Genomic DNA, 234499 nt, shown 5'->3' on the forward strand with positions numbered 1-234499 from the left:
CTCCGTGGGAGGGGCTGCAATTTACAAAACTCTGACCAGTCAAACAGTTCGTGGTAACGAACTGTAGTAAGGAGCGACCCGGCTCTATAGTAACCAAAACTCTAAAAAATTGAATTTTGATATCAAAAGCTACATCAAAAGAATCGCATTGTAATGCTGATTTTAAATATATAAGTTTCATCAAGTTTAGTCTTACCCATCAAAAGTTACGAGCCTGAGAAAATTTAACTTATTTAGGAAAATAGGGGGAAACACCCCCTAAAAGTCGTAGGATCTTAACGTAAATGACACCATCAGATTCAGCGTATCAGAGAACCCTACTGTAGAAGTTTCAAGCTCCTATCTACAAAAATGTGGAATTTTGCATTTTTTGCCAGAAGACAAATCACGGGTGCGAGTTTATTTTTTTGTATTTTTTTTTTTATTTATTTTTTTTTCCCAGGGGTCATCGTATCGACCAAATGGTCCTAGAATCTCGCAAGAGGGCTCATTTTAACGGAAATGAAAAGTTCTAGTGCCCTTTTTAAGTGACCAAAAAAATTGGAGGGCATCTAGGCCCCCTCCCTCGCTCATTTGTTTCCCAAAGTCAACGGATAAAAATTTTGAGATAGCCATTTTGTTCAGCATAGTCGAAAACCATAATAACTATGTCTTTGGGGATGACTTACTCCCCCACAATCGCTGGGGGAGGGGCTACAAGTTACAAACTTTGACCAGTGTTTACATATGGTAATGGTTATTGGGAAGTGTACAGACGTTTTCAGGGGGATTTTATTTTGTTTAGGGGTGGGGCTGAGGAGAGGGGGCTATTTTGGAGGATCTTTCCTTGGAGGAATCTGTCATGGGGGAAGAAAAATTAAATGACAAAGGCGCAGGATTCTCTAGCATTACTATAAGAAAACAATGAAAAATAAACATGAAAACCTTTTTTTCAAATGAAAGGAAGAAGTAGCATTTAAACTTAAAACGAACAGAGATTATTACGCATATGAGGGATTCTAAAAATACTTTAGCATAAAGAGCGAGGTATTTAGGAGGAGATAAATACCTTGCTCTTTATGCTAAAGTATTTTTAGTAATTTCAACTATTTATTCTACGGCCTTTCTGATTCAGGGGTCATTCTTAAAGAATTGGGACAAAACTTACGATTTAGTGTAAAGAGCGAGGTATTAACGAGGGTACAAACCCACTCGTATACATAATAAAAAATAAGGTTATGAAAGTTTGTTACGTAAGTTAATTCTCAAGTTACCTATATTTCTTACTAATAAAAACGTTCGTTAAAAATTAAAAATTCTAGCTACCTTTTTAAGTAACCGAAAAATAACATGGTTATTTAAAATGAAAAAGATTGAAAATTGACGTTCATTTAATTAGAATCAAAATTTAAATTAACCATTGATTTTCATACCGTAAGAATTTTTTTTATAAAGTAATAAAAAATGTCAAGAGAAAAGTCGTCGTCCATACTGTGATTTCAACCACGAGAAATGCTTCGAAGCTAGTCTTTTTATTGGTTTATTCCACTCCTACGTTTCTATGGGTATCCTTCCTGTATTGCCGAAGTACCAGTAAGTACCAGTGGGTAAAGGTCAAATATCTGAACCACCGCAAGCACTCATATCTTTGGGAAATAGTACATAGTTTCAATTATACCTAAAGTTTTTTTATTGTAATATCAAATTCATGTTTCAGAAGCGGAAATTTAATTCGGAGATAAATTTCTTTGGAAATCTTGTAGCACCATAAATTCTTGCTCACCAATTTTATATTACTAATACTTTGTCTTTGGTCTCTTGTCAGATCCGTGTAAGAGATGGAAAAACTACTTTTCCAAGCCTTCATCTCTTATAGATTCAAATAGTTATTCCTTAACTTTGACTCTTATTAGTGAAAGAACATTTTTATGCTTGAAATATGAACAATATTGTAGTTCAGAAACTATTCAGAAGCTATGAGTATTTGTTCAAGCTTTGAACTGGAAGGATACAAAAAAGTATTAACTTTGAGTTTAATCAGATTAAATAAAAAAACAAGTTTTTTTAAATGAAATTAAGTAGCAACATTTAAACTTAAAATGAACAGAAATTACTCCGTATATGAAAGGGGATTTTCCTCCTCAACGCTTCGCTCTTTACGCTACAGTTTGACTCTTTATCTTAACTCTACTTTTTAAAACATTAAAAAACTTTAGTGTAAAGAGCGGGGCGTTGAGGAGAAAAAGCCCCTTTCATATACGGAGTAATTTCTGTTCGTCTTAAGTTTTAATGTTACTCCTTACTTTTATTTTTTTTTAAACTTGTTTGTTTAATTTAATCTGATTAAACTCAAAGTTAAAACTGTTTTGTATCCTTCCGCTTCAAAGCACACTTTCCAGAAACCATTACTATATGTAAGCATTAAATAAAAAAAACTAATTTTTTTAGCTGAAAGTAAGGAGCGTCATTAAAACTTAAAACGAACAGAAATTACTCCGTATATGAAATGATTTGTCCCCTCCGCAATCCCTCGCTCTTTACGCTAAAACTTTTAATTGTTTTAAAAAGTAGAATTGTGGCAAAGAGTCAAACTTTAGCGTAAAGAGCGAGGGATTGCGGAGGGGACAAATCATTTCATATACGGATAACGAAGTAATTTCTGTTCGTTTTAAGTTTTAATGTCGCTACTTACTTTCAGTTGAAAAAACTTGTTTTTTTTTAATTTAATTTCTGAACGGTTTTGAATCAATTCATGTTTTGATTTTGGCTCTCCGCAGAAGAATAATTAAAACGAAATTTGCATATTTGTTTTTTTTTTGGCTAAATGGCTTTCTCATAATTTTGATCGAATGATTTTGAGAAAAAAAGAGCGAGGGAGGAAGCCTAGTTGCCCTCCAATTTTTTGGTTAATTAAAAAGGCAACTAGAACTTTTAATTTTTTACGAATCTTTTTATTAGTTAAAGATATACGTAACTTATAAATTAGCCTACATAAAGAACTTTTTATTCTCATGTTTTTATTACATATGTGAGAGGGTTCGCCCCCTCGTCAGTACCTCTCTCTTTACACTAAATCTTAAATTTTGTCCCAATTTATTAAGAATGACCCCTGAATCACAAAAGCCGTAGAATAAATAGTTGACATTACTAAAAATAATTTAGCGTAAAGAGCGAGGCATTAGGAGGAGGTGAGCCCCTCATATGGTTAATAATTTCTGTTCGTTTTAAGTTTTAATGCTGCTCCTTACTTCCAGCTGAAAAAAACTTTTTCATATTTATTTTTTCAATGTTTTTTTAAATAATGCTAGTAAATCCTGCGCTCTCTTCACGGAAATTTTCTTCCCCCATGACAAATTCCTCGATGGAAAGTTCCCCCAGCATATCCCCCTCTTCTCAACCCCTCCCCCAACCAAAAAATCCTCCTGAAAACACCTGTTCACTTTCCAATAACCATTACTATATGTAAGCACTGGTTAAAGTTTGGAACTTGTAGCCCCTCCCACGGGGACTGTGGGGGAGTAAGTCGTCCCCAAAGACACAGTTATAAGGTTTTTCGACTGCTCTAAATAAAATGGCTATCTCAAAATTTTGATCCGTTGACTTCGGGAAAATAATTAGCGTAGGAGGGGACCTAGGTGCCCTCCAATTTTTTGGTCACTTAAAAAGGGCACTAGAACTTTTCATTTGCGTTAGAATGAGCCCTCTCGAAACATTCCAGGACAACTGGGTCGATACGATCACCCCTGGGAAAAAACAAAACAAAAAACAAACAAACAGATAAACACGCATCCGTGATCTGCCTTCTGGCAAAAAATACAAAATTCCACATTTTTGTAGATAGGAGCTTGAAACTTCTACAGTAGGGTTCTCTGATACGCTGAATCTGATGGTCGTGAAGATTCTATGACTTTTAGGGGGTGTTTCCCCCTATTTTCTAAAATAAAGCAAATTTTCTCAGGCTCTTAAATTTTGATGGGTAAGACTAAACTTGATGAAACTTATATATTTAAAATCAGCATTAACATGCAATTCTTTTGATGTAGCTATTGGTATCAAAATTCCATTTTTTAGAGTTTTGGTTACTATTGAGCCGGGTCGTTCCTTACTACAGTTCCACGAACTGTTTGACTACTTCTACTACTCTGCTTCAAATATTTTGACAATCAATACTACTACTCAAACTAAGGGTAATACTGTGAAGCTTTCAGGAAAAGTTGAAAGGCAATTTGAGGTACTTGATGGGTAAAATTTGAAAATTTAATTTTTTTTTGTCTTTTTTCTCTTCTTGTGTTGTTTTTTGTCTTTTTCTTTGATGATTTAACAAAATATTCTTATTTTCTCCATTTGACGAAGGCTCCTGGGTATGGAGTTTAAATTTCCTGATTTTTTCTTAATTACTGTTTTATTTTTTTTTTAAGTTTTGTTTCACCACTTTGTTCAAATTGAACCCATCTTGTCTCTTAATTTTTCGTAACTGGAGAAACAGTGTGGTCTAAGAAATTATATACGCTTCAAATTTTATTTCTTAGGAAAACTTCTGGAGGAGTCAAACTAGATTAAGCAACACTATGTGTTTTCAGATTCTCGAAAGGACTTGTGTTGTTTGAGAGAATTGAGATTTTTGTTCTAATGTATAAATAGTAAGCCAAGCTATAAATTCTTATAGACAAAAAAACAGAAAACATTTCAAAAACCCTTTTCTTTTCCCATGAAAGAGACAATGTTAATAAAAATGAATATAAATTAGCTTTAAAACTTTCTCAAAAAAATTTTGAAAAAAGAGGTATCAATACATCAGGTTTCACAATTGCAGCAACTATATCTGCTGTGGCCAATACCACTGATGCGAGTGACATGTTCTTTTGTCTTTCATCAACAACTTGTCTTTTGCTTTCGTTGATCTCATTCAAAAGCTTCTATTTCCTGAAAGTGTAATAATTTTTTTTTAAACAAATGACAAAACGCATGCTTAAAGCCCTGTCTAAATTGGTGGGATGGCTAGTTTTGAAAAGTACGAACAAAATTATTCCTCTCTTTCGGACAAAAACGTGAGTATTTTAACAGCACTTATACCAAAAAAGCACAATAAAGTTTCCTTTTTTCGGGTCACTAATTTACAATGAGAAAGACAACGAAAGACGAAGCCCCGTCTAAATTAGAGTGATGACATATCTTGATTTGTTAATATTTAAAAAATATTTTTCACTTTTAGACAATTGTGTAAATTAACATTATTGAAGCAATAATATTAGTTTAGTGCCTCATCATTTAAAACTTAAATGAAAGTATTTCAAAGACGGTGAAACTTGCATAAGGTCAATGGAAAAAAATAACACAAAATAATAATAATAAAAGTCCACATTTAGAAGATGAAATCTATTTCATATCTGGATTTGAATTAGTCCATTTCACATTTTACTGCCCAACGCTTCCAGCTTCGGATTTGAAACCGAAGTATTCAGAATTATTCTTATTTCAACAGTTTTTTTAACGGTTTTGTTAAAGGAAACGTTTCTTATTTCGTTTTTGTTTCAATTGTAATTACTCACGTGTGTTTCTTCATCATTTATGTTCCATTATCAATATTTTACAGAACACTGAAAAGATTCAATCTTCTTTAATACTGTTTTTGAAGCGCCTTTAGCTCGTAATAAGAATAAAACTCCCAATAAAGTTCATATACCCCCCTACAAATACTTCCTCTCTGGTATCTAGAGTCTAGGTACATTATGAATATGATTTTGGAACCATTGCGGATGGACTAGAGGACGGGGTGTAATTGAAACTTTCTTCCGAAAAGCAGATAAAGATATCTTTTGGATGTGGGAAAAATTTTTGAGGCTTGGCGATCATTGTAAAATTTCTCAAGCTCGAATAAAAGAAGATGTTTTATCCCTAAATACCAAAATGGTTTCTGAGAGCTGTGTTGTTTAACATTTTATTCTTAATAATGATAAACTAGTAATTATAGCAATTAATTGACCTCCGTCTTCGAGAAGGGTAGACTTCCTAAATAAAATAAACTTGTTTAGTGTATTGCCGCATCTTCGAATGGCAATTACGGTTCACGATGACTTCAACCTCAATTTAATGGAAAGTTTTACATCCACCCAGCAAAGATTGAATAGTTGTGTGATATATTTCATAGAGTACACTGTATTATACGGTATAAACTCTGTCTTCCTTATTTTGACGCGAATAACTAATTTGTTTTCTCTCTTACTGACAACAGGAGCTGAAACTGTTTTGAGGTTGTTAAAGAGATAAGTAGGTAAGGTGAAAAAAAGGTAGAGGATACGATATTAGACTTTACAGTCCCTACCGGCGATGCTGATCTCCATTTCTTAGCCCTTCAGCCAGGAAGTGCAATGAGGGGTTGGGAGCCAACCGTCCTGTGCTTTCGCACACATTTCCTGTTTACCTTCCCCAGATTTCTCCAGGTACCCATTTAAAGCTGGGTCGACTCTGGCTAAGCTTACAGAGTCACGCCACTGATCCCCTTTCGAAATTGAACAATTTGGTACACTGGAATTCGAACCCGTGTCTTCTCTGTCAAGGATCCTGAATCCAGCCCACCAATCCACTCGGCCAGGACGTCTCTAGAAGAGATAAGTAGACTGAAGTTTATTTCTATAAATCGATTGATATGAACTTCACAAGGACACAGTTTTTACAAATGTACTTCTTTTTTCTGAATCCTGTCATCGATTGTTTTGCAACCCAAATTATATAGCATGCCTCATTAAATCTCGAATTACATTCTATTAAGAATGTCGAGACTTGAGAAGAATTTTCTATGCGACTAATCTTTAAAGGAAATGATGAAACGTCTCTAGGAGATGCCGGAAAATAAAGGGCCCTCCATGGTTCGTGGCAGTTCGTGGACCGTTGCATATCCTGGCCTGTAGCAATCCGTGGACAATGACGCTTCATACCCCATGGATTGTTATGGCCCAGGGAGCTCTCAGCCCCCTGTGACACTCGATTCCATGTGGTTTGTAATGGTCCTGGGCAGCCCACCACCAAAATTTCCTGGCCCGTTGCATGGCCCTCCCAGTCCCTATGATACTCGGTCCCTCGTCGTTTTTCACGGACCATGGCACCCTCTGGCGAATACCCTGTCGAAACAACTTATTATCAATACTTTAATTCAAAACTTAATTAATCTGGCCCTAATTGGTTCTCCCTGGACACGTGGCACTCTGTGGGCCAAGACGATTCGTGGACCATGTCACTTTCTAGCCGTAGCAACTTCCTACACCGTCTATCACCATGGTTCAGGGCACTTCTGGCCCTTATTTATCTCCATCCTCGTGACCGGGCATGGCCAATAGTAATCCATGGCCCTCTCCCACATAAAACAGCCTATTATTAATATATTTCTTTTAAACTAATGGGAACTGACCTTGGTGGGCTGTCCAAAGGTTTTTTGCAGTTTTATCTCGTGGCACTTTCTGACCAATGGTACTCCGTATCCTGTGGATCATCATGGTTCATGATACTTTTAATTTTTGTGACACTTTATCCTCCGTTATTCGACATGACACGTAGCATCTTATGGCCTTTAGCTCTTATCCTCTCCTCCAAAATATATTATCAATGTTTAACTTCAAACTAATAGTAGCTGAGTATAGATCATTAATGCCCCTGCCTGCTCCCACCCCCATCCAAAACGCAAGGACCTCTGTGTCCCGTCTTTCTAAGCCCCAGAGCATCGGGAGCTTCATGCTCCTGTACCTCCGAGTCCCTGGGTCTTCATAGCTTGCCCAGTAGCCCCTTGACCCTCTATGCTCAGTATTTATTCTACGGTATTTATTCTACGGCCTTTCTGATTCAGGGGTCATTCTTAAAGAATTGGGACAAAACTTACGATTTAGTGTAAAGAGCGAAGTATTAACGAGGGTACAAACCCACTCGTATACATAATAAAAAAATAAGGTTATGAAAGTTTGTTACGTAAGTTAATTCTCAAGTTACCTATATTTCTTACTAATAAAAACGTTCGTTAAAAATTAAAAGTTCTAGTTACCTTTTTAAGTAACCGAAAAATTGGAGGGCAACTAGGCCTCCTTCTCCACCCCTTATTTCTCAAAATAATCTGATCAAATCTAAGAGAAAGCTATTTAGCCAAAAAAAGAATTAATATACAAATTTCATTTTAATTAATTTATGTGCGGAGAGCCAAAACCAAACATGCATTAATTCAAAAACGTTCAGAAATTAAATAAAAAAACTAATTTTTTTAGCTGAAAGTAAGGAGCGACATTAAAACTTAAAACGAACAGAAATTACTCCGTATATGAAATGATTTGTCCCCTCCGCAATCCCTCGCTCTTTACGCTAAAGTTTGACTCTTTGCCACAATTCTACTTTTTAAAACAATTAAAAGTTTTAGCGTAAAGAGCGAGGGATTGCGGAGGGGACAAACTATTTCATATACGGAGTAATTTCTGTTCGTTTTAATTTTTAATGTCGCTCCTTACTTTCAGCTAAAAAAATTTGTTTTTTTATTTAATGCTTACATATAGTAATGGTTTCTGGAAAGTGTGCTTTGAAGCGGAAGGATACAAAACAGTTTTAACTTTGAGTTTAATCAGATTAAATTAAACAAACAAGTTTAAAAAAAATAAAAGTAAGGAGTAACATTAAAACTTAAAACGAACAGAAATTACTCCGTATATGAAAGGGGCTTTTTCTCCTCAACGCCCCGCTCTTTACACTAAAGTTTTTTAATGTTTTAAAAAAGTAGAGTTAAGATAAAGAGTCAAACTGTAGCGTAAAGAGCGAAGCGTTGAGGAGGAAAATCCCCTTTCATATACGGAGTAATTTCTGTTCATTTTAAGTTTAAATGTTGCTACTTAATTTCATTTAAAAAAAACTTGTTTTTTTATTTAATCTGATTAAACTCAAAGTTAATACTTTTTTGTATCCTTCCAGTTCAAAGCTTGAACAAATACTCATAGCTTCTGAATAGTTTCTGAACTACAATATTGTTCATATTTCAAGCATAAAAATGTTCTTTCACTAATCAGAGTCAAAGTTAAGGAATAACTATTTGAATCTATAAGAGATGAAGGCTTGGAAAAGTAGTTTTTCCATCTCTTACACGGATCTGACAAGAGACCAAAGACAAAGTATTAGTAATATAAAATTGGTGAGCAAGAATTTATGGTGCTACAAGATTTCCAAAGAAATTTATCTCCGAATTAAATTTCCGCTTCTGAAACATGAATTTGATGTTACAATAAAAAAAAACTTTAGGTATAATTGAAACTATGTACTATTTCCCAAAGATATGAGTGCTTGCGGTGGTTCAGATATTTGACCTTTACCCACTGGTACTTACTGGTTACTCTCAATATATAACTTCGGCAATACAGGAAGGATACCCATAGAAACGTAGGAGTGGAATAAACCAATAAAAAGACTAGCTTCGAAGCATTTCTGGTGGTTGAAATCACAGTATGGACGACGACTTTTCTCTTGACATTTTTTATTACTTTATAAAAAAAATTCTTACGGTATGAAAATCAATGGTTAATTTAAATTTTGATTCTAATTAAATGAACGTCAATTTTCAATCTTTTTCATTCTAAATAACCATGTTATCTAGTATTTTATATTGAAATTAGAAGGGCTTCAAAACCCTTATAATCTATTAGTTCTTATTGACGACTTGGATTATCCAACAAGTGTTGTTGAAAAAGCTGAAAGCTTCATTTTTAATTTGTGTTTTTGAGTTGCCAAAAAGATGCACGAGTAATTTCTCAAGAATAGCTTGGAACATTAAGGGAACAATTATAGATCGTGATGTCATTATTACTATTATTGCTACGACCACTAATACTGAGGCTAATGGTAGGAAGATTAAACTTTTAGGGGATATTGAACCAAATAAACGAACTCTATACAAACAGGTTATCAAAAGGGCTTATCAGAACTATCCCAGGAATGATCTACTAGGATATTAAGTAACTATCAGCACATGTCAAGAGGGATGTTGTTTTAAGTAAAATACACAATATACCTACTACTATAACTATCATTACTACTGCTACCACTGCTACTGTAATTGCTGCTGCTATTATGATTAAATAAAAAACAAACAAGTTTTTTCAACTGAAAGTAAGGAGCGACATTAAAACTTAAAACGAACAGAAATTACTTCGTATATGAAAGGGGCTGCTTCCTCATCAACGCCCCGCTCTTTACACAAAAGTTTGACTCTTTCTCTCAACTCTTCTTTTTAAAACAGTAAAAACTTTAGCGTAAAGAGCGGGGCGTTGATGAGGAAGCAGCCCCTTTCATATACGAAGTAATTTCTGTTCGTTTTAAGTTTTAATGTCGCTACTTACTTTCAGTTGAAAAAACTTGTTTTTTTTTAATTTAATTTCTGAACGGTTTTGAATCAATTCATGTTTTGATTTTGGCTCTCCGCAGAAGAATAATTAAAACGAAATTTGCATATTTGTTTTTTTTTGGCTAAATGGCTTTCTCATAATTTTGATCGAATGATTTTGAGAAAAAAAGAGCGGGGGAGGAAGCCTAGTTGCCCTCCAATTTTTTGGTTAATTAAAAAGGCAATTAGAACTTTTAATTTTTTACGAATCTTTTTATTAGTTAGAGATATACGTAACTTATAAATTAGCCTACATAAAGAACTTTTTATTCTCATGTTTTTATTACATATATGAGAGGGTTCGCCCCCTCGTCAGTACCTCTCTCTTTACACTAAATCTTAAATTTTGTCCCAATTTATTAAGAATGACCCCTGAATCACAAAAGCCGTAGAATAAATAGTTGACATTACTAAAAATACTTTAGCGTAAAGAGCGAGGCATTAGGAGGAGGTGAGCCCCTCATATGGTTAATAATTTCTGTTCGTTTTAAGTTTTAATGCTGCTCCTTACTTCCAGCTGAAAAAAAACTTTTTGATATTTATTTTTTCAATGTTTTTTTTTTTAAATAATGCTAGTAAATCCTGCGCTCTCTTCACGGAAATTTTCTTCCCCCATGACAAATTCCTCGATGGAAAGTTCCCCCAGCATATCCCCCTCTTCTCAACCCCTCCCCAACCAAAAAATCCTCCTGAAAACACCTGTACACTTCCCAATAACCATTACTATATGTAAGCACTGGCTAAAGTTTGGAACTTGTAGCCCCTCCCACGGGGACTTTGGGGGAGTAAGTCGTCCCCAAAGACACAGTTATAAGGTTTTTCGACTGCTCTAAATAAAATGGCTATCTCAAAATTTTGATCCGTTGACTTCGGGAAAATAATTAGCGTAGGAGGGGACCTAGGTGCCCTCCAATTTTTTGGTCACTTAAAAAGGGCACTAGAACTTTTCATTTGCGTTAGAATGAGCCCTCTCGAAACATTCCAGGACAACTGGGTCGATACGATCACCCCTGGGAAAAAACAAAACAAAAAACAAACAAACAGATAAACACGCATCCGTGATCTGCCTTCTGGCAAAAAATACAAAATTCCACATTTTTGTAGATAGGAGCTTGAAACTTCTACAGTAGGGTTCTCTGATACGCTATATCTGATGGTCGTGAAGATTCTATGACTTTTAGGGGGTGTTTCCCCCTACTTTCTAAAATAAAGCAAAATTTCTCAGGCTCTTAACTTTTGATGGGTAAGACTAAACTTGATGAAACTTATATATTTATAATCAGCATTAAAATGCAATTCTTTTGATGTAGCTATTGGTATCAAAATTCCATTTTTTAGAGTTTTGGTTACTATTGAGCCGGGTCGTTCCTTACTACAGTTCCACGAACTGTTTGACTACTTCTACTACTCTGCTTCAAATATTTTGACACTCAAACTAAGGGTAATACTGTGAAGCTTTCAGGAAAAGTTGAAAGGCAATTTGAGGTACTTGATGGGTAAAATTTGAAAATTTAATTTTTTTTTGTCTTTTTTCTCTTCTTGTGTTGTTTTTTGTCTTTTTCTTTGATGATTTAACAAAAATATTCTTATTTTCTCCATTTGACGAAGGCTCCTGGGTATGGAGTTTAAATTTCCTGATTTTTTCTTAATTACTATTTTATTTTTTTTTTAAGTTTTGTTTCACCACTTTGTTCAAATTGAACCCATCTTGTCTCTTAATTTTTCGTAACTGGAGAAACAGTGTGGTCTAAGAAATTATATACGCTCCAAATTTTATTTCTTAGGAAAACTTCTGGAGGAGTCAAACTAGATTAAGCAACACTAGGTGTTTTCAGATTCTCGAAAGGACTTGTATTGTTTCAGAGAATTGAGATTTTTGTTCTAATGTATAAATAGTAAGCCAAGCTATAAATTCTTATAGACAAAAAAACAGAAAACATTTCAAAAATCCTTTTCTTTTCCCATGAAAGAGACAATGTCAATAAAAAACGAATATAAATTAGCTTTAAAACTTTCTCAAAAAATTTTTGAAAAAATAGGTATCAATACATCAGGTTTCACAATTGCAACAATTATAACTGCTGTGGCCAATACCACTGATGGTAGCATGTTCTTTTTTCTTTCATCAACAACTTGCCTTTTGATTTCGTTGTTCTCATTGAAAAGCTTAAATGAGGCTTCTATTTCCTGAAAGTGTAATAATTTTTTTTTAAACAAATGACATAAAACACATGCTTAAACCCCTGTCTAAATTGGTGGGATGGCTAGTTTTGAAAAGTACGTACAAAATTATTCCTCTCTTTCGGACAAAAACGTGAATATTTTAACAGCACTTATACCAAAAAAGCACAATAAAGTTTCCTTTTTTCGGGTCACTAATTTAGAATGAGAAAGACGACGAAAGACGAAGCCCCGTCTAAATTAGAGTGATGACATATCTTGATTTGTTAATATTTTAAAAATATTTTTCACTTTTAGACAATTGTGTAAATTAACATTATTGAAGCAATAATATTAGTTTAGTGCCTCTTCATTTAAAACTTAAATGAAAGTATTTCAAAGACGGTGAAACTTGCATAAGGTCAACGGAAAAAAATAACACAAAATAATAATAATGAAAGTCCACATTTAGAAGATGAAATCTATTTCATATCTGGATTTGAATTAGTCCATTTCACATTTTACTGCCCAACGCTTCCAGCTTCGGATTTGAAACCGAAGTATTCAGAATTATTCTTATTTCAACAGTTTTTTTAACGGTCTTGTAAAAGGAAACGTTTCTTATTTCGTTTTTGTTTCAATTGTAATTACTCACGTGTGTTTCTTCATCATTTATGTTCCATTATCAATATTTTACAGAACACTGAAAAGATTCAATCTTCTTTAATACTGTTTTTGAAGCGCCATTAGCTCGTAATAAGAATAAAACTCCCAATAAAGTTCATATGCCCCCCTACAAATACTTCCTCTCTGGTATCTAGAGTCTAGGTACATTATGAATATGATTTTGGAACCATTGCGGATGGACTAGAGGACGGGGTGTAATTGAAACTTTCTTCCGAAAAGCAGATAAAGATATCTTTTGGATGTGGGAAAAATTTTTGAGGCTTGGCGATCACTGTAAAATTGTTCTCAACCTCGAATAAAAGAAGATGTTTTATCCCTAAATACCAGAATGGTTTCTGAGAGCTGTGTTGTTTAACATTTTATTCTTAATAATGATAAACTAGTAATTATAGCAATTTATTGACCTCCGTCTTCGAGAGGGGTAGACTTCCTAAATAAAATAAACTTGTTTAGTGTATTGCCGCATCTTCGAATGGCAATTACGGTTCACGATGACTCCAACCTCAATTCAATGGAAAGTTTTACATCTACCCAGCAAAGATTGAATAATTGTGTGATATATTTCATAGAGTACACTGTATTATACGGTATAAACTCTGTCTTCTTTATTTTGACACGAATAACTAATTGTTTTCTCTCTTACTGACAACAGGAGCTGAAACTGTTTTGAGTTTGTTAAAGAGATAAGTAGGTAAGGTGAAAAAAAAAGGTAGAGGATACGATATTAGACTTTACAGTCCCTACCGGCGATGCTGATCTCCATTTCTTAGCCCTTCAGCCAGGAAGTGCAATGAGGGGTTGGGAGCCAACCATCCTGTGCTTTCGCACACCTTTCCTGTTTACCTTCCCCAGATTTCTCCAGGTACCCATTTAAAGCTGGGTCGACTCTGGCTAAGCTTACAGAGTCACACCACTGATCCCCTTTCCAAATTGAACAATTTGGTACACTGGGATTCGAACCCGTGTCTTCTCTGTCAAGGATCCTGAATCCATCCCACCAATCCACTCGGCCAGGACGTCTCTACAAGAGATAAGTAGACTGAAGTTTATTTCTATAAATCGATTGATATGAACTTCACAAGGACACAGTTTTTACAAATGTACTTCTTTTTTCTGAATCCTGTCATCGATTGTTTTGCAACCCAAATTATATAGCATGCCTCATTAAATCTCGAATTACATTCTATTAAGAATGTCGAGACTTGAGAAGAATGGAAGATGTGTGGGTTTGGTGCAAACTATCAGCCATGCCACGTGCTTACTCATGCATCATCTTTGCTTCAATCTACTACCCTGAAAGTGCTAAAAACTGCCGTGATCTTGTCACATACCTCCAAAAGACTGTCGACCACCTTCGTGCTTTGAATGGAAACCCTGCTATTGTTCTGGCTGGGGACTTTAACCAAACCAAGAAAAGCTGGCTAGCATCATGCCTTTCCCCCAAGCAGGTTGTAAATTTCCTAACACGTGAATCAGGCAGCATACTTGATTTAATCCTGACCAACTGTGAGACATATTACCAAACCCCCGAGTCCCTTGGGCCACTCGCCTGTTCTGATCATAACGTTGTGCTCTGGTCAGCTGCCGCTTTAATACCCAAGCCTGATATTAAGCGTGTCAAGTACTGTCCGCTTACTGATGAAGCAATTTGCACCTATGGTCGATGGAAAGCTACTTACGCTTTTCCAGGAGTCTATGGAGACAAAAGCCTCGATAAAAATGCCAACTATTCAACGAACTTCTCCATGCCTAACACATCGAGTTTTTTCCTGAAAAGACTTTCACTAGATGTGAAAGTGATAAACCCTGAATAACCCCCCAAATCAAGAAACTAATGGAAAAAAGTGCAAGCTTTTCCAAGAAGGAAATTTGCAAAATGCGAAAAAATTGCAAAATCCCATTACCTCTCTCACTAGAAGAGCAAAGAAAGATTACGGGCGTGAGAAATTTTCGGACAGTCTTAGGCACACTAATCCCAGGAAATGGCACAGAGTGGTTAAGCAAATCACAGGCAAGTCCATTCATAACAGCATAAAAATAAGCCACCCTGACGGACCTTACACAACTACTGATGAGGTTAAGCAATATTTCACCCACATCTGGACCTCATTTCTTTCTCCCATATAAGCCCTGAAGTCTGAAATACTTGACTCCTGTGCAGATGAAGGTGAAGTTATTTTCGATTAGATGACAGCCTATAAGACCCTGATGAAGGTGAAAGTAAACTGTTCAGTTTATCCAGACGAACTTCCACCTAAACTTATTCGAGAATACGCCCCTTTCATTGCGAAACCACTCTTAGTGCTGATAAACCTCTGCTTTCGTATAGGGATTCCAGCTATTTGGAAGAAAGCTTACGTTAAAATAATTCCGAAGGTTACCAACCCTAAGAGCTGTGACGAACTTAGACCTATTTTGCAAACACCATGCTTGGCAAAAGTGGCCGAGACCTTTATCATGAGGGTCTTACTTGATCAAATCAATGGAGGTGAAACCCTGCCTCCAGTCAATGGGGCAATGACTTTAAGTTACATTAGCTGCCTATTGTTAATTAATAAGATTTTCAGTGAAGGATTTTTTCAAAAAATTATATGGTTTTGTTCTGCGTGAATCAACATTACAAATACCTTTAAAGAATATTGTAAAGAAAAAACCTTTTCATTACCATGACATGAGAGAATAGACTATTGTTTCTTCTTTCGTGAGATTACATAAGAAAAAATATTTAGTAAATGTTGTTTGAAAAATAGCCTTTCTATTGCCTTGAAAATGAAAAAAAGAAACTATGGTTTCCATCTTACGTGAATAGACATTACAAAACTATTAAGTGACTGTAGCAAACAAACGTAAAGTAGGCCATTGTCTCGTTTGTTTAAATTGATACAACAACAAAAAAAAAGTAAGAAGCCCTAATCATCCGGCTTTGACTCTTGAAAAATTCTGTTCATGTGTCACTAACTTTTGAAAATCCTTTTCACAAAAGAGACAATTGTCTCAATCGCTTTACTGGGGTGCTCTCTTTGTCTAGTTTTAACTCGTATTCCAGCTCTTTTCCCGCACCGCCTTCTTCTTTTCTGTCCGTACAGAGTAATGCGTCCTGGTGGAGCCTTCAGCAGTCCAAGTTCGTTTATACGGATGAAGGTGGATGGAAAATGGATAGGGTCTAATTTTAATGAGCGTTTTCATCAAACTGCTGATACCTGCTTGGTTGGTCATCACATCAATTAATGGTCTGTGAGCAACTGCATTCAGCAGTATATGAATTTCTTAATTTGTTTGATTTTGATGTCAGACATATATAGGGCTAAACTTTCCAGATGGTCTACGGCGCGAGCGCAATCTAGGTTAATGTATAGATTTTGTATATAGATGGCCCCACCACCTAGCAAGGTGAATAAAGGTCAAATAAAGACATCTTCTCGTATTTAATTTGTATGAAAATATCGCTAAGCAAGGTGAGGAACACTAAGTCTTCGTCACTTACACCGTCACTACAGGAAACTTGAAAAAACAGCACAAAAAGGCTAAAACTGGGATGACAAGGGTTAGCTCTTTATAGCGCTCACAGCGCTATCCCAAAGTTTTTTTTATTCGTCACTAGCCCAAATTTACTTCAGTGAATTCATGATTCAATTCAATTAAATATGAATCAAATAGTCAGCCCGAAAACACAAATGTTCAGCAAAACAAGGCTTCATGGAAAAATTTAGTTAAATTAAATTTTAATTAATCGAAACTATGAATCAAATATTCAGCCCAAAAACACAAATATTCTGCAAAACACTATTTCTATGAAAATAATAGTTTTAACCCAACTTTATCAGACGAATTCTGGCAGCTAAAATATTCAATCATTTGATATAGTCTTTAAGGTGGTTGAACTCTACAGGTAAACCACCAAAAACTATTCATTTTAGTCCTTAGTTTCTATAAAAAAAAACAATCTTGGCATAAAAAGTCCCTCCCCCACCAAACCCACGGGCATTTCCAATTCCAGCCACTTCTTAATACATGACAGTCATTTATAAATAAGAGCAAACATAATACAAACCTTTTTGAGTTCCATCTTATATTCTTTAGACAAATTAGCACTTCCCATCTTCAGCTCTTCAGTAAAAGAATCAATCGCGCTGTTCTTAAGTGTCACATGGTGTTTGATCAAAGTAGCAGGATCTATATAAGGTCCAGAATCTTTAAATACTTCCTTCATCTTATTGATGTACCATTCCTTAGCAGTAGCCATAGCACTAAGATTATTAGCCACCGCAGTTGCTTCAAGCACGGTCTTTGGGTCAGGGAGCTCCCTACCATTGTAAATTCTTGAATAAGATTTGAAGTAGTGTAAGATATCTTTGGTCTTTATATTCATGCCATCAATTTCTTTAACTACTATATTTGAGGGGGTGAACAGGGATTCCATTAAGCTGACCAATTGCTCTTGGAAGTCCTGCTCAATTTCTGAAAACAGAGAGCTGAGGGAATAAATAAAACATATATTGCGTTTTCTACACGCTACAGAGTTTTTGAATCAAATATTGAATTTGAATCGAATTAAATATATTGTTCAACATAAGACTGATTTAAAAGATACAAAAAGAAAAGGGTATAACTTTAAGTACCTTGCCAAAAAAGAATGTAAATTATAAATTCCTTAACAGTACACAAAGAGGAATTTATTTTAGATACATTTTTTCCCTTGAGAAAAAGCTTTTGTATTTTGATTCCAAATACAAGCAAACTAAACATTGGTCCAGAGCTTTTCAAAAGGAGGGGACATTCAGGAAAACACCCCAGGATTGCAAAATTGGGGGTGGCCCAATGATCAAATTTCTCACTTTCATCGAAGCTCTGAAATTAGTTTTTTTCCAGACTCCCCAACCAGTAGATATCTAGGTCATACTTAGAATGGGGCCATAGCCATTAGTTTTTTTTTACTGGTTTAACACCAAAAAGAAGATTTAAAGGATATTTGTTAAGGCATTTCTATAGATCAATGAACTCTGAATAGACTTGGTTATACTTTTGTCATTGTTTTGTATCCAAGGTCGTTTCCTCAGGCACTTTTAGGGAATAGGTGAACTCCAAATAGACTCAGTTATGCTCACATACTGGCTATGGGAAAATAACATTACTGAAGCCGTTGCACAACAAGTTATACACCTCATTGCACGCAATGATTGCTGATGTGTCTACGCCCTCATTGCAAAAAATAAAAGAGCTGATGTCTAAGCATCAATTTGCACGACTGCGAGTCCTATGTGACAATGCCCCTGTTGAGGTCAATGAACTGTTACTTGTATCATTGCAATAATATGTCTTTGACCTTGAAGATAATAGACTTGGCTAAGATTTGGTAGCTGCTTTGTGCCAAGATCCCTCCTAGGCCACATTTTGGGATCAATGAACTCTGAAAAGATTCGGTGTTATTTTTTACCTCTAAGCAGTTTCCAATAATCTATGACATTTTTAACTGGTATAGAATTAAAATCTAAGACTCAAAAGGAAAGACAGGTGAACTGAATTTTTCCAAAGTCAGAAACTTATGAACCAGAATTTCTTTCAAAAATTTTGAAAAAGTACACAAACAGAATTCTTTGGAATTTTTGGAGTTGATAGCAGTTGAATGAAACTTTTCAAATGTCAGAGACACAAAAAATATTTTCATTTTTTTCCAAAGTTAGAAATAAGCACGGAAATCGTTTCAAAAAGTTTAAAAAATAGATAAGACTAATTTTTTTCAAAAGTCATTGGCACATGAATGGTACTTTTTCTAAATGCAGTCAGACATGACTGATGGTTTTAAAGAGATAGGAACAGGTGAATTTGTTTTTGCTTTGTTTGATTTTTTTCTTATTTTGTGCTTGATTGTTCTTTTTCTGATTTTGTTCTTATTCTTGTTTTGTCCTTTATTATTTGGTGTTCTTATTTGATTTCTGTTGATTTTCTCAATATCTGTTTCGTACTATTGTTTTCTTTTCTTTAGATTTTTTTATTTTTTGCTCCATCTTTTTCAATTTTCGTAGACAGGGTTAAAAAATAAATAAATAAGCAATAGAATTTTTCTTGTGGCCCACACGTAAGCATAACGAGTCTTTTCAGAATTTATTAATTTCCCAAAAGTGGCCTAAGAAATGACCTTGGGTACATAGAAGAGCTCCACTTTTCCAGATCTACGGCGATAGAATGAAAGAGTACCACAATGAGTATTTCCTTTGCAACGCAGGAGTATCAGTAAAATTTGAAATAGAAAAATCATTTTAATAGAAAAACATATTCTTAAGGCTATATTAAGATTTTATAAGCTATTTTAACCTTTTATAAGGCTATAATAAGCTTTTAGCAAAAGTAAAATTAAACTCTACATTGAGGTGCCTCCCTTCCTTTTTTCCAATCAGTTTTATTTTTACAGTTACATATATACTAAGCTGCATAGCGAAAAGAAATCTGGGTAGCCACGCATCTAGATTATACAGCTATAGAATGATGCTTTACATTTCCCGCATTTGCTTCATTTTAAAAATAACGGTGTCAGCAAAACTTGGAATAGTAAGATTTTCAATTCAAATTTTTTGAAAAAAATAGGTAGAAAACCTTGGTAATTATCAAAAAATTATTTTTTATTCGGCTTTAAGCTAAGCCAAAGTTAAACTTCATTAAAAAGAGGATGCAACTTTTTATCTTGAGTGCAGTTTTCACTTATACACTTTATATTTCCACCAGAATAAACTTCCAGAAGCTGCCTTCACCCTCTCTCCTCCCCACGGTCTTAGATCTTGGATAGCTATAAAATAGAACAACACAGAGACTCTACATTTGCAATTTCCATTTACTTTTTTGAAAGCTATGTTTCTTATTGGGTTGCGAAAGCAACTCTTTGGTTTTGTCCCGGTTTTTTTTCCTATGCCGCCGATTTCCTGGAAACTGGTAAGGGTTTAACCTGGCGGTTTTTACGGAAAGTATGGACCTCAAGCCAGATTGATGAATATGACATTACATTTTGGAAAGCTCCACAGAACTCTTGCCTGGGACCAAAAAGGATGGTTTTTGCTTGTCCACGAGCCAGAGCTTATAGTGTGCGAAGTGAAGTGAAGTTATATAGCTTATGTCAGAGAAGAGTATCTGAAGTTGTGCAGCCAAGCTTTCGTTTCATCAAACCATGTTTCTGCTTTCGAATGGAAAGCTCCGTTCTAGCAAGAGAGCAGACAGGCACCACTTTCAAATTGAAGATGGATTAAAATCTATAAGTGTTAAATATATGCAACAGTTACCCAGCCCAACAGCCAATATATATTCTTTGAATGATAAATAGAAAAATTTACAGAGGCAAAAATGTGGCATTCTCCCACAGGTCTGAAAGTGCTGCCATCTGTTGTTTCTACCCATTTCTGTTAAGGTTTCAGCTGAGTTTATCATTCGGTTTTTCGGACTTGGGATTGCGGAAGAGAAATGGTATCAGATGTGCCTAATAAACTTTAAAAGTTTTCTCATTGCTAAAGAAATTGGAGTTTATCCTTTGTCATTTCTAAGTGGTGACGTTAGAAAGTTGGCCTATGGCAAAAAAAAAATCAATTTTTGAACTAAGACAGATAGAATTTTTTCTTTCGACGGAAATCGACAGCTCTTGATTAGCTGATCAAAGTATATGACATGACATGTACATGTATATCAAAGTATATGACATTTTAGTATATCACGATGTCTACGATTGAAAAAGATTAAGTTCAACTGGCTGAAAAGTCATTTTAGTCCCTTCTTTCGATACCATTTTGTTGTTGTTATTTTAACGCTGACGAATAGCCTTTGATCATGTGATTACTGATCGATAGTGAAGAAACAAAACCAAAGTGTTGCTCTCACAACACTTTAGTCGGCGAAGCCGGACAAAGGTTGCCGCAACACTTCACGTTGCCCGAGGCAACGTAGATGGAGCTTTCGGCAAAGGTGCAGTTTAGCTTCACTATGGAGTGCCTCCCACCTCTTAGCTTGGGTGCAGTTTTCGCTATACACTTCATCTGTGAAACAAAATAGAGCTTCAGTAATCACCTGTACACCCTTCCAACAGTCCTGGATCTAACACTTTAAAAAATAGCAGCACAGTGGCTCTTCGTTTGCTATTTTCATTTATATTTTAATCATATATTTAAAAAGTCCTTTAGAAACTCCTAAAATTTTACGGCTAATTTAGACATTAGAGAGTTAAAACTAAATTAAATTAGTCTACCTGTGAGTTTTCCAGTAAATTGAGGGTCAGTTGCCACCTTCAGTCCAGGATGGGGCATCAGAAAGCACTTGATGCTTGTGAAACAGGCCTTTATATGCTTACGAAGAGCCTGAAGCTCTGGATGCTGTTTTTCAGACACTTGAAGCGTTTGGTCAATAATTTGCTGTCCTCCATGAATTCCATAAGGGGCATCGTAAGAATAACTCCAGTCCCTTACAAGAAATAAAAGTTTCTGGAAAGGCTTGCATTCAGTGTCTTTTAGAGCAAGTTTGCCGTAATCAATGAACAACTAGAAAAATAAAGTAATAAAGTAAGGTAATAAAGTAAGATTATAAATTAATAAAATAAAATAAATAAAGTAATAAATAATGTATATAAAGTAATAAAATATAGAAATAAACTAAGTAAAGAAATATAATAATAAGTTAATAAAGTACTTTAATAAATTAAAGAAAAATTGCATGCTGAAGGGAGATTTACCTTGATGAAGAGTCTTTACTAAACTTATTAGAGTTTATAATCTTATCCAAGCTGCCAAGCTCCATTCTGTGGAAGAAGGGAAACATAGGTTACTGTAATGAAAAAATCTCGAAGATAAGGGGCTCTTGGATCTCAATTCAACTTATTGAGAAGGCAATTGAATTACCAAGGTGGGTATTTCAGGTATCTCTTTGCAGTCCATCCAGTGCGGCAAGGGGGAAGAACTCTGAATCTAAAATTGATGGGATACTGACAACTTCAACCAAAGAGAGTCTGATATAAATCGAACTTTGTGCTCGATTTATTTCTTTCCGAGATCCAGAGCCCATCTGAGGCTTCATAAATTTTGTAATAACAAGATCTGCAAAAAACAACTGGCAGAATTTTGAGCAAACTTTGCAAAAAATAACTGCTAGTTTCAATGTTCACATTTTAGGAGTTCGCACACAACAGAACTGATTTGAGGGGATAGGGTCCCTAATTGTTAATTGTCTAGTGTGACATTTAACAGAAAAGATTGTCAAATATTGAAAAAGCCCCGTGACATGTGAGAGCTATTAAACTAACTATGTTTATCAAAGTTTATGATCCAACCAGATCTTTGTAGGGAAGGCAAGAGGAAAGCCATTTAAAATTTTTATCATTAATCATCAAGCAGAATTGGTTATCCACCTTTGACAAAAATTCAAAGGAAGTAAATGTAAGTGTCCTAATTGGGCAAGTCTGATTCGTGTGGGGGAAGAGTCCCTAAATTCTTGTCGTCATGATATATCCCAGAATATGTTTCGGTACCTGATCGGATATCCGCCATAAGAAGTTGGTATCTCAACAAAAATTGTTGGGAATCAATAAATAATGGGATAATATACATCTTGGGGATCAGAAGCCATTCGGATCTTTCAAGGAAAGAGCTCACAAAATCTTCACTAATATAGAATCTACCAGAACTGGTTTCTGGATTTAAGCAAAGCTGGTTGAAAATAGAGGACGTGTGATTAGTGGCGTCGTCTGAGGAGGGCAAGGAGGCAGTTGCCCTCCCTCCACAAATAATTAGGAAAAATATCAATTCGCTTCAAAACTGTTGCTTGTTTTAGGTTACAACTGTGTTCGAAGCCTTATTATCAAATAAGAAGGCGAGCCTAGTTGATGATGAAACTGCGAAAATATCCTACACTTGCTGTTTCTTCGCGGTTGCTCAGGACAAATTTTTTCGCCTCACAGCTGAGAGCATTTTATTTCCTAAAATATATCAGTTCAAAATATGATTTTCATGTTTTAAAATTTTCTATAATGGATATGAATGCGTCATCTACATCCGCTAATAAAAAAGAAATGGAATCACTGAAAAACAAGAAATGACTGAAATCAAGAAATAATTTAATTGAAAAACATTGAAAATAAATCATCGAAAAAGAAAATAAGACTTAAATAAGTGCTTTTTTATAATAATTTTCGCACTGTAGCTAGAATGGTCAAATTGGTTGTAGTTTAGTCATAAAAGTTAGCAGGTGGGGGTGAGTTCCAGGAATAATTTAATAGTTTTGATTTTTTATTTCCAAAATTTAGATCAAAACTGCAATATAGCTCAAAATTTTCTTATTTGTAATTTAAATACCTTATACCTTATTTTTATCAAATTTAACTGGTACCAGCCTATGCTCTTTATTTATTGTTATCAGTTTTGACACGCAGCACTAGGAAATCGAGCTTTACTTGTGAAGAGAATTCAGACATAAAAAGAAAATTATTCACCCAAACCTCTTCCGGACATGTATACCCCCCGTACCCCTATAAACACAAAAATATTGGGAAATTTCTCTAGATATCGTCTTTAACAAATATACAAAGGGGAAGGTAATTTTCGAACTTAGGGTGTCAAATTTTCCAATCTGATTAGCATTCTTGGCAAGTTGAAATTTATATAAGATTTCTATCCCAAAAAAAAGGTAGAGGATGTGTCAACCAAATGTTCACTATTAGGTTAATAATTGAGAAGTGTTTTAGTTGTTGAACACCTTTGGTCCTCAGTTTAATAGATTATGAGACGTTCGATTGTGTTGCTAGAAGAGCTTTAGATTAGGCTGATAGATTGGATTGGAGGAGGAGCGTGTGTAGCTGTGTTGACCTCTGGGGACTTGGTACTGCGGTGAGTTATTAGTAGTAGTAGTAGTACCCTAATGCTACTAATAATTGTTCAGAATTTTTTGGATATTCTTAATTAAACTATGCCGATAGAGTAAGTTAACAATTTACACATTTTTTTCCTTTAAATTAAAAATACTGACACCATTTTAAATGTGAAGAAAATTTCCCGGAAGATTTCTTCATGAAGGAGAGTTTTCAAAGAGGTAGGGGGGAATTTGCCCACTAATATTTTTCTTCAGACAATACCCTTTTTTTTCATGTATTATTTTTTTCTATGAAAAAAAAACTAAAGTGTGCTTTTCGGTGTCATATGGCACTTTATGAATGTTTATCAAGTCAAATTTAAAAAGAGCAACTTAATATAAAAATTATCTTAGAAATCATTCCATTGCTAGCTCTCTATGATGTTCATGTAACCACCCCCTTTTCATTTCAAAACTATCACCCAAATTACGCGTTTAGTCCACCATATGGCACTACGGTCTTTATCGAGTTCAACATATATAAACAAGAGCTAAGAGCTCATATGGCACTTGTGACGAGGTCAGAAGAGCCAAGAGCTAAGAGCTCATATGGTATGAATGAGCTCTAGCAAAATTCCAAGAATCAACAGATCGCTTTAAAAGGAAAATCAGAGGCTTAATGCCGGTCGGGATTTAAAATAAGAGCTCTGAGTCACAAGATCCTTCTAAATATCAAAATTTTTAAAGATCTGATCACCCACTCGTAAGTTAAAAATACCTCAATTTTTCTAATTTTTCCTCTCCTTTCAGCCCCTCCTCTTCAGCTCACAATTTGTGCAGCTCCCTGACACGCCGACCAATTTTCATCGTCCTAGCATGTCCAGAAGCACTAAAATCGCCAAAGCACTGAACCCAACCCCCTATCTCCTCCAAAGAGAGCATATCCCCTCCGGTTATGTCAATCACGAATTTAAGACATATATAAGAGTTTTCCAAGATTTTTAGTTTCCCCGTCCAACTCCCCCCAATGTCAACAGATCTGGTCGGGATTTGAAATAAGAACTCTGAGACATATGTTCCGTCTAAATATCAAATTTAATTAAGATTTGGCCACCTGTTCTTAAGTTAAAAATACCTCAATTTTTTTAATTTTTCCAAATTAACAACCCCCAGCTCCCCCAAAGAGAACGGATCCGTTCTAATTATATATATATATATATATATATATATATATATATATATATATATATATATATATATATATATATATATATATATATATATATATATATATATATATATCCGATCACCCATTCGTAAGATACCTCAGTCATCGCGTTTTCCAAGAATTCTGGTTTCCCCCTCGAACTCCCACAATGTCACCGGATCTGGTTGGGATTCAGAATGAGAGTTCTAATGCACAAGATCCTTCTAAATATCAAATTTCATTACGATCTGATCACCCGTTCGCATGTTACAAATAAATAATTTTTCTAATTATTCCGAATTACTCCCTCCCCCCTAACTCCACCAAAGAGAACGGATCTGGTCCGATTATTTCAGTCACGTATCTTCGACTTGTGCTTATTCTTCCCACCAAGTGTCATCCTGATCTCTCCGTTTTAAACGTTTTTAAGATTTCCGGTTCCCCTCCCCAATGAGACTGGGTCCTGTCGGAATTTAAAATAAAAGATCTGAGTTACGAAGTCCTTCTAAATATGAAATTTCATTAAGATCCGATCTCTCCTTAGTAAGTTAAAAATACCTCACTTTTTCTAATTTTTTTTTAATTAACCCTTCCCCCACTCCCCCAAAGAGAGCAGATCCCTAACGGTTATGTCAATCACGTATTTAGGACTTGTGCTTATTTTTCCCATCAAGTTTCATCCCAATCCCTCCGCTCTAAGCGTTTTCCATGATTTTAGGCCTCCCCCCAATTTCACCGGATTCGGTCGAAATTTAAAATAAGAGCTCTGAGACACGATATCCTTCCAAACATCAAATTTCATTAAAATCCTATTACTTCTTCGTAAGTTAAAAATACCACATTTTTTTTTAGTTTTTCAGAATTAATCCACTCCCAAATCTCCCAAATAGAGCGGATCCGTTCCGGCTATTTCAATCACGTGTCTAGGACATGTGATTACTTTTTCCACCGCGTTTCATCTCGATCCCTCCACTTTAAACATTTACCAAAATTTCAGGCTCCGTTACGGTTATATTATTGTCCGTTACGGTTATGTCAATTACGTATCTAGGACTTGTACTTATTTTTACCATCAAGTTTAATCCCGATACCTCCACTCTAAGGGTTGTACAAGATTTTAGGGTCCCCCCCCGTAATGTCACCAGATCCGGTCAGGATTTAAAATAAGAGCTCTGAGACACGATATACTTCCAAAAATCAAATTGCATTAAGATCCGATCACCTGTTCGTAAGTGGAAAATATTTCATTTTTTTCTAATTTTCGAATTTAAAATTTAAACTCATCATCCCTATCCTGAAAGCTTGTTTAAATTAGGCTAATTTCCTCTGCAGCTGCTCATTGCTGATAGCCTTAGTAAAAGCTGAGTCCCCTACTTAATTTGTGCTTGTTCGGTGCGCTCTCACTGCTTATTTATATACTCTGTAATGTTTTTGAATTGAAGCGAGTAACATAATTTCTAAATAGTAACTTTTCTTCTTAATAGCTTGAAGAAAAATATCCTATTGAAGACTAAGGGAAAGAATAGCATGTCTACTTTTTAACCGCTTAGTACATTTCCCCATCAGGTGGAAGAGCACATGTACATGTGGTCCCAGAACCGGGACAGCTGGACTGCTACATATCTGGAAGTTGCTAACTCAGAAGAAGAGCATCTGTAGGCTCAGTTATGTAAGATAACCGAAATTTTGATTGCTTAATTAGTTCCTTAAGAACCAGATTTATCCAGTTCTCATTTTTGATGTGTGTTCGTAATATTATTAAAAATGTGATTTATATCAATTTTAATTGATTATAACACGCTAATAAAAGCAATTTATGGCAGAGCTCCTTACTTTCTTTAGAAAGCAAAGGCAAGTGGAACAAGAAGAAGAAGGAATTGAAAAGGGATTTGATTCCCATCTTCGTCTTTTTTATAGTAACACAATGACATTGAGTGAAGACAATCTTAACAGTGAAAACAGCTCAACTCTGACCAAATTAATTAACGAACGTGATCCAATTAGAAGTCCAGCATCAGCTTTGGCATGTATTTGTAATAGCCCATTATTTTAGATATGGGCCTAGCAGGTTTTGGCCCAAGTATGTTAAACCTTGTATATGATATGTATCAAAATTTAAAAGCTAGGCTAGCTACCGACAACACTAAACCTGGCAAATAACCTGGTGCTTCCCGTTAAAAAAGGTGTAAGGCATGGGGCATTGACATCACCTACCGCATTTAATAACATCATCGTTAAACCGCAATCTAAGTTAAATCTAACATACATTCTGAGAGGGATTGATCTATCGTTAATAAGCTATGCAGGCGATGACCTAAATCTGAGCTGCCTCCTTCGCGATTTAGAGGCGAATGTTATCCAGTTTCAAGTAGAATATGGAAAAATAGGCCTTCAGTTTAATGAAAAGAAATCAGATGTGTTGTTGTTTAATGCTAAGCAAGGGTCTGCTGTTGATGCTAGGCTGGGTGGTGCTGCTGTTCGGCTTACCGAACACATAGTTAATTGGGGGAAACGCGTCATCTTTTGCAGAAACGGATCTCTTTAACATATAGCCGTGTTGTAGTTTATGAGCGTCAGTTCGATCGGCGAATTTTTGCCCATCTGTATAATGCAATGGCACTATCCCATTATCTGTATTTAAGTCTCTTTTGGAGGATATTCCAAAAGGAAGATAAGATTGAATTGAGGTCTACATATTATAAATATGCGAAGTACCTCTTACGACTTCCACCATGGACAAGTAACCGTGTTGTGACAAGTCGGAATGGGATTATCGACCCTAATGAAGAGATAATAGCCCAGATGACCATATGTAACTCTAATATTGTTACTCATCATTGGGCAATTATTTTGAGGCAATAGGTTTTGTAGTTAGATATCCATTAGTTCTTTATTTTTCTTTTGTTTGTGTATTCTTTTCTAGTGTGTTTTTTGCTTTTTTATCTTATACTCCATCTGTTCCTTTTGATGGGAAATAAATATATACATACGTATATATATATATATATATATATATATATATATATATATATATATATATATATATATATATATATATATATAAATATATATATATATATATATATATATATATATATATATATATATATATATATATATACATATATATATATATTAATTTAATCAATACCAAAAATATCAATAGTAGCCTATTAATAGTTAATGCTTGAATTTACAAGTCAATGCACATATGTATGGATTTATGTAGTAAAAACAAATAAAATATGTAAGAACTAAACTTACTTGAAGATTTTGGAGGTTATCTTCCTGTATATTATGCAACAGATTAAGCACTTGGATGGAGCTTATCATTGCACTCAATGAAAAAATTGTTGCCCAATCTTTAACAGTGCTCTCACTGTCAAACGCCCCTTGGGTATCCATCAGTAATATAGCTATCTAGAAGAGAAAACGCCTCAAGAAAAGTTTAGAGGCTAAAAAAAACTTTCTGGTAATTGTGAAGCGAGATTCAACATTTGAAGAAAACGCTGAAACAACAAAAGAATTACACAATTGTATATTTAGCCTATTTTGAAATATAATCTTCCAGCTGGAACAATTAACACCCTCATCCTCCCCTGGTAGGGCTTTTTGGTATATAAAAATCTTATTAGTACTCAAGTAAAGGAATAAAAACTAACATTCAATTTATAAAATTTAAAACCATAATTAATAGCTTGCATCAGCGCTGCCATTCTTTAGCATATCTCCTTAAATATTGGAATTTGAAAACTGGAATTGAGATCACAAAAAAGTATGTATCTTAAACGAAATATTCAAAGAGTACAGAAACAAAAATGTAATTAATTTGAAAACGTAAAATATGCATCTGCATGTATGTCAAAATTCTGCATATGTGACAATAGAAGTACCAAGTAGCCTACTCATGTATAAATCATATATCTTAAGATTTTTTACTAATGAATTGAAGAAAATTGTTAGTTTCCAATGAGAGGCCTGGTTTACGTGCAACTTTGTGAATTATGTCTTTTAAAATGAGTATTTATCTTTCCAGGGATAAAAATGACCATTGCCCTTTCTCTCCCCCCGACCAAAAATTTCCTGCAACTGTTAAAAAAGTAACCTCTTTGAGGTTTTATTGGGGATAAAACCTCAAAGACACCAATTGGTCCTTTTGAGTTTGCCACTCTTGGATTTCTTGGTCGTTTAGGATTCGCTGAACTTCCTTCCATACTGAAACGCTTCCATCCACTGGTCCTTTACCTTCATTCCACATCTCCGAAAGGCCCAAAATGTCCAGTATTTTCTTGACCTGATTTGCCCAGGAATCCCGTCTACCCTCCTTCAAACTCTCCAAATATGCTGACTTAAGAAGCCGAACTCTAGGTAGTCTAATTAATTTCTCCCAATATTTCACCATTTTAACCAATCTACCACTCCTTAAAGTAAAGAGCCCCAAATCTCCTTTCAATACCACTGAAGTAAATGAATCCTTCAAGCCTAACATTCTCTTAGAATATCTTAGCTGAACTACTTCTAACTTAACGGCTTTAGCGAAACCCCAAACCTCTGATGCCCAATGTAGACTAGTAACTACTTTTGTCTGGAACACCCTTTTCTGAATCCTCATGTCAGCTAGCTGACCTAAACTTCTTCTCAACAGCATATTTGTTAACCTTTTACCCCTTAAATTACAATCTTCCACATGCCTAGACATCCCCTTTAGTGCACTAAACTTAACACCCAGATAAACAAACTCTTCTTTAACCTCCAGCATCACTCTTCCAAAATTAAATACAACCTCAGAATCAAGCTCTTTTTTGCTCCTAAATACTAGTACTACTGACTTCTTTGCATTTAACTCCAAATCCTTCTTTTCTAAGTAATCTTTTATTAAATCTAATTGCTCCTGAAGATTCTCCCTATTATCCGCCACTACTACTATATCATCCGCAAATAACATACATGATAGCCGGAACCAATCCAAAGATACAAATATGGCTCCATTATTTTTCATACAACTGTTTAAATCATTAACAAACAAGGAGAAAAGCTTTAAAGATGAAGTACATCCTTGTTTCACACCCAAATGAGACGTAACCAGTCTTGAAAATTTCCTCATCACCTTTACAACAAACTTCACCCTCCGACACATAGCTGCTATTAAATAGGCAATTTAGGCCTAAATTGCCTATCAAGGAGACACACTCGTGCCTCTATAAAGAGGCGACACACGACAATGTTAAGCGATCTTCGGTTCCAGTGGTCGCAGAGGGATGGGGAGGGATGCATTTCGTAGCCCGAGCTCCAACTAAGAAACCTGCAAAATTTCATCCCCCTCCAACTTTTCCTTCATGGGGAAAATCTGGCCGAAAGTTTCGACCCGTCAACCCCAGCCCCCCTTTAACGTTGTTCGATAGGGCTGAAATTCACAAGTTAAGGTCCCCTAGGGCCCAGGATATTATCCGCGAAATTTCAGCTTGATCCGATAACTCCTTCCCTGTTTTCCAGAAACCACGCATAGCCACTTAAAATTCATTTACTTTTTTTTCCTAGACGCCTACAGGTCACATCCGACATCGGATCTGGGTGTACGAAGACTCATTCGATGCGGAATTCTCCGAGTAATTTTCCTGGAAAGTTTCGTAGGAAAATCTTAACCCCCCGAAAGTTTCGACCCTCCAACCCCCCCCCTTTTAACGTTGTCCGATCGGGCTGAAATTCACAAGTTAAGGTCCCCTACGGCCCAGGAGCTTATCCGCGAAATTTCATTTCGATCCGATAACTCCTTCCCTGTTTTCCAGAAACCACGCATTAGCTATTAATTAACAGATTTCTCTCCATAAGAGCCCATGTTAATTTGAAATTTTTAAAATTTATTGAGAAGTTATATTTACACACATGCAAGTTATTAGCTCGGTTGGTAGAGCGTGAGACTTTTAATCCTCGGGTCAAGGGTTCAAGTCCCTTACGGGCGGTTTTTTTTCACAACATCAAAAAAAATTTTGATAACACCTGGACAGCTTATCATTTGAGAGATAACAGAATATTAGCTTCTTATGAGCAAAAGAAACATTTCGGTCATTCTATCTATTTTTTTTTCTATTTTATACAATGATTTAAAAGCGGGGGGGGGGGATTTCCTCTCCTAATTCCTGTACGAGGAGTACAGGAATTATTAAATTACATCCACCATGGATTGTAGAAAAACGTACAGAAATAATATGAAAATAACTTCGTTTTCTTAAAGAGTTAAAGAGGCTGCGTCCCAAAGTCGAACCTTAAAACGTACAGGAATTAGAAGAGGCAGTTGGGGGGCTGCCGCCCCCCAAACCCCCAGCTTTTAAAGACTCTTTTGTACAGGTTTTTTGTTTTTTTGCTAACCCCCCGCTCTTGGCTTGGGAAAGGCCCTCTTTTAATTAACAAAACATTGAAATGAATGAATAATGGAATAACTTCGAAAAATGTTAAACACAAGAGGACAGGAGAACCATTGCGCCGAAACTAGTAATTAGTAACAATGAAGTCCCCCCACAAAAAAAAAACCTGTACAAAAGAGTCAATAAAAGCTGGGGGTTTGGGGGGCGGCAGCCCCCCAACTGCCTCTTCTAATTCCTGTACGTTTTAAGGTTCGACTTTGGGACGCAGCCTCTTTAACTCTTTAAGAAAACGAAGTTTTTTTCATATTATTATAAATTATAAATTGCCTATTAATTATGACAAGACGACAAGCCTATTTCTAACAGGCTTTCAATTAACAACCTCCTGTTTACCGAGTCAAAAGCATTTCTCTGGTCTAAAAAGGTTATGAATAGCCGAGGCTACGAATATATAAACATATTTTTGATGCATTTTGTACAACAATTTGAAACTTTCTCCACGACAATACTACCCCCCTTCCCTCAAACAAAAAGCCGGTATACAGCTTTACCATAAACTTAATTTCTAGTTTGTCATAGCAAGTCAAATTCTGTATACATAATTATTTATCTCATGAGTGGAGTGCTGAAAAATTTTAGTTTGTTGAAAGTTCTACTGGGTTAAATGTGATGGAATTTATGGCATTTAATATAATTTTTACTTATAGTTTACTAAATAACGACAGGAAAACAGTAATTAATATATGGACAGGATGTTCATTAATATTAAAAACCTGAACAATGTTAAACACAAAAACACACCAGCACAAAGATTATAAAAAAGGGACACCCTTAACTTCAAATTAAGTTATAAATAGACAACCGAATATGGTCCTTACGTATCATACCTTTACCCACAAGCTTTTGTCACGAAGGGCCATGTAACAGGGATCAGCATCCTCGGTACGGGTTGTAAAGTATAAGGTCGTAGTTTTATTCTCTTACCCAAAAACTTTTCCGACCTCTTAATCCCCATAGAAGTCCTATTGCTTGACAAAAAAAACTATTTATTTCTTCCTCATGTACCACCAAGGAGTAATTTCCTCCCTAGATCATTTAAATTCCAAATAGATAATGAAATTTGACATTCTTACCGTATCCAGACATTAGGAAAGTAAGGAACCATCTTCAACTCGGTTTAGGCGTTTCTCTCTCTCTGAAACCCTCCCTCCCAGAAAACACCCATCCCTTAAAATACCCCCCCCGGGGGAAATACCACTCCCCGTGTCTGGTATGCCCCCAATAACTTTTGACAAATAAAAAAGGACTAGAACTCTTTTTAAACCTCTAAAATGAGGTTCTCTGATTATTTTGCAGTTTATTGCCTCGAAGGGTAGATTTTAAGGCCAAAACATCCCTGTTCTCATTGAGCCTTCCCATAAAAACAGAATTTAGTTCTGAGGAAGAGACAAGAGGAGGTTGGAGACGAACATTGATATAATATTATATAGGTGGAGGCGGAAAATGATAAGAAACTTTATATGTAGTTCCCTTATTTGAATTTTTGTTTCATCTAGAGTCAACCCCTCACCTCTCCTATGTAAAATTATTGTAATTTTTTTTTTTTGTTAACGGAAAACCTTTAATCCCGCTATTTAACCGTTTCACTTAACCAAACACTTGGAAAAACTCCTCTTCCGTATTAAGCACATTTATATTCAAAAAGAGACTAATTACTGATTGGCTACTGATTGGAGTAACCATTTTACCTGTGACGGCTACAGATAGGGGCGACCGTAGTATCCGTGCCAGCCCCGTGGGGTGGGCCACCTTATTATTTATTGAGAGCTCGGGGAAGGATACATAGGTAGCTGCCGAGGTCCCATGAATGGGCCCCGTAGTAGTTGTTGAGGCCCAGGGAATGTCCATCATTGTAGTTGTTGACTCATTACTACTCTTGTTGTTTGTTATACATTTTCGAACGGCAACCAAAAACCAGGTTTTTCCTACGGAAAGTGATTGCTTGATGCAAAGCAATTAACTTATATTAGCAATTTATTTTGGTTTTTAGTTTCTTTAATGATCTAAACTACAATTTATATTCTAAGATGGTTATTTAGCTAATGGATACCAAAAGAACGCTGAAAATACCAGAGGGATTGTATTTCACTTCATGAATAGAGAAAGAATCTGGGAAGTGTAAAGTTGAAATGGAGCCGGTCTTTGCCTCCCCTTATAAATGAACTTCTCCGAAAAAAAGCCCCCCCCCCGAAAACAACCCATCCCAAGGAAAATAGCCCTATGAGGAAAATACCCATGGAAAATACCCCCATGAAAATACTCCCCACAGAAATTACCCTTTTGAAAGCACCCTCTGAAAAATAATCTCTCCGATAACATAATTTTGGTAGTTTTGGGGCTTAATGCCATATTTACTTTCATAATAACATTGTAGGCCATAAATATTCTCAGAAATCAAGAGGAATCAAGTATACATTCCACATCTTGTATGCATTTTTTTCAATTTCCACCACCCTTGAAAAAATACCCCACCTATCTATAAAAAAGTCCTGGATAAAGCCATGGAGATTATAAATAAATTTCTATGCCCCCCTCCCCTCGTCTTTCCCATAGAATGTATTCTGTATTTATTTGTAATTTCAATGAGAATTGGGAAATTTGCGCATTCAGATACCCTTCGAGGTATCTCCCTACCTCACTATTTAGGTGAAATATTTCTTAGGTCTACAAAAAGATCTTATGGAAATTCCTTGTTGTTTTACAATTCCAAACTTTTGTATATAAGGGATCTAGAGCACTATAATGGGGGGTTTTCGACTGTTTTGTAGTTTGGTTGGGAGGGAGATGCCTCAATGGGCGTATATTAATCCCTCTTAAAGTTTTACAATGTAAAGTTCATCTCAATATTTTTCTACCCACGCTCAAAAAATGACCCCCTCCCAAAGTCATGGTTGCGCCCCTGGTGATTAAATATCAGTTTTCATCTCCATCATCCCCTTGTCTCTCCCTTACAACTGATTCTGAATTAAAATGAAGGCTCAGTGAGAGTAGGGATGTTTTTGCATTAAAACACACTCTTTGAGGCACCTCCCTCCCTCCCTAACTACAAAATAATTAGAGAGCCTCGTTTTAGAGGTATAAAGGGAGTTCTAGTCTTTTTTTATAAGTAAAAAGTAATTGGAGATATACCAGCTACGGGGAGGGACATTTTCAGGAGTATATTTTTCTAGGGGGTATTTTCAGAAAAGACTAGACTGAGTTGAAGATGTGTTCTTACTTTTCCCTATGTCTGAAGATAGTGAGGAAGAAAAAAACATTTTCTATTTTGAATTTAAATGATCTAGGGATGGAAATAATTCCTTGGCGGTATATGAGGAAGAAATGAATAGTTTTTCTATTAGCAATAGGAGTTTTATGGGAATAAAGAAGTTAAGAAAATTTCTGGGTAACATATTAAGACTACAAACTTTGACATTACAGTTCGTAAAGGTAATACTGATCCTGTTACATGCCCTTCTATGATAAATTTTTTTTAGGCACATATATGACACCCAAGGACCTTTCTCTGTAGTCTATTAATGGACCAAAATGAAATTAAGGGTGTACCTTTGTTTATAATCTTTGTGCTGGTTTATTTTTGTCTTTACCGTTGTTCATAAGGATTTTTAGTGTTAATTAACATCCTGTCATATATTAATTACTTTTTTTGTCGGTTTTCAGTAAAATATAAGTAAAATAATAGGACGTGCCAGAAATTCCATTATCTTTCACTCAGTAAAACGTAACTCAGTAAACTCAGTAAAACCACGAACTAGAATTTGTCAGAGCCTCCCCGCAAGAGAGAAATAATTGTATATGTAACATTTGACTTGCTATGACAAGCTAGAAATCAAGATCATGATAAGGCTGTATCAAGATTTCTTCTTTGAGGGATGGGGAGGGGGGTGAGTTTGCTAGTGGAGACAGTTTAAAATTGCTTTAAAAAATGCATCATAAATTTGTTTATATAAATTTTGTTACTTTTTTACGAGTCACAAAATATTTTGAGCTGGGGAAGGGGGAATAGTCCTTTTTATCCCTGGAGGGATAGGTACTCATTTTAAAAGACGTATTTCACAAAATTGCACGGCCTGTCATTGAGAACTAACAATTTTCCGTAATTCATTTGTAAGAGACCTGAAGATACATATGATTTTCACTTGAGTACTTGATACTTGTATTGTCACATGTACAGATGAATTACATATTGGGAGAAATACGTGTTGCGTATTCAAGTTGAAAACGCTTGTATTTCTGTACTCATTGAATATTATGTTTGATATACATACTTTCTTATGATCTCAATTTCAGTTTTCAAATCCCAATATTTTAGGAAATATGCCAAAAAATGACAGCGCTAATGCAAGCTATTAATTATGGTTTTAAATTTGATAAACTGATGATCAGTTTTTGTTCTTTTAATTAAATACTATACTGAATCAGTTAAGTACTGGGTGTGGCTTCTTTACGAGCCTAACAGTGAGCCAGTTTCAATTGATTTTTTTTATATATATATACCAGTCGGGTTCAAAGCGGTGGAAAACATAATCGGGGAACTATTGTACAATCTGTCACTTAATATTTCCTTTAATATTTCGTTTAAAGGAAAAAGAGGCATTACAGGTGTCTTGGCTGTTAGTATGCGAGACAGTTTCGGATAATAGCAGAGCGATATTGAAATTAACACTTTTCAAAAAGCATTATGCAAAGCGACATCGTTGGTCTTGATTACAAAGCTAAGCTCACAGATGTGCGAGATGTGTTAAGTTCAAATCATGTTAAAGAACATGAAGCCATTTCAGTGAAATTTGCTCACGCACAAAGGATTCGGGCAATACCTTGCAATCGGTAGACGATTTTGAGGCATTGGATGGGAGCTATTGCATGGGCGCGGTCTTGACAGTAATTATTAAAACAGCAAATAAGTTTAAGGCTGCATAACACATGTTATCCTATATCCAATTTTCCAGAGGATAATTAACACTAAGGGATTGGTTAATGTGTTGTGTTTTTTTTAACCACGTGTGTCTTTGGTCTTCTTTTTCCTTTTTGAAACGTTCCAAGTCTTGTTTTGGCATATCTTCTGACTGCCCATTTCCTTGCTCTTCATTTTCATTTTTGACACATTTTGATACTCACTGTTCAATACTTTCGCATTTTTCTTTCTTCTTTATTTTAATTTTTGATGACTTCAGATAATTTAGAAATGCCCTTTGAATTAGCTGCCCTAATTGGTCTTGTCTCATTTGATGACGTCCAGGTTGTTGATTTTCATCCATTGTGAATTTGTTGTTTTAAATTGTTCGAGCCGTTCTCTTGGTCTTGTCATGTTTGATAGTTCAGGTGGTTCCAAAGAACCATCATTGTTAATAATTCTAAATTTTAGTTTTTTGGGTCTTCCTACTGACATTGTATAACTGGTTGCTTTCAAAGCTTTAAGCTTATTCGCGTAGTGAGCTGATTTAATTTAACAAAAAACAAACAAATTTTTTCAATTTTCAGGTCTTTTTAAAGTTTGAATGAAAACATTAAAAATATAATTCCGGCACCATAAATATTTTTCCACTTGCATAACAACTCTAGCAATTAAAAAATTTAATAATTTTTTTTCACGGTTTGAAAAGACAGTGCATATACTTATAACAAAAGAAATTCGGTGATGAGGTTCTTAGAATACGAAATGAAAATAGTATATGTATCCTGCTTGGGATTTGTTTTGAGAATTACAACATTTGTAGAATTTTTTTTAGCTTAGAAATTTTCCATGGGATGTCTTTAAAGGAAGAAAATTCCTCTAAGTATTATAATTAATCTTATTACTTGCTCTACTTTACCCTAGGCACTATGAAACTACTTTAAACTCCTTTTTTAAATAAATCAATTACACTTGTTATTTTATTTATATCATTCTGCAGTCACAGTATCACTCCAAATAATCAAATAAGAAGATTTGGAGTGACAAGTTTGACAAAAAAGTTAACTCGAGATGTTACAGCTTAGATATGATTTCTGATTTATTAGAATTTGTTTTATATTACTTATATAAGACTAGCTGTTGGGGTGGCGCTTCGCGCCACCCCTTGAGCTTTGTTGATGGTGATTGCTAATCGAACATTCCCTGTGTCCATGTTGTCATTTATATATCCCCCTATGCCCCCGGCGTCCCGGTTGTAGTTGTGTCCCTGTGTCCTGGTCGTTATTTGTATTCCCTGTGTCTCGATATCCCAGTCTGTAATTTCTCTTTGAATGTCCCGGTCGCCGCAAGCCTTTTGGCATTAACCCTTTGAGCAGATTCCTCGGCTGTTTCTTCTGCCATTGTAGGATTTATACAAAAATTTCTCTTTGAATTAACTATTTGAGCAGCTTCCTCGGCTGTTTCTTCTGTCATTTTAAGATCTATACTAAAAATTCCTCTTCACGTGCCAAGCTTGCTAAAGCTCAACAATTTATAATAAGTCTCAAAATTTTAAGTATCTGTTTTAAGGTTTTCGAATTACTTTAATCTATTGTCAAAATATTTCGAAATATTTATGCAATTCCCAGTTTATACTGGGAATTTCGGCTGTTTCTCCTGTCATTTTAAGATCTATACTAAAAATTCCTCTTCACGTGCCAAGCTTGCTAAAGCTCAACAATTTATAATAAACCTCAATTTTAAGTATATGTTTTAAGGTTTTCGAATTACTTAAATCTATTGTCAAAATATTTCGAAATATTTATGCAATTCCCAGTTTTTACATTTTAGTTTGTTTTCTTTTTCTTCTTTATTTTTCAGACGTCATACGCAAACCCTCAACACAAAAATTCATACAACTTATTTTTATATATATATATATAGAAGATATAATCTGGCGTAACAGACAAAGTGTAACAGATATAACCCACAGACAACTTATCTATATATATAAAAATAAGTTGTCTGTGGGTTGTCTGTTACACTTTGTCTGTTACGCCAGATTATATCTTCTATATATATAATAATAAGTTGTATGTATTTTTGTGTTGAGGGGTTTAAATGTAAAAACTGGGAATTGCATAAATATTTCGAAATATTTTGACAATAGATTAATGTAATTTGAAAACCTTAAAAGAGATACTTAAAGTTTGAGGTTTATTATATATATAGATAGATTTAATGGTAATTTGTACAAGCAAATCGTGAGAATTCCCATGGGGGGGGGAATGCCAGCTCATTTATAGCTGACTTGTTTTTATGTCAACTTGAATATAAATATGTGATGGATAAGGATAGTCCAAATAATTTAAAACATGTTCTGTCAAATAATAAAAGATATTTGGATGATATTTGGTTTTTAATTTTTTTCTAAAGATATATATCCATCAGAGTTTACTCTTGAGCCTAGTCATGGCACTGGTCTAGAAGATCATTTCTTATATTTAAATATTAATATTTATGATAATAATAAATTAGGTTTTAAAATGTATAATAAAACGGATTATTTCGATTTTGAAGTGATTAATTTCCCGTTCCCTGAAAGTAATATACACTCAAATATCACATATTCGGCATGTTTCTCTTAGATATGCAAGGATTTGTAGTAATTATACTGATTTTAAAAATAGATATAAAATTTAAAGCCAAAAATTGATTTTAAGAGGTTTTTCTGCAAATAAATTAACTTGGGAATTTAAAAAAAATTGTTTTCATTATAACGAACTTTTAAATAAATACCAAAAGAATTATCTTGAAATACTTCGGGAAATCTTTCGTTAATTTTGATTTTCCTTGTTATTAAGTTTGGCGTGTACCCAATTTTTGACAGTGGATTTCCGGATGATTTTGCTTATATTGTCGTTTTAAATGGTCTTATCTTACATTCATTTCATTGATTTTTATCAAGCTCATGTGAAAAACTTTGAATAATTGTTTAGTTTTAATATAGATTGTGATTTGGTAATTTAAATACATGAGAGCCAGAATAAAGGTAGGATAACCTTGTTTTGGTGTTATTTGGTTGTGCTACATTTGCTTGTTTTTTCATAGGCATACATTTTGTGGGTGATACCTAACTAAGGGATACCATAGCGAATTTATGGTAGGCATGTCACTTGCCTGGGTAGATAATTTAAAGTGCCGAAACCCTATAGGCGAGTGTGTATTCTCCTGATGAGCCCGTGTGTTGGGTTGTTGCCTCTGAATTATCTGTCCTTATTGTTTTTATTGTTTGGTAAATGACTTATACTTTGACGACATGACTGCCTGTCCATGGATTATTCTTTACGGTTGATTGTGTATGGCTATACTGTTTGACCTGTGTGGTTGTATGGATGAGTAGGGTTAAGCCCTCATTCAAGTGCTGATCTATATTAATCACTAATGTAGGAAAACAGTCTTCCTTCTCTCCTTCTGTCCGCCTTTTTTTTAATGTGTTTGTGCTGTTGCATTGGTGATTTCTTTTTTCATTATATATAGAGTTAAAACATTAATATTACTGCTCAGACGCCATAAATATTTTTGCAGTTTATATAATAACTGTAGCGATTCTGAACTGGACTTGAAAAATTTTCAAGTTTTTTTTTCATGTCTTAAATACTTTCTATTTCTAATGTTGTGTGCGTTGTAAATATAAGAATGATACATTCACTCATGTGGTGAATGTGGGGAGGAGATCGATATAATTAATTAATCGTTTGGTTTAATTTTTCAAGGTTTTTGAATTCTTGTAATCCTTTGTTATAACATAAACAAATATTCTTGCAATTATGTCTTATGTCAATTATGTCCGTAGCTTAATGCCTTTCATACTGAATTCTACTCAAAGAAATTTGATTATTACAGTAAGTCCGATTTCTAACAATGATTTTTACTATGGTTAAAACTTTTGGTTTTCTTTTTTAACGTTTTGGAATTGCTATAATCCCTTGTTAAAATATATTCAAATATTTTTACAATTAGTGTTTTTTTTTCTTCAGGCAATTTAATGTCTTTTCATACTAGGATCTATCCAAAAATATTTGATTATTACAGCAAATCCAATTTCTAACCACTAGTACTACTAAGCTTCAAACTTTTGGTATTCTTTTTTAAGGTTTAGGAATTGTTCTAATCCGTTGTCAAAATACATACAAATATTTTTGCAATTTCCAGTTCTTACTCTTTAAGCAATTTAGTGTACTTTTCCATATATGAAAATCTTTAATTTTTTCACACAAGTGTAACAAGAGTGGAGGTCATAAATTATATAAAGAAAACACACATTTACCTCTCCTGTTGGGGTACCAATCAAGAAGACTTCCGACCAGACTAGAATTCCTGTTGTTTCACGTTCATGCCCTCCACGCCATTTGAATCCTGTTAGGGGAGAATCTTCTGGACCTTGCCATCCTTTGCGTCCCTAAAAATATAAATAAAACAAGTATGTAAAGTTAAATAAACTCATTGAATTAGTTGATTAAATGTTTAAGGTTTTCCATTAAACTAAGCCACTCATTCAGTCAACAAAAAGGACCAACTATAAATAGGGCCAAATTGACCAACCTCAACAAGAGTAAAAATTTCGTTTCTAATTTTACTGACGAAATACTAAATTAATTCTTAAAAGGTAAGCTTCTATACAATCCTCCCCCTTCCCCTCCTTCAATGAATACCCCCTGACAGAGCTTTTTATTATGTTTGCTCAGGTCAAATTGTTTCCCTGATAGGTAGTCAGTGAGTGATTCAAAGATTTGTAGGGTCCAATCACATCGTTATTTAGAATTTTTCTTGATCTCCTTTTGTCATTTCATAGTCATATTGAGTATTTAAGACTAAAACTTGCTCAAAATACTAGGTCAATGTTTCGTGTGAAGAATATTTTTCCTTTTACCATTTTAAAATAATTTACCACTCTTCAATTGCTTCTAATTTGAATTGCTGCTCAGTTGTATATCTTAATATATTTGGAGGCATATAAAAGCCCTTACAGGGACTACTAAATAAGGCTATAAGAATACTTGGAAATTTTAACATTGACCTTCAAAACTTGAAAATATATCGGAAACTAAAACGTTATTCCTTTTCTTAAATTTTTTAGATTTCAACGATATACGAGCATTAAGTACTTCCATATGGCATTTTCAAATCCAAAATAAAAAAATTCTATGATAAAACCCTGGTAATTTTACTTCCTCGTTTGGATTGCTGGTGGTATGGGATGTACCGAATTCATTTTGTGAGTTCTGAAAGGTCAAGGTTTTCGATAAGGTACCTTATTTTTGAATTAAAAAGGATGAAAAACTTTATGTATAATGATATGCCCCCCCCCAATGGTTTATCGGGGTGTAAATTTTGCCAAGCTCGCCTCAATTACTAGAGTCAGAAGAAATTATAACGGGTATTTGTTTTATTTTCCATTGAGTTTAAATGATCGATTCTACTGTAAACGAATATTTTTGCAGGAAAATGGGCCAAACATGCCATAAATGTGCTAATACATGCTAGAGAGTACCACTTACTAGACAAATTTGACTTGGTTGTCAAAGACCAGGATTTGATCGAAAATAATACCAAGAAAAAATTAACAAAATACAGAACCAAATCATAAGTTTTGTGTCCCTATTTTCTTGTGTTTCAGCAAACTTAGATCTTTCTCTGAGAAAACATCTCTATAAGTTCTATAGGAAGGACTATTTTCCTATGTTTTGAGAAAATTTATAACATTTTCTAAGAAAATTGCTCTAGAAATTTTCTGAGAAGGACCCCTCCCAAAATTTAGGGTCACATCGCTAAGAAGGGAAGAATCGCTTTGTCTAAGTTTATAATACCCTTCTAGGGCATTACTTTGCAAGCACATACACTTTAAATAAAACCTAACTCTAGTAGTCAAATTTTACCTCTGCGTGTCAATTATTACAATCATAGGAAGGAAACAATTCATTTAGTTTTTCTAGTACGCACAAACATGGATTTCTCCTTACGTGCTATAGGTTATGTCATAGAATATATTAGCCGAATCAAAATATTAGAAAAGTTTTCATAGTCCCGCTGGTTGACGCTCCACTCCACTGGATGGAAATTTCCTTTCGAATGGGGACAGAAATCATTAGAATATGAAAATTCCTTGAGAGAAACGCATTGAAAGAAAAATGAAATCTCAAAATGAAAATAAAACACATTGAATGAAAAAAAACGCCTTGAAAGAAGAAAACGAAAAAGAAAGAGAGAAAGAAAGAGAAATCCCAATGAAGAAATCTCATAAGGTATTATGTAACACCGGTTTATATACCACCATTACGTAACACCCCAGTTGTGCTGTCATCATGTATCATCTCACGTATGTACTGCCGTTACGCACCACCTACGAGGGCCCTCCTCACTACAAAAGCACCTATGTGTAAGATTGTGTTATTACGTATCACCCCATGCACTTACGGTCATTAAATAGCCTCCCACGTGCGCAAAGTCATTACGTGACCCCCCAGTGTGTGCTGCCACTACTTGACATCTCATGTGGGCACTGCCATTGCGTAAAACCCACGTGTACACCGCCATAACGTAAAACCATGTCTCCACAGTCATTGCGTCAAAACTACGTGTAAGATTACGTAGCACCCGCGTATGCCAAAGTAAGTTATTGCAAGTGGGGGTTCACCATGGGCCACTAAAGTCTAGCATGTCACACGAGATTGCAGGACTTCCAATAAATCTATTTAGTGAAGACTAGTGATAAATTAAGTCAAATCATTGAGCCTCAGCGACAGCAAAATCTGTTTTCAATTTTGCTGCAAAACTGCTAAATTAACATTTAGACTCATATTGAGATTTTACAACACCACTGCTACTGACAAATCATCGCCAGCACAGATATACAGTTCCTTTATTTGCCTTATGGTTCTCTTATGACGTTTCTGCTTCCTGTACATTTTTTCCCATGGCCTATCTCCTTTTAAAAACCAGCTTGATACTTGTGTATCATTCAGAACACACCCAATAAGTGAAGTTAGGTTCTTTTGCGAAACTAACTACCATGCAGGTACATTTTAATTAAATAATTGGTACTGGTTCATTATTCAAAACACACTCAAGAATTTTGCAGAGAAAACCTGGTTTCATAGCCACAAAGACAAAATTCAATTTAATTTGCTACGTATAGTGATAGAAGATAGTGTCTGAATACGAATTTTGAAATGAAGATTTGGACTTTGCCAAAGACTGAAAAAGAGGTAATTATATTTTTCCAGGATAAGGGGTTGTTGTCATCTCAATTTTCTACGAAAGGGTCACCGGATTTCCCAGGATCATTTAAAAACAATCAGAAATTAAATACAAAAGCAAGTTTTTCCAATTAAAAGTAAGGAGCAACATTAAAACTTAATACAAACAGAAATTTATACGCATATGAGAGGGATTCCCCCCTCGTCTTTTACGCTAAAGTTTTTTTTAAGTACTTTCATAAGGGCTATTTATACTAACTAAACCCTTTGTGATTCATAGGTCATTCTTAAAGAATTGGAACAAAAATCGAAATTTAGCAAAAAAAGCCAGGTAATGACATGGGAACGAACCCCCATGCATACGTAATAATTTTTGTTCATTTAAGTTTTAATATCACTCCTTACTTTCAGCTGAAAAAAACTATTTTTTTATTTAATCTTGCAAAGGTCGATATGGGTACAATTTACTATCTATTTATTTAGTTTTTCTGATAAACTCGCTTCCAATGAAAAGAGTTGGTTGTAAAAACATTGATAGAGCTGTCATTGATTGCGACTTTGCTGATGACATAGTACTAGTCACTAACTCCAAGTCATAGCTGATCATGGCTCTAAACACGCTTCTTCGTGAAGGTGTCAGAACAGGACTATACATCAACTGGAAGAAGACAGAAGTCATGGTGGTGCTGCAAAAGTCTAACGCATGCAATTCTAATTACTTGATCGCCAGACAACAAATAGAAGTGGTTGACCAATTAACTTATATTGACATTGTCATATCATCGGATGGATGCAGCGACCATGAAGTTGCTCTCCACCTGGCCAAAGCCTCTGCCATCTTCGGTAGATAGACCCAAGTTCAGAAGAGGTCAGTGGTAAAACGAGTCACCATCATGAAGATACTTTGAGGGTTAATTTATTCGATACGAAGCTAAAATACGAAGCTAAAATTTGGCTTGGAATTGTTACTTTCCAGTGACGTCTTAACACTTTTCAATCCAAGTGACTTCAGGCAATCGAAGGAATGGCATAGATATACTTTGGCAGCAATGACCACCCCCTAAGTATAACTTCCCATTAACCTTTGTCACATCTGGTTGCTGAGGGGATACTTTGTCAGTTTGGACATATTTTGCGATTGCCTGCTGACACTGCAACTCAAATTCTTTATGGCTTTGAATTAACCAGTAGTGACTTGAAGTACACAGTGTCCAAAAGGAATACCTAAATTCCAGTGGGGTGATTGTCTCGGGAATTTCCTGGACCAAGTTGGAAATTCACCATCGGATTCTGAGGTCCATGCTGCAGAACAAACCATGTGGAGAAGGCTGATGATGCTCTCTATAATTAGGACTGGCTAATGAGCAGTTTTACAAGGAAAAATTGAGCTAAGAATCCCTGGGGCTTAGACTTGTCATGGGTCAGGTATATGGAAAACTAACATTTTATTTTGCTCTGTTCTTTATTTGATAAACCCTTTTAAAAATTCCTTCTAGCTATGCAGATGGTTCTATTTACTTTTAATCCTAGGTCTTTTGGGACGAAATTTTGAGTCCGTGTATTGCACATCCTTTGATTTGGGATGGGGATCACCGGTGTAACTCTGAAAACTGAGCCAAAGCAAATACAGCTCCAAATGGGTATCTGCAGAAGCCATGAAATGGATATCGGATGGTTGTGTGAAAAAATGGATGACTTGCTCGCAACGCCTAGTTAAACTTCATAGCTGAATGACCAGGAAACGGATCTGATTACCGCCAGAGGGACTGACGAGTTTGGTGCCATATCCTTTTCTACCCTAACTATTTTAACAAAAGTTATAGCTGAGAGGAACTAAATAAGTGAATAAATAGCTGCAATAATTTTACAATAATGAAGGTTTGATGTGGTGTGGCCAAAGAACTGGTCCTCAAGCACTCACGTATGAAATGTTGCTCAAGAAATACTGAATATTCTTTGAAAACGTTTATGAAAGGGATTCTTCCAACTTCTACTCTTCTAAATTATCCAATGAATCCCTGATTCAGCCATTAAAGCTGATTTTAAATCAATTTATTGAACATAATAATATTATCTAAGCCAGCTGTTTCAACATTCAGACACAGTTAGCCTAGTGATTACAAAAAGAGAAACTCTTGCCTGTTTTTTCAGATATCGTAGAATGAAATTCAAAAGAAATGACTTTCCTGTTCTGAGTGCCCCAGTTACAGAAATTATTGCAACAGGTTTGTTTTTACAATGGTCCTGATGGAGTACCCTTGCCAACGCTTCTTCATCTAGGCTAAATGTACGATCTTTGTTAGCTCTAACAATTTGAACTGCATGTCCTTCACCTTGTGTATCATGAGCTTTTTCCATTTTTGATGCTTATTCAACAATTACCTGTCAAAACAACTTTGATCAATGAATTGGCACAAAAAGTGGACTTCAAAACACAAAAACGTGGATGAACAAACCCTGTCAAAAAATAGAACTTTTTCTAAGATTGGTCCACCGGAAACCCCTATCCCAAGATTTTCGTGACTGACCAACCTTTCCGGTACACTGAAGATTAGAAAAAAATGATATTTCATTAGATTTTGACCCTCTCCCCTTCCCATCTTCAAATCTTTGAAAAATTATGTTTTCCCTTCCGGCCTAGAGCTCAGTTCACTTGGCACCTGTAGTTACCTGTGTATTTCTTTATTCAGGACTTTCTCTTCAAAAATCAATCCAAGACACCTATCATTCTAACAGCCTAGTATCAAAATATTGCAAAATAATGTAAATAAATGGAAAAATATAGTAATTGTTCTCAAGATTTATGCACCTGCACATTTAACGTTTGCTGACAAGAAAAACATACTACCCATCTTTAAAGTCCCTTCATGGTAAATGATTTATAGAGATTTATTTTCTTTTTTTAAAAGATGAGCAACGATATATTCTTCTTTTTAAATAATCAACACACAAATGACAACAATTCACATCGTTAAAATATACAACATGAATAGAATGATAGGTGATCTCTTTATTTGAAGTCTTAGAGCAGCTGACAATTTCATTTCCAGGCTCGATTGAATAAAAATCGTAAGATTCTGAAAAGAAATAATTAGCATCATTGAAATAGCAAGTCCAATGTGTCCCAAGCTATCTCATGCAGTCATAATTGATTAAACAGCCTTCTATTTTCTTTATTTTACTTAGATTGTTATCTCGAGAAAAAACTCGTCGATAATAAGGAGTAAGACCTAATTAATCAAATATATCAATATTTGTCAGCGGCAGCAAAATACTTTTGATTCTTTCTGACGTTCCCTTTTTTTGGAAGTGAGTGTTCTTTGGATTGTGAAATCTCAGCTTAAGTATCTTTTCTGCGCCTTCAACGCATTTTAGGTACTTTAACCACTTATACTTGTATGTTCTTGGGTCTACAACACGTTTTAAGATCTTTAACAGCCACTTTTGATCCATATCCAACAATTAAGTATGTACGGGAATAATTTAAGCCTCAACATTTTGGTTGAAGTCTCCGGTAATGTCAAACCTTTGCCTTTAGCGTTTGAAGAATGAGTAATTTTACTAACACTTTTCTTTGCAACATGTGTAACTAATACAGCCACACCGCTTGTTTGTTGCAACTGTTATGGTATTAATATGGAAGAAAGCAACCATTTTGAGCCAGTTGAGGATATAATATAGTTATACTGACATCACTATTCCTAATTATCCCTTACTAAATTTGTTAATTTTTTTCTTTTAAGCAATAGTTGAATAGGTTTCCTACCAATAATAATGTTTTCTGTTCGAATTGGGCAATTTTCTTTTTTTCTTAAAACATATATTTGTTAATACTTTTTGAAGAGGAGAGAAATGAACTCTGTATTATATAAAGTAAGCTTTTTTATCGATTTCAAATTTGTCGAAAAGAAATAAAAACGGTAATCTCGGATGATCTTAAATTAGTTGTTTATAGGAACAATCAATATCACATCCTTTATTTTCATTTTCACAGTTTGCGATACTATGTTAAGAGGAGATAAGTGAGTCGTGTATTCAATCAAGTTTTTTTTATTGATTTCAAATTTGTCAAGAAGAAATAAGAACCAGAATCTTGGATGATTTTAAAGTCGTTGTTTATAGGAACAATCAATATCAAATCCTTTATTTTCATTCTCATAGTTTTCAATCTCAGTCACCTGTTTTTTATGAAGTAATAGTTTAACAGGCTCTCGTTCGCTCAGTGTTGAATGAGTTATTCATACATTACTTTTTTTGTAAATTGAATCGAATCACGTTTTAAATTTTTTTGTTTTGAAATTATGATAATAAATTGTATACTCTTCTATTTAATAGAGTATTTTTTTATAGTTAAAATTCTAATATTACTTATTTTACTTCAAACTCAAGTTCGTTCTCATTTGAAAAGCTTCATCAGGATCTTTTTGAAATATATGTATTATAGCATTTTCAAGTTGTCTAAGTGATCATATAACTGAATAAAACCCTTTGAGTATAACAATAAAGTTAAAGATTAACTGCATCTGCAGCATCCATATTTTTGGGTTACATCATTTCTAGTTCTTCTTTTTTCTGCATTGATATCTTATTTTGATACCTTTAAGGTACTTTTTAATGATAGTCCTTTGTCATAAACTCTAGTTACTATATTGTCAGGTGATTCATAAATTTTAGCATACTTGCTAATATTTTCGCATATTTCTGATTGTTTAGGATTGGATCTTTAATATTTTCTTGTTTGAAATCGTATTACGTTGAAATATTAACTACATCTGCACCATTTTCTAGGCTTGCAACATTTTCAATTTTTCTATTGTCCACATTTATGTCGTCTTTTGTTATTTTTAAAGGGTTTTATGCTGATAACCCTTCACCATCAAGTCTAGTCGACGTATTATCAGGTTATTGATTAATTGCAGTTAACCTATTGATATCTTCACTTAAATAACAATTTTTAATAATTTGATGATTAACAACATCACATTTGAAATCGTTTAAAATAATAATCATATTTTGAAAATTCATAGCAGCATTCTCTGATTTTGGATCAGACTGGTAAATTTTAGTTAATCAATTAATATCCTCACTTAAATACGGATTTGTTAGAGTTTGTTGATTAACAACTTTAACTTTGAAATTGTTTAAAATTAATGCTCACTTTTTGTAAATTCTCTGATTTTGATAGCATGGATTAGTTTATTTGTTTTAGTTGTAATGCTAGATTACCATCATCATCCAATATTCTACTTAAAATTATGTCTCAAACAATTGTAATTTACTTTAAATTTACATTTAGCTATATTTTCCTAAAACCTATCTAACGATGAAGCCATACGACGGAGTGAATCCATGAAACACGTTTCTTGTTGGGTTTCATTCAGGAGCTCTCAGTTTAATCGAAAATAGTGTTACGGGGTATTAACTATCTAAGAAATAAATGACAGTCATATTGTGAGAAGCTATGCGCTACAATAAGGAAATATTTAGGAATTCTAAAGGTTTACATTCTGCATGAAAAAATTCACGTATATTATCATTCATATGGCCATGATCTAAAGGAAAATTATTATCTACTATTTCCTTTTCACAAATAGGACTGGTTTTTATTGCTTTTATTATTCCATTTTATTCTTACTTGTTCTTGACTATAACCATGATCTCTCTGTCTATTTTAGGACTCATTGGTCATTGCTGCACAAACTTCCGTTATGGTAGTTACAAAATGCCCGCTAGCATCTTCACCAAAGTATTCTTCCTATTTACCTTGTGTTGGTATCAAAAGAACATGATACTGGGAATCCATAAGCAAATGTTATTTGCGTTGCTACTTGAATTGTCTTTCTGCCTTCTTTTTTTTTATTAAATTCTTCATTATACGATTCAAAATCAGCTATTATGCAATAGGGTGTTATCATTTGTTTTGCTATATTTTTAAATTCGATTTTAGTTCTGGGCTTTGGCATATTGATGTCAAGATCTTCACAATTTTATTTTATTGGAATTATTTATTTTATTTCAATGGAATTTACCTAGCTGAATTTTATGCACATTTTTGTTATTTGAGATACAGCAACCAAGAGAGATAAAACTCAATAACAAAAACTCTATAAAACTCAAACAAAAAAGACTGCAGCCGGTGTAATGAAAAGACTAAAACCTGAAACAATACGGATGTATTAATCGTTATATTTTTAAATTCAACTTTAGATCCGGGTTTTGCCATATTGATATTAGGATCTTCGCAATTTTCTTTTTTTATAATGTTTTTCAAAATTTCCTTGTTCATTAAATTGCCTTCCATAGAATTTACCTAGCTGAATTTTATGCCCATTTCGATATTTGAGATACAACAGCAAAGAGAGATAAAACTCAACGAAAAGACAACAAACACGGCTGCAGCCAGTATAGTGAAAACCTGAAACAATACGGATATTTTACCTTTATGTAAACTTGGCATCCTCAGCACGAAGAAAGAAAGATTAAAAAAAATAAAAAACTGAAAACAAGTAAAGCCACCACCAACAATGATAAAATAGAATTGTTGCAACCTATCCACATAGGGAAAAGAAGTTATTGGAGTTATGTCGATGAGAATATCAAAGAAACTAAGTAAAAAGCCTAAAAATGAAACTGAAATTAATTATTCTGTTGCGATATAATCCTCTTATTAGCTATTCTTGAAGCAATACTTGTTGGTCTAATAGGTAATCTCGTCCCCTGGTGATTTTGTAAAATATCAATTCCCTTATTAAATATTGGTTGATTTTTCAAGAGTCTATCGTAAATTGGGTAAATATTTAAATTTCCCTCTCTTTATTTAATGAAAGATCGGCAAACATTTTTCTTTAAACTTCTGTGGCCAGTTGCCCTCTGTGAAAAACCTTTATCATACGAAACAGCTGCCCTCATCAAATTGCACACAATATTCAGGATGAAAAAAATATGTTCACTTAGAGCCGGAAGAAAGGTTTAAGGAGGCACAATTAAATGATGGGTATTTTTTATTGAGCTACGGTGCTCAGGAACTCTTTACAGAAATTGATGGTGAGTTTCACCAATATAGAACTGCCAACAAGAACAAGGATTTTCATAAACCCCACTACTTAAGTTTACTAGGACTAAACTCATTCTGAAATTCAGAAAACTATCTAATTTTCTGACCGATTGAAAATATGTATCAATTTCACTTTTGCGTAAAACCTGTTTAAGCCTCTTTCCCAAAACAGATATACAAAGCAAAAAAACACTTTTTGACATATTTAATTCTGAAGACTGAGAAACTCCAATAACATTATTATTATGTTTGATACGTGTATATTCTATTATTATATCAATGAAATTAACTGGGCGACCATTACAAAATAAAATACCCTTCAAATACAATAATTCCAAATCCAGAAATCCTGGGAACAAATTTTGAAACTCCTATCCACCGATTAAATTACAACTCCTCGTTTTACTCAAACAGGGTGATATGAATAAAAACTCAAATATATATTATTGTGTGTAGGCTTTATATATAATGAGAACAGTAAAGGGTAATGATTTTTAATTGATAAAATATCATGAAAAGACAATTTGTCATTTTTCTTAAATTCTGCTGTAAATTTAATGTTTTTATCGAAATTATTTAGATATTTATGCAAAAGGTCTAAAAAATCTAAACCGCGTTTCCAATTGCAATCCATGTCTTTCATCATCAAAGAAAATAATGGAAAATATTTTACACATAACAATACAAAACATTGGATAGACGTATTACCCTCTTTCGTTGTCAGTTATAGCAATTCTTATCATAAATCCATCAAAATGAAACCAATAGAAGCAAGTAAAAAAGGAAATGAAAACAAAGTGTACACTAGTTTATTACCTGAAGTTGAAGTTCAAAAACAATCCATAAACAAATTTAGTGTTGATGACTTGGTTAGAATTAATAAGAATAAGGGTGTTTTTGTTAAAGGTTACCTACTAAATTGCATAATTGAATTATTTCAAATAGCAGCAGTGACACATAGAACCGCCTTAAACTTAGAACTGTCGGATAAAATTGATGAAATGATTATTTGTGGTTATCATTAAAAAGAACTCTCGAAATTTAATCAATAAGAATTTTCATTCTATAAATGGATCCTATATAGTTAAATAAATAGTTAGCGAGTATAGTGAAAAGTAGGGAACTATATAGAAACATAGTTTATGAACGTTCCCTAGAGCATCCTGGATTTCGTGACTATGCTGAAAATCTGTGTACTCTAATTGTTGAGGCAGAAGATAAAAATACAAACACGATTATTTATAAATTAAATTAAATGACACTAATCTAAAAAGAGGATTTCAACGACTGGATCAATCTTGAAGCAACGCAGCAAAATTTCGAGGATGCAATCAAGCTCACTCGAGTTAAGTTATTTTTTCCCTAAATAAACAAAATTCCATTGTTAATGTCAATTTTGGGATAGATGAAGAACTTTTGAGAGAAATCAATAAGGACTAGGATCCTAAGGGATTCTATTTTGAAATGCCTAGTTTTTCATTAGAAAATTATCGCTATTTAAAAGAGACAATAGATGAATTAGAAACATTTAATCAAAGAAATGGAGTTTAGATGAAAAGTGTAAAATCTAGTGAGTTAGAAGAAAAATTCTTAGTTTATAAAAGTCAACTGAAGAAGGTTAAATGCTAAACAAGATTACTTTGATATCATACAACCTCAGCAAGGAAATGGGATTTATTTGAATGTAAGTGATATGATTGAAAAATTATATAGTTTGCTAGGTAGGAGAGCTACTGGAACTACATCTGATGAATTGACAAATGAAGCTATTACCCTGATCAATTCATTATTCAAAAATAAAAGTATTAAGGAAAATAACTATAACACTATTTGCAACAAATATCTCAGGACTTGAATTTTACAAGAAAAACATTTCTAATAATTGGTTTGATTATTGTTAGTAGTAAAGAAAGTGAAATCAGACGGTCGTTTATACAAGTAATCCAATCATGTTAGATCAAAACTCTGACTATGGCATAGCTTTAATTCAAAGAAAACTATAGTATTAATCATTTAAAAACAATACCTTTGAATACAGGGAAGAAAAAATAAGGATGAACGGCTTAACGCTATTATACCCAATGGATTTTATGATGAAGCTGGTTTAAACTATTTCTTAGTTATTTCAATTCATCCCTACATCGATGCCTAGTGAGTTTATCATCCAATCTAGCAACAATGAATTTTGTTAACATTTTGAACGAGAATTATAAATTTTACTTCAATGGTGATTTATGTTTTGTTTTAGGATATGAAAATGAAGCTGAACTAAGTAATAAACATAGTGAAAGCTATTAAAGTTCCTAATATTACAAGAAACGTTGATAAAATTCAAATTCACTACGCATTAGTGGATAGTTCAATAATTAATGGGAATGCAACCTCTGACGTGATCTTGAGTTTTGCTCCAAAAATAAAACCTGGAACGTTACTCTGTGGGATTTCAACAGAAAGGCAAAATCTTCCAATCAATTGAAGAGACTACATCAACGCGCTAAAAATGACTATAACTGATCAATTAGGTAGATAGGTAGACCAATTGATCTGAATGGAGAGAATATTGAATATGTTTTAGATTTGAAAGAATTTAACGAAATTATTTAATAAAACTTATCAATAATAAATGCTGATCAATAAAAAACATTGTATACAAGATTGTATACAAGACACTATAGTGGTGGGATTGGTACTTTATTTATAAATATTGTCAATTCTAAGTAATTCCAGACGTCCATAAGAAACTGAAGATGAAGCTTGTTCCATGTATAACACCATGATTAAACCTGTGCTGGAATTGAGTATTAAATATGGAAAAGAATTCAACGATTTAAATAGGAAAGAATTAGATGATATATTTAAAAATTAAAAATCATTGAAAGGAGCTTTTGGGAAGATTAAAAGGTATGTAGATAGAAGAGGTTGAGATATCTTTAATGCGTTGATTACAGGCAAGGGATTAAAAATTTTTAAATGAAATGTTATTTAATAAATTTTCTCCTTATACAAATGGAGGTTAATGAAGTTGTTGCTCCTTATTAGCAAATATTTTCGAAAGCCTATTGTTGAGGATTCATCAACAAAAGATGAATTTACAGAAATTAGAGAAACAGAAAGTAATTTTTCAGAGTTAACGAGATGATGGTTCGAATATAAGTGCTGAAAATGTGGCTGCCTTAAGAAATAATGGGTTCAATTTGTTTAGAAATGCTGAATATATGTTAACGGTAAAGTTATTGAATCTATTGATTACGTTAGTATATCAGCAAACATTAAAAATCTATGAGAATTTTCAGATAATTATTCAAGAGGTGCAGCCGCTAGCATGCTTTGGTATAAAGATAAAACACAAACAATTGGCTCATTTACAAAAGAAAGTGAGTTTATAAGTACTTTAAAAGCTTCAGAGGCAAGTGAAAGTCTAATAATTAAAACAAAGAAAAATGATGAATTTAGTAGCGGTCTATTAAAAAGATACAGTAACACAAAAGAAAGTCATGTAGTTAGAATGTACTTACCATTATCAAGATTATTTGGATTTGTCAAGATATTAATCGCGTATAATGTGATTATAAAAAAGGGTTCTAAAAATGTTAAAATGGATATAATGTGTTTATCTTGGATTCTACCAACATTAAATCCTAATTTATTTATTAGAAGGAAAATTGGTTAAAAAGAGTTCTTTTGAATTAAGATGGGAAGCCTGTGATACCTATAAAACTGGCAGTATGAATGACTAAGAATTAACGTGCAGAATAGTTTCTGGAAGATATAATACATTTAAAATTGCTATACTATTACAGAAAAGATGATAATGCTTCACAAAATAACATTGTATTTTATCATACGACTATGAATTGAACTGATGTGAGATTTAATGGACAAAAAATAGACAGAAAATTTTTTTAATGTGATTTTAGTAAAAACAATAATGATTATTTTGATCCTTGCCAAAGCTTTTACATTTAGGATAGAACATTAAAACGTTGATAGTGGAACTATTGATAACTATGATGTCTTTAAAATCCATTGTTTTGATGTTTCAAAACATGAACCTAACATTTGTGCACCTGGATAAACTGCTGATATAGAAATTCAAGTTTTGTTAGATGACAGGCCTGATAATCCAAACACTATATACTGCTTTATACTTTCAGAAAGAAAAGAAACATAGATTGTTAATTACAATGATTGTAAGATAGATTATCTCCAGTTCAAAGATATGAAAAATATATGTAACAAGTATAAATACTATACTACTCCAAATAACAAAGAGAGATAAAACTCTACAAAAAGAAAATTTCAAACGAGACGACGGCCAGTAGAGAGGAAAGACTAAAACAACGCGGATATTTCGCCTGTATCCAAAGAAGGCGTCCTCAGCACAGGATAGACAATTAAAAGAAAACTAAACTAAAAACAAATAAAAACCACCACCAATAATAATAAATATAATTGTCGCTACTTATCCACGTAGGGAAAAGCAGCTATTTGAGTTACTTCAATGAGAATCAAAGAGTAACTGAGGAAAAATTACGAAAATTGAAACTGAGTTAATTATTCTGTTGCGAAATAATCCTCTTGTAAGCTAATATTGAAGCAACTCTGTTTAGTCTAGTAGGTAATCTTGTCCCCTGGTGATTGTGTGAAATTTTAATTCCCTTATTGATTATTGGCTCATTTTTCAAAAGAACATTATAAATTGGTTCAATATTTAAATTTCCTGTGTCTCTATTTATTGAGAGATTAGCAAATATATGTTTTTTAGTTTCTATAGCCTCCCTCACCCACCGAGAAAAACATCTATCATTAGAAATGCTGTAACCTCATAAAATTGTATAAAATGTTCGGGATAAAAGAATGTATGTTCAGCTAGAGCCGAAACAAAAGTTTCCAGAGGCTTTCTTAATTGCAGGGTCTTTTTCTATTGAGTTGCGATGCTCAATAAATCTTTCAGTAAATTGTTGGTTAGTTCTACCAATATAAAATTTTCCGAAGGAACAAGGAATTTTATACACCCCACTAACTAAATTTCCCCGGGTTAAATCCTTCCCAGAATTAAGAAAACTACCTAATGGTCTCACTGATTGGAAACAAGTATCAATGTTATTTTTACCTAAAATTCGTTTAAGCATCTCCCCCAAATTAGGTGTATAAGGTAATGAAACTTTTTGGTAAATTTAATTCTGTGCACTGTGAAACCCCAATAACTCTATTGTTGTATTTAATGCGTCTATTTTTTATTATTTTATCAATGAATTTAATCGGGTAGCTATTACAAAATAAAACATCCCTCAAATACAACAATTCAAAATCTAAAACTCCCGGGAACATATTCTGAAAGCTCTATCCACCAGTGCAATCACAGCCCCTCGTTTCACTGAAATAGGGTGGGACGAGTGATATTTCAAATACCTATCACTGTGAGTAGGCTTTCTATATACTGAAAAAGTAAATGGAACTCACTTTTAATCAATTTGATATCCAGAAAAGGTAGTTTGTCATCTTCTTTAAACTCCACTGTAAATTTTACGTTTTTGTCAAAACTATTTAAACGTTTATGGAAAAGATCTAAAGACTCTAAACCGTGTTTCCAAATACAAACCACATCATCCATGAATCTGCCCCAGAAACAAGGAGAGAGCCTAAATCTGTGTATGTCGGAGGTTTCAATAGATTCCATGAAGAGATTTGCCAACAAAGAGGAGAGATATGCCCCCATAGCCAAACCAAACACCTGTTTGTAAAATTCACCTCTAAAACAAAATAAAGAGAATGTTCATTTGCAAGGATAACCGATTTCATAATGACTTCAATCTCCAAACTCGCCATGGTCACATCTTGTATCAAATCAAAGTGCTTTTGTAATTTAATCCTTAAAATATCCTCGCACTTTTCACGTTACAAATTGAATACATGGACACGACATCAAAACTACAGAGAATTGAATTCTCCTCCAGTGTAAAATTTTTTAACTTATTATTAAGATCAGCGGAATTTCTTATAAATGATTTTTGTTTTCCTAAGAGTAGACGCAATGCCACCGATAACCACTTTCCTAATTTTGCCACTGGTGATGAGAAAGTTAATACAATGGGACGTTTATTGGGACGTCTCTTTGTTGTTTATTGTCATGTCTGGCCAGTTCGGCTTAAGAACTTTCATACTCCAAATCTATAGAATATACAATATAAATAAACCCTTCTTACTTTCCACACTATTTTCTTCAAAATTTTAAGATTATAAACCACGTTTTCCTAAAATGCTAGGGTTATGTACGCCATCCAACAAAATAACGTGTCATTACTCAAAGGTCCGATTTCAACAGCTGAAAATATTTTTAAGATGAGTACTTGTGAAAAGGCTTTTGTAATAGAGCTCTGTTAGACAAGTCTCTAAAACTTGTTTCTAACGCGTGTTTGGATTTCTTCCCAGAAATTATTCATTGGTGAAAGATATCTAGGAAGAAATTGCAAGGTTATTAAAGTAATAAAAGTTATTATTGATTCAGAAAACTTGTTTCATGAAACTCTCCCCTAATAGATAGATCAACTTTTAAGCGAAATGGAAAAGAAAAATAATCACAATCAAACGATTAGCAAAGAAGATCTAGGATCTAAGAATCAAATTTGAAATGAAAGTAATGAAATGTATTAAAACCAAATATGAAATAAACCCGCTATTACTGCTAATTTAAAAGGTGAAACCCGGTTGACCTTTTTGCACCAAAAGACTTGATTCTATAGCAGGTGATTTTGAAAAGAAATTAAAAAATTAGATAATGGTATTATTTAAGAGGTTATCTTTTAAATATTGAATTATATGAGTATCATATAAAAAATAATAGCATATAATATAGAACATTAAATTTAAGTGAAATATGCATCAAACTTTTGTCTCACAAGACCTTTTTGATGTTAAAAGCTATGAGAGAGACTGTTAAAATGTTGCAGATTTTCATTTAAGATGGTAGAAATTCGATTGAAAAGGGGGTAAATCAAATTGAATTGGCGAGTGTTTTAGATTCGAAATCATTATTCTACTAAATATTCGTATGAGTCATATTTACGAGTAAATTTCAAAAGCATATGTACGTCATTTTTGCGCCACCCCAACACCTAGTTGGTGGGGGCGCTTCGCGCCCCCCAAATCTTACCAAGCCATATTAGTTACGTGCCATTGTAGTTGTCTCTCTGTGTCCCACCTATGAATATATATATATATATATATATATATATATATATATATATATATATATATATATATATATATATATATATATATATATATATATATATATATATATATATATATATATATATATATATATATATATATATATATATATATATATATATATATATATATATATATATAAATAAGTTGTCTGTCTGTCTGTGGATCAGGTGACGTCATGTTTCTGTGTCGGCTGAAGTCATGAAATTAGTTGTCGTCATTTGAGAGTCAAAACATATCAAAACTGAAAATGATAGCGATGATGATTGGGTTTGGGATTTTGACTTGGATAAGGTCATCAATGCCTACCAGATTTAAGTTAAAAAAACAAAGGTTCGTCGATATGTACTTCATAGTGACGCTGAAAAATAAAGAAGAAAAAGAAAACTGAAAAAAGAAAAAAGGTAAAAACTAAAAAAACTAAAAAGAAAAAACACTCAAAGAGAAATTATAGACCGGGACACAAATGACGACCGAGACAGAGGGAATATAAGTGACGACCGGGAACCTCAAAAAGAAATTACAGACTGGGACACCCGGACACAAATCACGACCGGGACACAAGGAATATAAATGACGACCGGGACACAGGGACACAACTACAACGGGGACGCCGGTGGCACAGGCGGGATATATAAATGACGACGGGGACACAGGGATAGTTCGAATAGAAATTACAGACCGGGACACCGGGACACAAATGACGACCGGGACACCGGGACACAGGGAATATAAATGACGACCGGGACACTCAAAGAGAAATTACAAACTGGGACACCGGGACACAAATGACGACCGGGACACAGGGAATATAAATGACGACCGGGACACAGGGACACATCATTAGAATAATGAGGTATAGATCTGAATACGGATTGTTTTTCCCATGGACAATTATATGTTGCATGTTCAAGAGTCAGTAAACCTGACAATCTATTTATATGCACGGAAAATGGGACAGCGAAGAATGTTGTATATTCGCATGTTTCACGTAGTTAAAAACATATATTTATATCTATCTCTATTCACAGGTGGGACACAGGGGCACAACTACAATGGCGCGTAACTAATATGGCGCGTAACGACTTACGCGCGCGGGAGGGCTTGGGGGGGCACGAAGCGCCACCCCAACAGCTAGTATATATATATATATATATATATATATATATATATATATATATATATATATATATATATATATATATATTTTTAACTACATAAAACTTGCGAATATACAACATTCTTGGCTGTCCCATTGTCTGTGCATATAAATAGATTGTCAGGTTTACCGACTCATGAACATGCAACATATAATTGTCCATGGGAAAAATAATCTGTATTCAGATCTATACCTCATTATTCTAATGATTGCCCTTGAGCTTTGTTGATGGTGATTGCTAATCGAACATTCCCTGTGTCCCCGTCGTCATTTATATATCCCCCTGTGCCCCCGGCATCCCCGTTGTTGTTGTTTCCCTGTGTCCCGGTCGTCATTTGTGTCCCGGTGTCCCAGTCTGTAATTTCTCTTTGAGTGTCGCGGTCGTCATTTATATTCCCTGTGTCCCGGTGTCCCGGTCGTCATTTGTGTTCCGGTGTCCCGGTCTGTAATTCTCTTTGAGTGTCCTGGTCGTCATTTATATTCCCTGTGTCCCGGTCGTCATTTGTGTCCCGGTGCTTTGTTGATGGTGATTGCTAATAGAACATTCCTTGTGTCCCGGTCGCTTTCTCTTTGAGTGTCCCGGTCGTCATTTATATTCCCTACTAGCTGTTGGGGTGGCGCTTCGCGCCACCCCAACACCTAGTTGGTGGGGGCGCTTCGTGCCCCCCCCCCAAGCCCCCCGCGCGCGTAAGTCGTTGTCGTTACGCGCCATATTAGTTACGCGCCATTGTAGTTGTGTCCCTATGTCCCACCTGTGAATATATATATATATATATATATATATATATATATATATATATATATATATATATATATATATATATATATATATATATATATATATATATATATACTAGCTGTTGGGGTGGCGCTTCGCGCCACCCCAACATCTATTTGATGGGGGCACTTCGCGCACCCCCCCAAGCCCCCCGCGCGCGTAAGTCGTTACGCGCCATATTAGTTACGCGCCATTGTAGTTGTGTCCCTATGTCCCACCTGTGAATATATATATATATATATATATATATATATATATATATATATAGATATATATATATATATATATATATATATATATATATATATATATATATATATATATATATATATATATATATATATATATATATATATATATATATATATATATATATATATATATATATATATATATATATATATATATATATATATATATATATATATATATATATATGTTTTTAACTACGTAAAACTTGCGAATATACATTATTCTTTGCTGTCCCATTGTCTGTGCATATAAATAGATTGTCAGGTTTACCGACTCTTAAACATGCAACATATAATGGTCCATGGGAAAACAATCCGTATTCAGATCTATACCTCATGATTCTAATGATTGCACTTGAGCTTTGTTGATGGTGATTGCTAATCGACCATTCCCTGAGTCGCCATCGTCATTTATATATCCATCGTATTTTATATATTTTTTTCTTTTTAGTTTTTTTGTAGTTTTTACCTTTTTTTTTAGTTTTTTTTTACTTATGTCCTGGTCGTCATTTATACTCCCTGTGTCCCGGTGCTTTGTTGATTGCTAATCGAGCATTCCTTTTGTCCCGGTCGCTTTCTCTTTGAGTGTCGTCATTTATTTAGATTGTCAGGTTTACCGACTCTTGAACATGCAACATATAATTGTCCATGGGAAAAACAATCCATATTCAGATCTATACCTCATGATTCTAATGATTGCCCTTGAGCTTTGTTGATGGTGATTGCTAATTGAACATTCCCTGTGTCCCGGTCGTCATTTATATTCCCAGTATCCCGGTCGTCATTTGTGTCCCAGTGTTCCAGTCTGTAATTTCTCTTTGAGCGTCCCGTTCGTCTTTGTTTGATGGTGAGCTTTGTTGCCCCATGAGCTTTGTTGATGGTGATTGCTAATCGAACATTGCCTGTGTCCCCGTCGTCATTTATGTCCCCCCTGTGCCCCTGGCGTCACCATTGTAGTTGTGTCCCTGCGTCCCGGTCGTCATTTATATTCCCTGTGTCCCGGTCGTCATCCCGGTATACATTCGTTTTTGAATTGGAATATGATGAAATAAATTTTTAATTTTTTCCCTTTTTTTCCTTTTAGTTTTTTTTATTGGTTTTGACCTTTTTTTAGGTTTTTTAGTTTTTTTATTTTTTTCTTTTTAGTTTTTTTTGAAGTTTTTATCTTTTTAGTTTTTTTATTTTTATTTATATTTTTTTAGTTTTCTTTTTCTCCTTTATTTTTCATTTTTTTCCCTTTTTTAGTTTTTTTTCTTTTTTAGTTCTTTTAGTTTTTACCTTTTTTAGTTTTTTTAGTTTTTTAGATGAAAATTTTTTTTAGTTTTTTCCTTTTTTTCTTTTTAGTTTTTTATTGGTTTTTACCTTTTTTTTTTTAGCTTTTTCAGTTTTTTTTCGTCTTTTCTTTTTACTTTTTTAGTTTTTATCGTTTTTAGTTTTTTTATTTTTATTAATTTTATTAGTTTTCTTTTTTTCTTCTATTTTTCAGTTTTTTCTTTTTTTTAGTTTTTTTTTTAGTTTTTAGTTTAGGTTTTTTTTAGTTTTTAGTTTTTTAGTTTCTTTAGTTTTTTTAGTTTTTCGGCTTTTTTATTTTTTTTATTAGTTTTTAGTTTTTTTTTGTAGTTTTTGCCTTTTTTAGTTTTTTCAGTTTTTTTTTTTTAGTTTTTAGTTTTTTACCTTTTTTAGCCTAACCAGGATTTGAACCTGGGACCTTCATTCTCCGTTCTGACACCCTCGCTCACCGAGTGACTACTCCAGCATGTTCATTTTGGTGTTTTAAATGGTATATTATTAACCAAATTAATGTGTTTTACAATATACTAAGCATCGTCATAACAAAAATGACGACAATTAATTTCATGACGTCAGCCGACACAGAAACATGACGTCACCTGATCCACAGATCCACAGACAGACAACTTATTTTATATATATATATATATATATATATATATATATATATATATATATATATATATATATATATATATATATATATACATATATATATATATATATATATATATATATATATGTTTTTAACTACGTATGACTCTTGAACATGCAACATATAATGGTTCATGGGAAAACAATCCGTATTCAGATCTATACCTCATGATTCTAGTGATTGCCCTTGAGCTTTGTTGATGATGATTGCTAATCGACCATTCCCTGTGTCGCCGTCGTCATTTATATATCCCCCTGTGCCCCCCGGCGTCTCCATTGTAGTTGTGTCCCGGTCGTCATTTATATGTCCTGTGTCCCGGCCGTCATTTGTGTCCCAGTGTCCCAGTCTGTGATTTCTCTTGGAGCGTCCCGGGCGTCATTTATATTCCTTGTGTCCCAGTGTCCCGGTCGTCATTTATATTCCCCGTGTCCCGGTCATCATTTGTATCCCGGTGTCCCGGTCTGTATATACATTCGTTTTTGAAATGGTATATGATGAAATAAATATTTGTATTTTTCCCATTTTTTTCTTTTTAGTTTTTTTTTGTTTTTGCTTTTTTTTTAGTTTTTTTTTTCTTTTTAGTTTTTTTTTGGTTTTTACTTGTTTTTAGTTTTTTTCTTTTTTCTTTTTATTTTTTTTATTTTTGTTTTTCTCCTTTATTTTTCATTATTTTTCCTTTTTTTTCTTTTTTATTTTTTTTAGTTTTTAGCTTTTTTAGTTTTTTTATTAGTTTTTAGTTTTTTTTTAGTTTTTCAGTAGTTTTTACCTTTTTTTAGTTTTTTTTTACTTATGCCCTGGTCGTCATTTATACTCCCTGTGTCCCGGTCGTCATTTGTGTCCCGATGCTTTGTTGATGGTGATTGCTAATCGAACATTCCTTGTTTCCCGGTCGCTTTCTCTTTGAGTGTCCTGGTCGTCATTTATATTCCCTATGTGCCGGTGTCCCGGTCGTCATTTGTGTCCCGATGTCCCGGTCTGTAATTTCGTCAATGGAAAACATGACGTCAGTCAACACACAAACATGACGTCACCCGACAGATCCACACACACACACAGACAACTTATTTTTATATATATAGATGTCTCGGTGTCCCGGTCACCATTTGTGTTCTGATGTCCTGGTCTGTAATTTCGTCAGTCGACAAATATGACGTCAGTCGACACACACACATGACGTCACTCGACACACAGACACACAGACAACTTATTTTTATATATATAGATTAAACATGCAAAATTACAATAGAAACAGAGCGAAGTATAAAATGTAAAAATGCAATCATTCTTTTTGTATAGGCGTTTTAAGCAGTTTCAAAATACCTAAGCGACAGAAATGTAAATCAGTAATTGCTTAAACTGAAAAAATTGACCATCAAATAAGACAAGATCAAAAGAGTGACCTGAGAAATGTAAATTCACTATTGGTGGAAATGATTAACCTAGACTAAAAAATCGACTAATAACTAAAACACCTAAGTGACAGAAATGTAAATTAATAATTGCTTAAACTGAAAGAAATTGACCATGAAATGAGACAAAATCAAAAGAGTGACCTGAGAAATGTAAATTCACAATGGGTGATAACGATTTACCTAGACCATCAAATATGGCAAGGCCAAACAAAGCAAACAAGGCAAAGGGCAAAAAAATATATTTTACAAAATAAAGTGAATAAACAAAAGTGAAAAACGAATAAATTTGCTGCTAAATACTTTCAAAAACAGCCATTACAACGAGTCAAAAACAAAAGGTATTAGAACACTTACGAAAGCGACAATAGTTTGAGTTAAAACTGAAAGTAAAGAATAAAGAAATATATAGTTAAAAGATATGCAGCAGCGGGAATTATAAGTAGTCAAAAACGAAAGTAAAGAACATAGAAAGATGTTGTTACAAGACATGTGATAACGTTGATCCAAACCATTAAAAAAAATGGTGAGCGAAGAAGGCAATTTCAGCAGTTTCCTAACACATAAAGGAAAAAACGTGAACTAACACGAAAATGAAGAATAGAGAAGTTTGCGGTTAGAATAGTCACAGAAACGACTATAGCAGCGAGTCAAAAACGAAAATGAAGAACAAAAAAAAAATGTGTGGTCACAAGAAAAACGACGACGAGGATCCGGACAAATCGTGAATGAAATTAATGGAAAAAGAAGATATTTTAAGCAGTTTTATAACATCTAGATTTTATTGAAGAGCATAGAAAGATGTTGTTACAAGACATGCAATAACATGGATCTAAATCAATGAAAAATAAAATCGGGGAATGAAAAAGACAATTTCAACAGTTTCTCTTAAATGAAATTGATGAAAAAGAAGAAACTCTACACAGTTTTCTGTTTTAGAGAAAAACACAAATTTACAATTTTTCGAAATGAACAAAATGGAAAAGCAAAAACAAAACTGATGAACAAGAAAATGTGTAGTTATAAGAGTTGCAACAACGAGGATCAGAACGAATAATAAATGAAAATGAAGAACAAAGAGATATGTGGTTAGAAAAAACACGACAGTGAGGACAAAGAAATAAGTGACCGAAAGATAAGTGGCAGAAATAATTACGAGCGCACATCAGAATGTGTCTCTGTGAAAATAAAGAATAAAGAACTGTATGGTTCGCAAAAATGACAAAACAAGTATCAAAACGTGTCAAAATGAAACGGAAGAATAAAACATTGTTCTGTTAGGACCCTTTGAGGCTATATGTATTCACTTTGGAGTTATCTATTTTCCCAAAGAAAGAGTAGTCAACAAAGGTTATTCATTTGGAGGCTACTACCTGCTTAGTCCAATTGCATTGCTACCTCCTCAATTTACGAATTAATTGATTTGGTCTTTTATAGGGCATCATTTCCTCTTTAAAGAGTTCCTACAAAAAACCGAAACTCAAGCTCATATTTTGCTTCAACTTCACTCAACATAAGTGAAGATCGAGTTATCAATAATCATGAAGTTTTCAACTTCAAATTAGCTAGACAAAGCTACTCCCGAAGGTGATTTTGGACCACCTTCATATAGCTAAATTTACTTTTAGACCCAGATAAAGCTGTTGAAGAATGTCCTACCCATCCTTTAATTTATGGGCTCTCTCATTAATTAATGAATCTATCGAAAGAAATGATGCGAGACACAAACAACTATTTTAAAGGTAACATGAAAATATGAAAAGAAGAGAATGATGTAAATCAACCTGCTGATTGCTTCGGGCAAGAGTCTCAGTTAAGTCAAGTGACAAGTAGCATCAATATATAAAAGTTTACCGCGAGACCGTGACAAGGACTGGCGTCAAAGCCACCGGTCTCCCAGTACTATACTATGATGCTTGTCAAATACACATGTCAAGGAATTTTGACAGTGTCTCTAACGTAAACCCCAGCCCCCCTAATGTGCAGATGTATAGCCCAAATTTTACAGTTGGATGCAATCCATCACCCGTCACTTGTCTTTGTGGCTATGAAACCAGTTTTCTGAGATCTAGCCAAAGCGTAATTCTTGAGGGTTTTTTGTTTAATTAATAAGTAACCTTCTTTAAATTTAAATTAAATTTAAACCAATATACAATTAAAGTTCGTTTAATAAGGCCATTTATTAATAGGATAGTTGTCCGTTTTTCGGTGGGTAAAAAGATTTAGATTGGTTATGACTTTGGGAAAATTCGTGTAGGGCCTCAATTTGAAAAAAAAATTAATTTGGAGGAAGTCACAAATACTCAGATGGCCAAATAACCCAATGGTGTTCTTTCTACAGTGAATAAAATGGAAAAAAAACTTACGTTAAGAAACGCAAGAAAACTGACCTCCATTTCAACGAACGAAGCCCAAAGGTGCCTCAGGCACAATTATTAAATTAAACAATAATTCAACCGGCTAAAAGTATTAAGAGGCAGAAAAGCACCGTTCTAGTAGTGCAAAATGATTTTCATTCATTTTTAGCTTTAACTATTTTGATCTGAAAAAACAATCGCAACTTTTTGGTGCCATTTTCCTTGTATATTCTTATATCACACACTTGATTAAACATGTGTTTTTACCCAAAATTTTATCAAATCACTGAGATTTAGAACTGAATCAGTTATGAAAATATGTAAATGAACTCACCAACAGTTTAATAGTAGTTCCAGCCTTGTTTTTTAAATTAATGCTCAACTGATTCGATTTCTATACTGTTCTGTACATTTTTAAATATTTAACAACAATATCTAATGTTTATTTAGTAACGTGTCAGCTTTAAAGGGTCAACTGATAAGATAAAAGAACTCCGCATCAAAATTCAATACTTTGATGCTGATATGATTTTTTTTTTTATTTAAATATTTTGCTTATCTTTCAGATTAAAAACGAAATTAGTTTAAATATTAGTGAGGATATACGTTTGAACTTTCCATCTTTTATACGAGGAATGAGAAATTTTTTTTCATAACTTTCATCCAGCTACGAGGTTTGCATTTGATAATGCAAAATTCTACAACGTTAAAGCTTATATCATTTTTACCTTTTGTGTTAGCCTATCATCATATCATTGTATTAGTATTATCATCCTATCATTGTATTAGCCTATCTATCACCATGTTTAACACCTCTTTGTTACGGATCGTAAATTCTTTATTTAATATGGTCCACCAAAAGCTATGAGCCTTCGAAAATCTGCCTTGTTTTTGAAAAAGGGATAAAAGAAATTTGTTAAAAATTTCGTCTTTTAAAATTTCATCTACTATTGGGCTGAGACACTCCTTACTCAGAGGTTACTCCCACAAACCTTTTTATACATTATTGTAAGCTGAAGACCGGCACAATCAATACAAGTTACTAGGGCATAAAAAAGTTGTGTTATTGACGTAAGGAGCAAAAAATCACCCTCTAATGTTGTGTTAAGGCCCCATATAATAAGGCCCCAGGTGCTGATAGTATGATTAATGAGTTTCTTAAATATGGTGGCTCTGAGGTTAGGAATAAGCTACTGAAGATTATGAACATGATTTTTGAAAAAGGGGAAGTACCCAATGATTTTAGGAAGACCTCAATTAAACCACTGTATAAGAAAGGTGACAAGAGTGAGTGTCGTAATTATCGAGGCATTAGTCTGGTCTCTGTAGGTAGCAAATTACTGAGTAATATGATACTTTTTAGACTGAGACATGCTGTAGACAAAATTTTAAGGGAAGAACAACGCGATTTTAGAAAAGGTAGAGGATGTGTCGACCATATTTTCACTCTTAGGTTAATAATTGAGAAGTCCCTTCGTTGTCAAACACCTTTGGTCCTCAGTTTTATCGATTATGAGCAAGCTTTCGATTCTGTTGATAGAACAGCGTTAACAAAGGTCTTGTCGTTATATGGTATACCTGAAAAATACATTAAAGTGATTTGCGCTATGTACAAGAATAATACTGCTGCCGTTAAGGTAGGAAATGAGGTTAGCAACTGGTTTTGTATTAAATCAGGAGTTAAGCAGGGTTGTGTTCTATCCCCCTTTATATGGATCATTTTGATGGGCTTCGTCTTAAGGAGCACAGGAAAGGCAATTGGAGACCATGGAATCAAATGGGGAGGAAGAACGCTCCTAGACTTAGATTATGCTGATGATTTAAGCATATTAGATGAAAGTGTGAGCAAAATGAATGAATTTTTAGAGGTTTTACGAGTTCAGGGTGCTAAAATAGGCTTGAAAATTAATGTTAAGAAGACTAAGTCACTAAGGCTAGGAATAAGTGAATATGAACAGGTGACATTAGGTAACGAAAAGATTCATCAGGTTGGGAGCTTCAGTTACCTTGGTAGTATTATTAGTAAAGATGGTGGGAGCAGTGAAGATGTTAAAAGTAGAATAGCTAAGGCCCAGGGTGTTTTTTCACAGTTAAAAAAAGTTTGGAAGAATAGAAAGATAAGTCTACAAACCAAGATTAGAATATTGGAAGCTACAGTGATGACAGTGGTCAAATATGGCTCTGAAGCATGGGCACTCCGAAAAGCAGATGAAAATTTACTAGATGTTTTCCAGAGAAATTGCCTACGGATTGTTCTGGGTACCCGGCTGACTGACCGTATTTCAAACAGTAGGTTGTACGAAAAGTGTGGTTCAATCCCGCTTTCTGGGGCTATAATGAAAGAAAGGTTGAGATGGCTAGGCCATGTTCTACGGATGAAGGATGACAGATTACCGAAGATTGTCCTTTTTGGCCAACCGTCTGGGGCTACACGGAAAGCAGGTCGTCCTTGTCTGGGTTGGGAGGATGTCATGAATAAAGATTTAAAGGAAATGGGAACTTCCTGGGAGAGTGTAAAGAGGGAGGCTTTAAATAGATTAGGTTGGAGGAGGAGCGTGCGTAGCTGTGTTGCCCTCAGGCAGCTTGGTGCTGCAGTGAGTTATTAGTAGTAGTAGTAGTAGTGATGTTGTGTTGGCTTAATTTAGTTTTGAAATTTAGTAAGAGCCACAATCTCCCAAAAAAGTTATGACGTTGGCAGACTCAAGGATGGGAATTTTAGAGAAAACTTTCTAGGAACAGTTGAATATTAAACAAGAAAGTCTACAGTTTGTAAGTTTAGAAGAGGTATGGACTAATTTTGGAAAATTATTTTGTGAAGTAGCAGCTAATGTCTAGGTAGGGATATCAGAAACGAAGCTAGGAATATTAGTCAAAATGCTTCAAATCCTGTTACTAACAAATGTCCTTGTAAGAAAAGTATTAAGAATCTTTATCTAATCCCATCTTCTAAAACTATCTAAATTATATCCAAGCTGATAAGCCTACCGTCTCTGTCATAAAATCTAGTCAGAATATTAGTCGGATATCAGGCACCGTCCAAATACCACAAGATTGGTAGCAATGCCATAACAACTCTTGGCACATCCTCCTTATTTCTGTTATTAATACCATTCAAACTACTTTACAAGAACCTGTCCTTGACTCAAAAATATAGTCGAAAATATTATATTTAGTTTTTCACAGTTGAGAAGCATTGTTAAGAGAGATAACTCTGCAATTTGAGTTTCTTCAACTTTTCTAAACGTGGGCTATCGTTGAAATTCGTAGTTTTAAACTATTGGAGGCTACTAGATTTGACAACAATGAATTGAAGACAAGAATCACAATCTGGAAGTAGAAGCTACAAAATATTGCTGACTAAATTTTTAGTGGGATGGAATAGTTGGTATGTATGTGATATTATTAAGCAGATACAAGACGGGGGAACAATAATGTTTTTTGGCAAATGTATATATAATACATATATTTAGACAGCAGAAATGTTTGAATAGAATATTGAAGTACATTGAAGATACAGAGTAGGGGCAGTTTGTGAAAATAGAGGGAAACAATTGTTATTCTTTTCTTACAATTTAAAATAGCAATACTCTGTATGTTCAAAACATTTTCCTTTATGGATATTTTAGTTTGTTGTCATCTAATTTCTTCTTTTCCTCTCTTTAAAGAGCCAGGTAACTGTTTTAAGCGGGTATTCAACACAAGAAAAAATGAGGAGGGAGCACTACAGTGTTTCGAGAATCATTAGCTGTGAGAACTCTACTATTGCACAAGGATATGATGAGAAATGTAGATTATGCAATCTGTACAAGTTAAATAAAGGATATGCAATTCAAATGAAATATTATAATTACTCTATTGAGAAAGTTCATGACTCTCGTACTAAAGGATTTCTATGCCAAAATTGTAATAATGACGAGTTTGAACAGTGGATTAACACCTATTCGGGTATAATTAAAAAAAATATTCTACATGGAACTATTGCATATTTATGAATTGTTGGAACAATAAAAGAGTATGGTTTCTATGTCATCATTGTGATTAAAATCCCTTTTAGAACTAAAAAATTATAGATTTTCATTAGGCAGTCTTAGAGACCAAAGGTTCAATTGAACATTTAGTGTGATATTATATCAAATAAGTAAACGGAAACATGTCAACGTCAAAATAAAAATTATATATAGCAGTAATATTAATTGCAATAGCAATAAAATAGAAATTAGCCTATAGCGTAATAAATGCGATCTAAATTTTTCACTTAGACATCAAAACATGGTTAATCCAAATGATCTGTCATCGCTAGTTTATCACTAGTACACTTTATTCTTAGGGCACTCAAATCAATATTTATCACAGAGGAGGGTATTTTCCGCTATGAAATCATTCAGACAAAGTAGATCCGTATCAATACTGAGAATCTATTTCTAAGTAGAGCCTAAACATTTGAAAACAAACTACAACTGTAGAAGAATTCCGCGGCTTTTTGTCGACAAATCTTGCACTCTATTCTGGCTTTGAACAATACTTTAAGCCATACAGTTTTTCTAAATTTGAGAAATAGAGCCCTAGTACTGGGCTTCCTATCTTGGTATTTACCCAACAATACCATTCATAGCTAAAGTTATCTTAGACTAAGAAGTACTACGAAAAGAAATAAAAACTTGGCAATAAAAATGCCTCTATAAAAATGCCACCCATATAGCCTTCATGCATGAATTGACAGTCCAACTATGGATTATGAAGAATATTTTCCACTTCTGAATCAATCCTTTTTGTCTATTTATCTATAATTCTCAATTATAGAGCCAAAAACAGCACTAGAAAAATTACTTTTTTTTGAGTTACCAAAGTCATTTTTTTTCCGACAGGCAACAAAAAAACTTCCTTTTATTCTAAAATTTTAAGGATTAATCAGAGTGAAAAGTTGTATAAACAGTGAAAATTACTCGAGTGAAAACAACGTTCAACTGATTTTGAAATATTGTTTTTTATTTCCAACAATAGAACAAATTTGTGTTATTGCAAGAATTACTATTGATCCACAATTTTTGATAAACAAATATATCCTCATGAAAATTATCCACCCTTAGCTTTTACGCAAAAGTTTAGCCTTTGCAAGGTATATGTTCGTCCATGAGACAAACGATTTTGTAAAAAACCAGCAGTTGTCATTTGCACCAAAAGGACAAGATACTCATATCATCAGATTCATTAGTCTCAAATCTATCCATTTACTGAGCCAGAAATATAATACTACTTAGAAATTTAAATACAGATATGCCCCTGACTAGATATCACGGCTTCAATAGATTGAATCTTGGATCTTTCACCCACGCAAGGTAACATTCATTATACATAAATGTATGGTCTATTGTCTTCTTTTTACTTGTTTTAATGGAAGTTTTACGTTCTTGAACACACCATACATATTGAGCATTGCTGCACCAGGTGTGTATTGACAAGCATTGTCAACACGTATGCTTTGACTTCATTTGACTCACCTCTGCTGTTCCATCAAAGTCAAACTTAGACGGTGGCTCCGCTGACTGGGCAAGCAAAGATGACCTGAAGAAACTCGGTGCCATCTTCTAGATAAGTTGCACATAAGAAAAAATGGCCGATATCCGATTTTTTTTCTGATATTTGACATTGACAATGACACCCATGTTGATCCGATAACACCGGCCGGCAATGTATCCGCCGGGCCCTGGGGGCACACTCTGACACTTCCTAGTCTGTGGTGAAGCAGTAAAGTATTATATCTACAATAGTGGTAATAAAAATAGAGCGGTGAAAATAAAAAAAAACACACAAACACCGTTGCTATATTCTAAATAAAATACTTCAAACAGAATTTGAAACTTAGGGTATGTATTTCTATACTCACGTACAGTTTTACTGTCTCAACAAAAATCCGAAAATTTTTAATTTTCATATAGTTGAGATTAAGCTCTAATGATCTACCGGATCTGATTTTTGGAATTTGGTATACACCGTGCTTAGTTTAAAAATAAAATAAAAATTACTCAATAAATTATCCACAAAGGACGTTTTTCTTTTTCTTGTCCTCAGCACCACCAGCCGATACCTTGGAAAATTTACCTATTTACTTTGGTAAATAGTAATTTGTCGGCATATCCACATTTGTCGGAATACTAGACGATTTTGTCGACAAAAAAAAAAAAAAAACAAGTTTTTTTAAATGAAAGTAAGGAGCAACATTAAAACTTAAAACGAACAGAAATCACTCCGAATATGAAAGGCGATGTTCCCTTCTCAACGCCCCGCTCTTTACGCTAATGTTTTTTACAGTTAAATAAAGTAGAATTGAGAGAATAGAGAGAAAGTAGAATTTAGAATAGAGAGAGAATTGAGAGTCAAACTTTAGCGTGAGTTGAAATTACTAAAAATACTTGCGTAGAATTACTAGCGTAGAGAGTGAGGTATAACGAGGAGGTAAACCCCTCATATGCGTAATAATTTTTGTTCGTTTTGAGTTTTAATGCTGCTCCTTACTTTAAGTAGAAAAAACTTTTCCTATTTATTTTTTCATTGTTTTTTCAAATAATGCTAGAAAATCCTGCGCCCCTTTCATTGAAATACTCTTCCCCCATGAGAAGTTCCTCCATGGAAATATCCTCCCACGGAACCCCCCCCTCAACTCTCACCCCTAAACCAAAAAATTCCCCTGAAAACGTCTGTACACTTCCCAGTAACCATTACTATATGTAGACACAGGTCTAAGTTTTTAACTTGCAGCCCCTCCCACGGGGACTGCGGGGAGTAAGTCGTTCCTAAAGACATAGTTATTAGGTTTTTCGACTATGATGAATAAAATGGCTATCTCAGAATTTTGATCCGGTGACTTTTGGGAGAAAATGAGCGTGGGAGGGGGCCTAGGTGCCCTCCAATTTTTTTGGTCACTTAAAAAGGGCACTAGAAATTTTGATTTCCGTTATAATTAGCCCTCTCGCGATATTCTAGGACCACTAAGTCTATACGATCACCCCTGGGAAAAAAAAAACAAAAACAAATAAACACGCATCCGTGATCTGTCTTCTGGCAAAAAATGTGAAATTCCACATTTTTGTAGATAGGCGCTTGAAACTTCTACAATAAAGTTCTCTGATATGCTGAATCTAATGGTGTGATTTTCGTTAAGATTGTATAACTTTTAGGGGGTGTTTCCCCCTATTTTCTAAAATGAGGCAAATTTTCTCAGGCTCGTAACTTTTGATGGGTATAACTGATCTTGGTGAAACTTATATATTTGAAATCAACACTAAAATGCGATTCTTTTGATGTAAATATTGGTATCATAATTCCATTTTTTAGAGTTTTCGGTTACTAAAATAATCAAATAATCAATTTCAACAAATTTCTTACGCTTACTTCAATCAGATATCACATATTTGTGTTTATGTAACTAAACTGGCTTAAAGTAGTCTTACTGTCCAGATTAGAAATTTATTTGGTTTAATTATTGTCTTTTTTTTAAACAAGTTTTTTTGAATTATTTCAAATTTCTGTGAATTATTGAGGCTGTTCTTTGGAATGTAAAAGACCAAGAAAAGCATGTGAGTATGAATATCGGTAGAGAATGCAGGGTTTAAACTATAGGTAAGGTTTTTTTTCCCAAGGGTAATTTATCGGTGAATAATATCACTATGGTATTAATACAAGACCGATATATTGGTATCGGATCCTAAAAATATATCGGTCAGACCGTGTGTGCCACATGTGTACGGCCAATGGTACACAATAAACTGCCAAAGATATCTCAAGAACTGCAGTGATCGAGCACCAATAGAAAATTTGGGACGTGTTTGGCTCATTTAAGCAAAAATGAGCGCGTCTTATGACTCTGTGTTTTGTGAAGCCTGAAGGTTTGAATGACGATTTTATACATTTTCTGTGCTTTCTGTAGAGTATATAATTCATTGTAATATAGTAGAAAAATTTAAAAGATTATATCCTGCTATTTACTTTGGGTGATTTCTCTACGTTTCAGTTTATAATTTCTCTATCTACTTTCAAACATTTCGTGGTAACGAACTGTAGTAAGGAGCGACCCGGCTCAATATTAGCAGAAACTCTAAAAAATGGAATTTTGACACCATTAGTTAAATCAAAAGAATTGTATTTTAATGCCGATTTTAAACATATAAGTTTCATCAAGATTAGTCTTACCCATCAAAAGTTACGAGCCTGAGAAAATTTTCCTCAACACTCCCTAAAAGTCATACCATCTTAACGAAGATCAAACCATCAAATTCAGCGTATCAGAGAATCCTATTGTAGAAGTTTCAAGCTCCTATCTACAAAAATGTGGAATTTCAAATTTTTTGCCAGAAGACAAATCATGGATGCGTGGTTATTTGTTTTTTCCCCCAGGGGTGATCGATCGACTCGGTGGTCCTACAATGTCGCGAGAGGGCTCATTCTAAAGGAAATTAAAAATTCTAGTGCCCTTTTTATGTGACCAAAAAAATTGGGCACCTAGGCGTTCCCACGTTCATTCTTTCCCCAAAGACACCAGATGAAAATTCTGAGATAGCCATTTTATTCATCATAGTCAAAAAACCTAATTACTATGTCTTTGGGGAGGACTCACATCCCACAGTCCCCGTGGAAGGGGCTGCAAGCTACAAACTTTGACCTGTGTTTGCATATAGTAATGGCTTTTGGGAAGTGTACAGACGTTTTCAGGGGGATTTTTTTTGGTTTGGGGGAGGGAAAAGTTGATGGGGTGGGGTTACGCGGGAGGATCTTTCTATGGAGGAATTTGTCATGAGGGAAGAGCATTTCAATGAAGGGGGTGCAGGATTCTCTAGCATTATTTAAAAAAAAACAATGAAAAAATAAATATGAAAAGTTTTTTTTCAACTGAAAGTAAGGAACATCATTAACTTATAACGAACAGAACTTATTCCACATATGAGGCATTTACCTACTCCTAATACCACGCTCTTTACGCTAAAGTATTCATAGTAATTTCAACTATTTATTCTACGACCTTTGTGATTCAGGGGTCATTCTTAAGGAATTGGGAAACATTTAAGCTTTAGTGCAAAGAGCGAGGTATTGAAGAGGGGTAATAAAACATACGAATATGGAAGTGCGTTACGTAAGTTACGTATATTTTTTCCAAATGAAAACGTTCGTAAGAAATTAAAAGTTTTAGTTGCCTTTTTAAGCAATCAAAAAATTGGAGGGCAACTAGGCCTACTCCCTCGCTCCTTTTTCTCAAAATCTTCCGATTAAAACTATGAGAAAGCCATTTAGCCAAAAAAATTAATATGCAAACTTCGTTTTAATTATTTATGTGCGGAGAGTCAAGATCAAAACATGCATTAATTCAAAAACGTTCAGAAATTAAATAAGAAAACAAGCTTTTTTAACTAATAGGAAGAAGCAACATTAAAACTTAAAACGAACAGAAATTACTCCGTATATGAAAAGGGCTTTTCCTCCTTAACGCCCCCCTCTTTACGGTAAAGTTTTTACCATTTTAAAAAGTAGAGTTAAGAAAAAGAGTCAAACTTCAGTGTAAAGCGCCGGGCGTTGAGGAGGAAAAGCCCTTTTCATATACGGAGTAATCAAAAAGTTAGTGGTAACGAACTGTAGTAAGGAGCGACCCGGCTCAAAAGTAACCAAAACTCTAAAAAACGGAAATTTGATACCAATATTTACATCAAAAGAATCGCATTTTAATGCTGACTTTATATAAATAAGTTTCGTCAAGCTTAGTCTTACCCATCAAAAGTTAAGAGCCTTGGGAAATCTGTCTTATTTTAGAAAATAGGGGATGCCGCATAAACCATTAGACTCCCACTCTTATTTAATTTTTCTACTTTTTTTTTAATTTTTCATTGAAATTTTATTTTAACTTCAAGTTTATTAGTACAACTTTATAAAATGACTATAACTTTACTATCGTAATTTAATAAATGAAAATCTGTATTATAATAGAAAAAAATTAACACAATGAAATAACTCTTCAGCTTAATATTTTTTTTTCACTTTACAATTCTTGTTCATTAATATAAAACCTAGTTGTGAGCAGTGCTGTCACTTACTTGAAGTACTTTTACTTGAAGCACTACTTAAGTAAAATTTTCCATTACTTGTACTTATACTTAAGTAAAATCTCTACGGTGTACTTATTACTTGATACCTAAGTAAGGTTACGAAATACTTATTACTTAAGTTACTTTTAATGTACTTGTTTTTCAAATACTTTACCTTTGACAAGAAAATTGTGTGTGTGTGTGCTTTGGCAATGTACAAGAAAGCATTACTTTTAGATTTAGAGCAAACTCAGATATTGCTTTTGTGTGTGTGTGCTTTGGCAATGTACAAGAAAACATTACCCTTTAGATTTAGAGTAAACTCAGATATAGCTCCATGCCCTATTTCTGGATATGAAATAAGGTATTTGTTTTTGACAAAAAAAAATTATAGTATGATTAACACTTGGTTTGATTTTTGTTTAAACGTTATATAAAAAAGAAAATTGAAATTATTTCACAGTTCACTGGTCGACAGTGAGCTAAAATCCCTTGTTTTGTGCTAAATGTTGCATACTGTAGTCCATTTGGGCTTATATTTCTGACATTAGTGTTTAAGTTTTGTCATCTCGTCAACTGAACCAGATTTCTACCATTTCATCATCTTCAGGACCATATTATTGGTAAAACTACAGAAGTTATGAATCTTTGCCCATCTAAATGTTGTCTGCAATAAACAAGTCTAGAGAATTCTAGCTGGATCCAATGCAGTGGTATTTTGTCAAATTCGTTCCAGCAAATTCAGGTATTCAGACGAATCTGACTTCAGATTTGTCACTCCATTCATAAGTTATAGGCCCTACCAAATTAAAAGAAGAGTCAACTTTCTTAAGACGTGAAACCCTCTCCCCCTCACCCTATTTGATAAAGGGGTTGTGATACCGGAGCTTGATATGAGCCCTGATCTTATGCATCTTTGGTCTAGTTTTCATTTGGATCCGTTACTCCATTTGCCAGTTATACTAAATTAAACAAAAAACTTAAAATTTTCAGGAATTAAAAGTAACTCCTCCTTGTTAAATTTGAGCTAGGGTCTTTATCTCAAAACTTGGTTTGTCATGGTCTTAGGCCTCTTTGGTTCAATTTTCATTCAGATTACTTTAGTCGCAAGTTACTCTGAATTAAACGAAAAACTGTTATTAGCAACTCTCCCTCTGTTTTATTTGAGCTAGGGTCTTCATCTTTGAACTTGATGTGTCTCATGATCCTTGGCACCAAATCTAGCCATCACAATTTTCATCCAAATCCAACCAGCGGTTCTCCCCTTATATGTGATTACACAGACGGACGGACAGAAAGACAGACGGACGGACAGATTTTGGAACGTCTTAGGTAGCCGTGTTGGCTCATTGAATTAAAAAAAAGAAAACAATAGCATATCATCCTCCAGGCATCATCACCTATTTGGATAGTGGAAAATATCCATCAAGATAGGTTTTTGAGATCTGTCGCCCGTCTTTGCAATCGAGTATAGCGGGAGAACCGCCAGTCAGTTTTGTATTAAAATTGAACTATTTGGATTAAAATTAAGCTTAATTAGGGCGATGAGGCTTTAAGTGTTAAAAAAAAATCGAGTTTTTCATTTAATTCACTGTAACTCGCAAATGGAGAGTTGAATTTCCCATGAAAATTGAATAAAGATGCCTAAGAGTATGATATGCATTGACTTCTGGGATGGAGATCCAAGCTTAATTAGGGTGTGGGGGAAGGGACTTTAAGTGCTAAAAAAGTTGAGTTTTTTGTTCGACTCAATTTAACTTGCGAATGAAGTAATGGATCTCAATGAAAGTCAAGCCAAAGATGCCAAAACCATAAGGCACATAATTTTTGGAGATGAAGACCCTAGCTTAATTAGGGGGAGGGGGCTTTAAGCACTAAAAAAAGTTGAGTTTTTCATTTAATCCAGTGTAACTTGCGAGAGATTGATGGATCTCAGTGAAGATTGAACCAAAGGTGCCTAAGACTGTGATAGGCATCAAGTTTTGAGATGAAAACCCTAGCTCAAATAGAACGAAGGAGAGTGGGTTTTAAGTGCTGAAAAAAGTCAAGCTTTTGGTTTATTTTAGTATAACTTGCAAATGGAGCAACGGATCCAAATGAAAGCTAGACCAATGATTACTAGGATCAGGGCTCATATCGAGCTCTGATATCACAAGCCCTATCTAAAATAGGGCGAGGGGGGAGGGATTTTCAAGTTTTAAGAAAGTCGAGTTTTCCTTCAGTTTAGTAGGGCCTGTAGCTACTTCCACCCATGGCTTGCCCAAAGCCTGGAAATAACCCTTTTCCAAAATAAGTCATACTGAAGCCAATCTTCAAACAAATATTTCATCCCCAGAGAAAAATTAATTTGTATGGCACTTGGTATTTACCAAGTGACATACAGTGATCACAAATTCTGTTGGTCTGTCAGTCCCGGTCTTGCTAGTTTTGGCCCTTCCAGATAAGCTAGGACAATGAAATTTGGCTGGCGTATCAGGGACCAGACCAGATTAAATTTGAAGTAGTTGTTTCTTCGATTCGACCATCTGGTGGGGGGGGGGGGGTATGACAAAAATTAGATCGGATCTTAATTAAATTTGATATTTAGAAGGATATCATGTCTCAGAGCTCTTATTTTAAATTCCTACTGGATCAGGTGACATTGGAGGGGGAAACCTAAAATCTTCGACAATGCTTAGAGTGGAGGGATCGAGATGAAATATAGTGGTAAAAATAAGCACAAGTCCTATATACGTGATTGACATAAACAGAACAAATTCACTCTCTTTTGGGGAGTTGGGGGGAGGGTTAATTCTGAAAAATTAGAAAAAACTAGGCATTTTAACTTACGAAAGAGTGATCAGATCTTGAATTTCATCGGATGAAATTTCATATTTAGAAAGATCTCGGAACTCGGATCTCATGTTTTAAATCCTGACCGGATCCAGTGTCATTGGGGGGATTTGGGGGGACCGGCAATCTTGGAAAACGCTTAGAGTGGATTGATCAGGATGAAACTTGGTGGGATGAATAAGCACAAGTCCTAGATACGTGATTGACATAACTAAAATGGATTCGCTCTCTTTGGGGGAGTTGGAGGGGTGTTAATTCGGAAAAATTACAAAAATTCAGGTATTTTTAATTTAAGAGCGGGTGACCGTTCGTGAGGTATTTTTGAATTTGATACATAACTAAAATGGATTTGCTCTCTTTGGGGGAGTTGGAGGGGGTGTTAATTCGGAAAAATTACAAAAATTGAGGTATTTTTAACTTACGAACTAGTGATCAGATCTTGAATTTCATCGGATGAAATTTCATATTTAGAAGGATCTCGGAACTCGGATCTCATGTTTTAAATCCCGACCGGATCCAGTGTCATTGGGGGGATTCGGGGGGGACCGGACATCTTGGAAAACGCATAGAGTGGAGTGATCAGGATAAAACTTGGTGGGATGAATAAGCACAAGTCTTAGATACGTGATTGACATAACTAAAATGGATTCGCTCTCTTTGGGGGAGTTGGAGGGGTGTTAATTCGGAAAAATTACAAAAATTCAGGTATTTTTAATTTAAGAGCGGGTGACCGTTCGTGAGGTATTTTTGAATTTGATATTAAGAAGGAACTCGTGTCTCGAATCTCTTATTTTAAGCCCCGACTAGTTCTGGTGACAGTGGGGGAGAGTTGGAGGGGGGAACCGGAAATCCTGGGAAACACTTAGAGTGGAGAGATCGGGTTGAAACTTGGTGGGTAGAATAAGCAAATGTCGTAGATACGTGATTGACGAAACCGGACTCGATACACTCTCTTTGGGGTAGTTAGGGGGGTCCAGTGCTTTGGCGAGTTTGCTATTTCTGGACGTGCTAGGACAATGAAAATTGGTAGGCGTGTCAGGGACCTGCACAAATTAACTTGATAAAGTTGATTTCCCCGATTCAACCATCTGGGGGAGGGGGATGAATGGATTGGAAAAATCAGAAAAATGAGGTATTATACTTGCGAGTGGGTGATCGGATCTTAATGAATTTTTATATTTAAAAGGACCTTGTGTCTCAGAGCTCTTATTTTAAATGCCGACCGGCATTAAGCCTCTGTTTTTTCTTTTAAATTAATCTATTGATTCTTATAATTTTGCTAGAGATCATGCCATATGAGCTCTTGGCTCTTCCGACCTCGTCACAAGTGCCATATGAGCTCTTAGCTCTTGTTTCATTCCTTTTTTCTCAGAAGATTTTCGAATTAGTCTCATGGTTTTGCCACTTCATGGCGTGAAAACTGCAAACTTCTCTAGAAATAGATAGGTTGCAACTTCTGCCGTATTGTCTTCTAGTATATTTAAATGTGTGCTTGCATTGTGCCTGTGTCCCCTTAAAAGTTCTGTTTCTTATGGTAATATTGGTTTGTCTTCTGTTGCATATGCAGACGACGTTCTTCTTATTGCCTGGACTCGCCGTGGATTGCTTTCCCATTTTACTATATTAACCAATGAACTATCTAAGATTGGACTGTCAGTTAATGCGTCTAAATACGAGTTTATTTGTTTTAATAGCCCTTATGCGGTCGGTCTATTCGGTGCTGGGACTGCAATTCTGCCATGTTCTTCTTTAGTTAGTTGGCTTGGTCTGTGTTTCGGTCCAACACTTTCCACTACCTTTTCATCCCTAGTGAACCAAGCCGTAAAAAAACTACACGTCGTGTACGGAAAAATATCCCCTAACAAAAGCCGTTACAACCGCAATGGTTTGTGCATGATTTATAACGCTTATTGCACCCCTGTGCTTTTGTTTTTTGATCAGGCATGGCTCATCCATTTCGTAAGAAAAATCGCCATACTCTACGTATGGCTTATTTCCGATGTTGCAAATTCCTGAAATTTGCTAGGAATCTGTTTTGGTTTCTAGATAGCACCAAAACAGAAAAATTATTGCTCGATTTGATTTAATAGATATGACTTCTTGGATTCGGTCTTCCAGTGATGATCAAACAGTTTGTGGTAACGAACTGTAGTAAGGAGCGACCCGGCTCAATAGTAACCAAAACTCTAAAAAATCAAAAGAATCGCATTTTAATGCTGATTTTAAATATATAAGTTTCATCAAGTTTAGTCTTACCCATCCAAAGTTACGAACCTGGGAAAATTTGCCTTATTTAAGAAAATAGGGGGAAACACCCCCTAACAGTCGTAGAATCTTAACGACAATAACACCATCAGATTCAGCGTATCAGAGAACCCTACTGTAGAAGTTTCAAGCTCCTATCTACAAAAATGTGGAATTTTGTATTTTTTGCCAGAAGACAAATCACGGGTGCGTGTTTATTTGTTTGTTTGTTTCTTTTTCCAGGGGTCATCGTATCGACCAAGTGGTCCTAGAATGTCGCAAGAGGGATCATTCTAACGGAAATGAAAAGTTCTAGTGCCCTTTTTAAGTGACCCAAAAAATTGGAGGGCATCTAGGCCCCCTCCCATGCTCATTTTTTTCCCAAATCAACGGATCAAAATTTTGAGATAGCCATTTTGTTCAGCATAGTCGAAAACCATAATAACTATGTCTTTGGGGATGACTTACTCCCCCACAATCCCTGGGGGAGGGGCTGCAAGTTACAAACTTTGAACAGTGTTTACATATAGTAATGGTTATTGGGAAGTGTACAGACGTTTTCAGGGGGATTTTATTTTGTTTGGGGGTGGGGATGAGGGGAGGGGGCTATGTTGGAGGATCTTTCCTTGGAGGAATCTGTCATGGGGGAAGAAAAATTCAATGAAAAGAGAGCAGGATTTTCTAGCATTACTATAAGAAGACAATGAAAAATAAACATGAAAACGTTTTTTCAAATGAAAGAAAGGAGTAGCATTAAAACTTAAAACGAACAGAGATTATTACGCATATGAGGGGTTCTAAAAATACTTTAGCATAAAGAGCGATGTATTTAGGAGGAGATATATACCTTGCTCTTTATGCTAAAGTATTTTTAGTAATTTCAACTATTTATTCTACGGCCTTTCTGATTCAGGGGTCATTCTTAAAGAATTGGGACAAAACTTACGATTTAGTGTAAAGAGCGAGGTATTAACGAGGGTACAAACCCCCTCGTATACATAATAAAAATATAAGATTATGAAAGTTTGTTACGTAAGTTAATTCTTAAGTTACGTATATTTTTTACTAATAAAAACGTTCGTTAAAAATTATAAGTTCCAGTTGCCTTTTTAAGTAACCGAAAAATTGGAGGGTAACTAGGCCTCCTTCTCCACCCCTTATTTCTCAAAATCGTCTGATCAAAACTAAGAGAAAGCCATTTAGCCAAAAAAAGAATTAATATAAAAATTTCATTTTAATAATTTATGTGCGGAGAGCCAAAACCAAACATGCCTTAATTCAAAAACGTTAAGAAATTAAATAAAAAAAAAACTAATTTTTTTAGCTGAAAGTAAGGAGCGACATTAAAACTTAAAACGAACAGAAATTACTCCGTATATGAAATGGGTTGTCCCCTCCGCAATCCCTCGCTCTTTACGCTAAAGTTTGACTCTTTGCCACAATTCTGCTTTTTAAAACAATTAAAAACTTTAGCGTAAAGAGCGAGGGATTGCGGAGGGGACAACCCATTGCATATACGGAGTAATTTCTGTTCGTTTTAAGTTTTAATGTCGCTCCTTACTTTCAGCTAAAAAAATTAGTTTTTTTTTATTTAATTTATGTAAAAAGACTATCTACTTTATTCACGTTTAGACCCTCTGCAGCCTTTTTTTCCATATTGATACTGGTTAATTAGTCCATGTTGTCTTTTGTCAATTTGAATTTTTTTCTTCTGTTTATTGTTTTGTTTATTTATAATACCCCGTACTTTGTGTGTTTTTTTTTTACTTTTACGGATAATAAAGTTCATTCATTCATTCAATCTGCAGTTCGACCAGCCGTATGGAATCCATCTGAATCAGCGGGCTTGCTGCAGGCCCGTGATTTTATAATATATGTTTGTAGGGAGTTTTACCGACCATCTGAATTGACTACACAGCATGTGGCTTGCTTGAGTGAAAACCAGCCAAAGGATATAGATGCCGTACATTTTCATGGCGTGTCTGAAATTTAACTTGAAAACTGGAGGCAGTTTCCTTGTAAAAGTGCCGAGGGCGAGACATGTCATCAAATTGTAAATCAAGATTTCATTTTTATGCTCTTCTTTTCTTTCAGCACACTGACAGCCAGCGACCTTCAGCTAGCTGCCAACAGTGTGGATTTTTGCTGCTCCTTTTTTATTGAGCTTTGATTCCTCTTATTAAAAAAGTCTGCAACTGACTCACTTGGCTCCTTACTTTTAAATTTGAGGTTTTTTTGTTGCTATGGTTTTTACTTATTGAATCAGAGAATGAACTACTTTATTACCTTTTATTTGTTTTAAAGCCAATCCAAAGTTTATTTTCTATTTTCAAAATTTTTTCCACCATTCCAACATGTTTCAGAGTAACCCTGTATTTTTTCAAAGGTCTCAGATTTGACTGAACACTAATCACCAGAATTTCAATTCTACGTGCACTGTATTAATCCTTTCATGTGATCTGTCTGATCCAATCAGAAGTTTTTTGACTGCACTTAATTATTTTGATAGTCTTTTTCTTTCAAGCCGTGGTGTTGAAAATTGGTTGAGATTAATTTTTGGATTTCGTTGGGTGTCTACCAGCCACAACAAGGGAAAAAAAATTTCAATATTGTTTTTATCATTCCCTCATGTTTCAGAATAACCGTGTATTTTTTTTAAACGTGCCAGATTTGACTGAACACTAATCACCAGAAGTTCAACTCTACGTGCACAGTGTTAATCCTGTCATGTGATATGTCTGATCCAATGAAAGGTTTTTTGACTGCACTTAATTGTTTTGATAGTCTTTTCCTTTCAAGCCGTTGTGTTGAAAATTGGTTCAGATCATTTTTTGGACTTCATTGGGTGTGTACCAGCCAAACAATGGAAAACAACACTTTCAATATTTTTTCCATCATTCCCACATGTTTCAGAATAACCCTGTATTTTTTTCAAACGTGCCAGATTTGATTGAACACTAATCGCCAGAAGTACAGCTCTACGTGCACTGTATTAATCCTGTCATGTGATATGTCTGATCCAATGAAAGGTTTTTTGACTGCACTTAATTGTTTTGATAGTCTTTTCCTTTCAAGCCCTTGTGTTGAAAATTGGTTAAGACTATTTTCTTAGACTTCATTGGGTGTGTACCAGCCGAACAAGGGAAACGGTTAAAAGCGATAAAACGGAAATTTTGGTTCTTGACTAAGATGTCCAAGAGAGGAATGACAGGGGACATTTTATTGGCAAGGGAAGGGGCTAAGAAGCCTTCAGAATGGCTTTAAAATACGGTAGCATGGGCTTGATATCAGAAATATATATATATATATATATATATATATATATATATATATATATATATATATATATATATATACCTAGGATAAATACTTGAAGTAGTACTTGAAGTAATACTTAAGTACAATTTTGGCAAGTACTTGATATTTGATACTTAAGTAAGAATTTGGAAAGTACTTATTACTTGATATTTAAATAAAAAAACAATGAGTACTTATTACTTGATACTTAAGTAAAAATTTGGAGTACTTGTTGCAGCACTGGTTGTGAGCAACAGGTATTTGCATAATTTTGTTTGTTTCCAAGCGATGCTTGCTTTCTTTAAATACAATTATGTCCCAAGTTCTTACTGCGTAGCTATTTATGAGTGTTTGAAACTTAGATTGCTACTCATTAGGACTGATTTAGAGTAAAAGCCAGGAACAGGTTCAGTTTTATTGGCTGTAAGTTCAAACTACCGGAGCGTGAATTGTGGTATGTTTGCATCAAAGGAGAATTTTACAGCTTTTATTTCAGCAAAGCAAACCTAAAGCATATTTCGACAATGAGTCTCATTTAGTTGTGAATATGGTATGCTATTGTCGAGTGTTTAGAAAGTAGTGTTATAGAAAGCAGACACAAATAGTGTATACATTTTCTGGATTATGAAGTGATAACTTGTTTATATATGAAGTTATTGTCTGCGTTTAGGTTGATTTTAGGGTAGGTGATAAAACGCAATTTTTCTGTTAATTACACTTTTTTCTGGTAAGTCCTTAGCGCATGACAGAGCAAGATTCCACTGGCCCTGTCTTAATTTAGCTTCAATGCTAATAAAGAAAACAACTTGTTTTTAAGATCTGTATCCTAAAAGAATTTGTATGCATTTTTGTGGGGCAAATTTTCCCTGTGAGCTTCTCTTAGCATTAAGACATAGAGCTGCAGGTTTTAAACTGGAAGAGCGAAAAAATTCGCTCTTTTTAGTATGAAACTCTTAGGGAGGCATGCCAAAAAATTAAGTTTTTTTACATTAGTTTCCAATTGGCCAGGACCTACAGTTTCAAACTTCAAACCAGGGGGAAACAAGTTTGTTGGTTCTAAGGACTTTCAGATATATGTCCCAAGCTAATCAAAAACAATTTTTGGTGCCACGTATTTGGGACCCGACTTTCAAATTTTTTTTTTATTTTGTGAAGGAGGGTTAGGTTGGCACTAAACTTACGACGGTCAGACGATTCATGCAATTTTTTTTTTATTTTGTGATGGAGGATTAGGTTGGCACAAAACTTACGACGGCGGAAAATGACTATTTATGCAGATAAAGAGTAAAAAAAGAATCTAGGATAGAATTACATACTGGACAGAGAGAAAGAGAGAGAGAGAGAGAGAGAGAGAGAGAGAGAGAGAGAGAGAGAGAGAGAGAGAGAGAGAGAGAGAGAGAGAGAAGAGAGAGAGAGAGAGAGAGAGAGAGAGAGAGAGAGAGAGAGAGAGAGAGAGAGAGAGAGGAGAAGAGAATATAAGGTTGACAGTAATTGACATTTTCCTTCTGCTTTTTTTTCATTTAATAATTAACCTATTTGAAGTACTAAAAATAGGAAATATGCACACAAAACAAATTCAAGCACAAATGTAATATTTACAGGTAAAATAATTGCACAAGTTAAGGCTGAAAACAACGTGAAGTCAAAGAAAAAACAAAAAAATTGTATGACACATATTAAAAGAATTTCTTCTATAAAAGGATTTGTGAGATCTACTTCCTAATGCTCTTTCCTGTAGAAAACACAGCTATTGTAGAATCAACACTACCCGACGCCAATTGAAGTTTATATGGATTGAAAGCCATGCTGGCAACTGAACTAATACGTGATCCCATAAATCCCTCATGGAACTTGACACAGCCTACCACTAGACCTCTTCCGTTGTAAATGTTAACCGTTTGGTTGACAGATGCACTACAAAAAAAATCCGTAATTTAAAAATTGGCTTACAAAAACTGATTATATAATGTCTCTAAACTACAGAAATTAGACCTGACAAGATCTTTTTGCTCCCTCTTTTATTTTTAATTTTTAATTAAAAATAATTTTCTTTTAAATTTAGCTTTTTAACCTCTTTTAATTTTGAACTGAGAGGTCAAGCTCAACCTTTTATTCTTCCATATACGACTATTTGTCACATACATATGACTACAGAGATGCCACAGGTTCAAAGAGTAAAAAATTAGTACTTCTTAAGGACTTATATGGCGGAAACGAGGACCTTCAGTGACCTTGCTGACACCAAAAAGGGATCAATAGGGACCGGATTCAGCTGTTGATTACCGTATAAATGCCATAACCAACATTACAATCATACTGAAAACTGATTATATAATGTTCTCTAAACTACAGAATTTGGACCTGACAAGGTCTTTTAGCTCTCTCCGGTATCTCTAAATTTTTAACTCAGAGGTCACATTCAACCAAAGGAGAAAACTTTCACAGGGACAATTTTCCACGGCGAAGGACCTTTCACAGGGGAGAAATGTCCATCGAAGGAATGTTTAAATACTTTAAATTCAATAATACTATCGTCTTTATTATGTGGGAGGGGAACTATCCACAGAGGAGGATTTTTCATGTTTTTTTTCTTAAGGGGAATTTTCCGTGGAAGGGAGTTTCCTCCAAGGGGGAATTTCGCAAGGACATTTTTCCGGGGAGGGAGACATTTTCTCTGAAATTCCTTGGAAAGATCTTGGTACTCGAAGAGCAGAAACAAACATCCATTCAATATACTCATTAAAACAGTTAAGAGTTAGTCTGAGAGCTATTCATAGTTGTCATAGCAAGGGGTGATAGCATGATTATTTAAAATTTGCCTAAGTTATTTCCACTGTCCTGATCAAAATACCTCAAAAATTGGTAATTGTAATTTAATCTCAACTGCCATACCTGACATTAAGGGACATATTTACTTCTTTTTGAAGGGCATCGAATCTATTTTTTTTCTCAAGTGGCAATTTATTCATTTCCTTGTTTAGCTTTAAACAAGAATGTTTGTGTTTGAATTTAGAAGTATGTTCACAAATTGTCTCAACGACAAAAATTATTAATCATAAAAATTCAATGGAGAGCTAGGCTGTTTCATAAAAACCAACCAAGAAGCATTGTAGACTGAAAAAAAAAACTATTTGAAAGCTGCCGGTATTTCTACTGTCCCAATCAAAATTCCTTATAAAGTGGCAACAGTAATTTATTCTCAGCTCCCATTTCTGACATTAAGGGACATATTTACTTTTTTTTGAAGGGTGTTGAATCTATTTTTTCTCTCAAGTGACAATTTACCCAGTTTTCCGTTTAGTTTTAACTAAACAGAAATTTAAACAGAATTTATTCTGTTTAAATATATTCACAAATTGTCTCAACGGCAAAAAATATCAGTCACGTGGATTCAATGGAAAGCTAGACTAGGCCATAAGACCAACTAAGGGGAACTATCACCATTACTGATTGATAAAGCAAGTTAGTTGATAATTGCCGACGCTTCCACTGTCCAAATCAAAACACCACAGTAAAGTATCAATAGTAATTGCTTTGCAGCTATAATTCTACACATTCTAAAAATACCATCCATTTCAAACAAAACAAAAATAACATTGAAATTTATGAGTAGTTGTCAAGCCGTGAGATACTAATTTAAACCAGATACTGCAAACCACAAGCTAACAACCGTTTCCAATAGCGGTCTAGCTTTAGAGTTATTAGCTGTTTGTTTTGTAAGTTCTTCTCCAAAGCCTAAGATTATTTTTGGGTGCAATCGAGGTTCCATTCGAAGTGCATTCGGGTACATTCAAGGCCTTGGTATCTTTACTTTAATTAAAGAGGATCTTTAAAGTTGTCGTCCGACGAGAACAGTTGTGAAGAATCTAACAACTTATTTGTCTTTTCCTTGTTTAATCTGTATCCTCACCATCTTCACCAGTTTCCCGAATCTTCACCAGTTGTGTCCACCGCTCTTTCACTCTAGCAGCATTTTCAAAGTGTTTAGTCTGATAATAACACAGATAATGACAATAATGCACATTTAAATCCCTAAACTATTACTACTACTATTACATAACTCACCGCAGCACCAAGCCTTCTGAGGCCAACACAGCTACGCACGCTCCTCCTCCAGCCTAATCTATTCAAGGTCTCCCTCTTTACACCCTCCCAAGAAGTTCCCATTTCCTTTAAATCTTTATTTATGACATCCTCCCAACCCAGACGAGAACGACCTGCTTTCTGTGTAGCCCCAGACCGTTGGCCAAAAAGCGTAAAGAGCGGGGCGTTGAGGAGGAAGCAGCCCTTTCATATTCGAAGTAATTTCTGTTCGTTTTAAGTTTTAATGTCGCTCCTTAATGTCCGTTAAAAAAATTTTTTTTGTTTTATTTAATCTAAGTCCAGGAGCGTTTTTCCTCCCCATTTGATTCCGTGGTCTGCAATTGCCTTTCCTGTGCTTCTTAAGAAGAAGTGCATGAAAATGATCCATATAAAGGGGGATAGAACACAACCCTGCTTAACTCCTGATTTAATACAGAATTCAGAAATCAGAAATCAGAAATCAGAAATCAGAGAATTTTAATACAGAAATCACTTTAATGTATCTTCTCCGCCCTTTAACTATCTGTAGTAAAAGTTACTACAAGATTCAACACAAAGTTACTTATCAGTAATTCCAGCTAATATGACAATGCCAGATAGAACAAGAAAGTTAGTTTTCAACAGCTTTATGTCAAACCTGGGCACTTTTTATTTAAGATTTAATCTACAGCCCATCTATACACCGCTTTCTTTACAACTTTGCCTGTAAAGTTACTTGTAAAGTAGCAAAATGGTTTCTACACTTTGCTACATTTTTCTATAGCTTTTCATGAGCTTCGGTTATTATAGCGTCTGAATTCAATCATTCTATATCCATTACTACGATGCAAACTGCTTTCTATCATTCGCCTGAACGATTCATTATGATATAAAAATTATGGCGCTCTTTTTAGTAAACCTGAACGAAAAAAAGATTGTGGATTATAGAAAAAAAAAACGAACCAAGCAAAAAGGTCAGTTCCTGGATGTATAGTCATAGCAGTCATTCCCGATGTTGCCTTCAAAGTGTACACGGAACTGCTCTTTCTTACGTCAAAAATCCGAACCTCCCCAGAAATGCTAAAAAAGAAAAGAAACTTTTTAACTATAAAATCCACCAGTCGATCACACAAAATGTCGTTGCCAAGCGGTAAGAAAGAGAAGGAAAATGCTTGATTCGACAAGGGGATTAAAAAGGGAAAGAGTTAGTGTGAGAGAGTGAGAAAGAGAGAGAGAGAGAGGAAAAAAGAGGGATCAAAGAACAAGTCAAAGAAAATAAACTAGCAAACATGGTTAATGAATCAAATTCTGTTATTGCATTCTCTGTGATAGCTTTTTTCTGTATTTCTGCACACTTAAAAAACACAAACCATGATGATTTAAGGCAAAATTTATTTAAACTGAAAGAAGTTATAATTACAGCAATTACTTTTTATTTGAATCTATTTGGATTAATATAGGTTTGAGCGGCATTGCCCAAGAGGCTGCGTACTGCGGAAACAAAACATGGAGGCAGAGCCAGAGGCAAGCTCAGGATCGCTACAGGCAGGGATGCTACATAACACTGATGACTCGGAACTAGCTAGTAATATATCTTTCCTGCGTAACAAGATATTTAACATGTTTTGAGGTACGTGCCATTACAAGTAAATTTCACTTCGGTAGCAGGATTTTCCATTGTCTCAGATAGAGAATGTCTTCATAGGGGTAGATTTTTTTTCGTTTTGGATTAGAATTGATAAAATTCCACTCTCAGATCTACCAATTTGTTGTTGGAATGCTTAGAAAAAGCTTCTTGATCAAACTCAGGTAAAATGTATCCTCAATGTCTTTTTAACCTACCCTTTTTAACAGTTTAAAATACCAACTAAAAATTAAACGCCTATTTCTTTTAGATTTGCCACATTTTTCCAATAACTTCAAGAATTTCACTTTCAATCTGACATACGAACCGGGATTCACATGGCATCATCACTTGACCTTCTTCTACATAGAAAAAATCTTCTTCAGTTGGAGCAAAGAGTATGCGTAACTTATAACAGTGGGAACTGGGAACGCTATAGTATTTTTTATAACAGTGGGAACTATCGACAAACAAATGAATAAAATCATCCAGTCGTTAGTGACACTTGACATTTTTTTTTCAGTGCAATAATAAGTGCCTGATCTCAGTTCCGGAATGAAAAGCGATTACAAACATTGAAAAAACGTCAGGTGTCACCAAACACCAGATGGCGTCAATGGTTTTCTGACACTAGCACCAGTTGCCACTATTGAAAGTTACTCATACTCTTTGAGTCTGAGCTTAACTCTACACCCAAGTCAAATCTTAGTTAAACATGTCGATATAAAAGACTAAGATTTATGAATAAGATGCTTTTGTTTTTTGTTTTTTTAATTCCTGCCATCATGTTTGGCCATCATACTCCAAAAGCGGAAAGTTAAAGTAGCAAGGAATGGGTTATAAAATCCTAAATCCAAACATTTTGTTCTCGATCATTCCCTACTAATACTATGTTACGAGATACCTGCTTCCATCTTTCGTATTAAAAGAATTTGAATCCAAACCGCGATTGTTCTTTATTTTTTTTTTACTTTAGCAGAAAAAAAAGAAAAAGAAAGTTAAAAAGAAGACATGAAGGTACCTTCCACTAATGATATGGGTCCCAGCAGCCGATGTGCTAAGAAAAGCGGAATCAAGGATCCATCTTGAATGTTCCTTCCATGATATAACTTGAGATTGCTGGGGTTTCTTGCGGCGATCATAGAGCCCAACAGAACCATTCGAAAAACCAGCTAAAATCATTTGTCCACCTGAAAAATAAGTTTAGGGTAAAGTAAAATTCGGACAATATTTACGTTTGCCTTTTTTCTTAAAAGTTTGGATTCATGAAAGGGCCTTGAATTATAATTAATTTAAAAAAGAAAAGAGACTCTTTTCTGAAAGAAGTAAGATCAAAGTTGAAACTTAAAACAAACCAAAATTATTGCTTTACAGCTGATCTTAGGCAGAGCAGTAGCGCTGCCTAAGTAAAGAGCGATGTGGGCACATATATATATATATATATATATATATATATATATATATATATATATATATATATATATATATATATATATATATATATATATATATATATATATATATATATATATATATTTTACCAGGGAACTCCGTATGAAAGGAGTTGTCTTTGAAACTTCAAAAATAGCTTATTCGATTCAAAATTGAAAGGGCTACTGCCTTTTTTAAAAGTCAAAAGTGATTGGAGGAAATTAAACCCCCTACCCACGCCCATCATTCCCCAATCACATCCAATAAAAATTTTGAGAGCTTTTTTTGTTTAGCGTAGCTTAAAGCTACGGAAATTATATGTTTGAGGATGACCCCCCCCCCTTATCCCTTGAGGCAAGGGCCGTAAATTATACCCTAGAGGTATATAAGGTTCATACAGAAAAGGTGGTCATAGAAACATCGGAAGGGGCTAATTGGACTGATAATCGAAAGTTCTAGTGCCCTTTTTAAGAGTCAAATTGATCAGGGGACCCCCCCCCCGCGTCTTGCCTTTCCAAAATGCATTTGGGAGAAATTGCCATTTGAGATAGCCATTTGTTCAAAAAATTCTCCAAAAATGATAGGCAGTGCGACTGCGCTGCCTAAATAGAAGTGATGCGGGGACAATGTTCTTTTTTTAGACCAGTAGGATTTGCCAAAGGATATAGAAGGATTTAGAAGGATTTGTCGTAAAAAGTTCGAAAGGGGCTCATTTGATTGGAAATTTCAAGTTTTATAGCCCTTTGTAATACTAAAAGTAATTGAAGGACAAACAGCACCCACTTCAATTCCCCAAATGCATCCAATCAAAATTTCGAGATGGCATTTTGTTCAGCGTTTTTGAAAGGCTATGTAATTAGGTCTTTGAAGATCACCCCCCCCCCAGACCACTCAGGGCAAGGGTTATAAGTTAAACACTGGGGGCATATAAGGTTTTTACGGAAAGGATGGTCGCATAAACTCCGGAAGGGGGCTTATTGGATTGAAAATTGAAAGTTCTAGCGCCATTTTAATAATCGAAAGTGATTAGAGAGCAATAAGATCCCCCCCTCCTCGCCCGTCAATTCCCCAAACAAATTCAACCGAAATTCTGAGATAACAATTTTGTTAAGCATATTTGAAAGGTCTATTAACTACGTCTTTGGAGAAGACAGTCCCCCTCCTTACGGCCCTCAGGACAAGGGTTATAAGTTATTTTAGTTGCCCATTGTAGACATTTAGGGTTTTTATGGAAAGGATGGTCGCATAAACTTCGGCTCGTTCAATTGGAGTCTGAAGTTCTAGTGCCATTTTTAAGAGTCAAAAGTAATAACAGGGCAACTAGCCCATCCCCTCGTATTCTTTCCCTCAAATACATCCACTAGAAATTTTGCGATAGAAATTGTGTTCAAAATAATCTAGAGATCGCACAAAAAGGCCTTCGAGGCTGAAATTGCCCCTCAGAACCAGGAGATAAGATTTCAAAAGAAGATTTTCACAATTAACAAAATATTCGCACTAAAATTTTTTTTTCATTAGGGATGGAGTAAAACATATGGTTATACATGCGGAGTCAAGTGCTTTGTCAAATAAGTCAAATGTGGAGTTGACTCTTTATATGGAATCAAATAAGTCAAAATCACATTAAATAAGAATTTGATGAAATGACCTGAACAAGAACAAAACAAAAAAATAGGTTAGCGTTGGTTGTGAAATAGTTTTTGATTGTATTAAGCAACCCCTTAAGTGTAGCAGATATGCGTTCCATTGAGTTTTTCTTTCTTTATATAGCGTCTTTTCATCTTTTTATTTTACTTTCAAGGTAAACAAAATTCGTTTTTTGCGGTTTTTGGTAGCCAGGTCGTACTTCGTTGGAATTTAAGTTACTAATTTAAGTTTTGTGTAATATAAGAATAAGATTAAGTCTATTGTTAAATTAAAATGACCAAGTTGAATAATTCTGTTAAGACCCCCCACTTCTCCAAAAAAGCAGTCGTATTAGCATTTAGATTAGCTAGATAGCAACACAAGGCTTTAGCAAAAAGGGAGAAACTTTTATATTAAATTAAAAAACAAGAAAATTATCTTCAAGGCTACATAATCGGCTATAATAGAAGAGTTCTGGAAGTCCTTATGTGCGCCAGATGGTCAGTAAAGGGTGATCCAGAAAGTTAATTCCTGGCTGACATATTCCGAAAACCCGGAGGATCACAAGGACTTAGCTATCCCCGCCCATCTACCCTCAAGCATATACCGAGTCGATTGATTCCGTTGCAAGTGATTCCTTCTCCCAGGGCATTCTGATCAGCTTTTACAGGAGAAATAAGAGAAAGAATAGAATAAAAAGTATAAGAATCACCGTGGAAGATCTTCTCCAGGTACTGATGGAATCCCCACTACTGCGTATAAGAAATTAATAGGATCCCTATTGCCAGTTATCTTAAGTTTATTAATACGGTCCTAGTACTGTGCAGATGTCTAGCAGCGGGGTCCAGCAGTTCGTTTTAAAAGGAGTTGTTTTAAAAGAGTGACCGCATGATCTGTAGTAATTATTGCCCAATAAGCTTAGTGCAAACTACAATTAAATTCTTGGAAAACTTTTGGATGCTTTATTAGGGTACTGGCTAAATAGGGTTAATATTATAAGTGGGATGCAAGGTGAATATTGGAAAAGCTATAAAGAGTTTTTATCTTTATGGAGATATATTGCAGAAGAAAGTATAAGATTTATGTTAATTATTTAAGATTGGGCTCCCTAAGCCCTTTGTTAAATTGTTAATTAGTATGTTCATGATCACTTTATCTAGTCATTGTTGCTAAATAAAGTGTATCTAGGTAATTCAGAACCTGCAAAGGTGTCCGTCAAAAAGGCAAGCTGTTACCGAAATATTAATGGTTTAGCAGAGTACCTTGACTAGGGATGGGCTCCGGCCCTGTAACTAGCAAATACTCCATTTTCCTTTTTTACTATTCGGTGAAGACATGGCTTTGGTGGCTAAATCAGCCAAGGAGCTTAAAACTCTCCTGAATTTCATTGAAGCTTACACAGATTCAAAGAAAATTTAAGATAAACGCATCCAAGATTGAGAATGTCATCTTTAATAGTGGAAAACCCAACGAACAACATGATTTGTCATTTGCTCATTAAAGCGAGTCAATAAAAGTAGTCCCTAAACATGAGATTATAAGTTTAATACAACTTGGATTTGTGCTCTCAGCAAATGGGAACTGGACCGAACACATTAACTTTGATGATTTCTTATGGAAATTCAACTAAATGTGGTCTACTCTGACAAAAAGACATAATGGGAATCAAAAATAGGAAGATGCATAAGTACGACTTCATGTCTAAAGTCCTGCTAGTTGCCCATTATGGTTGCAAGTTGAGGGAAGGGGATGGGTGCACTATTTTTCAGAGCCACGGAAGTTATGATTTGAAAACCAAGCATCAATAGGGCTGTATTACATGGTAAGGACTAATGGAAAATGAATAATGATGTAAATGAACCACATTCAAAAACTATAAAGCCTGATGAGTCATATCCAGAGGAAAACTCCATTCAAGAAGCAAATCAACAAATAGAGCTACTATCTCTTGAAGAGCCATTGGATCAATTAGTTCAACAAGAGATTGAGGAGGACAATATATCATCTTGTAGTGACATATAATCAATTAGTGGGTTTTCTGATCTTTCGAATCACGACTGGTACCCGAACTCTAAATCATTGGCCTGGCTGCACGAAGAAATGTCAGAAGGCAAACGTCCCTTAGACGTACTTCGAGGTTTAATACCAGATATTAAGGAAAAGATGCCTGTTGGGGGTTTCGAGGAAGAAACTCTGTGGAGGATGCTGATTTCGCTAATGACTGAACCTGAGAGATGAACTCGTTTGCAGCACATTTCAACTATGACAAACATTCTGAATTTGATTCGAAATTCAAACAAGATTCTGGTCCTTACTGGAGCTGGTGTTTCTGTTTCTTGTGGTATACCAGATTTTCGAAGTCGTGACGGAGTTTATGCTCGTCTTTCAAAAGATTTTCCTGGCTTGCCAGATCCAACTGCGATCCTATTTTCGAAAAGATCCCCGGCCTTTTTTCGAGTTTGCCGGTGAAATAAGGCCTGGCGAATTTAAGCCTTCGCTCTGTCATAGATTCATACGTCATCTTGAAAAGAAAAATAAGCTTTTACGGAATTACACGCAGAACATAGATACATTGGAACAGGTAACAGAGATTCAGCACGTTGTGCAATGCCATGGTTCTTTTTCTACGGCCACCTGCATGCGATGTCAAAATACTGTGAAGTCTTCCGAGATTGAAAATGACGTTAAGAAACGGGTAATTCCAATTTGTCGAAAGTGTCATCCAGTAATCGATGATTCTACGCGGGAGGCAGTAATGGCGATCTTCGGATCACTAGAAGTGAATATTCAACCTCCACCTGTTTTAAAGGCAGATATAGTGTCCTTTGGAGAAGGACTTCCTGACACGTTTCATCAGTCCACCGACTCTTGAACATGCAACATATAATTATCATTTATATATCCCCCCTGTGCCCCCTGGCGTCCCCGTTGTAGTTGCGCCCCTGTGTCCAGGTCGTCATTTGTATTCCCTGTGTCCCGGTCGTCATTTGTGTCCCGGTCTGTAATTTCGTCAGTCGACAAACATGACGTGAGTCGACAAACAACGTCAGGACGGCATCATGCTCAATCCTTATAATGACGTCAGTCGACACAAAACCATGACGTCAGTCAACACACAAACAAACAACTTCATATATATATATATATATATATATATATATATATATATATATATATATATAAAATTTATATAGATATATAAATAATCTTCTATATATATAAAAATAAGTTGACGTATGTGTATATGACGTATATGTATATATATATATATATATATATATATATATATATATATATATATATATATATATATATATAAAAATAAGTTGTCTGTGTGTGTGTGTCTGTCGAGTGACGTCATGTTTGTGTGTCGACTGACGTCATGTTTGTCGACTGGCTTCATTTTAAGGATTGAGCTGTATGCGTCATGAAGTTGTTTGTCGACTGCCGTCATGTTTGTCCACTGATGAAATTACATACCGGGACACAAATGACGACCGGAACACAGGGAATATAAATGACGACCGGGAACCTCAAAGAGAAATTACAGACTGGGAAACCCGGACACAAATCACGACCGGGACACAGGGAATATAAATGACGACCGGGACACAGGGACACAACTACAACGGGGACGCCGGGGGCACAGGCGGGATATATAAATGACGACCGGGACACAGGGATTGTTCGAATAGATATTACAGACCGGGACACCGGGACACAAATGACGACCGGGACACCGGGACACAGGGAATATAAATGACGACCGGGACATTCAAAGAGAAATTACAAACTGGGACACCGGGACACAAATGACGACCGGGACACAGGGACACATCATTAGAATAATGAGGTATAGATCTGAATACGGATTGTTTTTCCCATGGACAATTATATGTTGCATGTTCAAGAGTCAGTAAACCTGACAATCTATTTATATGCATAGACAATGGGACAGCGAAGAATGTTGTATATTCGCATGTTTTACGTAGTTAAAAACATATATATATATATATATATATATATATATATATATATATATATATATATATATATATATATATATATATATATATATATATATCTATTCACAGGTGGGACACAGGGACACAACTACAATGGCGCGTAACTAATATGGCGCGTAACGACTTACGCGCGCGGGGGGGGGGCTTGGGGGGCACGAAGCGCCCCACCAACTAGGTGTTGGGGTGGCGCGAAGCGCCACCCCAACAGCTAGTATATATATATATACAATGTCGGCGAAGCCGGACAATGGTTGCCGCAACACTTCACGTTGCCCGGGCAACGTAGGTCTAGTTTGTCTTAATTGTGGTATTTTTTGATCAGTATGTATGTCTGTATATGGATATGTATATGCATATGTACATGTACATGTATATATATATATATATATATATATATATATATATATATATATATATATATATATATATATATATATATATATATATATATATACATATATATATATATATATATATTTATATATATATATATATATATATTACCGGGAGCATGGCGACTTACGGCTTAGCCGCCAGGTCCAGGCATGCGCCAGGATTCTACATATGGTTTCCCATTGTCGCTTGTCTTCTAAACACAGACACGGCTTTTCTTGATGTCATGACGTTTAAATGAACCATAAATTAGAAGCAGTGCCTTTGTAAAATTACGTTTCTTTTTTTTTATTGGACCTTCAACTTCTGTTTCGGCTTGTCATTTGTCATTATGAAAGACATATCGCCGTTCCTTTGTTTCTTTCAATTGTTCAGATGGTGGGACAAAAACTTCATTTTGTTCCAACGATTTATTTAAGAATTAACGACGCTTCTTGACTACTAAGGTCCCTGTGTCGGCCCTGCAGTGCATTTCTGCAGCGTGATTCGATCTCTGGGTCCCGTATTACCAAGCTAAGGTCAAATCCACTGCGCCACCACAGGACAAAAAAATCGCAATTCATCTAATCTCAAATATAGTTATAACCCTAAGAATCCTCTGCATGGATTACCGCAGAGTGACTTGAACTCGCAACTTCCGAATTCGAAAGAGAACTTCAAAGCCAATCTGCTGCGGTAACTAGTTCCAACGATTGATCTTGCCTAGGTTTTGATTTTCAAACGTATGGTAGGCATTGATGGCCTTATCCATGTAAAATCCAAACCTAATATTCATCGATATCATTTTCAATTTGTTTTGTTCGGTTTACCTCGGCTTGTATTTCATCATTATGAAATGCATATCGCCGAACCTTTGTTTTTAACAAAGGTGTAAAGGGCAGTGATGACCTTATCCATGTCGAAATCCCAAACCCAATCACCATCGCTCTCATTTTCAATTTTGACACGTTTTGATCCTCACTGTCCAGGTTGATTTTTATTGACTCGCTCTTCCATTCGCGTGTATCTGTGCTTTTCATTTTTGTTTTGACTTGCTCATATGCTCGGTATCACTTATATTCTAACTGCATGTGTCTCTGCTCTTCATTTCCATTTTGACACGCCGCCACTGTTCTTCTAACCGCGTGTGTATTTTTTGTTCATTTTCATTTTGATTCGCTCTTATACTTGATGTCGCATATCTTCTAATAGCGTGTGTCTTTGCTCTTCATTTTCCTTTTTGACTCACTCACTTACTCGGTGCCGCATGTCTTCTAACCGCGTTTGTCTTTGCTTTACATTTCATTTTTGACAAGCTCTGATTGACGTTTTAACATATCTTCTAACGCCCGTATCTTTGCTCTTCATTCTCATTTTTGACATGTTTTTGGATATTGATTACATCAGATAATTTAGCAATGACCTTTGCTTTAGCTTCCCGTGTTATTGTTGTCACAATTAACGGTTCAGGTTATCGATTTTCACATCTTATCATGTTTGATAGTTGAGGTTTTGGTTCCAAAGAATAATTATTTATAGTAACTGCAACTGCAAATTTTTGTTTTTTGGGCCTTCCAACAGACATTATGTTACATAAATAATTTATGCGTGAGGAACTCAAGAATCTTATTTATGCAATGCATGACATACAAGAAAATGCTCGTGTGATGTCAGGTTAGGTACACAACTTGAATCTGTTTCTAAAATGTAGGATGGCCAATTTCTCTACGCCAGTTAGCCAAACCCGAGTATTCTGTTCCCAAAAGCGTGATTCAAAAACATTAAGGAATTTGTCAGGTTCCCATTGAGGTCCCTGACCCTCATTTCATGCCCACGTATATTCTAAACTTTCGTAAAATTTGATTAATGAGTTATACCCGTTGTAAATTCAATTTAGAGACTATCTTCATGTTAAAAAGAAGGAAAAATAACAAACTGTTGGGTTTGTTGAGTTTCCGAAATCATAATAAAATATGAGTCATTAAGAAAGGTGCGCTCATGTTTTACATGAAGTCATTAGTGGTATTTTTGTTGTACGATTTACACTACTATAAATATTCATCAAGATACTATTTGTAAATTTAATTATCATGTTTAATTAAGGCCTTTTTCTTGCTTTAGAATGCAACAAATGATAGAATCGTAGATGGCACTGTCGGACAAGCAACAGTAAGCTAAACGTGTCTTGAATAGAAGAGGATTTGATTAAAAGAAAACAGAAGCAGTTATTTTCACAAGTAAACGAATATTTCCTAGACCTGACCTAGTTTTTAATGGTTATGTAATTTAAATAAAAGAAAAAGCTAAATATTTGGGAGTTACCATAGATAGGAAGTTATTATGGGCGGAACATATTAGAAACCGGATAAATTTTGTAAAACAATATTCTACAAAATTGATGCGTGCAGCTAAATGTACTTGGGGGCTAAAACCTCTTGCTTTTAAAAATATGTACTTGTCGGTTATAAAGAGTCTTAATAATAGATTTGAGATCTAAAGAATTAACAATTATGCGCTACGCAAAAGAGGTTAGACCAAAATACTGGCCAGAACTTTCTACATCAGTCATCCCAATATCCAGCAGGACAAAGTCACACAGTGTTTACACGGATGAGATTATACTTTTTTTTTGGATGTTCAATCAGATGATAGCTCAGCTCCCTTTCCCTTAGATAGACGTAAACTGAAAATTGCTTTCTATGAAAAGTGGTATCAATGTTTCACAAATAGAGTGAGTTCATGGCCAATACATTTCTTTCCATAAAATGACTATTTAATAGCTGCTCATAAAATGAATATTACCCACCAGCTTATTATAACAGGACATTGCTGGTTAAGTTATTTCTTAAATGAAATTGGAATATTTAGAAGCGGAGAGTGCATTTGTGCGGAAAGAGAAACTTTTAGCCACTTCATGTTCACTTGCCCTGTTTACTTTTTTACAACGTTTTGGTATGGAACTAGAACTCCAATATCTAGGAATCAATTTCTCATTTTGTCCTATTTAAATAATTTCTGATAAAGTGTTAAGGAAATGCTTGAACAGATTTTTGTATCTGTAGGAGTTAAGGAAATGTTTGAACAGATTTTTGTATTCAACTAGAAGACTGGTTTGATGTTAATATTTGATATTTATACATGATTGTTGCCTTTGATTGTAGCATTTATTAGTTTCATTTTATTCCAGTTTTTTTTCTTTCTTTGTAGTGTTAGTTTGTAGACATTTAGCAGTGAAATACTTGTTAAGGTTTAATCACTTAATAAAAACATCATCATCAAGCCACTTCATGTTCACTTATTGCCTTTGATTGTAGCATTTAGTTGTTACAATTATTCCTTTTTTCTTTCTTTGTAGTGTTAGTTGTAGACATTTAGCAGTGAAATACCTGTAAAGGTTTAATCACTCAATAAAATCATATCAGCATCATCAATAGAAGGAAACTATATAAAAAGAAACATGATTGCTGATTATATTTAAGCAAAGACTACTTCCACTTGTTGATAGTTTCTATTCTGGTATCAAAAATATTATCAACAACCACAGGGATATGAAAGAAACGGCTCATCAACAATGAGTGGCTTATACATCTACCAATATGAATTGACAACAATATTTTATCACTACTTCATACAATTCAATGTTTACTTCAACATCTTAAAAGAAAAGTTCATGTAAATGAAATAAATAAAGCTAAAAAAGAAATTTCAAGCAAAAGTGCTTCTCAGTAGGAACAGTTTTATATGAAACAGTTCAGTTACCGAGCATGAATATCCAGCCTTGATCAAACCTAACACATCAAAGTTGATCTTTTTAGCATCAGTATTAACTTAAAAGATTTTTAAATCCAAAACTTTAAGCTATAAATGCTTGTATTTATATACCAAATTAAGGAAATTTAGTTTTTCAAATAGTTCAAAGATACAACACGAGGTTTAGAGGCATTGCTCTGATTGAATGCTGAAAATTTTCCGATTGTCAAGGAGGGATGCCTGACTAGAGTAATCAAAATTCTGTAGATTTTTTAGGTTTTATTATTTTGTGTTTTGTTTTTTGTGGATATTGTATTTTTTCGCAGATTTTATCCTTTTCCCTAAATTTGGAAAAAGGACCTTGATGTTTTTTTCCTTTGTACAAAAAAAAAAAAAAAAAAAAAAAAAAAAAAAAAAAAAAAAAAAAAAAAAAAAAAAAAAAAAATGTCATTCCTCTAGATTTTGAAAAATACCATCTTGATGAACGTTTTTATTTTTGTTTTCTTGAATTAATTTTTTTCCAAATATATATAGAGAAATATATTAAAACTTAAAAAGAACAAAAACTATCCTATATATCAGAGGAAGGGGTACCCCTTCCGACCTTTAACCCGGCAATCTACATTAAAGTTAAAATTTTAACAGTGCTTTTATAAAATCATTTTTGACAGCAACAAATATAACTAACTGGAAATTTCAGATAATTTCCAAACTTACCGATAGCCTTTCAAAAAGTTTGAAAATTATTTCATTTAAAGCAAAGACGCATAAATTTACCTAAATTTTGTCGGTGTTATACTGAAACATGGTTAGAACCGTTGAAGGAGCACCTATTCCTTGACGTTTGGTGCTAGGTCCCTATTGAGATCTAAAGGCACGGTTGGAAGAAATTGATGCTTAGATGCCATCAGGATAATGAATAGCGCGCTGTCGAGGTCACTCCTGGAAGACCTTCAATCCAAAGGAGGAGAGGAACCGTTATCGCCTTATTCACCAACCGGTGTGGGAAGACCTGGGTCTAAGTATGTATAGCCTTCACTTTTTCTTCTTCCTTCCGCATCATTTTTATTTCTTCACTTTTTATCTGAAGATCTGAACAAATTACACATGAATATGTCAAGGACTTGCCGGCCATCAGTTTTCAGCCAAAACACTTTCTTGCTTGGGCGTCTTCCTTCCTATCTAGTTCACACACTGCAAGCCCAGTAGCCTCGTTGATCAGGAGTGTTCAATCCGTTCACCGACTGCAAGTGAAGTCTTGTGATTGCTTGGTTTGTGGAAAGTTCCCGCTGTAAATAATTCATAGGATAATATCCAGTTGCCAAATGTGTCTGGAAAGTGGTGCACTACCCTCCCACTTTAATTAAATAATTTTTTAAACCAAATTACCTTCTCATTATTAGAGACAAAACAGGATTTTTAGCTGTAATTAAAAGCAGCAAAATTGCGATAAAAATAGCGACAGAAAATTTGAATCTACACATGCAATTCTTGTTTAACAGAAAATACCAATAAATAATAGAAAAAAACGCTACATATTCCATTTTCAGCAACAGAAATTCTGAATAACTTTATATTCTGCATTTTCACTTTATTTATTTCTTTCGAAAGTATTCTGGAAAATTTGGTACGATTGGTGCTTACATTTTAGTCTATATTAACAGTTGCTGACACATTTTCGTCTCTGTTAATTTGTATTTAGCGTATTTTTCATCTTTAATTCATGTAGGAAAGGTACTTACTACTCCTGTCGGATGAAATCTGAGTAACGCACCCATCTAATCCGGTTGGTATATCCCCAAGTTTCAGCTCTACATTGGCATCCCATAGCCTGATTATCTTCACATCCCCGGAAGCGATCAAGAGCTCTCTAAGTTGGTCCCAATGGAGCACCATTCCTGATCCTATATGTTTACAAACTACAATTATAAACTGCTCTTTAAAACATACGCTACACAGACAGGAATATATTCCAGGGAAAGTAGAGATTCCTATAGTCTGTAAAAAATAAAAACAGAAAAAAATATAGATGAATAGATGAATAGAAAAATAGATGATTTTATGGAGAATCATAAAAATAAAGAAAGAGAGAGAGAGGGAAAAGTCTAATCTGACAAATCTTGCCTTACGCAAGATCTCGTCGATGTCTTCAAATTTCATAGTTATAACCGGCCCTTCAAGACGATAATACACCGCAAACAGAACGACTTTTGATTATAGCTTTTACCATAGATCAAGTAAGATACAGAATAAACTAGCAAGATTCCCGATTAAATTTGTGCTTATTTATCAGCACATATCTCACTTTCATGAAGAGTAGGGGGGGGGGAGATCTGTGCAACATCCATCTATATTTCTAACAATATTCCCTTATTTGGCTTATTGCCATTCTCTTGTTAACCATGTGCATATTTTAAATAAGTGATTTTAGTCGGTAAATTTAAATTTAGAATATTTATGTAAAGTTGCCTGGTGCGCACGTTTCAATTCTTGGTATTTGACTGGAGAGCTTTGAAATACAATATTATGTATTGTATTTGTCGACATTGCGACACCGCAATATCGGTAGCATTGCGTCCACTCTTAGGAACACAAAAATCATATATAACAAATTCCACTGATCTCACTAATAAGTTAAAAAATTTCACACTGGAGGAGAATTCAATTCTCTGTAGTTTTGATTTTGATTTCTGTAGTTCTCTGTCCATGTATTCAAATTGTAACGTGAAAAAGTGCGAGGATATGTTAAGGATTAAATTACAAAAGCACTTCGATTTGATACAAGATGTGACCATGGCAAGTTTGGAGATTGAAGTCATTATGAAATTGGTTATTCTTGCAAACGAACATTCTCTTTATTTTGGTTTAGAGGTGAATTTTACAAACAGGTGTTTGGTTTGGCTATGGGGGCATCTCTCTCCCCTTTGTTGGCAAATCTCTTCATGGAATCTATTGAAACCTCCGCCATACACAGTTTTAGGCTCTCTCCTTGTTTCTGGGGCAGATTCATGGACGATGTGGTTTGCATATGGAAACACGGTTTAGAGTCTTTAGACCTTTTCCATAAACATTTAAATAGTTTTGACAAAAACGTAAAATTTACAGTGGAGTTTGAAGAAAGTGATAAACTATCTTTTCTGGATATCTTATTGATTAAAAGCGAGTTCCATTTACTTTTTTCAGTTTATAGAAAGCCTACTCACAGTGATAGGTATTTGAACTTTCACTCTTGCCACCCTATTTCAGTTAAACGAGGGGTTGTGATTGCACTGGTGGATAGAGCTTTCAGAATTTGTTCCCGGGAGTTTTTAGATTCTGAATTGTTATATTTGCGGGATGTTTTATTTTGTAATAGCTACCCGATTAAATTCGTTGATGAAAAAATAAAAAATAGACGCATTAAACACAACAATAGGGTTATTGGGGTTTCACAGTGCACAGAATTAAACTTACCGAAAAGTTTCATTTCTTTACCTTATGTACCTACTTTGGGGGAGATGCTTAAAAGAATTTTGGGTAAACCTAACATTGATACTTGTTTCCAATAAGTGAGACCATTAGATAGTTTTCTTAATTCTGGGAAGGATTTAACCCGGGGAGATTTAGTTAGTGGGGTATATAAAATTCCTTGTTCCTGTGGAAAGTTTTATATTGGTAGAACTCACCAACAATTTACTGAAAGATTTATTGAGCATCGCAACTCAATAGAAAAAAACTCTACAACTAAGAAAGCCTCCCGAAACTTTTGTTTGGTATCTAGCTGAACATACATTCTTTTATCCCGAACATTTTATACAATTTGATGAGGCTACAGCTATTTCTAATGATAGAGGTTTTTCTGAGTGGGCGAGGGAGGCTATAGAAATTAAAAAACATTTATTTGCTAATATTTCAATAAATAGAGACACAGGGAATTTAAATATTGACCCAATTTATGATATTCTTTTGAAAATTGAACCAATAGTCGATGGGGGAATTAAAATTTTACACAATCACCAGGGGACAAGATTACCCACTAGACCAAAAAGAGTTGCTTCAATGTTAGCTTACAAGAGGATTATTTCGCAACAGAATAATTAACTAAGTTTCAATTTTCATAATTTTTCCTCAGTTGCTCTTTGATTCTCATTGAAGTAACTCAAATAGCTGCTTTTCCCTACGTGGATAAGTAGCGACAATTGTATTTATTATTATTGGTGGTGGTTTTTATTTGTTTTTAGATTAGTTTTCTTTTAATTTTCTATCTTGTGCTGAAGACGCCTTGTTTGGATACAGGCGAAACATCCGCGTTGTTTTAGTCTTTCAATTCTACTGGCCGTCGTCTCGTTTGAAGTTTTCTTTTTGTAGAGTTTTATCTCTCATGGTTGTTTACTGAAATACAATATTATTATTATTATGACTGATCAGTTTAAAAATAAAAACGGGATATAGATAACAATATTTCTACAAAATCTATACTAAGCTGTGATGACTTTTTTTTTTTACAAAGTTTTGCAATTTTCATACCATTGATAAAAAAAAAATTAGAATTTGAGGTTTTTATCCTACATTAAGCAACAATAATGGATTTAAGCAACAAAATACGGCACAAACTATCAGAAGCAAGAAAGGAATAATATTTCGAGGCTTCAAATATCCATGATAAAATTGTCGATAATAAATCGGCTTTAAATTTTAAAGCATAAAGGAGTAATTTTTCACTAAATTGTATAGCTAGAGTACTGAATGCAATTCTCAAAGATGGAACTACGAAAAAACTCGGACCCGGGAAGATGTTTACTAAGCCCGTAAAATTTTTCCCTTTGTCAAGGAAACCTTCCGAATTGGACTTACAGCTTAAATCAGGGTATGGGAAGGTGTCTTTGAGCAACCAGATTCCTTTCCTAAACAAATCATATGGCTTTAAAGGTTTCAATGGAATTGATGATGATAATAATAATAATAATAATAATAATAATAATAATAATAATAATAATAATAATAATAAAAAAAAAAAAAACGCCAAGGAAACTTTCAGAAATGGACTTACAGCCCAAACTAGTGACACTTAATCATAACACTTATTAAGTATCCATATGAGCTTCGTGGGAATTCTCTGAACCTAATCTCAAAACTTGATGGAGATCGTTTAAACTTAATCCTAAAACTTTTAAGGAAAACACCTTAGATCGAGGAAAATCAGAATCTACTTCAAACAAGATCAAGCTTAAACAACCAATCTATAAAGAGGCATAAAGCCTTGCCAGTACAAAGGGATGGAGGCCGAGACTTAGGCACTTCCCTTATATCATTTTGGGCTGTCGATTCCTCCGCAAAAGTTTCGATTACATAGCAGAGTTGGAAAAAAGCCATTGGTTTACCCAAAGTTTTATAAAAAATTACAATCAACAAGAACAGAAAATGCATAAAAGTCTTTTTTTTGTGTGAGCGAGGTAGGTAGGTAGGTAGGTTTTGTTTTTATCCACAATATAAACATAAATAAAAATGACACCACTAATAAATTACTTGCAGCACAAGTCCTAAGGACATGTGCTGCAAATTCATGTTACGATTTATATCTTATAAATAAATATCTAAACATAACAACTCATGATTATCCACCTAGCCTATCTTATATATACAAAAAAAACAACAACACATACACATGAACACAATACAACAAAATAATCCTATCAAGTATTATTTACCGGTTTCAGCCCCCACTCCACCCCAAAAAATTGCGAAAAAAACATCATACATCAGTGAGGCAGTGAAAAATTAATTTTATTTTTGTTTCCTGGAAACACCATTTTGGGAGACATTCTTTTTTACAATGATTAATAATAACAAAAAAAAACTCATTGAAAACAAAGAGATATAACCTAAAATGAAAAGGAATGAAGTCATAGAATAGTTCAGGATTAAAGCGTGATGAAATTGCTACGAATAAATCAATGAAAATAAAAACAAACATAAATTAAATGAATGATGACTTACAGATAACAATTACTGCTATCGATAAATAGGTGAGTCCATGAATAAACAGAAATTAAATTAAATATTTAAACCAACTTAAAACGAAAAGAAATTACCCTAAACAAGAGCAGGGTTAGCAGCTCTCTAAGCCCTATAATGGTGAGAACGTCATTTACGCTTTACTAAAAGCGATTTGTATTTTGTACAGTGTTGTTTTAATTTTCCAGAGCCTCAAAAAAGGGAAAAGAAAGAAAGTCATGATATTCATCAGAATTACAGAAAAGAAAACATTTTTAGTTCCTAATGGTTCTATTCTGGTCCTTCAAGTCTGTTCGATGTTTAAATGGATCACCCCACTTGCTATTATAAGCTTTTTTAGTTTGCGCGACCAAACTCGTCAGAACTGATTAGGCTGTTTGCCGAAATTTGTATAGCTTTGAGAAGAGATCCGAATAAACGATAGAAAACTAAAGGCCGACACCTACTTCCCAAATATTCTTAAAAAACGATTTGCTTCTCCCGTGTTGTGCCGGAGGATAGATATATTTAGGTTTAAATGAAATTTACATCAATGGAAAGCGTGATTTTCTTTTTTTTAGTTATAAAATACAATTTTTCTGAAGTTCAGGAAAGGACATTCTCTAAGAATATTCTAGTATACTTGCTTGGAAAACATTACAAATCAGCTCAAAAGAAGAATCATAGAATGATCTGACCACTTTGAAAGATTCCTGTTATGCTAACCACTTTTATTGAAATCCTTGATTGAATTTCCAATCGAACGAGCTCATTTCGAATTTTCTACGACAGCCTCTTCTATATAAAGTGCCATGACAAAAAACAACAAATGGATAAATAATACATCGTGCCCATATCGCTGTTTATCATAGGCGGCGCTACTGCGCTGCTTATGATAAAGATACTAATTTTTGCTTTTTCCATAGTAATTTTGCTTTTTCCATGTTGTAATGATAAAAGAGAAACTGTTTAAACATATTTTGTTTTCACTAGGCCCAAATAACACACTGGTCTTTCAAAAATTCAGAGACGAAGTAGTCCTACTCTTTTTTTTGGTAATTGTGTTGCGAGAGCAACACTTTGGTTTTGTCCCGTTTTTTTTCCCTATTCAGCCGATCTCAACTTATTCCTGGAAACTGGTAAGGGTCTAACCTGTGCGGTTTTTACAGAAAGTGGACCTCAGGCCGGATTGATGAATATGACATTACATTTTGGAAAGCTCCGCAGAACTCTTGCCTGGGGTCAAAAAGGATGGTTTTTGCTTGTCCACGAGCCAGAGCCTATGGTGTACGAAGTGACTTACTTACTTAAGTCTCCTGCCGGGCACTGCTCGGCGTAGAGAGTGACGTCTGCCTCCTCCACCCACTTCGGTCCATGGCGAGTATTTGCTCTTCGCCCTGTCTGATGTTTGCCATCGCCAAGAACTCGGACAGGCTGTCAGACCAACGTTTCTTCGGTCGTTTCTTTCGGCCCTCAATCCTCCTCAGGCTCTTTGCATGAAATACGTCTATTTTCTTGAGGGTTGCAGCTGATGCTTGCTATGTCTCAGCTCCGTAAAGCATCACAGAGCCGACTAGAGCGTTGAAGATCCGCAGTTTCGTTGTGCGACTGATATTTGGTTTTCGCCAGAGGTGACGATTCAGTCTACCCATGACAGAATACACTTTATATAATCTTGCCTGCAGCTCGGGGAGAAGTGAGCCATTTGAAGAAATTACGGGGCCCAGGTAGGTGAAGTCTTTAACAACCTCGATGCTAGTGGTACTGTCCAGGCTAACTGGAGAGTTAACAGCAGGAGAAGACGGGTATATGGTCATAATTTTAGTTTCGTTCCAGTTTATATGCAGTCCTACTTTGGCAGCCTCTTCTCGTAGAATTCGGAGCGCTTCCAGCAGCTGCTCCATGGAGTCCGCCAGAATGGCCAAGTCATCGGCAAAATCGACAACTGTGATGGTATGATCTCCAAATTTGAGCCCAAAGCTGAGACGTGAAGTGATTTTTGTCATAACGTAATCTATGATGACATTGAAGAGCTCTGGGGCCACTGCACATCCTTGGCGCACCCCTGTCGTGATTTGAAAGAACGGGCTGCGCCGAACATTTACTTGTACACAGCTCTCCGTCCCATGGTGCAGCGCCTTGAGAAGTCTGCAATATTTCTCGGGTAGGCCAGTCAACTCTAGAATCCGCCAAAGAGCTTTTCGATCGACTGAGTCAAATGCAGCACGGAAGTCAACGAAGGCAATAAATGCTTTCTGTCGGCTCTGTGGTCTTCTCTACTATTTGTCGAATCGTGAAAATCTGCTCGATGGTTGGACGATCCGACATAAAACCAGCTTGCTCCGGTCGCCGGATTTTTCGAATGATGCTCCGACATCGATCCAGCAGGGCCATTGAAAACAGTTTGCCAGGGACTGACAGTAGGGTTATTCCCCGGTAGTTGGAGCAGTCGCTTCTCGAGCCTTTCTTCTTCCATAAGGGGATGATGACACCCTTCCGCCAATCCTCGGGAATTATCTCTGTTTGCCAGATTGTAGAGAACAGGGTGTGTAGAGACAGGAGCATTGCAGGACCTCCATATTTTAGCAGCTCTGAGTTTAAGCCACAGATACCAGCAGCTTTATTATTCTGGAGTCTTTTTACTGCTTGTCCAATTTCTGAGGGGCTGAAAGGCTCATCTGGAGGAACATCTGTTCCAGGTCTTTGACTGCAAGGTTGGCTGGGACTATCATTAGGAAGCGCAGACGAACCAGTATTGTTGAGGAGCGAACAGAAGTGGACCTTCCACCACTCACGACAAGAACCTTCGTCAGAGAGAAGTGCACCATCCCTGGACAGGACGGGACCCAAGGTGGGAGTTTTATTTTCAGTGATGTCTCGGAGATGCTTGAATAGGCTGCCCATATCTTTCTTTTTTGCAGCTAGCTCAATTTCATCGGCTTTCCTTGCAACAAACTGGGTTCTATCCCGGTGAACGAGTCTGTTCCGCACTCCATTGAGCCTCCCATATGTGGTCATGTCCCCAAGAAGTCTTGCCTTCCGTCTTTGCTCTATGACTTGCAGTGTTTCATTAGTTAGCCACGATTTCTTTGGATAACTCCTCTTGCCAAGCACTAGTTGTGCTGCTTCACTGGTCTACAATTTAAAATGCTTCCAGAGATCTTCGCTGCTATTAAGTGAGCCAAGGGCCTCGAAGCGATTCGATATCTCGATACTGTACTTCTGGCGAGTATCTGGTTCCTTTAGTTTCGCAATATCTGCAGCGACGGATTTTCTTTTCGATCGTTGTGCATGGAGGCGAAGCCGAAGATCGGCGCACACAAGCCTATGGTCTGCGTTTCCAAGCTCTGCTGATCTGTAAGTTCTGCAGTTCTTCACCAATGATCTCCAGCGTTTGGAAATAATGACGTAGTCAATCATCTTCTTTGTACGACCGTCATTACTATACCACGTGTACTGATGAATAGTTTTGCGTTGGAAGTAGGTGTTTGCAATGTAAAGGTCGAGAGATCGGCACACTTCAAGTAAGCGGAGCCCATTGTCGTTAAGTGGGTCGGGGGATACAGGACCAACTGTGCGACGCCATAAACCCATATCATCGCGCACTGTCGCATTAAAGTCGCCAAGGAGAACAGTTATATCATGGGAGGGTACTGTTGCAGGGCATCTGGACAAATCAGAGTAGAAGTCCTCCTGAGTTGCATCATCAGAATCGTTGGTCGGGGCATAGCATACGATGACAGTCATCTTGCCATGCTTGTGTCCAAAGCGGACCTTCATTAATCTGTCCGATACAGCTTCGTGTAAAAGTAAGGCCTTTCTTGTAAGGCTATTTAGTGCAAGACCAACACCATTCTTTCTAGAGCTTCCTCCAGACCAGAGCAATGAGTCACTGTAACCTATTCGCTCTTCTCCGCTTCCGGTAAGACGTGTTTCTGTAAGAACTGCAATTGACACTTTATACTTGCGAAGTTCTTCAGAGAGTAGGTTCTTTGACGCAGGTGCATTCAAAGTCAAGACATTCCAGGTGGCTATTCGTAGCCCCCTTCGGTCCATAAGGTTTAGTCTGTCAGTCTTTCTGACGTCGTCAGCATGTCCATTTACGCGCGATGGTCGAGATCTTAAAAGGGAACCCGGGTCCGAGACTATATTTTCACTTTTCGTAGCACTTAATTTTCGGGTGTAGGGTCGCTAGCCCAACCGACCCTAGGCCTGGAATCTGATTAGAGCTAGGTTAAACCTAGGTACTGAGATTCCCGGGGTGGGCTCCACCCGCCACATGAGGTTGCGGCCGTCCTGATCGGAGTGTTTAGTTAGGGGAGAAACCCCATATCCAGAGGCACGTGGTCAGTAGACAGAGTCTGCCTCATTCCGGACAAACTCCATTCACCTCCTCTGTGCGAAGTGAAGTGGAGTTATATAGCCTATGTCAGAGAGGATTATCTGAAGTTGTGCAGCCAAGTTTTCGTTTCATCAAACCATGTTTCTGCTTTCGAGTGGAAAGCTCCATTCTAGCAGGCAAGCAGGTAGGCACCACTTTCAAACTGAAGATGGAGTAAAATCTATAAGTGTTAAATATATGCGGCAGTTACCCGGCCCTGCAGCCAATGTATCTTCTTTCAGTGATAAATAGAAAAATTTACAGAAGCAAAAATGTGGCATTTTCCCACGGGTCCGAAAGTGCTGCCATTTATTGTTTCTATCTATTTCTGTTCGTGATTTCAGCTGAGTTTATCATTCGGTTTTTCGGACTTGGGATTGCGGTAGGGAAATGGTATCAGATGCACCTAATAAACTTTAAAAGTTCTCTCATTGCTAAAGCACTTGGAGCTTATCCTTTGCTCCTTTCTAAGTGGTGACGTTAGAAAGTTGGCCTACGGAAAAAAAAAAATCAACTTTTGAACTAAGACAGATAGAATTTTTTTTCGACGGCAATCGATAGCTCTTGATGAGCTGATGAGGTATACCCGTTTGAAAGTTTGAAGGGGTTGACAACTTCAGTAGTAAGGTACACACTGAAACGAAATCAAGGCCGATACAAATTGTGAGACATATAGAGGACTTGTAGGCAACAGTCAGCTGTTAGGTAATAATCACCTTCGGCAATGAGGGGTTAGCAACTTTTGCTAGTTGGTGTATCTATTATTTGTTTCCAGTGTATTTGATGGTAAAACCAATTTGGTTTCAGTGGTAAGACATGTAGGAGACATGTAAGTAATAATCTGCTGTTAGGCTACAGTCAACTTCAGCGATGAGGGGTTTGTAACTATGCTAGTCGGTTTACCCATTTATTTGTTTCTGGTGAACTTGATGCCTATCACTGGAGAGGGACTTATAAGTAAGAATCAGTTCACTTTGGGCGAAAAACGGCTGATAGCTCATAATCATCTTCGGCAATGAGGGGTTTGCCACTTTTGCTAGTTGGTGTACCTATTATTTGTTTCCGGTGTATTTGATGGTTAAACCAATTTGGTTCCAGTGGTAAGACATGTAGGGGACTTGTAGGTAATAATCAGCTGTTGGGCTACAATCAACTTCAGCGATGAGGGGTTTGCAACTTTTGCTAGTTGGTGTACCCATTTATTTGTTTCCGGTGAACTTGATGTCTATCACGGGAGAGGGACTTGTAAGCGAAAATCTGTTCACTTTTGGCTCGCAATTTGTGCAAATCGGTGCACATTGTATTTGATCTCTTTAAATCTGACAGAATTAAGTGTTTACGCAACGGGTAAAAACGATAACGTAAAACAATGAGGTAATTACGTAATAATTAGTGTCACCTATGGTATTTAATCCTGAAAAGTTACGGATAGCTTTATAATACCAACTAGATTATATAAGATATTGTTCCAAGTTTTCATCCGTCACGACGTCTACGATTGAAAAGGACAAACTTCAACTGGCTGCAAAGTCAATTTAGTCCCTTCTTTCGATATTATTTTGTAGTTGTTGTTTTTTCAACGCTGAGGAATAGCCTTTGGCCATGTCATAACTGATTGCGTTCTTGTTTGAACATCCCGTTTTAAAAACTTCGATAGGCTGACAACTTCATCAATTAACCGATAGTGAAGGAACAAGCACAAACGAGAATGTAAAACAATGAGATAGTTTCGTAATAATTAATAGAATGTCATCTATGGTATTTTGATCCTGAAAAGTTAGGGATAGCTTTATAATACCAACTAGATTATATAAGATATTGTTCCGAGTTTTCATGCGTCACGATGTCTACGATTGAAAAGGATAAGGTTCAACTGGCTGCAAAGTCAATTTAGTCCCTTCTTTCGATACTATTTTGTTGTTGATTTTTCAACGCTGAGGAATAGCCTTTGATCATGTGCTGATAGCTAACTGATCGATAGCTAAAAAACAAAACCAAAGTGTTGCTCTCGCAACACTTTAGTCGGCGAAGCCGGGCAAAGGTTGCCGCAACACTTAACGTTGCCCGGGCAACGTAGGTCTAGTTTGACTTAATTGTGGTATTTTTTTGATTAGTATATATGTCTGTATATGGATGTGTATATACATATGTACATGTATATATATTTATCATTTGTGAGACTACTGATCCGTAGGAGCCTTCCCCAGGCCACTCAGCGTGTCCCAAGGTGGCGATAGGACAACGCCCTACAGATATGAAGGGTATCTCCATAGGAGGCACGGACCAAGCGGGACCTGGTCCTTGGAGGTGCATTATAGAAACTGGGACACCCTCGCCTGGGGCCATAAATACAGGTGAAGGAGGAAGAAGGCCCCTCAAACGTAAACTCAAAGGGGCCCACGCGAGTAACAAACTTTCTCCCAATAATGGGTTAAATTACAGGTGATGCAGAACACCGTCATGGGAGGATCCTCTATAGGAGGACAATTGCGGCAGGGCGTAAAATCCAGATCTATAGACAACGGCTCTGCAAAGGACTGCCTTGACCCTTTTGGGGTACCTGCAGGACTGGAGATCTTGCGGTCTACTATATTCACACTTGAGGAGAGGTGCCCCTATATACCTAGTAAACGACAAAGCATTTGCACAAGATTCTGATTAATGGATAATTTTTTTAAGCTTGGTTTGTTTGGTGGGCGTTTTCAGGCTGAAAAACATATTTTATGACCAAAATTTTAGGGTGTTACTTATAGTAGTATATGACCCTGTAGAACCGATTGACGGAGATAATAGTGACACAAATGAATTTGACTTACAGCAACAGGTGCAAATAGACGCGGTCCCAGGTAGAAATATGGTGTTTTTATTAGGAGATAAAAAGATAAGTTTTTTTTTAACTGAGAGTAAGCAGCGACCTTAAAACTTCAAACGAACAGAAATTAATCCGTATATGAAAGAGGCTGTTCCCTCCTTAAAGGCCCCAATTTTTACGCTAAAGTTTTTTATTGTTTTAAAAAGTAGAGTTGTGACATAGGGTCAAACTTTAGCGTAAAGAGAGGGGCGTTTAGGAGGGAACAGCCACTTTCATATACGGAGTAATTTCTGTTCGTTTTAAGTTTTAATGTCGTTCCTTACTGTCAGTTAAGAAAACTTGTTTTTTTTTAATTTAATTTCTGGACGTTTTTGAATTGATGCATGTTTTGATCTTGGCTCTCCGCACATAAATAATTGAAACAAAATTTGCATATGAATTTTTTTTTGGATAAATGGCTTTCTCATACTTTTAATCGGAAGATTTTGAGACAAAAAAGGAGCGAAGGAGGAGGCCTAGTTGCCTTTAAATTTTTTGATTACTTAAAAGGCAACTAGAACTTTTAATTTTTTACGAAAGTTTTCATTAGTAAAAAATATACTTAACTTACAAATTAACTTAGGTAACGAACTTCTATATTCGTATGTTTTTATTGCGTGTATGAGGGGTTTTCCCCTCGTCAATATCTCGCTCTTTACACTAAAGCTTGAATTTTGTCCCAATTCCTTAAGAATGACCCCTGAATCACAAACTCCATAGGATAAATAGTTGGAATTACTAAAAATACTTTAGCTTAAAGAGCGAGGTATTACGAGGAGGTAAACCCCTCATATGCGTAATAATTTCTGTTCGTTTTAATTTTTAATGCTGCTCCTTACTTTCAGTTAAAAAACTTTTCATATTTATTTTTTCATTTTTTTTAAATAATGCTAGAAAATCCTGCCCCCTTCATTGAAATTCTCTTCCCCGATGACAAATTCCTCCATGGAAAGATCCTCCCACATATCCTCCCTCCTTAATTTCTCCACCCCAAACAAAAAAAATCCTCCTGAAAACGTCTGTACACTTCCCAATAACCATTATATGTAACTTGCATTATTATTGTTAACTTGCACCCCCTCCCACGGGGACTGTGGGAGAGTGAGTCGTCCCCAAAGACATATTTATTGGGTTTTTCGACTATGATGAATAAAATGGCTATCACAGAATTTTGATTTCGTCACTTTGGGTAAAAATGAGCGTGGGAGGGGGCATAGGTGCCCTCCAATTTTTTGGTCACTTAAAAAGGCCACTAGAACTTTTAATTTCCATTAGAAAGAGCCCTCTAGCGACATTCTAGGACCACTGAGTCGATACCATCATCCCTGGGTAAAAAAAACAACAAATAAACACCTGTCCATGATCTGTCTTCTGGCAAAAAATGCGAAATTCCACATTTTGTAGATAGGAGCTTGAAACTTCTACTGTAAGGTTCTCTGATACGCTGAATCTAATGGGTGTGATTTTCGTTAAGATTCTATGAGAGATTCTAGAAGATTCTATTAAGAATCTATCTTTTGTTAGGATTGTTTTCCCCTATTTTGTAAAATAAGGCACATTTTCTCAGGCTCGTAACTTTTGATGGGTAAGTTTAAACTTAATGAAACTTATATATCTAAAATCAGAATTAAAATGCGATTCTTTTGATACAACTATTTTTATAAAAATTCCGTTTTTTAGAGTTTCGGTTACTATCGGTTAATGATGTATCTTTTAGCATCAAAATTCCGTTTTTTAGAGTTTCGGTTACTATTGAGCCGGGTCGTTCATTACTACGGTTCATTACCACGAACTGTTTGATACCAGACAAGTACATTAAAGTAATTAGTGCTATGTACGAGAATAACACTGCTTTGGCGGAATCAAATAAGGATGAAAAACTCTCCTGGACTTAGATTATGCTGATGATTCAAGCATCTTAGATGAAATTGTGAGCAAAATGAATGAGCTTTAAGAGGTTTAAAGAGTTTAGGGTGACAGAACAGGTTTGAAAATAAACTTTAAGACGACTATGTCACTAAAGCTAGTAATAACTAAAGATGAAAAGGAGACTTTGGGTACCGAAAAGATTGATTAGGTCACTTTACTTACCTTGGTAGTATTATTAGTAAAGACGGTGGGAGCAGTGAAGATGTTAAAATTAAAATATCCAGGGCTCAGGGTGTTTTTTTCACATTTAAAAAAGTTTGAAAGAATAGGAAGATAAGTCTGCAAACCAAGATTAGAATGTTGGGAGCTACAGTGATGACAGTGGTCAAATCTGGCTCTGAAGTATGGGCGTTCCGAAAAGCGGATGAAAATTTGTTAGATGTTTTCCAGAGAAGTTGCCTACGTATTGTTCTGGGAACCCTGCTGACTGACCTTATTATAAACAGAAGGCTGTAAGAAAAGTGTGGTTCAATCCCACTTTCTAGAGCTATAATGAGAGAAAGATTGAAATCGCTAGGGCATGTTCTACGGATGAAGCATGACATATTGCCAAAGATTGTTCTTTTCGGGCAATCATCTTCGACTGAACAGAAAACAGGATATCCACGGTTGGGGTGGGAGGATGTAATAAAGAAAAATTTAAAGGAAATTGGAACTTCCTGGGAGGGTGTAAAGAGGGAGGCTTTGAATAGATTGGGATGGAGGAGGAGCATGCGTAGCTGTGTTATACCTCAGGCGGCTTGGTGCTGCGGTGAGTTGTTATTAGTAGTAATAGTATTCACCCATTAATTCATTCAACTACCCATCTTTATATTCCCTTATGCATTTTAGTTTCTGTTCGTTTTAAATTGTTTTACCAAATTTTCACCAAAAAACTTATGCCGCCAAATTGTTTTTATCAAGCTTGAAATGTCCTCATTAAGGTTCCCATGTTCCTGTCTACTTATTTTAGAAGTATCTTACCCACTGGAGAAAAACCATTTCTTGCCTATTCAAGGTACCATGATTTTTATACAATTTTAACTTTTTCAAATATTTTCCACGTTTAAGTTTGTTTTCGCCAGTATATATGGCCAGTAAGCTGAAGATTTATTGGGAATCAAATTTCCTTTTCTATTTTGTCTTATGCGTGAGTTTACCCATAGCCCAAGGGCTTAAGGATATAAGTTTAAAGTCGATCAGTGACTTTCTTGCCCCTTTTGGGACCTCTTGCTCCCAAATTAAAATTATTTTTGTACAATATGGTTGCTTTTGTCCAAAGACTAACAGTTTCAAGTTACAAGCCGTGCAAAAAAAGGCCCTTCGTCGGGGCACGTTCATGGGGAAACAGCATTATTTTTCTATTCCCTTCTAAATTATGGTCCCCTCACCTCAAAGATTTAAGGATATAAGTTACAAGTTGATTAAAAATTTGGTTCTTTATAGCTATTTGGCTCTTTTCCGTGGCTCGATCTTTGATCTAACTATTATTTTTTTTACATTAGGCTCCTCTGTAGGTTCGGCACAAGGACTTACGACTACAAGTTTCAAACTAATCTGAAATAACAAAAATTACCAGTTCTAGGCCCCCCAAACCCTTCCCAGGCTTCCCTACCCCACAACTAAATCCCTGAATCTTTAAAGCCAACCAGAAACCAAATTGCAAACATGCCCTCTTTTTCCACTACGATACCTGTCTATAAACAATTGAAATTTTTCAAAATTTGCAGTCTTTCCTCCCAGGGATCAGGGGATTATATCATCCCCAAAGGCATATTTATTGGTCCTTTGAGAATTCTGCACAAATTGACTATACCAAAGTTTTGATCCACTATCATGGGAGGTTACAGGAGGGGGAGAAGACAAAGGGCATGTAGGGGTCTGGGTTGTCCTCCAGTCACTTTCACCCCGTTAAGAGGCACTACAAATTTCAATTTTCAATCAAGCGACCCCTTTACAATTTTATATGGCTATCCCTTCCATACCTAGTGACCGGAAAAAAATACATTGAATTCTCTTTAGTAAACCACAACAGCGTGACCTCTAAAACGTTCATTTAGCTATATTCTCTAATCGCAAATTCTATTTCATTATAGAATATTTTTCTGAGTCAATTTGGTTATCCAAATTTAACAACAGGGTTGCAACTAGATTCATTAAACTAATGATATATCCCAAAAAAGGCCAAGGCACTATACGTTCGATTTTTCATCCGAACCACCTAACTGATTTTCAGATTTTCGATCAGAATGAAACTTAAAACTAAATGTCACCTTCTTTTCCTTTTGAATCAGAAAAATGCACTTAAAGACTGGAAATCAAACAGTACATTCTAACTAACTATAAGTAGGAAGCGACTTGGCCAAGCAGTAACCGAAACTCTAAAAACGAAAATTGGATAACAATAGATACTTCAAAAGAATTGTCTTTTTATGCTGACTCCAAATATGTTAGTTTCATTAAGTTTAATGTACACTTAATCTACAGGACTGAGGAAATTTGCTTGATTTTTGAAAAAGGAACACCCCTAAAAAGCCAAGGAATCTTAATGAAAATCATATCACCCAATTGAGCATACCATAAAACCCTATTGTAGGGGTTTTAGGCCCCCATCTGCAAAAATGTGGAATCCTGTATTTTCTGCCCGAAGAAAGATCACGGATGTTTGTTTGTTTTTTTCCTAGGGGTGATCGTATCAAACCGATAGCCCTAGTAGATCGAGAGGGCTCATTCGAACGGAAATTACAAGTTCTAATGCTCTTTTTAAGTGACCCAAAAGACTGATGGGCAACTAGCTCCCCTTCCACGCCCCTTTTCCCCTAAAGTCATCCGATTAAATTTTAAGATAGCCATTTTGTTCGACACAATTGGAAGATCCAATAACTGGAAGACGGAATCCAATTGGGAGACGGACCCCCCCCCCATATCCTCAGGGTAAAGGTCTGTAATAAGGAGAAATTTACAGGGATGGATGGTCATTTCCTGCCATGATTAAAAAACAGTAAGAAATTAAGATAAAAACCATGTTTTTTCAACTAAAAGTAAGGAGCAACATTAGAGCTTAAAACGAACAGAAATTATTCCGTGTTTGAGGGGGCTGCCCATGCCTCTAACCTCACTCTTTAACGCTAAAATTTGAATCACAATTCTTTAAGACAGTCTGCCCAAACACAAGGACCGTTCAATTTGAAAGAAAATTAATTTTAAAGAACTTTAGGACTTTATCGTAAGGAGCGAGGGTTGAGACGGGGGCAGCCCCCCTCATATACGGAATAATTTCTGTCCTTTTTTAAGTTTCAATATCGCTCCTTGCTTTCAGACAAAAATGCTTTTTTATTTATTCAACTGAAGATGAGAATCAAGTAGGAAGCAAAAAGCGAATTTTGTCCGGACACAGAAAAAAAAATCTTTTGTAAATGCCGGGATATAGCAACCCTGGTTTAGGTTTTAGTGATTAGTTTGAAAGAGGTATACACAATGTATACTGTATTTACCTCGTGTTGACGGCACTAACTCTGGTAGACATTGCCAGGCCGTCACCAAAGACGTTCCAGTTGTCTCAGATAGTAGCGGTTTGTCCAAAGATTCATTTCCCTGAATAGAACAAGACAATAGATTAGTTTTTCATTGAAAAAGTTCGATACCACTTGCAGGTTGTCAAGACAAACCTTTAATAGTTAATTAAAGGGTGCTTTAGAATTATAACTTTATTCAGAGAATAAGGCAAGTGCACATGATTCAGTGTCAGAGATGTGGGAGGGAGGAATGGTCTGGGCAAAAACAAAAAGCACGAAGTTTATACCTCTTTTTATAAATTACATGTAAAGATAAGGAGAATAGGCGAACAATTCCCTCTTTTGGGGGTTGCGAGGGGGTCAGGGACGAATCAGAAGGCCCCCTGCGTATATTTCTTTTAAAGATGCAAAAACTTTGTCTGCTTTATCAAGATCCATTATGGCCGAATGATTCCAACACATTTAATAGCTTATATTTAACCTGGTTTTCTAGAGCTTAGTTAATTTCCACGTTTTATTGGAGAACACACACACACAAAAAAAAAGTGAGCGAACTCCTTTATCTCCAGCCAAACACTATCATTTATAATGCTGTAACTCCACTCTAACTCTTTCTATCATTTTATTATCTGATCAGTCCCTTTTCCCAAAACATATTATGCACAAAAATATTTAATTGAAAAGACAATAAAATTAAAAGGATATAATTTATTTATCAAAAAGTTTTCCTATTTTCAAAATGTTCCCAAAAACTACTGCTACTTCCTGCCAGTGTCAAGAGGATTAAACTCAATAACAGTACAATATGACAAATTGCAGAAAGGAGGCATATTAAATTGTCATCCTCTTTTTTTGTAAATCTGGACACGTAAAAAGGTAAGAAAAGAAAAGGTAAGGAGTACGGCACTGGATCTTACACTCCCTATCTTCAGTGCTGATCTCCATTTCACGGCCCTTCAACCAGGAAGTGCAATGGGGTACAGCCATCCTATGCTTTCGCCACCTTTCCTGATTACCTCCACCAGATTTTTCCAGATACTCATTTGCAACTCGGTCCGCTCTGGCTGAGCTTACAGAATCACGCTATTGACCCCCGTTCCAAACCAAATAGCCAGCGAAACTTAATAATATTGAACAAATATGGTTCTTTTAGAGATCAAATTTTGAAGGTACCTATAAGACGATTATACTTCAAAGGATATCAAAGCGGGGCACTCAAATGGATATATTGAACTAGAAGCCTATTTCTATTTTACCTATTTTTCGAAAGTTTATGAAAAAATTATCTATGGAAGACTTTATGATCACCTCACGAGCCAGCATGCATTGTATGATGGCCACTTTGGATTCCCAAAGGGTTATTCAACTTTGCATGCTGTACAGCATCTTTTAGAAAATGTTAATTTAGCATTAGAAAAGGAGGGAGTAGCGTATTAGTATTTATATATTCTAAATAAGCGTTTGATACCACTGATTTCGGTTTTTTATTGGATCGATTAAGAGATTTGGCTGTAAAAGGGAGATGTTTGGATTAGTTTAGTTCGTATTTAAATGGTAGGTCAGTGAAGGTAAATCTAAGAGAAATTTTTTCTAGTTTTTTTTTTCCTGTTTCATGTGGAGTTCCGCTAAGTTCCTCTTTAAGACCCCTGTTGTATTTAGCATATGTCGACAATATGCAGTTCTATATTACTGGTGGGTCTATGATACCTTTCGCCGACGATACAGCACTTGTTGTGGCAGCAAAGACTTATTAAGAATTGGTCCAGAAGGCAAACAGAGCTCTGCAAGGGTTGATTGAGTCTGCAGGCACTAGCTTACTCAGCATTAGCGCGGCAAAGAGTAATTAAATTCTGCTTAATCGGACTGGTGAACCGGACCGAATCGAAATCTTCCTAGTTAAATAGCAATAAATGGATCTTTATTAAAGCAGGTTGAGCAAGTACAGTACCCAGGATTCATTCTCGATCACAACCTCAGCTGGAGAAGATACGCTGATATGTTTGTACGTACGGTAGCGCGTGGCATTGGGATTTTAAGACGTTTTCAACATTTTTTGCATTCTCATATTTTAGTTTTTTTATTTTACTCTACTTTTTGAGTATTTTACTTTACTTTTTACTTTATTTACTTTACTTTTTGATTGCACCGTATGTAAATTATGAGTGTATGATTTGGGCTAGTAATTTTACGTGCAATTTCAAACGAGTGCAGATTCAGTAAAATAAAGCAGTGAGATTAATTGGTAAGCATGGTATAGGACTTTTAAGTACAGAGTTGATTTTTAGGAAACTTGGGATTTTGAATGTTGGTCAAATTAGAGATTTTCAGATTGGTATTTTTGTATTTTAGAGTTTGAATGGCTTCGCGCCTGATTTTCTTAATAATCTTTTCGTTTTAATTTATTTTATCACCGATATGCTACGAGAAATACTACGAGAAATGCTAAGTGAGCCAAGAAGTACGGCTCGTTCTAGACATGTGGCAAAGCACACAGTCCGGTGAGCTGGAATACCTTCCCAGAGTCCATTCGGGAAAAGCGGAAAATGTACCACAATTTAAAAACTGGTTAAAGAAGCATCTCCTTGCGGGCAATTGGTGCGAGTGGGACTGGAACACGAGAGAGGACAATTTAAGTACTTTTGACGTTTTTTCTGTTAATTATTTTTTTTATTATCCAGTATTTATAACTAATATCTTTTTTTATTGTTTATTTCAGTGATGATTTGATCAGTTGTATAATTTAGTAATTGTATACCAGTTGCGTTTTTCAAGCATATTTATTTGCTTTGTTTGTAACCGGTCATCAAGCCGACATGAATTATATTTAATAAGGATGTTTTTTAATGCTGTTGAACAAATTAATGACAAAATTAGGGGATATTTTTTTTCAAATCTTCAGTTGATATAGATCATGTAGTCATAGTGTCAGAGGCGTTTTTTAAGCACATGAATTGCAAAAATGATCATAAAAACAAGAAAATAAGTCCATATTAAACTTCATAGGAAAATTAAAACTCTGATTCTATATAAAAAGCAATATCTAATAGATAGCAATGTCTAATATCTAAATAATAGCAAGTTACCATCACTCAGGGGTGTAATTTGCTATGGCGCAGGGGGTCAACTGATTCCCCAGACCCAGTTTGCCCACCTCCCAGCTAAAATTTAGTTTCTTCAAAAATCTTGTCAAAACTAAGAAAAGCCTGCATAATTAAAATATCCACAGAAACAGGTCAGTTTTATTGAGTATATCTTTACTTTCACGGTACTAAATGGCTAATGTTTTAGTTTTCATTGTCACTTTGACTTGATTTGGGAAAATTGGCTCCAACATTGCCCCACCCCCACTCATTTGACGAAATTACGGCATCATCATAACTATTATTACCTATTTTTCTTGTTTAGCGTGACAGGTGAAAAATAAGTCAGAAATTGGTGAAAAAAAAGATATACTTTCAGCTCTTTATACAAGAAATTTTGCCAATAATAACGATTCAAGTTACATTAATAACCTCCTTTGTAGGAATGCAAACGATAATTGACCAGGGAGAGGAAGATCAAAGTATAATTCCTAGCTCTATAGAGTCGAATTCGCTTTATATGTCAGTAAAAGCTAAAAAAAGGAAAAAAAATCAAATCAGTACATTAAGTCAAACACTTAAAATTAAAAAGAAATTAAAAATCATCAAAGATAAAGTTAAACTTAACAATTAAATTACAAAAACATTGCTGTAAATCAGAAAAATATACGGCAATAGAGGAAAAGGGGAATTTGGCAAGTACATAATCACGAATTATAATTAAGGTATTCCAGAATAAAGGGGATAAAACTTTTACGAAACCTCTCTGTACAGCATGGATCGGAGAGTAAGTTGGGATTGCTAAGGAGGCTGACTGGGGGAGTCTGAGTCTAATGGGATTGTGAAAATCAGGGAGTAAGTCCTCAGTACGGGGATTGGAAATGACTGATTTAGCGAAAAGCAGGCAAATTCCCCCCCCCCTTTTCTTTTAAGGTGGTAATGCGTGCAGCTTTAAGGAGGAAGGAGTATGGAATTTTGCCTAGTGATTTATCCCAATCACTACAACTACTCCCTAAATTATAGAAAAAAAAACATTCACAGAAATTTAGTCTAATGGCTAGAAATTACAAAACACAGTTTAATAGAGAAAAAAAAGAAAAAAAGACTATAAGAAAACTGAAAATTTGCAGAGTAAAAACTAGACAAATATAAGCTGAAAGGAGAAGGGTTAAAGCGATTCACTTATTTAACCAATCAACCATGACAAAAGTTCTTCTACTGATAGACTGACCAGTAGACATAGGAAATATTAGCTTTTCTTAGTTTTCAGAGCGTCCATTTATATAGAAATACTGATTATTCGGTTAAATCGACTGTTTAAAAAGCATAACTAAATTTTTTCCGTCTCAAAAGGGGGTTACTCTGTTAATATTGGCATGAAGTATCAAATTTAGTGTTCTAACGTCTACGGTTTTTCTGTTTTCAGACCCTTTTCTTCAATACCTTCTTAGACCACTTTCAGAGTTGAACCTGTGTACCACGGCTAAATAGATAGTACTTTGGTTACTTTACTCGTTTATAATTAGCAAAAACCTTTAAAACTCTTCGTAGAATTCCCCAAATATGGTGCATTTTCGGTTGCCAAGGTAAGCACAATTGAATCCATTCATTTATATTCCCTAAATAAAATCTGATTTCTAACATTTTAACATGCTGTTAATCAAACAGTTCGTGGTAACGAACTGTAAAAGTTTGACTCTTTGCCACAATTCTACTTTTTAAAACAATTAAAAGCTTTAGCGTAAAGAGCGAGGGATTGCGGAGGGGACAACTCATTTCATATACGGAGTAATTTCTGTTCGTTTTAAGTTTTAATGTCGCTCCTTACTTTCAGCTAAAAAAATCAGTTTTTTTTATTTAATTTTTTGTAAAAACTGGTTTTTATGAAAAAAACTTATGGTTTTTAGTACTTAAAAAACTTTTAATTCTAATTAAACGACCCTTTTGTTTCAGAAGTCGTTCTTAAAGAGTAGGGACAAGAAGTCAAATTTTAGCGTAAAGAGCAAGGTATTGAAGAGGGGACATTCCCCGTCATACACAGAATAGTTTCTGTTCGTTTTAATGCTGCTCCTTACTTTCGGTAGAAAAACCGGGGTTCTGTTTTTTTTTAGTTTCTTATTGTTTTTAAAAAAATGAGAAATCCCCCTCCCCCTTTATGACCCCCCTCAAAATAAATTATTCCAACGAAAGGCATTCTGAAAATCAGGCATATTTTCTCAGGCTCGTAACTTTTGTTGGGTAACAATAAATCTAATATATTTTAAGTTTTTGGAATCAACATAAAAAGCCAATTCTTTTCATACATTTATTGTTATCAAAATTATGTTTTTAGAATTTCGGTTACTATTAGGCCGAGCAACTTCTTACTTAATGTTTATTACCATGAACTGTTTGATAATCACGCAATGTGGAGACACTCTTTTTGGTAACTATTGAGCAAGAACAGGGTTTTACAATCCAATTATGAAGACTTTCCGCAAAGCAATTCAATTGTGAAATTTCCCAACCAATGATCCTCTACTTCCATTTCCAGATATCCACAATCTTTCCAAAAGGATCCTAACATATTACAGTGATGGTGCCTGTTTCAGGAGTTCTTAGGGGCCTATTATAAAATTCCTAATATGAAATAAAATGAACTCCGAGACGAAGTTTTCTAACAAATAGCTATTGATATGTTACAACATAAAATATCTCACAAACAGCTAGGCTTTTGTTAGGACAGTGAACGCTAAAAATCTAGATATTTCGTGTCTACCTATGAGACCCTTATCAAACAAACATAAAAACAGATATATATATATATATATATATATATATATATATATATATATATATATATATATATATATATATATATATATATATATATATATATATCTATACTAGCTGTTGGGGTGGCGCTTCGCGCCACCCCAACACCTAGTTGGTGGGAGCGCTTCGCGCCCCCCCCCAAGCCCCCCCGCGCGCGTAAGTCGTTACGCGCCATATTAGTTACGCGCCATTGTAGTTGTGTCCCTATGTCCCACCTGTGAATATAGATATATATATATATATATATATATATATATATATATATATATATATATATATATATATATATATATATATATATATATATATATATATATATGTTTTTAACTACGTAAAACTTGCGAATATACAACATTCTTTGCTGTCCCATTGTCTGTGCATATAAATAGATTGTCAGGTTTACCGACTCTTGAACATGCAACATATAATGGTCAATGGGAAAACAATCCGTATTCAGATCTATACCTCATGATTCTAATGATTGCCCTTGAGCTTTGTTGATGGTGATTGCTAATCGACCATTCCCTGAGTCGCCATCGTCATTTATATATCCCCCTGTGCACCCCGGCGTCCCCTTTGTAGTTATGTCCCTGTGTCCCGGTCGTCATTTATATTCCCTGTGTCCCGGTCGTCATTTGTGTCCCGGTGTCCCAGTCTCTGATTTCTCTTTGAGTGTCCCGGGCGTCATTTATATTCCTTGTGTCCCGGTGTCCCGGTCGTCATTTATATCCCCCTTTTTTTCTTTTCAGTTTTTTATTGGTTTTTACCTTTTTTTTAGCTTTTTTAGTTTTTTTCGTTTTTTCTTTTTACTTTTTTTTTAGTTTTATCTTTTTTATTTTTTTTATTTTTATTCTTAATTTTTTTTTATTAGTTTTTAGTTTTTTTTGTAGTTTTTGCCTTTTTTAGTTTTTTCAGTTTTTTTTTTAGTTTTTAGATTTTTACCTTTTTTAGCCTAACCAGGATTTGAACCTGGGACCTTCATTCTCCGTTCTTACACCCTCTCTCACCGAGTGACTACTCCAGCATGTTCATTTTGGTGTTTTAAATGGTATATTATTAACCAAATTAATGTGTTTTACAATATACTAAGCATCGTCATAACAAAAATGACGACAACTAATTTCATGACGTCAGTCAACACAGAAATTAAGTTCTGAAATTAAGTCATGAAATTAGTTGCCATCATTTTTGCTTTTACGGTGACGTCATTCAAGTTATATAAGACATATGTTCACGTAGAAATCTATTAATGTTTAAGTTTACAATGACTGATGAAGATGCTCAAAGAGTCTATGCCAAAAAACTTGCTGCTGATAGAGGAAGTCAGAAAAGAAAGCGTGCCGAGGAACTATCAGCAGCAAGTTTTTTGGCATAGACTCTTTGAGCATCTTCATCAGTCATTTTAAACTTAAACATTAATAGATTTCTACGTGAACATTTGTCTTATATAACTTGAATGACGTCACCGTCAAAGCAAAAATGACGACAACTAATTTCATGACGTCAGCCGACACAGAAACATGACGTCACCTGACAACTAATTTCATGACGTCAGTCAACACAGAAACATGACGTCACCTGATCCACAGATCCACAGACAGACAACTTATCTATATATATAAAAATAAGTTGTCTGTGTGTGGATCTGTGGATCAGGTGACGTCACCTGAAAAAACTGGATCAGGTGACGTCAAAACTGAAAAAACTAAAAAAAGGCAAAAACTACAAAAAAAACTAAAAACTAATAAAAAAAAAAAAAAAGCTAAAAAACTAAAAAAACTAAAAAAAGGCAAAAACTACAAAAAAAACTAAAAACTAATAAAAAAGCTAAAAAACTAAAAAAACTAAAAAAAGGCAAAAACTACAAAAAAAACTAAAAACTAATAAAAAAAATAAAAAAGCTAAAAAACTAAAAAAACTAAAAAAAGGTAAAAAACTAAAAAAACTAAAAACTAAAAAAAAAACTAAAAAAAAGGAAAAAACTGAAAAATAAGCTAAAATAAAGGTAAAAACCAATAAAAAACTAAAAAAAAACTGAAAAAACTAAAAAAAGGCAAAAACTACAAAAAAAAACTAAAAACTAATAAAAAAAGTAAAAAAGCTAAAAAACTAAAAAAACTAAAAAAACTAAAAAAAGGTAAAAAACTAAAAAAACTAAAAAATAAAAAAAAACTAAAAAAAAGGAAAAAACTGAAAAATAAGCAAAAATAAAGGTAAAAACCAATAAAAAACTAAAAAGAAAAAAAGGAAAAAACTAAAAAAAATTTTCATCTAAAAAACTAAAAAAAACTAAAAAAGGTAAAAACTAAAAGAACTAAAAAATAAAAAAATAAATGACGACACTCAAAGAGAAAGCGACCAGGACAAAAGGAATGTTCGATTAGCAATCAACAAAGCACCGGGACACAGGGAGTATAAATGACGACCAGGACATAAGTAAAAAAAAACTAACAAAACTAAAAAGAAGGTAAAAACTACAAAAAAACTAAAAAGAAAAAAACTAAGAAAAGGCAAAAACTACAAAAAAAAACTAAAAACTAATAAAAAAGCTAAAAAACTAAAAAACTAAAAAAAGACAAAAACTACAAAAAAAACTAAAAACTAATAAAAAAATAAAAAAGCTAAAAAACTAAAAAAACTAAAAAAAGGTAAAAACTACAAAAAAAACTAAAAACTAATAAAAAAAAGTAAAAAAGCTAAAAAATTAAAAAAAATGAAAAAACTAAAAAAGGTAAAAAACTAAAAAAAATAAAAAATAAAAAAAAACTAAAAAAAAGGAAAAAACTGAAAAATAAGCTAAAATAAAGGTAAAAACCAATAAAAAACTAAAAAGAAAAAAAGGAAAAAACTAAAAAAAATTTTCATCTAAAAAACTAAAAAAAACTAAAAAAGGTAAAAACTAAAAGAACTAAAAAAGAAAAAAATAAATGACGACACTCAAAGAGAAAGCGACCAGGACAAAAGGAATGTTCGATTAGCAATCAACAAAGCACCGGGACACAGGGAGTATAAATAACGACCAGGACATAAGTAAAAAAAAAAAAAACTAACAAAACTAAAAAGAAGGTAAAAACTACAAAAAAACTAAAAAGAAAAAAAAAAACTAAAAACTAATAAAAAAACTAAAAAATCTAAAAATCTAAATAAACTAAAAAAGAAAAAAAAAGGAAAAAAATAAAGGAGAAAAACAAAACTAAAAAACGAATGTATATACAGACCGGGACACCGGGATACAAATGACGACCGGGACACAGGGAATATAAATGACGACCGGGACACAGGGACACAACTACAACGGGGACACCGGGGGAAACAGGGGGATATAAATGACGACCGGGACACCGGGACAGGGAATGGTCGATTAGCAATCACCATCAACAAAGCTCAAGGGCAATCATTAGAATCATGAGGTATAGATCTGAATACAGATTGTTTTCCCATGGACCATTATATGTTGCATGTTCAAGAGTCGGTAAACCTGACAATCTATTTATATGCAAAGACAATGGGACAGCAAAGAATGTTGTATATTCGCAAGTTTTACGTAGTTAAAACCATATATATATATATATATATATATATATATATATATATATATATATATATATATATATATCTATATTCACAGGTGGGACATAGGGACACAACTACAATGGCGCGTAACTATTATGGCGCGTAACGACTTACGCGCGCGGGGGGGCTGGGGGGGGGGGGGGGGGGGGGCGCGAAGCGCCCCCACCAACTAGGTGTTGGGGTGGCGCGAAGCGCCACCCCAACAGCTAGTTTATATATATATAGATATATAAAATAAGTTGTCTGTCTGTGTGTCTGTCTGTCAGGTGACGTCATGTTTCTGTGTCGACTGACGTCATGAAGTTAGTTGTCGTCATTTTTGCTATGACGGTGACGTCATTAAAGATATTTAATCATGAAGGTAGTTGTCGTCATTTTTGCTATGACGGTGACGTCATTAAAGATATTTAAGACATATATGTTCACGTAGAAATCTATTAATGTTTAAGTTTAAAATGACTGATGAACTTACAATGGCAAAAGCCGATGAAGATGCTCAAAGAGTCTATGCCAAAAAACTTGCTGCTGATAGAGAAAGTCAGAAAAGAAAGCGTGCCGAGGAATCAAAAGAACAGCAAGGAAACAGGCTTGAGGCTGATAGAGAAAGAAAGAACAGAAAGCGTGCCGAGGAATCAAAAGAACAGCAAGCTTGAGGCTGATAGAGAAAGAAAGAACAGAAAGCGTGCCGAGGAACTACCAGAGCAACGCGAAAGCAGACTTGCTGCTAAAAGAGAAAGTGAAGAAAGAAGGCGTGCCGAGGAATCACAAGAACAGCAAGAAATCAGGCTTCCTGCTGATAGAGAAAGTATGAAAAGAAAGCGTGCCGAGGAATCAGAGCAACCTGAAAGTTATCGCCTGGCATTCAGGTACAGCCCAGTCGATGATTATAGCTTGAGTAGATGTGTTCAAATCAGGACAATGTCTAAAATTTGTCCCTATTGCATGGCCTTGAAATTCAATGGTGAAACAATGGGAATGTGTTGCGCCGCAGGAAAAGTTAAAATTCCTCCCGAAATCAAAGATTTCGACGAAATCGTAAAATATCAGGCTAGAAGATACATAAGCAGTAATGAAGCTGTTTGGCGAATTCTTTCATTTCCGATACATGAACGTAGTCCAGCTGTTGTTCACTTAGCGGTACATTTACAGAATGGTCAACGTGTTTATTTGACGGAAACCAACGTGCAACAAAGAGCCCTGAATCCAGCGGATACAACATTAACAGCTTTTTTTTCGCTTTGCAAAAATGATTCTCTTGCAAAAAAAACTGCTGTATACTGAAGTGCCTTCGTATTACACGTGGAATACTAAAAATAAAGTATTTGAAGGTCGAAAACAGGGTAAGTCAGTCAACGGCCAACCTACCATCTTCAAAGATACCACGATAGGAAGACTCTACACCGTTCACCCCAATCAACATGAAAGCTTCTTTCTACGCCTGCTTTTGGTGAATGTACCCGGTCCGACATCCTTTGAGTATTTGAGAACTGTAAACGGTACTATACATGACACTTACCGTAGTGCATGCCAAGCTCTGAATTTATTGGAGAATGACCAACACTGGGATAACTGCATCAATGACGCGTGCGAAACGTCAACCCCAAGTCAAATTCGTGCATTGTTTGGCATCATTTTAACAACTTGCTCTCCATCAGCTCCTACAGAGTTATGGGAAAAATATAAGTCAAAAATGTCCGAAGATATACTCCATCGAAAACAGTTAGAGACGTCAGATATGACTTTTGATTTTACATCAGAAATTTATAACTGCACTTTAGTTATTATAGAAGATTTGTGCGTACGTATGGCAAACAAACCTCTTCAGGATTTGGGAATGCCTTCACCTAACCGTATCGCTGCTGTTCCGACATGTGTAGAATTGGATCATGAACAAAGTTACAGTACGAGTGATCTATTGTCGTATGTACGAAATAACATTTCCAAGTTAACGTCGGAACAAAAAGACATTTATGATACGATAATGCATTGTGTCGATAACAACGTTGGAGAAATTTTCTTTTTGGATGCGCCAGGAGGTACTGGTAAAACGTTTGTGATAAAACTGATTCTGGCATCAATTCGATCAAAAAATGATATAGCGTTGGCAATTGCGTCGTCCGGAACAGCCGCAACATTGCTGCCTGGTGGAAGAACTGCTCATTCCGCTTTGAAATTGCCTCTGAATTTGCATTCTACAGAAACTCCCACGTGCAATATTTCCAAATCATCTGGAATGGGTAAAGTATTGCAGCAATGCAAACTTATTATTTGGGATGAGTGCACAATGGCACACAAAAAATCGCTCGAGGCTCTGGATCAATGCTTGAAAGATTTGAGAGGGAAGTCGAAACCCTTTGGTAGCACATTAATATTGCTTGCGGGAGATTTCAGGCAAACATTACCTATAATACCTAGATCAACTCCTGCAGACGAAATGAATGCTTGCCTGAAAAATTCTAATTTATGGGCACACGTAAAAATATTAAAATTAACTACAAATATGCGTGTCCGATTGCAAAACGATGACTCTGGTCAAACATTTTCAGATCAATTGCTGGCAATTGGAAACGGAAAGCTCCCAGTAGACTCAATTTCAGGACGTATACAACTACCTGCTGATTTCTGTAATTTAGTGACGTCCAAAAATGAATTGATTGAAAAAGTATTTCCGAATATTCTAAAAAATTATAAAAATAATAAATGGCTAAGTGAAAGAGCGATTCTCGCACCCAAAAATCCACGAAATCAACAATATTGTTTTGACCAAGATTCGAGACCAGGCAGTCCTTTACAAGTCAGTCGACACAGTTTTGGAACCAAATGAAGCGGTTAATTTTCCATCTAAATTTTTAAATTTCATAGATCTTTCAGGGTTTCCACCACACGTGCTACAACTAAAAATAGGCGTACCAATAATACTTTTAAGAAATATCAACCCACCAAAGCTTTGCAATGGCACGCGACTTGCCGTAAAAAAAAACAATGGAAAACCTAATAGAGGCCACAATCTTGACAGGGCCTTTTGAGGGTGAGGCTGTTCTTATTCCTCGCATTCCCATGATTCCAATGGATCTGCCTTTTCAATTTAAAAGATTGCAATTCCCAATTCGATTAGCATTTGCAATCACCATTAACAAAGCTCAAGGTCAATCATTAGAAAAATGTGGTATAGATCTTAATACTGATTGTTTTTCCCATGGACAATTGTACGTTGCATGTTCGAGGGTCGGTAAACCTGACAATCTATTTATATGCAGCGACAATTGGACAGCGGAGAATGTTGTATATTCGCAAGTTTTCCGCAGTTAATTTGTATTGTATCTATCTATCTATCTATCTATATAAAAACGAGTTGTGTGTATGCATGTTTGTTTGTTTGTAAAAAGAGCGTTTGCATATGACGTCATTATTACTACATACGGCTTTGTATATGCACAGACAATGGGAAAGCCAAGAATGTTGTATATTCGCAATTTTTACGTAGTTTGAAACACATATATAAATCTATCTATATTCACAGGTGGGACACAGGGACACAACTACAATGGCGCGTAACTAATATGGCGCGTAACGACTTACGCACGCGGGGGGGCTTGGGGGGCGCGAAACGCCTCACCAACTAGGTGTTGGGGTGGCGCTTTTCGCGCCACCCCAACAGCTAGTATATATATATATATATATATAGAGAGAGAGAGAGAGAGAGAGAGAGAGAGAGAGAGAGAGAGAGAGAGAGAGAGAGAGAGAGAAATAGAGAGGCGTACCACGGAATTTGATCAGAGGGGGAGGGGCTAAGGTGAAAAAAGTTTAAAAGTTACATAAGACTAGATTGATTATTTTATCTCCATAAATCAATAGAATAATGCTTATAGATATCTAGATTTTGTCGGCAACCTCCAACTCTAATCTTTTCAATAGCTCAGACTGTTTGTTCACTTAGGCTCAGGCAGCAACGGGTTTTGACGGACGGGAATGGTACGCCCTGAGGAAAGCTCTACCATTAGTAACAAAAGTATACTTTGCTGTTGTAAAGTCTACTTTCATCCAAAACTTAATGTTAGAATCTTGATGCTGGTTAGGTTCTTTAAAGCGGCTTTACGCTATTCGGAAGAGAGTGACCTTACGTGAAGTTTGGGATAACCTCATAAACTGATCAAGAGCCTCTGTCAAGGGACATAGGGCTTCACTCATTATGGTGAATAGAATAAACGTCTAACACTAGTGAATAGCTTCACTGAATAGCGAAATTGGTTACCAGAGGTGGATTCAAGCGGACCGGGTATCCCCCCTCCCGATTATTCCAGTCCCTTCATTCTGTTTTTTTTTAGATATTTACTTGTTTTTTTTAAAATAAACTTATCATTTTGCTAAGTCATTGGCACCCTTGTCACATCCCTCCCCCTAGGATTTGGCTTTAGATCCTCCCTTGCTGGTTAGGTCACGCTTCACAGATAAGGGACGATAAGTTACTAGAAATTAGGCTTGTTGATCATCTAGGTCGGACGAACTGAAAAACTAGATGTCCTAAAAATCGCTAAAAGCGGCTTTAAGAACAGATGTAAAGGAAATCAGATGCATGAAAGGGATTAAAAAGTTGTTTTGAAAAGATTGGGGTATGGAAAAGTGTGTTATTTATTTGTAATTATGGATAGCTTCAAAGATGCCTGCAGTTTGCTATTACAATTTTTTATTTATTTTTAATTCAATAGGGTCTTTCCACAAGAATCCGAAAATGAATTTTAAAATTGAGTAAAAATAAATTTTTGAATTTTAATAAAACTCGACATAGAACTCGAAAATCCAGTCTATTGATTCGAAAATAAAATTTAAGAGCCGGGCTTTCTTAATAAATGTAAAGTATTAGGACTTCCCACAGAGTGATGACAAATCTACAAACCTAACCATTTTATGGAAAATATATAATTTTAGGATTTCATTCGGCTATACAATCGTAATAAGTTTAGATACAAAAAGAAGAAAATCCGATGATTTTATTTTACAAAAGTGAATTTAGTTTTTTTGGTCTATTTTTCTAGAATATGAATAATTTCTTATGCGGTAAAAGACTATTTCAGTGAATATTTATATTTGCAAGTTCATTTAGCCGAGTCTCAGCCATCGTAATTTAAAGGTTTTTTAAATCTTAATGAGATAGAAAATTTCCTTTTAGCCATGTTGGTACAAATCGGTAGCATAGCAAAGATCCTTAGAAGTGCATGGAAGGTGGAAAAGAAGCAACTACCTCAATCATTTAGCGCTTCTTCTGCATTTATTTTTGTCGCATTTTGGGGTTCCGCTTCCATAGCACCCCGGTTTGATCCGACGCTCTTCTATAATCTGTAATGTCAAACTCTCAAATTTACTTAAAACAGTTCAACTTGATTTTTTCAAAGTCACTTTGATAAAGCTGAACCAGTTTTATAAAGCTTTTGAAATCTTCTAAAGGAGCGTACCAGTAAAGACATGCTTCTAGTACTACAAAGCATATATTTATGTTTTGTAAGCCTATTTTGTTCTATTTGGAGTTCGTTTGTAAGCCTATTTTCTAATATATTGACTCCGGCGTGCGAAGTTGGCCCATCTGGGCTCGTGGTAGTTACTTTCCGAAAACATATATTATCATTAATAAAGAGCATAAGATTAATAAATCTTATGCTAATCATCAGCAAAGATAGTAGTTAATTTCAAAAAGAATATATGTCCAATACACAGCGGTACGACCTTAAAGATTCAAAGTTGCCCTACACATTTAAATTCTAATTCTCAAAGTGGATGCATAATCATACAGCATAATACCTGGAGCACAATCGTATTACTAGTAAAATACAACAGCACATAAAAGACTTATTTTGAAGCTCAATAGCACGAATGGTCGTTAAAAATGCTCAGCTCTTTTTGAAATTTAGGCTCCAAAGGCCATTCCAAATTAATCAGCTTAATTTTTCCTTCTTCATTCTATAATTAACGAGCCCATTTCTACCTCAACTTTGCAATGCTGAGATAAAGGACAATTATTTTCGAGTTTAAAGCTTCTGTAAATTTTCCTATTAAAGAGAGATCAAAGTTTCTTGCTACCTATAGGGGTTCGCTCAAAGGCATTAGCCTTGAAATTATCTTTAATAGACAAGTTTCCAAAGCTTATTAGACTAACAATATGTAAATGAAACACTTGCAATTAATAGCCAGCTGTAATGGAATCATTCTAAAAAGTTTTCAGCAAAGTGTAAGCAAAACATTAGCATTAACATAAACTTAAAAACTAGCCTTTTGAACAGTGTGCCTTGGTTCTTCAAAACATTAATATTTGATTTTGTTCAATAGTTTCGGCTGTAATAGTATAAGTTGGCACTTATAGATGCAAGTAGTCAAAGCAGCAGTCACATTTAGTCTCAATCGCAAGCGGTTACAATTGCAGAATTAGTCACAAGTCTTCAAAGTCACAGTTACAAGTAGTCACAATCTCAAGGAGCCACAGTAGTAGCAAAGTTGCATTCGTATTCCCAGTTGCAAGTAGTCACAGTAAAGAAACAAGCAGTCGCAGTCACTAGTATTTCCAGTCACAAGTAGTTATAGTCACAAGCAGTCACAGACACCAGTAGTCATATTAGTCTCAGTCATAAGTAGTCAGAGACACAAGCCGTTACAGTTGTAGTCACAAGAAGTCTCACTAGCCGTCACAAGTAGTAGCAATCACAAGCAGTCTCAGTCCCAGTTGCAAGAAGTCGTAGTCCAAGTTACAAGTAGTCACACTTACAAGTAGTCGATAGTAGTTATAGTCGCAGTCGCAAGACGTCACAGTTCTGGTCACAGTAGTTGTAGTAACAGTAGTCCTGAAAGTTGCAATTTAATACTCTTAGTCTCTCCTGAGATATTACAGATATGCTTTTTTGATAACATGGATGCACATAATATCTTTCGGTTTAATTTAGCATCCTTCTCAACATGCCCCGAAGTTTCACCTTAGTACCCATAGCCTTTTCTGACAAACGCAGGATCAAAGTGTCCCCCTTCTTTTCAACGGGTAAATCTTATATTTAAATAATGAACAGAATGTATAATTTACAACCCTTTCCCTGGGGCTGTGGGAGGGGGTGCTTGGCATCCTTAGAGGTATAGTTATTGGACCTTCTGACTATTTAAAAAAAGTGGCTTTTTCGGGATTTTGATAAGTGATAAGGGAAAGGGGTATCAAAACGGACATGGTGGCTCTTTGTCACTCAGCCACTTTTCAAGATACCTTGAAAGTTTTAACTTATTACTCTCATCTGTTCAAGAGATTGATGTGTCCTTTTGACAAACAGCATGCACAAATTATGTGTTGATTTTTTCAATATCTCCCTGAACGTTTATTGAAAGTAGTCACAAGTAGAAGTATTGGAAATCGCAATTTGTTGCAGTCGCAGCCTGAGTTAGTCGCATCTGTAGATGACACAGTAGTACTAGTAGTAGTCGCAGCCATAAAGGTTTCAAGTTCACCCTTAGCCTTTCCTAAGATATTACCAATTTCTCCTTTTGATAGTCTGAATGCAAGAAGTGTCTTTTGATTTAGTTCAGCATCAAACTTAACATTCCCCGAAGTTTCACTTTAACAGCCATATATTTTTCGGACACACCCAGGATAAAACAATATCCTTTTCCCAACGATGAATACTGTATGTAAATAATGGGCAAATGGCATAATCACAACCCTTGTCCCAGGAGCTGCGTAGGACTTAGCACCCCTAGAGGCATGGAGCTGGAGCTTTTAGACTATTTAAAAAAATCCAATATTTTTATTAGTATTTGTAAGGAAGCCTTTAAATAGGGCAATTGGGGAGGGGTGAGCTGCCCTCAAATCACTTTCGAACATAACCCTGAACATGCCCTAAAAGCTTCAGCTTACTACCCTCAGGCCTTCTTCAGATATTACTGATAAGCCCCTTTGATAACCAGCATACACATAGTATGTTTTGATGCTCAAAATTCCTCTCAACATTTTCTGAAAGTAGTCGTAGTTGCAAATAATTGCAGGCACAGTTACACGTAGTCGCAGATGCACGGTAGTTTTAGTCGAAGTCACAAGTAGCTATAGTTGCTAGTAGTTTCCGTTGCAAGTAATCTTAGTCTTAGTCGTAATTACGAGCAGTAGCAATCTTAAGTAGTTGCACTTATATTGACAGTAGCGGTAGTAGTGGCCCTGAAAGTTTCAAGTTAATACACTTTGCCATTCTTAAGATATTACAGATACGCCTTTGTATTAACCTGGATGTACATACTGTCTTCTAACTTAGTTGAACATATCACTCAGCATTCCTCGAAATACGACCAAAGTACCCTTACCCTTTTCAGACACACAGAAAATCATATATTTCCCTGTTTCCCAATGATAAAGCCTGCATGCGAAAAATGAGCAAATTCCACAATTTACATTCCTTGCCGTGAGAGCTATGGTGGGCATGATATCGCCAGGGACATAGTGTTTACGCCTTTTGAACAATATGGCTTTTAAAATTCCTATTTTTGGTGAGGAGGGCATCAAAAAAGAGTGAAAGGGGCTGGATACCTTCCGATCAGTCTTCAACATTCCCCTCAAAGCGCCCTAAAAGTTTCAACTGAATACCCTCAGCCGTTCTTTAGATATTGCTGGTACACTCCTGTGTAGCTATTCTACATAAAGTTTGTCTCAATTTTGTTCGACTAACTTCCGCCTTTATAATCCAGCCCTTTTTGGAAACGCAGGATCAAACATGCCCCTTTTCCGAATAACAAACCTAAAAACATAAACGATGTGCGAATTGCATAGCTTACAAGCGTCACTCAGGGTCTGTGGGGGGTTGTTTCATCCGAAAGGTATAGTTATTGGACTTCTAGAATATTTTAGACATGAAGGCTACTCCTAAATTTTGATTGGAAGTCTTTCGAGGAAGGGCCGCTATAAAAGCCATGGAAGGGGGACTGGCTGCCCTCCATTTACTTTTCTACATTCCCCTCAATATACCCTGAAAGTTTAAGCTTAATAGCCTCAGTCACTCTTAACATATTGCAGGTACGGTTTTTTGATAAACTGAATGCTCATAGTAACTTTCGGTTTAGTTCAAATTACCTCTCAACATTCCCGGAAATTTCACCTTAATACCCGTAGATCTTTTGGACACACATTCCACCTTTTCTCTATGATAAATCCTTCATGTAAACAATTGACAACCTCTATAATTTATAATCCTTAACCCTGGGCTGTGGGGGCCATGGCATCCCTGGAGCCATAGTTACTAGGACTTTGAACTATTTTGAGTAAAATAGTATTTAATTTTTTTTAAGTCGGTTATGTGGAGAGACCTAAAATGAGCAAGGGACGGGGGGGGGGGCTGGTTGCCCTCCGATCATTTTGTAATATCCCCTTAAATACCCCCTGAAAGTTTTAACTTGATAACCTCATCCGTTCCTATAATATTGCTGTTATGCCCGTTTGACAGATAGCATGTATTTAGGGTGTACTGATTTGTTCTTCATACCTGTCAACATCTTCTTAAAGTTTTACATTAAGACCCTAAGCCTTTTTGGAAACACAAGATCAAAAATGCTCCCTTTTCCCCGTAAAAACCTTACAGGTAAAGAAAGGGCAACTTGCATAACTTACGACCCTTGCCCCAAAGCCTTTGGGGGGGTCGCGTCAACCCCGACGTTATAGTTATTTGAATTTTGGACTATTTTGAACAAAACAGATATCTCAAAATTTGTATACTACTACTACTACTAACAGTGCAGCACCTACCCGCCTGAGGCCAACACAGCTACGCATGCTACTCCTTCATCCCAATCTATTCAAAGCCTCCCTCTTTACACCTTCCTAGGAAGTTTGCATTTTCCTAAATTTTTTATTTATGACATCCTCTCACCCCAATCGCTGAGGACCAGCTTTCCGTTTAGTCCTAGACGGTTGGCCAAAAAGGACAACGAAAATTCCGAATTTCCCTCTCATTTTCCCTCTTCAAGGGGGGTTTCAGATAGTTGTGCAAGGGCGATTTGGAGGTTTTTTTTTGTGTGATCAAGCTGCTTTTCTGAACGTTTTGGTGTAAAAAAAAATGATGCTAAAATTTCCCTGCTAATTACTGCGAAATGGGGATCCAGTCTCTTCACTTCACAAGAAAAATACCTCCTTGCCAGATATTTTGCAAAAAAGATAAAACGCAAGAACCACATTACCTACAAAGAAACCATTGGCCGCCCACCACAACAATATTCGGCAATTTGCCGTCCTTCATCCGCAGGACGTGCCCTAGTATCTCGACCTTTATCGCATCATATCCCTAGAAAACGGGATTGAACCGCACTTTTCGTACAGCTTACTATTTGAAATGTAGCTATTCAACCGAGCACCCAGAACAATCCGTACGCAATTTCTCGGGAAAACTTCCAGCAAATCTTCATCCGTTTTTCGGAGCGCCCATAGAATGTCTTTAAAGGAAAAAAGGGCGTGGGAGGGTCACATTTGACTCTTAAGACGGTCACTAAAACTTTCCATTTCCAATCAAATAAGCCCCTCCGAAGTTTTTACGACCACCCCTTCCATGTAAAGTGGCCCTGGAAAAAAAACATGATACATTCAAGCCTTATGGTTCTTTACTAAAGACAACGCTAGAGCGTTGCCTCTGAATCGATATATCGATAAAAAACCATTACACATGCTCACCTTTAATTTCTTTTTTGATTTAGTCTCCATCGGCATTGCAAAATTAATCATTTTTATTTTTCCTTCTTCAGTCTCTAACTAAAAAGCCGTTTCTAACTTAACTTTACAGTGCTCAATTAAAGGTTAATTATTTTAATGCTTAAAACTTATTTACATTATCCGCCTAGAGGAAGATTTCAGTTTCCTGCTTACTATAAGTGTTAGCTCGAAACCATTAGCCTTAAAATTATCTCGGACAAGTTTCCGAAACTCATTTCAAGTTCCCTAAACAGAACCCTCTCAAATTCAATATAAACAAAAAAAACTCTATTATTCAACTTTCTATCCAATTTTTCTCTAAGAAACAACAGAACTGTTGTAAATAGAACTACTATAGTTATATCAATAAATAAATAAACTCAAATTACATTAACCAATTATTTTTATTTTTATATCCCATTTTTTTCGAAGTGATAATGCCCCTAATGATACGTTTCCATTACAGATTTTAGTACGGTAGGTACCACAAGGTATCACCAAAGAGAAATAGAGAGATAATTGACTTAATACTACAGTGTTAACTTAAAATATATGCTAATCGGACGTTTTAAACATTATAGACAGTCAAGCAGCAAGCCCTTATCTCACCACCTTTGGACTCTTAATCAAAGGAGCTTAAAAAGGAACAACTGATGACTCTATTTTCCTTCCAAATCACGACAAATCCACCCTCTGAGCTAAGCATAACAAGGGTATTATCATATACCCTATCATATACCTGCTCGTTGATACCTCCTAAGTGACAGTTACTGGTATTTACATATTGATACAACCATAGCAGAAATTGCATTAATGCGCCTGCGGGAATAAATAGCAATCTTGTCCGTACGCAACAGCGTTACCGACGCCGTACAACTGCACCGTTTTTAGTACAATGTAGAGGTCCTGGTACATGCAAGACACTTGGTAAGTTTTTGCTCCTTCCTGACTCGGATATGTGTTCAAGTTTAGTTCATTAACAATTTTTTCCTTGTTACGGCAAATTTCTAACGAGCTGTTCTATTACTACTACTACGAACAAGACACCACAGCACCAAGCCACCTGAGACCGGAAGAGCTATGCACGCTCCTCCTCTATCCTGATCTATTCAAAGCCTCCCTTTCTACACCCTCCCAGGAAGTTCCCGTTTCACTTAAATGTTTCCTTACGACATCCTTCCATCACAATCGAGGACGACCTGCTTTTCGTTTAGCAGGGTACAAATTAATCTTTTTTGCTACAATTTTAGTCAGAAAACTGATAAAGTGTATTTCCAAGCGTTGACAACGCTGGAATTCACCCATCTTTTGCATTCTTTATTGTCTTGCTGTTTGCTGATTTTTTACACTATTTTTTAGTGTTATGAAAATGTATATTTGGGATTTGTCGAAAACAGAACAATATTCAAGATTATTTTTTTCAGGAGAGAAATATTTTACCGAAAAAACAAAAATTCCCATGACAAGGCACTTTACTTGGGTAAGTTTTAGAAACGTAATTTAAGACAGTGTGAACAGCAAGTGGGACTTAGAGAAGACACCTGGTTTGAGAGAAACAGATTTTCCTTCTGTTCAGGTGAAAAAAATAGAGACTGTTTTAAATCAATGTTCCACTCTTTATCGGTCCGTCTCCCCCTGAAATCCAATTGAGTGCTTCGTTTTAAATAAAGTGTTTTATTTTATGATTTGTCAAAATTTTTAGCGTAGATTAGTGGCACTTAAAAACCACCAAATCTATATTTACGGTGGGGTTAATACATTACTACCCTTTTATTTTTATTTTGCATTTATAAGTAAATTTGTTCAGGGTTTTCTAACTAATAAAAAAAACCTCTTTTTGAGTGACTGAGACCCTTCAGTCTTTGTTTGGCTTCTTCAAGATTGCAAAAGGTAGATAGGATATCCTTCAGTCTAATATAAGAATATCCCGTTCCACCTTTTCAGAGATTAAAAATAAACGGATGACTCTTTTCAGAAAAGGGACTTACAAAGGAACCATTGATAATTCTATTTTCCTTCCAAATCTTGACAGATCCATCATCTGAGCCAAGCATAATAAGGGTATTATCATGTGCGTTGACAAAATCAGCTGCTGTTATTCTTGCATCTCTCTGATTTGAAATATAAGCAAATCTCATGTTTGTATCGAAATCCCAAAAACTAAAAGAATAAGACGGAAACATATTAAATATATTAGAAAGCAATCCCTTAGAATAAAAAAAAATCACAAATTACTCCATGTGAATAAATTAACTTGAAATTGGAAACGAAAATTTAACTTGGGTGCTAGAAAACAGTAAAATTTCGATGCAGAAATCTAAAGAAAATTCTCGTAACATTGTTTTATGGCAATGACGTCTGTGGTGACACAGTGGATTTACCTGGCAATCTCTACAATTTGCATTTAGGCTTACATCACGAGCATAGCCGGCTGATAGTTAACACTCGTCGATCAGATGTTAAATTAATTTAGAATGCTAAGTATTTTTTTTTCAAAAATACAATGTCGATAGTGTGATTACAGCTTGTGATTACATCAACACTAGATTTTCCACCATAATTTGCTAAAGTGAAATATTAGTATTTAATGCTTAAAAAAATAACAACAACAACAACACGGGCACATTCAAAATTATTTCCAGAGCTCATCCACCCCCCTTTCCTACAAAAATCTCCCTATGTGTCATTCCCGGTTGAATATGTTGTACTATCTTTTTTATTGTTCTATAATCCAATACACAGAACATTCCACAAGTTGCACAGTTTCCTTATTTAGACTAGATGTATTGTCTTGTCTTATCAAATTAAAAAGTAGCAATAAAAACCTACAGAAACCTATTTACTTATATAAAATTTTTAATTAAAATAAAAAACGCGGCAGCAAAAGCCTATAGAGATGCGTCAAAACAATGTCGACTCACCCATTGCAAGTGGGGCGGGGAGGCGACCCTCTTATGAGCGTTAATAATATTTTTATTCTTAAAAAAGTGGGGTAGAATTATATTATGTAGTTTATTTCAGACATGACAATAAATAATTTTAATTACGTACGGTTAAATAATATAGACACAAACCTACTTAACTCCTGACTCAACACCAAATTTACTACATATGTCACTCCCTCCCTTAACCACAGCAATATTAGTAAGTTACATAGCACAACCCATTTTGATGTACTTGTATCGTGCAAGTACAAGACCGTCGCTAAGGCTTTTCTATTAGCTGAATCAAATGTCTATTCATAATCTATAGAACCTAGAATTAAAAGGATCTAATGATTCAGAAATTCTTAAATTATTGATCTAAGTAAAAATTTAATCGGCACATCCTCTTCCTTTCCTAAAACCACACTGTCCTTCTTTTTCTAATAAGTATCATTATGGTAAATAGTGTCCTTCTTACAGAAACCAAGCAAATGTCTTTGTAATTACCCCTCTAACTCGTTGACCTTTCTTATTCTTTCTTATATCACCTTGCTTCAAGTGAAGTTCTCCTAAAATCACCAGGTTTTGCCATCACTGGGTAAAATCACCCTGATTCCAAAAGTCGTGTATAACCTTCAGTAGTATATCTCTAACTTAAAAGCCGCAGTACTTTAAGAACTTATTTACTACACTATCAACACCCGAGACCTTATTATTTTTCAATCCTTATGGCACTGCCTCGAATTCCTCCTCATAAAAAAATTTCCGTTCTTTTCAATATACTTTCCAAAAGTATTTCTATATCAAAGTTTAACAACACTGTACTCTGGCGGATTTTAGGATTAAAGCTGAAATTTCAGTGTAAGTGATAACTCATCAGCATTTCAATATTTATAAATCATTTTAGGCCAAAATCTAGTTGGCACAAAGTAGGCCTAGGCTAGCTAATGATAATCTTGGCAGGTGGAATTAGCTAGTTAATGTTTTTCTGGTAGGCCTACCGGGGATAGAATCCTGCTTTCTTTACCGTCCCCTAGACTTTATCCTTCCCTTCTCTGGATTTTACCTGCAAAAACAGATGTGGAGCAGTTTCGGTTAAAAAACGTCACAAAAGCTAGATGGCGTTAGTGATTTTCCCTCAAGACAATAGCGCCAGTTTCAATTCTTATAAGTTTCTGCAAATCTTCTGTTTAATTCTAATCGGCTTTATCTGTTGTGAAACTTCTCCCTTCCTTATTAGAGGTTCGCCCACACAAGTGAAGTTAACTGTAATGACGTCAATCAACAATGCCGGATGGATTTGAAGTTAGGTAATGACACAGATTCCAGTTAAGGATGTAGCTATGAAAAAAGCATCCAATATAATAGATAAAAAAAAGAAGCTAAAGCTAAAATATTGTTCCCAGAACCAAGCTTTTATAATAGAGAAATCATTCGTCACAATCTATTTCATTCTGTCTGTGATTTAAGGCTGTTTTACTTTACAATTCGTAAGATTCTTTGGGGGCTTAATTTTTGTGCCAAAATGTAGTGAAATCTAAATTGACACATAAGGAATTTGGTCGAAAAATAAAGAGGCAATGAAGATTACATAAAGCTTTCACTGTTAGCTTTAAACCAAATCCCCTATTAATATTCCCCAGTGCTATATGAAAAAAACCTGACCGGCAGTAAGTATATACAGCCTCTGTAATAGAGGTAAAGCACTAACAATGGCTTAGTACAAAGCCATGTGCCAACCGTGTATTGTTTTTTGCCCCCAGCCAGTTTACATGGAATATATGCTCGTAAAAACATGGGCCAGTTTCCATGGAATATTTGCTCGTAAAAACATGGGCCAGTTTACATGGAATATATGGTCGTAAAAACATGGGAGGAGGCTCATCCGATCGGGAATCGAAAGTTCTAGTCCACTTTTTAAGAGATTAAAGCGATTAAATGACATTCCCCATGGTATCAGATAATAATTTTAGGATACCCATTTTATTCAAGATAGTTAAAAGATCTAATAAGTTTGCTTCTGGGATTGATCTGACTCTTGCAGTTCCAGCAGCAATGATCCTAGATTATGCAATTTACGAGATTGCTCAAATATTATGGTTCTAGTAGAATTGGTATGCATATTTTGTCTTTTTTATCCGATGAGCTTAGGAATTCTTCAGGGTCATTCGTTAGGCCATGACTTTCAAGAGTTCCCAAGGGCATACTCCTCAGACGACATGTGTACCGGAAGAATTTAAAGATATTATTTGCACCCGAAGAATTCAAAATAAGTTGTCTACAATATCTTGGAAATGACTTCGAGGATCAATATGAAACTCTCAAGGGGTGCTGGGCGCGGGCATATACTGACCTGGAGGAAAAATGGATTTAAAGTGTGGTTGGTATACATTATATTCATTCAGGTTATCAAAATAGCACATCTGTAACATCTCAATAGCGGTAGTGTGGAAGGAGTTGAAAATTTCAGGTAGTATTTTTAGGGAAGGGGGAGTAAATGTACTTCAATTTTTTCTTGAGGGGTGGGGAGAATCAACAGCAATGGCCTTTTATCTATATAAACATTTTGCACTATAATTACCTATGTGGCTTTGATATATCCATGGTTAAGTAGTGAGGTAAATAAAATACGCTATGCATTGCCAGGTTATCTGTATGTGATACATCTCGGGCTTAGCTTCAAGACTAAAGTTGAAACTTTCAAGGAGTGTTCAGGGGGCGCGATGACCTCAAATTTTGACTTGAAAGGAGGGAGGGGATGTTTTCCAATCTATCTAAAAGTTTTGAACCATATACCTCTACATGACTCACAATCAATTCAAGGTTAAGGAGGAAGAAAAAAGTAAAAAAAAAAGAAGACCCAAGCCCAGAAAATTCATTCCCGTTTAAAACTTCACTTGTTGAATATTTAGTTTTACTCTCAGACAATATTCATCAAGAATTAGTAATATAAGGAACATTTTAAATAAAAGAGGCACTAAAATAGAGACCTGCATCCTGACTTGTCAGCAACTGCCAACCATGGGTAGTATGGATGAAACCTGAGCGCAGTGGGTTGATAAGGATTTTTCTGCAGAAAAATCTGCTCTTCAAGTCTTGATGTAGATAATTTACGAACTTCCTCGTAGATGCCAGTCCTTATCTTGCAATTCTTAAAGAACCTGCAAAAAGAAACTATAGCTACTTTTATATCAGGTTACCACGATACCAAACTACTTTTTCGACTCAGTATTCTGTCAGACTACTGTAGATCATTTATCTATAATATAAGACGAACACATTAAAAATTTATATTTTAATTATTTGTTGTATCATTCTACTCACGGGAAATGGCACTGTAATGGCAATCTGACAATACATCAAAAATCTGAATGTACAGAATTACTGAGCCTCGAGAAAGCTAAAATCAAGTAGGCTGGATACTCGCAGGTTATGCCACTACTATGCCAATCTGGCAATACGCTAAAAATACAAGATGTGCAAAAGTACTGAGTCTCGGGAAAGTTAGAGTCGATTGAAAAATCCGTTTGAACAAAGAATATAGACAGTTTTTTCTTACATGACAGCTCACAGGATCAAATCCCCTCTCTGAAACTAAGCCAACCGCTAACATAGTCCGAATCCATAGATCTTTTTAAAGATTTTATACATGAACGATATTTTTCCTTTCCAGCCTTCCAGAATTTATAGCACCCCATAATTGACAGTACACAGGGGCCAGAAAATCCAGCATGGATGATAATCACATGTTCAATTGATAACATGTCTGAAACAGGGAAGCCTTCTGACATTCCTACTATGAATTTCATAAAGCAACGACGTTCAATGAACTTCAAGATTACATTCAACCTTACATTCAACCTTCAACCTTTACATTCAACCTTTCTGTCGTCAATTCTTTATCAGGCAGGATAATATCCAACAGTGGTCATAGAAAGTTGGACAATAGCTCATATAATATTTCTTTTTCTACGGGATACAGTAAAAACAATGCCAGCCTATTGCTCATCAGACTTTTAACACATTATTTCCCCAAGAAACAAAATGAATTACCAGAGAAATGCGGAGTTTAGCAAGAATATATTGAAAATTCGCCCTGGATAAACGAGAGAAATCAGAAAGCTAAAATCAAAATCGATCGTTTTTTTTATGAAGTGGAAATTTTAAAAGAAACTAAACAATAAACTAAAAAATAAAATTGAATATAGGCTTAGTACTATTCAAAGAGTAGTTGGTCCTTAATCCCTTCACGAGGCCACTCTTTTGGTCGTGGGACTTCTAACGCGCTATTTCCCCAAGATGCCAAAATTATTATCAAGTACTAAGAAGTTTGGCGAGAACTTATCAAAATCAAACAATTCCTGAATCTTCAGAATCTCACGGTTTTCAACCTCTAATTCCTATAACTTTGGTTCAGATACTTTTGAATAATTTCGCTTTCCCTGAGTATGTTTCAGTGTAATTGCCTAACCATAACGTAGATCACTGTTTAATTAACCCAAAAACGATTTTAATCCCCACTCTTTACGTAGCCAACGATTTTTTTCCAACAGTTCGTGCTAACGAACAGTAAGTAAGGAGCGAATCAGTCCAATAGTAGCCAAAACTATAAGAGGAACTTTGATAACAATTGATACATCAAAAGGATTGACTTTTTATCATAATACCAAATATATAAATTCACTAAGTTTTATCAAAAGCAACGTGAGAATATTTCCCTGATTTTCTAAAAGCGGAGAAACCCCACTAATAAGACAAGGGATCTCAATGAAAATCACACCATCAGATTCACCATATCAGAGTAGACTCCGTCTTATGCCCACTTTCCCCAAAGATATCCAATAAAATTCCGAGACAACCATTTTGTTCTGCATAGTTGAAAAGCAAAATTAATGTACCTGTGGGGATAACATGACCCCTCACAGGCCCTGGAGAAAGGACTCTAAGTTATAGTATTTGTTATTGGGAAATACATAGAAACTTTTTGGTAGGAATATCCAGCCGGCTGGGGGGATGCATTTCAGAGATGATTTTGCACGGAGGGGAGGGGGATATCTCGGCCTGATTTGAAAAGCGGTTGGATATTGAATTAAAAAAAATAGCATACAGAAAGTAAGGTGCAGCATTAATACTTAAACAAAAATTGTTCCGTATATGAGGGGTTACAGCCCCCTCCTCAATCCCTGGCTCTTTACGCTAAGGTTTTACATTGTTGTTCCAATACTTTAAGAACGACTGATGAAACATACGGGTTGTTGACTTGGAATAAGAAGCTTTTATAAAGCACAAACAAATTTATCGTAAGGAGCGAGAGATTGAAGAGGGAGTGGCCCTCTTCATATCCGGAACAAATTCAGTTCGTTTTAAGTTTTAATGTTGCTCCTTTCTTTCAGTTGAAAAAAACTAGTTTTTTTGTTTAACTTAATCATGAAAGAGTTAAAACTGAGCAAGGGCTTGGTATCCTTCAAAAAATTTTTTTGAATCTTCTATATTATAATATAAGAGATAATAATGTTGCCACCTCTAAAGAGACATCTTTAACAATAATTGGTGCATAAACACACGCAAAGAAAATGAACCACGAAATCTCAAAAAGAAAGCTCGAAATCTCAATATTCCAATTACCTTTGTTTTAAGAAAAGTAGATGAAAGAAAGTTGGCATGTCAGAAAGCCCCGCTTTCTCAAATTGAATAAGAGCAAGATCAAACAATACGGAATAATGAACCTCCCATGTGAAGAGGACGTAGGTTTTCAAGACAAGAACTTTTATATTACTTTCCAAATTTACCTTTAGTACACTTTTGAGATAGAATATAAAAGTTCTTGTAAAAGTTGCTAAGAGCAAATGGAATGCGTCATAAAAATGGTAAACTAGAAAGAATTGAACTCCACAGTGCTAGGCAAAAAGTACGGGAAAGTCATAAGTACTTCAATTTCAATTTTCTTCGCAGAACAAAAATAACTTAAAATGACGTCATCTCCCCTTTATTTTTTGTGTTTAGCTCAATTTTGTTTAACTTCTGATGAATTTCGTTAAGTTTTTAAATTTACTTAATTGGCTTTCCTCAATTTAACCTTTGTCCCTTTTAAATTTATTTATAATAATTAAATTGTGGACTAGGCAACAATGTGCATCAGGAACCTAGCGACAAAGAATATCCTACAACAACACGTTTTACGTAATCACCACAGAAAAAATAGCATTCATGACTGTTATTTTAAGACAAGATTTAAAATTCCTTAATTTCAACGGAAGGCCGCTGAAACATCCGTTGTCGAGTTTTCAGACAGGTTACGGTGCAATTTCTATCTAGATCATACCGCAATTTTTTTTTTTACCTAAAATTACACAATATTTTTTTTTATATTAACACATTTGGGTAGGCAATTTAAAACTTATCAAACATTACATACATTTGGAATGAATTTAACTCTTTTTAACGCATAATTATTTTCAAAATTCAGTTTTTTAGGTTAAATATAACCATGGCCTCTCTTTACCTACAGTACTTTATTCTGAATTGCACAATTTTATTTCCCTCAATATTCCGCTTTATTTCCTTAAACCTCGCTGAAAAAAATATCCTTATGCAGTTACGGTCTATTGGGTAGTAGCGGGCGTAAAGTTAAAAAATTAAAGAAATAAAAATTTGAGAAATGAAAGAAATAAAAGTTTTAAAAAATCAGCAAAGGAAAAGCTAAAAACATATGGCACCAAACAAAATGAGAAAGCCTAGCTCTCCTTTGAAGGGTTAGTTTTCTTTGAAAACCAACAGGTTTCTAATGTTTGAATTCTTCTCACAATAAAAGAATGGCCAAATTTAACTAATTAATTTTGCTTGTGAATTTTCATGGTCGGAAGTGACAACACTGATAAAAATAATGCACTACCCTAAAAACTTCGCAATTTTAAACAACTACAAAGAAAGATCTTAGAAAATTACGGTTCTCAAAAATGAATATACCTTTAGTAGGTCCTAAGGGACGAAATTATTTTTATGTCCTTGGCGACTTTATTAAATAGTAAAACTTTATTAAATACCTGGCTTAGAAGTCACTTTACGATAAAGCGTCGTGTCATTACCACTAAATATGGGAAATGAACATAGAGGAAGAAAGGGATGAATATTTTGGGGTTTAACATAAGTTTGAAAGAAATTTAAACTATCAGCGCTATTGATATAGCAGCATCATCCAGAAGAAGTAGAAAAACTCAAATTTAGCACAATTTAGTAAAATTTTGGCTTCAATTAGAGATCTTCAGTTTATTTGGATCTAACCTAAAAATATCCCTAAGTTGAGAGTTTCTTTAACTGTTAAACGATTTTTTTCCTAAATTATAAAATGATAATGACTGGGTTAGTATGCAGCTAAAAAACCGCTTCCGAACGGGTTGAACTCGATAGTTAGCAGAACTTAATTGTGAAACCGATCGTAAAGTAAAGGCAGTTGGCCTTCCTGGCTGAAGGGCCATGAAACGGAGATCAGTACTGCCGGTTTGGACCTTGACGGTCTAGTTCCCTCATACTTACTTACTTTTTACTTATAGCAAAGACATATCACTGTTTAAGTGTGATGGTACTTACTTCCAGTCTCGTATGTAATGTTCCATGCTATCTTTATCCTCATCAATCATTTCAAGTAGTGGTTGATTAAAGTGATTGCACGACTCTTTAATGAAATCCGTTTCGAGGGTTGGCCGAGCAAGATTTGGATCTTCAGAGGAGGAAATCGATACAGGACGAGCCTCTTCGGCGATCTAATAAAAAAGGGTAAAACCACTTTATGAACTTATATAGATTTTTAAATGGACAAAAGTGACGGATTGAAGATCCATTTTGTTGGTGATGAATTGCATTTAAGAGCAGCAATCGTATTTTAACCCATTCTCGTTTTTTTAAAATTTAATTTTATGTAGAAAGGACACATTCCCATATGCCGGGACACGATAACTTTATAGGGCAAAAAAGTGACATATTTTAGAAATTTGGGACATAAAAGGGCTAAAAAGGGAAACATTTTGTAAATTTTTGACATAAAACGAAAAGTTTCCTATCTGAATATCTATTTTGGTTTTAAAAAACGTCACCTTTCGCCAAAGTAGTGCTTATTCTCTGTATTTTTTTTATTCATTTACTTTTTTTTAGTATCCACGTTTGTCAGAGATGTCGTAAGTAAAGGATTTCACATTAAGTCTTTTTGTATAAATGTTTTATATGGATTTTTTTTTCGTTTTCATTATATTTGATTTTAACTGGCCGCTTTCAAAGAGGTTTACAAAGCGTCTTTAGGTCAATAATGCAACTGAAAAACCCTCTAGTTTTTGAGATTTCAAGATGGACACATTTTAGCTAAAAATTACACATTTTTAAACACTCAGGGGACACATTAATGGACGAAAAAGTTGGCAGCCCTGACCTTAAGGTACTTGCTTTTCTCTTTAACGTCTAAACAAGCTATTAACAACAGAGCGGAAAAGGATATATTCAAACAGTCCTCTTGTTTTCTCGAGTAGGGAGCATACATAAAGCTATGAATAAATCGTGTTATTCCTTGGCAAATTTACACTGTTCTTACAATCTGTGACACTTTATGAAGTTCATTTCTGAAGTTTTTATTGAAATCAGGATTCCATATTAAATCTCATATAGGCTTTTAGACAATAAAGAATAGAATATTTTTCTTCTGCTTTTGTTGTACCAGAAGTCCTCGGTCTCATTATACTGACTCTGATGCTCCAAACAATATCTAAAAATCCCTGGGAAAATCCTTTGAAATTATGTTAATAAATGTTTTTCTAATAAAAATGGAGACAGTCAGAAATTAGCTAATGAAAAATTTTGGTTCTGACTTCATATGATGTTATTGGGAACACATTGTGGGAATAGGGGAACCGCCTTTTCCACCACGTTTGGTGTGGCATTCATCCAGAAATTATAAGATGTAAATGAAAAGAGTGAAGCTTAGCCGTTCACTCGAGAAGAATGCTGCGCTGTCGAGGTTGCCATTTAAAGGTCTTTGGGCAAAGTGCTAAAGAGGTTGTCATGAAGAGGTATCGTTGTTGCCTTGTCAGCCAACCAGTGTGGGAGGAAGTGAACTTTAAAATCTCAGTTGAACTTGAAGGTGGATGAATGGCACTCCACTTTGGAGTAGAATTTATAAATTAAACGAAAACTTATTTGAATTTTGGTTGTAACTCTACTCCAAGGATTTAGCGCCTAAGTAGCTCAAAGTTCAACTACCCTCCCAATTCCTCTCTCAATTTGACTCTCAGCACTTCATTATGAGATTAATCCTCACACTATATATACACTTTAAAATATTTCTACTGCTGTTGGCTAGCACAGGCAAATTTAGGTGTCTATCTACTCGAATTGGTTTTCGCTTAGCGTGGCTGTGGGAATTCACTCAAACAAAACTTTCACATGATGTGGTACAATTTTGTTCTTGGTCTTCCTAGAGAAATTTGTCAATAAAAAAAAACATTTTTAGGAAGTTCTGATGGAAAAAAAATGCAGTTTTTGTGAAGCGGAAGTGACCAAGAAATATCGCTATGTGAATTTTAACGTCTGATTAAAACAAAATTTGTGATGTTTTCCTAAGAAATTTTCCAAAAATCGAAGAAAACTTCTCTGAATAGGAATGTTAAAAATTCCAATCGTAAATTTGTCAGCGCCAACCAGGATTCTTTTACTAATTTCTAATACACTTAAACACAAATGACCACAAATTAAATATTTACCTTTTTAAGAATTCTTTTCATGAATTCAATTCTTTCAAAGAAAGAATTTTACTTATTCACTTTGATGTTCAATTCAATTCAATTTATTTATAACCTGTCAAAACAAAAAGGGGCGCAGATCCCCTAAATGACAGAGTACAACATAAGGGGGAAAAAGGAGAAAAGAGAAAAAAATTTGTACATTACATGTTCAAAAATGTACATTAATTAAATATTCAATCTCCTTGTAGCATATTAAATGCTGAACGCATATTAAATGCACTCAATACTTTGTAGTAATTTTATGTTTCTCGTTCTAGCATAAGATACCGTACTGCATTCAAAAGCCTTCTGATACGGAAATCGTACCGCAAGCGTACCTTCGCCACTGCAGATGTGGGTGGTTCTAATAGTCAATTATACACACATTCCTTCCATAAGAACCATATTTACTCCCAAGGCATAAATTACAACGCCTACCCCCGGGCCCTGGGGGTTGTGTCGACACGAATTTTTTTGTTATCTGACCACTGAACAATTTTTAGCCAGATGGCCATCTCAAAATTTTTATCAGATGGGTCTGGGGAAAAAAAGCCTGAAAAGGCGGAGGGGCTAGTTGCTCTCCAATCAGTTTTGACTCTTGTCAAAAAGTAAGCTAGAACGTAAATTTCCAATAATTTATTGCATTTGGGTAAAAAGCGCGAGGGAGGGGGGAGGGGCTAGCAGTCCTCCGATTACTTTTGACTCATAAAAAGGGAAGTAGAACTTTCAATTTCCGATCAATTCAGCCCTCTCTGAAGTTTGTACGAGCATTCCTTCCATAAGAACCATATATGCCCCCAGGGCGTAAATTAAAACACCTGCCTCCTGACCCTGAAGGGTTGTGTCGACACCAGGGTTTATGTAATCGGGCCTTTCAACTATTTTTAACAAAATTCATTTGGGCAAAAAGGGCGTGGGGGGCTAACTGGCCTCTGATCTTTTAACACTTAAAAAGTGAACAATAATTTTCACTTTCCAAACAGATTAACCCTCTCTGAAGTATATACGAGCATCCCTTCCATAAGAACCGTATATACCCCAGGGCATAACTTACAACGCCTGCCCCGGGGCCCTGGGGGTTGTGACGACACAGAAAATTTTGTTACCTGACCCTTGAACTAATTATAACATAATTTTTATCTGATGCATTTCGGGGAAAAAGGCCATGGGGGGGGGCTATTTTCCCTCCGATCTCTTTTAACTCTGAAAAAGCGAACTAGAACTTTTAATTTCCAATCAAGTGAGCCCTCTCTGACGTTTTAGGAGCATTCGTTCTATAAGAATTATGTTTGCCCCCAGGGCATAACTTACAACCCCTGCCTCTGGGCCCTGTGGGGTTGGGCCGACCCCGGAGTTTTTGTTATGTGATCTTTGAACTATTACTTTGAACTATTTTGAACAAAATGACTACCTCAAAATTCGAATGTATCTGAGAAAAAAAGGGCGTGGGGGGGATAGATTTCCTCCGACTACCTTTGACTCTTAAAGAGTGAACTAGAATTTTCAGTTTCTAATAAAACGGGCCCTGTCTGAAGTTTATATGAACATCCATTCCATAAGAACCTTATATGCCCAAGGGCATAACTTACAACGGCTTCCCCCGGACCCAGGGCGGTTGTGTCGACATCGGAGTTTTGTCATCTGACCTTTGAACTGTTTTTAACAGAATGACTATCTCAAAATTTTTATCTCATGCATTTGAGAAAAAGGGTGTGGAGGTGGGGGATAGTTGACCTCCAATCTCCTTTGACTCTAAAAAAGTGAACTAGGACTTCTAATTTCCAATCAAATTAACCCTCTCTGAAGTTTATACAAACATTCCTTCTGTAAGAACCATATTTGCCCCCAGGCATAACTTACAACACCTGCCCCCGGGCCCTGGTGGGTTGTGTTAACCTAGGATTTTTTTTTTATATGATCTTTGAAGCACTTTTTAATAAAATAGTAACCTCAAAATTTCTATCGGATGTATTTGAGGGAAAAGGGGCGTGGGGGGGGCTTATTGCCCTCCGATCACTTTTGAATCTTAAAAGGGGCACTAGAAATCTCGGTTTCCAGTCGAATGAGCCCCCTTTGAAGTTTATATGACGATCCTTTCCATATGTAGTGCCTCTGGGAAAAAATAATAATAAATAAATAATCCACTAGTTCGTGGTAACGAACAGTGAGCGTTTCTAAATCCATATCATGAAAAGGTTTTGTAGTAAGGAGCGACCCGGCTCAATAGTAAACAAAACTCTAAAAAGTAGAATTTGGACACCAATAGTTACATCAAAAGAATCGAATTTGTATGCTTATTTTAAATATACAAGTTTCATCAAGTTTAGTCTTACCCATCAAAAGTTACGAGCCAGAGAAAATTTGCCTTATTTCAGAAAATAGGAGGAAACACCCTCTAAAAGTCAGAGATTCTTAAAGAAAATCACAGCATGAGATTCAGCGTATCAGAGAACCCTGCTGTAGAAGTTTCAAGCTCCTATCTACAAAAATGTGGAATTTTGTATTTCTTGCCAGAAGACAGGTCACGGATGCGTGTCTATTTTTATATTTTTTTTTCCAGGGGCGATCGTTTTGACTCAGTGGTCTTAGAATTTAGTGAGAAGACTCATTCTGACGAAAATTAAAAGTTCTAGTGTCCTTTTTAAGTGACCATAAGAATTGGAGGGCATCTAGGCCCCCTTCCACGCTCGTTTTTTTCCCGAAGTCAGCGGATCAAAATTTTGAGATAGCCATTTTGTTCAACATAGTCGAAAAACCTAATAATTATGTCTTTCAGGACGACTTGATCCTCCACTTTCCCTGGGGGAGGGGCTGCAAGTTACAAACTTTGATCATTGTTTACATATTACAGTAATGGTTATTGGAAAGTGTACAGACGTTTTCAGGAGACGTTTTCGCATTGGGGGGAGGGTACGTGGAAGGATCTGTCCATGGAGGAATTTATCATGAGGGGAGAGGATTTCCATAAAGGGGCCACGGGATTTTCTAGCATTATTTACAAAAAAAAATGAGAAAATAAATACATAAAAAGTTTTTTTCAGCTGGAAGTAAGGAGCGGCATAAAACCTAAAACGAACATAATTTTTACGCATATAAGGGGGTTCGTCTCCTCCAGAATACCTTGCTCTTTACGCTAAAGTTTTTTTTTAGTAATTTCAACTATTTATTTTACGGCCTTTGTGATTCAGGGGTCATTCCTAAAGAAGTAGGGCCAAATTCAAGCTTTAGTGTAAAGAGCGAGGCATTGACGAGGGGGTAATAAAAATATACGCAATGGAAAAATATAAATATAGAAGTTCGTTACGTAAGTTAATTCGTAAGTAACGTATATTCGTTACTAATAAAAACGTTCGTAAAAAACAAAAAGTTCAAGTTGCCTTTTTAAGTAACCAAAAATTGGAAGGCAACTAGACCTCCTCCCCCAGCCCTTTATTTATCAAAATCGTCTGATCAAAACTATGAGAAAACCATTTAGCAAAAAAAAAATAATATGCAAATTTTGTTTTAATTATTCATGTGCGGTGAGCCAAAAATCAAAACATGCATTAATTCAATAACGTTCAGAAATTAAATAAAAAAAGTTTTTTTTAACTGCAAGTAAGGAGCGACATTAAAACTTAAAAAGAACAGAAATTATTCCGTATATGAAAGGAGCTGTCCCCTCCTCATCGCCTCGCTCTTTACGCTAAAGTTTTTTATTGTTTGAAAAAGTAGAGTTGTGAGAAATAGTCAAACTTTAGCGTAAAGAGCGGGGCGATGAGGAGGGGATAACCCCTTTCATATACGGAATAATAAAACATAGGAGCCGTATGGCCTTTACTATAGGCATCGCTACAGCGTTGTCTCTGATAGTATCGAATAGCGGTAGTACTACTAGCAGCAGTAGCATTAAGCTATTGTCTTTTGGTCAGTTGACCATCCCTATCATCAAGTCCTGGTAAATTCAACTTAATACCACTAGTGATTGCTATGGCATTGCTGATATGTGCTTTTGATAGCCTGTATCTTCATATACTTCTTGATATTTTCATACAAGCAGTTGTAATAGAAGTAGTAGTAGTAGAAGAAGATGCAGCAGTAACAGTAGTATTAGAAATAGTGCGCACATATTGCCTTTTGTTGAGATGATCTTCCCTTTTAAGTATTCTCGGGAAGTTTCAACTTTATACACAGATCAATCCTTGAGATACGCTATTTTGACAATGTGCATGCACATAGCGTCTTTTGATTTTGTTCAAATATCCCCTTAATAATGTAAATGGAGTAGTGTGGTAGTAGTAGTGGCGGTAGTTGTAGTAGCATTAATAAAATGGAAATATTGCCATTTTGATCATCTCCCTTATCATTTCCTGAATTATGGAAATCAATAAACTCAATCATTCCTGTGTTGTACCCTTTTGACAATCCGTGTACACATAACGTGTTTGATTTAGTTCAACACTCCCGCCTACGGTCTCTGACAGGCTCACCTGAATACCCTTCGTCTTCTTAGAAAGTAAATTTCAAATATGCCTACCTTTCTCAATAACATATACTATGTGTAAACGACGAACGAATTGCCTAACTTATAGCCCTTGTCCTGAGGACTGTGGGTAGGTTGATATCTCCAATACTGGACCTGTGAACAATGCTGAATAGAATAGCTCTCTTAAAATTTCGATGGGGTATATTTCGGGAAACGAAAGGCTTGGGGGGGGGGGGGTCTGACGTCCCTCCATTCCCATTTGACTCTTAAAAAAGGCACTAAAACTTCCGACTTCCAATCAAATGAGTTCCATCCGATCCAAAGTTTATGTAACTATCCGTTCCATAAATACCTTATATGCCCTGTGTATAACTTACAACACTTGCCCATGCACTCTGGGGGATTGCGTCCACCCTAAAGACATTGTTATATGATTTTTGGACTATAGGTATCGAAACTGTTATCTCACAATTTTAATTGAATGTCTTTTGGAAAAAGAGGATGTCAGGGAGGAGACTAGTTGCTCCACATCATGTTTGAATTTTCAAAGGGACTTAGAACTATACATTTAAATCAAACGAGCCTCTCCTACAGTTCCCATGGCCATCCCTTCCATAAAAACCATATATGCTCCTGCGACATAACTCATAAACCTTACCCCCAGACTCTGAGGGATTCCGTCCAACCCCAAAGGCGTTATTATATGACTTTGGACTATTTTTGAACAACTGGCTATCTTAAAATTTTATCGGATGCATTTTTGGAAAATAAACATAGGGGGGGGTGGATGCCCCCGATTGCTTTGGCTCTTAAACAGGTAACTATAACATCTGATTTCCAATCAAAAGAGCCCCCTCTGGAGTTTATACGAACCCCCTTTCCGTAAAAACCTTATATGCTCCCAAGGCATAACTTACAACCCTTGCCCCAAGAGTTGTGGGGGTAGGGTTGTCATCCTCAAAGACATAATTTCTGGACCTTTCAACTACATTGGACAAAATCGCTATCTCAGAATTTTTATTGGATGTGTTTGGAGAAATGGTGGGCGTGGGAGGGGTGTTAGTTGCCCTCCAATCACTTTCAACTATTAAAAATGGGACTAGCCCTTTCAATATCCAATCGCACAAGCCCTTTTACAAGTTTCTAGGACAACTCCTTCGATGCGGAGTGCCCTGGTCTAAAAAAAAAGAAAAGAAAAAAAAAGTAATAATAATAACAAGTCTACATAATTCTCTTGTGCCCAAATTGCTCTTTACTTATCAATATATGCGGAAATCATCAATAGACTGAGGATCTACTGCTACCACAACTTCAACTAACAGTTCATCTCGGCACTAAATCATAAAAGCTGCTTCTTCGGAGCTTCACTTTCGAAAAATTTCGAATGGCCCATTCCCACTTTATCCAAGGATATCTGAACCACGGAGCCTGTCATTCTTCATCCGTAAAGCTTGCCCTAGCCATCTTGACCTTTATTTCATTATAACCGTAAAAGGCGAGATCGAACCACGTTTTTCGTACAGCTTATTGTTATCTTCAAGCAATTCTTGTGAAAATATCTCTCGTATTTTACCCGACCTTCGGAAGGATTAAGGATCAGGAATTTTTAATTACATTGGAAGTTACTTTGGTCAACCAAATCTTAGAGTACGTGGTAAATATCACGTAGCTGCAATATTGACTAATATTCAATACAATAGGGGACCCCAAGAACAACAGGAAATTGTCGGAAAGTTAAGCATTTAGGGGAAATAGCAAATCTCCGTATGGCTCACGTGGAAAATAATGACTCGTTTATCATAACCATTAAAGATATTAGGAGAGATATGCGTTGAAATTCATTCCCTCTCTCTCCAAATATATATATATATATATATATATATATATATATATATATATATATATATATATATATATATATATACATATATATATATATATATATATATATATATATATATATATATATATATATATATATATATATATATATATATATATATATATTGTTGTATATATAGAACAGAAACACATTGGTAAAAAGAAATACATACTAGTGACAAAAAAAGAGATTTTCGAAGAGTTAACAGGTATGTTCAATAATAACGAATTTCCACAAACGTCTGTATTAAAGAAAAGATACACTCTACCAGAAATACTAACTTAACTGTGTTCCCACACTCCCCACTAAGCTTGGTTGGCAATTTCGATGGTTGAACTCTAGGGCATCTTTATTTGATAAAAGTTGCGTCATTATGATGCAGTTTCAATATTTAGAATCTTCAGTGAAGCATCTTAGTGATAGGTACGATCGTGGCCGTGTTTCTGAGCTAACATTCTGCCTATGAATAATTCATAAGGACGTTCAGAGTACGAAAAAAGAGGCTCGTAGAACGAAAATGTCATGAGCCTTTATATTTTTTAGGGTCTAGAGATAAAATTATCCGCACAAAATAACACATACTCATCATGAAACACAGAACCCAAAAACAGACAAAGAACACTTCGAGGAGATGTGGAAGTCCTGTGAAGTTGAAGTGAAATATTGTCAGTTAACATCTTAAAATAAATTTAGTTCACAGGATATTCAGCAAAATCGGGGTATTTGCGCATAATGGGTGTTACGGGGTATTATCAAAATTCTACAACAGCAGCTTTTTGCAACCTTTTTTCAGCCAACAAGGTATATAAAACCTTAGAAATGAATTTACAGCCTTGAGGAAGCGTGGGGCCCGGTCCTATCGATGACATATTTCTATTATTGTCACCTGATAAAAAAAAATTCTTTAGGTTCTGACATCAATATTTACATTAGGCTATAATGTGAGACTTGTTTTGAGAAAAAGAAAAAGAAGAGAACCGATAATTTATATTATTTATCATACCACCATAAGCTCGTTTGCTTAATTTTTTTTTTAATATTTCTTTATCATTGCAACTAAAACTTGAGAAACTAACTTTGTAAGTTTTGCAACGATACTTGAACAACCGGAAACTGACGAAAATTCATTGAATCTGAATTTTAACATATCGCCATAAAACTATCTTACAATTAAATAAAAAGAAAACAATTTTTTTTACTGAAAGTAAGGGGCGACATTAAAACTTAAAACGAACAGAAATTATTACGTATATGAAAGGGGCTGTCTCCTCCTCAACGCCCCACTGTTTATGCTAAAGTTTTTTACTTTTTTTAAAAGTAGAGTTGTGAGAAAGAATCAACTTAAGCGTAAAGAGCGGGGCGTTGAGGAGGGGACAGTCCCTTTCATATACGGAATAATTTTTGTTCGTTTTAAGTTTTAATGTCGCTCCTTACTTTCAGCCGTTTACTTACTCGCGCATTTAAACCCTTTTCATAACTATCTCGTAATCCACTGCTCGCCAGCTAAATTGAGTCATAACAAGTCTATACAGCTCTGTAAACCGTAGATGGGAGAGGAGGATATCATGAGGAAGATCTTAAAAGAAACTGGAACTTAAAGGAGGGGAAAAGAGTGAAGCTCCGAACAGATTGAATCAGGGAAGGAGCACACAAAGCTGTATTGGCCACAAGCAGATTGGTGCTGCAGTAAGTTGGCATATCCCAATAGAAAATAGAAAGTCCCAATAGAAAGCCGAGACTTGTTTAGGACATTCATCTGGCCATGTGTATAGTTCTTGATATACTGAAAAAAGTAGGCCAATAGACTAATATTACCAATTTCTAAAATACACATTTTGTGGAGTTTATTAGTCTTTCACAAGTAGATCACACTAGTCAACATAGTCATACAGTCAACATTTCTTTTTAAGTGTTACGTTTCCACTCTAACACAAATTTATTTTGATGAAACTTTTTAGTGGCTATGAAAGGGTTTGGACTAAATTGAATAACAACGGCATGAACATGTTATTTTGCTCCAATGTGTTGAAATATAATGTGAAACTTTTGCTTGCATAGAAACTGAGCAATAAACAAATTTCACAAATAATAAAATGAGGATTCATGATCTTATATTCACAAAATAGCAATCAAAGAGAAATTATTCAGGAGATAGAAAACTGCGAGGAAACGTTAAAAATTTGTACGGAGATACAGGACAAGCGAAAACAAGTATATGTTCTTATCAGTCAGGAACTCAAAAATTACTTTATTTCGAGGGTGAGGATTTTTAGGAGCAGAGGGGTTGAATTCGAAAATAAGTAATACAAATTTAAGAACAGTATGAAAAAACATGGAAAATATCTCTGTAATTCCTGTTAACTTCACGATTTGGTACAACGGAGTAAAATTCTAATAGATGCCAAATGCGATGATAACTCAGAAAAGAGCAATCCTTCCTCCACAGTAGCAAAAGAATTACAATATTAAGCCACGTAACGTAACCAATCAGTAATGTAACAGATCTCCAGAGATTACGGAGATTCCCCCAGGTGACCTTTCATGTAATTTCCAGGCATTTAACATAATCCAGTTAAGTTATTAAATCTCCTTTCAACGTAATCACCATGTTTAGATATCAGGTTGTTAATTCCAGATATTTTGGATTAATATCACATGGATTTATGAACAAAAAATCCATAAATATTTTAGGTGAATTCGAAACAAGTTAACAGGTAATCCGGTAAACTATATATTTAGCTCCCTTCCCCCTAGACAAAAATACCTTTAACTGCGAGGAAACCAAAATAATTTTTTAGAAATTGCAATTCATAAAATCTTTTTCTTATGTCTTATTTTCCAGTTACAAGACCATCAACAGGTGCTAAAAACGAGCCATTGTTAAATTACTTTCTTACTTTTTTTTCACCTAGTTCACAAATTACAATCAGAAATGAGCGTTATTGCGCGATATGTTCTATTGCTAAATATTACTGAAGATCCATATATCAGAATTAAGAGATTCGAGTCAAATATAAACGGAACCATAATTATCATCATAATAAAATACTTCACAAGAGAACTTAAAGTCCGGATTCAGGAAAATTAGCCTCCTTAAAAACTAATTCTACTTATCAGGGCAACACCGATATTATATGATGAAAAAAAATCGTAGCGACTATATGTTGATAGCTAAATGAACGTTATACCAGATGGTAATGCCAACCATTAAAAGTGGTAAATTCAGAGTTGATGCTAGAGTTCAAAGTAAACAAATTACCCACTGATATAAAAAGGAGGTTGAACCCTCCCCCTCCCCCAAACAAAATGTCCGAGGAACTTCTAGACCAAAATGGGGAAAATCGTCCACATTTCACTTTAAATTTATCTGATCTACTATTTTCTTACTATCTAGTAGGGGGGGGGGTATACCTCTTTGTTCGCAACGAATTAATGCATGTTATAAGTTTCGACCTTGTTTCGTACAACACAACGCAATGCCTCTATTTAAAAGAGCAAAGACAACCTGGCCTTTAAAATGAATCCTTGCAGAAAATAAGCTACAAGTAATTGCAGTTAAAAATTAGTAGGTTGCACCAAGAATAGTTACAAACATTGAAATTCCAAGCATGGATAAATACAAAAAAGACCAAAATCGTAATAGCGAGACCAAATGCCTAGTATATATGTGTTATTATTTTAGACATCCCTTTTCATCTAGCCACTCAAACATTTCCTAAATCTAATATCTCCATCCGAAGTATATAGGTATTTTTTATTTCACAGTTCCGTGTTTCCTTAGAATTTCTAATACTGCCTGCTAACAAAGAAAAGAACAAATATTGACAACATTTGTCAATAGTGGATAGTAGAGCATTATCTGGTGAGAAATTGTCCGTGCTTCCAAATGCCTCCTAAGGATATTTGAAATCAAGATTCAAGGTACATTTAACAAATCAGAGCTTGAGATGAATCAAATATTTACACTTTGAAATAGATTTTAGGCCTAGCAAGTATTTCATTTAAAAGGGTGAGAAACTGGCAAAATGGTCGTCCCTTTACAGAAGAAAATGGCCAATGAAAGTAGGATGTCAAAAGAACTAAAAAACAATTGACAAAACCTTATTTTAAGTTCTATTTAGCAAATCAAGAACAAAGTAACGTCAAGAACAGTAACAGCAGTAACAAGAGTTAGTGCAGAACAGTAATATTTTGTGTTAAACCAAGTCTGCATGGAGAAGGGTGCTATCACTGAGCAACATTCAAGGTTAATCCAACTGAAGGAAGGACAAAGATTAATTTATACTTCCTCTCGCCCCAGATCATCTCCTATATTCCCCTGAATATTAATAAAAAAGTAAAAAACAGTTAGTGTAAAAATATACTTTTTGATACACTTGGCTCTTGTCCCCCCTCCCTAAAATTATGGAGGAGCATCAACACTGATACTCCTCCATAATTGCTGATGCAAAATTTCTCCTCGGACATTTCCATCTTGCCTGAAAATCCCCCCAGCCTTGAACGTTCTGCCTTCAAAATTTCTCCTTAGTATACTGTCATTAGTAAAAAGACTTGTTTTTTACTTAATTTTTGATCGATTTTCAAGTCATTGCAGGAGTCTCCCAATGTGGAACACTTTACCCAAAATCCCATCTCACACATGAAAAGTTTCTACCGCATAAAATTTCCCATGGAGAAGTCCTCCCGGTGATAATTCCCAAATGGAACATTTCTCCAAGTGATAATTCCCCCATGGACAATTTCTCCCTTGGATAATCCCCCTCCTCACGGAAAATTCTCCCAGAAAATTCCGATCTTTTTGAAAACCTCCTCGGCACTTTCCTCAGAACATCTCGACAAATCAACGGAGTCACCAAAAAGAAATCAAGACAATTAAGAAAGTAAGCTTTGATATGAATTCTGTCAAATTACCCCCCCCCCTCCGTGTAAAAATTTCTCTTCAAACTTCACCCCCAGAAGCTCCCTTCCTTATGGAAAGTTCTTCCCGTAGAAAATAACCCTCCCCCACAGAAATCTTCCTCGAAAAATACCTGTATACTTCCCAATAACCAATAATATTTGTAAAAAAATGGGCAAAGTTCATAGCTTGTTGTCCTTCCCCCGGGGCGTGGGGGTCAAATCATCATCGAAGAAATGGTTTTTCTATCTTTCGACTATGCTGAGCAAAATGGACATCTCAAATTTTTATCAGACGAGTTTAGAAAAAAAGGAGCGTGGGAGGGGAGCTACCTGCCCTACAGTACGTTTGGTCAGATAAAAAGTATTAAAACTATTAATTTCCTTTCGAATGAGTCCTTTCTTAATATTCTAGGATTATTGGTTCGGTACGATCACCCCTGGAAAAAAAGAAAAAAGACTAATAAACAAACATCCGTGATCTTTCTTCTGGCAAAAAATAAAAAATAAAATTCTAAATTTTTGCAGATGGAAGTTTGAAACTTCTTTAATTGGGTTCATGGTTACACTGAATTTGATAGTGTGATTTTCATTAAGATTCCTTTAATTTTATGTCGTGTTTTCCATCTTTTTTGAAAATCAAGCAAATTTTTTCAGCCTCGTAGCTTTTGATGTATAACACTAAACTTAATGAATATTATATATTTGAAATCGTATAATAAGCCAATTCTTTTGACGCTTCTATTGATATAAAAATTCTTTTTTTTAGAGTTTCGGTTATTGTTGAAACGCGTCGTTCCTTACTTACAGTTCGTTACCACAAATTATTTGATAAGGGGAGATGAATTTTTCACATTCTACAGAGGAGGGACCACTTTGTTATTTTTTCTTCGATTTTTCAAGTAAAATACAAAAAGGCGTTTTTTAAGTACAATATTAAAAAGGTAATAAATTAGAACATTATTAATAATTTTGAGATAAACGAAAAAACTACTAAGCACGTAAATATAAGAGTCAATCAAGTTATAATTTGTTTGTCTCTTCAGAAATTACTTATCCTATTAGTCTGGATTTGTTACTAAGCACCAGGTAGCCTGAAGCATTAGTTAACCCAGCTGTAAAAGGGCGGGGCTTTTTTTCTCTTGAGAAATAATATGGCTTCTTTCTCTATCTTCATTTTTTTTTTCGCTACACTTAGTGTTTCTTATCAGACTTTAGTAGAAGGGGACGGGTCCTAAGATAGTCTCTGGGGTGAAATACTCGTTCTCTGAGCGCTGGCATTACAAAGATAGTAAGCAGCAATCATACAAAAAATTTGAGTGCCAATGTGGTCATGCAGTTCAATTGCAAATATCTTTATCCTCTGCAAAAATTAGAAAAAAAAATTTTTATCTTCTGAAAGTAAGGAGCAACATTGAAACATGAAACTATTCTGTCTATGAGGGAGGGGGGCAGCCCCATCCTCAACCGTCACTCTTTACACTAAATTCTTAAAGTTCTCTGAAAACACTTCTCATTTAGACTTTACAACCCTTGGGTTTGAGCAGTATTTCTTAAAGAATTGGGAAAAAAAGCTAAAATTTAGCGTAAAGTCTTTCCTAAAGAATCATGACAAAATTTAAAATTTAGCGTAAAATTGTTCTTAAAGAATTGTGACAAAATCTAAAATTTAGCGTAAAGTGTTTCTTAAAGAATTGTGACAAAAAGTTAAAATTTTGCGTAAAGTCTTTCTCAAGAATTGGGACAAAAAGTTTAACTTTAGCGCAAAGAGCGAAGGTTATGGAAAGGATAGCCTCACATTCAGAATAACTACTGCTGGTTTTGAGTTTTAATGTTGGTCCAAACTTTCCCTTGAAAAACACTTTTTTTTCTATTATTTTCGAAAAGTTTTTCAAATCATGCCAGGGTACTCTGCGTAAAATTTCCTGAAAAACTTTCCTACCCACAGAAAATTATCCCCGCAACCCCCCCCCCCAAAAAAAAATGGTAATCTTCAATATATTGGATAGTTGTTATTTCCCAATAAAAAATACTATATGTGAAGAACGATGAAATTGCAGGACTGGTAAAACTATACGGAACTTTTCTCGGAGGCTGTGGGGATCATGTCTTCCCAAGAGGCATAGTTATCGGACCTTTCAACTATGCTAAATCAAATGGCTATTTCAAAGTTCTGATCGGATGTGTTTGGGAAGAAAGAGGCATGGGAGGGGGGGGGCTAATTACCCTCCAATTTTTAGTTCACTAAAAAGAGCACTATAAATTTTCATTGTCGTTCGAATGAGAACTCTCCTGATCTTCTAGGATTGTTGACTCAATAGGATCATCCCCGAAAAAAAGGAAACACGCATCTGCGATCTCCCTTTCGGCTAAAAATACAAAATTACGCATTTTTTTTTTTAGACAGGAGCTTGAAACTTCCAAACTGGGTTCTTGGATATGCTGAATCTAATAGTGCGATTTCCATTAACATCACTTGACCTTTTGGGGGTGTTTACTCCTTTTTTGAAAATCGGGCAAATTTTCTCAGGCTTGTAGCTTTTGATAAGTAAGATTAAACTTAATGAATTTTATATATTTGGAATACGCATAAAAAATACATCCTTTTCATGTATTAATTGTTATCAGAATTCTCCTTTTTAGAGTTTCGGCTGCTTTTAGGCCAAGTGGCTTCATTACAGGGTGTTACCATGAACTGTTTGAATTACTTTTCTTTTCAAGCGTATCTCAAAAATTTGGCTTTAAAATGAATTAACCTTAAATATCACACGGCATACAAGTTTTCATCGATTTACGTGCAAAAGTAAGATGGCATTAGGGTTTAATTTCACGCCATCTGTGTCCAGCAAGGATGGTATATTTAATTTGATTTTGCTGGAAGACCCCCGCTTTTGTCCCAATACATAGAGAGGATAAAAATTGACACAAAACTATCAACGCAATTGTTTCAGTAAGCTAAGAGACATTTTCTCTTTTGTGGTAAATCAAATGGGAGCAAGGGGAAAAGAAGTCTTGTGTAGGTGTGAGGTAGTGTATCACTTTTGGGACAAAAAATATGATTTCCTTAATTTCAAAGAGTATGTCACCGACATCCGAGCCTTATTATAGGTAAACTTGTGGAGAACATCAAAATCACGCACAATTACATCAGCAATTTTCTGCTGTAACTACGCACAATTCGACTTTAAATAATGTCCACTTTCAGCGAATTCATGATTGAGCAAAAAGAGTTAAGATTTGAACATTTTATCATTATTATTACTTTAATTATACAAGAATAAAATTTAGAACAGCAGTTTTGTTTGAAGAGCATAATATATAAAATAAAGTGGTTTTAGAGTCAAATTCCCCAAAAATGGGGCCAGGAAGGACCAAAAGCCTTTTGTTTTATCAGCTCAAAAACTTATATCCCCGAGTGCATAGGCATAGAGGACTTCAGAGAACACCAACACAAAACAAAATTGTATAAAAACCTTAATGTGCAAAAAATAATTAAAAAAAATATTACTACCTGAAAAAACAGGACAAAAAAGGACAAAACAAAATATTTTCCCCTGAAAAATTAAAAGTTTGTAACTCCCTGGGCCAAGCAGATTTTTTCATCCTCAAGCCGTTCGGGTACGCGAAACATAAGAAAAAATAGAAAAAAGCCCACGATAACTGGGCCCGGCAAAGGGTCAAAACTTTTTTCCGAACGGCTTCAAACCGCCATCCGTAATTTTCTTGGTCAAGTGGATCCTAATACACATTGCAAAATAATAATAATAGTAATAAATTGGCTTGAGTTAAAACGTGGCCCAAAAAAGAGCCAAGAAAATTTTGTTTTCTGAGAGGCTTAATACTTAAATCTGCAGGTTCATTTTACCTCCAAAAAGGAGGACCCGTAAGTGTCAACACGGCTTTCATAGCTTGAAAGTTATGACTTTGGCCAACGGAAACCCATACACACGGAAATAAAAAATGAAAATCATATTAAGTTCCTTCAAAATGGGCCCAAAAGATCATTTTTAGTTGAGGTACTTGTCCACCAAACATGGGGCCGAAAGGGGCTCGAGAAATTTTTTGATTGGCTTGAAACTGTCAAGGACAGTTGTGTGGGCCCAAATGAACGCACATTTTGTTGGGAAGCGGGGTAGTGGTAGAAGTTCAAGAAACAATCCTAATAACTTTTCTCCTTAATCAGCTTAAAACTTACTTGGGTCAAGAGAAAACTAATTTTCATTTTTTTTAGGAGCTTGTGGGTCCCAAGAGGGGCGTTGATATCATGGGCTCAGAAATAGCCTTAAAAACTTGTTGCCCTTAATAAGGTTTAAATTTACAGTCGTAATTCCCAGGTTTACGGAAAACCTAATATAAAAAAGTTTTTTTTTTTCCCACGGATCTGAAAAACACGAGTTTGGCTTTTCACCATTGGTTTTAAAGTTACATGAAGTCAGGGCTAAAAAGTCCTTAACTGAAGACGAAAAACATTTGGATAGATCAGGTTGCATTAGTTCTAGACGTCAGAAAATAGGCACAATATCTGTAAGCATCTCCCCTATAGTCTACTCCCCACATAATTTATTACATATATGGCCAAAGTTGACTTATTAATGCTATATAAAATCCTACATGGATGAAAAATAACACAAGTATAAACTGCGGTAATTTGAACTTTGCGAAAATACACTTTTGCGAAAAAATAAATAAAAGATTAGAATATTTCAAAAAATAGCGCCCAAAGAAACGTTTTAAAAAGTATTTTAAAGCAATATATGAGATTGAAATGGAAGATACTTGCGATAAAATCAAAATTATATTTTCACTGTCAAGAGAGACCGTTCGTAACATGTTCATAACCAGTTCATGACAGGTTATCGACGCAAAACTGAAACTTTCCTGACTCCCAGTCTTAGGTCTTAAGGATTATGTTAACTGTGAAAATTTTAGTGCTTTATTTTTATTTTTCTTTCGATTATTTATTATTTGTATTTATTATTTATTATCAATTTTCTTATTTATTATTTTTCTGCTTTCTTGCGATTTTCACATATAAACGAAAAACATCAATTTTGATATCCTTCCATAGCTGACATTCTACTCTATCCACCTACCAAATTGCATTTGAATCTTGGTGCAAATTTTTTTCATTTTTTCTTTCAAAAATCAAATTTTCATTACAAATTGAAATTTGGTGTACATGACTTTTTAGATTGAAAATACATTAAAAATTAATTTAAAAACGTTAGAAAAAGAACCATATCCCTATTTTTGAAGCAATTTTAGAATGTTAGAGTGTAAGTTTAGAAGGATAAAAAAAGGATAAAGATGCCCCGGAGCCATTGCTGGCGCATAGGGTGTCGAGTCGACGTTTCAGTTTCTGAGTGTTTTTTACAGGGACAAGTAGCAAGCTTGTCGCCCAACCTTGCTGCAGCGAGGATCGAACCCGGGTGCTCCGTATTACCAAGCAGAGCAACAATCCACTGTGCTACAACAGGTTAAGTTTAGAAGAAAAAGTCAAAATAATATCATATTTCTTGCTCGGTAAATGGATAGATCTGCAACTAATGAATCCTGTGATATGAGTATTTTGCCCTTTTGTGCAACTTACAGCGGCAGGATCGTCATAAAACCGCTTATTTCAGAGGGAAAATTTACTCAATATATAACAATACAATAAGTACTTGATATAGAAATTTATTTCAAGGAACTTCAAACAAGAAACTTCGGCATGAAAACTTCGGAGTAAGTAGACTAAATTAATGAGACTCGAACCAAAGAGGACAAAATATTTTTCAAGACAAATTTATTGCATTGATTGACGCGCAATTTTTTTTTCTTTTTACTGATCTACATTTGAGTAGATTAAAAAAAATAAAAAAGTAAATGGAAAAAAAAGAATAATTACAAATATTATAATATAAAATGATAACAATAAATAAATATTAAGATAAATAATAAATTGCTGATTTTTGTTTTAACTCGAGAAAACAGCCTTATTTTTTATAAATGACCTTGATATGCACTTATTTAGACAAACAAAAAGATTGCAATACAATCGAACATATAAATATTTCTTAAATAAACATTGGGTAAAGATACACGAAAATTTAAGAGTTTTTCCAGGATGGGGATTTGCGTAACTTCAACCCTATAGAAGACCAAAAATTATGAAGATTTACAATTCGTATTAATAATAAAACCCCCAACATCCACAACAAATTTGAAAGTAGAACTATTATTTAAAAAACACGGCATAGAACAAAGGCTGATAAAGGTTTTTGACTGAATATTCAGATTTTGTTGAGATGTGACTGAATATTGCAAATTTCATTTTGATTTCATATTTCACTACAAGTTTTACAAGACCGTTTTTACAGGCACCGCTTTATATGTGGCAGAATGTACTTTAAATTCGTATCTGAATTAAAATGAGTCCAAACTTCTTCTAAATATACGGATTTCCCCAAAATGATGCGAACACTTCTTTTTTGGCTAATTAAAATATTTAATTACGAAGCCCATCCTGATTTCAAATATTCCTTCATTATAGTGTCGACATTTATAATCAACTATATTTTTAAGAATTTATCTGAGCTTCCTCTAGACTTGTGTCTTTACTTCTCCAAATTACTGGAAATAATTTTCCAATTATTTATCATTATATTCTATTACAAATTCAATTCTTGTTCCAAACATTCTGCATTTATGGTGTGAACACTATACAGTGGCAGTTCTGGCCTCTATTGCACCCGGGACAAAAACTTGATTAGTACCCTTCCCCTGTCTCCCACAAAATTGAACTTTCAATAGGTGGGCAAGTTTATCCAAACAAATATAAGCAGTTCTTCCATAATTCACCATTATATTTACTGAAAATTTGTTTCTGATTTCAAATATTCTACCGTTACAGTATGAAAAGCCACTGAATTACTAAGACCACTGAACATTCCTTTAATAAGTAAGCCTCTCTTGAACAATATAAGTTGTGTATCTGTGATTTATCATTAAATTCTACAATAATTTCCACTTTTATTTCCATTAAACCTCTGATAATTGTGACCTCAGGGCTTCTATAGTACTTAAATAGAGCATAGTACTTATTTTAATTTCTCTTATTTGTAACGCTCAAACCCTTCTAACAGCACAAGGTAAGCTGAAAAAAATTGAGAATAAGGCTAAACTAAAAGTGCGTAGATATATCATTCAGACAGTAAATTTGTCCAAATGCCAATCCTGCTTTGAATCCTATCTTAAAAATATATCTCCATTTCACATAATATATTAGAACTACGTGAGGTGTTGCGGCAACCTTTGTTCGGCTTCGCCGAACTTGCAAAGTTGCAAACCTCTCATTGCAACTAGCAAAAGTTGCAAACCTCTCATCGCTGAAGATGATTATAGCCTAACAGCCGATTATTACTTAAAAGTCCCCTACATGTCTTACCACTGGAACCAAATTGGTCTTACCATCAAATACACCGGAAACAAATAATAGGTACATCAACTAGCAAAAGTTGCGAACCCCTCATTTCCGAAGATGATTATGAGCTAACAGCCAATTGTTGCTTAAAACTTTCCTATATGTCTCACAATTGGTATCGGCCTATTTTTGGTTTCAGTGTGTACCTTATTACTGAAGTTGTCAACCCCTTTAAACTTTCAAACATTTATCTCATGAAGGAATGGTAGCCCTGTTTTGAAATCTTTTTAAAAATATTTGCTATTTCACAAATGAGATTAACAGTTTCTCTTGCAATAAAAAGCCAACAGTTGCACAGAAAATTGTCAGATTACTTCAAGATATGTCGCTTTACAAAATAAACAGAAAAAATTTCTCCCTTCTCTACTTATCAGGAAAGACTTCATATAAAAAAGTCATGAGAATAAAATTAACGACTGCCTTATCAACATGTTTGCAGTAGAATCAATCATAGACTTTTTCACGTAAGAACTTGCCATTGAACAAAAGATTTAATAATCTCTCTGCTTTTATAGTAGCAGTTAGTTTTTTTAGTTTGTAATGCTTAAATCCTCCTAATAGCCTGAAATTAGCTTCAAGAACTTTAGAATCAGGCCACAATAAGTGTCCAACAAATTTTTGGTCTGGCGTATCCCCCCTCCCTTAGCGAAAATTTCTCCATGTCGAAAATCCCCGCGAAAAATTCTCCCCAAAAGTGAGACTGAACAGTCAAAGGGAAATTAAGACAAATGAAAAGAACGAAAAAAATCGTATATTTGTGCATCAGCTATTACGAAGGATGGGTGATGGGTCATTGCGCATGCTGGGGGAATACCAGATGCCCAAAAGAGCACATTTCAATACCCACATTGTTTAAATCTCCGTGAGCCTAATGCATATAGGAAAGGGCCAGGGGGAGTAGGCACTAATCGACCATCTTCCTTCATTCAGACTAAGCCTGAAAAAGGGAGCTACAGGATGATACCTCCCTTTTCATTAAGAATTAAATAAAAAAAAACAAGTTTTTGTAACGGTAAATAAGGAGCGACATTAAAACTTAAAACGAACAGAAATTACTCCGTATATGAAAGGGACTTCTCCTCCTCAATGCCTCGCTCTTTACGCTAAAGTTTAACCCTTTCTCTTAACTCTACTTTTTAAAACAGTAAGAAACCTTAGCGTAAAGAGGTATTATGAAGAAGAAGAGGTGGATCATTTTACAGGCTGAGGCGATGCCTCAAAAAGTCCATTTTAGGGCCAAAATACCTTAACTCTCGTTTGGGCCTTCAGATAAATAAAGAATGAGTTCTAGGGAAAGGGGGGGGGGGAGTTATGATCTTGATTTCTGGGAATATTTCTGATCTGTGCCATTATTGTTGGCTATGGGGGGAGGGTATAGTAGTGCTCCTCTATTGCGACAATCTTTCCTGTGTAGCATAAAATATTACATTTACAGATCTACCAGCACAGAGATGGGAAAAAACAAGACTGAGCCTCGGAATTTTTTTTTTGGGGGGGGGGGGATTGCATATTCTACCGGTAGCTTTTTTTCAGCAATTTTGAACAAAATTATTTCTCGCTTTCCCGTTTATATACAATGTTTTAAAAAAGGACCGAATTTTTTTCGCTTGGCCTGAAACTTATGTAAAACCTTTGGCTAATGTGACCCCAATGCATAAGGAAATAAAATATTGCTTTCCCTTAAAATGCAGCCCGAAAAAGGCCGGAAAGGTCCCAAAATCTCTTTTCCCACCCACTCCGGATGAAAGGGCCTATCCTAGACTTGGGAGGCGTTCATTCGATTAGCTTGAAACTTATTGTGTTCTTTTTAGAGGTCGAGGCTAATGGAGAGTAATCAGCCTCCTTCTCAATTTCTCTTCTGCTATCTGGCAAACCTCTAACCTCTATGATATGGAATCAAGATTTTAAACTATCCGTTTTGCTCCAAAATTTTAAAATATCTAATAAGTTTGCCTTCGGGGTTGATATCACCATCACAGCCCCAGTGCTAACCTTTATTTTACCCTGCTAAGATAAATCAACCTCCAGAAACAGGAAAAAGAAAGAATTGAAATAAACATAAATTTAACAATACCTACTATAGAATATTCTCCACCACATATTCTGCCTATATTTTATACTCAGCATTTCTTATTTCTTCATTTGTTTTATTTATCATACCTTCTCAGTGGCTGCTCAGTCTTACATGAGGGGGGAATTTACCGAGGGAAGAGAATTATCTGAGGAGGGGGGAAATTCAGTGGGGCTGATTCTCCAGGGGAAATCTTACAGCGAGGAGGGTTTTCCACTGTGGGATTTTTCTCAGGAGGAGGGAAGTTTCCGGGGGAAATTTTTTCAAGTCAGAATATTTCAGGGGGAATTTTATGGAGAGGGGCCACCAAGAACCAAAAATGTCATTTGGACAATAACAATGTCGAAATGACAGTATATATTGGGAGTATTTGTAGGTAGTCTGGGTCTGAGAAAAAGCTAACATGTGGGCTAGGTCTAAATCCCGTATTTATGGCCATTCTAATTAGAATTTCCGTAGACTTCAAGCAGCCTGGGTCATAATTAAAATTGATTACAATTAAAAAAAGACTTAATTTTTAAGATGTTCATCACTGGCGTATGAAGTTAAGCCCTATATAGCCAAGATTTACCTTCACAACATTTCATTTAGTTTTAAATTTTGACTGGAGCAATTTATGAAAAGGCAATTGAACAAATTGGGGCCAACACCTGATATATTTTCGACCTCGATAGACACATTCAAAGGCTTATGCAGTGTATTACCTGAATCTTAAAAATTAGCAATAGCAAACCCATACAGCTTATTTTATTAATATCCCCTCCCCCCTTGTAAGGCCAATAGACACATGGAAAAAATCCCACGACCATTCCTTAGTTTCTGAGCTATAAGGTTGCTCAAGATAAATAGTAAATTCTGCAGCCTATGCATGCTATTCATGTTTTTAGCCATTTGTGACGTAAATATTTGGCTTTCTGGGACAATTATTACCAAACATGTACTCAGTATACTACCATTAGTATTTTCTAGTTAATACAAGTACAAAAGGTTTTACCTTTTAGGATTTATACCTTTTTTCTGCTTATTATTTTTTACCGTTTATCAAAAGAAGGTTTACCATTTCAAATTATACATATTTCAGAGGCCTTGAAAACAGTTTTGCCCAGGCAATTTAGCCTGAAATAATCGAAATGCCGAAAATTAAAAAACAAGGACTTGCTTACCAATGTGGAAACACTAGTTTTCCTCTTCTTTGAGTTAACCAGGGTTCCCTTTAATTCCGGGGAAAGTCTCTCCAATTGCACTTGATCTCCGCTGAAAAGAGAAACTATAATCAGCTTAATAGCCTCAGCTAATTGAAGCAAATATTTTATTTAATTATCAGAGTTAATATACTTTAATGGACAAAATAAAAAAAGAGATAATATTGTAAATAATAAAATTTCCCATTTCTAGAAGGGAAAATTCCTTTTGTGAGGAAAACAGGGGGAAAGAGACTTAAAGAGAGGATGCTGACGTTAAAAAACTTTTGGACTTATCAACAATACAATAGTCATAGTCAACAAGTTAGGGATTGAAAAAAGATATAAAAAGGAAAGAATTGAAAAGAGAAGAAAAAAATCATTCCTCGTTACATAAAAGAAATTTTTTTTGCCCCAATTTAAAAAAAAAGGGGGTTCATATATAGATAGAGATCTTTATAAGAGATATATAATAATGACTTTTAATTTATACCCAAAAAAAGATAACCAGATTAATCATTGGATTGGCTCGAAATTACAAACCGTTTGCCCGACTAAAAAAGCTTGCAAAAAGCATGACAAACCGAAAGAACATGAATAAACAAAATAAAAAAAAAATAAACACAGAATAGAAAATGCTACAGAACAGCAATATCAAGGAACATGACGAAAGAAAACAAAAAGAGCTAAAAGGAAAGTAAATACAAATTTTAAACACATAAAAAAGGTAGGGCAGAAGAGATGATTAACATACCTTAGCACTATTAGATAATACAAGGTCAACAAAATAATAATAAAACAAAAATGAATAAAACATAAGTCAAAATACAAAAGCCAATTATAAATCTTCTGTAGACTATATATTACTGAAAATTCATTTCTTAAAACACTGGATTTTACATTTAAAATTGTTTGTAACAAGAGAAATTTGATACTCAGCTTGATAACTTGAGAAACTAGCATTATCAAAGAAAAGCAAACCTCTCTCTCAAGGAATGCACATAAAATTCATAGAAATTAATGTTTAACTATTTCTTAGTATGGTCTTAACATGAATCTACAAAAGACAAAGAATTTTAGAGCACGGGGAGGTTCCCCAGGGACTTCGAAGTAGATGAATAGATTTAAAAAAAAGCAGACAAATTTATTTACTTTGATAGTGTTTCCATCAAAGATAAAGGTTGTACAGAGTCTATAGAATGTGAAAAGGTGGCTGGGAAAGCAGGTCCCCAGAATTTATGGAGGTTGCATCAAGGGCTAGTCAGTATAGATAGTTTAGCAAAAGTAGAATGCGCCTTACATTAGCCAAGGGGCGTGCAACTGGGCCAAAGGATCCAGATGCGACTAAATAGTTGAATATACGAGACGAGAGGGCTGAATGTGACAAAGTAAGGCTCAACAGAATGGATAATATAAAAAATTAATTGATTTACTAGAAATTTATCGAAAAACGACTCAAAAATAACTTTAAAAACAAAGTTTACTGACATGTGGGAAACTTAAGTTTTAATGCAAGATTAAGGCTCTAGCTTACGAAATACCAAGATTATCACGCAAACATGTTTCATATGCATACTTCCTATGAAAAAATGGCCTATCTAAGTGTCATAGATTCAACAAAACTATATTCTAAGAGGGATTTGAAAAAAGACAAGAAAGGGGTAACACGAACTGGAGACACCTATGAGTAATGTTGAGATGACACAATAAAAGCAACTCAAAATTGATGGGAATCCGCGGAAAAGGAGCTAAAATAAGAAACCGAACAAGATATGATGGAGGAAAAGAAATGCCACGCTCATCAGCTTCAGGCGGCTTAAAGTCACGACGACTTTCTAGCAGTAGCATCAGCAGTAATATGAAGAAGCAATGAAAATGTGAGGGAGGAAGGATGAAATCCTTATTCCCCGAGTGACTTTGGGGCTACATTATCTTAAAAAGCCTAATAGTGTCAATGATCTGACAGAGATAGTTCAAGTTGTTTTCATCCTATAAATTTCAAAAATAAAATGATTACTGTTTTCCAAAAATATTTTAAGGAGTGAGTCGTAACAAAATAAGTGTTTTTTTTTGAACGTTTTAAATTCTGCAGAGCTGCAGGAGGAGTTGAACACAACAGAGGGTGAGTGTGCTCCCTCATCTGCCAAAATATAGCTAGCAGACTTCAAGCAGATTTGCAAGACCAAAAGGACAATTATGGTTTTGGAAAACCGAAATGGATGGTAACCAAAGAAATAATTAAAAAAGCCTAAAACACTGAAAGACGTGAGACAATGAAAGACAATGAAAGACGTGGGTGCCACGTCTTTCATTGCCACCGGTGCCACTGAACACTAAAAGGCAAATGAGCCATAATTGGACTAATTGAACTAAACTGGATAGTTTGGCATAATATGATATATTTATTGCTAGACCAGAGGAAGAAAAAAAGGCTTAAAAAGGCATAATATAAGGAGGGATGAGAATTTTTTTTGTTTACAAGTTTTAAAATAATATTGATTATGATGGAACTCATCAAGATCCGGGGAAAAATAAATCAAGTTCAGTGATTTCTAAAGCAATATCATTTGAACACAAAGATAATAAAGAAATTAGAAATGTAAGAATCAAAATACGCTTCTTTCTATGCAAATATTTTTTTTTTAACTTATCTGACAATTTTTGCTAGAGTATACGAGTTTTGATTGCTTGACTAACTCAAAGCAATCAACCTTTACTAGTCAATCGCGAAAGCAAATGTTCACTGATTATGTGTTTTTTTGTTATTTTTTTTTTTTACAGAACAGAATTCCCAATTTATTTTTACGTATTTTTGACTCTTCCCCTTTGAGAAAAGATATGTCAGACCAACCATCCCTAAGTGTTTTGATCTGTACTTATGAACCATGATTTTATTTACAAAGCCCTCCCTCCCATAATAAATATTTCGTGTACAACGCTTCCCTAATCTATCGTCTTTGGTTCTTTTATAGAGAGTGAGCTCAAGGAGAACCAACAAAATAATCGGAATCCTCAAATAGAAAGAGGAGGGATATTTACTTACCTGCAAATAGCTATAAACAAAATTTACGAGGTCCACCTTAGAGTTTAAAATTTTAAGACCTTAAACAGAATAAGAAAAAATAAGGCCATTAATTTCGCATCTCAGCTTTGACCAATTTATAGAATTTTTATGACAGTTAAAAATTTTCTAATAAATATTCTTATTGATTTGGTATAGTCAAAAGAAAGTTTATCAAAAACCACTTAAAAAAGCTCTCATCCACTGAAATTTGAATTGGCTCAAATAACAAAATTCAACCTAATAAAGTGCTAATCAAGTCAAATAAATGCAGTAAATCAAACAAGCGAAGAATATATCTTATGATTGCGCTGATTTGCTTTTCCTGTACTCTAGCTAACATGGGGGATGATAAAAAGGGCCCCAAATTTGTTATGGGAATTTGTAAAAAAGAGTTGAAACATTTGGGATATTATAAAAGCGTCCCAAAGCCGAATCTTAACAGGGTAGAATGAAAGAACTGTGTTTGTCTCTATTCACTTAAAAAAGGTGCTTCAGGGGGTATAAATTTTGTGTTTTATCAAATGATAAATTTTTTCTAGAAAAATAGAATAGAGAAAAGGGAATCAACGCCAAGAAAGGAGAATCAACGATAAAAGACTGAATTGCAGGCTAAGACGAAATGAATTGCAAAGAAGGCCCTGGAGAACAAGCAGTGCAAGCATAAATTTAAAGAGAAATCGTGTAAAAACATAAAACGAATTTACGGCATCCTTTTTGTTCCTTCCTCTTTAACCCAAAATATTTTCACCCCCTTCAGTGCCTTGATTGCAGCGCCAGCTGCAATCAAGGAGAATTCAGTTTACTGAATGTAAACTGAATTGTTACTGAATGTAAACTGAATTGTTACTGAATGTAAATTGAACTGAATGGGAAAATGTAAACACTAGAAATGTTTTGTACTTATGAACTTTATTCATTAACGATAATCCTAGCTAGTTTTAAAGGTGCGCTTATTACTGTGGAAACAAATCCTTTTCTAACAAATATACCTTTTTGGATTTCGTAAAACAGGGCTAGAAGACCTGACAATAGATGCATCAATAACATCTCTAGACACCATCTGATCTCGAGCCTGAAATATAGATTTTGAATTGACTTGTATTATATTAAATTTTATCCTATATTTACATTAATAATTAAAAGAAAAAGAAATAATATTACAGAATACACACTAAAATAATGAATCATATATATTGGTTCAAGAAAGAAATACAGAGAAGATCATAGAATCAATAAAAAGAATATTATAAATATAGAACTAAATACAGTATGAAATCACAAGATTAGAGAGTTACATAATAAAAACATAGAATGAAACTAGAAAATAAGATTTAATTATAGAATAAAAGAAAATAATTATGGAATCAAAGCTTAAATTATGGGGCGATAAATATAAATAAAACAAAGAAAGTAATTGAAGAGTAATTCTGGCACTCGATCTGTGATTGAAGCACAAGAAACACCAAGTGTGAGAGTTGGTGGCGCACAAGTCCATCTCATAGAACTAAAGCTTAACTTTAGCGACATAGCTCAAACGTCTGAGTTTATCCCTCCCTATTCACCGTAAATTACATAGTAAAAACATTGATAAGAAATTATCGCAGAAAACTGCTGCTTATCGAACACTGTGACTGAATAGCAGAGCTTTGTAAACGAAAGATGTCAATCTTGACAACAATGGGTCTATGTCCCGTAAGAAGCAATAGAAACAGAACAATCATAGAAATGTTTTGCCTGTATCACAACAAAGCCTCCTCAGCTTTGAAAAACTGGGAAAGAATTTAAACCATAATAATTAAAAATGGAAGCAGTCCAAAATTAAAAGAGCAAAAAGAGAAAGTAAAACAATATACATAACAGCTACTCTATGCAAAAACCAAGGAAGGAAAATAGGCTACTAATGAGCTAATCTTATCGCAACACTGAAACAACTGACAACAGAATAATAAAAATAGTTGAAAAAGAACGTAATTATTTCTTCTTGATTCTAAATTTCAATTTGTTTATATTTTCTTATTGACAGTTGCTTCTATGTTGTGACATGCTCATTGATGTATATGACGGACTCAGAGCGAAATAATTATATCTTATAAGAGATTAAAATTTTAGATATATCCTACCATTTAGCATATTTTTTCACTTTTTTGAATAGCCTGTGTGGGAACTCAAAATTTACCTAAATGGAACCTATATGGTAACTACGAGACGATGAATACCCTATGTCGCAACAGAAAATTCAGCTTTATTCCGATCGATCCCTTAGCACTTTTCATAAGAGGGAAACTATCCTACGAGCAAAATTTCATATCCTTCTTATTTTATTTTATTTTACTCCCATTGATAAACAAAGAAATATTTCAAATGTCATATTTTTATTAACTGGGCTATGGAGCTTTCAACATTTTCATTCATGTTTTTTTTCAAAATGAATTCTCAAACAGGGGGACAATTTCGCTCTCAAGCCATACTATTCTACTTTCTTGGTTTTTGTATGTTGCATGGAATAGCTATCTTATATAGACTATTAGTTTAACATTTGTTTTTATTCCTTTTCCTTTCTTAATTGTTGCATTTAAATGTATTTAAAGTGCTATGATTAAAATTCTTTCCGAGGCAAAATATTCGTTTGATTTTTATCTTCCTTCATCTTCTATAAATAGAAGACTGAAAAAAAAGCTTTTTAAGTATTCCTAAAATTAAACAATGTTAAAACTGTGTAATTAAAAATAAACAGAAATTCGCTGAAAAGAAATATTTTCCGAAGATTTAATTTTAAAATAATTGTAAAAAATCTGACTAAAACCGCAAACAAACAGAAATAAAACGATGATCACTCAAAACTTAAAATAAACAGAAATTACAAGAATGAAAAAATGAGCCGCAAAACGCAAAATTAAAACGAGTAATAACACAAAACAAAAGCAATACCGATAAATTACTAGGGATGGATATGTGAATCTAAAACAAACAAAAACTAAAAATACACAATCAAGTCAAACTTAAAACGAACAGAAAATATTACGTATACGAGATGGATTGCTTCTCCTCAATATCTCACTCTTACGCTTAAGTTTCTTTTTTAACTTTTAAAAGAGGTTATTATTCTAATTAAACAGCCTTTGTGATTCAGGAGTCATTCTTAAACAACTGGAGTAAAAGTCAAACTTAGGTTTTTATAAGGTTATTATTAGTCAAAAACAGTAAAATTAATATGCAAATTTCGTTTTAATTATTCATGTTCAGTGAGCCAAATTAAAAACCAGCATCAATTTAAAAACTTTCAGAAATTAAATAAAAAACAAGTTTTTTTTACTGAGTAAGGAGCGGCATTAACTCGCTCTTTACGCTAAAGTTTTTTTTTTATAGAGTAGAGTTGTGAGAAAGATTCAAACTTTAGCATAAAGAGCGGGGCGTTGAGGAGGGGACCGCCCTTTTCATATAAGAAATAATTTATGTTCGTTTAAGTTTTAATGTTGCTCCTTTCATTCTGTAAAAAAACTTGCGTTTCTTTATTTAATATAAGGAAAGGGTGAGTATGACATTTTCAATAGGATTCGGCTTTTTTTCGTAAGTATTCCATAGATTCCGTAACTGCGTTCTTTTGTCCATTGACAAACATTAAAGGCGTGCGTGTAACTGAAACCTCGTGCATCGGAAACCAGGCGCAACTTGACCCCCGTGTAACTGAACCCTGTGCAACTAAACCCCATAAAAAAGAACCATTGGGCAACTGAATTCCTGTGCAATTAAACTCTCGTGTAACTGAACCCTCGTGCAAGTCAATCCCATTCAACTAAACTGTCTTGCAATTCATCCCCGTTTAACTGAACCCTCGTTTAACTGAACACGTTCAACTGAACACCATGAAACTGAACCCTCGTAGAACTGTACGGTCACTTAACTGAACACTGGTACTACCCAGTACCCATCTAATTAAACCCTCATTCAAATGAACCCTTATTCAACTGAACCCCAATGCATCTCAGCCCTCACTCAAGCCAACGTCCATACAATTCAACCCACACTCAACTAAATTTCCATGGAACTCAAACCCATTCAGCTCAACCTCTGTGTAATTTAACCCTCATGCGACTCTGTCTTTATTTATTTCAACCCCCATTCAGTTCAAATCCGTACATTTCAACGGTCATTTAATTCAATTTTCATTCTCCTCAAGCAAAATTTAGCCCAAACCTGTCTGACTTAACCCCCATTTACATTAACTGCATTCCACTGAATCCTCCTCAAATCAATAGTGTAAGTAGAAAATATAATACAGCCCGTTTTGTCGGAGGTGACAAAAGCTGATACAAATGAAAGGGTCTTTATTTGTTGGTTAATTTTGTTGTATTTTTTTATACCTTTTCAGTGTAAAACTATCCCCCTCCCTCCAAAAAACAACAACTTATCCTTCTATACTATATATTTAAAAATCAGCGAAACTTTCATGCCCAGGGCTTGAACACACGCGAGATATTGACGAGGGGGCGAACTCCCTCATATACGTACTAAAACATACGAATATAGAAGATCGTTACGTAAGTTAATTTGTAAGTTACGTATATTTTTTCTAATAAAAACGTTCGAAAAAAATTAAAAGTTCTGGTTGCCATTCTAAGAATCCGAAAAATTTGGAGGGCAACAAGGCCTCCTCCCTTGCTCCGTTTTTCTCAAAGTCGTCCGATCAAACTATGAGAAAGTCAATTAGCCAAAAAAATAAATTAATATGTAAATTTTGTTTTAATTATTCATGTGTGGAGAGCCAAAATCAAAACATGCATTAATTCAAAAACATTCAGAAATTAAATAAAAAAAAGTTGTTTTAACTAAAAGTAAGGAGCGACATTAAAACTTAAAACCAACAGGGATTACTTCGTATACGAAAGGGGCTGTTCCCTCCCCACTCTTTACGCTAAAGTTTGACTCTTTCTCTCAACTCTACTTTTTATACCAGTAAAAAAATTTAGTGCTCTGAGCAGGGCGTTGAGGAGGGAACAGCCCCTTTCACATACGGAATAATTTCTGTTCGTTTCAGTTTTAATGTCGCTCCTTACTTTCAGTTTAAAAAAACTTGTTTTTTTATTTAATTGTTCGCTAAAGTCATTAGATAAATGCCTTTGAAAATCATTTTCTTTGTCAAAAAAAAAGAAAGAAAAGAAAATCGGACGTCACAAACCATTAGAGACAGATTTATTTGTTGAATGACGGTTCAGCTAAATGGGGTTGAGTTGCACATGGGTTGGGTTACACGAGGGCCCAGTTAGGGGAGGGGTCAGTAGCACGAGGGTTCATTTAAATGACGATGTGCAGCACGTGGGTCCAGTTAAACAGGGGTTCAGTTAAATGAAGGTGTGCTGTACGTGGATCCATTAAATTGGGGGTTTCAAATGGGCAAGGGTTCAATTAAATGGAGATGCGCTGCACGTTGGTCCAGTTAAACGGGAGTTCAGTTGCATGAAGGTTCATTTAGATATGGTTGAGTTGGAAGGGGGTTCACTTACACGAGGGGTCAATTGCACAGGAGCTCAGTTGCAAGAAAGTTCAGTTACAAAAGGTTTCATATGCACGGGCGTAAGTGACACGAGGATTCAGTTGCACAAGGGGTCACAGTAGGTTAACTGCTTACAAGATTTTTACAAAATTGTTGGGGACAGCAAGTACGAAAACTAAAACATGTAGAGTTATGATAAGTTACAGGAATTTAATGTGTAAGGCAGGGAGGTGGAAACATCCGGTTCTCCTCAGCATCAATCCTCTTACCTGCAGAACTTCAAGGATAAACAATGCTACCTTTCAAATAAATAACAAAGTAAATTTGTATATTGTAACATAACTATTGTGTATTATACGAATTCAAGTCTTAATTTTAAACTTGAAATATTAATTTAGAATTGCTCCATCACCAACATTTTCTTCCATAAAAATTGTTTTTTTTTTTGGTTTCGACAGGTGCGATTCTTTGGAAAAGCTCCCCTGATGCAACTTTCCATACAAATTAAGAAAATTCATGTTTTTTTTCGAATGCCTAGAGCATTTTCAGAATGATTTTTTAAAACCTCTTGGGTAGAAGTTTAAGGGTTTTAGACAAATAAAAAGCTTCGGAAAATTAATCCAGAAAAACTATGGGTCTGCAATAAACTTGATTACGCTTTAAATTACAAACTGAAATTTTCTCAAGGGAGAATATTTAAAAAAAAAATGAGCACTGTGGCCAAATTTTGCAAATATAACTAAAAAATTGTTATAAAAAAAGCCTGAGCTAAGGGAAAAGCTTGAAAAAATATTTTAAACAGGCGAAAATTATACGATTCTCATTTTAATTTAACACAAAAAAGTCGATTCCTGCTGGGGAGAGAAGGCCTGCAACCAGAGAGGAGGATATTTGAGCCCATACCTCCTAATCAGAATTTATCTAAGATTTTAAACCAAAATAATTCCGTACAATTACCCAGGATTTTGTATTTCTTCGAAGTTGCGACCCAAATCCACCTCCGAAATATCGTCCAACTCCACAAAACAAATTTGCCTGGCGGGTTTAAGAACAAAACCACCGTGTGAAACCTCGAGCGTTCTGAAAACTTTAAAGCTGAAACAACTTTGCACTCTTGACATGTCTCAAGACAAAAAACTATTGAAGAGCTCACGATAATCCATGAATCAACAGAAAATGGATCATAAATAATACAACCAAGGATCTGTTCATAACGATTTACCCCAGTCTGAGTTCACAAAAACTGAAAAGCCTCCTGATGACTAGTATGGATTTGATAGTATGGATTATGGATTCAACAATTCCAAACAGCACATTAAGTAGTCTACATCTTGAACCGTCCTAGCCGAGTAGTTAGCACGCTTGACTGGAAGTCCTGTGAAACAGGGCTAGAGTCCACTATAATCGCTCTTTATTTGGGTTGGAACAGGGTCAATGGTGTGACTCTGTAAGCTAAGCCAGAGTCGACCCAGGTCTAAATGGGTACCTAGAGAAATCTGGGGAGAAGACACGGGAAGCGTCGGATGATTTGCCCCAACCACGCATTGTACTCAAAGCCTAAGGCAGGAAATAGGGAGATACGTACCTGCACTACGCAGATAATTGGTCAGCACGAGGATTTTTTTTTATTAAATTTAACTTGACAACATTGCAAAGGTTTATCATATATCTATTCTTTTTTCGCATTGAATGCCGCAAAATAGTAAACCGGGAGGAATTAACTGTGTTGCTAATACAAACTCTTGAATGTATATTTTTTATTTATTTCGTGCCATTATTTCACTTTCTTAGGATTGAAATCCTTCTTTTTTTAAGATTTGAAACCTTTGTAAAATTATGGTTAGCGTTAATTAGCGGTTTTCCAGAACTGAAATCCTTTTCTTTTAGAATTGAAATCTTTGCATAATTCTGGTTAGCGTTCATTAGCGGTTGTTCATTTTCAGCCGTTATTTCACTTTCTAAGAACTGAAATCCATTTTTAGAATTGAAACCCTTGCACAAATAAGGCGCAGCATGTCTATCTTTCTACTAAAAAGCTAGTAGAAGGGCGACAAATTTTTTTCGGAGGGAATTGGCCCTACACTAGTCCTCCAATCATGGATATTGAAAACCTTTGGGCGAGTTTGACTAAATTCGTCTTATCAACACAGTACAAAATGCATGGTTACCTTTGCCCTGATGTAGGTACATAACGTGCGCACACTATTTGAAATTTCTGGGTGAGGATCTTTCTCTAAATTTGACAATCCTGCCCATAGCCTATGGTAGATCCCACTTGATGAAAGCGTAAATGGCATCTGAAGGTTGGCTAGGTAACCTTAAAAATAAATTATCCTTAATAAATAAAATTACTGTAATTAAAAAATAACTAAGAAGTATAATAAATAATAACAATAAGTAATGATAAATAATAAATAAATAAATAAATAATAAATAATAATAATGAATAATAATAAAAAATTGAATATAAGTTCCCGTGAATTACTCGCTTGCATTAAAATTTGCAAAATAATTTAATTAGTTGAAATTGGTAACTCTAATTTCGACACGACCTTTTCCACATCATCTTTGGGCTTGTTGAATTTGAAGATTTGTAAAATTTTCGATGTGACGAGTCCCATCGTATGCCTGAATTCCCATTGATAATGTTATCTAAAGAGCCATGTTCGTTATGCCTCTCTTATATATAAAAAAAAATATTACTAGAAAACTGTTGACGCTAAAAAATAAAATAAAAATATGCCTTAAAAGCGCTTTGGAAGGTTTGCAGTGTTATTTTTTTTACCTCTTCTTGAAAAAAAAAGACTTATTTTTCACTCACTTCTCTCGAATAAGTTTAATTTTTGTACTGGAAAATATGTTTTAGGGAGTAGTCTGACCGGCATAGGAAAAATCAAACATATATCACACAAAATATGGTAATAGTACTACTATTACTAACAACTCGCTCCAGCACCAAGCGACCTGAGGTGAATACAGCTACGCACGGTTTTCCCCCATCCTTAATAATTCCAGTTAAAACGAGAAGCCCTTACTTTTTTTGTGACTCCTCTCACAACTTCCTACGGTTATCGAGAAGTTCTTTAATAATCTATCATTTTTTTTTTTTTTACAAAATTATCAAATTAATGACTCACATTTTGAGGACACAATATCGCTTCCTTTTCCCTATTTTGATAAGTTTGATCCCTACCCCTCCCTCTTTTTAAAAAGTTCTTTAGAAGCGACATACGCATTTAAATACGATATTTTCCTGTCGACTTTCAGCGAGAGAAACAGCTACTTAGAAATAAATTAGTTGGGATTTCAATTCCGTTCAATGTTGCCAATTGATTTGACACTTTATTGTCAGTCTATATAATTGCACGTAATGTATACATATAAACTCTATACACTAGACTCTAGACAGATAGCGAGAGAAACAGCTAATTAAAAACCAGTTAGTTGGGAAGTCAATTCTGTTCAATGTTGCCAATGGTTTTGACACTTTATTGCCTGTCTATATAATTGTATGATGTGTATAGATATACTCTATACATTAGACTCTATAGTGTATGCATAGTATAGATAGCGAGACAAACAGCTACTTAAAAACCTGTTAGTTGGGAATTAAATTCTGTTCAATGTTGCCAATGGTTTTGACACTTTATTGTCAGTCTATATAATTATATGGTATATGTATAGATAGAGTCTATACACTAGACTTTATAGACTAGACTCTATAGTATGTGTACAGATACACTAGATAGATAGATTTGTTCACATGAAAGCCCTATTCGGCCATGCTGAAACACAACAAACAAGCTAAAAATATAACATCAAACCGCAAAATGGCAAAATACTAGAACTGACTATTCAAGAAATTTTTCACGATGCTTCATATCAACCCGGATGAACCTTGCAATATTTGTATATCTAAATAACGTCAACTTTTAAAATTTTCTAAATCTAAACTCTCCAATATATCAACCATTCATATAGAATAGTAATAATTATAAGATACAAACCCCAGTACAAAACGATCAATCAAACAATCAAGTTGTTATTTCATTTTTTTCAGCATTACTTGATTAAAAGTTGTACTATTTAATCAAAGTTTCCATTTAATTTTAGTTACTTCTATTTTATTCAAGTTAATTGAATTTCAGTTCAATTTAATCCAAGTTTCAACGGAATCTAGCTGCACTTAGAATTACCCCGTGTTTCCCAGAAAGTCCGCCAATTTTTTCCTTTTTTGTAATGGCAGCTCAACTTTTTTAGAAGAAACATCAGAAAAAAATGAGAAAACGAACTTTAAATGTAATTTTAACCAAATAAGTATATCCGATTACAAAAAACTTAAACAACAATATTAAATGGAGCTAGGTATATAATGGCAAAACAAAATCACTAAAACGATCAACTGACAACTTAGCTGTTTTAGTAGATATTTTGGACTGGGAGGAAGAACTTACGTTTCCAAGATTAGCGATACGAATACAATACAGGTACATAGCATTAAGACAAACCTGGAGAATAGGGTGTCCTCGTCCATCAGCAAGTTTGTGGTAATAAACTACGTAAGTAGCGAGGCGTGATAATAGTAACCGAAACTCAAAAATAGGAGTTTTGATAACAACACATAAATCAAATAATCAATTTTTATGTTGATCCTAAATAGGTAGAATTTACTAAGTTTGAAATCACCCAACAAAGGTTATGATCTGAGACATTAAACAGACTTTCAAAAAAGGGGAAAAAACAAAAGCGGGAATAGTCTTGAGGAAAATCCCAGCATCAAAATCAGTACATCAAGAGCCCCTCCATCAGACCAACATAATTAATACTACTACTACTAACAACTCAGCGCAACGCCAAGCCACCTGAGACCAACACAGCTATGCGCGCTCCTCCTCCACCCCAATCTATTCAAAGCCGCACTCTTTACACCCTCCCAAGAAGCTCCTATTTCCTTCATATATTTTTCGAAATCAATCTTTCGCAATCTATCATCCTTCATCGGCAGAACGTACCCTAGCCACCTCAAACTTTCTCTCATTACAGCCTTAGAAAGCGGGATTAAACCAAACTTTTCATAAAGCTGTTTGAAATACGATCAGTCAGTCGGGTACCCAGAACAAACCGTAGGCAATTTCTCTGGAAAACATCAGGCAAATTTTCAACTACCTTTTCGGAGCGTCCATGCTTCAGAGCCATATTTGACAACTGTAATCACTGAAGATTTCAATATTTTATCATAATTTTCACACTTATGTTCCTACTCTTCCAAGCGTTTTTTCAAGAGTAAAAAAAAACCCTTAGCCTTGGCTATTCTACTTTTGACATCTTCACTGCTCAAATCATCTTTACCAATAATACTACTAAGGTAAGTGAAGCTATCCACCTGATCGATGATTTCGTTGCCCAGCGTCAACTTTTCATCGTCACTTATTCCTAGCCTTAGTGACTTAGTGTTCTTAACGTTTGTTTTCAAACCTATTCTAGCACCCTGAACTCGCAAAACCTCTAAAGGTTAATTCATATTGCTCAAACTTTCTTCTAGGATGTTTAAATCGTCGGCATAATCTAAGTTTAGAAGAATTTTTCCTCCCCATTTGATTCCGTGGTCACCCATTGCCTTTCCTGTGCTTCTCAAGACAAAATCTATCAAAATAATCCAGATAAAGGACAATAAAACACAACCCTGCTTAACTCCTGATTTCATACAAAACCAGCTGCTGACCTCATTTCCTACAGAGACCAGACTAATGCCTCAATAATTACCATACTAACTCTTTATCACCCTTTTCTATACAATAGTTCAATTAAGGTTTTTCTAAAATCGCTAGGTAGTTCCCCTTTTTCAAAATCATATTCTTAATTTTCAGTATTATTTTTTAAATCAATTTAATACTGTCGCTAAATTCTCCCTCACAAAGCAAATATTCCTTCACATCCTAAGTATCACGAACTTTTTCATTTTGCTCTTTATCTTTTCCTGCAACTCTATCTCAGTTTCCCACACTCTCACAATGATCTCCCTGTCTCTCTTTAACCCTTTCCTTATCAGTAATTGTGGCACCGTTCCTATCTTTAACTGGGACAAGTCTAGATTGACTACTCCCTCTCAATTTATTAACTTGTCAGCACGATATTTTACTATTATACCGTTTAGCTGCATCTTCGAGATCCTCAACAATTTTATCCATTGCCTCAACTTCACATCTCCGTAACTCACATTTTGAAGAATTCTCCACTTTGTTTACATTCCATTTGTTTCGATATGATCTATCACTCCGATAATTCTTGTACATGTCCCTTCTCCTCTCAATTAAACATGAGGCTTTTTCACTGATATTCATAAATGCACAATCAGCTTTCCTCCCCAAGACACCATCAGCAGCTTCACAAATTGTTTTCCTGAAATTATTCCATCCATCTTCCACATTGTCAAATTTCAAACTCTCCAGTTTAGTATTCAACTGTTCCTGGAAAGTTTTGCTCAAAATCTCATCCTGAAGTCTACCAATATCATAACTTCCCAGAAGGTGTTTAAGCTTCCAAAATTTAGCTTTAAATTAACCCTAGACACTGAAAGATATCCATCTACCCTAGTATCTTGCATTGATTCCGCCAGTCTTCGGTTTACACGGTTTACAATAACATAATCAATAAGGATTGCTGCCTTACTATCACATGAATAAAATGTTAATTTTATGACCAAACACCGTATTGGTCAAAACTAGATTGTTATACTTACAAAATTGCAATTGTCTGTAGCCATTGCTGTTTTTTTTCCTACACTAAATATACCTTAGTTACGATACCATCTATCCCTGTTTCTACCACCCTGAGCGCTAAACTCTCCTAATAAAAACACCATTTTCCACCTGGGACCCTGTTTATTTGCTCCTGTAACTGTCAGTAAAATTCAGTCGAGTTACTAGTATCTCCATCAGTCGGTTATAGGGGCATATACTACTATAACTGATACCCTGAGCTTTTTAGTCATAAAATGAGCGATGAGCATTCAATGCCATCCCAGCCTAAACAAGACTTATTCACCATGAGTCCGACTTCCTGTCTATGCACCCATTCCTTTCTGCCTGAGTAAACAAATTCCATTCAACCTAATTTCTTGCTTCTTACTCCTGGGATATGAGTTTATGAAACTGCTAATAATTCTAGTTCGAATCTTCTGAATTAGTCAGTCAAAATGTCGATACACTAGTCATTTTTTGACATTGTAACATTCGAAGTTCCAATTTTCAAATTCTTTAAATCACTGAAATTATTTTGGCCTCAGGAAAAGCAATAGTCCGAATACCTGTGAAGGATGGGAACCAACACATCTTCCCAAGTCTACATCGAAGACTTGGTGTAGAATACGCCGAATACATAATATCACGACAAATCTAGATGATAAATCTTCTGTTATATTCTGCTATAACCAGAAATGGCTTTGCAATAGACATCAAGCTGGGAATTTCTTTCAACTAATTTCTATTACTTTCACGATTTATGACAATGTCATGAACGAGATATTATCTCCCTGGGTACGGTTTTTCTTAAACAGATTCAGTTCCTTTAATAAATGGATTTTCAAAATTTCTTCAATATTTTAGAATAGTTTCCAGGGGAACAAAAGTACCTGTCATATTTCTTAGATGACACATCCACTTAATTTTTCACTCTTTTTTTCAAAGTACTCCATAATTATTGTTCAAATTGGAACACAATCCCATTAACAGAAGAAAACAATAAAAAACGATATTTTTTGTCACAAGACTGCCAAAAATAGAAATGTACCCCGAAACACAATTTCGAGGTTCTTGAGAGCTTACATTTTTTCATCCCAATACTTATTCGCTTATATACCCTTCTGTAATTGTTTGTTCGTTTCTTCATTTATAAATAAGTGCTAGTTTCTTTTTCTTTCTCCCCCTCTTCTCCCTCCCTATCACAATTGTAAAAGAATTTTTATTTGATATTTAATTTAACATAACATTTGAACAAGGTCTTTTTTAACCAATAAGGAACTTCCGAAAGAGAAAGAGATGGAAAGATTGCGAGTAGCCTGTTTGGAGTTATTTAAGACGAAGGGATGCAACCAGGTGTACCTCTAGATTTCTCTATACTTTGATTATTTAGTTAAAACTTGTAATTTAGTTCAGTAATTTAACAATAATATTTGTTCAGTACTATTTGACAGTGGTCAAATATGGCTCTGAAGCATGGGCACTCCGAAAAGCAGATGAAAATTTACTAGATGCTTTCCAGAGAAATTGCCTAAGGATTCTTCTGGGTACCCGGCTGACTGACCGTATTTCAAACAGTAGGTTGTACGAAAAGTGTGGTTCAATCTCGCTTTCTGGGGCTATAATGAAAGAAAGGTTGAGATGGCTAGGCCACGTTCTACGGATGAAGGATGACAGATTACCGACGATTGTCCTTTTTGGCCAACCGTCTGGGGCTACACGGAAAGCAGGTCGTCCTTGTCTGGGTTGGGAGGATGTCATAAATAAAGATTTAAAGGAAATGGGAACTTCCTGGGAGGTGTAAAGAGGGAGGCTTTAAATAGATTAGGTTGGAGGAGGAGCGTGCGTAGCTGTGTTGGCCTCAGGCGGCTTGGTGCTGCAGTGAGTTATTAGTAGTAGTAATTTAACAATAATAGTATTCTATTATTCTATTAGCGTCTTATCATGAAACGACAAGACTTGGACTCGTAAAATTTGTTATTAGGAAGGATATTCATGAGCAAAATATTTAAATGATTAAAAAAGAATAAAAGAGGAACCTGTATACCCTTTAAAAATTTTATTTTTGCCATTTCAGTGCTTATTCTCTGTCTTTTTTTGTTCATCTCTTTTCATGTGTCAATAAAATGCTATTAAACCTAAACTGATATTTTCTTATCAGAATTGGCTCTTATAGTGCCTTTCGCATGTCTAACTATTATTTAGTCTATTAGTCTAACTAAATCTCAATGCTCAGGCCAGAATTTTCATTAAAAAAAGGGCTTTTTAAGTTTTAGAAAACCATAAATCTAGACATCAATTAATTCATATTATGAATTTATAGGCTTCATCAGCCCCATAAGCAGATATTTGTCAAGGAAGGAATACCTTTCCTGGGAGGAAAGAGGTGCAAAAGAGGCGCATTACGAGAGAATTATATAAGTTTACCTGATCTATAAAACCCACAAAAATTCAAGTTGGGGGCTACACCCTAGTGTCTGTTCTCTTTGAACTACACATTCCCAGTTATGGATGAAAACTTATTGGAGATTGTAGCATTAACCGACAACTAAGAACCGAAGAAGAAATAAATTTGAAAATTGACGCTTGACTTGATCACATTGTAGCCACAGTTGTTGATAAAACCAAAATTAGGACAAACATAGCGCCAGTTATACATGCCTTTCGTAATTTCTCTAGTAGAACATTATTCAACTCTCAAGCAGAAATTTTATGATTGACCAGTCAGAATAAAGATTTAAGACACAATGTTTCGACGTTAGAAAAACGTGAAAGCTTTGAATGGTGTTTTGCCTATCTGTAAGATGAATCTGGCAAACTATACCCAGCACCAGTAGGCAATAGTTGGAAACAGATTAGCGTTGATACAACCTTTCCGGACGAATCTCTTGCTATTTCAGTTTCCCGGTTCTGAAGTAAAAATATGACGTTAAAATCAAAGTCTACTTTTCTTTTTTCCCTAGACTACGGTCTGGTTTGTCGATAATCATATTGGAAGTTTATGATACATAGGAAATCATACACGCTTATCATAATAGAACTGTCATAATGAACGCCAGCAGCATTACAGCACACAGCGCCATTAGGTAATAGTTGGAAACAGATTAGCGCTGATACAGCCTTTTCGAACGAATTTCTTAATATTCCAGTTTTCCGGTTCTGAAGTAAAATTATGACGTTAAAATCAAAAGGTCTACTTTCTTTTAGCCTAGAAAGGTCACAGGTGTGACTACGGTCTGGTTCGGCGATAATCATATCGGAAGTTTATCATACATAGCATATCATACACGCTTATCATAATAGAACTGTCATAATGAACGCCAGCAGCACTACAGCACACAGCGCCATTAGGCAATAGTTGGAAACAGATTAGCGCTGATACAACCTTTTCGAACGAATTTCTTGATATTCCAGTTTTCCGGTTCTGAAGTAAAATTATGACATTAAAATCAAAAAGTCTAATTTCTTTTTGCCTAGAAAGGTCGCAGGTGTGCCTACGGTCTGGTTCGGCGATAATCATATTGGAAGTTTATCATACATAGCATATCATACATGCTTATTATAATGGAACTGTTATATGATTAAATACAAAAAGCGATTGCGAATATTGCATATGTTTTGAGGCAATTGCTCCAAAGTAATGCCTTACAATGAATATATGCTTGACGGAGTTTATTGATAACCTTTTACTGATCATTGTATGCTCATACACTGGACTATATAAGTCCAGACATATAGCTAGTCCCTTCTATTGTGTTTAAGCATTTAATCTTTTTTTCAAATACAATTTTGATAACTTGGGGAGAATGAAGTTTAATTAAAGGAAAGGCTACGAAACCTGTTAAAAAAAAGGAGAAATTAAGTTTAGACATCTTGTAGGCCGTCTAAAATTAAAAAGAAAAAAAAATTCTGAACAGTTGGAGATTGAATTCACGAGGATTATTAAGTCACTATGGCTACAATATGTCTTTGGACAACATGCCATTATTTGACTCGGTGTATATCATTAGACTTAATTTTCGTTAAAGCAATTCAATTGAATTAGCGTTAAGTCCACAGGCCTATGGTTAAGTGATTTCACGTATTAAAGAATGTACTTAAAATTTCAGAGACCAAACCCTCATTTCATGTTTACATATTTTAAAGATTATTTTACATATTTTACGTATTTACAATATATTAAACATTTACAATAGTTTACATATTTTAAAGATTATTGTGTCCTTTTATCTACCATTTATGATAAATTACATATTTTAAAGATTATTTTACATATTTTATAAATTTACAATACATTACATATTTACAATACTGTACATATTTAAAGATTATTCGGTCCTTGTATCTACCATTTACGATATATTACATATTTTAAATATTATTTGATACTTTTATCTACCATTTACGATATCTACATATATATATATATATATATATATATATATATATATATATATATATATATATATATATATATATATATATATATATATATATATATATATATATATATATATATATATATACATATATATATATATATATATATATATATATATATATATATATATATATATATATATATATATATATATATATATATATATATATATGTATATATATATATAAATAAGTTGTTTGTTTGTCTGTCTGTCTGTCTGTCCGCATATGACGTCTGAATCATTTCATCATATACCAATTCAAAAACGAATGTATTCAAGCCGAAGTAGCTGAGTTGGTAAAGCGTTATGTTCCAGGTTCTAGGTCCGAGATGTTCCAGGTTCGAACCATGGCTTTGGCATTAATACAAAAGAAGAAAAAAAAACTAAAAAAGGTAAAAAATACAAAAAAACTAAAAAGAAAATACAAAAAAAAACTAAAAAAGCTAAAAAACTAAAAAAAACTAAAAACTAAAAAAGAAAAAAAAACTAAATAAAAGGTAAAAACTACAAAAAAAACTAAAAAGAAAAAAAACTAAAAAACTAAAAACTGAAAAAGAAAAAAAAACTAAAAAAAGGAAAAAACTGAAAAATAAAGGAGGAAAAAAACTAAAAATAAATAAAAATAAAAAATAAAAAAATAAAAAAGGTAAAAACTACAAAAAAACTAAAAAGAAAAAAGAAAAAAACTAAAAACTAAAAAAAGGTAAAAACCAATAAAAAAACTAAAAAGAAAAAAACAAAAAAACTATTTCATCATATACCAATTCGAAAACGAATGTATATACAGACCGGGACACAGGGAATAAAAAAAACTAAAAAGAAAATACTAAAAAAACTAAAAAAGCTAAAAAACTAAAAAAAAGCTAAAAAACTAAAAACTAAAAAAAACTAAAAAAAACTGAAAAAGAAAAAAAAAACTAAAAAAAGGAAAAAAACTGAAAAATAAAGGAGAAAAAGAAAAATAAAAAATAAAAATAAAAAAAAAATAAAAATAAAAAAAAAATAAAAAAGGTAGGCTAAATGTATTCAAGCCGAAGTAGCTGAGTTGGTAAAGCGTTATGTTCCAGGTTCTAGGTCCGAGAGGTTCCAGGTTCGAACCTTGGCTTTAGCATTAATACAAAAGAAGAAAAAAAAAACTAAAAATGGTAAAAACTACAAAAGAACTAAAAAGAAAATATTAAAAAAGCTGAAAAACTAAAAAAAAACTAAAAAAGGTAAAAAACTAAAAAATAAAAAAACTAAAAAAAACTAAAAAAAAGTTAAAAACTACAAAAAAAAACTAAAAAGAAAAAAACAACTAAAAACTAATAAAAAAAACTAAAAAAAAACTAAAAACTGAAAAAGAAAAAATCTAAAAAAAAGGAAAAAATGAAAAATAAAGGAGAAAAAAAAAACTAAAAACAAAAAACTAAAGAAAAAAGAAAAAAAACTAAAAAAGCTAAAAAAACAAAAAATTTATTTCATCATATACCAATTCAAAAACGAATGTATATACAGACCGGGACACAGGGAATATAAATGACGACCGGGACACTCAAAGAGAAATTACAGAATGGGACACCGGGAACAAATGACGACTGGGACGTGTGTGTTGACTGACGTTATGTTTGTGTGTCGACTGACATCATGTTTGTCAACTATAAATGACGACTGGGAAACAGGGACACAACTACAAGGGGGACGCCGGGGGGCACAGGGGGGATATATAAATGACGATGGGGGCACAGGGAATGTTTGATTAGCAATCACCATCAACAAAGCTCAAGGGCAATCATTAGAATAATGAGGTATAGATCTGAATACGGATTGTTTTTCCCATGGACAATAATATGTTGCATGTTCAAGAGTCGATAAACCTGACAATCTATTTATATGTAAAGACAATGGGACATCGAAGAATGTTGTATGTTCGCAAGTTTTGCGTAGTTAAAAACATATATATATATATATATATATATATATATATATATATATATATATATATATATATATATATATATATATATATATATATATATATATATATATATATATATATATATATATATATATATTCACAGAAGGGACACAGGGACGTAACTACAATGGCGCGTAACGACTTGCGCGCGCGGGGGGCTTGGGGGGGTGGGGCGAAGCGCCTCCGCCAACTAGGTGTTGGGGTGGCGCGAAGCGCCACCCTAACAGCTAGTATTACATATTTTAAAGACTATCTTAGATATTTTACATGTTTACAGTATAATACATATTTACAATAGTTTATATATTTTAAAGATTATTTTGTCCTTTTATCTACCATTTACGATATATTACATATTTCAAATATTTACAATATAGTACATATTCATAATAGTTTACATATTTTAGAGATTATTTGGTCTTTTTATCTACTATTTACTATATATTATATATTTAAAGAATATTTTACATATTTGACATATTTACAATATATTACATATTTTAAAGATTTTTTTACATATTTTAAAGATTATTTGGTCCTTTTATCTACCATTTACGATATGTTACATATTTTAAAGATTATGTTACATATTTTAAAGATTATTTTAGATAATTAAAATATATTACACATTTACAATAGTTCACATTTTTTATAGATTATTTGGTCCATTTATCTATCATTTACGAAATATTACTAAATTCCAGTAAGCAGAATAACTCAAGTACATAAAGGTTAAGACAATAAAGTTGAACTCAATTCTTTAAAACTGAATGCAAGTGACTGAGACATATGGCATGCAATTCTGGGATGTTGCTGAAAAGTTTGATGAGAAACTATGACAGCAAAACTTATCATTTTCAAGAGAACTTATTTATTGACGCTTTCCTTCCTTAAGGAGCTTGGAGCAAAATTGGAAAGTTTTCTTTCCTTTTTTTAGAAAAATTCTATGACAGCTTTCATTTCCTAGGATTTTAAGAAGAGTTTCCGTTATAAAAATCTTAGGGTGATACGGTATCTTAAAGGATCTTCCTATCTTATTTATTATAAACTTTTTCAGTTTGTTTGCCAAAATATTTATAACTGATTGGAGGGTCTTTCCATAACTTATAAAGCTTGGATAAGAGACCCGAATAAATGGCAGAAAACTAGAAGCCGAAACCTAATTTTCCAGATATCTTAGAAAAATTATTTAACATTTTGCGTACCGTGCTCCAGATAAAGATGCACAATTTTAATAAAACTTACGCTATCAGAAACTGTAAAAATTGTTTTTCGATGAGGTGGAGTAGAACTTTCTTTGTGGAGTTTAGGGGGGGGGACAGTCCTGAAAATTGTTTTAGCTTTCTGCTAGGAAACACTAAAAATTAGCTCAAAGAAATTTTCATTTGAGAAATGTGTCTGCTTTGGGAGCTCCCCATGGTATCACCCACTTTGATTGACAAGCTCCCCAAAAAAAGGGACGCCAAGTTTCACTGTCTTTTCAGTCAAATATCAGCCATGACAAAGTCTTAACAGCTCTTTATGATGGTTAGTTTTTTTGAGAGAATTTGCTAACAAGCCCTTAGCTTTTGTACCGACCAGCCAACGTGGAAGCTCGCAATTAATTTTTAAGGTGTTGTACCACCTTAAGCTAATGGAATGCTAACATGGCTTATAGGTTTGTTACGGAACACTCATGACAATTGGCTGATAGTATGAAACTGACACATATTGACAAAACATCTTTGCTGCAATTCCATTTTTATTCGTGGTTTTCTTTCAGTTTTATCCGTCTAAAATACAAAGAATATAAAGTTCATTGTATCTGATTGCGCAAGATTAAACTTTAGTGCGGTGGAAGTGTAAAACAGTAGCCCTTCAAAGCGGCTTAGAATTAATGCAAAGCTCAAAGCAGCCTTTAAAAGCAGTCTAGAATTAATGTATAGCTCAAACCATCTTTGCATTAATTCTAATATTCAGTATTTCCTTACCAATATTAAAGGACTAAAGTGAGAGAATTGCGTGATTTAAGAAAAGATAAAACTGTATTGACATCCAATGAATTTCTTATGGTTAATTCTGGGTTATTTTCAAAAATTGGAGAGTTTATAAATTAATATTTTCTTTTCTTTACACGAAATCAATAATTTTGGCTGAATTCAAAGCCCATAGCCTCCAAATATGGAGTACCGAAGACAACCATCAAAAAATCTTATTTTTTAATTAGTTTATTTGGAATCTGGCGTAACCGTAGACACCATCACAATTTATGAAACATCGCGAATCATATTTTGAACGAAAAAAAAACAGCTTCAATGAAAAGCAGTTATGCTGTTTTCAGCCCCCCCCCCCCCAAAAAAAAAAAAGAAGAAAAAACCTGTTGAAAAAAAAAAACTAGCTAAAACATACGCAACCAAGCAGCTCAAGAAAGCACAGCTTTCTTTTGAGGTTGTAATTGTCTTTGGAAATCAACATATTGTTACTATTTGAATAATTACATGCAAATACGGTTACCAAATACAAGTAATTATTAAAAAATATTTACTTTCACGGTTCAACATAGCATGACTGATAAAAATGTGGCGCTGCTCTAAAAACTTTTTTTTTTATTAAGCTTTTACAATTATTTAAAATAATTTTAAAACAGCCGAAAGAAAGAAAAATCGAATGAAATGGTGGTTTTCAGGCATGAAGAGCAGTGGCATAATTCCGTCGAAATTAAATCCCGGGGGGGGGTAAATTTGGAGGCAATTTTCCCAAATCAGGTGAAAATGACAGAGAAAAATGAAAAATGAGCAATATAGTACTATAAAGGCCAAGATATGCATAGAAAACTAACCCATTTTCCTGGATGCTTGAATTATGTAGGCTAATCTTAGTTTTGACAAGATTTTTGAATAAATTAAATTTCAACTAGGGGGGACTGGGTCTGGAAGGGGCAGTTGCCTCCCTTCCCCATATCAAATTGAGCCCCTGGTGAAGAGCCCAAAGATAAGTTGTGGGCAAAAAATAATTTCTTTTTAATGTTCTTAGTAATTAAATGGTTCACATAGATCTTCAAAAAACAAGTAGTTTCTTGAAACTGGTGGAATCTTGAACAATATTAGTTTACAAACAAACAGCTATATACAAAATTGTTGTCCTAAACAGAATAGCTCAAATAAGGTGACACAACTGAACAATCACCCCATTTTCGTTTTCATTTTCGAGACCCATTATATGAGGTAGGATAAATGAATCCATGCATCTTATGAAAAAGGGCCTGGGCGTTAAAATCCTCATAAGACTACATGCCACTGAAATATATTTTGAAAAGCCTTATCATACCAGACGGGCTGTTAAGCGAATGAGCTGAAGCAGTTCTCCGAAGATTTTGCAGGCTAGTTGATGATGTGAGCTGTAATTCTGGAATTCTGAATTCAGTTCCATTTGAAAGTAGCCTTAGTCTGTCAGGACTTGTTCCAAGGGTAGCTGTTGAGAGGACACGATCCCGAATTTGGCTTCTTTTCATAGGTGTTATCGAAGAGGAATCTACAAGATTTTTGGAAAGAATTAAACTTGAAAAGTAAATAACCATAAGAATCAAAGAAAAATTCATAATAATGTCAATATATATACTAAAATCAATTTTATACAAATACTAAAATCAATATTAACATTAAGATAAATATTTGTAATTAAGATTATAAAAAAAGCAAAACAATTTCTACTCATAAAACTATATCTATAATGAAGTAAATAGAATTAAATCTATCATAAATCATTAAATAACTATTGTAACAGTCATTAAAATACCCGTATTTTTGAGTGAACCGTACCAGTACTTCAACAATTCTCGAACTTTTAGGGTTTCCACGAAGTTCTCTGAAAAAAGATTGGGTTTTCCAAAACCTCGATAAAAATTAGTCAACAGAAGCTTAAAAATTGACTGTCGTGTTATCGTTTTGTGTATTGCGTAGAACCCAATTTTCTTTTGGGGACTTCGGGGAAATTTTAAAAATTCCGGTATACTACAAGCACTGAAAAGTATTGTATTTTATATGCTCATACTAATACTACTACAGGCTAAATATCCCTGTATGTAAAAAAGCCTGAGTACAAAAGGAGGAAACTAGTCCAGCATTGTACGATGGTTATGGGTCTTTGCTTTGCCACTAGCTTATTTCTCCACCAATATTCCTGGAAAGGATACGCTGTCTGTTTAGCTACATAGCAGCAATGGGGAGTACCTTTCACGACTTTGCCTGAACAGAAAAATAGCTGTTAATAGCGTTGCAGGATGACCTTGAGAACTGGAAAAACCTCGAAAAAATTACAGCTTATTAAACGAAACAGCATTACTACGCGTGATTAAAAAAATAAATAGTTAATATAAAAGTGAAATATAAAAATTAATGCTTTCGAGCCTAACTTGGAGTACTCCAGCATAGTCAGAAGAATGTCGACCTGCCACAAAAGCTTAAATTGGCTTAGGCTAATCAAGTCAAAAAAGATTATTCACAGAAATGATTTAAAAATTAGTGAATGCTTGAAATACTGATTCAGATTTTGTTGCCAAGTTCAAAGGCATAAAAAGTCTCGTTTCTTGTTCAAATTTCTATCAGTAGAAAAACAGTTGAAAGTTGATTGAATCTAAAATTGTTGGGCTTCTTGTTGCTAGATGATTCAAGTAGCATCGAGAATTACTAATTACTTGAAAACAAAACAGAAAAAATAAGAAGACATTTAGTTTCATTGTTTAGTGTCAACTGAAAAAAAACACGTGGAGAAAGGTGAACGACAAACAATAGGAAAGGGAAACGGGAAGAGAAAATTTTATTGTCGGTTTATTGAGCAAAATAAAAGTGATTATATTCATAAAATACAAAATGGACAAAAAAGACAGAGATTGAGAGAGATAGAGAGGGATAGAGAGAGAGAGAGAGAGAGAGAGAGAGAGAGAGAGAGAGAGAGAGAGAGAGAGAGAGAGAGAGAGAGAGAGAGAGGGATCTATAAATATAATTAAAATAGAAAGAAAATACCACCAAACAATACCTATAGTTAACGAAGACAATGAAACAGCAGCTTCCTCTTCTTGTATTTGCTGACACACAATTTGTATAAATGAAGACTCAAAAGCAAATACAACCCACTGAAATGCAGCAACCAATTCCTGAAGATATCAAATTTTAACATAAATACTAATTTAAATTCTCAGGTTTGAGACTAAGCAATATTTTACACACCAACATACCTTAAATCTGACCGAAACTAATCTGTTATAAAATTATTGAATTTCATTGGACATATTCTTTTCTCATGGTGCTAATAACTTGGAAATACTTTCCTTTCTAATTCATCAAAATTACTAAACATCAAAAGCAACAAGCTTAAAAAAGACGATATGGAAATAAATATCACTTGTTCGCCTCTTCTTTTGGGATTTACTATTTTTAGAAAGGTTACAATAGGTTTTATGAGGCGTCCCTATATTTATTCAGTCTCCAAGTTAGGAAACTAAAGCGGGGTTCGGTTTCTTCACAGAAAAAAGTGAGAAAACATACATACTGAATAAAAACAAAAACAAACCTAGAACACGAGCTAAGAGCTCAGGTGACGAGCCAAGAAGAGCTAAGAGCCAAGAGCTCATATGGTATGAGCTCTAACAAAATTCTAAGAATCAATAGATTGATTTAAAAGGAAAGTCAGAGACTTAATGCCGGTCAGGATTTAAAATAAGAGCTCTGAGTCACGATGTCCTTCTAAATATAAAAATTCATTAAGATCCTGATCACCCACTCGTAAGTTATAAATACCCCATTTTTTTGTAATTTTCCCTCTCTCCTTTGGCCCCCCAAATGGTCGAATCTGGGAAAACGACTTTATCAAGTCAATTTGTGCAGGTCCCTCACACGCCTACCAATTTTCATCGTCCTAGCACTTTCAGAAGCACCAAATTCGCAAAATCACTGAACGTCTCCCCCCAACTCCCCCAAAGAGAACGAATCCAGCACGGTTACGTCAATCACGTATCAAGGATATTTGCTTACTCTATCCACCAAGCTTCATCCCGATTCCTCCACTCCAAGTGTTTTCCAAGATTTCCCCCTCCAACTCCCCCCAATGTCAAAAGATCTGGTCGGGATTTAAAATAAGAGTCCTAAAGCACAAGATCCTTCTAAATATCAAATTTCATTAAGATCTGGTCACCCTTTCGTAAGTTACGAATACCTCACTGTTCCAAATTACCCCCCCCCCAACTCCACCAAAGAGAGCAGATCCGGTCCGGTTATGTCAATCATAGACAGGTTTTTATTCTTCCCATCCAGTTTCATCCTGATCTCTCCGCTGTAAGTATTTTCTACGATTTCCGCCCCCCCCCCAACTGCCCCAATGATGCTGGATACGGTTGAGATTTAAAATAAGAGATCTGAGTTACGAGGTTCTTCTACGTATGAAGTTTTATGAAGATTTGATCACTCCTTCGTAAGCTAAAAATACGTCATTTTCTCTAATTTTTCAGAATTAACATTCCCCCCCCCCCGATAGAGCGGATCCGTTCCAATTGTGTAAATCACGTATCTAAGACTTCTGCTTATTTTTCCCACCAAGTTTCATCCCGATCCCTCCAATATAAGCGGTTTCCATGATTTTAGGTCCCCCCCCCCCTATTTGATACCGTTGATTTTAATCTTTTATTAAGGAGGCTAGCTTGTTTGGGAGTCCGTGAGAAGTGTTTGGATTGGTTTAGTTCTTACTTGCATGGTAGGTCCATCAGAGTTATGATAGATGATGTGGTAGGGAAACCCTTCAATGTGAATTGTGGAGCGCCCCAAGGTTCGGTATTAGGACCTTTACTGTTTCTTATACACGTGGATACAATGCGTTTTTACATTCCTGGTGCCGTAGTTACATCATTTGCAGATGACACAGCGCTTACAGTGATTGGGGAATCTGTCGAAGATCTTATAGAGATAACTAATGTAGCTTTGGAGAATTTATCTCAGTTCACAAAGCATAGTTTTCTTGCAGTGAATACTGAGAAGACTAATTATATGATATTTAGTCGTATTGGTAAAGTTGTAAATAATTGTCATAGTATTCTTTTACAAGGTGTTTCCATTAGTCAGGTTTTTCAATGTAGATATCTAGGATTTTATTTAGAGCTCTGAGACATGATATCCTTCCAAACATCAAATCTCATTAAGATCCCATCATCCGTTCGTATGTTATAAATACTTCATTTTTTCATTTTTTTCCGAATTAACCGGCCCCCCACTCCTCCCCCCAGATGGTCAAATCAGAAAAACGCCTATTTCTAATTTAATCTGGTCCGGTCCCTAATACGCCTGTTAAATTTCATCGTCCTAGCTCACCTGGAAGTGCCTAAAGTAGCAAAACCGGGACAGACCGACAGACAGACAGACCGACATTTTGCATTAAATACAAGTGAAGAAAATCATATTAAATATTCCTTTTTTAATGGTATAGAAAGTTTAGTAATATAATGTTGCAACATAAACTGCATCAAATGTCAAAAGGTATGAAGTATCTCTTTTTATTAGATGATGTTACAAAAAAGTACGGCTAATTTAATTTGAAAATTGTTATTTTGACACATTGAATAAAATCAAGCTAAAGCTTTTTATAAACCAAAAAAACTCAAAGATTATGGAAAAAGAATAAGGATGGATATTAATTGAATGGTGTGAAAGAAAAGAAACAAAGGCCGTTATTTTATATCGAAATGTCATAACAAAAAGTCTCATGGATAACAGTAGCTAACTAATTACATAATCTATTGAAGATTGACAATTCAGACTGAATATATTAGTGTTTTGATAGTATTAATTTAAAGCCAATAATGATAATAATTCTTATTGAATATACTTACTATAAATATCTTATTAACACACAAATTATTATTAAATACAATTAATATAGGATGTTAATTTCTAATTAATTACTAAAAGATTCTTATAAATATTTTAGAATTTCCTTAATAAATTATTATTTAATGTTTCATGCTAAATGGAAAGGAAATCAAGTCAAAATTTCCAAGCATCAACTCATCTTTGCCTTTAACTTTTAAGAAAAATAAATCTTAAGAAATGACTTTCTCAGAATAAACAATTAGATTTATCAAAACTGCATTTTGCTGATGAGGTAAAGTGATAAAAAAAAATGTCTCCCTCTCTGGAAAAAAGAAATTGAATATAAACCGAATTAAGAAGCCGTTTTGTGAACAATTTTTTTCTAGGACGCCAGGGATACCAGGCTTAGGTTTGGAAATTCATTTTCCCATGAACAATTTTTACCAGAACATCTCTTCAAGGGAAGGGATGGCTTGTTATCAAATATATTAGTTGGAAATGTGTTTTTTTTTTTAGCCATTAATACATAAATAAAATAGCTTGAATTCGGTACCAAAATCGTTTGGAACCTCTTATGAAACCTCGTAAGAAACCTATGAAAGCATCGTATGAAACCTAAAGTGATTTGTTTATAATTTAGGAGACAATTTATTCTTTTAAATAAGGTCTAGTTTAATTTTTTGGCAGGGCAGAACATGTACTCTGGTTCGAGGCTAAAGCATCACGAACCCATTGATCCCCCACCCCACAAAATTTATTGGCTGTTAACCACTGACAAAATCCACAGTGTTTTCTTTTGTGTGCTTTATTTACAAAAGGACAAAAGGACAATATAGTTGCTTGAATTCATCGATATATTTGAAATTCAATGTAACTGTGTTTATTAATTTAGTATGTACTTAATTTTTTATATCAGTTTCTTTCTGAGTCCTTTGTTGTGCTTATATCTTCTTTACTGTTCCTTTTCTTTTTATCGTCTGCGTATTTTTGTTTAATATAAAAATGAAATGCTCCATCAGAATCCCCCCCCCCCCGACAGCCATTAATTTCCAATAGAAACTCCATGACAAAAAAATGAACATGAATCGAATTAATCAGCCAGTTTCCTTGGTTTTCAGTTTAAGAAACACATCAGTTACTGTTTAGAACATGTTTGACTCACAATTAAATATGATATACCACAATTTACAACATGAATTATACAGGAAAACCTTGCTCTTTACAACTAAAAGAATAAAAGAAGTCATATTATGAAGGAATTTTCTCTGATTTTCGATGTAAGAGCCAAAGCAGTTACTCTTTAATCGGCAGCCCCCACCCCCTAAAAAAGTCTTGACCCTTGATATAAATGGAAAAATATAAAAATAATGAAGAAAACAAGAATTAAGGGGGATTTTCGGCCAGAAGAGTGGAAGAGATGGAAAACGAAAAGACAAATCAGATATTTTAGCAAGAACCCTCGCCACATTGCCAAAATATCCGCTTCAACTTTTCATTTTACTTACCTTTCATTGGCTAAAGATCACCTCCTCTTCTTGATTTCTGATCTATTTTTATATTTTTTCTTCTTTTTTTTTAACGTCATACATAGCCAGTGTGGTCTTAGAATGTATTTAAAGAAAAATCCAAAAACTTTCAAAAAATCCGATGCTGTCTTATTCAAATATTATAAAATTCTGAATTATTATTGCCCCCTACCTTGTGTTTACAACATACTTTTTAAAACAATGCATAAAACAAATCCATTTCAAGCAAGAATCAAAAGCAAAAACAAACCCAGAACACATAAAACACCCTTTTTACTATTATTTTGGTCCTAAAACACCAAATAAAAAAAAAAAAAAATATGAATTCCTAGCACTATAAGTGCAAAAGAACTAACATGATAGCTTCTATTGCTGAAGATATTGCTGGTAGAGTCAAAAAAGGGGTCAAAACTATTTTGATTAGGGATTTATTAACATATTCGTTGATCAGTAATGACAATAAAATCGTGCGCAATCTTTCACTACTAAGCTCAAGGGTAGTAAGCCCTTTTTTGAGAAAGGCTTAATGTCTTTGCCTGTTTCTCATTTTATGAAGAAATGCTGTCTCTGGGAAAGCCGTGTTTACTGTAGGGATTAATTCCCAACACAGATAGCAATTAGAAAATAGTTCAGACTGCGAGCATATTTTCAATATAGAGTACTGCTACAAAACTAGCGTTATAAAAAACCGTTATTTGGTATTTTGCAACGAAATAATAATACAGAGTTGATTAATATCAATGAAATTTGACTTATGGGAAGTGCCATAAATACCCCTTGAAGTACAGTTTGGATCCCTTTAATTTGAAACCTTTACTTTACAATTAAACTTTTAATCAAATAGTAAAGCGAATCAATAAAAAGAAGAAAAAAATACTACCATTTTTAGTAACAACTCACTGAGGGCAAAACACACGCTTCTTCTTCAACCCAGAAGATATAAATAAATAAAAATGTTTTTGATTGGAAAAAAAAAACGTATTTGATCAGTTCGTTCGATGATTAAGTTTGTGAAATCGCTTAACGTTCTTCATGAGATTGAATGATTCCGTGTCTGAGGAAACAAACTCTCAATACCATCAACCGTTATGCAGCGAACTATACAAAGTTGGACAAAAGAAAACTATTTGAATTTACTTAATATATCTCTTTTACTTTTATTTTGCACATGAGCTAAAGATAAAAGACAGAGTTGTGTATTCATGTCCCCATCCCCCAGATTTTACTTCCTTTTCACTGAAAAGTCAAAAAACTAAAAACTACTCCCCACCCTCTAGACATAAAAAAATACACTTTTTGTATACTCACTAAAAAAAAAACCCGTCCCTCTACATTTTCACAAATGGTACCCTTGTAATAACGCTGCAAGTAGCGCTAGTAGTTTTAATGCCTAGAACGCTGATTCCAAGGATTCTCTTCTATTCAATTCTGTAATTTTTTCTATTACACTTTTTGGAAAGATTACGAAAACAAAACTATTCACGTTTATCAAAATTCAGTATGTTTTGATGAATATTCTCTGGATTCCCATTAATTCATATTAAAGACCCCTCAGGGGCAATTAACACCCAATATGAGAGCCGATGATCTGATCCTTCTATTTGCCAAACAACATAAGTAAGTCTATTCAATAAGAGGGCAAACCGAATGAATACAAATGAACACGTTTCGTATGGCGAAATGCCATGTTTTGCAGCAATTCCGGAAATTGATTTTGGATTAATAGGATTCGAGGAATCGTTTACCTTCCTGACAACAACATTGGCATCCTGCGAGACGGTGCCAAGTATCTTCAGAGCCACTCCATGATCGATGTTGTTCGCGTGATCGGTCCTTGTTGACACTGAACTTATAAATGTGCCTATGGCAAATAGGGCTGCCGCTCGAACCTGTAGAGGGGAGATAAAAAAATTAATATTCTTGAAAAAAGAAAAGATCGAGATGGGTGGTAGAAAGAAAAACATAGGGATGTCATAACAAAAAATCGGATGGGGGGTCAAAGAGCTGTTCTTAATGGCAATTATGTATAGAGGAGGAGCATCTTTATTTAAATTTGCCACAATAAACTACTTGACAAACCTAATGCCTGGGCCAAACTATTGTGACGCTTGTTGCCAAAAATGATTTATTATTTATATGGGTTTGAGCCCACTAAAACATAATTTCTAGTGGCAAATAATATTAATGATTTTCAGCGTCATTCAATTAGGGTGGGATCACTGAATATTGTTAATGAAGATTCCATTAAATTCCCCTGGGTTGCCTTTTGGTCCGACAATTAAAGCTACGCGCGCATTGGTGTTATCGTCTGTATTAGAAAAACTAAAAAAAAACTTATGGCCTGTTAATCAGGATGACAGGTCGTTTTGATGAGCCAACACTTGCTATAATTTATAATCCAATGTTTCCACTACATATATTTTTCATCGTACTATTTTTGAAATTTGTAAGTAAAAGTGACAAAAATCGGATCCGCGTGTGCTTTTTTTGGTTTTGTAAATATTTACTTGGAATTCCACTATGGTCAAAAAATAGGTATATTATCTGAAAATTCTGAATATTTGAGATCACTATTAAAAACAAAAAACAAATAAACACGCATCCGTTGACTGTCTTCTGACAAAAAATGCGAAATTCCACATTTTTGTAGATAGGAGCTTGAAACTTCTACAATAAGGTTCTCTGATACACTGAATCTGACGGTATGATTTTCGTTAACATTGTTTGACTTTTAGGGGGTATTTTCCCCTATTTTCTGAAATGAGGCAAATTTTCTCAGGCTCGTAACTTTTGATGGGTATAACTGATCTTGATGAAACTTATATATTTAAAATCAGCATTAAAATGCAATTCTTTTAATGTAACTATTGGTATCAAAATTCAATTTTTTAGAGTTTCGGTTACTATTGAGCCGGGTCGCTCCTTACTTCAGTTCGTTACCACGAACTGTTTGATTCATCCACAAGTGTGGCCAAAACGTGCATCAGGCATCCATATCTATTAACCAGTAAAAGTATTCAGATATCAGATGAAAACATAGGTATGGGCAAAATGACGTACTATCAAAAAGGGCTGATTCTGGGCCAATACCCTTAAATCTTTACAAATTCCGACTTTTTGGAACGGTTCTATGAAAATGTTTTTCGTTTTGTTTGACATTATATCGCAATGCCAATGATATTCTACATGTCATTGTAACGTACTAAAATATTTAGCTTGCCAACACCGATAATAGTAAAGAAGGGTTAAAAAAAAAAGACTTCCCCCACATCGACTTGAAAGTTTATGGGTCTTCGGGTTGGAGAAAGTCCTCAACTGGAGTAAATAATTTCTTGGGAGTAAAGCCGTGGGTACCTGTTATCTCGTTTCTTTTCTTTTTTTATTATATAAATTCGCCTATTTGATCAGTATTGTGAATACTGTACTTCAGTCGTACCAAGACGCTATTTGAATCCCTAACACAGCAAATTTTCCAAATAAAGATGGATAAAAAATTGCTTATCTTTCTATATCCTTCGTATTACTAATTTTTTGCTCTGAAATACGACGTAAACTTAACGCTTAGGCGAAAAAAGAGGCCCATGGTTACAAAAATAAGGAAATAACATAGATATCAGAAAATAATAAACAAGAAACAAACCAAGATAAAAATTGCATTTACCCTTGGTCTTTTCAAAACTCCCAGTTTTTCCCCCGCCAGCATTCGCCACTGATTTAACATTACTGCGCAATATAATCATAACCCCTTTATCAGAACAAAAAAACTGACTTATCTATTTGAAATAACTATATATTTCCACATACAGGGAAATACGCAGAAGAAGAGAACTCAGGGCCTGAGCTAAACAGAAATCCTATATTTTTCTGAGTTTTCAGCAATTTTATTCAACTTATTCAATAAAATTAGTTTTTTATTGTTACCCCCCCCCCGACCCTCACAGAAAACTCTTACGTACCCAACTAGCTACAAAAAATGCTCTAAATTAGTCCGTCCCCAAAAAAGTGAATACTTTTTCTAAGGCTTCAACTGGGATGAGGTTCTTTATTGCCGAAATTTTTTTTTATTTTAAGCCTGACTTTGAAGTGATATTTCCTCTCCTTCCCAGTAAAGCCTCTTAATCAAAACAACAAAGGTGCTTAAGTATTTGCATAATTATGAACGCAGACGACAATTAAGAAAATCCTAGCTCTTTAGAAATATGACAGATTTGCCTGACATTTACATAAATCGATTAGGCCTATCCGAGATGAACTGATGTCATGGCTGGCGAAGATTTAGATTCTTTTAGGGAGACAGGACCTATTATTGTGTTAATTGGTTTTATGCGTAATAACCGGGTTCTATGGAAAGAAATATATAACTTAGATCTGCAGATGACAAAACATTTTGAAAAGCTTAAAAGTTTTGACTTGAATTTATGACTGAAATTTGCATCTGGCAAGAAATAGTTTTGTCGTTAAATAAAATGTGAAATAGTTTTTTATAGTTATACTTTTACAGGAACATTAATGAACAAATATACAAGGGAAAAAGTGAAATAAATGAGATATAAAAACTATATTTATAGATGACAAAGCGTTTAAAAAAAATTTAGTAAATCGTGATCACAGAGGCTTCAAATAAATACAGACATCTAGAATGTCCCTCTGTTTCTCCACAAAATATAAATTAAATGGCTAAAAGAAGGCATATTTTGCAAGAGAAAAATAATAAAAGTCAAAGGATTTAAGTAATTGACAGACAAGATTTAGAACACCGAATCTTCATGAACAACAATAGGAAACAAGAGGCGATTTTTTTTTTTTTTTTTTTTTTTTTTTTTTTTTACGAAATTACTACGAAGATACTAAACTTATGAAATTTCCGAAATACGAAACGAAAAGTACTAAACCTAAAATACGAAATTAATAGACTATTTCTTTGAAATTTACAACTAACGTCTGTCATTAGTTTTGTAGTTAAATAAAGTGTAAAACAAATGAGACATTAATAAGTAAAATACTCATTATCATATAATTATATTTCTAGACAAATAAAAATAAATAAAATGGAAGAAATAATTGTAGTCGACAAAAGAAGATATATACCTTTTGTTATCTTCTGATCTGTAGGTGGCAAAATGTTCAAAAAGTTGCTAAATTTTCGGTTCAATTTGCAAAGATGACAAAATGTTTTGAAAACTTACTAAATCTTTTGGTTGGAACTTACAATTACATTTGTATTTGGCAAAAAAAAAAGTTTAGTAGTTAAATAGAGTTGAAACGTGAAGTAAATGGTACACAAATAAGTAAAATAAGTAGTATTATGCTACTATATTTCCACATGAATATGGATAAATAAAATTCCAACAAAGAAACGTAGTTAAATCAATGAGATATGTGGGTTACATCTGTATATGTCAAAACATTTTGAAAAATTACATTTTTTTTTTAAATTCACAACTTGAATAAAATATGAAATGAAACATCTAAAAATGAGAAAGAGAAAGAAAGGCCGGAAGTTAGCCTCCCCTAACACCCTTTTTTCCCCAAATGCATCAGACATAAATTTTGAGACGGCCATTTTGTTAGAAATACCTCAAAGGTCAGATAACAAAACTCCTGTGTCGACACAACCACCGAGGGCACGGGGGCAGGCGTTGTAACTTATACCCTGGGGCAAATATTGTTCATATGGGAAGGGATGCTCATATGAACTTCAGAGCGGGCTCATTTATTTGGAAAGTGAAAGTTTCGGTTCAGTTTTTAGGAGTCAAGAGAGATCGGAGGGCAACAAGCTCCCTTCACACCCCCTTTCGCCAAATGCATCAGATAGCAATTTTGAGACAGTCATTTTGTTAATAATAGTTGAAGGGTCATATAACAAAACCTCTGGTGTCAACACAACCCTCAGTGCCAAGGAACAATCGTTAAAAATTATGCCCTGGTTGGTATACATGGTTCTAATGGAAGGGATGATCGTAAAAACTTCAGAGAGGGCTTATTTGATTGGAAATTGAAAGTTCTAGTTCACTCTTTAAGAGTCAAAAGAGATCCGTGGGTAAATAGCCTCCCCAGGCCCTTTTTCCCCAAACCCATCCGATAAAAATTTTAGATATCAATTTTTTAAGATAGTTCAAACATCATATAAGAAAAACTCTGATGTCAACACAGCCCCCCAGGGCCCAAGGGTGGGCGTTGTAAATTATGTCCTGGGGGCATATATGGTTCTTATGGAAGGGATGCTCGTATAAACTTCAGAGAGGGCTCATTTGATTGGAAATTGAAAATTCTAGTTCAATTTTTAAGAGTTAACAGTGATCGAAGGGCAATTAGCCACCCAACCTCCACGCCCTTTTTCCTCAAATGTATTAGATAAAACATTTTTGACAGCCGTTTTATTAAAAATTGTCAAAGGTCAGATAACAAAAAAACTCCAGTGTCGAAAATACCCCCAGAGCTCAGGGACAGGCATTGTAAGATATGCCCTAGAATAGATGCTCGTATAAACATCAGAGAGGGCTCATTCGATTGGAAATTAAAAGTTCTATCTCACTTTTTCAGAGTTTAAAGAGGTCAGAGGGTAACTAGCCCCCCCCCCCCCCCACACGCCCTTTTGCCCCATACCTATCCGATAAAAATTTGAGATGGTCATTTTGTTAAAAATAGTTCAAACAACAGATATTAAAACTCCGGGGTCGACCTTCTAGCACTAAAACCGACCTCCTAATATCCTCCCATTTGCAGTGCAAATGGGAGGATAGCTCTATATCGAAACTTTTTGCAATCAAAACGAACGAAAATCAATGATAAAAAAAAACTCTTCTAAAAAAAGTTTTTCAAAGAAAAGTAAAGGCAATATTAAACTTGAGATCAGCAGATACAAATACCTGTCAAAATTCAAACTAAAAACAACCAGAAATTATTATTAAGGCCGTGATTAAGTGAACTGATGGAACTCGAAAATCCCATGTTAAAATTAAAAATTTATATTTAAAAAGTACTCAAGTATTCATTGGCGGAAGATATCGCTTTTAATATCAGGCCGTAGCTTCTTGAAGATGTTTGCTAGGATTTTGCTCTATTTCCTCTAATTACTTAGAAATCTTAGAAAACGTCTAGCTCTTTTTCACAAGTGTACTCTATGAAGGATATTGCTTTTAGAACAAAATCGGTACTATCATGAGCAGAAGACAATAACCTGTAAGATGATTGGAACCATTTTTTGATGTATTTTCCTGTTTTCAAAGAGTCCCATAGAATATTTTCTGCTACCTGAAATTTTGTTTCAGATCGCCCTAGAGACCAGATTGACAATCTGGTACAATTAACCTGCTATTTCCGCCAATGAACAAGTGCTATTCGAATGGTTTTTGACAATCGACGGTCTCCAGAGAATTGAGGGACAGAAGGCTACCCTAACTTCAATTTTGAACCTCGATGTTTTCAAGTTCACTTAATCACGGCCTTAAAGCATAAATGAAACCAAAAACGAACAAAAATTAAATAAACAATCAAACTAGTGCGGCACTAGTTATAGTACTGAAGTAGTTTTCAAAATGAGAACATTTCAAATAATCGGAATATATTCTCACAATCTTGATGATCTGACCTAGTCTGCTGGATTGCATTAACTGTGTTGTTACGAATTAAATTGTTGAAACTGGCTGTTTAACTTAGTTGGATTATAAGATATTATTATTACGAGCATAGAGATTGGATGCTAGAGTACGGACAGAATTATGCAGGTTCCACTGGGCCACCTAGCCAAAATAATCAACGCATACTGTTGGCCTGCCCTATTGTAAGATAAGTCTTTTTCTTCTGTTATTATCATTTGTTAGAGGCCGCAAAATTTATATTTTAATATGGCAAAATACAAAAAGGGGCTTTGGCCTTTGCTCGTTTCCAGAATTACCCACAATGGCCGGCTCTTGTGGTTAAACTGATGAATCAACCTGGAAAAACTTTTCGACATGCTGTTTTATGCTATTGGTCACATGACCTACAGAATGTTGTAAAGGGAAACCTGCTGGGTTTTAAGGAAAATTATCCCGTTTTTTCTAAAAAAAAAAAAAGGGCGCATAAGGAATAAATAATGCTTTCGTGAATATGAAAATCAATCAGATATTTAAATTGAAATTATAAAAAAAGGCAACGAGAAAAGAGGAAATACAGAAGAAACTGCAGTTTCTTTAGGCTTAAACACTTCGATTATTCGTAATCAGCTTAAATCTACTCAAGCAGAAGTAGAGAAAATAAACCAAATTTGATCTAAGACATTCAAAAAAAAAAAAAGAGAGAGAATATAAGTACGCCAAATGATGGAGCGTCAACAATTACTCAGACAAAGGATACTCAAAATATTCAGCTTATTGTGTCAGAAATCTATGACTCGATGACACTTGAATATAGTGGCAAATTTCAGCAAACTGAAAAATTCCTAGTAAGGCTTAAAGGTCAAATTGAATCTCTAGAATTTCGTGTTGAAAAACTTGAAAAAAGCTGGACGATTTCGAGCAGGAGAAGCTGCAGGATTCATTAGTATTTCTGGATTAAATCAAACACCAGGAGATGAGTTAAATTTGGCTGTATTTGATACTACTGTGAACAAGATGGGTTTGTCAACTGTAACGCAGTCTCAAGTATTAAAGTCCAATACATTCAGACTTATGAACCCTAAAAGTGAACAATCTGAGAAGGAAAGCAAAGAAACTGTATTATGAACAAAAATTACTTGAAAATCAAGGTAACATCAAAGGAACATAAGAGTTATTAATAATATAATGTGAAGTAGGAAAGATTCTGAACTTCATGCACCTGAAATTGATGGTTTGGAAATTACAGACAAACATGCAATTGCAGATCAGTTTGGTAAGTATTTTTTAGAGGTTGGAGAAACTACACAGCAATTAGGTAGAATAAGACCAGTTCCAGAAGGAGGAATTTTGTGACAATAGAGGAGAGGGTCTGAATTTTCAGTTTGAGCTATGTACTAATGAATCAACTCAATTAAATCCAACTCAGCTGACATTGACGGATTGAATGTTCGTGCATTCAGGGCAGTTATGACTAACCTTCTACCCTGTTTGTTTCACACAATGAACGTCTCAGTACAGACTTGAAAATTCTCAGAAGCATTAAAAGAAGCGAAAAAAATCCCACTACATAAAGGAGGTATGAAGTTGAACACACAGAATTATTTATGTGTGTACTTCTTACAGACCTATTTCAATCCTTCCATTATACTCTAAGATAATAGAGGAAATTGTGCGTCGTCGTTTTTATAATTTTTTGACAAAAAGGACTTCTTTCAGAAACACAATTTGGATTCAAGAAGAGTTATTCGACGTCTCATGCTGTGCTGTACCTGTCAGATCTAGTGAATACAAATCTTGAAAAAGGTGAACTTACTTTTACAGTATTTGTATATTTCAAAAAGGCATTTGATACAATACCTTTTTATATTTTATTATGTAGATTAGAATGTTTGGGCGTCAGTTCATTGAAAATGAACATTATTATTCTAGTAAAATTTTGAACTGATGAGGTTTCAGCAATTAATATCACTATAAATTAAATATTCAGTTTAATTTAGTAGTACTTTCTAAGATTGTTCATGACGAATATAGTTCCACTACAAACAAGAATTTGGAAACTGCACCATTCCTTAACTGTAAAAACCTAAAGCCTACTGTGTCATTGTCGCTTCATGGAAAACGAATTATGTTACAAATATTTTCTTTTCCAGTTATTACAGCATTGGAAATGAAAATAGAGATTACAGTGAAATAAAATCTTGAACAGATGATATTTCGACAATTAATATCATTATATATTAAATATTAAATTTGATTTTATTTGTACTTTCTAAGACTGTTCAAGACACATATAGTTTTCAGTAAAGCGCCAATTACGCAGCAGGTTTCGGACTTATACAGGGAGAGAAGGAGGCGACGCCTAAACTCTTTTGTAGTGATTTTTGTTCGTTTCAAGCTTGATTTGCATATTCAATTCAAATTTCACTTGTTTTAAGATTTATTTATTCATTTATATTAGCATCTATTGTATGTTTTAAGCACGGATTTTTCATTTAATTTCTGTTCGTTTTGGGCTTCATTTGTACTGCAAAACCAAAACATTTTTCGTTTTAGGCTAGATTTGCATAGTCAATTCAAGCATTACTCGCTTTCAGGTTTATTCATTCATTTACATTAGTACTTCCTGTATGTTTTTGCTATGATTGTTTATTTAATTTCTGTTCGTTTTGGGCTTCATTTATACTTCAGAAACAAAACATTTTTCGTTTTAAGCTAGATTTGCATAGACAATTCAAGCATTACTCGCTTTCAGGTTTATTCATTCATTTACATTAGTACTTCCTGTATATTTTTGCTATGATTGTTTATTTACTTTCTGTTCGTTTTGGGCTTCATTTATTCTCTAAAAGTAGTTTCTGGTCGTTTTGAATATGAATTTTAAAAGGTATTTGTATTTGCTGATCTTAAGTTTAGTATGACCTTTACTTTTCTTTGAAAAAACTCTTTTTTCTTAAAGTTTTTTAAAAATAAATTTACATTAATTTACAATAAATAACTGATTGAACTCAAAACGAGCAGAAATTAACATGATTAGGGCTCAGAACCCCTGTGCCTTCTAAAGGCCACAACATAATTTGCACTTTACTGAAAGAATACAAATGAATGTGCATTTTGAATTTATTATATATATATATATATATATATATATATATATATATATATATATATATATATATATATATATATATATATATATATATATATATATATATATATATATATATATATATGCTCATATTTATTCTCAAAAATCTGAACAACTATGCGTAAAATACGACTGAGGAGAAGATCTTGAAATAAATAATTAAGAAAACATACTAAATGCTTGACACAAATGTAGCCGAACGGATCTAAAGAAAAATAACCTGTCTATATATACAAAATTGAGAGTTAAGGGAGGAAATCTTGGGCCAAAAAGCACCGTTTTGGGCCGTTCAAATACACATACTAATCAGTAAAGCCTATGTTCGGAAACGCACCCGATTCCATGCAGAGCTATAAGGGCACAAACGATATTGAAACGGTGAAATGCCCAAGGGTCACTTTCATCACCTAAACAGGACACCCGATCTCAGATTGTACGGCCGAATGAGCCCTCCCCAAGCTTTCCATAATCATCCGTTTTGTAGGACGAGAACAGAAAAAAATACGAGGGATACATCACTCTTAACTAAGTCACCGCCAACTAATCTTTGACAAGTTCTGTCTCTTCTGTAGCTGTGCTCATTTATTTTAACATTCATAGCTACTGCAGAGGGTATTAAGTTTTATCCCTCTTCATTGAGTTTCTTTCCATTGAAAGAGGTTGAAATTCAATATTTTGAAAAAAGCTCCCCAAATAATTGACGGGCTTCTTGGACCTGTTAGTAAATACTATTCAGATTATAACATTTTTCAAAATTTTTTTAATGGTTTCATTTGCGTATTGCATAATCTGGTTTCATTCGCGCATTGCATAATCTGACAATTGGTAATACCTCAGGTACAGGATCCAGTAGCAAATCAAATAATTTTTCATGAGCAGAGTCTCTTACGCCAACCCATCTTGCTGATTCAAAATTTTCCCAGCTTTTTCCAAGTGCAATTACTGCCCATTGTCGTAAAAGTGGGTCGCTGTCTTGAAGTTGCTCCAGTGTGATAGATACTAGAGATCCTGTAAGTGCTGCTTCTTGTCCCTGTGAGTAGTTCCAGACAATACGAGCCAGGACAAAGGCAACAAGGCTTCGTTGATCACTCTAAATAAAAATGAAACTTATAAAAAAAAGAGTAGAGCCTTATTTGCATGAGGAAAGAGTGGTTCTTAAGTCCTAAAATTGAACACGAAGCGATCTTTAAAAGCTCTTTTTTTTAAAGAGAAAAAAAAGATATATGGATAGTTTCCTCCATGGCTGAATCCGTGATTTTGTTTGGAAAGAGGGGAGGGGGTAGGAAAAACAGATTATTTTTATTCGGGGGGGGGGGCTTAAGGTTTTCTTACATGAATTTTTAAGATAAGTTTACGAGCCGGGGAGATATTTCTTGATTTTTTAACGACAGACAGTCTTTTTACCTACATTTTGAAGACAATATGGGTGTCAGAGAAATATTTCAGGAGGGATTCAGGTTAAGTGCCCCTACCCCTTCCTAAATACAGCCCTGACTTCCTTTATAAAAACAACAGTGAGGTTCAGAGAAAAAGTCTCCGGTGGATGTTCAAATAAGGCTTTGAACCGTGGGAAGGCTACAGGAGACAAAGTCATCGACAGAACAGAGAATGGTTGGAAACCGCCAACAAAGTTGTTGTAGAATATCGGAGTGCCCATTGCTGCCAGGTAGGGCAGAGTTTCCACCCTAAGTACTGTCAGTTAGAAGAAAGCAAATGTTTCTTTAAAATTCTATAAGTTAGGTCTTTACTTCGTGGTTTATTGTCCTCAGTATTTGAAGCAAGCATTATTTATGTACACTAATTTACTAAGTTCCACACGAATTACCATATCGCAATCATTGTATTTTTGAAAGTATTCTTGGGTCAGATTTTATCCTTTTTAAAGTGGAATTTCAATATTTCAAGAGCGGAAAATACTACTGGAATTTAAAATTCAGTAAACTGATACCTTCTTTGTTTGTGAAACCAAAGGAATGTTTATTTTTTAACATTTTTTTTTACATATATATATGTACTCTTAGATAAATATTTTCTGGGGTAGAAATGCCTAGATATAAAAATGATGATAAATTAAATAACTAAAATAGGGAAAATCTTCAGTTAACTGAAGATTTAGAAAAGTATAAATAGTTCAAATAATTGGATTTGACCCTATTGAACTGTTATTTGTAGGTCATGGAAAGGCAGTGTGGTCTCCAAAAATACCTGCAAATAGTACATTAGAACCCTTTACTAAGCCACCTTCAGTCTAGGAAGAAGTAGAAGATAATAATAATAAGCGACAAAAAGACAAAATGATGTCGAATAATAAACGAAAATACAGAAACAATAGGAAAAAACAACATAAAGAAAAACGTGGAAGAAATATGAAATAATCAAATTAATTGAACTTTTACAACCATATCCAGGTTTCAAAAACATTTCGGTAAAATTATGAGAGTTCGTATAATTGAATTACCAATAAAGTGAGTATACCACTCGATGCCTTTTTTATGTTCTTTACGAATATAATAATCGCTTCTACCGCAAATTCAAATTCAAGCAGTTTTTGAGCTCTTAAAAATAAGAAAATTTTAAAAAAATTATGACAGTTCATATAACTGACTTACCAATGAAGTGAACATACCACTTGATGCCTTTTTTTATGTTCTATAGGAATACAATAATCGCTTCTACCGCAAATTCAAATTTATGCACTTTTTGAGCTCTTAAAAATGACAAACTTTCAATTAAAGTACGAGTTATCGCTCGTTTTCCACAAAATAATACTAAATTTTCTTAGCGCCATCTTTTCTCGGTCGTTTTTGAAAGTGCTATATTTTCGTAGTCCTAAAATTATTTATAATAAGGTTAGGCTAGATTAGGTTGGGTTAGCTTAAAACCTAACCAACTAGGTTAAAAGTTGAATTTGCGGTAGAAGCGATTATTATATTCGTAAAGAGCATAAAAAAAAAGCATCAAGTGGTATGTTTACTTTATTGGTAAGTCAGTTATATGAACTGTCATAAATTTACCAACATTTCTGTATAACAACTATCTCCGTATTGCATACTAAAAACTCCAGCTAAAAAAGAATCCCTAAACTAATTTCACCACAGTTGAGGAAAAATAAACAACACTTCTTAGCCTCTCTCACACTGATTACCTACAAAAAAACACTTATAGAAAGAAACAATTAACAAAAATCTTCACACTGCAATCAGTAGCCACGTGGAATCCCTTTCCCAGCAGAAGTAATCTCTATAAAGCCATGTTTAAGCTCCTTCAATAGGAATTTCGTCCGTTTCATATTGAATAAGAACATTATGAAATGCATTAGGTGTTTTATAGGAGCTATCGGAACTGTTGAAGGAGATCTAGAGATTTTTAGAAAAAAAGAAAATCCAGAGGCTTATGATTCTTAAAGTTCTAAGGACATTAAAATACAATCTGAATACTTGCATTGGTTAAGTGGAAAATTATACTATCAATAAATATGTTTAAAACGTAGAAGAAATCGTAAATTTAGTCTTTAATGATAACACCACTATTCCAAGATACGCAGTTTTTGATAGATGCTGGCAACAAAATAAAAAACAAGATGAAACTTATGTGAAAAATTTCGTAAAGTAACAAGCTAATCTTATGGCACTACACAGATTAAGACAATGTAGCTTTCCTTCGAAGGCTTAGTTACTACTACTACTGCTACTACTACTACTAACATCTCAATGCAGCACCATATGGCCTAAGGCCAACACACCTGCGCATACTTCTCCTCCATCCCTTTCATGTGAAATCTCTTTCATGTTAAACATCCTAAGTTCTAGTTGTTCTTGGAAATCTACAGGTTGTTGATATTTGACGTCCCACGGAAGAAAGATGTTATCGAATTTAACTGACTAGTTTTGCTTGTTTATTGTTATTGTTAGCGTGGAAAAAATGAGGAAAATGTGATGCTTCCCTAAAAACTTCACATAGAACATCTCAAGGTTTAGTTGTCCTTGGAAATCTACAAAGTGTTGATATTTGAAGTCCCACGGAAAAAAGCGTTACCAAATTTATCTAACTAGTTTTGCTTGTTTATTGTTAGGGTTAACGTGGGCATACTGAGGAAAATATAGTGCTTCCCTAAAAACTTCATATCAAACATCTCAAGGTCTAATTGTCCTTGGAAATCTGCAGATTGTTGATATTTTAAGTCCCACGGAAGAAAAACGTTGTCAGATTTAACTAACTAGTTTTGCTTCTTTATTGTTATGGTTAACGTGGGCATACTGAGGAGAATATGATGCTTCCCTAAAAACTTCATGATGTTGAAGCAAAAAGAAGAGAAATTTTAAAAATTGCTGTTTTCGTATAAATACACTTAAGATGAGTCCAAGAAGCAAAAGATCTCCAAAGTACTTTAATGCTAAAGCCAAAGTTTTCTTCCAGAGAGGATTTTCAGAAGAATAAGGATTGTAAAAATCAAAGAAAATCATTATTTTCTTAGTTTTCAAAACACAGTTTTCAAACTGTGTATTTTGAAAAAATTGCCAATATAATACACAAAATTATGAAGTTTTGACGAGAAGATAGTTAATCGTTAACCCACAAAATCAGTATTTTTCAAAAGAAAAAAATATATAGACAAATATATTTTTTTGTTATAAATTAATGGTAGATAACGTGACTATTTAACTTCAAAACATTTTTTTTTTCTTTTAATTTGTCATGCATCTCAAAATGACCTATAGCAGTGTCGTATATAATTACTATCTATAAAACGGCTCGTATAGGCTCAAGTCATAAGTTGGAAAGGAGGGGGAGGGGTATTATAAATCTTTGTGGAGTAAAAGGAGGAAACAAAATTCCAAAGGTAGCGGGACCAACTTTTTCTAAAATTTGCGAGGGAAGGGGGACATGTGCTGATGATATAATATATGCTGATAATCATATGCAGATGATATTATTCTTTTGAGTCGTCCTAAAGCTAGTTTGATTGGGAAATTTTAATACCCTTTCCAGAGAGCTTAAAGATAGAGGCCTTTTTATTAGTGTAAAAAATGCCAAAATTTCCCATCAATGACAATAACCAAGTTTAACTAATTTGATAAAGGAGCAACTACTTCATTTCCAGTTTCTGATTATGTTCTTTATCTGGGGTTACCTTATTGTGCTTCAGCTCTAGATTCGAAGTCAATGCTAATTTTGAATATTCAAGAAAAAACTAGGAAGGCATTTTGCTAAACGATACGACTTCGTGGTATCTATGGTCGTGATATTTTAGGCTCTCCTTTTAATGCAGTTGCCCTCCCACAAGTTCTCTATCCTGCCCTTCTTTTTTCAGATTTTTAAATCTACAATATGTCTTCAATTACCTTTTGCTATTTCAAATATTTCAAATTTTTACTTGGTTTTCCAATTTGTTTTAGTAGCACTGAATTAGTTTTGCGGTTTGGAAATCAAGAACCGTTGGAAATAGCTATGATTAACAAGAATAAATTTTATCAAAAATCAGAAAATTTTCTTTTTATGCATAATATTTTTCTTATTTCTAGTATTTAAGTAATATTTAATATTTTTTTCTTATGTATGTTATTCAATCGTATTATTAAAACTATTTTAAATCAATGCTTTGTTTCGTTTGTCGCAATATTCCACTTTCTTATGCAATGTTTTTTATGTATTTTATATACTCCTCGATTTTGAGGGAAATGAATAAATGAAACAAAAAGTTAAGGAGTCACTCACTCTAAAAAAAAGCACGCACACTAGATGGCCCGCGCCATGCCAGTCAGAACATGCGGAGTACAAAGAGGCAAGGCGTGGTGGAAGTGCACCACGCGTGGTGAAACAAGTGATTCTCGGAAAAGTACACCAGACGGCGCTAAGCGATCAACCCCTGGAGTAGCCGTATATACAACATCCAAAAAAAGGAGGATAATATGAAATTGACTTACCGGAACTGTAGGATCTTGCAAAGCAGCTAAAAAGTATTTATGACCACCATCACGCACTAAATCTGCTTGATGCGTCTAGAATGCAATTCAAAAAATTGTAATTAATAAATGGTTTTAAATCTCTCAAACAAAATTGGAAAACAACAAATTAAATCAATTAACAAAACGTCCAAATCAATTATACTAAAAGATTTACATAGCTGAGTATTTAACAACCAGTAGATTTGACAGCAAATGTTGATAAACAATTATATCTAATAATATTAACTGAAATGCTAAAGCTTTATGATTAACAGTTATTACCAGGGACGAAACCAAGACCAACCAGGGATGCACGCAACGAAAAGGCTAATGATTAAAAAACATAACAACTAATGAGTGATGTTGCTAGTTCAGCAATCCCAAAATGGGAACATGAATTGAATTTGAAATTAACATTTTAAATTTAGAATTAACCTTTGAAATTTAGAATTAACCTTAAAACATGGCCTTAGAAATCAAAATTTGAAAGGTGGAACAAGCATGAATTATATATGAAGAGCTAAATACAATTCAACTTATACTATATTGTTTGGTGTTTGACCAGTCTTCTATTTCTGACCAGATTTACTTCTCGAAACGTATTCATGTCAGAAAATACATTTTGCACGTTGATCGGTTTTTTTCCTGCTATGTAGAGCCGTCCGAAGAGGGGAGGGGGGACTACTGGGGGAGTTATCCATTTTGATCAAATTCTTCACTTTGATTCAGCTTTTTTTGCTTATGTTTGAGAGAAGGGGTGCTGTAATTAATTTTGCCCTGGGCACCAATCTTAGGAACGGCTCTACTACTATGAAGAGCCTGGTGAACAGATTAAAAAGACACAAATACGAACAAAATTTGTCTAGGGAAGTTCATTAGCGTTTTAATAAGCCGCCTTTACACCTTTCTATCAAGTCCAGAAGAAGTTCCTATTTTGCTATTAATGTAATTTCTACTATTTTATTGAATATCCAATACATTAATTGGAGATAAATAGCCCTTTACTGAATCAACACTATTGTATTAAAATTGATTTCCTGATTCAAGTTCATAGAAATTACGACTGCTCTAGTATGCAACTAACTAGACTGTTGACCGTATGACCGTTGGAAGCCACGGTAATGATACTAGTGAAGTATGGTCCTGAGACGAGGGCACTTCAAAGGGCTGAGGAAGACATATTAGGTATTTTCCAGAGGAACTGAGTAGTCTTAAGCACTCGTTCGACAGTAAATCAAGCAGTAATCTTTAGAGAAAATGTGGTTCAACTTCACTTGCTAGGGTAAAAAGGAAAGACAGGTTAAAATGGCTAGGCTAAGTTTTGCCGATGAAGGGTGACGTATTGCCAAAGATAGTCCTTTTTGGCCATTTATTTGGGTCCGAATAAAAATCAGGTCATTCCTTACGGTTAAAAGAGGTCCTTCGGAATTATTTAAAGGAAATTAGAACTTCTTAGGAGGGAGTAAAGAGCGAAGCTTGAAATAGATTGGGTGGAGGAAGAGCGTGCGCAGCTATGTTGGCCTTAGGCAGCTTAGTGCGCCAGGGAGTTGTTCATTAGTAGTAAAAGTTTTAGAGTATAATTTCACAGAACTCCAAAAATAAAACTGGGTGGAGGAGGGGGACTTGAAGAGATCCAACGCTTCAACAGCATCTTTGTCTAACTTTAATCCTATTTAGGCTACTAGTATTACTTTCAAGTATATCAAAGGAAACTGAAGATCCCCTTTGAATATGCGATCATGTACACTGAAAAATCTTGCAAAATTGTGACTCAAAGAAGGTACGTTATATGTTTTATACCTACCATTAAGCTGAAAATTTAAAATTGGGGCTTGACTAGAGGAGATTGCGGGTCCGGGTTGGCTAGAGGAACCACTGATCCGGGTTAGTCATGTACAGTGTAAATTCTTGTAGGATGTATTTTATACAAATAAAAAATATTTACCTTTCTGCAAAAAGTTGGCGATGGGACAAGAAGGGAGGCATAGGACATCATATAAGGCATGTGTCTACTATTTTACTCCAATAAAGATATTGAAAACCTCAGCACTATTCCTCTTTAAGCTTGGTACAATATGCCTATATTTCTGCTATTAAGTTGGCAGTGGGCAGGGAGGTATGTGTATGTGTATGTCTGTGAGAGGGTGAGAGTAGAGGATATATGGGCTCGAGTTGTGCCTAAAACAATGCTGATCGAAAATTATTTCCAATTCTCGATTTCAACAAGATGCTAAATGTGTACCTTCCTGCATAACAGTTGGCTCTGTTAGAAAGTATTTGGGTGGTACATGAGCCTACGCGGTGCCTATTACACTGATTCAAATATTCTTGCATGATTCCTGTTGAAACAAGACGCTATGTGCCTTCCTTTCTGCTATAAAGGTAGAGATGGGGGAAGAGGCGGTTTAAATGACTAAATAACTGCGTTAATTTTAAATAACTAACTGTTTTATTCACTGGTATTACTTTAAAGCCTTCTAAACGGAATATGAAAATACAGTGACTTTCCATGGGAAAACAGATGTCCAGAGTGATAGTAAGCTGATGCAGCAAAAAAGTTGAAATTCAATGGACTCAATTTTAGAAACAGATGACAAGGCTAAAAGGCAGTCGCCGTTTTCTTCGTCATAAATTTATCCGCTGACGTTACATTTCATGTCTTAAACCGGAGATTAAAAGGATGATTAAAAAAAAAGACTTTTGTTCACTGAGAGAGTCAAGCTTAGAAACTGAAAATATGAATTAAAAAATAAAACTCATTATATTGCTTAATCATTTCGACTTTCAAAATTTAAGAGCTCCTTTCTTGCCTACAAGAGAGGAAATATGAGACCGAAATTAATACTTTTAATTATGTAGAAGTAAAATATTTTAATGATGTAGAAATTAAATATTTTAAATGTAGAAAGAATCTTGAGAGGACAAGTTTTAGACGAAGTTAGAAATCTCATTATTTAGGAAGCACCACTCAACAAAGTTCTATGGATGTTAGAAAGCAGATAATTAATTTTTGAAGGTTTTTGAAAGGCTGACAGAGAGAATAATTGATATCATATCGGACAAAAATTTATCAGAAGATCAAAAAGAAGCATAAGTCACTTAGTAAAGCTGCAATTTATTTTGATACTGTAAAGGCTGTATTCAGGGGAAAAGTTAGTGGGTTTTAGTCCCCCCCCCAAGAAAAAATGATTTTCCAACTCGCAAAAACGGAATAAAATGCATAAAACATATTACATATTTTTCATATGTATTTTAAAGATTTCAACTGGATAACAATCTTGAAAACGAGGATCTTGTCTGTTTTAACTGCTTTCTACAATAAGTGAAGAGAAAAGATTTGAAAGTTTCTGTCACGTGTTTGACAGACAATTCTATATGTCACTAAATTTGACACAGCAACACCGCAAGACACCGCAACATATTTTTTTTTTCATTTCTGCTTTTTGTTTCATTACGCGTCTAAATATTTGCATTTCCTTAGAAATCACCCTTTTCGTTATCTTTGCTTTTTTATAATAAGTATTTCTTTTGACTAAAAACACAAATCCATTTTCTTACTTATTTAATATGCTCTAATGTTTTGGAGATAAGTCTTTTAATTATTTAAAAATTTTGGACTCAATATTTGGATACTAGCTCTAAAGGTATGTCTTTCTTAGCTAGGTAATTAATCTGAACTCCTCCATACTTACCTACATCGGTTCAGCTCACCGGCACCTTTTAGAAGCAACACTTGCCTAAAACCTCAAGTAACACAACACATTTGAGGCTCGTTCTTTTCATGTAACCTATCAGCAATCCTGGGAGTTTGTGTATTTGATTAATATTTTTGTTAATAATACAGCGATCGGTTCATTCTCTATCGACAAAACATTGTCCTAAAAAAATGTAAGTCGCAACTGTCTCACTACCGAGAATTAGGCCACGATATAAACCAATAGAGCAGGTAGTGGTGTTTAATACTTTGAAACAATAGTCCAACAAGCGGAATCCAGAGAAAAGGAGGTACACTCTAGAGTTGGACAAGCCAAGGGAGCTTTCAATTGGCTAAAGCCAGTTGAAAAACAATAAAATTACTCTGTGGAACTAAAAATAAGGTTCTTCACCATTAATAACCTTTCTGCCCTTGTGTATAGTTCTGAATTTTGGAATATAAGCCAACTACAGGAAAAGGGAATCCTTGTGTAAGGGAATCCCATAGTAAAAAACACCATATGCCGACGAAGATGGAACCATCCACACGATAGTCCAACTCTACCAGGAAGACGTCTGGACAACAGCACATTTGTAGATGATTGGTGGCTCATTCTGAATGTTCTGGGAGCCTCTGGTGGCTCAGAAGGAACTAAGCTTTAAGGTAAGAATGTTCGCTACTCTGGCATCATTCTGATCAGTCAACACCACTGTCGAAAGGAACGGTGAACCGAACATCACGTTTCTAAAAATGCTGATATTTGTGTCTATGGAGAAAGTTACTGAATAGTCTTTTTGAAATTTTCAAAGAATAGAATCCCCTCTAGAAGGGTTATAAACTAGGTGGTACCCTAAAGGCACAACAATTCTTCCTAATGAAGCCCATAGACAAGTGAAACACAGAGGGGACTTCAATCATAACACTGTCGTTAAGCGAAAGAATGTTAAGAGAAAAACAAAGTACTTGATAGTTTAATTACATAAGTTTCTCATCAGAGAAACCTTTTGGAAATCTAAGATATCACATGTAGAGAAAATTTTCATCTCTGGCTCCATGGTAATAAATTATAGAAGATAAAAGGCAACAATCCATGGAGAGCAACAACCTAGTTTACAATCAACCTTTTCAGTATTTATTGCGACAAAAAATCTAAATGAGATACAGAAATCCAAAAGGTTTCTGAGTAGGATAGATATTTCCATAGTGACGAAAAAGATGAAGTCAAACCTAAATACACTGTTCATTGAGACTCCGTAGCAGATTAACTTGGACTCCAGATTATTCATTGGCATAAGAGAGAATCACTTGATTTAACACAATCATTAGATTTAACTGAATTGCTAGATTTAACAAAATCACCAGATTTAACAGAATCACTAGATTTAAAAGTATTACTAGACTTAACAGAGTCATTAGATCTAACAGAATCACTAGATTTAAACGAATCACTTGATTTAGCAGAATCACTAGATTTAACAGAATCACTAGATTTAATAGAATCACTAGATTTACTAACACTTGTCAAGACGAGACATCTCTTGATGTGTTCCCATGACGTGCATTATGATAGTTCTCTTAACTGCTAAATTCAGTTTATTTCAATTATTGCACTGTTGATTCCAGGACCCTTCATATTTGAATTTTGTGAAGAAAGGGGCCCATGTCCGTAAGTTTCTTTGAAATGTCAGCTTGGTGAGTTGAGGAAAGAAGTAACCGTACAGTATATTTATCGATATATTAATTACCGATATGACAAGTATTTCAACGAGTGTATGGACTCAAAGTCTCCGACTTAAAGCAGCTGATTGAAAATCTTCGTGAGAAGAATGCAGCGTTAAAACAGGAGAACACTGGCTTAAAATCTGCTTTTGTGGCAGTTAAAGACCAGTGTTTAAGAACCGAATTGTACGTTAAACACAAGAATCTTCTTATTCATGGAATTCCTAACCAAGAAAATGAAAATATTGAAGAAACCGTTAATGATTTTTTATCAGAAATGTCGGTATAGGACTACAGGGATATAAAGTTCACGGCCACCTATAGACTTAGATACAAAACTAAACGTCCAAGCAGAGAAAACTCACGCCCGGCATTGGACCCAATTCTTGTATCTGTTCTAAATCTTCAACATAAGGATAATATTATGCTTGTTTTGGTAGCCTAAGAAATACAGGGAAAAGCGACAGTATTGACCTTCCATTCGAGTTGGCTAAAAGTCGAAAGAACTTTTGAGTATGGCTTATAATTTAAGAAATTGTAAATTTGCCTCCGACAAAGTGCCTCATACCAAAGCGGATCAAAAAGGGACTAGGTTACGGCTAAAATTTAAAAAGACTTCTAGTTCTAATTGGATCAAGGTTCATAACACATGCTACGACCCACTTACCCTAGTTTTCTCCTCGACCAATACTGATTTCGATTCATGGTCGAGGTTAATTCTCCGATGCGGATTAACACTAACATGACACTAGAAAGAATCAAGGATTATAAATTTGGAGGGTTAATTTTAATGAAATTATATATAATCCGTTTGGTTAAGCACCCAAAATGAATTTTGATGAACATTTTGAGAAAATCATTGATAGCATATTTTCGGGACTCCGGAACTCGTTGGGCTGATCGGTGATGTATTTCCGGTTACACATCTTAACGTTCAGGGCTTAAATTCTTCGTTTGACGATATTCAATTATTAAGTAGGAATTCGTGCCTTGCAATTATCAGTCTCTGTGAAACCTTTTTGAGCGAGAAAAATCCGGTACTTTTGGATATTCCCGGTTATATGTCGATATTTCTCAACCACAAGACGGCCCAAAAAAGGCGGATTCGAATTTTGCATGAAAAATAATTTTTGGGTCGTACTAAGACATGATTTATGTACAAATATTGAAAAGGTATTTGAGTCACTTTTTATAGAAATCCCAATCAACACTAAGGAAAGTGTAATGATTGGCGAAGTATATCGTTCTCCAAGTGGATCTAAGACTGAATTTCTGGAAGCATTAGAAGACGTTCTCAAAAAAGTTTGTGCCGAAAAATTTGAAGTTGTATTAATGGGTGACTTTAACCTTGACCTTGCGGAATTGTTATCCAGGCAGGATTCTGACGCCTTCTCTTTGCTAATTTCGCAAGCATTGGCTCCTTGTACAAACATACCGACAAGGATTTCAAACCAGTCGGCAACATTAATTGACAATATTTCTCCATCACTACACTCCATTAAGAACAAAGTACTGCTTTTTGATACTTCCAACAATTTGCCAGTTTCAAATCCTCCAAAACCCACAAAGATTAGTCCACCAGGATAAACTAAGATTCTGTTGCTCACCAGTGGAGCTGGATAGACTGAAAGAAGATGAAGTACCAAGTCTGGATAGACTAGGTACATCTTAATGACACTTTTCTTTACAAGAAAATATTAGTTTGGGCAATTATAACGATATGTTTTTGCCAGTTTTATGACGCTGTTAAGGAAAAATTCACGTCTTACTGTCTAAAAGTTCCTTTAAGGAATCCTCGATCAAAAACATCAATACCCATAGCTCCCTGGTTAACATCTGGAGTTCTCAAGTCAATAAAAAGAGAGCAGAACCTTGAAAGAGTACAAAAACAGACCGAGTGACGCTCAGTTAGAAGCATTTAAGTTGTGTCGTAATATGCTGGAATCAATTATTCTCAGAGCTAGAAATAGTATATTTTACAAAGAGATTTGTTGATTGCGGTAAAAATATAAAGAAAACGTGGGACGTGGTTAAGGAAGTTAGTCGGCCATCCCTGAAACCAGAAGGTCTCTGTAAGTCTCTCATTGTAGATAATTAACTTATCACAAAAAAAAGGCACAGTACGACACCATATGAACAATTTTTTTGCGGAGATTGGGAAAAGGAAACTGCTAATAGCGTACAATACAGACAACAAGTTCCGATTGAATACGGAGTACCCCAAGGTTCTATTCTTTGACCAACCCCCCTCCTTATCTAGGTAAACAACCTCTAGCGACTTTTCACACCCCAATCACCAATGTTTACAGTGGATTGTGTCATAAATTTTACTCTCAGGCTACGTCGGCGTTCACATCTGATAGTCGAGAAGAATTGGTAGCATTTGCTGGTGACATTACTCTAGGTGCTGCAGCTCCAGGTGAATCATCCCTTATTCTAAGGCTTCAAGCAATGAGTGAGAAGATACTCAATTGGTTTGACATGACTCAACTACCTTTAAATGTAAAAAAGTCGTACCTTCTTATTTTTTCTCGTACAGGTGTGAGCTGCCCCACAGTTACTGAGCTTCCTCCGCCAAGAGGCTCCATAAGTTGCCCCCCTCTCAGATTGATATATGTGATTCCTGGGAGTTCTTTAGGATGAAAATTTACCGTTTAAATACATTCAAGTAATAGGAGTGAAAATTTCCCGTGGACTTGGAATAATCCAAAAATCAGAGCGTTTATTATCTTTCCCTATCCTCCGTCTTTTATATTTATCTCTCATTTATCCTTATATATGTTCCTGTCCGTCTGTGTGGATGTCTACATTTCCTTCTGTACTTGCTCCTGTTCACCATCTTCATGAGAAAGCGACAAGATTTATGTTATATCTTTATCTTTATTGGTATATCAATACTTCCACAGAGATCTCCCAGGTTGATTTCTGGACTACTTAAACTAGTAGGGAAAGTAAATTTGTACAGAGTTTGAAACTGGGAGGATATGATGACTCCGGCTACTCCCTCGGTTCGTTCAGACTTCGGTCTGGCCGTAACTGTGGGGCGTGCTTGGAACTTGGTTCCTTCTGAGATACTGCATTCTCGAAAAATTGGTTCCATTAAGAGACAGATGTAAAGTTTCTTATTGAAGGTAAATATTTAATAATTTTTTGTTGTTTTATGTTGTGTTTTTTTTTGGGTTGTTGTTTTGTTGGCGTTAGACCCTCGATGTCGTAGAGAATTTTAAACTGTTTTTTATTGTCGGGTGATAGGAGGGTCGTTGTTTCGTGGGGACTGTCATTGTGTTGATTTCTTTTCCTTGTAATTTATATTAAAAAATTGTTTATTATGTTTATAGCAAGTTTTATCATTATATATTTATTCTATGTCGTTTCTCAAATAACGGGCAATTTAGCCCTTTAGGATATTGTTTCTGTTATTGTTATTTTATGAAAATAAATTGAACTTGAACTTAACAGAATCACTAAATTTAATAGAATCACCAGATTTAACCCAATCACTAGATTACGAGATAAAAATACGGAAATAATTGAGCCCTCGAGTCACCTTATTATTTTTTTATAAATTAAAACTATAGATCATTCTCCACCTATTCAAAAGGTTTGTCATGAAAGTATTTATTATTATCCTTTTTGTTAGGCTGTTTTCATCCCACCTGTTACATTTAAACCTAAAAATCACATTTCAACACTAAAATTCGGGAAAAGGTTCAACAAGGCAATGCTAAAAAAGTAAAAACAACCCTTGAAATCACAAAAGGAAAAATACTTCCAGGGAAAAGAATGAATCGCCTAAACCAGTGATAATCAAAAGGGGGAGGTGACCATGAGCACCACTTGCATGATTGCACCATTCAATCCTTTATTTCTATTTAAAATTATTAGTTTAAACCTTTGAGGCTCATAACAAGACAATAAAAATGGATGTAAAAAGGTAACCGAAACAGATAAGGTAATAAAATGCGCGGACTCAATTATTTTTGTTCCATTTCAGATCACGATTGCCTGTTTTGGCGTTGATGGAAACTTGCCAACTTTTGACTCGACATTGACTGAATCGACTATCGATAGAAGACTTCACAATCCTTTCAAGGCCTAAAAACAAGGGCTCACCTGAAGAGGACTCTACCTTTTATATTATTAAGACTGTGTTTAGATTCAATGAGGACTAACTATGTTGTCTACCCCTTCCCATCAAAAAATGAAAACTAAATGAAACCAGTCCTGTGATTTCAGGATTGATTAGTTTGACATTAGTGGAGACGAGTTCCAGCTATGTATTTCTGAATACATACCACCTGCAGGTCAGTGTCAACTTTCAGAATGTCAGAATGTTCAGATTTCAGGGATTTTCCTTTATCGTATGTAACATTACATATACATACGTAACACACATTCCACAAAGTCTTAATTCAGATAATGGGTTGTTTTCCTTTCACTTCACTGAGCTTGTCTGATGCTTTCATGCTATACGCTGAAAGTGAGGAGAAACTTTTCTACAAGTGAAGAGCTCAAACTCTCCATTTCTAAAGTCATACCACTTGCAACTCAGTGTCAGCTTTCAGAAGTTTACGATTCGTTGATCTGAAGAATTTTCTTCATCGTAACATACTTACATTCCACTAGGTCACAACTGAGATGAGGGCAGTTTTCCTTTCACTTTTCTGGTGCTTTCATACTAAATCTAGTAGTATTCCAGAGATCCTGAGACTTTTTTCCAGGCTAGAGGGTATTTTTCAAGTGCAAGTCAATTTATTTTAGATTTCAAATACACAAGAAAAGTATTTATGCACATATCTCTCATACTTGAGTACGAATATATTGAAAATATATTCGTACTGAATTTGAATTGAATTATGTATTTGAATTTCAATAAAAAATTGAAAATATATTCGTATTGAATTTGTATTGCAAATAGAATTGAGTAATGCTTAAGTTATCTAATATTTAAACACTATATAATAGTATTTAAATGCATGGTTCAAGTACCTATGTTTAAATAGCTGTTCGGCAATGAATTCGATTGTTGGATGATTTCCGTGTCAAGGTCTAGAATATATACATATAAAAACAAAAAACAAAAAAAGATCTTCCCAGTCTTTGGGCAGAAATATTTGCTAAACCAAAAACTTTAAAATTCAAATAAAATATAATAACAGGTGAAATTATTCATTAACTCTGTGAAACCTGCGACAAGACAAAGATAATAACTCATGTCATCCTCTATTGTCGTTACACTTTGATCTTTTAAATCTCAAAGCATGTTTAAGCATACTTAAAGGCATTGAGTTGAAACGTCTAGAGGGAGAGTTTCATTTAAAGAAAAAACTATGCGCATGCATGTATTAAAAGGGCATATAAGCAATATCGTAGGCAGCGCTAATCTATCACAGAAAGTAATATCATCGATATTTTAGGAGCTAATTTAGTTGCAAATTCTTAGTTCTAGTACCCTTTTTAAGATTGAAAAGTGATTGGAGGGCAACCAGCCCCCCTCTTTAGCTCATAATTTTCCAAACACTTCCAATCAAAATTTTATATAGCTATTTTGTTCAGCGTAGCTGAACGGTCTTGTAGCTGTATCTCTAGGGCTATTGTGTAGGTCAATTCCCCCACAGTTCTACAATTTACTTATTATGTTGAAAAACTAAATGTTGCCTTCAGATTAAATAAAAAAGTACTGTGTTAATGCTAATTACCAATAAAGCATCTCAGCAGGATCCCAAGCACGACTAAGCGTATTAAGTTCAAACTTTGGGTGCTAGTTCTATTGCTACTTCCACTCTTAAATTTAACTAAATCAAAAGAGTACAAGTGTATTCAAGCTTTACAAGAGCATAGATAGATTTTTTTTTTTTTTTGCGAGTGGTATCAAGTTTTCTATTTCAGAGGAGGTATAAAAATAAAATAAACACTACTATTTGTGTCCAGATTTTTAAAAGAGTGTGTAGAAAAAATTTCTCCAGCATATAAATAGCAGGCCAAACTATAAATTCTTAAAGAAAATTCAACAAGATTTAAAACAGTATTTTCTTTTTCCCTGAAAAGAATATGTCGATATAAAACGAACAGAAATTGATTACAAAAAATTCTTTTTTGTAATTCTTTTTTGTAAACTAGCATCTGAAGTCTAGATGATCCGTGGGGATTTGTTTGACAGTGAGCTCCCTAGACTCATGGCTGTTGAGTTTGCAGAGTCACATCGCTAAAACGCACCCCAAGTCGAAGGATTGATGACACCAGTATTAGACCTCCATCCCAAAGGACATAGGATTGCAACTCCAGAGTGCCATATATTCTGTTGATCGATTTTCTTTTTATTATATCATTGACTTATTATTTATCACCTATTGATCTACCTTAGTTCTATCATATTTTTAAGTAATCGTCTATAGCAAAGGTAAAAGAATGATATATTTTGGAAAGTTTTTCAATTTTATTCAGGGATGTAGAATCAGTAATTTTACAGCTAGAGAAGTCGCTTTATAAATACAACATTACATGCTCTTATGCTCTGCGTTTATGCTCTGCGATTATGCTCTGCGTTCTTTTTTTTTTTCTTATGTATAGAACTGTTAATTCGAAGCAATACTATATCTAAATGATAAAACTCCGTTCATTTAACGGTCAAT

General features: G+C 34.8%; 3 protein-coding genes across 3 annotated transcripts; 1 reads left to right on the forward strand and 2 right to left on the reverse strand.

The window, feature by feature from the left end:
• Window positions 1-12313: 12313 nt before the first annotated feature.
• Window positions 12314-66457, reverse strand: LOC136026992 (atlastin-like). The gene is made up of 7 exons (XM_065703875.1): window positions 66316-66457; window positions 45935-46177; window positions 40867-40998; window positions 28506-28661; window positions 21447-21735; window positions 17277-17683; window positions 12314-12565 (listed from the first exon to the last, which is right to left on the reverse strand). The coding sequence occupies exons 2-7, from the start codon at window positions 46151-46153 to the stop codon at window positions 12395-12397; spliced, it is 1374 nt and encodes a 457-aa protein (XP_065559947.1). The 5' UTR covers window positions 46154-46177; window positions 66316-66457; the 3' UTR covers window positions 12314-12394.
• A 19535-nt stretch (window positions 66458-85992) lies between these two features.
• On the reverse strand, window positions 85993-224447 carry LOC136027675 (regulatory-associated protein of mTOR-like). The gene is made up of 17 exons (XM_065705122.1): window positions 224400-224447; window positions 222434-222508; window positions 217342-217599; window positions 207530-207673; window positions 201440-201557; window positions 199733-199936; window positions 185459-185607; window positions 178789-178871; window positions 174718-174808; window positions 150602-150774; window positions 146005-146175; window positions 142079-142250; window positions 119919-120018; window positions 103054-103215; window positions 91129-91297; window positions 89447-89563; window positions 85993-86335 (listed from the first exon to the last, which is right to left on the reverse strand). Exons 1-17 carry the CDS (start codon window positions 224445-224447, stop codon window positions 86134-86136), a joined length of 2436 nt encoding a protein of 811 aa, XP_065561194.1. The 3' UTR covers window positions 85993-86133.
• LOC136026996 (NAD-dependent protein deacetylase sirtuin-1-like) lies at window positions 95115-96142 on the forward strand. Its single transcript, XM_065703878.1, is given in 2 exon segments — window positions 95115-95584; window positions 95586-96142. Coding segments are annotated over 2 exon segments (771 nt in total). The 5' UTR covers window positions 95115-95264; the 3' UTR covers window positions 96037-96142.
• Window positions 224448-234499: the final 10052 nt, after the last annotated feature.

Source organism: Artemia franciscana, chromosome 5 (genome assembly GCF_032884065.1).
Source record: "Artemia franciscana chromosome 5, ASM3288406v1, whole genome shotgun sequence".
In the NCBI taxonomy this organism is placed as follows: domain Eukaryota; kingdom Metazoa; phylum Arthropoda; class Branchiopoda; order Anostraca; family Artemiidae; genus Artemia; species Artemia franciscana.

Excerpts from the sequence above, each read along its gene's own strand:
- LOC136026992 (XM_065703875.1), bottom strand. The coding sequence starts at position 46,153 with ATGGAAAAAGCTCATGATACACAAGGTGAAGGACATGCAGTTCAAATT. Across the intron at positions 21,736-28,505 it reads ATAACCTCCAAAATCTTCAA|TTGTTCATTGATTACGGCAA; the intron begins GTAAGTTTAGTT and ends TTATTTTTCTAG. Across the intron at positions 17,684-21,446 it reads ATTTACTGGAAAACTCACAG|AAATTGAGCAGGACTTCCAA; the intron begins GTAGACTAATTT and ends CTCTGTTTTCAG.
- LOC136027675 (XM_065705122.1), bottom strand. The coding sequence starts at position 224,447 with ATGTCCTATGCCTCCCTTCTTGTCCCATCGCCAACTTTTTGCAGAAAG. Across the intron at positions 146,176-150,601 it reads CATTACATACGAGACTGGAA|GTTCTTTAAGAATTGCAAGA; the intron begins GTAAGTACCATC and ends TTCTTTTTGCAG. Across the intron at positions 120,019-142,078 it reads GAATTATCAATGGTTCCTTT|GGAAATGAATCTTTGGACAA; the intron begins GTAAGTCCCTTT and ends TGTTCTATTCAG.